Genomic DNA, 272318 nt, shown 5'->3' on the forward strand with positions numbered 1-272318 from the left:
TTTTTTTTTTTTTTTTTTTTTTGCATTTGCTTTAGGTTAGAGTCTGGCAAAAATCAAACAGTAAAATTAATAGTTATACCAAAGTACATCAGTTCTCAGTTTTTAAGTTTTTGAAATTGAAACTTATACCTCTTAAGGTTTATAATTATTTACTTTTTAATAAATAAATTATTTATTTACTGTCAGTAAGTTGCGGATTCCTGTGTCCTAGGGGAAAACATTACAAAAATAAAGTGCAGGACTGATTGTCTTCACTCTTTCCTCTTTCCTAAACAAACAGCAATGTGAAAAGGTGACCGTGAAGACATTGGCTGCACATCCATTAAAATGCCTTTGACTCGCTTGACCTATTCAAGCTTAAATGTTAAAAAAGAGGAAGGTGTTGATGGACCATCCTCTCAGACTCTCTGAACCCAGAACCCTAATCCAGTTTTGTCAGTCATTTCAAGTAGATACAGAGATTTTGACGGATTCTTTCCACTCCCAGAAGTCAAGAGAGCAGCAGTATTTCTAAAAAAACATCTAAAACTTAAGTTCCCGGTACCACTTTCTCGTGATCGTTAAGGCTGATAATGAAGCTCCAGAGTCCAGACTCCCCACAGACAGTCCGCATCGCACACTTCACCTGCCACATGCAGAAAAAAGAGGGTCCATCCAGCTCACCTGGAGATATCCAAAGCCGTTGCTATCAATTTTAGTCACTAAAAGGCAGCCAAATACAAAACAAAAAATTCTTACTGTTTTTAAAATAGTTCTTATCAGGTAATGTAGGTAAGACAAGTCATATCCCACTCTATCTTTGTGTAGTGTCTTTATCCAATTTGTTCATACAAGACAACTTTGTGAAGAAAACAAGGGAAGTAGTTTGTATTGAAGTTATGAAAAATGAGGTCCAGAGAAGTTAAGGAGTTTGGTCACACAGCTAGTAAGCAATTGACAAAGTACATGAACCCGTCTTCTGACTCCAAAAGATCATGTTCTTTCCGTTACATTGTGCCCCGCCGACCTGATTCCAGGGCTTGCTTCAGCTTGTTTACGGGACGCTGGTGCACTCCTGCCCATCGTAGATATTGCTGTGTTGATGCATTCCTAGATCTTGGGAGTGTGGCAGTCGCACCGGTCAGCGGCAGTTGGATTCTCCGGATCCGGATCCGGATCTGGATCTGGATGAAGCTGACCCATTCAGAGTCATTCCAGGAGATCAGTCGGATTTGGGGCCTCCAGAGAGCCTCGAGGAGACGGGGTCTTTTTTGGTCAACCAGTGACAATAACAGCATTTACTTCATTTTGCATTTAGTTCCTGCCGACTGTGTACCAGGCAGTCTACAGGGGGAGCTTAAGCTCTTGAGCTCTCTCAGACCCCGTAACGACTCCATGAGGTAGCCACGACAATGACTCCCATTTTATTAATAAGAAAGCCTTAGAGAGTGTTGGGTGGCCTTGATCAGGGAGGATAAACAGAGACTGGAACCAAGACAATTTGATTCTACAGCCCAGACTTTCGAAGCCTACATACATCAGCCCAGAGGAGTTCTTGCCCTCTTGACCAGCCTGTAACTCTCCAGAGACTCCCCAGATTTCAGCAAGCTCTAAGCCATTCTAGAGAATACTGTCTTACAAAGCAGTCACCAATCCCCATTGGCTCAGGGCCTAAAACGTTTGCCAGAATGGGAAAGAACTGCCATTTTAGCACCATAAAACTATCATGCCGTTCCTCTTTGGATAATTTATCAAAGCGTCCAAATGTAGCCAACCAGCATATTCCTCAACCACGGGAACCTAAACAAAGGCCCCAGGCCCCTGACTCTTTGGGATCAAGAGCAAACCTCTTCAAAGACCTTAACAGAGGAAGAAAAGGATAAAGAAATGAAATAAAACTAGAGGGCTGTAATCAGAAGGAGCCATTTGGGACCCATATTGCCTTTACTCGCAGAGGTCTTGAGTTTCCACTTTAATGGAATCATCCTCCAGCCTTTGAAAACAGCTCGTGGTAAAGAGCGCGGCTCTGCCTGCTCAGGCCTCCTTCCTGACCAGCCCCAGATGCTGCCGGTCCCCTGTCCGCGGGAAGGCCTCCGGCCGCTGTTCATTCCCTCCCTGCCAGACCTCTTCACTTCACCCCAAGGGCAGCCTCACCCCGAGGAGAGGGTTCTGTGAGGGCTTTAGGGCGGGAAGGCTTATTTAAAGGAGCCTCACAGAAATGAACTCAGAGGGACAGTCTGCTTGGAGTCTGGCGGATTCTGACCTCAGCCCGTCGGCTGGGATGCAAAGCACTAAGTTTGCGACTGGCTGGAAGCGTTGTGAGCCGCTTTGTAGCACGCCGGCCGGAGGTTGGAAGCTCCTGGCATCAAGAATTTCCTGTTATGTTTCTCACTCAACCAAATTTGTATCTCTATTTTGAAAGTGCCCTTCCTGTGTTTTGCATTTTGTTCTCTAAGTGCTCCTGGTCTGGGAAGCCTCGAGAGGCCTCCTGTTCAGTGTCTGAGGCAAAGGATCTTTCCAGCATCATGCTGCAATCTCAGACAACTGGCCCTCTGTGAACAGCGTTGGTGGATTTTTCTTGCCGTGGGGGCTCACATCAAAGCCCACAGGCTTCAGATGGGAAGAGGACATGCTAACATGAAAGAAACAGGAGTTATGTGTCTGTCTCCCCCAGCAGCACCCCATGAGCACTCAGGCGTGCTGCTAGTGGAGCTGATGTAGAGGAGAGTAGGGAGCTCTCTCCCCTGCTGCTCACCCCCCACCTTGGCCCCAGTGGCGGCAGCAGACTTATCTTGAGGCCCCTCTGGAATTATCTAGTACTCTTAGATGCATGACCTGCTGGAGGACCTCTCAAAGGATTAACACTTCCCCAATCAGCCTCTTAGTGGGTAAGTCGTTTATTTCAGTGCAAATCACCAATCACTCCTCAGTTCAGCTGTAATGAGCAGAAAATGATGTAACAACAGGCAAATCTGAAAAGCGCTTAGACTTCTCAGATGAAGAGTATATTGTGATTCCTATTTCCAGTTAACTGTTCCAGGCCCAGCTGTTTCTAAGGTTGTGGGTCTTCACCCTGCCTGCACATTGGAATCACCATGCATCGTAAAGAACCAGCATCTGGGCCCCGTTGCCGGAGCCCAGCGTGATTGGGCCGGATGCCTCCCCACGAGGGATTCTATCCTGCATCGGGGTGGAGACCCCCTGCTCCACGTCTACTTGGAGTGCAGGCTGAGGATGATCCCTTCATTCCCAGTCTAGGGACCGCCACCTGAACACATGGTGTGACCTTACCAACCCAAGGCAAGTTGAGGAAAGGGTGGAATGGGGAGCCCCGGTCTGGCCAGGGCGGGGTCACAAACACAGGAAGGAGGAGGCTGTGGCCCCCACAGGAGGCCATCAAGGCGCGCTCGTCCTTCCTCTAGTCCATGCCTGGCGCTGAGCTCCTCCTGAGCTCCTGTATGGGAGAGCGTGGGAAAGATGGAAAATTACGCTCTAACCCCTCCCTGTTTGCAAGGTGACCCAAAGGAAGGCGTTTACCATCCAGCACTTTCTTTTGGAAAATATATGCAAAATAGCTCTTACCCACAAGCCCTAGAGGGGTGCCCCGAGAACAGCAATTGGACACCTGGGGAATGTACCGACAAAAGCAGCCCATTTGCACGGATTTTATTAACGAATAATGACTTCCTTACTGAAGTCTAATGTCTGTATTAGAATGGTTGCAAGTGCGCTGGGAGCTGCCCTCTAAATGACTCTACCCACACATTAACGTGAGGATTAATCTCCCAACCTGCTGAACGGTATTAGAGGGTCGCTATGAGGTTCATCTCTCCAAACTGCATACTGAGAAGGAGCGTCTCGGGGCAGCTGTGCGGTCGGACCCCCGCCACAGAAGGAAAGGCTGAAGAATTAGCAGCGTCTTAATTACTCATCTGCTGGGGTCTGTAGACTTCAAGGCTGGGCTGGAATGAAGCAAGTCTGTTGCCCTGGAAGGAACCCCCCTACATTTTTCAAGCAATTTCTCCAGTTCATTTGTTTCAAGCACCTTTGAATTCCTCTGGCATAATCACCGGACCCTTTGTCAACACAAAGTGATTGTTTAAACGACTCAATCAGATCATGCCATGGGCGACTATTTCCATTTATTATGATTTATTGCCTGTTTAGCACCAATGTGCAAGGCACGCTTAACAGAAGAGGAAGCTTCGAAAATGATTTTTCTTTCTGCTCCGGAAGCTCACAGGATAAAAACAGTCTGCTCAGAGTAAAGGAAAGATGTTCCTCACTGATGAGGATCAGTGACTAAGGACATTTTAGGAAGGTGGTTTAATTTTCCAGATGAAAAGGAACAAGACTTTCTCATTGCCATTGGTCCTCCTATTGACCTCGAGCACAGAGTAAATTGATCACAGAGAAGGCGAGAATTCTGGGTTCTCTGGCAGGCCAGGAAGAGATCTGTCATGGGTAAAGCGAAGTCACATAATCCCATTGAAGGCAGGAATCTGGTGTCATCAGTCTTTGAGCCCCAGCACTGGCCCCACGCTGGCACCTTCAGGCACTGAATAAATGCTTATTTAATTGATTAATTCAAGTGTGAGAGATCAGACTGCTTATTTTTTCCATTGCTAATCACATGTCCAATTTAGGGAACCAGAATTGTTTGTAACTCGGCTTTTCAGGCAAGAGCTTGTTATCATTTTAATTCTTCCCTCAGGTTGTTGCCAGGAGAAAGAGTAAGAAACCAGGTACTGAGCTACAGTTTCTGAACCTCTGACAGTCTCAAGAATGTGTCAACTGTATAAAGAGGCTCCCCGAGTTGTTCTTTTTTACAGCACCTAACTTACCAAATTTGTAAAAAATCCTATTATAAAGTGAATATTAAACATCAGCTAGAATCATTTGTAAAAACTAAAAAGCTCTATTAACACATCATTCCAGTACTCACTTTCCAGTCAGATAAGGGATGGATACTGTCCTGTCCTGAAAGAAAGACTCTGACAGTAACACGGCATGAGTTACACTTAGTTAAAACACCCACTAACTGAATTAACCAACAGTCTTTCTTTAAAGCTTAAAAACAAAAGCCAACCTGTGAAGCGTAGAGTTTATTCCTCCTGGAACTATCATTCACTTCTGTGCCTTGACCAAAACTATTGTTTCTTTCCTCAACTTTTAGTGAACTACCCCTGCAGTTCACAAAGTGATCCCACAGGCTAAATTGTGAATCTTTTAGAGCACAGTTTCTCTGTGGAGAACTCATAAGGATGCAGATTCAGATTCAGTGGTCTGGGATTGAGGCCTGAGATCCTGTATTTCTAGCAAGCTCCTAAGGTGATGCCAATGCTACTGGTCCATGGATGACACGTATAGTAGCAAAGTTGCAATTCAGATCATTTTCCCCCTACAGATCTTACGTAGTGTGTATTCTTGGATTCTTTTTATTTAGCAAGTAATATGATAAAATTTAACCTAATAAGAGTTTCATAATATCAAGTGATGTCACATAGAAATACAGACATAGGTGCAAATACTGATACTGTTGGGGAGGAAAAATTTTTCTTTACCCCTTTAGATTCTTCTGACTGGTCTAATCAAATTGACAGGAGACAGATTATCTTGAAAAAAAATTTAGTTATGTACGTACAGGGGCCCCATAAGGATATGAGACCCACTGGCAGTCAGGCAAATGAGGTAAATATGCTACCAAGAACTTTCACAGTCCAGAAGTTGAGTTGGTAGATTGTTCCATCTCACTGAACCAGTCTCAGACCTGAGACTGAGGATAGCTCAGTTTAGTAAGACTCATTTCAGGAACTGGTGATATAAATGGGCTGTCAAAGTTAGGCCTATATTATGCAATCAATCAAGTATTTAATAAGAGGCATTTCTGTGGAAACCAAAGGAAAAAAAATGGTTAATATTTGAGGCAAATTATAAACCTAGTTCTGAGTTCTGAAGTTAGTTGGTCAAGATTTCTAGAGGTCTGGTTCAAAACATTTTCGGGCACCTGGTTGGCTCAGTTGGCTGAGCAGCAAACTCTTGGTTTCAACTCAGCTCATGATCTCCTGAATCTCCTTGAAAATAAAACATTATAGCAGGAACACTTTTGTAAAAGCATCTGAGTAAAAGAATAACTAATATAAATGATAAAAGATTTTAAAATGGCTTAAAGGTCTGATTAGAGTTTATTAAAATGAAATTGACAAGGAAATTTGGTTATTTTTGTGACACACAACATTTCAAGATAACAACTAGAATTATGACTGATAACATTGTACCAGGACGTATCAGAATCTTAAGAATTTTATACAATTTCTAGAACATTTATATTAATAATATTAACCCATACAATATAATCTAAGAAGGTTTATCATCCCTTATTTGAAAATGCTTCTCATGTAATTTAACATCGCAAACAAGGCTAATTAGGTTGATAGCTCTCTTTTATAAAAAGAGAGAACAAATCTTTTGAGATATTCCAGGGACAAAAATATCTCAGATCTCAAAGTTATTTTTAAGTAAAAAAGACTTCATTTAGAATTTAAATTCTGGGAAGTTTGTCAGCAATATCCAAAGGTTTGAACGTATGATTAAATAGGAATTAGTGGCCAAGGGCAAGCCACCCCAAGATTGACTACTTTCGCATGAACATTATTTCAAGTTAAAAGCAATCAAAACCCAGCAGATTCAGGAAAAGCTCTGTATCTTTCCCCAACTTCCTCCTTGTACCAGCAAAAGCGCTATTAGCAGAAATTCTTCTTTACCTAAGAAACTTATCCGCATAATAGGGCAAATTTTGTTTTCTAAACACCTCCTCTTAAGGAGTAAGTAAGGAGAATGGTCTCCTTCCCCTTTGTGTCCTCTGACGCCTACCTATCTCCATAGCTCATATAATGTTGCCTGTTTTTGGAATTTCCATATCTGTGTGGGTTCCCTATATGTGTGCTATTAAATTTAATTTTCTCCTGTTAATCTGTCTCATGTCAGTGTGACTCTTAGTCCAACTAGAAGGACCTTGAAGGACAGAGGAAATTCTCCCTCCGCAGCAGATCACAGATAATTATGAAACAATACTTAATTGTCTATGTAATGAAAGTGACAATAAAAGGTTTAAAAGGCAAATAGAGATGGTTGCATAGTTGTTAGCAAACTTAGCTCTTTTAATGTTGAGAAGATTCAGTTTTCTTCAGTAATCAAAAGACCAGATTAAGACAACAGAAAGCATAGGACATTATGTTGATAAAACACAGAATATTTTGTTTTCTAGGCAGATTACTTTAAGGGGAATGAAAAATCCTTCACAGTCTATTATCAAGAGCATACCAATAGTCCAAAAGATAGTTTGTCCTTTTAACAGAAAAACAAATTTTAATTTTGTACCAGCTGACTTTTGATATTAAAGCTCATTCACTTAATTAAATTCATTCCAGTCTTAGCCAGCCCTGACAACGCAAAAAAATTCCTTTCCGAAGGTTCCTTTTCTGCAAACCTCTTACAACTTTCTTTTACCTCAACACACATTTTACTTTCCTTGCATACAGAGATTGTAATTGGGGCCCAAGGGTGCAAGAGCACCTAGCTCCAGGGGGCCCAAACAGAGCAGGTTCAGCCACTCACCGCTGACAAAATCCAAAGGCAGAAAGACAAGTGGTGGTGAAACAAGAAAGGAATTTATTTTAGTGAGGACAACATCAAGGTGACAGCAGACTAGCGTCTCAAAGACTGACTCCAAAGTGCTGAAAATACTTCCAGCTTTTTATTAGGAAAATGTCAGACAAAGGTTGGTGGGTACATGCAGGTGGGCAGTAAAGGTCAAATCCATTACTATCTGGGAGTCAATCACATGGGGTCTTGCAGGCATCAGGGCAGTCATTATTGCTTGAGGGGTAGTTTCAGTTCCCATCACAGGATGCTTTGCCCGTGGGATCTTTTGCCTGAGTTAAAAGTTAAGCTGAAAGAAGAATTTCATGAGTTAGAATGTAGACTGTGGTCAAAATGGAGGTAAAGTCCTCTTTCAAGATGTTTCCCTTATTGTTTCTAGTAGCTTTAATTATATGTATTAATTAGAATTCTTAACCCGTAGAAAGCTTGGAGTTCTTAACCCTTAGAAAGCTTAGTTATTAGGGGCGCCTGGCTGGCTCAGTTGGTAGAATGTGTGACTCTTGATCTGGGGTCATGAGTTTGAGCCTCATGTTGGATGTAGAGGTCACTGGAAGGAAGGAAGGGAGGGAGGGAGGGAGGGAGGAAGGAAGGAAGGAAGGAAGGAAGGAAAGGAAGGAGGGAAGGAAGGGAGGGACTTTGATTTCTAGCGAATACTAATATTACCCAAAACTGGGTTTACCTATTGCTGAGTCTTGAGCCAAAAAGACAACCAAATCAAAGATTAGGAAAAGGAAGGGTTTTACCTGCAACAAGTAAAGAGAACACCAGGGATCTTTCCCAAAGCAGTGTCTTCCTGAACAACAAAACTGAGGAAGTTTTAAGCTAAGGGTGCAAACATATTCATGAAGGGGCTTGCACAGTGGGGAGTACGCATGGAATTGGGCAAACATCATCTTAAGGTGACTGAGTCCAGGTCAAAGTGACAAAGCCAGCAAGGGTCAACATCATCAATTTTCTGGCTCCAGTTGGTCCAGTATCTGCTCAAAGGGGTCTTGTAAAGATACCTCAAGAATGTGCCCCAGGTCAGTCAGTATTTTGAACCAGTACTGGGAGTTTTATCACTGATTTATTGTCCTTGATATGATTAGATTATCTCTTGGCCTGATAGTGACTATTTGTTCTTACATTTTTTTCAGAAGATGGGGGGGGGGGCAAAATAACTTTTCTTATGTCAGGAAAGTTATGTCTGTTTTTCTTCTTCTGGGGACCCCTAGCTCTGTCTGCTTACACTAAGAAGTAAGCAATTGTGAACTGCCTGTGAAACAAGCATTGTTTAGGTTGGTGAATTTATGATTATATATCATAATTTCTGGAAGTATATACTTTTTTGTTGTTATTGTTACTCGGTAAGTCTCCTTTGTTCCCCTAGCCCTGCTACTTACTTCTTACTTGTTTCCTGGCTATTTCTGAATAGTATGATCCTTGGAACATGCCTTATCTGAGTGCTCAGGAGAGAACTTCTTGCCCATGGTACACTAGGGGGATTGGATGGACTCTTGCCACCCTGTTGGACGCTATTACCTTGGCCATAATGGTGTTGGGCTCCGAAATCAATGTCCTTATTTTTCCTGTTCTTTTAATGCATACATGCTTGTCAGGCACAGGGCAGTGACATATGTCATTAGGACAGCTGCCGATCTTAAGACTCCTGTGCAAGTTTGTCTCCTAAATGACCAAGTATGATCCCTCGATGAGCATAAAATCCAAGATATGTGTGACTGTATGCTTCCTAAGAGGGACCAGTTGGAGCTATTGCCCGGTTGGGACACTCATTTAGTGGGGGTACAGCTCCCTTGGGACTGAATCATGGATAAAGCTTACAAGAAAGTTGCCCGGATTAAATAGGCGTCCCATATTTTTGTTTTTTCATGTCTCTTATTTGTCATTACCCATGGGCTATTTGGTGCTCTTGGTCCTGCTCTCAGATTGGAAGTACTTCTACCTTCGATATAGGACACTTAATACAATATAAAATAACTGTCACTTCTTAACGAAGGCCAGGACCTCTACTCCATCTATTAATACTAGATCTAGAGGGTTACAGAGGGTATTACTGCTGGTCCCCAAATATACTAACTCCCCTAAAATGGAAAGAAGCAGCCCCAAGCTCTGTCCCACTTCAGTCCACTCACTGGCAACCACTGTAGTCTAGGATGCAACGGGGAAGTGAAGGAGGTCAACATCCTTTCTCAGGTATTACGAAGGTATCAGAGTCTTGAGAAGAGGGACACCTCCTGCCACTCTGAACTTTCAGCAATATTCCTAGTGGGGCGCCATTCAGAAGCTGAGGAGGATTTTTGTAATGGAATCCTAGTTGGTTCTCATTTTCTGGAATTAACTATGGGATCAGCTCCCTCAATCCCAAAACATTCCCTCTTGGGCTGCCTCCTAACACATTGGAGTCAATTTGGATTTAAAGAAAAAGCACCAAACCCTACTTCCTGTCCCCCAAAATAAGTCTCCTGCCCTTTAGTTAACAACTGTCAATAAAAAATAAAAATCCAACACCCAGGGTGTGCAGTTCTCTCTCTCTCTCCCGAGCTCACCCACTCTTAGATCTCAAGAATGTACTTTTCAGTACATTCCTGTACTGAACTTTCCTGCTTCTGTTACTCATCCATTCAGCTGCATGCCTGTCCTTGAATTCCTTCTCATGATGAAACCTAGAACCTTCAGCAACTCCTTTGGGTATGGCTAGGTCCAGACCCCAGGGCCTCCCCAGTTCACCCAACAACATCTTTTTTGGTGACCACAAAGGGATTAGTTAACAGGAGGTTGAGTAACCCTCTTCATTGGTGAGTCTCTGTCGCCCTCCTTGTGCTGGAGAGTTGCTTAGTCACCGTTTTCCTTTGTTCTATTCTCTCTTTCTCATACACCTGGGAAAAGGCCTAGCGGTGCGAGAAACAAGAGGGCAGAAGGTGTGGTAAGAAACAAAATGCACATGAACCGGCTCCTCCCAACCCACAGGCAAGCTCCCCTGGATTGGTCTAGGGTGTGAACGCTTCAGGGCTCCTCATGGCCACAGGTGGCGAACTCTAGGTGCTAGAAACCTGAGGGCATGAGGTGTGGTGAGAATGAGCACATGAGACAGGTCTTCTGGACCCAGAGGCAGGCTCCCTTAGATCATTCCCAGGGTTTGGACACTTCAGGGCACATGGTGGACACAGCTGGAGACCTGTGCATGAGACCTGACATGGAAAGAGGGTCTTTGCGGATGGGATCATGTTCAGATAAGGTTACTAGGGTGGATCTTAATCCAACGTGACCAGCAACCTGAGAAAGCAGAGCCTAACCCACTTGGAAACTGTCCGGGAAATGAAGGCTCCATCCTGCAATGTAAGAAAACCATGCCAGAGACCACACCAGACTGTGCCCCCTGCAATAATGAGTCTTCCAGTGTGGCACGAGCCATGCTGACTAACACACCCAAACATCGTTAGCTTCCCTGCAACAAGACGACAAAAATAGGTAAACTTAGACTTGTTTAGCAGTAAATGTTTCAGTATTTTACTTTATTTGGAAATGATCTAGACAGTCAATGAATTCCCATCATTTAATTTAACTTAGCAAAATTCTAAGGTTAGAAGTTACCGAAGAGATTTGGGAAACTAAGTAAACATTTCATAAAGTAATCATTGCAAAAAAGTTCACCTAAATACTCTTCTTTCACTCACATCTACTTAATTCATTTGTTCTTAACAATCATACTTAAATTACTCATGAAAATTTCATGAGATATTAAAGCACTTACCTATCATCTTAAGATTTTCTTTCGTTTGTTTTCTGTTTGGTGGTTTTTTTTGCTGACAAATTTTGTAACAAAAATAGCATGAATTTATTTGACTTTTAGTGGGATGCAAGTACTATACTTAATGTGGATAACTCTAAAGACATGTCTGTATTAAATAAACCAGCAAACTTAACTGAAAATACCGTAAATCGCATAAACTCGAAAAACATTTGGGTTAGTTTCTATCGTATTCCTGAGATTTAGAATTTATAAGCACTTAATTTTAGGCCAATCATTAAATAGAGCTCTTTTACAAATTAATTTTGGCAATACTGTCCAGGGGGTAGAAAAATACCATATCTATATTGTACATACATAGACATAGATAAACACACAAACAGATCTTGTAGCTTTTAGTTTTAAAAATTTAGCAATGAATCAGATAAAATAGAAAACTCACTAGTTTCTAAGTGAAATTTGCCCACTCACATGGCTAAAGCTTTTTACTATTCGTGTTAGTGAGGATGCCTGATTTGTGCCTGGTTTGTATGTGTCCTTGACAAGTGATCTTACGGAAGCTGTGGAGGCATTTGTATTTTTTAAAAAGGCCTCTTTTTTCTTTTCTTTTCTTTTCTTTTCTTTTCTTTTCTTTTCTTTTCTTTTTTTTTCTTTTCTTTTCTTTTTTCTTTTTCTTTTCTTTTCTTTTCTTTTCTTTTCTTTTCTTTTCTTTTCCTTTCCTTTCCTTTCTTTTTTTTCCCTTTCTCTTAGGTGAGTATGGGCATTACTTTAGATACCTCCTGGGGTGTTTACGTTTCAAAGATATAGTAAGATTTACCTCTTCAAGGGACAAAGAAAGAATGGAAGTTCCTCCAAGAAGGACTTTGGTTTCCTAAGGCCAATAATTCACAAGACTTTTGAGATAAACAGGCGAAGTTTTAAGATCGATAAAAAGGAATAGATGGACCTTGGATTGCCTCTAGAGCTACATTTTGTTTGTTTGTTTTTTTGTTTTTAGTTTTGCAAGGACTTATAAGAACAATTGCTCTCAATTTTTTTTTTCCCAAAGAATTGAGTTGCAGCCTACATGATATCAAAGGGCTGATCCACTCATCCGGGTGCATCATCTCCATTTGCTTCTCTCCCTGTGGGCCCATGGTTTCCTTTCCGCTTTGGGGAAGAGACCTTAACAAAATCCTGTCGGGATTCAGTATCAGCTTCCAACTTCTTATCAACTTTTAACCACAGAACTGCTACCCCTTCCCCCCCAAAATTCTTTCAAATATCTTGTCAGTGTTTAGCTGGGACAGACAGTAAATATTTGGGCAAATGCGGAACAATTTCATGCATGAGGAGATGTTTGCAAGGAGGGTGCAAAGGATACTGCGTTCTCAAGACCCAGAGTCACTCCCGAAGGTAGTCAAAAGCACCAAGAGCCTGTAGGTCTCCGCAGGTAGAAAGCCAAGCCACGCCCTTAGGACACAAAACAAGCCTAGTAGGAGTGTGCATTTTTTTGTTTTTTGTAGCTAGAGGTTCTGGAACAGCAGTTTTTAGACATAAAATAAGCGGGTGTGCTGAAAGGTGGCATGCTTAATTCTTTCAATTTGAGGAATTTACATTGAATGTGGAGTTATCATTTTTGTTCTAATTCTAATTTCTGTTCTTTCATCTTGTAAAGACGAGTCCCTAAGGCTAGCCATTATAATTCGTTGTATCCACATCTTAATTTGGTCTTTTCCACAGGTGCCAATAAGGCAATAGTTTAGGATGAGAGCTCTCCAAAATTTCTCAAATATAGAAATTTTCAATTCGAAAGATCCATGCTCTGGCCAGCATCAAGTGGGACCTATTAATCTCAACAGTGACTCAAACTAATACGCTTTTTTACGGCTTGACCAAGAATGCAAAAAGCATTCTAAAAGGGAATGCAAAATACGCAGCCCTCATGAGATCCAGTAAGTTCACTCACAGAGATTGTCTAGAAAAGCAAAAGCCTTCGTTGCACAGGTGGCAAGGATGGCACAGTGAGAACAGTGTCCCTGGTTTCCCACAAGAGCGTGAGATGCCTGTGGTCACAAACCTGCTAATCTGAGACACCGGGCAGCTGCTACTGAAATGAGCCTTTCCCAGCACTAACAACGAAACTAACGTGGAGGCTACAGAAGTTTCTCGTGGACTGGCGCCCTTTGTGGCAAACTCCCCTGAGAGCTGGCATGGCTGGGCGAAGAGAGTGCTGCCTGTGACTCTGTGCCACGGAACCCCAGTCTGTTCTCCTCACCACCAAGGTGCACCCCCAGTAGGCGTCCCTTCCTGATGGTGGAGAACAGAGACAGTATTCTCACTAGTCACAGAGCCACGCTCTCAGGACACAGAATGAGACAAAAGGAAAAACCTCATCCAGTTTTTACCTAGGGACTCACAGCCAGGTTCGTTTCAACAGATGCGGGTCTGGTAACCATGGACTCTCCAGTCTGCGAGGCCAGCTTGAACAGCAGGCTTGTAGGGCCTTTGCCTGCGTTCTGCCCTAGGGTTTTTCCTCCTTATGACGAACTACACAAAAGACAGAGACAAAGGAAAACAGTGACCATCTTTGGGAGGAAAAGGATCAATAAAAACCAGGAGTACTCATTACCAACTTTCTGTTTTTAACCAGAGTGGCTATACGCAAGTAATTAGTTCCACAAATATTTTATCCTGCTAAACTAAATTTAGAGGGGGGGCGAGATTCTCATCATGCTCGCTTCCATAAGAGACTTTGCAGGCAGAGATCTGGGTAAGAGTTCTTCATGGTAAGAATTCTTACCTTCCGCTGGGGCTTGTCAGAGGTGTTAGGACCTCTCAGCTGTAGCAGCCTTGGAGCGAGCAACATGCAGACAGGGAGGTAAATCCTTCCGACTCTGCCAACTGTCAGGGAGGGAAAGCTTTTCCTCTACCCTTCTAGATTCTCTGGCAGTGTAAGCAAATTGACATGAGACAGATTAACAGGAGAAAGACAAAGGTAACCACATATGTAGAGGGGCCCCATAAGAATATGAGACCCACAGGCAGGCAGGAGCTAAGGAGAAGAGGGCAGGGGTTTGGGACTTCAAAGGAGAGGAAGACATTTCACAGGAAGATGGGAAGAAGCAGATGTTCGCTATGACATGCAGACATGTCTTTCTGATATAAAACAAGTTATCTTTGGTGATAGCTCTCTTTCTTGTTGCAGGATCTTCCATCTAAATATTTCTGGGCAGTCTAGGGGGAGGTAAAAAGAAAAACTTCCTGAGTCTTTGTTTCTTAAAAATTATCAGCCTAAAATAATCCTCATGCCAAAGAGATACATTTGGGGGTGGCTAATTTTGCTCCCCTACAATTCCTATGCCTTTGTGACAAATATATCTGGTTTCTCCACGTTTCTGTAAATTCCTAAAGTTGGTTGCTGTTCCACTTTCAAGAAAGGGGAATGAGTGATCTCTGATCTATTTATTTTTCATTGAATTGATATTTATTGAACACGTAGTCATATGTGCCCAGCATCGATAGAGACTGAAGTTGCAACCAGGAACAGGATAGATCACAGGCCCTGTGTAGGAGAATATATATTCTAGGAAGCGAGACACACAAATACACTGTCGTAAATGCTGTGAAAGAAACCAAGGGGCTGAACCAGGAAAGAACTGCTTTGGAGAAGGGGGTGAGAGAGGCCTCTGAGGAGGTGACGCTGAGCTGAAGGATCCACAGCTAGGACATCACAAGGGGCCCAGAGTTTAGGTTACAAGTGCACACGCGGCCCAGGAACCAGCTCCTCCTCCTTCAGCAGATGCCTCTTGCTTGGGGAGGGCGGGGCTGCGGCACAAATTTGGCCTTCACGTCAGTCTGCACCGCTGCCAGCGATTCACCAACAACCCCTGTGCACCCAGTGGCCGGTGTCCTTGCCCCAAGCCGGCCTTTGGCTCCCCCACCCACCTGCCGCCCCTTGTTTAGGCCGCGGCACTAGCGCTCCACAGGGCTCGCCGCCACATGAGGGGTTTTCTGTGTGTGCGCAGACCGTAGAAATCCAGCGCCGCGATGAACCGTCATCTGCAGCGATGGTCAGGTCGAGTTTCTCGTATTTTTCCTCAGTTCCGTTTTATTTCTGAAGAAGTCACTTCAATAAGTCACTTATCTTTTACTAAAATGAGATTAAACCCGCTTTCAATGGGACATTACGAATGAGCCCTCAGTGCTGCAGAAATTGATACTCATTGGCTTGTTTCTAGGAAGGTCTGAGACTTTATTTGCAGAGATAAAAATTCATAGGCAGCTTTCATCAAAACCCAGGCCAAACTCTCCTTTTTAAGAGGAGCCTGACTCACTGCCTCCCACTGCCCCCCACCCCACCCCAGACCACCTTGTGTCTTCAGCTGGTCTCCATAATGGCATCAAGCCCCAGCTCCCGTTACTCCCCTCCCTTCCCACCTATCCACACCCTGCGCCAAACCTCCCTTGCCCCCCACGCTCCATGGGAACTATAGCCTGAACATGGATGAGGGCTCCGAGGGTTTCAAATAGTATCATCCTTTGCTCTTGATGGTCAGAGCAGGGGAGATGCAGGATGAGGCTTTCACAACCCTCCGGGCAGGGAGTAACGTTCTTTGGCTTCATCAGCTGCCTGTTGGGGGGAAACTGTAGTAACCAGGGACATGCAATTGGAGCTAAGGTTACAGCAGCCGCGGGGTCCTAAGTTCAGAGAGAGGCTTGTGAGCCCCGCCGGGCCAGGTGCAGACAGTGCCCATGTGTTGGCCACAGCCTCTGCTTGCCTCTGTGACAGCTCTTTTTATCTGGATGTCTCCTGGGCTCTGGTCCTTTCTCAGGTGGTTTGTTGTGACATCTGAGTGACAGAACGCACCCACAGCATTTAGCATTAAGAGCAAGCACCCAGCCAATGTTAGAGGTTTTGGTTTTTGCTTCGTTTTGTTTTGCCATTACTGTTGATGATTTACGAGTGCTTCCTATGTGCCAGAAACTGTGGTAGGTGCTCACTTAACTTTCACGAAAGGGTGGGCAATTTCGATTTTCATAACAGATGTCTGAGGTAGATAATGTGTCCTTTGGGCTCAGAGAAGTTGAGTGTGTGCCCACAGCTGGTCAGTCGTAAAGCTAAGATGTAAGTCTACGCTGCCCCAGCTCTAGACTTCAGTTCTCTTTCCTGTCTCCCGTGTTCATGAAGCCTGACATTACAAAGTCGGGCTCGAACCTCCAGCGAGTCCCCAGCACCTGCTGAATGGACTCCTCGGTCCCCTGCATGTCCTTCGGATGAGGAAGCTCGTCATCGTTTGCTCTCCCGTTGCCCCACAGCTCAGGGGCTGGGTTTCGACTGTGGCGGTCTATCTGGGGCCCCCCCAGTATCATCATGCCCACGGCCCAGAACCTGAACACGGGAATGAGTGTGTGAAAGTCTGAGGGCAGGGAAGTCCGAACTGTGTGGCTCACTCTGGCACATAACGAAAAGCTTAGTTGGGGGTTGTGAAAGATTCGGGTTTCTTCTCTCTTCGAGGTAGGCGAGAGCTGGGAATGATTCAAAGCAGAAGAGAAGCAACCATTTGAAAAAAAGGCTCATTGTTGAAGAAGTAGGGGATGACATTGCTGCTGCTACTAACATTTTAATCAATCTAGTTTTCACTTCAAGACCGTTTCCTCAGGGAGCCTCCCTGAGCTCCTAAATGAGGTTAGCACCCATTAAATGCTTTTGTAGCACCCTTTGCTTTTCTTAACTTTCTTCTGATGATACATCACATTTGAAATCATTTGTTCCATTTCCACCTCATATAACAAGCTTGGCAAGGGCAAGAACGTCATCTTGTTCATGCTGAATTCCCAGCAGTCGACACAGTGCTTGGCACAGAGTAGATGTTCAATAAATATCATTAACAACAAGATTAATAGTATCTCTCTGCCTGGAGAGCGATCAGGCTTCTGTTTGCCAATACAAATAAAAGGAAATTTCATTTCTTTACAAAAGAATCTAAGACAGTATGATACTCTGATTGAAGCAACAGTTCATGTTGCTTTTAGTTCATGTGTAATTTCTTTGTCAGTGTCAGCGGATGACTCACCTGTTAGCTGAGGAGGGGGTCACCCTGACCACCCTCTGCTTGAAAGCTTCCCCATGTCTTTAGGGTGAAGTTCTCCCCAGCCTCCTCTTCTTCCAGGACCCCAGACACCCCTCACCATTCCCACAAGCCACTGAGCCCTTGCTGACCACACCGTCTGGGACACTCTTCTGTGCTTTCTGTGTCTGTGCTCCCTTTAGCGCTCTACTAAAACCACCTCTCGCCCAAACACAGCACAGTCTGTTCTCGCGCACGCCCACCCCACAGCACTCCGTACTTGCATCTGGAAGTCTAGAAATCTGAAATTGTGCATGAGGAGTTCCTTGAGGCACTTAATTGTGTCTTGTTCGTTCTCCCATCTCCAGTGCCTAGCACACGGCTGCCTGAGGGTCCCCACATCTTCTGACGAATCAATATACAAGAAAACCTCAGGTCCTCCTTGACTCTTCTCTTTCACTCACACCCTATATCCAGTCCATCGGCAGGTCCAGCCTACTGTGTCGTCAAAACACATCCTGAATCTGGCCCCTTCTCGCCACCTGCCTAACCTAGGACACCATCACCTCCTGTCTGGGCCACCACAGTAGCCTCCTGACTGGTGTCTTGCTTCCGCCCACAATCCATTCTGCACAGTAGCCATGTTGGCCTTTTAAAATATTCCCCTGCATGAGACCATCCAATGGCCTCCAAAATACTTAAAATAAAATTCAAAAGCCTTATTGCAGCTCTGTTCGATCTCACCCTTGCCCTCTTCTGCCTCCCGAGGAACTTATCATTCCTCCAACGCACCAAGCCCTCCCTGTGCACGTGTTCCATCTGTGCCCACATGACTTGCTACCCGGCATTCAAGTCCCTGCACAGGGTCAGCTCATCCGCGAGGCTTTCCCTGACTGCCTTTTCTAAAACAGCACCCCACATTTCTCTCCACTTCCTCACCTTACCTTATTTTCTTGTACTGATTCACGTCAGACTTATCACCTGTTTGTATATTAATTTTCTGTCTCTTTCACTCTGATAGTAAGGCCCATGAACTTCACAAGTGTATTTTCAGTGCACAGGCCTGTATAACATAAGTAGTAGGTACTCAATAAATGTTTGTTAAATGAAAAAAAAAAAAAAAAAAAGGCTTCCCCAGGCATCTGCTGAAAATGGCAGAAAGGCAGGTCTGGTGCTACGTGACCTCCAGGAAGCCATCGTGGCCCATCATTGCCAAGCAGTTACTACTGGGCTGGAAGGTGGTGGTTGTGCACTGTAAGGGCAATGAATGTTTCTGGCAATTTCTACAGAAAAAGTTAAAATACCTGGCCTTCCTCAGCAAGTGGATGATTCCAACCTGTCCTGTGGCCACTACCACATCTTTGGGTGAACAGTAGAGACATGCTGCCCACCAGACTAAGTGAGGCCAGGCTGCCCTGACCATCTCAGCGTGTTGGATAGGACCACAGCAGGTGCCATAGGTGTGGGGACTTAGACGACTGGGGACACAGAAAGGGCTTAGTCACTACTCCTATTTAAGAAAGGCCTTTCTTTAAAAAGTTACTTTACACATCTCTAAGATCTGTGACGGCGTCATTTGTCTATGACCTGCTTGTTTCTGAGAGTTTTAGAAAATCAGGCGTAGGAACAATTGGTTCCGTCAGTTTCAGTATTTGCAAAAGTGAGCTGGAAAACCGTCATTGGAGGGGAGCCCTGCATCGCGGGTGGGGCGTCTGTCTGAAACTTCTCCCGTGCTCGTGTGCTCTACGCTGCAGCTGGTAGAACGTGGGAAGGTGCCTGTCGGGGAGTGTGAACCTGGTGCGGCACAAAGGTCCCCATAGTCGTGCACAGCCTGGGAAGACCTGTGCCACGAGGTTACAGGCGTTGCCCTGCTGCTTCTCTGTGTTTTGTGATCAGAAATCAGTTTTTTTAAAGAGAAAAAAACGATAGCTAGAGCTGTGGGTTCCTGGGTCCCAACGTAGAGAGAGAGAGGGAGAGACAGAGAGAGAGATGGGTGAGAGGACAGTGTTTTGAGAAATAAAACTGGATACAGGAAAAAAAATCGTCTGAGGCCAGCCTTGATGGAATATGTTTACAACAGCATTGGATGACTCCAGACACGAGAGCTTTGCTTCCACTAACTCGTTTTCTTTTTAAAGAGCCAGAATACTCTTCACTATAGGAAACAAACTGGGGGTTGCTGGAGAGGAGGTGGGTGGGGTGATGGGGTAACTGGGGGATGGGCATTAAGGTGGGGGGCATGTGATGGGACGAGCACTGGGTGTTATATGCAACTGATGAATTATTGAACTCTGCACCTGAAATTAATGATGTACTATATGTTGGCTAATTGAATTTAAATTAAAAAAAAAAAAAAGAAAAAGAGAAAAAGAGCCAGATTATTAAAAAGGGACTTTGTTCGCTGGGGACATTTGGATGGGGGACCTAGTGGCACATCACTTGTAGGGCCTCAGTCCCAAAGTGGGTTAATCTGGTGCCTGAGTCTTGCCCGTGGATGGCCTAGAGAAGCAGACGAAGGGAGTGTGAAGGTCTTGTCTGGGTACCAAAGAGCCATGGGTTTAGCTGGAGATCAAGAGTCTCCTCCGAGTGGTTTTTTTCCATTTCTTCTGTCTTTGGCAAGAGGTGGTTAGTATCCATTTCCATCGTTTCTCCCATGAATAGGTGCCTTATGATGGATTATTCTCATCCCTATTTCTGCTCTCTGCCACTTCAGACAGGGCTGTACTTGTGTAATGAAGAACATGATTCTAGAAAAGCTTTAAGATTAAAGATGCTTTCTAAAGATTAGTGTAAAACCTGTTCAATTCAGATTCTGCTAACTCTGTGAACTCGGAATTCATGACCAGTTTCATTGGGCTAAGACTCATCTTAGTGCAGGGGTAAGGGAGGCAGGGAGGTTACTAAGCAAACTAGTGGCAGGCAAGATACAGAACAGTTCCATAATCCCCCCAAATTTCTCATTCTCCGTGTGGTCAAGCCTCTTCCCACCCCCAGCCCCTGGAAACCACTAATCGATTTTCTGCCCCTTTAGTCGTATCTATTTGAGAATGTCACATAACGGGGATCGTACAGAAGGTAACATTGTGGACCCGACTTCTTTCACGAGGCATGAGGCAGCTAAGAGTTGCTCGTTGGATAAGTGGCTTGCTCCATTCCGTGGCTGAGCACCATTCATCCTGCCCCAGCGTGTTTATCCGTTCACCCGTTGATGGACATTCGGATTCTTTCCAGTTCCTGGTGAATCAGAATAAAGCCACTACAGACATTCACATACAGGTTTTGTGTGAACTTCAGTCTCCCTTTCCCTTGTGCAGATAACCTCAGAGTGGGACGGTGGAGTTGTAGAGTTACTGTTTCACTTTTTAAGAAACTGCCAAACTGTTTCCCCAAGTGGCTGTTCCACTTCTCATTTCCAACAAAAACATATGAGCGTTCCAGTGGCTCCATGTCCTTGTCCGTTATTTTCAGGTTGTTGTTTCAGTTTGGTTTGGTTTTTACTTTAGCCATATTAGTAGGTGTGTAGTGGTAGCTCATTATAGTTTTATTTTTATTTTTTTAAAGATTTCATTTATTTGTCAGAGAGAGAGAGAAAGAGACAGTGCACGAGCAGGGGGAGTGGCAGGCAGAGGGGAAGTCGGCTTCCCCCCCCCACCCCACCGGAGCAGGGAGCCCGATGTGGAACTCGATGCCAGGACCCCGGGATCATGACCTGAACCGAGCAACAGCAGGTGTTTAACCGACTGAGCCGCCCAGGTGTCCTTCATTATAGTTTGAATTTGCACTTTGCTATCGGTGATGTTGAGCATCTCTGTATGTGCGCATTTGCCATCCAGATGTCATCTTTGGTATCCTCTTTTGCCCATTTTTAAAATTGAGTGTAACTATTAGTGTAATGGCTGACATGTATATAAACACTCATACGGAGTATTTCATTTGATCACAACTCTGGGAGGGAAGCAGGGCCGATATTCTTCCCCAGCTGTTTGCCATTTCCCTGAGCAGTTGAGGCTCGGAGGGTTAAATGACTTGCCCCAGTTCCTGCTGACACCCCTTCCTCTGCCAGCTGCTGCCTGCTCTTCCTGAAGACAAACAGGGCCACTGTCTACTCGGAGGGGGGGACTGTGACCTGTCAGATCTGAGGGTGGCTAAGGCAGCCCAGGCAAAGTCATGGCAAGGTCAGGTCTGTGCTTTGCCAGCGGTGCTGCAGACATTTCTATCTGCTTTCTCCAGCACAACTTCCCTGTGTTTTGTCTCTCTTCTCTGGAGTCCAGCTCCCAGCTACTAATACATAGAAAAAAGAATCTATTAAACAAATCTTCCCTGGCTTTCTCCTCTTCCCACCCCTGATTTTTGCATATTATCAGGGGCATTTAGAGACACCTCTTCTTCTTCGTGTCATGGTTTTCCAACTGTTTTATTAGAGCTTCAAGGCTCCCGAGAAATGGCCTAAAGACCAGTGCAGGTGCGACGGTTACCAGAGAGCAGATGGGTGGGGAGATGGATGGAATAGGTGACAGGGATTAAGGAGGGCAGAAGAGACCAGTGCAGGTGGGGCGGGGGGACGAATGGCAAGGGGTTTTGGATCCACTCCACCTAACCAAAGTCCTTCCGTTTTTATTTGTTTTACATATCGGGCTTTCATTTAAAATTTCATGTGAAAAGAAGAATGTGTTGCTTTCCAAAACATGCTTAAAATAAGTGAAGCAGCGTATTTCTCGTGTATCCTGTAATGCAGAGATTTTACTCACTGAGGCTGATCCCTGAGCACCCCCACATTCCCAGGTCAATCTGGGTCATCCAGATTTTACCTCGTTGAAAAATAGAGCTGAGTTTCATAATCTCTACTCCCTGACACACCTCTGAGAAGTCTCTGAGAAGTTATACTAAGATGATAACCCCCTTTGGGCCTTGAGGCATACAGAAGGGCTTTGCTCAATTGTTCAGACCTTGATCATTTCCGTCTGTTTACTCCAGTGCACGGACTAAATAATATATTTTTCTATGTGGGTCCTGATGTGGAAAAAGTTAGAAAGCACCAAAATAGAGAAGTGGCTTGGGCCTGGGCTCTGGAGTTATGTAGTCAGTCATCCTGATTCCCACTTACCAGGTGAGTGGTCCTAGCATGTTGCCTCAAGTATCTTAACCTCAGTTTCCCCATCTGTGAAGTGGGGATAATAGCACTGGATTGCCTAGAGCTGCTGTGAGGATTAAAGGATCACGTATAGGACCCACCTGGCACAACTCCTGAGACTTATGAAGCCTTCTGTAAATGGTAGCTCCATCATCAATAGGCCATTAGCCCTGAGATTGGCCCCTTCGGCCCTGGAGGTCAAGGTTGCCACAGGTTTACTGCTGTACCTTTGATTAGGCTCTCAAAACATGTATAAACATGAAGCAAAGATAAGCAAATATGGTCACAATTTTTAAAGTTATTGATGTTTATAACACCTTGTTTACATCTCTCTGGTAACAAAAGTGACACAAATACATGTTTGAATGCCATTAACAATGCCTCCAGACAGGAAATAATGCTTCAGAGAGAGCAAAAAGCAAAGGAAAATCATTAATTTGTTCAGAAGTTTTTTAAAGGCACATTTTTCTTTGTATTTTGTTACAAAAAGCAATCACCTTAGTGATGGTCGAACAGATCCAAATGAACCATTATGGCTTGGACCCATCCTTAAAACATTTTTCTTTTGAACACCAAATGACTTCACATTACTGTCCTTTGATCTACTCTGGTCATTTTTTATATTTTCCTGTAATATTCTAAATTAGAAGAAAATATAGTTCAGTATAATCACATCAGTATTCTGCAACCCAGCCAACTGTAGGTTGCACCAGGAAAGGTTTTTATAAGGAGGAACACTTACCAAATCCATGGCTCTCTCTGCAGAATAATTTCATTCATCTGAGCAATTAAGGTAGGTCTTGAACTGACTCAGTGTTTCCAATATCTAGTAGGAGTATTTTCAGTTCAGTCCAGGTCAAAGTGTGACACTGTGAGGGACATTTTTAAAATACATAGTCTTATCCGTGCCCTTAAGAAATCTAATTTCATTATCCTCTGATTCCAGCTCATGTTTCCAGCATGTTCACAAATCAACACCCTCACTGTGGTGACTGCCCTTCTGTGTCCAAGGTTCAGACACAAATGGCATTTCAGACACTCCATTTAGAATAATGATGGCTCTGCCTCTGATAGAATCACATTTGATGGAGTTTCTGTGATCCTACTGCTGTGTACAATTTACGTGTGGGTAAACACACTAGAAGAGTGACCGGTACTAGTAAGCCCCTCCTCCATGTTCGCTGTTGCCACTCTTATTCCAGGGCCGAAGGGGCAAATCTCAGGGCTAAAGTAGTGGTAATATTATTGTTACCTTCCTGAACACCCTTATCCGAAAGGCAGCCATTAGGCTCTGCACCCCAGCCCTGTGCTGGGGGGAGGAGGAGAGCAGTGCGGGGCCTTGGAGGACCAATCAGCCCAGAGCTGGAAGCCCTAGGGCTATGAGGTGAGGTGTGCGGCAGGAGACGGGCCCTCCTTCCCCTGAAGCCATCCCTGGCTCCCTCGTAACCAGTCTCCCTCACCATTCAGCACAAGATAAAATGAACTCTTCCTTGATTTCGGTTCCATTTTCCTCCTCTGCACAATTTTTTGCTGGAGATAAGAGCCACCTAGGAAAACCAATAATGCAGATACTTATTTACTGCAATAAGTAGTCTATTCCTAGTGGGTCACCTCTCTGGTTACCATCACTTGAGTTATATTCCATAAAGAAACAAGCTGTTGAAACACAGTAGTTGAGGTTTTTTTGTTTGTTTTCTAATCTAAGACATAGCAAGATTACATAGCGGAAGACTATATTTTATTTTTCAATATTGCTGAGTCCCTACAAGATAATTCTAGAGATCATACATCTTTTAACTCAAAGATAATTGTGTGTGCATGTGTGTGTGATTTCTGTACATATATGCTATTCATATATACTGTGTATTAATCAGCCTATTTTCTAGGACAGATCCAAACTGGCTAGAACCAACAAGAAGGGGAGGAAACCTAATCCTAACTTAGGACAGGGACCTGCTTCTCCCCCCAACAGAGTGTGAGATATTTAGGGTCTGTCTTGCCTGTGGTTCATCTGAACATTCACTGGCACAGTGACTAATGAATGATTCCCCAGACATGAAGCTCCTTTAAGCAAAGTCATTACATCATCATGGCTGAGAAGATTAACAAGGGNAAGAGCATCTGTTAAAAGTCAGGGGAACTTAAATGCCTGTTTTCCATCCAGAGCTTCTCTCTCTCTCTCCACCCCAGGGGCCACTGATAAAAGCCAAGACCTCTTCCCACTGCCCTTTCTGTTGCTGGCGTCCTCCCTCTGCACTCCTGCCCCAGATGTATTTATTTCCCTTCCTACTTCAAATATTCACTAGCGTTTCACCACCATCCTCCCTCTGGAAACTGATAGAAGTCATAGATACAAACCTGTTTTTGCTGATTATTCTCTAAATGAAGATCTGCTCTGAAGTGTTTGCTCAAGTAGGCATTTGGTTTCAAGTCTTCCATTTCTGTTTGTGGAACAGATTGATGTGTTCATCAGAGTCACTGAGCACTTATTACTGTGTCAAACACTGTGCTAGGGAGTAATTCCCACTGTGATAAACAAGACCACTGTGGCCACTGCCCTCGGGAAGCTTGCGATCTAGTAGTTGAAACTGATATCAACTGAATAAGCAGGCAGATATATAATTACCAATTACAAGTACTATGGGGAAATAAAAACAAGACGCTCTTGAGGACAGCAGAATATCTACCTTGGATTGGAGGTGATATTTAAGAGTCCTAAAGAATAAAAAAAAGAACCCACTGGGGCGCCTGGGTGGCACAGCGGTTAAGCGTCTGCCTTCGGCTCAGGGTGTGATCCCAGCGTTATGGGATCGAGCCCCACATCAGGCTCCTCCGCTATGAGCCTGCTTCTTCCTCTCCCACTCCCCCTGCTTGTGTTCCCTCTCTCGCTGGCTGTCTCTGTCTCTGTCGAATAAATAAAAAAATAAAATCTTTAAAAAAAAAAAGAACCCACCATATGAGTAGTTGGGGAGAGAACCTTCTGGGCAGAAGAGTCAGCAATGACATCGCAGAATAGAGAATGAGGTTGGTGCACTTAGGAACTGAATGGAGACCAGTGTGGGTGGAGAATCGAGAAAAAATAGAGATGAAGCTGAGGAGGCTGGCAGGCGCCAGATGATGCAGGTTTTTGTGGATTTTAATCTGATAGCAGTAAGAATCCCCCTGGAAGTTTTAAGCGAATGAATGGTGTGATCTAATTTGTGTCACAAAGAGATTGTTGTGGGTGCTGTATGGAGAATCAGTAGAGGGTGGCAAGACCAGGAGTAAGGAGAAGAGTGGGTTATTGGAGCAGCCCCTGTGAGAAACAGTAGCTTGACAGGCCCATCCCTGGAGTATGGTATGTAGGTTAGTTGTCCTGAGTTCTGAGCTCAGGGGAGGGGTGTGGTTCACAATATCCTGCACTTAACTTCTCTTGTCTGAACACTGAAATTCATGTTTTGAATTCTCTGTCTTTAACAGTATCGCCGAGGGTTTATGAAAGATGTCCACACTGTGGCCTTCTTTTAACTGTGATTATCTTGGGCAGCCCACACTGGTTGTATCCTTCCAGGGACTGCCCTGGATCTTGACCTCGGGTGGTGAAAGTGAAGGCAAACCTAAGTTGACAGAGTCCATGTATACTCGAAGATAAGACCAGTAAGACTTGCAGGTGGATTGTGTCTGTGACGTGAGGGAGAGACGGGAATCAAGAATGACTCCAAGTGACGGTTGTGCCACTCACCTAGATGGGGAAACAAGGAAAGAGTGCAGAAAAATGAAAACTATTCAAACACTTATATAAACGCCCATCCTTTAAGATCCAGTTCTTTTTAACTTCTGATACTCTCAGTCAGGAGCGGCTTGGGACATTTCAGCTTTCAGCTGCTCCCACTAAGTATATAATGATCTATAAACAAATACTTGAGAAATCTTTTTACGATAAGAGCAATTCTTTTGTATCTTTGTATTTTGAATGATTTCACCTCCTAGTTTACTGTCAAGAGTAAGATGTTCAGAAATAGATGCTAACCATTCTGTTCAGTGATGATGGGGTCTAGTTCTTGTTGGACCGCAGGGCCCACTGAGCATGTCCATTTCACACGCTTTGATCCTATTTGCAAGGCAACATGTTAGGAAAATTTTCTCAGTAAGTAAAAGAGAGGAAAGTAACCCAATGTTTTACTCTTGGCTGACCCATTTTGTAATCTTGGTCAAATTACTTAACCTCTCTCTGCTTCAGTTCCTCCTTCAGGAAATGGTGTGAATAATATCAACCTCCCTGTATCTCACAGTAATTCAAGGCCAGCTAATTGACTCAGCCATACGTGATGGAACTGGCAGAGGTGGGGAGGGGGGCGGTGTTGGGAAGAGATATTAAAATGTGAAATAGCATTGCCCTGGTCCAAGTTCGAGATTACCATCGCACAACTACCCTCTAGTGAGGCCTCTTGAAGACCACTGTTAACTCTTTCAGGCAATATCTTCCTGTATGATGGAGTTGCCATGGTCTATCATTTGCTTAACAGTTTGATTTTCAAATTCTAGGCCAGCCAGAAGCAGAACCTCCTCCAATTTTCAAAGAAAACATTTGCATTTGAGGGTTTTTGAATATTCCTTAAAGTAGCCACAGTTACATGGGGTAGAGCAAAACCACACCTGGGAATCACAGCAGATGGGAATGGCTGATTTACTGCACTTAACTCAAAACCTCACCCACGAGTGTGCTGGTCAGTGTGGCCCGGTTCGTAAGTAGGCAGCTACTGGGTCACGGAAGAGAAATCTGACTCAACTATGTGTAAAAAGTCATTATAGTCCTCCCATTGCAAAGTGCTTTTTTCCCTTTGAAAGTGCACGTCTCATCTCTATGAGGTACATTTCATCCGCACCTTCTAAGAGGAGGAAATGAGGCTGAGAGATCAAGCAGTTGATCCAGAATCACATCTTGGTAAATGCCAGAGGCAGGATTAGATTCCAGGTCTTCTGATGCTTTTCCAGGACTTTTTACTCACTATGTGAACGTGATAATAGATACATCAATGAAAAGAAGAACATTGCGCTCTAAATACTCCATTCCTATTTCACGTCAAAGGAGAAACTTTTTATAACTGATTTGACATTGTACAGGTGGCCCAGAATTATTGGAACTATCAACCCCACTGCCTTCTTCCCTTCCTTATCTCTTTATAAATCAGCATCAAAAGTAAGAATCCTCAAATTTTAAACATTCATGGACTGAGTCTGAAAAAGGGCCTCTAATTGTCTGTGACATATAATGTTACAGTGGCAGGAAATGAGGCTGGTGCGTGAGACTGAGTCTCTTAGCTAGCGAGGAGCCTCTCCGGCCACCCAGCACTCAGATAACCATGTAGTTTCTTTGTTCCCACTCATGACCGTATGCCAATTCTGTGAAGAGAACGTACACTCCAGAAAGATATTCCAAAATTTGAGGATTCCCAGAGGTCTTGGGAAGTATTTCTTACAAATACCAAGGGATGACTGTATTGGATTTTCCTGCTTTAATTTTGATTTAGTAGCTAGAAACTCAAGGGTCATGTTATTGCTCATAGTAGTGACTAACTCATCTCAGGTTCCTAACACATCGGTCCTCCTACTTGGCTTCTGACCAGTTTTTTTTTTTTTAATCATTTCTCATTTTTATTCTCTTTTGTGTTTTGTAAATTGTGTCAAATCCTTTCTCAAAGTAGGGAGATTTGAAACCCCAAATAAATGTTGAAACTGGGCTTCCTAGACAGAATCATTTCTTAGTCTGGCCCTGCTATAATGTCAGAACTACTAAAAAGAAGGACAATGCTTTCTAAAAGACAATAGTACATGTTTTTTGATGACTTTATCCAAATTCTGAGAGTATCTGGTGGTAGCTAATTATGCTTTGGGGTGACACCTAATGGTTGAAAGTCACTGTCCCAACTTCTTCCGGAGGACTCAGACCAGTGTTTCTCAAAACTTGGTTCTTGGACCATCTTCAGAATCACCCGGGCGCCTGTTAAAAATGCAGGGGAACCCCTGGGCCCCAGGCTAGTGAAATCTCTGGAACTGGCCACCGGGGAATCTGTATGTTTCCCCACTATACCCCAGGTGATTCACATGTGTAGTCGAGTTTGAGAAGCACTGACTCGAGTGCTGCGAAGCCAGGTTTCCACACGGGACTGTCAGACCTGAAGACACCCCAGGGAGTTAGAAGGGGCCAAGGTGAAGGGATGGATTAGGTCCGGCCTTAGCAGTGCCCACCCTGATTCATCAGTGAGGGAAGGAGGTGGGGGTAAATAAGTTGGCGGGCGGGGGAGGGACACAGAACCCCCCCCCCCGGGGGGTGCGGCCGGCTGCCCTGTTGGCAGTGAGGGTGGGAGCGGCGTTGGCTTGGGACCTTGAAAGCAGTCGCCCCTGGCCGCCTGCTCTCGTCCCTAACGTAGCGAGAGGTCGCGGGAGCGTGGAAGGGCTGCGCGGCGCGGCTGCTAACGCCTGTGCTTCCTGTCCCACAGACGAACCCAACTCCTGGAGTTCTCCCGCTGCCGCCTCCCCAGGTCTGCCGGAAGTAGGCGTCTCCCTCGAGGACGTCCTCTCTCCATTCTCTCCATCACATCCAGCCCCACCCTCCGACCCTTCCCACCAGATAGGCCCAGACCCAACTTGGGATATCAAAAGGGAACACGACGTTAGGAAACCAAAGGAGCTTTCAGCCGGCGGCCAGAAGAAGCAGCGCCTCGGGGAGCAGAGGGAGCGCTCGGCGAGCCCGCAGAGGGCCGCTCGGCCGAGGCTCGAGGAGGCACCCGGCGGCCAGGGGCGGCCCGAGGCCGGCAGGTCCTCCTCGGAGGCCAGGGCGCCCGGGCCCGCGGCGGCGGACGCGGCGGACGCGGTGCGGGCCGGCGGCAAGGAGGGGCCCCGCGCCGCGGCGCTGGGCGGCTCGGCCGGCGCGAAGGTCCCGGGGCTGCGCCGCGGGCGCGGGCCGTGGCGGTGCGCCGGCGCCGAGCGCCGGGCGCGCGGGAGGCCGAGGGCAGGGCGGGCGCGCGAGCGGGGCTCCGGCAGGGCGCGCGGCCCCCGGGGGGCGCCCCCACGCGCAAGGCCGCCGTGGCGCCCGGGCCGTGGAAAGTGCCCGGCTCCGACAAGCGTGGGCGGTGTGATGCCTGGATGGCCGGCGGCAAGCAGCCCGCCGCCCCGCCTCGACGCCTGCAGGCCGTTCTTCTTAGGTTCCGTCTCACGGCGTTTTAATTTATTTTCACTGTCACACGCATAGATCCACGAGGCACCAAGGCCTGGGAGCACCGACGTGAAGTCCCACGTGTCCAACGAGCATGGGCGGTACAGCGTCCACGCGCAGACGTAACTGATCCTGAAGCCCCCGGTTCCATTGTGGGGGCTTTGGCAGCTATGGAAGAACCAAAATAACGTGAAGAACATCACAGAGAGACAGTGCAGTGTAGCTTTAGTTTAAAAAAAAAAAAAAAAAATTCCCCCACTGCATGAAGGATTTGGATGCCATCCAAACTCTAATACCAAGAAACTGGACAAGTTAAGAGCAATCACAAACTGGAATATCGCCTTAAAAATCAAACTGCACGGAGCAAGCTGAAACTGAGACAAGATTATATCTTTTAATTGATCTAAAGAGCTGTAAATAAATTGTTCTCGACATATCTAGACAGGGGTTAAAAGGTTTCTTTGAAACATTCGGAACTGTTCGCCCATGACGTGTTTCCATGGCTCACCCGTGGCATCCATCACCGGTATATTAGCAGCAACGTCCCCTGCCTCTTGCAGGACGAGTTAGAAATCTAGTGAATTCATTGGTGTGATGCCATTTTTACTGCCATTTCTGTGATCAAATCATATTTCTGTACATTTTCAGTGGTAGAAAAAAAAAAGTTTAAAAAACTTGTATCTTAGGGAACAGATTGCCATAAGTCAGAATTTTGCAGTTTAGCTCATAGATCTTAATTGGTTTTCATCTAAAATATGCATTTTGTAATTGAAGGACCATAATTTGTTTAATCAAGATTGGCAACGCTGCAGTTCCTTTATGAAAAGGCTTTCCTACTGTCTCAGGCTAGCAAGGATGGTAGCTTCTTTGACAGCAGTGTTCTATTTCACTTACCTTATTGTCTTAAAATCCTCTTTCCATTACTTCATTTTCACTTGGATAGAGCAGAGGCAAAGTGTTTCTCCTATATTTCTCAGATGATAATCCCTAATATTAAAAAATCATATTATGACCAATTTTTTTTCATAAAAGAATGTGAACCTTTTAGCATTCTTTTCTGCTTTATCTTTCCTTATTCTTTCTCCTTTTCATTTGGTTTGCTTTTTCATCTTTGTATTCTTTGCCATTTTTTAATTTCTTCAGCAACCTCGAGATGTTTCTGTTTATCTTCATTGATCTATGGTTGATCCCCTAGTAAAATTCTAAGGCTTGCCTTTCTTCCCTGCCCTTTTAATATTCCTTTGTAAAATGTTACCTTCAGTTAATTATCCATTGGCACTTATTTGTAGCTACACATATTAAAAGGCAAACTGTTTCTGAGGGCAGTTCCTCTGTCCTGAATGAATGAGGCTTCATCCTTCCCAGATTCTGGCCCTTACAGGAGTTCAAATGCAAATAAGCCTCACCTACCTGAACTCATAGTCAAATCAGTAAAACGGGAGATCAGGTCCGTCACCCAAGTTCACACATAATAGCCTCCCTCCGTTGATTCTTTCCCTCTCTGTAAATTGCAGTAACTTGAGCACTAGCCATTTAATTTCCATCAGGCATAGGAGTAGTTTTGTTGTTTGACAAGAGGAGAATATGGTCGAGAGCCTCAAGTGAAGAATCTTGCAGCCTGTAAAAGCAATTTCCAAAAATGGAATCCATTCATCATAAACTAAAGCACAAATACATGTAGCGGTTTACAATACTTTTGGTTTAATCTCAATTAGTCTTTCTCCCCTGGACTAGAAATCCAGTATAGTTTGCCATTAATTTATTGAATCTGGTTTTGGACAATGCTTCTGTAGTGTAGCTGCACGTCCCGGTACTGTATCCTCTGACCTTTATTTTCCATGTGTTACAAAAGGATAAAAAAGTTGAGATTACGCTTGCATAAACTCTAATTTGCACAGTTCACAGCTACTACTTGTGCAGTAATTGCTTTATGCGGCTGTAATCCATAACCTGTGAAGACAGCACATCATCTAAATCCCATTCCAAATAATATTTCTGTGTAGTGTTAGCTGTGAATTTACCCTGTACAGCTGTATCTCTATAAATATAATTCCATGTATTAATAGTCACAGAAAGACTGTAAGTGAGCAACTATTTTTATGAAACGCACCACTATGGATAAATTAACTTTTACAGAAATCTTGTTTACTGTATGATATTCTAAAACACTGTCAAATAAAATATATATCCAAAAATCTTTTCTTTTTCCAACTATATAGGCTGTGTGTGAATTTGAAGTAATTACTAGGTGTTAATTTTTTTTAACTGTGGTTTTCATAGTTTTTTTTTAGAGTGGAAATTTAATGCCCCCAAAGAGGACTTTTTTTTTCAAACTTGAATCTAAATGCAGTGGAATTATACAGGGGGAAAAAACAAAACAAAACAACTTTTTTTTTTTTTTTCCCCAAGTAAGTGGAGAGTTTTCTCAAAGACTCTAGTTGGTACTTGGCTGTCAGCTAACTACATCATTTATGAACTGGCAGTATGTTTCTGTTGCTTGCTACCCTGATTGATACTGTGCCCTTTTTTCAAAGAGGATTTCGGGTATCAATCAACAGAAATACCATCACATTTTTTTCCTTTTTAATTCTGAAATTTTTTTCATGTAAAATCCCAAGGAGTTTACGCAGAAGCCAACGTTTGGTGAACAGTAGCGTAGCGTCCAAAATGCACGGCTGAATTGCGCTCTGCAGTGTATGACAGTACGTACACTGGGTGAGAGGTCTGGGGAGTACCAGGAGGATGGCAACCCCGCCATCACAGAGATCACAATCCAAAGAAACAGTTTTCAATCCTAATCCTGTTGGGACCTCCCAATGATGTCAGTAGAGGGCCTAAAATTCCCAAACTGACCATTTCTACTCCACTATTAATTTTTTTAAAAATTAAGTATGGGTCACTTTTAGGAAAGGGAAGAAGCTGACATGAAGTGTGAAATCAAGCACAAAACTTAAGGTATTTGTAATAAATACATGTCATTCTTTATGAACTAATCTAAGAAGGCCCAGTGTGAGCTGAAAAAGCAAAAGACTTACAAAACAATGTGGTTAACAAAATGGGGTGTAAATATTAATGACACATAGCTAATTACCATTTTAAAAGAAAAAAAGTCATTAGGACATCAAAAAGATTGGAAATCAAAGACCAAAGGGATTAGGACAGGGACAGAGCAGGTATGTTGAGGCCAGTGAGGCACCTGGCCTGGACAAGGGCCTTACCGTGAATCAAATGGCTCCAAGGTCAGGCAGGAAATATGGAAAAATGAAGAGAGCCAGGTGGGGACTGGGCCAACTGACAAGCATGTCCCTCCTCTAAAGCTGTCATTTTGTCAGGTCCAAGTCCACTGTGGAATAGCCTTTCAGTTTCTCAAGAGAAGAAAAAAAAATCAGCTTTTTATTTGAAATTTTGTGGTTTTTATAGTTTAACAAGATTAATTCACATTTTTAAGAAACACTGAACAAGACAAAACACTACCACCACAACCATCTGCAGACCAGGTCTGGCCCGCAGCCCACCAACTTGCAGCCTCTGTCTTGGAACAACAGGCAGACCTTCAGCAGAGAACCCCTCGCTTGCTTCTATCAGGGTCTGATTCACCTTCCAAGCAGTGGATCGTACAGACCCCAGAGATGGAAAAGCATGTGGCTCTTAAGCCCATACGTGCCTGGAATAACTTCAAATGTGTACTAAGCGCGAGGCCCTCCGCCAGAAACCTGATCCCGTTCTCTCACCAGAGGTGGCTTGCGGTGAAGCCGAACAAACTGACACCATTGAAAATTTTATTATTCGTTCTTGATGAGTTTGCCTCAAACTGTGTAAGCTTAGGGTTCTCCAAAGGTGAGTCTGCCCTGCCCTATTCATAGTACTCTTTCTCAGGCCAAACTCACGGCAAAATCAAATGACCTAATTGCCGAAGAATTTGGACTTAACAAAGATTCTTTTTCAGAGAAGTATAGTGCGAGACGGGATGCCTGTAAAGGCTAGTAATAGTGAAGGCAACTGAGTCTCATGATGAGTTCTGCGTTGTGTCTGGTTTATTTAGGGCACCAGTTACATGTGTAAAGGGTGTGGTTATGATTATCGGTGGAAATGCTGTGGTGGGAGGCATTTGGGTAGAACCAAGACAGCAACATCCCAGAATTAAACCGACCCCTTGCTGGGCACTGGGTGGCGTATCACCCAGACAGCTCAGGGATCAGGGACCCCATAAAAACTTCAGCGCATCCTACCACTACCTGGCAACCACACGTGAGAGAATCGGCTGTGTTTTAAGGGTTCCCACAGTTTGACGGCATCTGTTTCCTTGATGAAACTGCCTCTTAGAGAGCAATTTCACCTGGAAGAACCTGGGAATCTTGTGAAGCAACAAAATGACCTTTGACTTTCCTTCCTCAGTGGAAGGTCAATTTTCTAAAGCCCTAATAAGGTGTATCTGTGTGAAAGGAAATTAAAGCTCCTCTGTGATTTCATCCCAGGTCAACTGCCTTCACACTGAGAAGCAAACATTCCTGGGGGACAGAGACTTTTTAGGGGGTACACAGGCAGGGGGAGCGTCAGTGAAATTCATTTTCAGAAATTCAACTTCTATTTTTTATGCATTTCAAACCTGTGGACCACCAGTTCCCTATCGCCACCTGCCCAATGCAAGGAGCCTTTACATTCGAGAAGCAAGATGAGCTTATGATCAATCCTGCATTTCACTCAGGTACATTACCTCGGGGTGTAAAAACAAAGAGGCAATTGGAGAATGCAGCCCTCCTGCAAGAGAATAAAGAGAGCAAAGTAGAGAGCATCTCAGTAAGAAACATTCAAGTGGGCAATGCCTTCCTTCCTCCGGAAGACCTGGTAGGGCTCCCACCTAAAACTTAGCACCCACCTTTATTCGAATTTGAAAATAAAGTCACACTTTTCTGATCGAATGTGTGATGGCTATCTGTCTGGCTTGGCCACAACAACTGGCTTTGCCCAAAGGGTTATGTGGCAGGTGTTTTCCATAGATTAATGAGTTCAATCTGCAAATGCAAGGTTTAGATTAACATATTTAAAGCATGCATACAAGAGAAGATACGTCCTTTGCAAGAAACTTGTGGGGGAAAAATGTAGGTGTTAACTTGAAATGGGATCTAGAACTTTATAAAACATTTCAGGGGCTACATGTGCTAACAGGGTCACTCCTAAGACAAACCGACTTAATTCAGTTTCCTAAACATTTACAAAAAGTGTGGTGTGTCTGCCATCTCTAAAACATGACCGGTGAACAGAACTCAGCCTGCAGTCTCAGGCTGCCTACCACCCAGTTGGGAACCAAGACAACGAACACAAGACAGAATGTGTGAGACACGGGAATGTGGGATTCCTTGGATGCGGGGATAGGTGGAGGCAGTTAGAGGTCATCCTGGATATGTGGCATTTCAGTTGGGTTTGAACGGTGGGCGGGATTTCAAGAGACAGAAGAGGTTTAAGGGGGAGACCAGCATGAGCAATGTCAGAGTTAGAAACTTAGAGATATGTTAGAGAAACCATGAATTGTTTATTTTGACCAAGACTCGTGCGTGTGTGTGTGTGTGTGTGTGTGTGTGTGAGACAGAGACAGAGACAGAGAGAGGAAGGGAGGAATTAGATTAAACAGAGAGAGTTTTAAGCAGATAACAACTGCCATTAGGAACAGTTGGGAATTATTAAAGGTTTCTGAGCAGAGAAAAGATAAAATCAGCACTTGGCTGTGGAAGGAAGTCCTGGCAGGCCTGTCCAGGGTGAAGTGGAGGTGGGAGACACTGACAGGTGCTAACCTCAGGTAAGGAAGAGGAGACCTGAGCAGGAGATAGGAGGGCTCTGGAGAAGGGAGAAACAGCAGGCCTCAGACTTACTGGGTGCAAAGTCAGGGACAATCCAGGCTTCAAGCCTGTGTGAAAAAGACAATGGGAGGAGTACCAGATCTAGAAGGGATATTACTACATTTTTTGTTATATAAAGCGTGAGGGGTTCTCAGATCACCCAGATGGAAATACTCATCCAGCCAATAATTGTACACTAAAAAGATGGACAGGTTCCAAAGAGAATGAAGTTCAGATAAGAGACTGAGCCTAAGATAAGATTTGGGGACCAACTCCCTACAGCCTTGCTGGGACTCACTCCCAGGCATTCTGATGTAATTGACGAAGAGGGGACCATTTGGGAGGGGAAACGTCCTACACCTTATAATATATCCACGTAAGTATCAGCATGCAGAGTGCTTTGTTACAGAAAGCAAGGGTTCTGGAAAGATTTGCCTTCTATTTTAAAGTCCAGGAGCCACCAGGAAAGATGTGAGCCAATTTATGATCCCCGTCCTTAGGAAGAGAATGAAAGTGAGCTGCAAGTGGTTCAACTGCAAAGAACATGGAGAAATTCATAGAAGGAAGACTTCAAAACCGATAGTCCTGTCTGCACACTTTTCACACGTTAAAGATTAGCAGGGGTTGCAAGACTCAGTGGCATACCTTCCAATTACTTCTGTGTTATCGCTTATTAATAGGAACCCCTGGATTCTTGCTTCTTGGTCTAGATTGCCAACTCGGAGATGCCCGTAGTTGTGCCTCAAAGCAAACTCGTGTGGGCAAATGAGCAGCTACAGGATAAAAACCAAGAAAAAAATACATATAGTGATATGTGTATGTAATGTGTGTGTGTGTAGATATACATATGTAGATACACACACACACACACACACACTCACATGAACACAGACATATACCCAGCGGCTCAAATTTCAATAGTCTTATTGTGACAAGATAACTTATACACCCAAAGTACATAAAAACCTATGGATAACTTCTCCAGTTTTAAAGCAGGCACATGTGTAATCATCGTCTAGGCTGAGAAAGAGTCAGGGACCCTTGACCTGAGCCTGGCGCAGAGTAAATATTTGCTATTATATACATGTTTTATTGTTGTTATTATCAATTGAGGGATATGTAAACATTTTCAGTGATGCTGAGATTCCCAATATTTATGGGGTGTTAGCCATGTGCCAGGCACAGTGCAGACCATAACCATGAACTAGGCAGGCACTGCCCACCCCGCAGAGAGCTTACAGTGTTTGAACCACCAGCAGGTAAATGGTTCACATGCAAAGTGTGAGGGGCTCTCGGGTTACCCCTGGAGGAAATACTCACTCAGCCAATAAACATAGACTAAAGATGGAGATGCTCCATTAGACTGGCTTGATGCATTTGAGATGAAGGCTAGCTTCACGGAATTAGAGCCAAAAAGGAGAAGTGAAGGAACCAGAGGAGGGTCCAGTGGGGGGTCAGATGAGAACAGTGGTGGCAGGGGCTGCACCGAGCCTCAGCGAGCGAGGTGACCAACGTGCCCCAGTGTGCCAGGACTGTCCTTGTTTTCAAACTGTGAGTCAGTGTCCCAGCAAACCCGTCCATCCCCAGCAAACCCGGATGGAAGGGCGCGGGGCCAGGATCGGCAGATCTGAGGGTCCCACAGGAGCCAGTCCCCTGAGGTGCAGAGGAGGATGAGAACTGGCCAGCAGGAGGCTGGAGGGCCATGGGGTCTGGAACTCACAGGGCGTAACAGGCCTGAGCCAAGATTTGAGCCCCCAATTAAAAGGCAGCAGGAGGCTACTTTTGGGTTTTCATTGGGCAGAACAACCTGCTCCTGTACGTAACACTCTGGCCTGGAGAGGAGACGGCCGTGTGCTTGCTCCCTTCTCCCTGCCTCTCTCCCTCGACCTTTAGTCCTCTGTCCCTTCCTCTCCATCCTCCGAGGGAGGTTCCAGCCCTCCCAGGCTGCTGACGCTGAGCTCAGCCTCCTGGAACGTCTGTCTCAGGCAGATGATGCCGGTCTTTCCCAGAGGACTCAGGAGCCCTCGCTGGTGCATTGGCAACTCGGCAAAGAACTTTCCTGTCTGATCAGTACACACACTCGCAACTCTTATTTTATAGCTTCTCCACTCTTTCCTTCATCATCAAGGTGTAGATTGAAGACTACAATCAACCCTCATGATGCCTAGCATATAATAGGCACTCAATGAACACTTGCTGAAAACTGGGTATTTTTTTAAAAACTGGCCTCATCTCTAAATCCGATACAGTTTCCCTTGAATAAGAATGGTTCTCAACACGGTAAGTGGCCCTAACTAGTCAGAGTGGACAGTTTGCAATTTTTCTCAAATTTTCTGCTGCTATTTCTACAAAATACTGACAGAGTGGCTTGATGTTGTCATTTGAGAACTGCTTGGGATGAAGACTAGTTTCTGCAGGCACGCAAGTGCTTTATTCAAAATAAGCCCATGTAACTATTTCCCTGTGACTCTCTCCTGCTCCTGCTCAGGCCCAGCCTCATCCCAAAGCCAGCAGGGCTTGAGCAGGACCTGACTCCGGCTCTTATTTCAGGAAGGTAAGGTCACGCCAGAGCGTCGATGATAGGGTAGGCCTTCTTGTTCCAGCCGTCCTTGCTCAAAACCCAGGGAGAGGTTTTCCACTAATATCCTGGCTAAATCCTAGCACACTATGTCCAGCTGGTCAGCATTCCTTAGATGAACTTGGCCTCCCCACCGTAAATGTTTGCTGGAAGCATGCAAAAGGCCCCGGGGGATTTTGGCCTCGTACAGGTCCAGACCCCTCTGCCTCTCTGCTCCAACTGCAGCTCTTCACAGTGACACACACACAAACACACACCACAGATCCCATCTGACTCCTGTCCAGGCTGCTGTCACTCATATCAAGCAACCTTTGAGTGACCGCACTTTCGGCTGTGCCTGCACCTGTACCGGGGCCCCGATACTCACCCACTGGCCTCTTGATTAAGAGACTCCACCTGAGCTCCCTGTACTGACCTCCCAGGATCAAAGACCCTCATGATCTGCTCTCCACTAACCTTCCAACCAGATAAGACAGATCATTCACAGCCCAACTCAAAGTATATTTCACTCTCTGTTTTTAATCTGAGCCAACAAATACAAAACCAAGATTTTTTTTTCTTAACCACTGCCATTATCAAGGAGCTAATGGCATGAGTTTTAAAGTCAGGTGAGGTATGGATTTCTTAAAACATGAAGAAGTTTTCGGGAACACACATCCACACTGAGGGGGTTGGGGACAGCCAGGCATGATTTTGTCCTGAATTCTCAGCCAAGATGTTTTCAGAAAGAAGCAGTGAATTGTGTCAATCATTTCCAGAAAACTAGCTGCTATCCAAAAAGGTGTATTGCTAACTCAGGTAACAGGTCAGGAGCTGCTGATTGAAGAAGTAGATTTTTTTGTATTTAGTGATTCAGAGGCTCATGTTCCTGTTACTCTATGACTCCTCCATTCCCTAAAGCCTGGCTTCTGAAAAGTGGTCTGAGCATGGGCAGCACTGCCATCCCTGGGAGCTTGTCAGAAATACAAGATCTTAGGCCCTGCCTTAGACCCACTATACAGGCACCGCATTTAAGAAGATCCCCAGGTGTGGGTTACTCATACACATGGAAGTTTGAGAAGCCTCCCCTAGAACCTCAGAGCCCCCTGCACTGGCCTGCAGAAAGGGAAAAAAGGGCATGGAGTGAGGACAGCCCCTTCTTTGCTTCATTGAAGTCTCAAATGACAGGTCACTCCCAATCCCACTCCATTGGTGAGAACAAGTCACATGGCCACAACCGGACACAAGCACTCTGGGAAATGTGGTTCCTGACTGGGCAGCTGTCTGACAGTTACCACTCCATATTATGGAGTTGGGAGGATAGATGTTGGTGGACAGACATCTCTGATGCTCACACTTCCTCGATGAGCAGGTGACCAGAGGCGAAACACTACTTTGACAGCAAATACCAGCCCCTACACCAGGCCAGGCACCACATGTATACGCGGAGGAGAAACAAGTAGGGCTCTATTAACAGAGAACGCATCATGGTGAGAGTTTCAGAATTGAATACTCAGGCCCTCACAAGTGCAGAAGTCACAACGAAGGGACTGCAAAGAGGAGAAAACTTGGTCAAGGTCAGGAGCAGTAACAAACAATGAGGAAATTAGCATTTAGTCAGCATGAGCTATGTGCCCAGCACTTTTACATATGCTGTTCAGTTTTATCCAGAAAGCAACATATGTTCACGATATTCTCCCCATTCCTCCAAAACTGCTTTTGTTAAGTCCACACTGTCTCATCCCAGGACTTCCTGTAAAGCTACGCAGTACATCTCAATGTTGGCACAATTAATATTTCGGGCTGCATAATTCTTTACAGTGGGAGGTTCTCTTATGCATTGTAGAGTGTTTAGTAACATCTCTGACCTCCACCCACAATTATGACAACCAAAATTGTCTCCAGACTTGTCAAATTCCCTGGGATGTGGCAGGGTGGGAAGGGGGCAAAACTGTCCCCAGCTGAGAACCACTGAGCTACAACAATCAAAACAGTACAGTATTGGCAAATGACAGACACACAGATCAATGGAACAGAATAGAGAGCCCAAAAACACATTCATATTTATACGATTAATTTTCAACAAGGCTCAATGGCAATTTAAAGGAGGCAGAATAGTCTTTTCAATACCTAGTCACTTGCAAAAAAATAATGTACCTTGAAGCATACCTCACACTGTATACAGAATGTAACGCAAAATGGATCATAGACCTAACTGTAAAATCCCAAAGTTTAAAAGACACTTTTAAAATTAGAAAAAAAAGTCACAGACTGATAGAAAATATTTGCAAAACAAAAATTTCATAAAGGAGTGGTACACTGAATATATAAAAGTCTGAAAATTGAAAAATAAAAAATAACTCAATTTATAAAAGGCATGAAATATTTGTAGATACTTCACCAAAGAAGATATACAGAAGGCAAATAATTGCATAAAAACATGCTCAACATTATAAGCAAAATATGTCAGAGAAAGACAAATGCCATATGATTTCACTCATATGTGCAATTAAAGCAACAAAACAGATGAACATGGGGGGATAAAGAGAGAGGCAGACCAGAAAACAGACTCTCAGCTATAGAGAACAACTGAGGGCTGCTGGAGGGGTAGTGGGTGGGGGGACAGGCTAAACGGGTGACGGGTATTAAGGAGGGCACTGTGGAGATGAGCACTGGGTGTTGTATGAACCACTCAATTCTACACCTGAAACTAATATCACACTGAATGTTACCTGACTAGAATTTAAATAAAAACTTGAAAAAGAGAAAAAAAGAAACGTTAAAAAAAAAGAGATATACTCAATATTATTAGTCACTAGAGAAATGCATATTATAATCCCAAAGAGATAACACAACACACCTACTAAAGTGACTAAAATTTTAAAATCGACATGCATGGATAGTGAGAGTGCAAAATGGAGAACAGCTGGCAGTTTATCATACAGTTAAAATACATTTGCCATGGACCCTGCAAGCCCACTCTGAGGCACCTACCTAATAGCGAATAAAACCCATGTTCACATAAAAACCTGTCTGTGAACTTTAACAGTGGCTTCATTCTCATCTGCCGAAGAAAACCAAAGCTGGAAACAATGCAATGCCCGTCAGCTTGTGAACGGATGAACACACTGGTGACCCCATGCACTGGAATACTACTCAGCAATAAACAGACCAATCCGCTGTCACACCGCAGCACGACTGAGGTCTGACGCACGCGGCTGGGTGGACGAGCCCAGGCTCAGAGGGCTACATAATGTGTGGTTCCATCTCTATGACTCCGGAGGCCAGAAAAGACGGTGGTGGCCACAGGCTAATGGGGGGGGAGGTGTTGACCACAAGGAGCCCCAAGGGAACTTTCTGGGTGGCAAAGCCTGAGGGAAATTTCTGTGATGACAGTTACACAACTCCACGCATTTGTCAAAACTCACAGAACTCTACACTACAAAGGGTGAATTTCACTGATGTCAATTGTACCTGAAACAATTATATATATGATTTCTATTTAGAGTTTTAGAAAGAAAATTAATCACGTAAGAACTTGAATAAAATGCTATGATTATAATAAAACACAAGTCAGATCCTGTCATTCCCCTGCTGAGGCTCAGCGTCCAACATCTCCTTCACACACACCTGACTTCCTGTCCTTCTACTCTCCTCCGCTACACTGGTTTCCTTGCTCTTCCTGAAACATTCTCTTTCTCTTTTGTTCGAACGCTCTTCCTTTTGATATCTGCATGGCTTCCTCCCTCACTTCCCTCAAGGCCTTTGTGCAAATGTCACTTTATCAGAGAGATCTTTCCTGATCTGTCTCTGTCTCTCTCAATATTCCTTCTCCCCCTTACTCTGCTTTATTTTTCTCCGTAGTACTCCTCATGCATTTATTTTTATTTTTTATTTTTTTAAGAGAGAGGGAGAGAGGGAGAGAGAGGTGTGGAGGGAAGGGCAGAGGGATAGGGAGAGAGAGAATCTTAGGCAGCCTCCATGCCCAGCTCCAGCCCAATGTGGGGCTCCATTTTATGACCCTGAGATCATGACCTGAGCCAAAGTCAAGAGTCCAATGCTTAACTGAATGAGGCACCCCAGGCACCCCTCATGCATTTATTTTTTATTTTCTGTTTGCACGTACTAGACTATAAACTACTTCATCTTTATCTGCTTTTATCACCTTAAAGTCTCCTAAGACAGTTCCTGAAACATGGTGCTTCACAAACACTGGTTGAATGAATGCATAAATGGATGAATGGGTGCAGGGGTGGAGAGAGGGACAGAGCCGGGCAAGGGAGCGAGGAAGGAAGGGAGAGAGGAAGGTATGGGTGGAGTGGGTGTTGGGGTTGACTGGGTATTCTGTTTTAGAGGATTTGAATACAGAACATGAAGTGAGACTAGGCAGCAACTGTAACAATAGAAACAGACACAAAAGAAACCGATTTAGCAAAAAGATGAAATGCTAAATTAGGAGCCACAGCTACTTGCTTTTCTGAAGGACGGTTGCGTCACCAGAATGGCTGTTGAGCATGCATACGGTGAACAAATATCACAGTCTCCTAAACCGCATCCCCTCCTCCCGAATCGCCTCTCCTCTGTCTTCCCTACATCCTTGAGTGTCCCTACAACAAACCCCCCTCGGACTAAGACACCCCGCATGTGTCACTCACTCAAAGACCCTAACCACCCAGCACTCATCCCACACTCTCTGTGGTGGACTCAGGCGTCCACGGTTTGCCCTGCTAATAAAAGAGTACCCCGTGCAGGTCTCCAAGGGCAGGAGCCAGAAAGGAAAGCCACTCTCCTGCCAGCCTTAAAGCAGTGTGACAACAGAATTCTGTGCCCCCGAGGAGACCCCAACAGCAGCCCCTACATGGGACAATTTGTCTCATCATGCTTCGCACCTTGCTTTTGGTTGGGCATCCTCTATCCTCCCAACTCTTACCCCCACTCCATTCTGACCCTCTTTTTTCTGATCTCCTTCCCTGAAGCCCTTCCACGGAACCCTCTGAAAATCACCAGCAAAATCGCAATAGCCTTCAAACCTGAACTTGCCTGAATCTTTGTGCTATCACTGGAACCTGCCTTCCCCTGTAGATACTGTTTCCCCTGGAGCGTCTCAAGTCGTAGCTGTTTTTTCTACCATTTCTCTTGTTCCATGGGAATCTCTTGCATCTCATTACCACTCTCAGCCCCTTCTCCATCCTCCTCCCTAAAATGCCTTGTCTTGAATCTCTCTCTTGTCATCTGACTCAACCATAAGGATCCTCTCTCCTTTTCTGATACACGCATTCATTGCTATCAGTCTCCCTCTCAGCACTGCTTTTGCTGTACCACAGTAGTTTTCACGTGCTTCAAAATATTTTTTTAAAATTTCTCTTGTGGCATCATCTTTGACCCATGTGTTATTTAACCTCCAGCTATTTTGAGATTTTTCAGGTATCTTTCTGCTACTGATTTCTAGCTTAATTCCATGTGGTCTGAAAATATGCTTTGTAAGACTTCTATTCTTCTGAATTTGTCAAGGTATGTTTTATGGCCCAGACTGTGGTCTATCTCGGTTAAGTCTTCCATGTGAGTGTGCAAAGAACGAGTATTTTGTTGTGGCCAGAAGAGGTACTCTCTCCATGTCAGCTAGATCCAGTTGACCGATGGTACTATTCGGTTCAGCTACGTCCTTACTGATTTTCTCCCTGCTGGATCTGACCTAGCTTAAATTCCATGGCCATTGACCACACTCCCTCCGTTGCTCCTTGCCCTTCTCTGCTTCTGTGTATTCACTTACCCAAAGCACAACCGTGACTCAGTCCAGCTCTCTGCATATGCCTTGCCTTCTCTGCACACAAGCTGGCTGTGGTTGGAGAAAACCACCCACCATTGCTGAATGGTCTCTCTCAAAATTCATGACCTCTAACCTCAGGTGGGCCTAGTATGTTGCCGAGCCAAAAGACTGACATTCCCTGGTCCATTCCCAAGGACCACCTATTCCCATCCCACTTTTGTGAATGGCTGTTTTATACCTTCCCATTTCTCTTCAAATCATTAACACCTCCTCCCTAACCCTTACTCTCTGCAGATGACCTCGCTTCCTAGTTCACTGAGAAAGTAGAAATCCCCATCATCATATCTACACTTGTATTTGTGCCCATACACTCTGCTTCCAGGCCTTTTACCATGAATTGCTTGTCCGTGCCTATAGCAAATGCCATCTCCTTCACATATGCACTACATTCTTCTTGCTTATTTAATAGTCCAGCAATTCTTTCTTTCTCCTGCATCATCCATTTGTCCCTCTCTTTGATCTTTCTCATCAGCACATAAGCTGCTTTTCTTTAAAAATGACAGGTATTTTATTCCTTGGGGCTCTGCATTTGATTTTTCCTCTGGGGAAGATGCTGTTCCCAAGACAGCCGCATGACTCTCTCCCTCTCCTTCCCAGATCCTTACCCAAATGACACCTCTCAGGGATACCTTCTCTAACCCACCTGTCTAAAACTGCAAGCCCTTGTGGTGCACATGGCCTAGGGTGACTCTCAGTGAGCCACGTCCTTGTAGAATCCCACTCCCGGTGGCTGAGGGCAGAACCTGTTACTTGCTTCTAACAAATAAAACGTAGCAAAGGTGTCACTTCTTGATTAGGTTATAGTATATGGCAAGTGTTGGACTGTCACCCATAAATATATTACATTATAGTAGACCCCATCTCAGCAGAGTAGAACATGAGCTTTTCCTTACTGGCTTGAAGAAGTAAGCTGCCATATTGTGAGAGGCCCGCTGGAACTGGGAGGCTCTGAGGATCCGAAGGCAGCTTCCAGTGGACAGCCATTAAAAAGCTGCAGCTCTTCGTCATACAGCCGTAAGGAACTAAATTCTGCCCAGAGCGTGGGTGAGCCTAGAAGAAGATTATTCTCCAGTTAATTCTCCACATTCAGCCCAGCTGGCACCTTGAGTGCAGCCTTGTGAGACACGAGCAGAGGACCCAGTTAAGCCCAGAGTCTCGGACCCACAGAAACTTGTGACATAGTAATGTACGTGTTGTTTTAACCTGCTAAGTTTGTAGTAATTCATCATGCAGAAAAATAGAAAACTAATACATCCTCAAACGTTCTCTGTTACCCTTTTCTGTTTCTTCTTTTGCCTTATCACTTTCACTTACTTAACATTTTCTATTTATAGCTTGTTTATTGTCTGCACTTCCCCCTCTACTCTCGAACATAACTTCCATTAAGACAGGGATTCTTGTCAAGTTTTTTCCCACCATTATATTCTCAGTGGCTTGAACAATCTCAATAAACGTTTGTTGATTGAATGAATAAGTGAATAATGGTAAGTCTTGTTACCTGAGCAGAGGAATTCATTAAGGTCATAGATATCTCAGGTAAGAAATGAGAGGGAAGGTATGTACTGTGTTTAACTGGTTATTACGGAAATGTTCAAGTAACAGCTTCTTACTAGTCTGGCTTATTCCAGGGGTAAATTATAAATTCTTATAGCAGCATTCTTCAACCTTTTGACTTGATTCACACTAAAAAATACATTTCATGGGGTGCCTGGCTGCCTTAGTCAGTGAAGCATGCAACTACTGATCTTGGGGACGTGAGTTCGAGCCCCACGTTGGGTGTAGAGATTACTTACAATAAAAAAAAATATATTTCACATTATGTGTCAATACACACATATAGCCACATAAATAATGGAAACAAAAGTTTCACAAAATAGTACTTATCTTTATAACAGGCTCTGATGGTTTCCCATTCCACTTCATTCTATTGTAGTTCATTTTTAAAAAACTGGATAAAACCCACTGACAGGTCCTAGAGAAACCCTCCGGGCAGTTCTCCTAGAAGACCAATCCTCTGTGTTGTCAAGCATCTCCTAGGATTGGACTACGATGAATCTGACATTGTTCTTCCAGGTGAGTCTGGCAAGGGCATCCTGGGTGCTGCCTGGAAAGCACAACCATGTGCCTTAGTAGACAGGAGAGCTGAGGGGCAGGGCTGGCATTTTCTTGTGAAACTGCAAATGAGTGTGCCTGACTCGAGAGTGGGCCACAGGAATGCACAGGACTGAAGCTCACCGTCATGTCTGCACAAGTGCTCCTACATTTCAGAGACTCTACAAAATCCAAATGACTGTTACTAGTCTTTAACCATGGGCATGTCTCAGATGCCTAAATGGTCCCTGAGTCACTGGCCTTTGGTACTTGAATTCCTGACTGTAAAGTGGTTTTCAAAATCACTAAAACATTAGCCATCTTACGTGGTTCCAAATGGCATAACTTGTGAAGCTAATGAAAAATCATGGCAAAGCACTTTTCACATAGCATGAACTAATCAGTCCGCCCAGAAAAGCCGATGCTGATGAAGTGCCATTAAGTTATGGCATAAAATGCCACCTGCAGGTAAATCTGGGTCTAATTTGCCTTTTTGCAAGTAGTTTTCTATTTATTTGAATATGAAATGAATCCCCAGGAAGGGTACATGATAAAGATGCTGCCCCTTCAAGACTGATTTGATTTTAAATGTATTTGTTCTTTTGTTTAAGCATGTGGTTCAAGAGAAATTTTTTAAATCCCTTCTTAATTAGCTCAGCAGGGCAGCCAGGAGGAAAATGCCTGATAGCTTACTCCCTTGCTGTCCCTGCACCCACCACTCTGCTTGCTGGTTAAGGGGCCAAGGTAAGAAAGGTCAGTGACCAGAAGACAAAGAGCACACAGAGATCAAGAGTAAATGAAGTTTATCTGGAGCATTTGTTTTTGGCTCCCCTCCCTTACCTTTCCTGTGGGCTTGGCCCTGTTTACTGTGATTTCTTCCCTAGGGTCAGATGGCCCCATCTCCCTTCACTTTTGTTCCCATTAAAGCATTCCCGCCGTGTTTCTCACTCCTGTGGGATAATATTAAATTTAATGGATTTCGCTAAGGTAACACTTTCTGTCACCATGAGAAAGCAACAGCCAAATTCACAATGTAGGAAAATCTATGGAACAAATGACGAGATATTTCTACCATATGAGTATCATGGGGGCTGGTAGGGGGAGGGGGATAAAGGTGCATCAGGAAGAAAGGAGGAAGAGTTGTTATGAAATAGAAGCGATAAGGGACATTATTAATCAGGTTCAATTTTGTCTCAAAGTAGACACAAAGGGTATATTGAATTTCTGATTGCCCATCACTCGGCTTCAACATGTATCAATATTTTGCTCTTTTTGCTTCAGCTATGCACTTCGATTATTTGTGTGTTTTGTGAAGGATTTTAAAATAAAACCCAGAGTTCATATTATTTCACCCAGAAATACTTCAGTGTGTACAGAAATACACTGTATTTCACACAGAAATACACTGGCAAAGTCGAGCCTTTAAAGAGGGTTTTGACTGAGGGTACTCTGCTGGACGTACCCCGTGACTCTAAATGAGGGTTTGCTCTAAGAATACTATTTTTTTAAAAGATTTTATTTACTTATTTGAGAGAGAGGGAGAGGGAGCACAAGCAGGGGGGAGGGGCAGAGGGAGAGGAAGACGCTAACTCCCCTCTAAGCAGGGAGCCCGATGCAGGACTCAATCCCAGGACCCTAACATCGTGACCAGAGCAGCGGAAGGCAGACGCTCAATCGACTGAACCCCCCAGGCACCTGCTCTAAGAACATTATCGACATTTATAAAAACATATTGTTCTACACAAACTCTCAGGATAAAATTCCTTCTGGATTTAGCTTAGGAGAAACTCCACAATTTCTCACCAGAACACTGAAAATTCAGTACATGATCAAATTTTTCTTTATATGAAACCTGCTAGGAAGCTTAAAGACAAATCTCTGGCCAATCATGGCATCTATCTATGCTCCGTAATATGAAATTTTGTATTAACGTCATTCCCAGCTCTAATAGTTTCCTTGCCTTGCTGTTCCTTTCTCTTTCTCATCTGCTGCAAATGTGGGTTACCTTACTGTATTTGTACATCCCTGTAAGCAGACGTGTGCTGGTGAATGTTTCATAACTGGTTCTCTGAGAAAAAAAAAAGCATATCTAAACACAAATTTATTACAAATTTTGCAGCTATGATGTCTCACCCATAGTAAGTGAATAATAGTTAACTACACAATACTCTTTATTGTAAATTTCGTGCAGCCAAATGATTCTCATAGAATGCTTTTGTGGTTTTTGTCAAACTCTTTATCCATAGCTAACCTGTGGTTTCAATCAATCAAGAATAGTTCAAACATGAATGTTCGTTGATATTTTTATTTACTTGAACAAGGAAGATGAAAGTAAAACAATGAAAACCTGTGTTGTGGGCTACAACTTCACTTTTTCCTCGTGATATGAGCGACTTTTTGCTAAACTGGTTATTTGTTTTCAAATATTGGAAGAATATTTGCTCAGTTTTTTTGTGCTAATAAGAGTATGACTATAGACATGACATACTTTTAAGTTTACTCTGTACTGTTACCATTCTACCCACTCTTTTACAAAGTGTAGACAATCAATAAAGCAATAAGTGAAACCTTGATCTCTAGTGTTTGCCTATTCCCATGGTGTAAATTCGCCCACCACGGCCAATTTCAAGGTGCCAGCATGGGGGTGCTGAATGCGGATTTAGGAAGAGATGTGCAGAGATGCCTGGGTGGCTCAGTCTGTTAAGCATTTGCCTTTGGCTCAGGTCATGATCCCAGGGTCCTGGGATCGAGTCCCACAGTGGGCTCCTTGCTCAGTCGGGAGCCTGTTTCTCCCTCTGCCTGCCACTTCCCCTGCTTATGCGCGCGCTCGCTCTCTCTCTGTCAAATAAATAAATAAATATTAAAAAAAAGAAAAAAAGGGAAGAGATGTGCAGTAGGGACACCATTATGTAGCATTTTCGTCACGTAGGTGCAAAGGACATAAATAACCTCAACACTATAAGGAACGGTGAAACAGAATTAGGTGATAAATTTGAGTATTTATTACTTTTATTTTTAATATAATTATTTAATTGTAAATGTCTGGATTTTAATTTTTAATAATGGCTGTTTAACAACTTACAAGATCCCTAGAAATTTAACAATAAATTTCTCACAAGCCAACACAAGATGACTCCAGCATACCATTGTCTGTAAGCCAGCTAAAATAATCTTGGAACTAGGTGGGCATGAAAAAATGAATATATCAACACACTTGTAGGGATTCCTCTTGTGGTAGGATTATGGATTGCTATTATAAAATCCCCCTGTGAAAATACTAGGTCCTAGGTTAATGATAACAAACATACTTTTTAAAGTATTGCTTAATTATTGCTAAATTATTTATAATAGCCAAGACATAGAAACAATGTGGTGTCTGTCTGTCTATCTATCTATCTATCTATCTATCTATCTATATACATATTTGTAATGGAATATTATTCAGCCATAGAAAAGAAGGAAATCCTGCCATTTGCTACATGGATGGACCTAGAAGGCATTAAGTCAGGCAGAGAAAGACAAATACTGCATGATCTCAGCTCTATGTGAAATCCAAAAAACCCAACTCATAGAAACAGAGACTGGATTGCTGGTTGCCAAAAGGCGGGGTGGGAGCGGGTGGCTGGTGAGTAGGGGAGCTGGAGTTGGAATTGGGTGAAGGTAGTCAAAAGGTACAAATTTCTAGTTATAAAATAATTAAGTTCTGGGGATGTAACGTACATCTTGGTGACTATAGTTAACAATGCCATTTTATATATTTGGAAGTTGCTAAGAGTAAATCTTAAAAGTTCTCATCACAAAGAAAAAAAATCTTTGTAACCAAGTGAGGTGATGGATGTTAATTAAACTTAATAATCAGTCCGTAATATAAACATACATCAAATAATCATGTTGTACACCTTAAACGTATGCAATGTTATATGCCAATTATATCTCAATAAAAAAGAAATGAAACTAAGTATTGCTGAGCTAAAATGAAAACATAGGAAATCCCTCAGGTTCAAGGGGCAGAATATCAGCAGTGAGCTAAAACCAGGCCAGTAAACAGTAAATAGAAAACAAAACCAAAAATAACCCCTAAACCAAAACCAAACAGAGCAAGAGCACTGTTTGCCCTATGTAGGTTGATGCTTCTACCAGTGCAGAGAACTGTAGAGATCTGGCCTATGCAGAGTCGGGGGACCAGGCGGGGGGTAGGGGTGAACCTAAGACTCTGGCACTGAGCCAGGACCCCTAGGAGGAATACACCCTGTGAGAAAGGGTAAGACAGGAAAATAATTCACCTCCCAGCAGAGGAAGTCTACACAGAATTTGAACTGTCTCCATCCAAACTGTAGGGGGAAAAAAGGTGAATAATATTTTCTCAGAATCTGCATCCTTAGGCCCTATTTCACCCTGGGATGGAGAATACATCTACCTAATCCATGCTATCAAGCTTTCAGATAAAAATTAAAACAAGGGGATCTGCTGGGGACAGCCACAGTGGTCACTCCTCTCCCCACCCAAGCTGTTCCTGCCTGGTTCCCTCCCAAATGGAACTTGGGCAGTGGTCGCCTCCTGAGGCTGCAGGGACCCTTGCCCGGCTGCCGGTGCCGTGCCTCCTGGGCCTGCTCCCCACTCAGAGCAAGACCAAGAGCCAGGGATAAGCCGAGCCAAGGCTGCCTGGGACCTGGGCACAAGGGGTGCTATCCTGGAAGGCTTCCTGGAGGAGCCAAAAGCAAAGGATGAAATCAGCACTCCCTCTAGGCAGAACTTAGTATTTTCATTTGGCCTAACTTTCTTCTTTTCATAATGATTATTTTCTTACTAATCGTGTGTAGCACTCCTTCCCCCAGCTCATGCCACTGTGGCTGTGACCCTGATCCCCTCTAGAACAACCTGTGGCTCCCCCTGACAGGCACAATTACTCCAAAGCCCTCAGCTCTTGCACAGATGCCCTTCTTTTCAGCCTCTTTCACACCCACTCCACCTGCTGCAAACACCTCCTCCAGAGGGTCTCATCACCACCTCTGGAACCCAGCAAGAATGTGCAGAAGTGCTCAAAGAAATAGCTGGATTCCCTGGTGTCCACTACCCCTCTCACTGCAAACCCCCTCCCCTGAGCTATTTGGCAGCTCACAGTATACCCCGCTCCTCTGAAAAACAAAACCAATGCAATAGCTAAGAGCTCCAGACTTCATTTTTTATTTTTCTATTCTACTCTTCCTCCCCAAGCATCAATAACCTGTAAGGGTATTGCGGCTGACCTGGTTAAATGCACACAGCATGGGGAGACCCGCCCAAATCTGCTCATGTGCTCCTAGAAGACTGGTCTCTTCTCTTAACTTATTCCTTCTCCCTCCCCTTAGCAATTGTAAAGGGTAAAAAAAAAAACAAAAATGAAAATTAAGTGGTGTCAGGTTGGTAGCACCATGTAATGCCTGAGCAGAAGCAAGCACAATTCTCTGGAAGAACAAATTAAGTTCAATCAAACCGGATCCCCCGGGTAAAAATTACCAAATACAGAAGGAAATAAATCAACATGGGTGGGAGTCAGCAGTAACAACACACAAAAGATTTGCGTCTCGAAGAACCTCAGATATCAGAGCTACTGGAAACAAAATTATGATACATGAAATGTTTAAAGGAAAAGATGGAATCAGAAAAGGATCAAGAAACAGAAAACCAGGAAGATCTGAAAATGATTCCTAAGAAAATTTTAGAACGAAAAGTATTAAAAATAAAAACAAGGGATCATGGGGGCGCCTGGGTGGCTCAGTCGTTAAGCGTCTTCCTTTGGCTCAGGGCGTGATCCCGGGGTCCTGGGATCGAGTCCCACATCAGGCTCCTCTGCTGGGAGCCTGCTTCTTCCTCCTATTCCCCCTGCTGTGTTCCCTCTCTCGCTGGCTGTCTCTCTTTCAAATAAATAAATAATCTTAAAAAAAAAAAAAAAAAAAAAACAAGGGATCATGGAACACTACATCAAAAACTAATGATGTACTGTATGGTGACTAACATAACATAATAAAAAAATAAAAATAAAAACAAGGGAAAAAATAAAATAAAATAAAATAAAAACAAGGGGTGCCTGGGTGGCTCAGTCAGTAAAGCGTCTGACTTCAGTTCAGGTCATGCTCTTGGGGTCCTGGGACCGAGCCCTGCCTTGGACTCCATGCTCAGCAGAGAGTCTGCTTGTCCTCCTCCCTTTGCCCCTCTCCCCACTCATGTTCTCAAGTGCTCTCTCTCTCTCAAATAATTTAATAAAACCTTAAAAAAAAAAAAAAACCTAAAAACAAGAGTAGGTTAAACTGAAGATTAGATATACTGAAAAAGGCAGCAGCAAACTGGAAGATCCAAAGAAATTATCCCAAACTAAGCACACAGAGTCACAGAAACAGAAAAATCTGAGAGTGAAAAGAGAGGAAAGACAGAATGAACAGGTTGAACAAATGTCCAATTTGAAAGGAGAGAGTCAAGGAAGTGTAAAGACATAGCAGCTGAGAGTTTTAAAAATTCACAGGCCGTTAATACACAGAGAAGAAGCACACAGATAAATAAAAAGCAATGCCCACCTGAGCATGTTGAAGTAACTCCATGACACGAGACGCGGACGATCCCCAAAGCTGGCAGACAAGACAGACAACTTGGTTACAAGCCATGGCAACTGGACCACTAGCCCACTAGCCCACGGCTACACAGGAAGCCACAGGAGGGTGGGAAAGTCGCTGCTGAGAGAAAGTAACCATCAACCCAGGATCACACAGCCAGCAGAATGTGTCTCGGGAAGACAGGTGAAATAACCGAACGGAGTTTACCACAACCAGGGCCTGCACTCGAGGAAGGGTTATACTTCAGAAAAGAAGGCAGGTCCAAGAAAGGACTAGGAGTAAAGAAATTGGTCAATGTGGAAGTGAAATAAACACTAACCGTATGAAATAATAGCAGTAGCTAATCTTTAGGGTTAAAAAAATAAAGCCTCAACAGTAGCTTGGAAGGAAGGAGGGGGGATCTGAGTGAAAGAGGTCAAATGTTCTTATGTTGACAGGAAAGGAATTATGATATGATTAAGTAGTAGTTTGATCAGTTAAGTCATACATGTTAAGGCTGTGAGGACTAACAGTAAAAAAAAATAGAAATAGAGGGTATAGCTTCCCAACCTGTAAAGAGGGGGTAATGGAAAAATAAAAGGCAAACAAGCAAACAAAGAAAGGCAATCCATCCCCAATAAGGCCAGAAAGATGAGAAAAAGGGGCTGTGTATTCAAATGGTGACATTTGGGACAGTCACCAGAAGGAAGGGGCTGACTTGCGGCATTTGAAAGAGGATTCCTTCCCTTGACTCGTGTGCACCTGCCCCTCTGCCCTCCCAAGCCAGGCTGTCTCCAGCTCAGTAGCCGCCTGGCCGGTGCGTGGGCAAGTGGGAGCAGTGAGCGGGCAGGCAGGGCGCCCAAGCTCTAGACACCCCTTTTCAGAGAAGATGGAGGCTCTGCCCTTGGGGTTCTAAACCCACAGCCGGTCAGGATCTCCCGTGCAACTCTGGCTCAGTTGCATTCTCCCTCTCCCAGCTGCCTCCCCCAAGTCTTTGTTTGGTTGCACTGACAGGAAATGTCTGCTCACAGCTAGGGTTCCTGCAGCCCAACGACATGAAGTGGATGGGCGGACAGAGCCAAGCGGCCTGCGTGCCCATCCCCGCCGCACCCCTTGTGACTGTGTCAACTCAGGGCACGGGTATCAGCTCTGCAGTTATTGTCGTGGTCTGTGCAAATGAGGAGGTTGAAGCAGACAATCGGCCAGAGGCTTTACGGCTCTAATATCCCTTGATTATGCTCCTCATTAAATATGCATCAGATACATTCCGTTAAGCTTTATTTTCTGATAATATTAAACTCTGCTCCTTGTGCAGAGCCCTTATAATGTGCTGCTTATATAACATGTTCATTTGCCCACAAAACACAACAGCAGTATTCCCTTGTGTAGTCTTGTATTGCATTATTACCTTTCTTAATATCTCTTTTCTAGGGTCTCAAGTGAGAAGATCTTTAAAAAATAAAAAAGGAGAAAGGAAAACAAACCAACCAACCACCGGAGTGACTCTGCTTCACTCTGATGGCGCTCCTTGTGCCTTTTCTCACGTTTTCGGGAGCATCACCTGTCGAGTTGGCTCAGGTCGTAAGTCCTCCGCTCTGGGGACCTAACGGACCTTTATCTGTCTAGATACAGAAGCCAAGTCCTACTAACAGTGCACTATTAAGAGTTCCAAATGACCTTTCAGGAGCTAAATTAAATGGTCGCTGTCCACCATGATGCTACTTGATTTAAGTGGTGCTTTTGATGTGATTAATCACAGAGTATTGCTTCACTAACTGTCCTCATTAAACTTTCAAGGTTCTGGACTCCAGTCTCTGGTGTGTTTAATCCTGTCCACACCTTTCCCTCAGACAGGTTTAGTGCCCATCATTCTCATGCAGAGGGCACCCCAAGCCTAATGCTCCCAGTTATTCTCCTTACTTATCACCTCTCACACGTACAGGTATCCACCTGTTTCACTAGAACAACAGCTGAGAAATGAAGCAGCCTCCTCCTTGACTGCCACTCAACCCCCTGCCAGCCCCTTCCTTGTGTGGGGGTGTTGTGCTCAGACGGATCGCCCAGGTACCTCAACATTCAGAGTCGGAGACTAGGATTCTAACCTCTCAGCCCCACCATCCTGGTTTCTTCTCCAGATCTGCGAGAGCATTCTCTCTCCTTTAAGGTCCTGGGGGTGTTCACAGAATTCTCACCTCAGTCTGACCGCCAGCACCTTCTGCACTCTCAGCCCAACCCCTCATCTGCTAGGCACCCAGGCCATTAGAATAACCCTCACCACTTGACATAACTGTGCCAAACCCATTTAATACTTGGAATACGGCCAAGAGCTTCGATACTCAGCTGGTTGGCACCAGTGAGTTCTAATGAGTGATTTGTAATCTACCTCCATTCTTATGGGTCAGTGCCTATGCCACGCAGGCTGTGAAATGTATTAAATGTGACCTGGAGGTAGATGCTACTCACAGTTTGTAAATGAAGAGACTGAGGCTCTGAGCTGTGTGGGAAGAGGGGTAGGCACGAGGCATCCATTTTGCTGGTGCAGATCGTAACAGAGGTGAGGTGGTCCCGGAGCCAGAGGGGCGCAGCCACTTCCTGCTCGTGGTCAAGACAGTAGCTCTCTGGCAGCGCTGTTCTGTTACGTGGTCTGGAGAGCCCCAGTGGAGAAACGTGTTTTACCCTAGGAAAGGTTTAGAAAGAGAATCAGCAATAATGAGGCTCTGAATGAGGGCCAGAAGGTCAGTAGACAGCAAGTTGATCTGGTAAGGCAAGTAGACAGCAAGCAGTGAAGAAGATGGTCAGAGTAGGGAAGGGTGTTTTCAAAATGTGGTCTTCAGATATCTTGCATCACAATTAACTGGAAACTTATTTAACATGCAGAGTCCTGTGCCCCACCCAAGACACACATAATCACATTCTCTGTTTAAGAGGCGGCTCCCCCTCACCACCCTGGTGGTTCTGACCCATACTAGTTTGAGAACTTGCATATTATTTGCTGGCTGTGAAGATAATGCTTCAGCAATAGAGCTGGAAATGTCACCTCTGCTAACCACGACGAATGAGAGGAGAGCCAAAGTGATGCATGTGGAGCCTTGATACTGATCTCATCTCCAGACACAGACCTCCAGGGACTTAAGGGAGAACTGAAGACAGAGTTAGCAGGAAGTATGTCAGTTAGGTTGTTTTTAGCTCCAAATATCAGAAAGTCCACTTCAAAGTGTTCAATTAGCGAACATATAGTCTCGACAAACTAAAAGTCCGCAGGAGGGTTAAGTGGCAGGATTGGTGTACACAAGGACCATCTCCAGATCCTCTCTGCTGCCATTCCCCTTAAGGACATGGTCACTGATTTGGGTCATAGCATCTAAGCCAAGAGCCTTAGAGACCCCAGGCAATCTCAAGTGGCACTGGGTGAGAAGCTTCCTTATTTTTAAACTTGAACATTGCCCACTGCATCTTCACAAGTGGGTTTCCCTTTTGGTTCCCAAAAAGGCAGTTTGTAGCTAGACCACACATCTAGTTAGACTACTACATAACCACCATGCCTCCAGCCCTCTTCTCCTCGAACCTCAATTTGGTTCATTAGTTTGGCCTATTTGAAGAAACCAAGAAAACTTACTGAAAAGATGAATCAGAGCAAGTTGAATGTGCTATCAAATCCTGAAGTGATCCTAGTACTCCCACATGCAACATCTGCTAATTTCAAAATGAAGTCACTCTTTCAGGCAGGATCAGTAAGATTGGAGGATTATTAATGAATTCGGTTATTCTGTAGTGTACGCACGATTATTATTTAGAGCACGATTTCTCAGCTCTTCTAGTACAATTTTGTTAATGGAGATATAAACATATCATTTATTTTATAATTTAACAAATATTTACTGAGAAATGAAAGCCAAAGCAAGCAGAAGGAAGGAAACAATAAGGATTAGAGCAGAAATTAATGGAAGAGAGAAGAGACGGGCCATAGAGGACATCAATAAAAAAACTAAAACTTGGTTCCTTGATAAGATAAACATACCTGACAGACATTTAACTAGCAAAAAGGGAGAAAACTCCAATTACTAAAATCAGAATGAAAGAGGAAATTACTACCAACCTTACAGAAATAAAAAGGACTATAAAAGAATGCTATAAGCAACTTAGATGAAATGGACAAATTTCTAGAAAGACATAAACTACTGAAATTGAATCAAAAAGAAATAGAAAGTCTGCATAGACCTATACTAAGTAGGGATTAAATTAGAAATTTGAAAACTACCTATAAAGAAAGTCCTGACCTAGATGGCTTCACTGGTGACTTCTACCAAACATTTAAAGAATAATTACTACCAATTCTTCACAGACTTTTCCAAAAAATAGAAGAGGAAACAATTTTCATCTTATTCTATGAAATTGATACCATTCCAGACAAAAAAAAAAAAAATCAAAAGAAAACTATAAATCAATTTGTCTTGTAGATAGATACAGATAGATGCAAAACTCAACAAAATACTAGCAAACAGAATCCAGCAATATATAAAAAGCATACATAATGACTGAGATTTATCCCAAGAATGCAAGACTACTTTAACATCTGGAAAACATCAATTAGTGTAAAATACCATCTCAATAGAATAAAGGAGGGGAAAACACATGATCAACTCAATAGACACAGAGAAAACATATGACAAAATTCAATACTACTCATGATTTAAAAAAAAAAACATTTAAGAAAAATCAACAAACTAGGAATGTAAGGAAACACCTTAAATCTAATAAAAGCGTATCTATGAAAAAAACCACAACTAGCATCATATTAATGGTGAAAAACTGAATGCTTTCCACCTAAGACCAAGTTCAAAACAAAGATGTCTGTTTTTGATGCCAACATTGTACAGAAGTTGTAGCCAGGGCAATTAGGCAAGAAAAAGAAAAAAAAAGGCATCCGAATTGGAAAAGAAGAAATAAAAGTATCTCTATTTGCAGATGACATGATCTTGTGTACAGGAAATCTTAAGGAATCCACTAAAAATCTACTGGAATTGGTAAACAAGTTCATTCACCAAGGTTATAAGCTATAAGATCAATACATAAAAATCAATTGTATATTATACAGTAGTAATAAACTAAAACTAAAATTAAGAAAATTTCATTTACTACTCAAAAAGAATAAAATATTTAGGTTAGATTTAACAAAAAAGTACAAAACTTATACTCTGAAAACTACAAAACATTGTTGAAAGGAATTAAAAAGATCTAAACAAGTGGAAAGAAATATAATATTGTTAAGATGGCAGCACTTCCCAAATTGATCTATATTTTCAACAAAATTTCTACCAAAATCTCATGTGGCTTCTTTGCAGAAATTGACAAGCTGATCCTAAATTTATATGGCAATTCAAGGGATCCAGATGAGCCAAAACTATCTTGAAAAACAAAGTTAGAAGACTCGCACTTCCCAATTTCAAAAATTACTGCAAAGTTATAGTAATTAAGACAGTGTAGTACTGGAATAATGGTAGACATATGGATAAATGGAATAGAATTGAGAATCCAGAAAGAAACCCACCCGGTTACAGTTAATTGATTTTCAACAACGGTGCCAGTGCAATTCAATAGGGAAAGAATAGTGTTTTCAGCAAATGGTACTGAGACAACTGGATATCCTCATGCAAAAGGATGAGATTGGACCCCTACCTCACAACTATATATTAAAATGAACTAAAAATGGATCAAGACCTAAATATAAGAACTAAAACTATAAAGCTCTTTAAAAAGAACTTAGGCATAAGTCTTTGTCACCTTGGATTAGACAATGGTTTCTTAAATCTAATATAACAAAAGCACAAGCAACAAAAGAGAGATAAATTGGACTGGCTTATTACCGGGCAGGACTTTGGTGGCCTTGAGGATGAGAGTAGCTTTGGAGGAAAGGAAGGGGAGAAAGGTAACAAGAGTTGTATATGGAAATGGCACTGGGCGTACAGAGAATGCAAGAGATATGGCAGGGGATGAATCAGCAAGATTTGGCCAGAGATAAGATCTTTCCTTGCAGTACAAGAAAGAATGAAAAGTCAAATATGCCATATATAACTCCTTAACAAAAATACTTTGTATTCTGATTTGGTTTGCCAAGTGTGCTATCTCTCTAGTGCTGTAGGAAAAAAGTAGTTTCAATAATAAATGTGTACTATAACAAATATATATAAAATCCCAGTTTAGTGTACACACACACACACACACACACAGAGAAATAAGTCAGAAAATACACAAAACAAATTTTATAGGGTTTCTTCCTGATTAGGAGATAAAAGATAATTTTGATTTTCTTCCTTATAGTTTTAAATAAGAAAAAAAAATTTTTAGAGAAAACAAATACACACAGTTGTTTAAATTTCATAATATACAATAGAAATAGAAAAAGAATAGCATTTTCCCTCCTATCATCTTCCCTCCCTCATCTCCCTGCCCATATTCCTTCCTTTGCTGAGAAATCACAGGTAGGCCTAAGCTCCTTTCCTCCAGGCTTGGTTCAGGAAAGTTTCACCCTCACACACAAAGTAGGAAGGGTGAAGTCCCACACCTTTCTGAGGAAGGAAGGATTGTGTACGAGTTAAGAGCAATCCCAGAGTTCCTAACCAGGCTCTGCCCCTCACCTGTTAGTGGCCTAGAGCACAAATGTAATCTTCCTAACTGTAGTTTCCTCGGGTGCAAGGGGCTCATTGTACAGGGATCTTTTGATGATAACATAAGCAAATGCCTGTAGATGGGTTAGCATAGTGCACACGGTAAAAGTTGGCTGGTATCACTATTATTAGTTTTATCTGCATGAGATTATGAGTTTGACAGTTTTCAAAGGGCAGCAAAGATCTCTGAATGTTAGAGTACCTGTACTCAGAGACCAACTACCAGAATTTAGAGTTTTAACAATATCCTGTGCCTGACCTTACCTGATCTACACAGAAGACTAATCAAGCCCTTCGAATGTCAATTCCAGGCTGCTCTTTCCCTGACGTTCACATGCCTTTAATCATCCATCACAATAGGAGACTTGATCAAAGTCACGAACAGCTTGGGAGCTGAAATCGCAGGAGAATTACAGCCTCTAAGATGACTTGAGACTTTAAATCTTACTATTTAAAAAACCGCTCAAACTTTAAAAGTTTAAGCAATCCAAAGAAACAAAAAAAAGGAAATGTGATTTCTTAATATTAGCAAGGGAGCTCAGAAAACCACAGCCTGTAGACCCATAAAACTTGTGCCAAAGGAGACAGGGGCTCCCCATCAAAATGACAAATGCAGGGTAGACTGAAGCATGACCAGAAGTCATCTTAGGAATGAGCAAGTCCCACTCTTTCATTTTACAGAAAGGTCGGGAACAAATTCAGCCCCTGACCCCTGTTCCTTTCTGCACATGGCTTCCCTCCCACAGCTGTCCTGCACTGATGAGCTGCCCCAGGGTTGCACTGTGGTCAGACCTCAACCACACAGCCTCCTCTCAGGGACTCCCGGCTTCCCAGACTCCTAAGGACCGAAGTTGCCAGAACAGCAAGCCTTCCAGGTTTTCCCAGTTTTTTAACCAGGCCCATTAAATGAAAAGTAGAGGAACAATTCCTACAGAAAGGGTCAAGGACAGAGAAGAAGCTAGAGCTTCCCTGACCAAAACTCTGCCCAGAACAAAGCTCTGCTCTCCATTCAAAGGCCTCCACTAAGTGGTCCCAAATCACTCTTCTCATCCTACTCCAAGGGATTCTTTTTCTGAAAGACTATTACTAGAGTCTCCCAGATACATTTTATCCCCATTCTCCACCCCCTCCACTCCTCACAAGTGCCATTGTCCTGCCCATTTCCATCTATCGAAATCCTGTTATCCTTGAAAACCCAGCTCAAATCACGGCTCTCTGTGAATTCATCCCAGATCAGCCCGAACAGGAAGTGGTGGCTCTCCTTTGAAACGGAAAGAGAGTCACTGGTTAAACAGCTTCTAGAACTATCTAATGAGGAATCCGTTTGACAAGAGATTCATTGTTAAATACTGAAGGAGACTGTGAAGCCCCTGAAGAACAGGAGCTGTATTATTGTGTTAATATCCCCACTCAGCACAGAGCACAGAGAAGGGGTTTCATAATGAACAACTGAATAAATGAATGAACAAAGAAAAAAAATCAGACCTTCATATTTCTCAAGAGACTATCAACCCTTTAAAAAACAGCTCTCCTCTTAATGACAATTTTAACCCAGGTGCAGCTCAGACCATATACTTATGGACCCACAGAAGACCATCAAAATGTGAAACACATTTGCCTTTGACATGAAGTACAACTAATCTTATTTTTGTTTTTCCCCTTCCTTTTCAGTAATGAAATAAATCCCAATCCCAGCAAATGGCAAATCTCTATTCTTAAAGTGCATTTGGATTTTACTAATTTACTTTGCTTATGCATAATTCAAAGGGGGATTTTTATTTCAGTGCTTTATTTGTGCCTTCTAGTTATTATTCCTTCTGGAAACAGCCCTTCACATATATTAGGTCTAAAGCTCTACTAAAGGTTTTTGGGGTCTCTCTGTGTGTTTTTAACTTCATTTTCTTAAGCTTGCAAAGTGGAAGCATCAGTTTGGGTGATTGCTTTGTGGTAGTGTTCAATTTCTAAGACATCAAGCACCCTAGTGAGGAGTGAGGGGAGGATGAGGGATGAAATGTTGAAATACCAGAATACAGGCTTATGGTTTCTCGGAAAAGATCTTTTTTGAGCCAAAAGTCTCTAATTGCAGAGAAAATGGCCTTATGCAGAGTTTAACAGGCACCTTGTCTTAAATGCCAGGAACTATATTCCCAGTGCCTGAAAAAGCATGATTTTTTTAAGAAAGAAAGAAAGAAATTCATCTTACCCCAGCACTGTGATGTTGGGCACTCTCTATGCTGTGGGGGAAACTGTAACAAAAATCTCAGTGACTTAAGAGATAAGCATTGAAATCTCCCAAGAGAGGCAGGCTAAGAACAGAGCTGCCCCATCCGTCTTAACTCCCCAGGCTGCCACCTATCAAGTTGGGTGTAATTACGTGCTGCCAGTTTCCTGCACCTCTGTGGGAGAAGAGATAACCCATAAGGAGCTTAGATAAGGTTGATTTTAAAAACAGTATTTAATTGCATGCCCTAGGGCATCAGAAATGGTTTATGAACGGAGGGGAGAGGAGATGGGAGAAAAGAGGCTGATGGTCAGACACGGAGCGTGGACAATCTACTGGGTAGCATGGCTCCTTGTGAAGAGCCTCCCAAGCCGTCAGGCAACCTGACAATGCCACTCTGGGTGTCCTCCCATGCTGCCTTCCCCAACAGCACCCATCTGGTCACCTTTTCACTTAGGCCCTTATCTCTAGCTTTCTAGAGCTTAGTATAGACGTGCCCTTGACAGATATCCGGGAGTCAGACTTCTTTGTGGTAAACAGCAGGAAGTCATGGACACCAAAGAGAGCTATAATGAGAATCTTCAGGAAGGTGGGAAGCAGGCTCCATGAGCAGGTGGGGACAAAGGGCAAATATACAGCAAGAACACACCCAGACTATAGTCCCAGAACTGTCTTGCCAGAACCGTGCCCTGGGGTGCTGAATGATATTTCTCCAGGCTCACCTCTACTGCTGAGGCCAGCCTGGAAAGTTCTACCTCTCCCTGTGTCTTTGTGTCTATGGCTCTGCTTGGCTAGGCCCAGGCACATGCCCATGTCCTGGCTGCCCAGGAGCCTTTGTGGCAGGTGGCTGGCCCCTGTGGCCTCCACCTAACTTGGGGTTGTTCCCCAACAGGAAGGGTATTTGGATATTAGGCAGCCAAACAACAATCTCAGGAACCACTTTGCAAGGTCCAGGAGCCTAAAGTCTAAGGACTTGTGCACCAGTTCAAAGCCTGACACAGTTACTCAGACCTAATCTCCTTCCAGAGGAGCCTGCCCCAGCGCTCATGACCTCTGGCTGGACCACAGCACTATCGACTTAAGGGGGATTGGAGACCATCTGGCCCAACAGCCAACACAAGGAAATTGAAGCTTCCAGAGATCAAGCCCCTGCTTAAAATCCTCTGACCTGAAAGGCAGAATCTGAATTCACTGCATCTCAATGGAATTGTGCAACTTCTAGCTTGAACTTGGATGGTCATTGGCTATGAATCAGTCTGAACTTGAATGCATTAAAACATAATGGTTTTACTATCCTTGAAATAGAAACCCAATCTCCCTCCTGACATTTTCCATCTACCATTTTCCTTGCTGAGTTTTTTCTTAGCATTCTGCTAGGAAAGTCTCTTGTTGAAACAGTTCTGCCTGTAATATTCCTGAAGAATATGCCATAATTGTCTGGGGTGAACTGATTAATATTACCCTGAATCTGGAGCTCTTCTGCGACTGCTTCTGGGGGAAAAAAAGAAGGAAGGAAGGAAGGAAGGAAGGAAGGAAAAGGAAAGGAAGGAAGGGAAAGAGAGAGAGGGAGGGAGGGAGAAAGAGAGAGAAAGAGAAAGAGAGAAAGAGAGAGAGAAAGAGAAAGAAAGAAAGAAAGAAAGAAAGAAAGAAAGAAAGAAAGAAAGAGAAAGAGAGAAAGAGAGAAAGAGAGAAAGAAAGAAAGAAATCTGGTATTATCCCAAGGATTTGTTAGGAACAAATGTTCAAAAAGGTAGGAGTAAGACAAAATGACATTTCCATTTACAAATCCTTTGAACATTGTAAGACCCAGATGGTCCTCCTGGTGATGTCTGTCGTGATTTGCCTAATGATTGAGCCCTTATTTTATTTAATTAATTCAAGAAACATAAACTAGCCTCATTTCATTAGTGCTTGAAATGCCATTAAGATTTGGGCATACGGTGGTGAATGGTTGTATTTGTGTTGTATAAAGTGGAACCTCTATTTGAATCGTGACTAACGCTCTCAAACTAGTCATCTAACGTCTTTAAGTATCAGTGGGAAGGGGGAGACAAAAAGGATGTTAAAATGAGCTCATCAGACAGAAGGATGTACCATTTCTGATCGATTTCCAGACTTTCTCACATTTAATATCTCCCTCAATGGCAGTGCCTTTTCTTTCCTAGCAATACACAAAATAATGACGTACTTTAAAATACATGGTTTCTTAGATTCAATAAAACACTATCTGGCAAACTACCTGTTCAAATGAAATTATTGAGTGATTTATGATTTGGGGGAAAAACAGAATGTAGCCATTTCCTTATAGTAACATTAAATAAGATTATCCATAATGTCTATGACACAATGACAATTCCAAGGATTATACTTTCCTTTGCTTCAGTCCACTGTGGCCCACCTTCCATTTACTTTCTGGTAAGACCAGATGCTCTGAGACTTCCAAGATCTTCAACATGTCTTGCTCTGTTAGAGAAACAGACTGATTTGGTAACAACGACTTTGTCAAATATGGCCTTATTAACCAGAGAAAAGTAAGATATGAAAGCTGATCTAGTTATAGAGGAACATACAAAAAAGCGAGGCCCTAACTTCTACTGTAGGATCCGTAGACTTAGTAGGGGTTTTTCTCCCCCCCCCCCATTTCTTTCTCCTTTTATTTAAAAGAAAAAAAAAAAACACTCTGATACATTTCAATTTCAACATTAATGATGATGATCTTCCCTGCTATGAGCACTTCCTATGAGTAAACACACTCAAGCCTCCCAAGGTGATAAAAGTCATTCCTAGGACCCAAAAGATGAACTCCAAGTCATTTTCAGCTCCTGTGTTATCACTGACACAGGATAAAGACAATTCGCAACTGGTTCAGAGATGAGCAACAAATGGTTGTTAGTTTTACTAAGAGGTTCAATGGGGAACTTGAAGAATGGGGTTTTGAGTCTGACAGAAATGACTGGGAGGGGAGTACTGTGTGTAACATGATTTAGCATGTTACAATGATTTTTGTTATTTATTGAGCAATTTCTATTGCCAACATTTCACCCCCATTTTATTTCTGGTAACCGAATAAACTACCTGCTTCTACATGTGAAGAAATCAAGCCTCAGAAAGGAGAAGCGCTTTCCCCAGATCTCACCATTGCTGGGTGAGAGCCAGACTCACACTAGGTCCGCCTCCTGGGCCCGTTCACACTCTTTTTTTTTTTTTTAAATAATTTTTTATTATGTTAGTCACCATACAGTACAACCCTAGTTTCTGATGTAAAGTTCCATGATTCATTACTTGCATATAACACCCAGTGCACCATGTAACACGTGCCGTTCACACTCTTAACTGCAGGCTGATGCTACTGGTGGATGCTCACGGCTCTTTGTAGGCTTCAAGTTGTAACTTTGTTCTTGAACACGTGGACTATGAGTGAGAAAGAGTGGTTCCCGTGCTCTGGGTCTGAGATTTGAGTGCTACCACACTGCCCTGTTCTCAAGGAGCACTCTTCATCCACAGGGGTCTCTCTGTGTGTTGGGCAGACGCTATTCAAACTTGACACCTGAGATTATAGGTGCTCAGCAGAGATAAGCCAGGGTCCTGCTGGCATGTGGTGCATGTAGGCTACGTAAATGCTTGAGAAGGAGGCTCAGGAGTGAAGAGTTTGCTTCTCAGGCAGTTTGCCTGTGGCGGCCCTCGCCACACACACACTTATAGGGATATGCTCCTATCCTCCATCTCGCCCCTCACTCCCAGAGGTTGGAGGAAAATTCTCTTTTTTTTTACCTAGTCTGAAAGCTTGGGAACTACAGATCTGAACTTAAGCTCCAGAGTCCCCAGTGGGTCTGTCCTAAGAGGCCGGATAATGCTCGTGCAGACGGGACTCCTGCAGTCCTAATGGTACAGCAAAGGGCCCTAAGGCGGGTACACATGCCAGACCCCACTGGGATCCTTCCCGCAGAGTCAAGGCAGAATCAGAGTTTCCAGAATGGGGTTCAAGCCAAGGAGTTTTGTGGGTATCAGTCAGTTTCATTCCGTAGGTATATGTTGCTTAAACATAATTTGGTGTATGCCAAGAACTTTCACAATTTTGCATGGATGGAATTTTTAAAGTTATATTATGAAAGTGGTATGTGTTTACTGCAGAAAATTTGAACAGTAGAGAAGTGTGGACAAAGGAGAATTATGATCACACATATTCTCACCTCCAGAGACAACTTCTGCTGTTCCGAGTGTTTCTCTCCTGCAGCCCACCCATTAAAGGGCTTACAAGTGATTCTTGTCCTTCAATGAACCATGAGCATTAGCTGGATCTACAGAAGAGCAAGGGCTTTATATTTAATTCCAAATGCAAATTTGCTAGAATATTCTAGAGCATAATAACCACCTGGCATGTTGCCTTTTCATTTTGATAGTACTGATCTAAATATAGTATGGAGGTGCTAAGCTGCATTCTGAAACTATGCCTAAAATGACACTATTTAGAGATCTTATTTTTCTGAGTAAACAGATTCAGACTCTACGTTTTCATTCAGTCCTTCTGGACAAAAGGGAAAAACACAAGAATGAGTTCCAAAGTGGATTAGCGGAAAGAGCTTTTTACTAGAGGCTGCTACTTCAGGGAGAAGAGAGTATGTCTTGCATAACATTTCCGGTGCAGTGACTAAATCCTTCACCTGTGTGTTCACTCTCCTTCGCAGTCCCAGGGAGGCTGGAGGTGATGACTCAACTAAATGTTAAATTTCATGAGGACTCCATATCAAGAGATCATCCTCTTTGCTTTTTATTGATTTGTAGTCTTTTTCTATCAACCCTGACTCTACATCTCTGTCACACATCAGGGTTAAAGAAAAGATCCAGGCAGAAGAGAGTTAGATAGATCTGAAAGGAAGCATGAAGGTGCTGGCAGGAATTGGAATCACTGACTCTGGGTACAGTGGACTCTATTCTTGACATAACAAAGTTGATAAAAGGCTTCAGAGCAAAGATGGAATTTAAAGCATGTACATGAAATACCTGACAAGCAATAGGAAAGGATGAAACTGTTCCTAAGAAGAGAATCAGGGACTCAGAAGAAAATGCCAAACTCCCAGCAATGCTGCAACAGCCACATGGTTGGATTTCTTTTTAAAATCATAAACACATGACAGAGTTTGCTTCACTTCATGACACTTCGAGAGTGCAGACTGTGGTCTGCTCAGCACCCCCCACTGTTTCTTGAGCTGCCCCTCATTCTAGGTGGTTCTGATGGGACTGCCAGTAGCAATTCATCTGCCACCCCCTGCCAAAGGAGTGGCCACATAACCCAGTCTGGCCAAAGTTGGTTCTCCATGGCCCTAAGGTCATCGGTTCAAAGGATGGTCATGTGACCCAGGTACAGCCAAAGAAAGAAAGGGATTGGGCCTGTGGCTGCTGGAAGACAGTGCATCTTCGTTTCTATCTCTGGGCTCATGATTGATCTCAAAGGTCCATAAATGCTTAGAGCTTCTGGGGGTTATTTTGTGGTTGATCAGAGAACAAAGCAAACAGGAAAGCGGAAGGGAATAGGCAGAAAACGGGAAGGAATAGAAGGAAAGAGAAAATACAGTGAAGCCATGAAGACCCCGAACACCCAGACCCAGCTGTGTCGGAGCCAGCACTAGCTCAGCTTGGCTTCCCAGATACATGAGTCAATAAATGCTCTATTGTGCTTAAGCTAATTTGATGTAGGTTTCTGTCGCTTGCAAACAAAGACCTAGAAAATCTTCTCTCATTGTGTAAATGTGGAGAAACTAAGTTCCAGTGAGGTGCTGGCCAAGATTAGATAATAAGATGAGGGAAAGTTCTGGTTCTCCTCATAGTGTATTGCCAATAGACTAACCAGCATACTGACAATAACCATGAAATCACAGAACTTAAGGCTCCTTTTCCGCACGTTGAAGTGTGATCCGTTAGTCTGTTTGAGCATCGTGAACAGCATCAACCTGTCACAGCATTTTGACTTCTGGACTCCAAAAGGACCCTAGGCTCTCAAAATGTCTTCCTTTCAAGCCTACCATGGTGTCTTAATTTTTCCCACCAGTTTCTTCTTTCTAAGGAAAAAGAGACAGAATTTATTTTTAGTATTATCTAAACGATTCCATAGGCAGGAAGTATAACTGGGCCTTGCAAATGTCTATACAACAACTGGAAAATGAGAAATCTATGCTACTCTCTGTGTCTCTTGGGAGCCAAACAGATTCTTAACTTTTCTTTTCTTCTTCTTCTTCTTCCTTCTTTTCTCTGTTTATGGGTCTTCTCATCTTTGTACCCATGCTCTCCCCAGCACGCGGGTTACCCAACTTTCAGGTTCAAGCATCCAACAATAACCACTTCAGTACATTTACATCACTGGTCTCAGACTTTCTGGTCTCAGAACTCCTTTGCACTCTTAAAAATTATTGAACCCAAAGGTCTTTTGTTTACATGAGTTAGATCTATTGATATTTACCATGTGTGAAATTTAAAATAAAAAATTTTTAAATATTTGTTAATTTGTTTAAAAATAGTGATCATAAACCAATTATAAGTTAACCTAAATGTTTTTATAAAAACTATATTTTCCAAAACAAACAAAAGAACTTAAAGAGTAGAATTGTTTTAAATCTTTGCAAATCTCTTTAATATCCAGCTTACTACAAGATGTCTGGGATTTCTGCTTCCAAACAAGATGGAGTAACAGGAATCAGGTTTACTCTCTTGCTTGAAACATCTAAAAAACTTGACAAAATATATACAACAGTAATTCTCGAGACATTTGGCAATGAAAGACAGTGATCTCTGAGAGATGGAAAATAAATGAGATGAACCCTAAATTGCTCAAGCCTTGAGAGAGTTCCCAGGGGGCAGTGCCAGGAGGGGAAGCCAGTAAAGTTCTATGGTCTTCCTGAATTGAGATGGAGCTGGAGTATGGGTAAGTCAAATTGAATAGAGTATGCAGGGCAGGATACCAAAAGAGAGAGCTACATAAAGAGAAAATTCCAGAGGTCTCAGAGAACTCAGGTAAGAACTGATCAGAGAATCCATGCAAGAAAACTACCTGAAGGTAATGAAAGAATCACCTGAAAAGATTGGGAAGTGCACGCAAGATTGAAAATAGTGTCTATTCCCACAAGCCAGAGTGGAAAACTTCATAATTCATGAGGCATCAAAGCACAGTACTCAGAAGAGTATGCCCCAGTTATGGGGAAAAATTAATCTGAAACTAATCATAAACACTGTTCTGGTCCTGCCTTTAAAAGCTTAAAAGTGGTATGCCTGGGTGGCTCAGTCAGTTAAGTGTCTGCCTTCAGTTCGGGTCATGATCCCAGGGTCCTGGGATCAAGCACTGCATCGGGCTCCTTGCTCAGCTGGGGAGCCTGCTTCTCTCTCTGCCTGCCGTTCCCCCTGCTTGTGTGTTCTCTCTCTCTGACAAATAAATAAACAACATCTTTAAAAAATAAAAAGATGCTACTCTTCTTTAAAAAAAATAAAAATTTAAAAAAGAAATAAAAGCTTAAAAAGAAAGACCCAAAAGAACCAAACTGTTACCAAGTAACTTATTCACTTCCCAGAACAAAGTTCAAGGATATTTATAGGAATAGAAAAATATACAGCACCCAATAAGGTAAAATACACAATGTCTGGAATCTAATAAATAATTACTAGGGATTCAAAGAAGCAGGAAAATATAACCACAAATTAGAAAAATCAATCAACTGAAACTGAACTAGAAATGATACCAATAATAGAACTAGTAGAAAAGAAATTAAAATAGTTATCCTAACTATATTCCATATGTTTAAAGAATAAGGTGAAAGAATGAACAGGTTAAATAGAGACATGGATTCATAAAGACCCACCTTGAAATTCTGGATGGAAAACTACACTGTCTCTGATGTAAAATACATTGGGGATTAATGGAAGAGTAGACACTGAAGAAGAAAAGATTACTACACATGAAGATACCACAGTTGAAAGCACAGAAAATGAAACACAGAGAAACAAAAGGCTGAAAAAAAAAAAAAAAAAAAGGAACACAGCAGGGAAGGTTTTGAGCAGCTTAATATTCATGTTTTGGGATACCCTGAAAGAGGTGAAGAGAGAAAAAAAAATTGAAGAAATAATTGCCAAGATTTCAGGAAACCAAATTTGATAAAAATCTATAAACCCACAGATCAAAGAATCTCAATGAATTCTAAGCACAGGAAATATGAAGAAAACTACATCAAATCACCTCATAACCAAATTGCCTAAAACTAGTTGTAAAGAGGGAAATCTTAAAAGCAACCAGAAAAAAAAAAAAAAAAAAAAAAAAAAAAAAAAAAAAGACACATAATATATACAGAAAAAGAGATAAGGATGAAGGTAGATTTTGTCATGAATACAATGCAAGGCAGAGGACAAATGGAACTGGAAAAAAAAAAATCTCAGCCTACAAGCCTTTATTCCATGAAAATATCTTTTAAAAACAAAGGTGAAATAAAGACTTTTTCAGACATACAAAAACTAAAAGGAAAAAAAAAGCTAAAAGAATTTATCACCAACAGGTCTACACAAAAAGAAATGTTAAAGGAAGTCCTTCGAGCAAAAGGAAAAAATCAATAGACAGAAATCTTCATCTACCCAAAGGGATAAAGCAGACCAGAACTTGTAATTATGTCAATAATTATAAAGATTTCTTCGTATTGTTTAAATATCTTTAAATCGTAACCAATTATTCAAAGTAAAAACAATTACAATACATTGTGGAATTTATAACACATGTAGAAGCAAAAGATAAGAATAGCACAAAGTCTCAAAGGGAAGAAATAGAAGTATATTAGTATAAAGTTCTTTTACTATATGGGAAATATATAACATCAATTCAAAGTAGAACATAGTAAGCTCAAAACGAACCCTAAAGCAACCAATGAGACCAAACCAAACCAACCCCTACAGCCAACAAGCCAACAAAAATGATAAAAAGGAATAGTTAAAAAATTCCCAATCTAAAAGCAAGCAGAAAAAAAGATAAAAGAGGAGAAAGAACTGATGAGACAAACAGAAAACAAATACCAACATGGTAGACTTAAACCCAAGTATATCAATAATCACATTTTATGTAAATAGTCTAAACATCCCAATTAAAAGACAGAGATTAGAAGATGGACAGAAAACACCCAACTATATTCTGGCTACAAAAAACTCACTTTAAATACAAAGACACGGGGCGCCTGGGTGGCGCAGTCATTGAGCGTCTGCCTTCGGCTCAGGGCGTGATCCCGGCGTTCTGGGATTGAGCCCCACATCAGGCTCCTCGGCTGGGAGCCTGCTTCTTCCTCTCCCACTCCCCCTGCTTGTGTTCCCTCTCTTGCTGGCTGTCTCTATCTCTGTCGAATAAATAAATAAAATCTTTTTAATAAATAAATAAATAAATAAATAAATACAAAGACACAATTTGGCTAACAGTGCTAGGATGGAAAATATATATCATGCTGACACTAATCAAAAGAAAGCTGAGTGGCTACATTAATATTAGACAAAGTAGATTTCAGAACAGAGTATATTACCAGGGATAAAGATGGCCATTTCATAATGATAAATCCATAAATTTATCAAGAGTTCATAATAATGCTAAACATGTAGGCATCTAATAAGAAGACTTCAAAATAACTGAGGCAAAAACGGACAGAACTAAAAAGAGAAATAGCTAAATCAATAATTATAGTTGGAGATTTCATACCTCTTCCTCAATAACAGATAGAAAAAGTAGCCAGATAATTCATAAGTGTATAGAAAACGTGAACAACACTACTGACCAGTTTGACCTGATTGAAATTTGTCATATACTCCAACAACAGCAGAATACACATTCTTTTCAAGTATACATAAATCATTTATCAAGCTCAGCCACATTCATGGTTGTAAAACAAGTTTCAATAAATAAAAGGATCCAAATCATACAAAGCATGTTCTCTGACCACGATGGAATTAAAATCAAAAACAGAAAGATTATCTGCACCCTTAGAGGCTTGAGGGGAAAAAAGCAGAATGGAATTAAAGATCAAAATATTTATCAATGAAACAGAACACAAACAAAAAAATAAAGTCAATAAAATAAAAAATTGATTCTTAGAGTATTAGAATAAAATTTATAAACCTCTAGCTAGACTAATCAGGGGGAAAGGAATATATAAATTTCAAATAGGAATGAGGGAGGTGATATCACTACAAATTCCATAGATATTTGAAAAATAAGGGGAATAATGAATAAATTTATGCCAATAAATCAAACAACTCAGATGAAATAAACAAATTCCATAAAGGCACGAAGTACTACAACTCATGGAAAATTCCTTGAAAGACACAAGCTACTAAAGATCACCCCTACTAAAGAAATTGAATTTGTAATTTAAAACCTACAAAGAAGAATCAGAGCCCAGATGGCTTCACTGAGGAGTTCTGCCAAATCTTCAAGGAAGAAATAATACAATTCCACACAGGGCTCCTCTAGAAAAAAAAGTGAAGAGGAGGAAATACTTCCCAACTTATTTTATGAGACCAGCATGACAAAACCAGACAAGATATGAGAAAAGAAAAACCATGATCCAATATTTCTCATGAACGTAGATACAGAAATTTTTGACAAAATGTTAGCAAATTGAGTCTATCAACATAAACAAAAGAGACAAAAGATACAAACAAATCGGACAGTTTAGAATGAATAAATTCCTACGAACATACACCTTACCAAAACTAAAGCAGGAAGAAATAGAAATTTTGAACAGACTGGTAATCAGTGATGAAATTGAATCAGTAATCAAAAAACTCCCCAAAAACAAATGTCCAGGACCGGATGGCTTCACAGGTGAATTCTACCAAATATTTAAAGAAGTGCTTATATCTATTTCTTCTCAAACTATTCCAAAAAATAGAAGAGGAAGGAAAACTTCCAAATTCATTCTATGAAGCTAGCATTACCCTGACACCAAAACCAGATAAAAACACTACAAAAGAGACAACTACAGACCAATATCTCTCATGAATATAGATGCAAAAATTCTCAACAAAATATTATCAAACCAAATACAACAATACATTAAAAAAATATCCTACATCACAATCAAGTGGGATTTACTCCCAGATGCAAGGGTGGTTCAGTATTCATAAAATGTAGTATGTCACATCAATAAAAGAAAGGATAAAAACTATATAATCATTTCAATAGATGCAGAAAATGCATTTGACAAAGTATAACATCCATCCATTCATGATGAACACCTCTGCAAAGCAGGTCTAGAGAGAATATATCTCAGCATAATAAAGGCCTTATATGAAAAACCCACAGCCAACATTATACTCAATTGTGAAAAACTGAGAGCTTTTCCCCTAAGGTCAATAAAAAGACAAGGATGTCTACTCTCACCACCTTTATTCAATATAGTGTTGGAAGTTAGCCACCCACAGCAATTAGAAAACAAAAAGAAATAAAAGGCATCCAAATTGGTAAGGAAGATGTAGAACTCTCACTATTTGCAGATGACATGATACTGTATATAGAAAACCCTAAAGACTCCACCAAAAAAACTATTAGAACTGATAAATTTAGTAAAGTCACAGGATACAAAATCAATGCACAGAAATCTGTTGCATTCCCATACACTAATAATAAATCAGCAGAAAGAGAAATTAAGAAAACAATCCCATTTACAATTGTACCAAAAATAATAAAATATCTAGGAATAAACTTAACCAAAAAGGTAAAAGAATTGTACTCTGAAAACTATAAAACTCTGATGAAAGATATTCAAGACAACACCAAAAAAATGGAAAGACAGTCCATTCTCATGAATTCAAAGAACAAATATTGTTAAAATGTCTATACTACACAAAGCTATCTACAGATTTAATGCCATCCCTATTAAAATACCAACAGCATTTTCCACAGAACTAGAACAACCCTGTAATTTGTATGGAACCACAGAAGACGCAGAATTGCCAAAGCAATCTTGAACAAGAAAAACAAAACTGGAGATATCACAGTTCCAGATTTCAGGTTATATTACAAAGTGGTAGTAATTAAAACAGTATGATACTGGCATAAATAGAGACACATAGAGCAATGGAATAGAACAGAAAACATAGAAATAAACCCACAATTATACGATCAATCAATCTTCAACAAAGCAGGAAAGAATAGCCAATGGGAAAGATCAAACAAATGGTGTTGGGAAAACTGGGCAGCCACATGCAAAAGAATGAAACTGCATCACTTATGGACCTGAAACCATAAAAATCCTTGAATAGAGCACAGGCAATAATGTCTCTGGTATCTGCCATGGAAACCTTTTTCTAGATGTCTCCTGAGGCAAGGGAATAAAAGCAAAAATAAACCACTGAGACTACATCAAAATAAAAAGCTTCTGCACAGCAAAGGCAACGTACGGAATGGGAGAAGATATCTGAAAACGACATATCCGATAAAGGGTTAGTATTCAAAATATACAGACTCAACCAAAAAACAAATAATTCAATTAAAAAATGTGCAGAAGACAGGAACAGACATTTCTCCAAAGGAGACATACAGATGACCAACAGACACATGGAAAGACGCTCAACATCACTTATCATTAGGGAAATGCAAATCAAAACTACAATGAGATATCCCCTCACACCTGTTAGAATGGCTAAAATCACAAGAAACAGCAAGCGTTGGTGAGGATGTGGAGAAAAAGGAACCCTCTTACACTGGTGGGAATGCAAACTGGTGCAGCCACTCTGGAAAACAGTATGGAGGTTTCTCAAAAAGTTAAAAACAGAATACCCTATGACCCAGCAATTGCACTGCTAGGTATGTATCTAAAGGAGTACAATAATACTGATTTGAAGGGGCACATGCACCCCAATGTTGATAGCAGCATTATCAACAATAGCCAAAATATGGAAAGAGCCCAAATGTCCATCAACTGATGAATGGATAAAGATGATGTGGTGTGCGTATACACACACACACACACACACACACGCACACACACTGGAATACTCCTCACCCATCAAAAAGAATGAAATTTTGCCATTTGCAACAACTAGATGGAACTAGAGTGGATGGAACTAGAGTGTATAATGCTAAGTGAAATAAGTCCATAAGAGAAAGACAAGTACCATGATTTAACTCATATGTGGAATTTAAGAAACAAAACAGATGAACATAGGGGAAAGAAAGGAAAAATAAAATAAGATAAAAACAGACAGGGAGACAAACCATAAAAGACTCTTAACTATAGGAAACAGGTTGCTGGAGGGGAGGTGGAGTGGGGAATGGGGTAATTAACTGGGTGATGAGCATTAAGGAGGGCACTTGTGATAAGCATAGGGTGTTATATGTAAGTGATAAGTCACTCAATTCTACTCCCGAAACCAAGGCTACACTATGTTAACTTGAATTTAAATAAAATCTTGGAAGAAAAAAAAGAAAGAAAGAAAACAGCTCGGCACAGGTATGTTGATGGAAAAGAGATATATTTTATTACACTTCTCATAATTGTAGATATTCTCCTTTGCTACTGTACCCAAGCTTGATATGTTATCTTCTTTTTAAAAAATGATTTTATTTATTTATTTTAGAGACAGAGAGAGAGCATGCACACACGAGTGGGGGGGAGGAGCAGAGGGAGAGGGAGAGAATCCCAAGCAGACTCCCTGCTGAGCATGGAGCCTTATTCAGGGCTCAAACCCACAACCCGGAGATCATGACTTGAGCCGAAATCAAGAGTCACCACTAAACGGCAGAACCACCCAGTCACCCCTTGGCATGTTATTTTCTTAAAGGTAAATCACAGGGTGCAATCTGAAACCATACCATGCACATTTTATACTGTTACACTGAAATCCATTGGTCCATAATACACTTTTATGGATCTCTTACCTATACATGATTTTAACCTTGGAGACCCCTGAGAGAATCTTGGGAACCCCTAGAGCTCCCTGAACCATACTTTGACAACGACTGATTTAAATTATTCAAAAAAATTTTTTTAAGACTTAAATTACCAACTAAGATGTGGGCAATTCTTGCAGCTGAGCCCACCATAAAGGATCTGTGACAAAGTGAGGAAAGCAGAGTTCATGCTGATATAAAGACTAGCTTTGGTAGGTAGTCTGGATTAGTTCAATTTCAGCAACAAACTGCTACTCTGTCCTCTTTAAATATCTTCTTGAAACAAAGTTCCTAAGAGACTTGCAGCAGCTGTGTACCACTGATGAGCACCCAGGGGAACACACAGGGGCTAAATGTCACTGCCACTACTCAACTGGCATACACTGTCTGAACGTATCGTTTATCTCTAAGTCCTTGAAGCAGGAAGAGTAATCACTTGGGTGTGCTGTCAGCATGTATCAAGGATCAGGGTCTCTGAGCAGAAGTGAACACAATAACACAAGAACACAATAAACAAACAAATAAATAACCGAAAACAGTGATACATTATTTAGGGCACAAAACTTTAAGTTGTCAGCATAGTAGATAACATTTGCTTAGTCTCTTTGTTCATGTACCTACTGACAATGTCTTCATCACTGTCTAAATTCTTTTGATAAGGTAGACCAATGTTTTAATAATGACAATTCTTGCTCCCCAAGAACAATTTGGTAAGGAGTAAAAAAATCCTCCTCCTCTCAGAATCTCTAGGAGTGAAACGAAGACATCAGTATCTGTGCGTGTGTGCGTGTCCAGGCCACTCTAACAGGCAGCCAGCATTGAGTCCATTATGAAGACATCACATTCTTAGTAAACCTTTTGGTCTCCCTCTGCTGCTCCCCCTTTATCCTACCCTCAGTGAACACCTATGTTCAAAGACCTACATAATTTTTTGGGATACATAAAAATGGTAAGACATAGACTTCGTTTTGAAGAGCATCTTATAACCTAGCTACATAGATGTTATTTACCATTATGGAGGCAGAAGTAGGCTGGTTTACAGTATATGCCTACCTAACCTTTTAATACGATGTGATGCTTAAAGAGGATCGAAAAATTAAGTTGTAAACAGAAGATTCAACTACACAATGCACAAAGAACCAAGTGCAGAGGTTTTGTCACCCTCTAGCAAAGTTGTACCCACTGTCTAATACCCAGTAGGGACTGGAGCAAGAGGAGGGAAGAATGACATGGAAATCAGTCAAGGATGCTGTGTCCCAATCCTGTAATTCACCTATTTAGAATGGGACAAGTCCACAGAAAATAAGAAAGAAGGGCACCTGGGTGGCTCAGTTGGTTAAGCATCAGCCTTCAGCTCAGGTCCTGATCCCGGGGTCCTGATCCCAGGGTCCTGGGATCAAGTCCTGCATCGGGCTCCCTGCTCAATGAGGAGTCTGTTTCTCCCTTTGCCCCTCCTCTGCTCTCTCTTGTGTGCAAAAAAAAATGAATACAATCTTAAAAACAAAAAGAAATTAAGAAAGGAGTGGCTACCAAGAGCTACATTCTAGATATGGGTGGAAAATAAACAGGAGAAGAAACTTTTGTTCCCAGAGTTTTAAAATAAAACTACTAATAAAATGTGATCTGATCAACGCCATGGTCAGGTAGCAAAATGGCTTAATTAAGACAGACTGATTTCAAGGAATCACGAAAACCTGAAACTGAAGAGGGGCTTACTTTAACACCAAGGCTCTGTTTAAAAGTGGGACCGCTTGATCCTACCAACCCCAAACAAGTGAAAGCTCACTTGGGAGTGGTGAAAAGCCTAATTTGCTAAAGAGATGGATTGTGGTAAGAAACGAAACTGTCTGTAGTCAATTACCTGCCCCATGAAAAATTGGTTCCCTCAAATTAGAACTGATGAAAACATACTTCTGTTGGAATAACAGAGCAGCTGAACTTCTCCACAAGAAACCTTATTAATTTCCTTTTAGAAACTAGATGCTTATAAATTAAATATTTACATTAGGAAATTATAAACCACAGTGAACTCTTTGAAAATAATTCTTAATTCTATTGCTCACTAGTAGAGAGAAAATAGGAAGAAAAACATTTCAGAATGGTAAAGTTAAAGGAGGAGCAACAGATCAAATAATTCTAATTCTGAACCATTTCTACATAGATACGGGGTAAACAGCTACTCCAGGTCACGCAGGAAATCAGTCTAACAGCAGATACAAGCCTAGGCTCCTGGTACTCCGAGTGAGACCTTCCATCTATGACATATCTCACTGAGTATTTTAACTGTGCATGAGAAAATACGACTTTCAGGATCACCCGCTAAGTGACAAAAGCATATGCACAATCATAGTGTTGGGGAGGACCCAGTGTATCAACTAAGCTAGTTCTCCTTTCCCAGCATGTGAGCTCCACCAGCATCCCTGGGGTCACAGCATCCACAGCATCCAGAATCTATTAGCATTCTGCATTAAGTAAGTACTTGATACTTTGTGTGTGTGTGTGTGTGTGAGCAGCCAAAATCCCAGAATGCAATTCAAATTACTATCTGCTGCTTTAAATCCTGGGGTTGATGAAGAACAGCTAGCTGGTCAGGACCTTGGCTGAAACCTGTCACATGCTTGAAGACAAATGTAAGCCTGCCACTTATTTGATTTCCATATTGAAAAATCCTAATGCTTTCTCCCAAAGCCTTATTTTCATCCCTTTAACAGTTTATACTTCCTTCTTTAGACAGCTTCAGTTTCTCCAGTTCATTTTCTAGTTGGATAACTTCTTTAATTTACGGAGATCTCTCTGAATCCTTGCCTATTAGCCTAAGGGGATGCTGATAAAAATAATAATGCTAATAGTTAATAGTTATTGTGAGATGACTAAGCATGTTCCCTATGTAGCAAGATAACTTGGGATATTTGCTGCTGAAAGAGACTCAGAAGAAAAAGTGTGTCTTTCCTCTCCACTGTTCCAAGAAGATCGTCACACAATCCTATTTTGAGCTTGATTCCCTCCCCTCCATGCGGATTACAGCTGTTGAGGCTCCTGGGCTGACAGTAGAAGTTGTCAAGTCCCAGAAGACGAGTCAGCCAGGATTTGGCTTGGGAGTCCAGTGGATTGAAAGCAGCTAGCAGAAACTGACGGAGTGGTAGTTGCTGGGAGAGGGGCTCCTCCTCCAGACAGTTTGCAAATGTGCCCCATGAAGCATGGCTGATGGGTATGTGTGGGAGATGGGCCTTGAAGCAGAAGTGATGATTGTGAGGCTGAGTCTGGGGTCAGCAGGGGAGGACTTCTATGGGGAGCATCACTGAGTTGGCTGGACCTCCATGCCCAACAGACACAAGAGGTGTCAGCTGGAGAAAAGCTCAGGATGGAAGAATAGCTACCACCAGAGAATAAGGACAAAGCCATTTCCATATGTCCAAAGGCGCTGGCTGAATCCACTGGTTTTCTGTAACAATCGAGGGAGGAGGGGCTCCTCCAAACTTAACAGGTTGAATTCTTGACAGTCTTTTGAGCAGGTGCTCAATGCCAGATTTAGTTTGAGGGAGGACAAATAAGTTGATATGTTGTTGCACAGGAGGGTTGTAGGGCAAGTCCATGCCCATTACACAAACCCTCCCTGATTTCATACTCGCGAGAATGGCATTAGGCTCCAGCATTAGCAGCTCTGCACTGGATATTACAGATGAGAATCAGGGAAGTAAGGTAACTTGCCCAAGGTCATACACATGCAAAGAATCCCAGCTTTGCCTGATTCCAGAACCTATAATATTAATCATAGTGCACATGACTTGGTGAACCTTATTCTGTAATTAAAAAAAAAAAAATCGCTCAGGGTGCCTGGGTGTCTCAGTAGGTTAAGCATCTGTCTTCAGCTCAGGTCATGATCTCAGGGTCCTGGGACTGAGCTCCCTGCTCAGCGGAGAGCCTGCTTCTCCCTCTCCCTCTCCCTCTGCTGCTCCTCCTGCTTGGGCTCTCTTTCTCTGTCAAATAAATAAATAAAATCTTTTTTAAAAAATCTCTCTGCAAATAATTATAAATTAATTCCACCATCCAAATGTAGACAAAGAAACTGAGGTCAAATTTGTGACGTCTCAGGGACCTTTTTTTTTTTTTTAATTACATAAAAATTCTGACAGAGTCCTTAACATGTACTAAAATTTTAAGTTAAAAAAATCAATTCTCAGTCTGGAGCCGGTGACTAAGTGTCCCCGTGAAGAATGTGACACCGCAGTTTGGTATTCAGCAAGCAACTACAACATGCCCACACTGCAGTAGGTTGTCCTAATCTTTGAGGATAAAATTCAAACTCCCTGGCTTCACAAAGACATCTTCCAGCCCTCCTATTGGCTGCATGTGACACTTAACACTGGCAACTCCATTACAACTCACGTACCCTCCACAAAACACCTCCTCACCTCCAAGTTAAATGAAAGGATGGACCATATTTTAATGTCTGCATAGCTAGTACCCAGCTCAGTGCCTGGCACATAATAATCAAAAACTATTCACGGGACGGATGAAAGAGAAACTGAATAAAATCGAAATTTTAGAAGTCTTTCGTCTGTCTCCCACATTTCCGAGGCTAATGTGTTACCTCAGTGTCTCCCCTCAGACAGCAGCATTTGTGTTGTGAGGCTCTTCCAGCACCACTAACCTGACCCGGCAGTTCTGTCTGATAGCAACAGGAAGGTTATAAATAGAAGGCAGAAGAGCTGTTCGCTCCACGTCTGCATTTCCGGACAAAAACAAGCAAATGCATTTGCTAACACTGGGTATAGATCCCAAGGGACCCAAACTGGTCCTAGCCTTTGGCAACGAGTCTGTTTTGCCTTAAAGCATACCTCTTAGTACCAAAGTTGGGAAAAACAGAAATTCTCAGACATAAATAATTGATCCAAACTTGTAAGAGAATTTGACAAAGACAACCCCAAACTCCTGAAAACCTACCTGTCAAGGAGATTATTAAATAACAACAGAAAGTCAATGATTACATTTGGCAGTAAGAGTTGGATTAGCTTCAAAAGACAATAAAGAGGGGCGCCTGGGTGGCACAGCGGTTGGGCGTCTGCCTTCGGCTCAGGGCGTGATCCCAGCGTTATGGGATCGAGCCCCACATCAGGCTCCTCCGCTATGAGCCTGCTTCTTCCTCTCCCGCTCCCCCTGCTTGTGTTCCCTCTCCCGCTGGCTGTCTCTATCTCTGCTGAATAAATAAATAAAATCTTAAAAAAAAAAAAAAGACAATAAAGAAATCAAGCCACTAATCTGAATTCCAGGTCACTGCTGAATACTGAATAACTTTTTATAAACTAAGCGACAAGCATGACCCTTTGCACGGAGATCGAGAACTATTTCATAGACAGAAGATGTCTAGATATGCTGAAAGGGTAGACTGCCAAATACTACAGTTAAGTGGAGATGGGGAGAAAGACACAGAGAGCCAATGAGAGAAGAAAAAGGGCTTAAGGTGAAACAGGCAGCTAAATGTGTGAGGCTTGCTCACGTTGAGAATCATCCTCCGGTTACTTCAGGTGATGCATTTATCATAAGATAAACAGGGAGATGTTGGCCTCATGATTCAGGCTGCAGAATGAAGCTACCACAGTCTGAGACCAAGGACCCCACAGCAGAGTCCGCCAAGCTATCACTGTTTCTCAGCCTCTGCCCATTTGGGGGCAGTTTCTGTTAGTTGCGTCTCTCTTCTCCACTATGATGACCTCCTCTCTACTTTATGGCTCTGCTTATTAATTCACAGCTTCTCTTGGGTCTCCACTTTTCTAGCAACTCTCTCCACTCACACTGTGTCCTGACTCAAACTTGCAGTCACCCAAACGTGGGTCAGCAAGTCACCACCAAGGACAGGGTGCCTCTAGTGGGCACGGCTCTTGTGCCAGCTGGTCTCAGACGTTACTCACAAGCCCACGAAATGGCAGGCTACCTTAGGGCTGGGCATCAATCACTGACCCATTCATCTGTGTCTGAGAGAGACAAGTAGTAGAGCGTTCTCTTGCTGTCTGAAAGAACAGCATCCCTATTTTGGAAACTGAATAGCGTAGAGCAAAGTATCAGTTACCATTACTTTATAAAGAAAACATTTTTAGCTTCCCTAGACCCAAAATAACCTGTCTTAGGCTTTTCAGATAGCTCAGGACTCATCTTGCTAACGGATGCACACAATAAATGGAGATAGAGCACAGATGCTCAAAGACACAGTTCAAAACTATGGCAACTTGATGCTGAGATTCTGTCTTCCCTGGAAGGAGCTTGACAGGGCTACGCCTGGGGCTTGGGATGCCTGCTGCTTCTGTATCGGCTCCCTGCAAAACAAACTCTGAACGCTACTTTCACTTTTCACCTTTTCTTGTAATAGCCAAAATCCTCTTCGATTTCTTTTGGTTAAAGAAAACAGGTACTAAGGTAAGTCCTTCATAAGAGTAAGGTGGCATCACACGAACTTTTATAAAACAAGGGATACCTGTAAACAGGTCCAACAAAGCTTGATGAACATGAAGGAGCAACTTCCTGCTTTGTTTAGACGAGGGCTGAGGGTATGGCAAGCCCCTCACTCATGGTATGGTATACTCCTCCAGTACAGCATGGTTCCAACCAACCCACAAACCTTAAATAGCGCTCTCATACTCCAGACTGAGGCGCCTCTCATTGAAATCTAAATAGCTTATAGCATGAAATCGGAAAAGGAAAAGATTAAAGATGATGGCATGGCAAAACCAAAAAGGTATCATATAGAAGGGCAGCGATAGAGTCCTGAGCGCTGAGGGACAGCTGGCCTCACCGAGCAACACCTGTTCCACAGACCTGACAAAGGGAGAAAGTGATAGAATTCACACATGATGACTTCTATCTCTTTGGTATAGAGGGAAAAAATGCTGATAGTGTTGGGATGAGATGGATTTAGGAGCTCCAGGATGACAGAGAAAGTTTGAAAGGCCCATTGTAGGAACATACAAATGTATAAGAGATTAAAAAAAAACAACAACAAAAAACAACCCAACAACAACCTGCCAAATATACAACTTAGAGTTTCCAGTAAAATCTTCATAAGCACAATTTGTAGAAACTCAAGTCAGATGTTTGCTACCAACTCAAAGCATGAACAGTGAGCAGACAACTTAAGGTTGAGGGTTGAGACAAGGCAGAAGATAAAAAGGCTCCTGGGTGTTATTAGTGAGGGAATCCACATATAAATGTAATAGAGTTCTAACAATAAAAAGATATGAATGGGATATGTACCTGAGAATTAAGCAAGATTATTCATAATTGGATAGAACATACAGGCTTACAAAAGAATGAGAAAACTTTCCTTCCACATTTTAGTACGCCCGCTTATGAACAAATTACATGTTGACTCCCTGTAAAAGAATGCTTCCTGGATGATAATTTATATGAAGTTTAATTCTTAATTATCTCTCATATTCACCAGAAATGCATATGATATTGTATGCAATATGAATGGTTTAGCTCAGAAATTCTTGTTAATTGCCCTAGGCCATTACTTACTTGAAGAGGAAAAAGAACCAATCTTTCTGCACAACCCATACATGTCAGTTCTCTGCTAGATGCTTTACATATGTTGTCTCATTAATCCTCCTAATAACCCCGTAAGATAGGTATTAATATCACCATCAGTAATTTACACCTGAGAAAAGCAAAACTCCCAAGTGGCTAAGGAATTTGCCCAAGATTGTAAAACAAGTGTGACTCCAAAGCATATGTACTTTCCAACAAACCACACTGCTGAGAATTGAATAGGGAGATGTCAAATGACTTCTGATTTTTTCTTACTGCCAAGGCCTATTACCTTATATATGACCTCACTACAAATAAGGATAGATAATTTATCAGTATCTTTGCTCTCTCCAGAATATTTTTCCTATGATTAAGTATTTTGATCAGTCAAGAGGTACAGAGGTACTATTACAAAATATACTTTCTTTTCTTTCTTTTTTTAACAGGGGAGTCTTGATTTTATTTTTAAGTTTTTATTTAAATTCTAATTCATTAACATACAGGGTAATATTCATTTCAGGTGTACAATATACTGATTCAACAATTTCATATAACACCCGGTGCTCATCACAAGTGTGCTCCTTAATCCCCATCACCTATTCAGCTCATCCTCCCCACCTCCCTCCCCTCTGATAACCATCAGTTTGTTCTCTGGTTAAGAGTCTGTTTCTTGGTTAGCCTCTCTTTTTTTCACCTTTGCTCATTTGTTTTGTTTCTTAAATTCCACATATGAGTGAAATCATATGGTATTTGTCTTTCTCTAACTTATTTTGCTTAGCATAATACTCTCCAGCTCTATCCATGTCATTGCAAATGGCAAGATTTCAATCTTTTTTATGGCTGAATAACATTCCATTGTGTATGTATACCACTTCTTGGTTATCCATTCATCAGTTGCTAGACATGTGAGCTATTTCCATAATTTGGCTATTGTAGATAATGCTGCTATAAACATCAGGGTGCATGTGTCCATTTGAATCAGTATTTTTGTCTTCTTTGGATACATACCTAGTTGTGCAATTGCAGGATCATAAGGTAGTTGTAATTCTAACTTTTTGAGAAACCTCTATACTGTTCTCCACAGTGACTGCACCAGTTTGCATTCCCACCAACAGTGCAAGAGGGTTCCCCTTTCTTCCCATTCTTGCCAACACCTACTGTTTCTTGTGTGGTTGATTTTAGCCATTCTTACAGATGTGAGGTGATATCTCATTGTAGTTTTGATCTGCATTTCCCTGATAAGTGATATTGAGCATCGTTTCATGTGTCTGTTGGCCTTCTTTGGAGAAATGTATATTTATGTCTTTCGCCCATTAACTGAATTATTCATTTTTGAGGCGTTGAGTTTTATAAGTTCTTTATATATTTTGGATATTAACCCTTTATCGGATATGTCATTTACAAATACCCTCTCCCATTCAGTAGGTTGCCTTTTAGTTTTGTTGATTGTTTCCATCACCATGCAGAAGCTTTTTATTTTGATGTAGTCTCAATAGTTTATTTTTGCTTTTGTTTCCCTTGCCTAAGGAACCTATCTAGGAAAAAGCTGTTACAGCCAATGTCAGAGAAATTTCTGCCTGTGCTTTCTTCAAGGACTTTTCATGGTTTCAGGTCCCACATTTAGGTCTTTAATCCATTTTGAGTTTATTTTTGTGTTTGTGTATGGTGAATGAGAATGGTCTAGTTCCATTCTTTACCATGTTGTTGTCCCCTTTTCCCAAGACCGTTTGTTGAAGATACTGTCTTTTTCCCATTGGCTATTCTTTCCTGCTTTTTGAAAATTAATTGACCATATAATTGTGGGTTCATTTTTGGGTTTTCTATTCTGTTCCATTGATCTTCCTATTTTTGTGCCAGCACCATACTGTTTTGATGATCACAGCTTTGTAGTATAACTTGAGGTCCAGAATTGTGATGCCTCTATAATTTTGCTTTTCTTTTTTAATACTGTTTTGGCTACTCGGGGTCTTTTGTAGTTCCATACAAATTTTAGGATTGTTTGTTCTAGCTCTGTGAAAAATGCTATTGGTATTTTGATACAGATTGCATTAAATGTGTCCATTTTTTTATATAGTATAGACATTTTAACAATATTCTTTCAATCTATGAGCATGGAATGTCTTTTATTTCTTTGTGTCATCTTCAATTTCTTTCATCAATGTTTTATAGTTTTCAAAGTACAGCTCTTTCACCTCTTTGGTTAGGTTTATTCCTAGGTATCTTATTATTTTTGGTGCAATTGTAAATGGGATTGATTATTTACTCTTTCTGCTGCTTCATTATTGGCATATAGAAATGCAGATTTCTGTACATTGATTTTGTATCCTGCGGGTTTACTCGATTGGTAAATCAGTTCTAGCAGTTTTTTGGTGGAGTCTTCTGGGCTTTCTATATATAGCATTATGTCATCTTCAAATAGTGTAAGTTTTACTTCTTCCTTGCCAATTTGGATGCCTTGTATTTCTTTTCATTGTCTGCTGTGGCTAGGACTTCCAGTACTACGTTGAATAAAAGTGGTGAGAGCGGACATCCTTGTCTTGTTCCTGACCACCGAGGGAAAGATCTCAGTTTTTCCCCATTGAGGATGATGTTAGCTGTGCATTTTTCATATATGGTGGCCTTTATTATGTTGCTGTATTTTCCCTCTAAACCTATTTTGTTGAGGGTTTTTTTTTTTTTTAAATGAATGGATGTTGTACTTTGTCAAATGTTTTTTCTCCATCTATTGAAATGATCATTATGTGGGTTTTTTTTTAAAGATTTTTTTTAAAATTTATTTGAGAAAGCAAGCAGAGGGAGAGGCACAAGCAGACTCCGCACTGAGCACAGGGAGCGATGCAGGGCTCAATCTCAGGACCCTGAGATCAGGACCTGAACTGAAACCAAGAGTCAGACACTTAACCTACTGAGCCACCCAGGCACCCCAATCATATGGTTCTTATCCTTTTTTTTTTTTTTTTAATTAATGTGATGTATCATGTTGATTGATTTGAAAATACTGGCCTGCTCTGCAACCCAGGAATAAATCCCACTTGACCGTGGTGAATGACGTTTTTCATGTGTTGTTGGACTTGGTTTGCTAGTATTTCGTTGAGGATATTTACATCTATGTTCCTCAGAGATATTGGCCTGTAGTTCTCTTTTTTAGTGGTTTTGGTATCAGGGTAATGCTGGTCTTATAGAATGGATTTGGAAGTTTTCCTTCCTCTTGTATTTTTTGGGATAGTTTGAGAAGAACAGGCATTAGCTCTTCTTTAAATGTTTCGTAGAATTTGCCTATGAAGCCGTCTGGTCCTGGGCTTTTGTTTGTTGGCAGTTTTTCGATTATGGATTCAATTTCTTTTCTGGTTATCAGTCTATTCAAATTTTCTATTTCTTCCTATTTCAGTTTTGATAGGTTATATGTTTCTAGTAATAATCCATTTCCTCTAGATTGTCCAATTTGTTGGCATATAGTTTCTTTCATAATATTCTCTTATAATCTTTTGTATTTCTGTGGCTTTGGTTGTTATTTCTCTTCTCTCATTTGTGATTTTATTTATTTGGATCCTTTCCCTATTCTTTTGTATAAGGCTGGCTAGAGGTTTAACAATTTTATTAATTCCTTCAAAGAGTCAGCTCCTGGTTTCACTGATCGTTCTATTGTTTTTTTTAGATTCTGTATCATTTATTTCTGCTCTAATCTTCTTCTGATGGCTTTACTCTTTGTTTGTTGTTCTTTTTCTAGCTCCTTTAGGTGTAAGGTTAGGTTGTGTATTTGAGATTTTTTTTTTTGCTTCTTGAGGCAGGCCTGGATTGCCATATACTTCCCTCTTAGAACCACTTTTGCTACATCCCAAAGATTTTGGAATGTGTTCTCATTTTCATTTGTTTCCATGTATTTTTTAATTTCTTCTTTTACCCCCTGGTTGACCCATTCATTGTTAAGTAGCATGTTATTTAACTTCCATGCATTTGTGATCTTTCCAGATTTTTCTTGTGGTTGACTTCTAGAATGTTCCATGTGTACTTGAAAAGAATGTGTATTCTGCTGTTTTAGGATGCAACGTTCTGAACATATCTGTTAGATTAAACTGTACCAGTGTGTCATTTAAAACCTCTGTTTCCTTGTTGATTTTCTGTTTGGATGATCTATCTATTGATGTAAGTGGCATGTTAAAAGTCCTATACTATTACTGTATAATTATCAATTTGTTCCTTTATGTTTGTTATTAATTGTTTAATGTATTTGGGCTCCCATGTTGGGTGCATAAATATTTATAATCATTGTATCTTCTTGTTGGATTATCCCATTTATTATTATATAGTGCCCTTCTTTGTCTTTTGTTACACTTTTTTTTTAAGATTTTATTTTTATTTATTTGAGAGAGAAAGGATGAGAGCGAGAAAGCACGAGACGGGGGAGTGTCAGAGGGAGAAGCAGACTCCCTGCTGAGCAGGGAGCCTGATGTTGGACTCAGTCCTGGGACTCCAGGATCATGACCTGAGCTGAAGGCAGTCACTTTACCAACTGAGCCACTCAGGCACCCCTACAGTCTTTGTTTTAAAGTCTAGTTTGGTACAACTACAACTATTGCTACTCTGGGTTTCTTTTGATATCTGTTTGTATGATAAATGTTTCTCTATCCCTTCACTTTTTTTTTCTAATAGAAAATTACTGAATTAATGTCATAAGTTGGGCACCTGGGTGGCTTGTTGGTTGGGTGTCTGCCTTTGGCTTTGGTCATGGTCCCAGGGTCCTGGGATCGAGTCCCGAGTCAGGCTCCCTGCCCAGTGGGGAGCCTGCCTCTCCCTCTCTCTCTGCCTGCCACTTGCCCTGCTTGTTCACTCTCTAATAAATAAATAAATAAATAAATAACTTTAAAAAAAGTCATAAGTTTCAAAACCAAAATTCAAAAATAGTTACTTAGGCATAACCTCTAACTTTCACAATTTCATTGCTTTATAGTATCTTGCATTAAGTCTGTCTTTTTTTCCAAATTTTTATTTAAATCCTAGTTAGTTAACATATAGTGTAGTATTGATTTCAGGAGAATTTAGTGATTCATCATTTGCATATAACACCCAGTGCTTACCACAAGTGCCCTCCTTAATACTCATCAACCATTTAGCCCATCCCCCACCCACATTCCTCCATTGACCCTCAGTTTGTTCTCTTAACGTCTGGTTCCCTCTCTCTTTTTTCTTCTCTCCTTCCTATACGTTCGTCTGTTTTGTTTCTTAGATTCCACATATGAGTGAAATCATATGGCATTTGTCTTTCTCTGCCTGATTTATTTCACTTAGCATAATATATTCTAGTTCCACCTATGTCATTGTAAATGGCAAGATTTCATTCCTTTTGATGGCCTTATCCCCCCCTTTTTAAGTTTTATTTATTTAAGTAATCTCTACACCTAATGTGGGGCTCTGATTCATGACTCTAAGATCAAGAGTCGCATGTTCTTCTGACTGAGCCAGCCAGGTGCTCCTATATCCCCTCACTTTTAATCTGCAGGTGGCTTTAGATTTAAAAAGAGTCTCTTGTAGGCAGCATATATATCTTTTTTTTTTTTAAATCCATTTTGACACCTGTCTTTTGATTGGAGTGCTTGTCCATTTATATTCAAAGGAATTATTGATAGATATGTATTTGTTGCTATTTTATTACTTGTTTTGTGGCTGTTTCTGGAGATTTTCTCTGATCCTTTCTTGTCTTTTTCATGTTTTGATTTTCTTTAGTGATATATTTGGATTTCTTTCTCTTTATTCTTTGCACGTTTGTTAGTGGGTTTTCATATATGGTTACCACTAGGTTTATATGTAACCTTTTTTTCATATAATAGTCTATATTAAGTTGATGGTCATTTAAGTTTGAACCCATTCTTTTCTCCTCTCCTCCCCATGTTTTAGGTGTATGTTATTACATTTTATATCCTCTTTGTGTGTGTGTGAGTTCCTGACTGATTTTTACAGAAATATTTTTACTATTTTTGTGTTCCCTACCTTTATACTGTCATTTTTGGTCTATCCACTCGAAGAATCCCCTTTACTATTTCTTGCAGGGCTGGTTTAGTAGTCATGAACTCCTTTAGTTTTTGTTTGTCTGGGAAACTCTATTTCTCCTTCCATTCTGAATGACAGCCTTACTGGATAGAGTATTCTTGGCTGCAGACTTTTCCCATTCAGCATTTTGAATATATTATGCCATTCCCTTCTGGCTTGCTAAATTTCTGTTGAATAATCTCCTGCTATCTTTATGGGTTCTCCCTTGTAAGTTACTAACTTCTTTTGCTGCTTTTAAGATTTTTTTTATCACTATAGTTTGCAAATTTAATTACAATATGTCTTGGTGTGGGCCTGCTTTTGTTGATTTTGGTGGGAATTCTCTGTGCCTCCTGGATGTGGATGCCTTTTTCCTTCCCCAGATTAGGGAAGTTTTCAGCTATTATTTCTTCAAGTAAATTTTCTGCTCCTTTTTCTCTCTTCTTCTTCTTCTGGGACTCCTATAATACAAATGTTATTATGCTTGATGGACTCACTGAGTTCCCTAAATATATTCTCATGTTGCATAATTCTTTCTCTCTTTTGTTCAGCTTCATTGCTTTCCATCACTTTGTCTTCTAGGTCATTAATTCATTCCTCTCCTTCTTCCAACCCACTGTTCATTACACCAGGTATGTTTCTAATCTCATTTATTGCACTCTTCATCTCTGATTTTTTTTAACTTTTATCTCTGTGGTAAGGGTCTCGTTGATGCCTTCCATTCTTTTCTCAAGTCCAACGAGTACCCTTATGATCATTGCTTTAAATTTTCCATCAGGCATATTAGGTATATCTGTTTTCACTTAGATCTTTGGCCATGGCCTTAAATTGTTCTTTCACTTGGGATGAATTCTTCTGTCTTCTCACTTTGTCTAAGTCTCCACCTGCTTCTGTATGTTAAGAAACCCAGTTGTCTCCTGCTCCTGAACGTAATGGTGTCATGAAGAAGAGATCATGGTTAATGTCCAGGGCCTGACACTTCAAGGAGTGTCTCCAATGTGTGCTGTGTGTTCTCTGCTATTGTGTTCTGGCTGCTCTATCCTTCAGGCTAGTTGTCTGCAGAGGTTCTCCTTGCCTGCTGTGGGCAGTGTTTGATCCTTGGCCAGAATGTGGTGAGTTTTAACTAGGTGTGCTCTGGTCTGCTTGTGAAATGAGACCTGTTATCACCTCCACAAGAAATGAGGCCCTGGAGAACTCACTGGTTGGGAGAAGTAGTGTGGGCAGGAGTTTGTGCTAGTCTTCTGGGGGAGGGGCCCACCACCTGGGACTGAAGGTAAGTGTGACTGAGAAGGACAGTTCCACCAGAATGCAGGGGCATGGGGCTTAGCACAAGAAAGTTAGGCAGCCAGTGGCCACACTGTGCTGCTTTCCACAGGTAGCTCTATGTTTATGCTGAGGGGCAGGGGAGGGGAAATGGCACTGGCCAGCTCCTTTATTCCCAAAGAGGTGTCTCCATGACGACTGCCACTCTGGGACATGCTCTGAGAAGAACAAACAGTCTCCCCACTGGGTGCTCCACATGCTCTTCAGATCGCTGTTTCCATGCTTTATGCCCCGCCAGGTTGTTTGTCTACCTTCTCTCCAGCACAGTGCTCTCTAGGCTGTATTCCAGCCAAGCCTGCTGACCTTTAAAACTCCAGCCTTGAGGCGCCTGGGTGGTTCAGTCAGTTAAGCATCTGCTTTCAGCTCCGGTCATGATCCCAGGGTCTTGGAATTGAGCCCCACATCAGGCTCCCTGCTCAGCAGGGAGGCTGTTTCTCCCTTTTCTGGTCCCCCTGCTTGTGCTCTCTCTCTGTGTCAAATAAATAAATAAAATCTTTAAAAAATTAAAAAAAAAATTATAAACTCCAAGCTTTAAGCCTCACTGGTTACAAGAACTCACAAAATTCTGCTCCTCTCACTTTCCAAACCAATGGCTATGGGGAAATGTTCTCTTTGTGCACTCCCCTGTGAGATCCTCTCTCTCTCTCCCTTCTGTGCAACCAGTTACCTCCCCTCCACAACAGCCAGGATCTGTTTCTCCCCTAAACCTTGTCTCCGCACTTCCTACCTTCTTCAATGTGGCTTCTTCTCTACCTTCAGTTGTGGAGTTTGTTCTGCCGGTCTTCAGGTCAGTTTCTGGGGTACTTAGGATGATTTGATAGTTATCTAGTTGTATTCATGGGATGAGGCGAGCCTAGGGTCCTCCTACTCCGCCATCTTCCTGTCTCTACAGAATATACTTTCAAAGAGAATAAAAGAGAGTGTGGGTACTATCATCAACTAACTAGGGCAACCTTGGGCAAGCTTCTTAACCTCTTTTGTGGTCTGTTTTTTAATCTGGTAAAACAAGAACTTTAGACTAGGTGGTGTCTAAAGTCCTGTTTGACTCAGGTCATTCATTCATTCAGTAAATAGACTGAGACTCTTCTATGTATCAGGCACCATTTTATATGCTAGGAATACAGTTAAAATCTCATGGAATTCCTGATCTTAAGGCAGTAATTCTCAAGGTGATGAGGACTGACAGGTGAGGCCAATTTTCCAAATCCTTTGAGGAATATCTTTTTGAAAATATACTGCCTCCTCGATCCACAGTCTCATCCCCAGGAGGTAAGCTTTGTGGGGAGCCAGTGTTACTGATAAGCATTTGTGATATCCTTTGTATAGGCTTGGCAGAAAAAAGATTGAGAATTAGTGTTCTAAGAGATATAGCAATTCAAGGAGGTGCCAGTCATGTGCTCTATTTTGCAGCCTGAAAGGAGATTCAGTAAAAGAGCCAATTCTAAGCTTAAGGTAAGTTTAAAAGTGAATTTGAATTAATAGTCCCTGATTTATTAAAATCCTATGAACACTTGTATCAATTAGGTAATAGAAATATTAGAATGCTTACCCATCTTATTTTTGGCCATGATCTCTCATGCTGAACTCATGTGGCAAAATTGTTTGATTAAAAATACCACTATCCTTCTGACAATGAGTTTTAATATCCCAGGCCACAGCCAGTTTTCTGTATTTAAATACAAACAAACAAGCAAAAAAAAATTAATGATATGATAGCATTTTGATGATGAAAGACCTGCGTATGTATTATTATTCTTTTGTGTTAAGAATAATAACAAAATCTTAAATGTCAGGGAGTTTTAAAAAACTTATTTCCATTCCCCTTAAATCTGAGAGTTATAACTAAAGTTCATGCTATAGTAAATACAAAATTTCCATAGAAATGTATATGGATTGAAAACGGAAAAAAAAAAAAAAAAAACAGAAAACACCTCCAGCTTAACACTGTCAGCATAGAATATTTTATTTTAAACTTGCTGTTCAAACTTCCAAATACAACACATGTGGCAAAGAAACAACAGTTAACACACAACATCTGCCACAATTCTATCTTTGAACTGCCTTTTCTATAATATGTGATATGTTACAATTTCTTTCAATTTCTTACATTCATGGTATTCTTAAAGGCAGCAAATGTCAATTTTTCTGCTCTGAAAACAGTTCCATTAATGTTTTGAAATTGCTTAAAATGACAACTTTTTCCTTTTGGTATTCTACTGCTGCCCACATTAGTGACATAATTCATATTATTTATAGGTTGTTGAGAGGTATACTGTACTCAACAAATCAACTCCCAACTCTAAGTTAAAATGAACTTCAATCCAAAACAAGCATTTTCCTAAATCAGTATACTCAGCTACCTTTCTCAAAAATATTTCCATTCTGAAATAAGTTTTTTTTTGTGTGAGATACAATAGTTTTATCTTTTATTCCTAACAGAACTCATGCTGTACTTTTTTTCTCAAAATATATTTGATATATTCTGTGCAAAATGTTAAGTTCTGTATAGGTATGTACCTTATTCTGAAAAAGTTTATAAAATATAATTCCTAAAAACCACCTCAACATTAGACAATAGAGGAAGAAGAAACATATCAAACAAAGCCTAATTTTCCACATGAGAAAATAAGTATGTTCTTAAAGCTCCAGTAATACATTCCTTGAAAAAACTCAGAATGCACTTTGGTCATTATTAAACATATGAGAACAAAGGCAAATAAAACAAATTGCTTTTGTCGTTTTCTACACAAAGAAAATACACTACACAATGAGGCTGAATTGAGGCTGACCAAAAGGAATGGTAAGAGCAAAGTGATATTGTGACATGGCTCTGTTCTCCACACATTCCTGATCTTAAGATTATGATTTGGGGATTAAAACTGCACCAATCAAATAAATCATTTACAATTAATTATTTTAAATTCCCTAAAACATGGTAAAAAACGTGAGGATATTCAACATGATACACCTTGCACCAAGAAAATTCTATACTGTTTCAAATAAATTCGTTGTTTTAGAAACTAGATACTCAGTTTTAAAAAAAAAATTGCAAAAACATTTCATGTTTTATGTAATTCCTAATATATTCTTGATTGTACAAATGTAACAACTTAAAATCAAGGCCCAATGTAAGATACCATCATATTCGCCCTATTTACCTAACATGCCAACATGGTAAGTTCTCATTTGGACACTTGGCAAATTGCATGTGTGTGTGGTCGGGGGGAGCAGGTAACTTTCCAGGTTAAAAGCATCTAAAATAGCCCTTATAAAATTGGGGGTGGGGGGGTGCACCAGGTTAAGTTTAGAGGACAGAATTTGCAAAGTGAAGCTCTTTTCTGAAAATCTGGATATAGTTTTATAACTAGCAATCAGAGGAATATTTTATTGATTCTTAACCTTATTCTTAAGTTGTTCATTTGAGTGTGTATACACTATAGTGTACCATGGGGAAAAATTATTTTACTTCAGTAAACATAATGTACTTTAGTAATATCAATAGGCACTTCACTTGTGAGATGAGTGTATACCTCACTCAAAAGGATACCATATCATGCCCTAGTACACTATAACATATCCCATATAAAGATACACATTTAAAAGTAACAATTTTAAAAAGTGCACATTTTGAGCATGCACAGTTGGAGCTGTGCAAACAGCCCAGTGTTTCAAATAAATACCATTATTACTAGTTAATTTTTATCAAAATATCTTACAGTATGGTAACCATTTACAATTATTGCTCTATTAAGAGTTTTATCATCAAAGAGCACTTGTTGACCTGTTATGTAATACCATATATATTAATACTGAAGGGTGCGTAACTGCAGCTTAATCAGTGTAGATCCTGGCATTGTTCCAAAATAATTCAAAAAAAACCCTGACTGGATCTTGATTTACCAAAGAGGATACTTTCTGTGTTTAGCTGAGTCCAATGCGATATTCCAAAGTTAAAGACGTTTTCCTCAAGTAAGGCAAGTTCACGGCATTGATGGAGAACAGTGCTTAGCAATGGCTTCTAGTCTCACGATTTGTTATTTTGTCAATTATTTATGAACAATTACCAGGATCTCAAGTATCTGGATATCAGTTTTATCACCCTTGCAACAACTAAGTACATCAATGCTAAAAATAAAATATAAAGACTAAAAGAAATGTAAAAAACAGTGAACAAGTAAAATAAATATAAGAATTGCACAAGACAGTCTGATGTAAACACTTCGATTTCCCAGCTGAGACTCCTGAAGCAAAGAGTCAGTGACTGCTTTCAGGCAGCTTAGTTGGTACTGTTATTCTGGAAAAGAGGCTACATCTTCTTTTCTCTGAATTGTCATGATTTAATCTTCCACAGCTAGTGAGAAAATAACAGAAGTAGTAACCATTAGAGTCAGTTTTAATACAGTAACTTACTAAATTATACCACGTAATGTTTTTATCTAAATTTCATTCACAAACAAGGGTAGGTTCTACTTTTTTAAACTCCTTTATCTCTGTGTTTTTAAGAATTCACCTTGAAATAAAAAAGTGAAAATCAGATTTCCCCTGCTTGCTTTCTTTTTTTTTTTTTTAAGATTTTATTTATTTATTTGACAGAGAGAGAGAGAGAAAGCCAGCGAGAGAGGGAACACAAGCAGGGGGAGTGGGAGAGAAAGAAGCAGGCTCCCAGCGGAAGAGCCTGACGTGGGGCTCGATCCCAGAACTCCGGGATCATGCCCTGAGCCGAAGGCAGACGCTTAACGACTGAGCCACTCGGGCGCCCCTCCTCTGCTTTCTTTTAATGGGAAGTAGCAATATATAGACACTACTGGTTTAATATGAATAATCTACAACTTATTTGCTAAGAGCCGTGCATATGTTGGAGGATGTATGTACTGCTATATAATAAATAATACCACTTTTGGCTAAAAAAAGCAGGCTCTTCTTTTCCTTTTTATCACCTAAATCAGATTCAGATTATGTAAGTAAAAATAAATCCCTTTACTTATTCTACAAAAGAGTCTTATTTGTATGAACACTGTTCCAAATTAGGAGTTCATCAGCATTATAAATCAAGAATATTATTCATTCTCTTGCATACAGCATTATCAAAATGACTTCATCACTGCACACAGGAGATCTCAAAAGAGTGATGGGGTAAAATAAATGTCACAAAATGTAACAGAGCACTAAGAAATAAAAAAATACCGGGAAGGTCTTACCTTTAAATTAAATCCAAGCAAGTCACTGATAACACCAGAGACAGCTGACAGGATGACAACCTGGGTGATGTTATAAAGCAGTGGATTCATCGTAAGCCCATATAATCTAAAGGGACTGTCCAATTCCTAGCAGAAGAAAAAACCCATAAGCCCGGAAACTCATTACGAAAATTATCAGTTAAACTAATTCAGGACAAAATACAATGAGAATTTTCAAAAACACTTTCAAAAAACAGTTACAAATTATGGGTACTTTTAGAAAGGATAAACTTGATTAAACTTGAAAGAAGTAAATACACTTTGTTGTGTTTTTTTTTTTTCTAGAAGTGATTTTCATTAAAAGAACTCTATAACCTAACTCTGTAACTCTAATTTCCGTCTCAAATGAATGACTAGTAATGTACTGGTCTAGTAGCTACCAAGGGGTTTGAAAACATTTTCTAAGATAAGAACAGAAAATGGAAGAGAACAGTATCTTTTTGGAAAAAATTAGAAAATCAGCCAAATTTTCTGCCAGTATTAATACATACATAAAACTCCCCTTTGAGATAATTACTTTTCGAATATAAAAACTGATTCAAAGATTTAATATTCTCTGATTTATTGATTCTCAGATTTAACGTTATATGGCGGGCCCTGTGTTAGGCTCTGGGAAATTAGGATTCAGTCCCTGTGCTGAAGGACCTTATAATCTAATAGACATGCAAATAAACAATTCAACTGTGAGCCTCCCATAGAAGAGGTGTGTATAAAAGGTTCCGGCCCTAGAGGAAGGTGCTCCTAAAACTTCGTGGGAGGAGATAACAGGCATTCTGTGAGACACATGAGAACATGGCACCTTTGACTCACTACAGGCTGCTCAGCATTTTAGAGCCCAAGCGCAAGGAAAGAAAGCCTTCAAATTTATAAAACTGGCTACTGAGGTAAGGGTCATTCTTTGTGCGGATTGTACTGACAAACTGGCACCAGTGGAATTTAATTAGGGGAGAAGTGTATGAGAAGTGCAGGTGAGGAAGATCACCAGCAGAGGGGAAGCCACGTAGAGGACGGGCTGGAGAGCTGGCAGACTAGAAGCAGGAAGGCCTTGAGGATTCAATGGACCAGAGCTCAAGGGAGAGAATGAGGGTCTGACTTAGGGCAGTACTGACAGGGAAGCGGGATGTACTGGAAGCTATTTGAGAGGTTGAATCAATGGGCCTCAGAATTTCTTGGCAGTGAAGAGGGAAAGAGAGAGGGAACAATCGATATTAAGTCCCCAGTTTCTGAGTAGAAGACTGTGTATGACTGTGTGTGATCAAAAAGGACCACAGTGTTGTGCTTTGTACTTTAGTATACTGCCTACATGTGCACCAGACAAGCCCACCCACCTCTTCAGAGCCTTGTCGATACCTAATGTATATTGTGAGGCACTATATCCCATTAAGACTTTTTAATGGACTGAAGAAATAATTGTAACACTGAGACACAACTAATTTTGTACCATTCTTTAAACACTTAAAAAACAACTCTTAGGGGGCGCCTGGGTGGTGCAGTCGTTAAGCGTCTGCCTTCGGCTCAGGGCGTGATCCCGGTGCTCTGGGATCGAGCCCCACATCGGGCTCCTCCACTATGAGCCTGCTTCTTCCTCTCCCACTCCCCCTGCTTGTGTTCCCTCTCTCACTGGCTGTCTCTCTCTGTCAAATAAATAAATAAAATCTTAAAAAAAAAAGTTATAAAAGTTTAAAATGATTTGGATTACTTTAATTTTACAGTAAGTAAAATGTACATGGCATAAATGTGTTCAAATATAATTTGGAAACATTGTGGATAATCATAAAAACCAAACACAAGGTAGGATCTGCAAACAGAAGACTCAGATATAATATCAGAACAGCATATTCTACATTATATCCATTTTCAGTTTTATTTTTACCTTTAGCAGTTTAGTAGCCAGCTTTAAAACATTATTCACTAGTGTCAGTTCCTCTTTTTTGTTAGGTTTCTTCTCCATTTTCAAGTAGAGGTTTATCTTTTTATAAAAAAGGAATAAATAGTTAAAAATACTTAAAATTACAACAAATACTCATTTTTAAAAGTAACTGATAGTCACTGAAATATTAATGGTGGTGGTCTGGTTATTGAGATTACAGATGACATTAATATTCCCCTTCATACTTTACTGTATAGTCCAAATTTCCCACAATAAACATGTTATTTTATAATAAGAAAATAAGGACTTATTTAAACTTTTCAAATATAATGCAAGCTGACACAAGAAAGGCAAACTGGATGTCATTATTTAATAATAGGTGAAACACTTTAGTCCCAGAGCCAAAGCAACCTAAAGAGTAAGGAAGAACTAGGGTAAAGTAAATCAATTAAACGGTTTGTTTGTTCCTCTCCCGTTTCCCTTTAGTTGAGCTCCTGTGACAGGGTTACTTATTTTTTTAAAATCAAATTATCCCTGACAAAAATACTAAAGAAGTTTTCATTGGCTGTAAGTTTCTTGTAATAATTCCTATGAAATGGTAAGGAAAATATTAAACAAATTCATACAAAATAAAGTTAACCATCAAAATTATTATGTTTTACTCCTCCTATTGAATAAAAATTGATACTTATTCAAATATGGCTCTGCTACACTGCAAAGCAAATATATTCCACTAATGGTTTAAAATTCATCATGTCTATTCATAGCACTTCCTTCTTGTCAAATAAAAGTGAAACAGAAAAACAGATTAGGTTTGAAATCTGCATCAAGGCAGGAACACTGGAGATGAGGCTTGTGTTCTATCAAATTTCAAGTTTTGCTTTGCAACACAAATGCAAACTAACAACAGGTTCCTAAAAAACCTGAAGTAAATGAAAAAAATTTTAGTTTAATATGTAGATTATAGACATTAACTTATGACAGAATAAACATGCATTCTCACCTGTTCAGTAAGTAATATTGAGGTATTGCTATATTTTTTACTTGTTTCTGATCCAAGAGTAACAAATCTTAGGAGAAAAAGTGTTAACGAGATGCACCAGATTACCAGCTCCCAATTGTAGTGACAATCAAGGAAGATCTCATGCACATGAAGCAACTAGAAGTGTATGAAAAAAGGCAACAGGAAGCAGCAATGTGATTCAAACAATTTCTTTTTAAAAGGAAATAATAATTTATTTCATACAAGTGGATCATGAATGTAGTAGGGCATTTTAAAAACATTCCACATTTATTACGGAATATTTCAAATACACAAAACATGTAATATAATCAAAACTCATGACCAGAAGTGGTAGAGAGGGTAACAGTTTTATTCCTAAAGTAAATACCCCGAAGGTAATAAATATCATATAAACAATGTTTGCTCTAATTTTTGAAAGATATACTTTATCAGATTAAGAACAGTACCTTTGAGTATTATGAATCTCCACTGAAATTCACCGATTTGTTTTCTGCATCTGTTGAGATGATCAGATGTTTTCTCCTTTAAATCAACTAAAGGAGCTCAAACCAAATTCAGGGATTTTCCAAGTTGAAAATCTTTGCATTCAAGGGATACACTAGTCATGGCATACTTATTGTTATTAAGTTGTTGGCTTTATCTCGCTAGTATTTTGCATTGAAGTTAACAAGGAAAATTAGTTCATAGTTTTCCATTTTCATACTATGTCTCCGATCAACTGGTATCAAGATATTAGTCACCTAAAATGAGTTGGGGAATATTCCCTTTTTTTCCTGTTCTCTAGGTGTTTTGTGTAGGATTAGAATTAGCTGTTTAGGGGCACACAGGTGGCTCAGTCAGTTAAGCATCTGCCTTCGGCTCAGGTCATGATCTCAGGGTCATGGGATCAAGTCCCACACTGGGCTCCCTGCTCAGAGGGAGTATGCTTCTCCCTTTCCCTTTGTCCCTCCCCCTGCTTGTGCTCTCTCTCTCTCATATAAATAAATTTAAAAAATAGAATTAGCTATTTGAATAATTGGCAAAATTCAACTGTAAAACCACATGGGTCTAAAGGATTTTTGTTGGTGGCAAATTTTTAAACTACTGAATCAATACCGTTCTAGAGTTACAGGTCTCCTCAGATTTTCAATTACGTTTTGAGTCAGTTTTAATAAATTATGCATTTGTACAAAATTGTTGAACGAAGCATTAAAAAAAAAAAAAAAAAAAAAACTTCTCAACTGTGCCAGTAGCTTATGGTTAAATATACTGTGCTTTTTTCTTTTTAAACATTTGTTATAGTTTTAAAATTTCCAAATGCATGAGTTTTCTTGCTGCTGTCATTGTTTCCTACTGTAACTGCATTAGTTAGATCAAGTGGCCTGTATGGTCTGAGCTGAGAATTACTTTGTGTACAAGTACATGGGAAAGTTTATAAACTGTCTTTGTGCCTGAGAAGAATATGTATTCTCTGATTTTAGAACAAAATTTTAACTGTCGTTTACATACATATCTTCATTATATTTTTTTGGTCTATTTAATCAGTTACTGAAAGAAATGTGTTGAGACCTCCCAATGAGGTTTTTTCTCACAATTTCTCACCTTAGTGCTATTGATTTTGGCTGTCTATACATATATTTGAAGTTGTATGATTACATGCATGCAAGGTGGGAATTATGAGATCTTCCTGATGAATTATTCTTTTAATTTTTGTCAAGGTTCCCTTTATCCCTTATATTTAGACTAAGCCTATTGCATCTAACATTAATGTGAACTCACCAGCTTTCTTTTGGCTAGTATTTGGCTGCAGTAGCTTTTTCTATCCTACATTCGAAACCTTTCAGTTATTATGTTCCATGTGTCTTTGTTGATAGGCGTAGAAAGGTTTTACGTTCCTAAGAGTCAGAACTACTATAGCATGTACTCCGGAAGAAAATGCTGAGCTGCAATAAGGAATTGTGAGTACAGAAATCAGTCTCTTCCTCTTGGTTGCTTTTATGATTTTTCTCTTTGTTTTTGGTGTTCTGCAGTTTCTCCACAATGTGCCTAAGTGTGGATTTACTTTTATTGCTCCTTCTCATTCTTGTTGTGCTTCCGAAATCTGAAATTAATGTCTTTCATCAATACAGAAAAACTCTTAGCCATTATCTCTCCAAATATTGCTCTCCTTCTCCTTTCCATCTGGAATTCCTACTGGATATTTGTTGGATCTCCTATCTGTCTCATCTCCTTTTCACATTTCCATCTCTTTATCTCTGTCCTATAATCTGGGTAACTTCTTCCAGCTTCTATTCACTATTTTTAGCAGTCTTCAATCTGCTATTTATCGTTTATTGTGTTTTAAATGTCAATAACTGTATTTTTCATTTCTCTGAAGTACTGTCAGTTCTTTTCCAAATCTGTTTTTCCATAGTGTTATCTATGTCTTTATCTCATAGTTCCTCTCTGATCAGTCTATCATCTGAGGTAGCTAGAGATCTAATCCTGCTGTTTGTTGGTCTGCTAAGTCACTCTTGATGGACTGTCTCTTCACAGTGTTTTGAAATCTGAAGGGGCTTCATCTGTGGAAATCCTAGGAGGCCTAGGTTGAAGTCACATTCGCCTAAGAACAATCTTGGTTTTGCTTCTGCCAAGTATCCAGGTATCCAGGAACCTAGGAATACTTTTCATATTAACTTCTTGACATGGAGGTTATGGGACAAGATCTGTAATGTACACTTTAAACCCTGAACCTATAATAAGGGACGACTACAGTCGTATATTCTTAGAGGAGAGACTTATCCTCCCCATTCTTGTCAGTCCAGGCAGAGTCAGATGAGCTTTCTTCCTGTCCTCCTGTGCTGGTGAGCAGGCTGTTTTTCTTATTCTACCTTTTCATGGAGAATGTAGTCCTGTAAGGGGTAGCATGTATAAGGAGGTACTCAGGCTGAGGCCTCATCTTCTGTCCTCTGTGGACATAAAATCTTAAGTCTCTAGGATACTAAGACTGACAATGTACATCATTTTATCTGAGGGCTGCCATTGCATTAACACATATACTTAATTGCTCTGTTTTTTAATTTTATCTCCATTTTTGGTCCCTTACTGTCTTATAAACTCAGATATGTATGTAATATGTGTATAAAAAAGCTTACATATGTATATTAAAAAGCTGGGTTTTTCTTTTTCTCCCCCCAGCATTATATAGTGTTTTAAAGCATAAGAATTTTCAGGTAATCTAATAGGTCATATTGAAATGGAAGTTTAATTTTATAACCTAGAATATCCTGAGATATTTTTGTGCTTCTTGACTAATCTTGGACAATGAGAGTTCTTTTTCAGAGCCTGAGGCAGTCAAGTCAGAGTGACGATCCAGATATAAAATGAAAGAACTAATACCAAATGTGAACAAAGCAGAGATTCATGAAAAACAGTCTGAAACAATCTCATAATTCTAGTCACTCATAAGTTTGTTTGGGAAATAAAGATAACCAAGCGAATGGTGGATAAAAACTAATTACTATGTATTCAATCAACAGATCTGAGACTATGCTAGCCACTGTTCATGACACAGATAAGACACTTATTCATTCTACTGAAAAAAAAATGAACTGCAAAAAGTCAATTTTAAAACTTGTATAACTAGGTTTATAAGTATTATTACTTTGGTTGTTTATTATTAGAAAGCCTTCTGGAGCTAAATAATATAGATGTGATTATCTAATTTTTACACATTGGAACAAGTCAACTCACCTGGGCACAACAGATAAACACAACTGATATAGTCAACAAGAAAGCAGATGAAACTATTACATCAACTGATCGCTGAGGACCTCGACGCTGGGGAAAAAAAGGGAAAACACTTTTAAATATACTTACTAATTAGCAGCTAATTCCATGCTTTCAATTACAGTGTTGATCCATCCCTGCAGGTTGATCATAGCTTACAATGTTGAAAATATACCTAATTTGTCAGATGAATTTTAATTACAAAGTGTTACTATTTCCTGAGGATTTGCAATACAGTGAAGATGGTGAATACATAGCACAGAATTCTTGGCATAACTTCCACATTTTTCATTTCATTTCATTCCAAATATTTTGTCAAACACTAATCATTTATTCAACAAATGTTTCTTGAGCACCTGCTCAGAATGAGGCCCTGTGTTAGGTACTGGAAATACAGCAGAGAACAAAACAGACATGGTCCCTAACTTCACGGGAACCAGCAGGGAGCCAACATCAAGCTTACAGCCACAGATCTATGTGATCAGCTGTAATGAGTGCCATTAAAGGAAAGGTAAAGGATGCTTTGAGAAAACTGGTAGGGAATTTGGTGTAAATATCACTTCCTTAGGGAGATCTACCCTGGTTCACACTCCTCTCAATTACAAGTTGGGAAGATGTCCTGGGAAGATCTCCCTAATAAAGTGATATTTATGCCAAAATAAGATGTGAGGGCATGATGGCACATGGCGGTGTTCCTGGCAGAAGGAAGGGCAAGTGCTAGAGCACAAAACAGGAAAAATAATATTGCATTCACAGAACTGAAGCAGTCTAGTGTGGCTGGAATGGAGAAAGGAAAGTGTTTCAAAATGAAACAAGAGAGGCTACCTCAAAAGCTAGGTCACGGAGGGCATTCTAGGCCCTGTTCAGATTTTATTCTTCAGCCTAAGAACAGTGGAGAACCTCTAAAAAGTTTTAAGAATTATATGATGAAATCCACATTTTGAAAAGATCGCTCGTGGCAGACTGAGGAATGTATTGGAAGGAGGGGAACCTGAATGTCGGGAGGCCAGTTAAACAGGCAACTACAGTGGCCCAAAGCAGATGGACGGTTTCAATTAGGGTGGTGGATACGGAAACACAGAAGTAAATGGACCCAAGAAACATTTTGGAAGTAGAAAGGGCACGAAATGGTAATAAGCTGGATGTCGGAAATGGGAAAGGGAAGTAAATACCAAGGATAATTCCTAGGTCTAGGGCAACATGTTTCCCTCACTGAAATGTAAGCTCCTAAAGGTAAGGACTTTTATGTCATCAGTAGTGGATATTACATGGTTAACATTAAATAAATGCTTATTGAATAAAACAAACAAGGTACAAAAGAATGCAACACCTACTTAGGGTTGATAATGAGGAGGAATTACAGGTGGCTTCTTACTAAGCTACATAACAAAGATCATATTCATTCCTCCATAAAACAGAAAAGTCACAGTGAGCAAAAATAACCAGGCTAATCTTTAGCATTTCCCAATGGAAACTAACACGCTAAATCAATGAACAGAATAATGAATTTTTAAAATAGAAGGGTAGACAAATAGTGCAAACTTTTTTTACTTCTTTCATTGTTACTTTGAAAAAATAAAGATCTAGGTATATCAGAGGGTTTCTGGTCTTCGGGCCAACTTTATTTAAGACCTGATTACTCCATGAATAATGAAAATCATTGTGTCTTAATGCAGCAAAGAAATAATCCTCAGAAGAAGTGCTTTCCTAAACCTAATTTAGATGTTTCCCACTTCCCTCCTGAGTTTTTATATCTTACTTCCATAATTAGGAAGGTTATTTAAAAAGATTAAAGGAAAAGAACAGCATGAAAAGAATGGCTTAGAATTGCAAGCTAATATTTTTAAATAGTAAGAGGCCACTTCAGTGAGGCTACTCACTGATTAGTTTTTTTTAATTCTTTTTTTAAGCAGTGGGCTCCCTCTGCTGGTTTCTGATAACCATTCTAGGTAGAAACAAAATCTTTAAGCTTTTTAATGAGTAGAAGTTGGTGAGATTTATGAAAAAAAGATAAATGTCAAACCTAAAAAACAAAACATATGGATAAGCAAACAAAAAGCAGAATCATACCTATAAATACAAAGAACCAACTGATGGTTGCCAGAGGGATGGGGGGTGAGAGAACGGGCAAAATGGGTGAAGGGGAGTGGGAGGTACAGCTTCCAGTCATGGAATGAATAAGTCACAGGAATAAATGGCAGAGGTTAGGGAATATAGTCAATGGTATTCTAATAGTGCTGTATGGTGCTGATGGTAGTTACACTTGGTGGTAAGAATAGCATAACAGAGAGAGAAGGTGAATCACTATGTTGTACACCCGAAACTAGTTAACATTGTTTGTCAACTATGCCTCGATTAAAAAATAAATTTAAAGGGGCGCCTGGGTGGCACAGCGGTTAAGCGTCTGCCTTCGGCTCAGGGCGTGATCCCAGCGTTCTGGGATCGAGCCCCACATCAGGCTCCTCCGCTAGGAGCCTGCTTCTTCCTCTCCCACTCCCCCTGCTTGTGTTCCCTCTCTCGCTGGCTGTCTCTCTGTCGAATAAATAAATAAAATCTTAAAAAAAAAAAATTTAAAAAATACGTATTTAGGATAATCGGATCTTGAATAACCTACCTAAAATGTATTTAAGCCTTTTAAATCTCAGCTATTTTACTCTAAAGAACTAGTTAAACCCTGATTCTGGATTTCTGCATCTGGATTGAAAAGAACACTAAGTATGGCCACACAGCACCTCGTTAGTACACAAGTGACTGTACATCCATATTGACAAAAAGACTGACACTCTCAGAGGGAGTTAGCATGTTAAGAGTACTTTTATCATTGTCATTCTACCTTAAGATAGGATCGGAGAGAGAGCCACATTTTTATATTCTGTACTTTCTTCAACCGGAAATGAGGAACCTCAGATTTTCGAGCCCTCCTTGCCGATGTTAAGTGTCCAAAGAGTTTTGCAAAAAGTAATCGCTAAAAAAGATTAGGATAAGGATTAATTTTCAAGTAGATTACCACAGAAAAGCAAAAATTGACAAAATATGTTTTAAGTACTACAAAAACAAAACAGGAAAATAATTAGCAGGTCAAAATGATTTAATGAAATACTAAAATACTTCAGGAATTCTTTAAATATTATGAAAAGGATAAGATATTCTTTATTCAGAATTCTATATTATACCCACCTGTTTATAAGTTCTTTCTGCTACACAGAGCAAAAAAAAGAAAATCCACACAAGAGACACACGAACCACAAAACTTATTATAACCATAGAAAGAACTATGACATCTTCATTTGAACCAAATGCAATCACATAAAGTTCTGAAGCAGAATGTGCTGTGAGTTGTTCCAAGTCTGTAGCTTGGGAGAGTCGGAAAACAAATGGAGTTAAACCCAGGATTAGAGAGATTGCGTTTCCAAAAATCTGGTATCCTATTCCTGGTATATGGCTGTTCACCTTTAGAGAAAGGGAGAGAGGAAAAATAAAAAAAAAAAAAAAGTACACAAATTTTATCAACAGTAAAATGAATTCCTATTAAGCATTATTTTATTTATAGCAATATGAAACATTTTGTTAGACTATATGAGTTTTAATACATGAATAATGAAATTTAAATTTACTCAAAGTTTGGAAACCATTTTACCGGGAAACTGTAAGTCATTATGTCTTCAGTTTTTAAAAATAGTTCATTATCAGATTTCTAATTCACTAAATAGATGCAAAAGGATGAACTATCTTGGTCTTACCTAGATCCAGAAAAAAAATTCTAAGTATCTAATTATTTCGAAAGTTAGAAATATTCATATATACTTTAATATTAAAAAGGAGGAGATCTCATATCAACTTAAGCTCAGTTCATAAAAAGAAAAATCAAGAATGCTACTTATTTGATAAATTTGCAATTTGTGTCTTCTTCAAAGAGCTCAAAATACAAATGGATTATCTCCTTAAACTCTAAAACCATTTTAGAAGAGAGAGTATGTTAGAGGGGGAAAAACTAAGTAAGAAAGGGGGGAAAAGGAGAATTATAGAAAAGGAAACTGGAAATTAAATAACGGGAAATATAAGACTGGTAGGACTATGAGGGATCTTAAATACCAGCAAGCTTTTTATCATCATATTGTACACTATACATATATGCACATATATACCTATTATACATCTGTCAATGACCCGCTAGTTCACAGGCAGTTCAGGTATGGAGAACCAACTAGATACACATCTCCAGACACTCCTTCTGCCTAAGTAATAGGAAGGGGATCAATTTCTAGAGCAGTTACTCTAACTTCTGTCCTCCATAAAGCCTGCACCATAGTTCTCACACAACACACCACAGACAAGAAATTCAGAATTCCAAGTTAAATCATGTCTAGCTGTCCAGAGGAATCAGATAAAATTTAAAAACCGTGATTATCTGATAAAAGACACAATTTAATAGAAATGGAAATTAAAACTCACAGTATTTGTACTCTATCTCCTCAAACTACCATTAGCATTTTTACACCCTAGCTGCATTACTTCTATATATTTAAGTGAGCAAGCATCAAGACAAATACCCTATTTTGAATTTTTGGGTACTAATATGCAGGAGGGATGATACAGGAGAAAGTAAGCCTTCATCAACACTTGTGTATCTGGCAGCTCCTCAGTTTGATCCATGAAAAGCAAAAGAAAGAATAACATAAAAGAAGAAAATTTGAGATTGTACCATCTACTCTTGGTCAGAAGAATGAAAACACCAAAAGACGACAGTGGTTTGGTGATAAATCACCATTTAAATCACAGCACCAAATACAAATAACTGTCTTTTCCAGGTTGAAGAAATGAGTTAAGTTGTAAATATAACCTCGTAGTAATTACTTAATATATTAATAATCACTGTCTTACTCTTGAACTAAAAGAACAGAATTTAGAAACTCACTCTGTTCATTATCATTCCGCTGATTTCAAGCACAGACATGTCTGCTTTCTTACAGTCATTGCCTTCCCATACGATAGCACTGATTTTTTCTAATCCTGGGTGGGAACTATGGAGCCAGGGCAAATGACTCTACAAAAAATAAGCAGAAATAGATGAATACATTTATCACATTTCATAAATACAACATGTGTGTGTATATATATAAACTACACTAAAAAACAAACTGGTGAATATACTTACCATATTTTATAAATAGAACATATATATATAGCTGAACATGGGTATATGTGTATCTACACACACCCAATATCAGTGACACTAAAATTCTATCTTAATGTTAATTAGCATATACACTGAACAGATGGCATATGAAATTATACAATTATAAAAAATGTGTAAGTTAAGAACTTCCTATAACAGGTATTAGGCAAGCTATTGCTCAAAAATCCTCTAAAATGTGTCAGCAAAAGCACTCAGTTGTCAATCTGTCTACATAGCTACAAATATACTAATGTTCCAAGACAAATGGATATCAATTTGTTCATATTACGGACTCTCTAGCTTATGGTCATTCAATACAAAAGCACATGACAGGTATGATTTAACCTCTTTGAAAGACTAAACGGTGATACAATCTCATCCTGAAAGAGACTCTCCCTCACACCCTCAGCCTCAGTATTTGATTCATTACTTTTCTGATATTTTAATCTAGCAATTCCTCAAAGGATCAATTTAAGTTTTTTTTTTCGTTAGAGTAAATACTGCAAACGGAAGCACATGGAACTAGAAGTACTCTCACAAGAATAAAGCATCTCTCAACGTTTCAAGAATAGAAAAAGAAAAGAAAAATTGAAAGCCTTAATACAAAGGACCAGATGCTTAAGTTTGGGTGTTTTGTTTGTTTTAGATTTATAATATAAAAAAAAAAAACTGCAGGGCTCTTGGCTGGCTCAGTCGGTGGAGTGTGTAACTCTTGATCTCGGGGTTGTGAGTTCGAGCCCCACATTTGGGTGCAGAGATTACTTAAAAATAAAACCTTTAAAAAAATAAAACTTCAAAATAGGATAGTTGGGGATTAAAGATAGCAATAAAATTAATACAACACTAATCTTTACATTATCAGATATTGATAAGTGAATACTAAAAGATTAAAACCCAAATGGGATTAATTTACATTACAGTATTGCTAACTTATTTATATAACGCATTTCATTAAAATAACTTCTAACAACGAACAGAAGAATCTACTATAGTTATATTTATCCTCTGAAGAATAAAAATGTGATTAAAATATGGTAAACACTGGATGATAAATGCAAGTAATGAATCATGGAACACTGCATTAAGAACTGGGGATGTACTGTATGGTGACTAATATAACAAAATAAATATTATTAAAAAAATAAATAAAATAAAATATGGTAAAGATATGTTTTTTGAAAACTTAAGGAATATAATATTTTCCTGTAGGGAGAATAAAATTGCATTGATTCGTTTTGATTAAAGATATAAAATAATACTTTAATAATATGTAAGAAAACAGATATGGGAACTTATCGTCATTCTGAACTATATATTAATTTTCTTTATGTAATGCCAGTAGCCATTTTATTGGCAAAGCTTTTGTACATTTAGTTTATTTGACTATGAAGAAGTTTCCTCTAAAAACTTATCTTTTTACCAAAGATATATATTATTTTAATACACATTAACCATTATAGCATATATGTCACTACTGGAGAGCCTTAAACACTGTAATATACTAGTTATTAACAATCCACGTAATTCCACAAATATTCCACAAAATATTCTAGCTAGGATAGAAGTTGTTTGTACCAAAACACGTATCAAACTTTCCATGGAAATCTAGTTAATCATGAAATGGAATGTAACTACAAAGCCAGAAACAAGTGGGAGAAGCTGAATGCAGAGTGTAAAGTCTAAGAGGCAAGTTTTCAATAACTGATTTACAGGCTTCTAATCTTTTTAAACTCTCAGTCTGTTAGCAGTGAATTAAAGGCTTCCCAATTACATGAAGCAAGGCATATCAAGAAGGTCCATCTAGACACAGAAATAGGAATTCAAGTCCTTCACCCTCCTTCCAAAAGTATTCATTCTGCGCCCAGCTACTTTTGCAGTTCCTCTAACTAGCATTTGATATCATCTTCCTATTTTTAGAAAGCCAGAAGGCAGAAGAGAGCAACTAGAAACTGGTGAATTTAAAAAGAGTTAATTGAAAAAAACCCCAAAAACCCAACCCTGTATCTGTGTGTGTGAAATATATTCTGAAACAACAGTCTTGTTGAAACATGGACTGCCTACAGTGTATGAAGAACAGTATTAAATGAAACACTTTTTCAAAAAGGCTCAAGGAAAACATCAGAGCAAATAATTCTATTTTATAATTTTATCACATAGGTTCTTCTTAGTATGTTTTTCAAACCAAAATTTGGAACTCTTTTTAATGATTGTTCTTTATCCTCATTCAAAATCTCAACTGCTTTGCTCTGTGTTCATTCAAAATTGCCTGAAAACTTTAACACTTAAATGGTGACAACTGCTTTACTGGAGTTTCTACCTGTGGGAGCTGTATCCATTAAAATCTGGCTTTACCTACCGAGAAATGAATTTCACTTGAATATGGTCTCATAACTTTATTATATATGCAGCCATGACCAGAGGAGAGAAATTTTCTGCTGTAGAAATATTTCAGTTACTATTGCCCAAGAAAATAAAACAACACAAAACTACAAATTTGGTAACATCCTGACTAGAACACATGGATTCAAATGTTCATTGTTTCTTCCTAAGGAGAGACTTTTTCAGTCTTTATGGTGGGCAGGAAATGGTCCTCCAACCTAATACAGACCTTAGTCAAATAAGAAAAAAAAAAAAAAAAAAAAAAAAACGGGTAGCTTTTCATTAAAGGGAGCTAATTTCCATTACACAGCTGCTATTTTTTTTTTAAAGATTTTATTTATTTATTCGACAGAGATAGAGACAGCCAGCGAGAGAGGGAACACAAGCAGGAGGAGTGGGAGAGGAAGAAGCAGGCTCCCAGCGGAGGAGCCTGATGTGGGGCTCGATCCCACAACGCCGGGATCACGCCCTGAGCCGAAGGCAGACGCTTAACCGCTGTGCCACCCAGGCGCCCCTACACGGCTACTATTAAAACTGAAAATATTGAGCTTATTTTTTAGAAGCCTGAGAAAAATAAATGTGTGTAAAATCAAGTCTTTAATCCAAAAGCAAAACCAATGTAAGCCCATCATACTATAATTAATATGCAGACGAGAACATTAAAAATCTTATCAAAAAAGGAGCAGAGTGGTGTGATAGATTTAGGACCAATTTATTCTGTATAGCATGCATTAAAAAAAATGTATTTCCTTTCATTCATTCACTCAACATTTGTTTAAACACCTACTATGTACCAAGCACTGTGTGATTCAACAATGAGCAAAAGAACACATGGTCCCTGCTTCTACGCCTATTTAGGGTATCACCAGGAAAATAGCTCTCAGGCATTTTCCTAAACTTTAATTCCAGTTATTACGCTCAGCGACGTAGATGAATATCCAGATGACTCATCCAACACCCTATTCTCATGGATTGTTCATTGTTTTCTTCACTTCTTACAATCCAGGGACCTGCAGCTACTCCCATGGCCACAGCCTGGACCTTGTCAAAACACCGAACTGCTCAACTTCTGAACTGAGTCTTCAACCACAACTCCTCTTACGGGATGTCTCAAACCAAATTCTAAAACACTTCTGAACACACCTATCCTTCCATCTATCAGTCCCTTCTTGGTTTCACTTCCTTCTCAATCTGACACGTTTAGACACTTACCATATCCATTACTTCTTGTCCTATCCTGTCCCTTGAATAGCAACTATTTATTGAGCACCTATACTGTGTAACTTTGGGTGCATTATTTAATTCCAAGCCTCAATTCTTCTCATCTACAAAATAAATATATACAAAATACATTGCATTGTCATAGGTTGTGAGAATTACATGGCATAATGCATCAAGATTACTATGCACAGTGCCTGAAGATAGTGAACGCTTTTTAAATGTTTGCTATTACTGATTACCACAACTGTACTCCAGAGAATATCACACAATTGTGTGGATTGGGCAACCACAAATTCATGGTTTCAGATTCCAGCTGGACCCTCAGCAATATGGCAGTGTGACTCTTACTGTGTTCATTGACCTGAATACGTGCAAACATATACTCTCCATTTCCCACAAATGATAACTTTGAGCCTTCACCACCATCTACAAACCCCCAATCCCATCATCTTACTTATTGTTAATAGACCTCCTGGCCTCCACATCCTCATCATCTTACTTTCTCTGTGCACTTCCTCCTCCTCCCGTATCTCAGCAGATGTGTTCTCCTTCCTATCGAAGGCAAAACTTCCTACTTATGCTTCCCTTCCAGAATCTTAAGAAATCTCATTCAACAACTACTTCTCTAGTATCTCTTCAATCCTTCCCTCCTGGTTTTCCCCTATGTACACATATGCTTAGATATCTCACACCTTGGAGGGTACAGACCAGAACATTCCCTCAATTCTATTTCCCCATATTTTAACAATGTTTACGGCTTAATTTATACCCCAAATTTTAAATTTTAGGATATTCAAATTTATCAATCCCTTCATTTTTGATGTTTGCTTGTGTTTTCATATCTTCTTTAAAAAATTACTCTCTTAGGGTGCCTGGGTGGCTCAGTCAGTTAAGCATCCGACTCTTGGTTTTGGCTCAGGTCATGATCTCAGGGTCGTGAGATCCAGCCTTACGTCGGGATCCATGCTGAGGTTCTTGGGATTCTCTTTCTCTCTCTCCCTCTGCCCCTCCACCTGCCACTCGCCCTCTCTCTAAAAAATAAAATAAAATGAAATAAAATAAAACAAAATATTATTCTCTTATCAAGAGTAACTAAGATTTTTCTCCTGTATTTTCTTGTAAGTATTTTAAAGTTTGCTTCCTCACATTTAGGAACTATCTGGAACATATTTTTGTGTAATCATTTGACCTACAACTACATACTGAAGAATCCATCCTTTTCCACTGGTCGTAATGCCATTATGTCATATATTAGGGACCCATAGAGACACATACTACTTCAGGGATTTCTATTCTGTCCCATTCATCTATTTGTTTATATCCTGCCTTGGTCTGCTTGGGCTGCTGTACAAAATACTATGGACTGGGTGGCTTAGAAACAACAGATGTCTATTTCTCACAGTTCTGGAGGCTGGGAAGTCTAAGATCTAGGTGCTGGCAGATTTGGTGTCTGATGAGATCCTACCTCCTGGTTCACAGACTATCCTCTTTTTGCTGTAGCCTCACATGGTGGAAGGGGCAAGGGAGCTCTCTGGGGTCTCTTTCCTAGGGCTCTAAACCTACTCATGGGCGCTCCACCCTTATGACCTCATCACCCTCCAAAGGCCCCATCTCCAAATACCATCACCTTGGGCATTAGGTTTCACCATATGAACTGATGGATGGGAGGGGGTGGGCACAAACATTTAGTCCACAGCATACAACTATACCATTCTACCTTTATCAATTACTGTAGTTTTAAAGTAAATTTTTATATCCAGTAGNCCTGTTGTTCTCCAAAACTGTTTTAGTCATGCTCAACATTTTGCTCTTTAATGTGGATTTTAAATCAGTCTAAGTTCAAGCAGACAAACACAAATGCTAGGATTTTGATAGCAAAAGCAGTGATAATGGGTTTCTCTGACATGTTTCTGCATTTAATAGAAATACTCCTAAAATTTCATTAGTAAATACGATAGGTTTTTAGGAGGTTCTTTTGGTAGCTACCCTTTAGCAGATTAAGTAAGTTCCCTTCTACCTTTAATTTTCTAAGAGCTTAGTTGTTGGTTTTATTATTAGGATTTGATGAGAAATTACAGAAGAGAAAGAAGAGGAAGATTGAGGGTTTTAAATGACCATGGGTTTCCGGACTGGTGAGTAGATGGATGGAGACCTCATTCACTAAGATTTTGAGAGCCTTAAGAAAAACAGATTTATGAGGGAAGATGGGGTGTTTGGATAAATTTGAGATACTGCTGGGACATTCAAAAAAAGCTATGGCATAGACGTGTGCTGTCCAATATGGCACCCTACTCACACATTGCTACTGAGCACCTGAAAACTGGCTAGTCCAAATGAGATGCGCTGTAAGGGTTCACAACAGATTTTGAAGATGTAGTATAAAAAAAGTAAAATATTGCATTAGTATTTTTTACACTGGATATATGTTGAAGTGATAATATTTTGAATATATGGGGTTAAATAAAATATATTAAAAATAACTTTTTAAACATTTTAAATGGGACTAACAGAAAACTTAAAATGACATATGTGACTCTCATTAGATTTCTGTTGGATAGCATTGCTAAAGCTCTCAGGAGATACAAATCTGATATTCATGAGATATAGATGTGTGAATTATAATCTTACAGGTGGAGTTCAGGCCACAGGCGTTGATATGACCATGAAGTATGCTGAATGAGAAAAGGACTAATGCATCTAAAACACAATTTGACTTATAAAACTCCATTTACCAACAACTTCTCAGGAACATACAAATATTTGCAAGGTGACAGACACAACCATAATATAAATACTGAAATTCTATGTTCCAATGAAGCCAGACCACAGCTCACATAAAAAGAAAAAAAATCACAAGAATATTACTTTAATGGAATGTAAGGCTTTTTTTTTTCACCTCTATAAAATTTGTACACATATCCAAAAAAGCTGGACTGAGAGCCCCAAATAATCCAATGCTGAAAACCAACCTGATGAAAAGGGTCGTCTCTATATTCTTTTTTCACACTTGGATTAATTTGAGGATTTTCCATATCTGTCTCACTGGTACAAGATGACCGGCATTCTGCACAGTGTAACAAGTCTTCCCATAATACATCTTCTGTTTCAGATTCTGGCCTTGTACTCTCAGAATCCTGTCTGGAACTTGAACAGCGAGAGCTGCAACTAGTACCCGATTTAGGGGCATCCTGAAATCAAGATATTCTTTGACATTAATACAATTTATGAACCCTTTCCAAGTCAAAGGATTCTTTCAGAACCATACGTTGCTACTTTTTGCTACAACAACAAATACACTGTCAAATGACAGTGAAACAGAGCAAAACATTAAACATGTTAGTATTTAAGAAGTAACAAAATTTCCTCATATCAAAATTTATTTGATTTCACATCTCGGCTCCAGTGTTATTTTGCATGCAAAGGTTGTACCTGTTCCCGCCTAAATTTTTATACACAAAGTTCAAAATTCAGGCAAGCAGAGACTAGCCTAAGTTCATATGGATATTATTTTATCAGTATATGTATTGATATTATATTATCACTGAATATTAGCCAACTTTAACTGATGTGTTTAATGGAGTTATTTTCTTACTCTAGTCTTTTTTTAGCAAGAGGAGATCTCATGTATCTACTGCTTTTGCTTTTTAAATAGACGTTCAATAGATTGATGTAAAATTAATAAATAATCTATACCAGGAAGATAACTGCCAACTCATGTTTTTGAGACAATCTATGGTATAAAAGTGAAAAACTAAAAGGCACAAGTTAAATAATTTCTAATCAATTTACTTTTCTCCTAGGAGTTGTTACTGTACAACCTTTGAGTAAAAGTTTGATTTAATAATTCAAAATAACTTTTACTGAGTAAAGAATGGTAATAGCCATCCTTACAGCCAAGTACGCTGAAATTTTCAGATTTGTTTTTAGTTATCCTGTCACTAAGATTGTCCATTTTACCTTTAAAATGTTTAGACTGTATTCCTTTCTTCTTCTCATGATATCATCAGAGTTCAGACTTTATCATCCACACCTTGTTTGCTATAAAAGGCCTCCTAATTGACTCCTATCCCTACTTTCCAGATTCATCTTCCTTAAGTGAGCTTTATTTTCACTCCTCTGATCTAAGTCCTTCTGTGACTTCCACCGCTCTCCTAGATAAAGTTCAAATTCCTTCACCAGCAAGCTTGTCTTCAAATGTGCTGTTTGGACTTTGTTCTCCACGCATCCCTACACAACCCTCCCCTCCAGTGACGCTGGCTATGCCCTTGCCCCTAAATACAGCTTGTTCTTTGTCCCTCTAGCCTCTGATGATGTGTCTACCCTGTATCCTACTCTCCTCTCCAGCCTACTCAACCAAGTGTCAGGAAAACACCATTTCTATCCCTTTCTAGCTGGCTTACCTTGTTTCCAACCCTTAGCTTAGTCTTCTGGCAATGGGGAATAAAGCTATCTTAAAGAGACCCTGAAAATTAAATGAGCACTGTCGCTTTTAATACAGACCAGGTACAATGCAGGGGCCCCACACATGTTAGTTTTGAAGGCTTTTATTTAGAGTGATCCCTTTGTCCCTAAAGCGAGGTATTATTATTTATTTCCATGACAATAAATTTTACATTGCTATTCAGCATCTATAATATTGTCTGTGTTATTAAATGTTCATGAATTTAATATTCTCAAGTAAGTCATAACTCTCAAATACACTGTGAGTCAACGGAAAATAGAAGCCAATTTTTTTTTCCCACCCTTACTATACGTATCAAAATATCTTGAATGAATGAGACAGGTGATTGATAATTAATTTATTGATATTAGAATGGGGCACCATGAATATATATTTAGTGTGTTGATGAGGGGTTTATTTGTGGGAAGAGAATTATTCGTTTGAAGAAGTAAAAATGTTTTGACAGAGTTGAGCAGGAATAGAGAAATAAAAAGAAAAAAAAATTCAGAAAGAAAAAAGGTAAGAATCAGTCTCCTTTGTTTTATAAAAAACACTTCGAAAATGTTTGATTCACTAATGTCAACCAGAATCCTTGAAGCATACACAGTTTTTATCACAACTGTTTTCATTAGACAGTAAGACACAGAAAGTATTTAGTAACCAGTAATCATTAATTTAAAATTTTTGATAAAGCTAGATTATTATCTATGACTAATTTCTGATGCAGATTTGCTAATCATATACAGAAATGAGTAACAAGATTAAAGACCTGATGATTACTTAACTGAAACTAATGGGTGATTTCAGGGATAAGAAAATATCTTTAATTCCTTATAAAAGTATTTTGCCAAAGACTGATTAATTAGTGGGCCATGTCACAAATGTAAATTCTAAAAAATTATGACCTATAACCACTTACATGTCAAACAGAATTTTACCTGAAACATTTAGGTGATTAGTGGCCACTTTGAATTTCACTAAAAATTGCTGAAAAAAGGCTAAAAATTGGAAATTTTTGAATTAAAGAATATAGCTGAGTTAACAGCTCATTTAATTTGGTTCGGTCTGCTTATTTTAAATCTTTAGACAAATAGCTAAAACTGAGCGTATAATCAAATTAAAGGGAGAAAAATTATTTATTTGAAGGGAATGAGAATTTGTAACATAAACGCTTTGTACCAGGCAATTGTGCATAATCTTATTAAATACTAACAATCTGGAGCGTCTGGGTGGCTCAGTCGTTGAGCTTCTGCCTTTGGCTCAGGGCGTGATCCTGGCGTTCTGGGATCGAGCCCCGCATCAGGCTCCTCTGCTGGGAGCCTGCTTCTCCCTCTTGCACTCCCCCTGCTTGTGTTCCCTCTCTCGCTGCCTGTCTCTCTCTCTGTCAAATAAATAAATGAAATCTTTAAATAAATAAATAAATAAATACTAACAATCTGAGGAAGCTAGTCTCCTCTCTCCACTGTACAGATGCAGAAACTGAGACTCAGAGAAGTTAAACAATTTTTCCAAAGTCACTTAAATGTTCTGAGTCCAAGCCCATGGTTTCTTCATTATCCTTCATAAGATGAAATGCTACCTTCATTAGATGAAAAGCTAATTTTCAATAGGGAATAAAAACTGGAAGATACTTACAGAGTTAAACAAAGCAGGAGAGAGTAGGAAACAGGGCAAATGCTTAAAGGAAGTTATCAATTCCAAAGGACACCTCCTATTCCAGATAATCAAGTAACTCCACCATCTTCCCAAAAGGAGACTAGAAGACGACAACCAGATACACAGAGCAGATAGTAGAAAAAGGCAAGAAACTGGGGGAGGGGTGGGAGAGTTGAGGGGTGGAAGGAAGGGGGTTAAGTGAAAGTCTACACACTAAATGACAAGATCACCACACCTCATCCCCAATCCCCTTGATGCCAAACACCATGGCAGCCTAGTATAATATCTACTACTCCCACACCACCAGAAGATTGGATGATTCTCCCTGAAAAACTAAAAACCTCTAAAAAGTATATCTATAGATATTGACATAGAGAGGCTTATAACAAATGGCTGTGTCACTAACCAGTCATTTTATAAGAAGACCACAAGTTCTACCCAGGCACAAAGTGCTTTCCAAAATGCTTTCTTTGTGTCTCACCCTTAAAGAAAAAACATCACCAGTAATTTGAAGAGAACAGAATAATATATACATAAAGATGTCAACACTACAACACTACTGTATCCTGTCTCAATTTTACTTCTTCAAAGGAGTTTTTGTTTTGCTTTTCTAAAATACCCTGTGAGGTTAGCTTGATTTGAGAGTCAAAATTTTCTTGAACTGAAATGCAGCTTTTAAAATAATTTCTAGTCTAAAGCTCCCTATTTTGCAGATAAAGAATTTGAAGACCAGGTTTTATTTTTAGGTAATCTTTAACATCATTAAAAAAAAGATTCAAAACAATCAATGTCTACTAGCTAATTATCAGCATTACTTAGCTTGAAACCCAGGAGATTTTAGGCAATGTATTTATTTAAAAGTTAAGATCAACAGAATATTGTTCTGCCTTTCAAGAATCTCAAGAGTTCAAAATATAGCCGCAAACCAAGAAGAGCAAAGATTATCGGATGAGAAAAGTAACTCTAAAGCCATATAATTTATCTATTGGAGAGTGAAGACCTCCTTCTATAGAAGGTCCTGAATCCCTTCCAGTACCAACTGACTTCTGACTGTACTTAGTGTAAGACTGAGAAATTCACACGACTGAATTTCACAAGGAACAGGGGACAGTATATCAGATGATGTGGGTGAAGTCGATGAGCAGACACACTGGCATTTGTCTGTGTCTAATGGCAGCCCCTTAGAGAAGAAACAGCCAAAGTCACCACTAAGATTAAATAGAGATAAAACCACAGAGAAGACTGTATGAAGAATAAGTAACTCTTCTAAGCTTGAAACAATCAAGGTATTCACACTCCAGCACAGTGTAATATTTGATTTTTCACAAGTATAGCCCTAAACCATCAAGAAAAAAATTCTAATACAGTCTAAAAAGAGGAGAAGGCAATGTTTATCAAAAAAGTGCCATAAATGACATTTGCCTTCAAGTGAGATAATGAAATGTTCTGTCCTTAGAATACTCAAAATACAATTGAATGAAATTCTTTTTCTACTTAAATAGTTTCAAGAGATGCGATAACTTCAAGAGATGTGATGTAGTTGGAAAGGGGTTTAGAGAAAAACAAATATTAATAAAGAATCAAAGAAGAAAAAAAGAACTGAATTTTACAGAATGGGCAACTGAATAACTAGTGATAGTAACATGAAGAAAGTCACTTAGAATGATAACTCTGCTATGATCCAAAAGCTATAAAGCCTTTCAACTTGTGGAAAAGACTAACACAGGAGTTCACGAAGTGTCTCTCTAGGATGGTTGTCTTTAAAAGTAAACAACAAATTGAATGTATGAGTCTTCAGAGATAATTCACAAAATGAGCACAAATGAGTAGCTCTCTATCATGTGTGCAGTACATAAATCTGAAACTGTTACTCTACATACCCAGACAATATAACATGATAATTGATACTGATGGGAAATATTTACTTCAATAATTATATTCAATTGTTGAAAGAAGCTGTAAATTAATAACATAAAACAGGTACGTATACATTTACATAAGGACGAAGTATATACCTCATTAGGGTAATGTTTCTTATAATGGTGTGACTTTCTGTTCCGAAGAATGCTCTCAGAAGTCCTATCCATGTGACGGCGTAATGGGTATCCTGTTTCAGGACCCTCCTCACTGGAGACTTCATCAGAGACATTTGTTATTGTCCTTTGAGTATCCTAAGTTGGGAGTACACAGAGAAAATTACTGGTAATTTACGACCGAATTTGTGCTTTAAAACTGCAAAATTTTAAATTACATGTACATGCACATACACCTTCAAATATCTTCAAAAACCTCAAAGTGATTGATTAGTATGTGATCTTCTTTAAAAATGTCTTAAATTATTGCTTATACTGTTATTTCAACTTTAAGAATAATTCAACAGCCATTTGTCAAATATTGTCCTATAACATTTCTGTTCACAAAAGGATTTGAAACAGCTTAGAAAATTAAGAACGTAAAATAGGATAAAAGTAGAACAGAGACCATTTTTAAAAAGCTGAGAAAACGGAGATGAACTAATTATACTATTTGCACAAACCCCAAATGCCATCAATTATAAGACCATTACTGATTTAATAATGACATGAGGCGGGAGGAAGTGAATAGTAGTTGTATGTGTGCTCATATTAGACAACATTGTGCACGTACCAATTTATAAGAGACATCCAGATTTTGGAAATTCTGAAATTGAGAGACCCCAGAGCTTAAGTTTTATTGATATTTTCATGTTCCTCTCATATAACTTTAGTAGGTAGTAAATAGCTGAGAATGTGTTTGAAAGCTATATGACTGGAAACTTATCTGCTGACTGATGATAGTGATGTGAGGCTCACATTATCAGAGAGCTAAATGCTTCAAAAATCTAAAATCAGAATAAGGGATTCTATTTCACTGCAGCCCCATGCTATTGACTGTATAGCTAGTGGTACTAAAAACACATGTATTGTCAAGTAGTTGACACATACTTCACTCAAAATTGAAGAATCAACACAAATGTTCATGCTCACATTTCTATATGTAACAGAAGCAACATCTTTCAATTTGGCCATATTTTTTACTGTAAGTTTTTTAAAGAAAAAGTTATTTAACCAAAAAAATTCAGCGAAACAAAGTGATGATATTACATTAGGCTTCGTTACAATAAACATAGGATTTCTTTATTATTTTAGAAAAGTAAGCAAATAATTGTTGTCCTTAATAAATATGTCCTCAATAAGAATTTTTTTTCAAATTAAAAACAAAAAAAACTGTGCTGACACCAAAGGTAATGAAAGTAGGAAAAAACAAGGTAATATATTCTTATGGGGAACATGAATGGAAAGCCAGATTCCTAGTTCAGTTTCTAAAATAATTTAGATGTTCCATTTAAACAAATTCGCATACACACACACAGACATGAGGAAAGAGAAGACAAGTTTTAACAAACATCAACTATAAATTATAAAGTGCTTAACATTTTGGAAAAATTGGAGCCAATCAATCAATTCAGAAGGTGACAGGTTACATCGGCAATCAAGTTTATTCATTTAACTTTGATTTTCACCTTTATCAGTGTGATTTCTAACAGCTCACAGAATAAATTCTGGAGAAAATACAGAGTTCAAAGGTGATTCCGATGTGTAAGTCACTTTACATTAGCTGATGTAAAATCACGCAAACTATTTTAAAAACCACACTTACTTTGCTAGGAATGTTCCTCAGTGTTCCTGGGTGCCAGGCTGCCTCTTCTGGTCGAACAGTTTCACACTGAGGTTCATGGCTTTGGATTCCCTCTTCACTGCTTTTAACAGTCTTTTTCCCTTCAAGGGATACATAGCCATTGTCAGTCTCCGTTGATTTATCTATTGAATTCTTCGCTTTCTTTGATCTAAAAGGAAAATATTGCAGAAGCACATTATGTACACTTAGCTTCTTTTGGATGGGTTACTGATGGAAATTATGATCTGTTAATAATTAAATCTGGGAGTTATTTTTTAGAATTTTAATGGCTACCTTATTTTTATAATAAGTAACTTAGAAATACAATACCTATCATATAAAATAAATCAATAGTTGTAAATCAATGTCCTCATTCAGCTTACTTGATAGGTTTTGAGGTCTTACAAACAGCAATTCTTTTTTTTTTTTTTTAAAGATTTTATTTATTTATTTGACAGAGATAGAGACAGCCAGCGAGAGAGGGAACACAAGCAGGGGGAGTGGGAGAGGAAGAAGCAGGCTCACAGCAGAGGAGCCTGATGTGGGGCTCGATACCATAACGCCGGGATCACGCCCTGAGCCGAAGGCAGACGCTTAACCGCTGTGCCACCCAGGCGCCCCACAAACAGCAATTCTAAGAGACATGCCCTAACTTATCAAACGACTCTTGGTTCAAATCACTTGGTCTTTGTACAAAATCTATGATCAAAATTTTGCCAATTTTATTATGGTTAATAATGTATTTTAAAGTTTTACGTAAAAAACTGTTTCTATAATTATTAATTTGCAGTTAGTAGTTTAAACTGGTTTTAACACCTCCATTTACCCAAATACTATTAGTATATATACATAAATATCTCTGATAAATTCATTTTAGTGTACAAAGGAGCCACAGGACCTACTGTAACATAAACATTTTATGAAGAAAAGGAAAACGTTTTAATACAAGTTTCTAAATAATGGAAGAAATAGAAATGAAGAAAACCAAAAAAATAAATAATTTCTTTCACCCACTGAAATGCTCCAGAAAAAAATATTACTATCATGTAGCCATTACCTAAAGGCTACAACTGAGGTTCTTCATTTATAGGAATTTCATTTTTTCAATACACAAAATACAACATGGAAAGTAATGAACAAGATATTCTGATTAATAGGCCAAAGCTCGAGGAGTCTTCTTCAGAGACTACAGTGGGTGAAAGAAATGGTTAGTAGAAATATAGTGTAAGTCCCACACAAAATTAAAATGTGCTCCATGCAGATGAAATTTACCATGAAATTTATTAAAAAGCAATTGCATTAAATTTTACTTAAATAAACCCCCTTGAATTTTCTGTAGAGTATCCATTTTAAAGAAAAAAAAAATCACTATATCGCCTTCATACAGGTAAAAAAAACAAAAGTTTTTAAAAATGCACAAAAGAGGGGCAACCTGAGTGGCTCTGGGTTGGTTAAGCGTCTGACTTCAGCTCGGGTCATGATTTCAGCATCTTGGGATGCAGCCCCGTCAGGGCTTCCTGCTTAGGGAGGAGTTTGCTTCTCTCTCCCTCTGCCCCTCCCCCCACTCGTGTTTTCGCGTGCTCACTCTCTCAAATATATAAATAAATAATCTTTCAAAAATGCATAAAAGAATTATCTTTAACACTACAGTTACTCATTCCTACTGGAATCTTTTAGAACTGTATAGGACCTTAGAATTCAGCTATTCTAAATGCTCATTTTGGAAACAATGGATCAGAAATATAAAGAGGTCTAAGTAACTTATGTAAGGTCACACATCCAGTTAGAGGCAAAGCCAGCACTGAAATACAGACCTTCTGACCATGAGGCTAATTATATTCTCCACACTACCTCCAACTGCCCACTCTTGCAGAAATTGCCTGATAGGATTTCTTCTTAACGTACTCATCAAAGCCTAGAAAGCTTTTGTTTTATACAAACAGGCCCCTCTGCTTTCTGACCTTCTCCTGCAAGGTTACTAAGGGGGTTGGCAGAGCCCACTTCCCACATGCTTCACAGAGTTCTGATGCTTTCTAGTCATTCAGAACACATCCCAACAGAGTTGCAAGACTCAGAAGCCCAATCTTCTGACCCTTTTCTTTCTGTAGGACCCTGAGAGACATGGCAAGACCAAGGGAGAGAGCCACAGAACAAAGATCACTTAAGAGTGGCAGAAGGTAGGAGGAAAATGGATTAAAGTGGAGAGGAGGAAGGGCAAAAACAGAAAAAAAAAGGTGCCGAGAAAACTTGTGACCTTCTCGGCCTCAGGAAGAAAGTGATAAAAACACCAGCTATTAATTATCCCCATCACCTCTCCTTTGAACACTGTGCAATATGTAGGTGTAGAAAAAGACCGAGGGAAGTAAACTTTCTGATATCCCAAAAATGTGAGAAATTCCAAAGACAGAGAAAGGCATGTGCTGGAAAGGTATCCACTATGAAGTTTCCTGGAAATTACACTGGGCTGGGAAAACAGGGGGAAAGGAGGTGAATGATGTGAAAGAAGACTGCAGAGTTGGTAGAACCAAAGGAGGTGAATGATATGAAAGAAGACTGCAGAGTTGGTAGAACCATTAATCAGACAGGATAGGCAACAGGAAAAATGTACTTGGAAGAAAGACAGAAATGCTGGCCCTCAAGGGCCTAGGGACACCCTTAGAAAGATCACTAAACAATTGAAAACATTGCCTAGAGGCTGATAGTCTGAGTAGGAAAAGTGGCTGGAAACTTGGAACCCTCGAGGGCAAAAAGATAAGGGCCTAGTGGAAAGGGCTTTGAATCAGTAATAAGGGCTGCTTCAGGGATTTTTCCAAGGGGACTGTGCTCCTTCCTTACAAGGACAGGGTCCAGACTGTTATGCCCTAGTAGTACCCGTTGCACACACCTTTCGGCTATCTCCCTTCCTCTCTTATCTCTGCCCACTTCCAGTCTCCTCTGGGTTGTTTCTTTCCCCGCTCTCTCCTCAAAGTACACAGAACACTCTCAGGAGACAGGAACAGTAAGTCAGTAGCTTGCTGATGTTTCTCATGAACTAAATGCAGGTAAGTTGCAAACCAAGCTGAAAGGACATAGAAAACACGAAATATACGTACCACCCTCAGAGTTTACAAAGTAGCTCAAAATAGAAACTGAGGCAGCTTGCCAGTGGCTGGTAGTAACAGCTCTTGCACAGGAACTGTGGCCGTGGCACAGCACAGGCAGCCCAGCCACAGCCAAGAATGGCGCCCCATTCAAAGACAAGTTTACGCAAGGTGTCAGGCGCAGCCCAGTGGGGTTGGGAAGGGGCTACATCTAGAGATTAACTGAATAAATAAGTGTATTGAGGACAATGGGAACCAGGTTTTTCAGTGATAGAGAAGGAAGATATAAAGACAAGATCAAATGAGTTTTGAGGTACTGTATTTGAACTGGAGCTATCATTGAAAATTCATGGCTTATAATACATATAAATATAGAGATAAATATAAATGTAGAGGGATAAACACAGACACACACACAGACACCTTTCTCGCTCTACCCATCGAGGAGGTCTGGGGGGTAGTAAAACCACAACAGCAATAAGCACTTCTAGCACTCAGATCCTGCTTTCTAGATACCACCCTTCTCGAAGAAATGGCTAACTCCAAGGCTGAGGCAGAGGAAGGACAAGCTGAACCTAAAACTTGTGTTGCCCTAGAAAGTAAGAAAGTGATCAAAGAATGAAAGGGACATAGCAAAAATGACAAACTGCCTAAAGGGGCTCCACTGGCCAATTTAGGCCAATCTGATCATCAAAATGAATAATGATATTAATAAACTGAATAAAATCGAAATCCATGAGTAAATAAATAGAGGAAAGCTTATCCTTAAAGCAAAATGCCAACTAATAAATGCAGAAGGAATGACAGAGTTAGAAAAATCACCATTTGGCAACCATCATAGCAGTAATTCAGGTAATTGCATGCTAAAACCAGAAGGTGAAGGTGGGATAAGGAATGGGTTATTTTCATAATCTTAATGTGTCTCCACACAGACATTTGCTTATTATAAAGGGAAAAATAAATTTACATGGAGAAAATATGGCAGATATTATATTAATCAAGTGATTAATGTAAACATCATCAATAAGAGGACAAATTCATATTGTTTGCCACTTGATAGGATGCAATGAAAAGAACTAAGTATCACTTCTACGATATTCCTGCCAAAAATGCATAACTTCAGTTTAATGAAGAAACATCACACTAACAACTCAATATTATGCTAATTGTCAAACAACTAAGTTTCCAGATGTAAAAAGTCCTTGTTTGTGGTGTTTCCTGATTTCCATGGTGTAAATAATCCCACCAGAGCCAATTTCAAGTACCAGCTGATAATGCTGACCTAGTAGTTGGGAAGACATACGCACATTCCACACTCACAAGCCACTTGGAGTCTGATCCCGACCAGGGGCACAAACTCAAATTAAGGGACTTTGTGCAAAGTGACTGCCTGTAGTCTTCAAAAATGTGAAAACCATGAAACTTGAGGAAAGGCTGATGTCTGCTCCGGAATGAAGGAGACTAGAGAGACAGGACCACCGTGTGCAGCACATGATCCCAGATTAGAGCTTCTGCCAGAAGCAGCAAGGCTATTAATAGGGACAATCAGCAGAATTTAAATGCGGTCTCTGAGTGAAAGATATATGGGAGTTCTCTGTACTGTTCTCTCAACTTTTCTCTAAGTTTGAAACTGTTTCAAAATAAAATCATATCTTTTCAAAAGTACAAACTGATTTGTACCCTGATTAGGACATTCTGGATTTCAGCACAGGGAAAATGCTGAAAGGATAAAGAGTTGGGAGAGCTAAATTCCAACTAAGTAGGTAAAGAGAGTCAAAACCTGTGACTGCTCCGGGTGGTTTAATTCTACCACCGACTGCTGCTTCGCTCATAGTGCCATTAACAGCTGAAACTAAGAACCTCACAGAATAATATTTATTTCTCAAAAGGAACTCAGGCTACCAAGACTCAGATATTTAATTATCCCAATCCCTTGTTTGAAGACATAAAGATACTAGGGAAAGGCAGTAGGACTAAGAGATTTACTTAAAATACTAACATTGTAAAATTCTTCTTAGACGATTTTTTAAAGGTTTGCTACTTCATTTAAATCAACTTTAAATTATGTACAAAAATAAATTAAAGCAAGTTGAATACCATTTTGGTTTTAAAATAAGCATGTACTTCTAAATCATCATTCTCTACCAAAAATAAAAAACAGGGTAAAAGGGCACCTGGGTGGCTCAGTAGGTTGGACGTCTGACTCTTAATTTTAGCTCAGGTCTTGATCTCAGGGTCTTGAGTTCAAGCCCTGTACTAGGCTCCTTAAAAATAAATAAATAAATAAAATAAAATAAAAGGGTAGAAAAAAGCTGGTATCAGGAATTAAAAGCACCACAGTATAGAAAGAAATAGTACTTTTTAGTATTATCCGCAAAAGTCTACCTTTTGACAGCTACACCGAATGCATGTAATACATTTGCTTAGTAAAAACCAGAGTTAACAATTTTTTCTTAGATCAACCCAAACACCATGAGTCATAGGCATGTGGGCAGTGAGGTTAGTACTGCCTTGAAACAGGAGACATACAAATCTCTACTGATCTTAGTTATTCTGTGATAGAAGCAGTATTTCCTGCATTAGATTTTGAACAGAAAGCATTTGCAAAGAAACAATGTGCAATTCCACTGCCATGGTTAAGGCTTGCCACATTTTACAACTTCAGAGCTAATTTTGTAACTAGCCCAATGCATTAATCTTCAAATGGCATGACCTGTGTAGAACTTTCTTTACTATGCTTGACATTCAAGAAAGATAGCTCTAGGTCACAAATACTCTTAGGAGGAAATGACTTTTAGAAACCTAAGTAGTATAATTAGCATAATTCCTTTATGAGATGAATGATGATTTTGCTCTTGTCTGAAAAAATGCAAATAAATGCAAACCTATACCATAAATAAATCATAAAACTGGATGTGTTTTTCAACATTGAAAACTTTAACCAAAGAATTAACACAACTTTTAAAGAACTTCCTAGCTTAGGAAATCTCAAATCTATTGTATCAAACATGAAAACCTGTGTGTTTCTACTTGAAAAACCTCGTCAGGTAATCAAGAACACTCATGTTACTCTGTACTGCCATGGGGAAGTATTTATTGGTGCTCTAGAAAATACTCAGAGGTATATAAATAGATCCACCTGAAGATCATCCCTTGAGTACTAAAGGACATTAGAGAGCGGCCGTANNNNAGGGAAAGTTAACAATAGCAAATAGCTTTTGTTCTAGAACGTGGTATGAAATTTCTAGTCCTGCTGTCATTTCTACAAGGGAGGGGAGGTTACCCTCTAGAGTAACAGAGGGGAGCCTAGAGTAACAGAATGCATAAAATCTCAGATATAAGAAAATGACACAGAATCCTACATATTACCATCGCTGCTGTGTGTAGCTATGCATACACCTTGAAGATGTGCTAACAGCCCTTCAAAGACTTTTAGGTCCCTATGTTTCCCTAGGTATCCTCTACAACACCTAAGTTTGAGAGGTATGTACCAATTTATGTATCATGTACCAGGTTTATGTATGGTACCTGTAATTTTTCTAGAACTAGCCCAATTCTAAAATAGAGTGACTATAGCAAAGCTAATGAGTTATCTAGTTGTAGCCTAAGATATTTTTAAATATCTGGGATATACTGACATTTACATGGTCTTCATCCTTGTCTGTGGGAGACAGACTTCACCCAGTTTACAGCTTCAGTGACTGAACTATTTAAACTGCAGTCATTAAAAACCAAAATTTTAATCCTTGTACCAAAAATTTACGGTGGGACTACATACCACTCTTACTTACATTATACAGTGTACTCCATTATGTGAAGAAAATCAATTTATTAAATCTTTAACATCCATGTAAGTGTTAAAAACATTCAATATGGAGGTTAAATCAGGACAGCAATCTTTAAGGCGAGTCAGGGGACACCTAGGTGGTGCAGTGGGTTAAGCATCCGACTCTTGGTTTCGGCTCAGGTCGTGATCTCAGGGTCATGAGCTCGAGCCCTGCATCGGGCTCTGCACTCAGCATGCAGTCGGCTTGAGTGAGACTCTCTCTCCCTTTGCCTCTCCACTCCCCGCCTCTCTAAAATAAATAAATCTCTTAAAAACAAAAAAAAACCACCCAAAATACCCTCCAGTCTTAAAAAAAAAAAAAAAAAAAAAAAAAAGGTATGTCAGTCAGGCGTGTGAGTTAACATGTGACCTGGTTTTACTCTGGCATCTGTCTCTAATCCACCAAGTCAGTTTATGTTGACGGTTATTCACTGACACTGTGATGATGAAATTCTTCTTAAAGGACATGTAAAAAAAACTTAATATCTGAATTCTGAAATAGGTATTATGCTGAAGAGATATACTAACTAGATATAATTCTTCCTACTCAATCTTTTTAACAGAAATTATAATTATGCTAATTTAAGACTACAATTCTTTGAAATTAAAGTACTAAATACTTAGGAAATATGGTTGATTCCTACATCTTTTTAAATTGGTACTGCCTTTGGCTTTGTTTTCTCAGTTTCATAGAGTTCTTTTACAATCATTTCTATTTTTTTTCAAATGAGAAATATTATGTCTTGTTTAAAAAAATAATTTTATCCTGAGAATGAAATGTACTTAGAAATGATAAATAGGGCCTTTCCAACTTATAAACACAGATGTAAAAATAGTAGTTTGCACCCTAACATCTAGAAACCAAAAGACACTATACACAAAGCTTAGACATTTGTGTGGTTTTACATTTATTTTCCCATCGGTTATGTTAATTCAGATACCTTAATAGAATTATCCAGCTTTTCAATTTATTATCACCAGAAACAATTTTTAAAAAGTCTCAGTTGGACTTTCAGTTTAAGGCCTTTCTGGCTTATCAAAACTTGAAAGAACAAGACATCATCAAGATTTCAGAACTCAGTTTAGAACTTCCAAAATTAACATTTTTCTTAAGATCTTTTTGTACCTGATATTTAAAACATTCTCATTCATATGCTAGCAAACCAGTTCCAAATGAGTCAGCTGAAAACAGTGCATCTTTAAAAACATTTAGATTATAAAGTTGTCATTTTAAAGAGAATAAGTCCAAAGGGATTTAGCCATTTTATTATCAATGACTGGTAGTCAAGGTCATTCTACAGCCCAAAGGAAGAAAACTGAAGTCTGAATCTCATTTGACTAGAGAAACATAACAGAACTTCAAAGGCACTAAAACCTACTGATCTAGAGGCATTTTGAATGATATGTAACAGGAGGTCAGTTTTGGACAACCAAAACAACCAAACGATTCCCCCAAAGCAAAACATATCCACTGTGCTGTTTTATAACTGCTCATCAGAAAGTCTTGAGAAATGCGCTTAAGAAACTGACTTTGCAGAGATAAAATTATCACATCCTACTGTCAGAAAGAGAGCTATTTATTTAAGAGGAAAAAAAAAAGACTAACAAAGAGAGACACGATGCAATTCAAATTCAAAACAAAACAAAACAAAACCTAAGTCTTTTCTGAACAAAGAACAGGTGGCTGGAATAGTCAGGGGATCCAACTTAATGCCATAGTTACTTCAAACTACTAGACTTTTGTACAATTTCCCTCAAAATTACAACCAAGGAAAATATCCCAGGATACAACTGCTTAATTTTATAATGCATGACAAACTTTATCATAAGAGCACAATCACAAGGGGATGAAACAATGATATTAGTAGAGGAGTTAACAAAAGTGATCAAAAATAGTTATGTGCAGTATCCCTTTTCTTGATTTACTAACTTAGCAACTTTTATGGTCATACTCAGTAGTTTGATCATAGTTTTTAACATTTTTCAAATTTATTACATATCTATGTAAACCAGTAATATAACTCTGAAATGTTCTGAATTAACTTTTCAAAATAATAATACAAGATTGAGTTAGGTTTATTTTTGCAGCTTGCTATAAAATTGTATTTTCCTACTTGGCACATCTTTACAGCGATACAAACTACACAAAAAGCCCAATTTGACCTATAATGCTGATAGAATAATCAATTAAATAGAAGTAAAATTGTACTTGAGAAATCACAAAATAAATCAAAATCAAGAAATCCCAACTAGATATACTTTGACGGTATATACTCATTCTCACAGAGGCGTATTTACACAGAACCCAAAGTAAACTTTATGGTCTCTATTTTTCCATTATCTATATAGCATTATAATTTATCAAAACAAAATCTATAATGGGACTGTCATAGTTAAAGTCATTAATATTCATTACCTGAGACTGAAGTGCCTGAAAAGGGATAGTGCATGTCTATGCCATATAGAGACTTGAATAAATACAAACCCTGATAAAAAGAAAGCGGCATGCCAGAGATCTCTGAACACAGCGCCAACGCTGTAAGAGGTGCTTGTTCCGTGGCTCTGAGCTGCTCCCTCTTGTGTGTTATCTGTGGTACTAGAACCATCTCCTTCCCTATGGACTTCCAAATGGGCTGCTTTTCTTAATTTCCTTCATCAGAAGAGATTAAGAGAGAAGTAGCTTTAAAATGTTAACAACCATTTTCTAGGTAGTACATTCAAAATTTTGATCAAACATAAACACAGGAACTTCAATACACAATAAAATTCAGATTAACTGGAGAAAAGTTAATCCAAACATCAAGGTCCATATTCAAGAACAACTTCTATAAATGTTAGGTTATTGTTCCTTGCTCACACTGACAACGTCAGTGGACATTAGCTTGTAACGATATCATTGCACAGATTTTTACAAAGTATTTCTTCCCTATTTGAATGCCACTTATCTGCAGAAGAAGAAAGAAGAAAATTTAGATCAGAGAGAATTATGATCTAACTGATCACCAATGCTATTTCTCTAATGCAGGTATTATCTCTTCAAAACGAAAAGGGCTTAAATCTCAACATCCCCAAACTGCAAATGTAGCAATCTCTTAGCAACAATATTCAAAAGAGGAATTGCTCCAAAAGACCCTTAAAACAGAACTCCATTGTGCTGACTGGCCAGTGAGACTTGCTATGTTTACTTAATCAAGAGGCAATATTAAACAGCTTCGAATAGCATTTAATAAACAGAATTCAGCTAATTTTTTTTCCTGGCTATTGTTTTTGCTGAAGTATCTCATAAATACAAGATTTTGTAAACAGAGGGAATTATCAGCAATTCCAACTAATATATTCCCTACAATGGTATTAGGGAAATGAGCTTTGGAAATGAGCTTTAGGAAAGACAACAAAAACAACAAAAACAGGTATGTGGTCTCACAATGGCCTTGAAGCACAAACGGAAACTAAATCGTTTGGTAGTTTACTCTGAAGCTTCCTGCTCTATTTGAAAGAATGACTTTATAAGATAACAGTTTATTCGAGTCACGAAAAATCTTAGATTCAAATTACACAAATCCACAAAAAGATTGCTTTGAACAGAGTACCTTCTTCTTTTACCCCCTGTGCTGAGAGGGGGCTTTGGTGTCCTTGTGGACACGATCTGGCAGTGCACGGTTCCAAGGAGCAGCATCAGCCATACTGGCCCGATCACTTCCGTCAGAGGTATGCTATGTGGGCTAGAAGCGGAACAGAACAATACTACTGCAGCAACTACAAAAAGGGAAAGAAAATATGTATAATTATAGATCTGATAGTCACTTCTTCAAAACTTGAAAAATTGTTCTAACATTGCTTCTTGCCAAATTACTTTTCTAAATTTAAATAAGTTAAAAATGTTACTGCAGACAAGCTCTTTCAGACTTTCTGTTTGCCACCTGCTAACCACACTACTCGGTAATAAACTCCTGGAGCAAGATAACATCCAACATAGTCTCTAAAGTACACATTTTCACGCTGCAATGAAAACCCGCTGCATATGAATCTAAGGGCATTCCTGATAAGATCACAGAGAATCAAAAGAACCACTAACCTCTAGTGCACTTAATGTCTTTGTTTTACAAACAAGGAAGTCTATGATAGGTGTGTAATAAGGCTATAAAGAGCTTCTTTTCAAATAGAGATTTATCTGCTCAGAAATAATAACAAATTTACTTGGGTATATTTTTCAGGGAAACCAGTAAACACTCACCAGTGCTAACCACTGCCACACGAAGAAGAAATCTTGTTTCTGCCTGCTCAGCATCTTCTACACTTTCCAGACATTAAGTCTCTCTATCTTTTGGGAGTCGGCCTCCTCTATCTGTCAATCAAATTGTCTTATTTATCCCACTTCAGGGATAGATGTGTAATCTAGTCTTACCAGAGTCTTAATTCTGGGCATGGGGATTAATAATGAAATGGGCATGTAACCTTAGCAGGACCAATCAGAATCTCTTTTTCAGGGATTAATACAGGTATTTGGAAAGAAGGTCTTTCTCCTACATCACAAACACTAAGAACTATGGAAATATGAAATTGTCAGGGGCCACCTCAGCCACCTCCTTAAGAATGAGACCAGCACGATGAGAACAAAATCAACAGTATAAAAAGTGAAGATATCATCTGAGCCAGTAGATCCAGCAATGCTGGAACACAGCGCCTAGGAGTTCCTAACTCTGTTTTGGAACAACTGGAGAATTTGAAAATTAGGAGATTTTTGTTCATTTTGTTAGGTGTGATTGTTATAATGTGCTTATGTAATGTGCATATTTAGAAGAGACGCATGTTGATGTATTCAGGAGTCAAACATCATGATGTATATAATTTACTTTAACAAAATATATTAAGCAAATATTCTAAAATATTAATAATGATTTAATCAAAAAGATGGGCATATGCTATTTAGAACGACTACATAGCTTATCATGTAAATCAGGACTCTTTTGAGAGTGAAAGGAGAGCTCTTAATACAAGCACCAGGATGACGCAAGTAGGTTTGGACAGTTGGACAGTCTCAAGCAAACTGAACAATTGGGTATCCCAGTTATTGTTTTTGTACTAGCCTATCTAGTTTCCTGGGGTTTTTTTGAAAATTTTTATGATCAACAGTAAAAACAAACAAAAAAACCAACACTTTTTGCAAAAGCTAGTGTGCATTTGGTTTTTGCTACCTGCAACTGAAAGAAAGGATTCTAGCATACCAAGATGTAAGTTTACCTCCTAGCATGTGTTTAAGAGGTATCACAAACACAACTTTCAGCTTTATATTCTCCTGAATAAGTTTCTTTAAAAAGAAAAAAAAAACTTAAATTTTTTAAAAATGCCAATCATTTTTATGAATTACTCTGGAATTTAACTCAAATTCTCTAGTTGTTTTATAACAGAGTCCAGAATTTTGAAAAGTATAGAGTTTTTGTTGTCTTTAATATGAACTCTAATTTGACCTTTATTAAATTCCTTTACCTTTTTGAGCCTTGGTTTATTTTTTGTACCATAAAACAGGATATAGGTACTATAAATTCATGTGAGGTAATACATATAAAAACACTTTGAAAAGCTCCTTACATAAGTAAATGTGTAGCTAACACTGGCAAATAGTACTTTTATTCACTATCATTAACTATCTTTAAAAAGAAAGGGGATGCAAATCCTACTTAAGAGGTTCAGAGTTTCTTGTATAACCTCCAACCTCTTGTTCCCCTTTGAGTGAAGGGTTAAGAAGAAATCACTCACTTCTCTTATATAATGCTAAGTTATACTTCTCCATCATTTAATGAAGTCCTGTGACCTAGAAAGAACTACTAGAGATTTTTGCTGGGCAGTACTTCTACAGATTCCTCCAAGAGCCTCAACTAAGGCAAAATGTTTTATTAGGCACAAAATTTCCAAGGCAGGACTTCACATACTGGCCAAGCAGAACTCCAGGGATAATCGTCAGAAATATAAAATATCTAAAGTTTAATTTTTAGGTTTGTCAATCTTTGAGGTTTAGTGGCAGATGCTAGGCACTGGCAGTAGTAAGACGAATGAGACATAGTCTCTGTTCCCTGCCCCTCCTCAATTCAGGAAAAAAAGAAACAAAATGCTTATAACGGACTACACTGTGCCCCCCCCCCCGTTCATATGTTGAAGCCCTACAGTGCCTATATGGATGTAATAAAGGTCGAATGAAGTCATAAGGACAGAGCCTTAGTCCAACAGGGCTGATGTCCTTTTAAGACAAAGAGACACCAGAGATCTCTCTTTGCTCACACACAGCAGAAAGACCACGTGAGGACACAGTGAGAAGGCAGCCATCCACAAGTCAGTAGGAGAGGAACCTCACCAGACACCAACCTGATGGCACAATGATCTCAGACTTCCAGCCTCCAGACTGTGAGAAAGAAATCTTTGTTGCTTAAGCCACACAGTCTGTGGTATTTTGTTATGGCAGCCAAGGAAACTAATACAATACCTATGAAGAGTGCTATAATATACACAGAAAGACCTATAGCTAAATTGCCGGGGGGGGGGGCAGAGGGGCGGCTAGGAAAGGATTCTCAAAGAAGATGGCACCTGATGCCTAGTCTAGCGGAGAGAACAAGTAGATGCAGACTAGGTAAATATAAGGCAAAAGGAGGGGCCACCCAAACAAACAGAGTTGCACATTCAAAGGCATACAGGGCTTAAAAAACAAAACAAAACAAAACAAAACAAAACAAAACACATAACAACACAAAAAAGGAAGAGCAAAGAGCTAATTTAGTCTGGTAAAACCTGGGCAGAGATTCAACAAGGGACTGACTAAAAACTTGGCTTTCCTCTTGAAGGCAATGGTAACTAGAAAGAGATTTACACTTTAAGTGGCTGATTTGAATTTGCAATTTAAAAGGTAAACGGGCAGAAGGTAGAAGATATAAGGGCTCTCCGCAGTAATCTGGGTGAGAAATAATATAAGCAAAAAGCATAAATGGAGTTGAGAATACATAGTTGAGATACTTAAAAGGTATGTAATTGAAATAAAAAACTATACGTAGTTATACAAAATCAAATCTGACTGCACATGATACTTTCTACCTTTTAGGAGATAAGGGTGGGCTAGAAAATGAGGTCTTAACTCAGAGCACTGCACCTTACTTTTATATGCAAAAAGATGGAGGCACAGGGGTTTGGAGAGGTAACAGCAGATTCCTGAGGGTCATTAAGGGTCATACCATCATTTTGTCACTGGCTGTGACTCAAAGCAGGTTAAGTCATTTCTTCAAGCTTTACTAGGAGAATATTCAGTGTTTATCACTTATGAACACTTATAATGTTAAACTCTGGCTCTGAACTGAAAAATATCTTTAATATGTCTGATCTAACCTGTCTTATTAAATGTAGACAAGCCAGTAAGTGAATTTCAGACACAATATGTGAACTTCTAGTTGCAATGCTTGAACCTTATGATAGCAAAAGGCAGCAAAAAGCTTAAATGTCCAACAATGATGTAGGGTAGAATATTTTACAATAATTTAAAAATGTATTTTTAAGCCTGATAGTTGTGATGACATAAGGCAAAAAAATACAACTGTTTACACAGAATAATCTCAACATTTAAAAATGTTACAAAGTAAACTGAAAGGCAGGATTATGGGTAGTTTTTTTTAAATTTTTTCCCACATTTTCCAAATTTTCTGCAATGAACATTCATCATTTCTTTAATCAGAAAAGCACACATATTCTATTGATAAAAATCACAAATCTTCAGAGTTCACTCCCTTTTATGTGTATAAGATGTGCCCTGGCTTAAAAGAAACAACTTTACCTAAATAAAAGTCTGTAGGTTTTATTACATTTTCATTTACTTAAAAGACATTTATCTGGAAAAAAAAAAGGATATTTATCTTTTCACTTAGAGTGTGCTGATAAAATATATTTAAATAATCATTCAGGATTACAACCATTTTTTTAAAAAGCAAGCCATTAGAAAGACTGAAACGGTACCCACTAAATTAAAATCATTGCTTTTATTAGAGCACTGGGATGTGAGTGATGTCTTCTTCACGCCTCAAGCACTCTACAGCGTCGCGTATTACGTGTTATACGCTACGGCTCTGACTGGGCACCAGAGGGCTACTGTGCTGGGAGGCAGCGTGATGGATTGTGCAGAATGTGGCTCTGCCATCTGACTGCTTAGACTTGAATCTGGACTCTACCGCACCTGCAGACTGTGTGATTTCGGGCCCTCATGTCCTTTGGGTCCCCTTTCCATCAGCTAGGCATAATACCAGTACCTACAGTTCACTTCCCTGCGTGGTGGTTGTGAGAATTAAATGAGAATCTGAAGAGTGGTCAGAAAATGGGGTATAGACTCTCAGTACAGAATGAGGACAGTCTCAGAACACAATGGTTAAAAGAAAAGAGAAAACATGGCTGAGACAGGAAAAATGAACTCATACAGCTTGTATAAAAAAAGACCAGTGTGGAAGGTATATATGGTATGTATGTGCATTTGAAGAGACTTTTCTAGTTGTTAAATTCCTCTCAATCTGTACTTGTCTTTAGCCATCCACAGATTCTTATTTTCATAAAATTATACTGGAAAATAACTGCTGTTTTCTCAAACATTTTTAATACCAAACCAGCTGTGTCTTATTAAATGAAATATCACAATAAATGCGTATCTTCATACTCAGTATAATAAGTGTATGTTTTTTAAAAAGCCTTAGTAACCCTAAAAACATAACATCCTGAAAGTTAAAAGCAAAATGAATTTCTTTCACTTAATTATACCTTGCAGAAGATAAAGGACAAGAAGCCAGAAAAAGATGACTTTTGATGTTACTTGTAACCACCACCGGAAGAAAAAGGGGAAAAACACAACTCGAACAATTCCCTTTCTAGTCAGAGAAGTCCAAGGACTTTCAGGTTTTGCTTTAGCAAATGCAGACCCTGAAAAAAGTAAAATAAAATCACAGAGTACATTTATCATTCTTTAATTTCCTTAGAGAAAAAATTTCAACATTTGAAGAACAAAAAAACATGTCTAATTTTATTTTGCATTACACTGTGAGTGAGAAATGCCCAATTTTGGGTAGTAGACACGTTTAAAAACATTCTTCATGCTATCATATTAATATTAACTCAGGTACTCTGAAAAAAACTATTTTTAACTGAAATAACAGCAGAATTTCTCCCACATGTTTTATAAATATAAGACAATGCTCAAATGTCAGTTCCAATTAGGAATTAAAAGTTACCACTTTACCTTTTATGACCAAGCCATATAGCTTGTTAGGCAAATACAAGTTGGTATTCTTTTCTTTTTATTATTTCTTGGACTGATCTCTCGTGGCAGTAAAGACTGGTCAGTGGTATTTAAATATCTCCATTATCCCTTTCTTATACTATTCCTGCCTTCACTTATGCTCACGTTGCTTTTATTTCTACAAACATATACCTAACCCACTTTGAATTGTTCCTTCAAGGTCAATTTCTAATTACATTAAGCTTTTACTTATTCAAGACTCACCTCTTACAAGATCAACATCTATGAGGTCTGGTTTCACATGTGCTGTTTTCTTTGGTTTATTCCTTAAACCCTATAATATATTAAAGTAGTATTAGTAAGAGAGTAGATCTTAGAAGTCCTCATCACAAGAAAAAAAAAATCTTTGTAACTGTGCAAGGGGATAGATGTTAACTACTTATTGTGGTATCATTTCTCAATAAATACAATTTATTTCTCAACATATACAAATATTGAATCATTATGCTGTATACCTAAAAGTAATATAATCCTATATGTCAATTATACCTCAATAAAAAAATAGTATTGGAATTCAATAGATATATTTTTTAATCCAGAATAACAGAAAATAATCAAATTCTAAAGATTTCAATAAAAAAACTTTAATATACTAGACAAAAATATAACATATTATATATTTGTTACAATTGGAACATAACTGTAGTATTGTAATAAATTTTATTACTTTCCAAAAGGATAAATTTAGGAATGTGTATAACAGGGAAGGCCTGTTTATTACTAAAAGTAAAATTCTAGAACAAAGACTATCACTACCACCCAATTTGGATGTGTAGTCTGAGATGGTCCACGAGACTGTGTTGGCCCCAGATTTGCACAGGAGAGTGTGCTGAGGCTGGTTGGGAGAGCAGGGGTCCTGAAAAGGCCCTCACGGTGTGATGGGGGGAGTTGCTGCAGGAAGCAGTGGCTCACAAAGCCTGGGGACAGACAGGGATGCAGACTTCTCAGCTGATGCCAGAATGTGGGGGGCGGTTATTAGCTGAGACCCAGAGAGGATGATGCGTATCTCAGGGTCGCCACTATGTTCACATGCCAACCACTAATGAGACCACAATGCCACCTAGTCACCTTAGAACTTAGACGCCATGCCCAGGTGGAGGAGGAGGGAAAAGCAGAAGTCACAAATTGAATTAGTTTAAACTCGGAATTACTGAACACTAAGATTAAGTTTCTGCCAGCAGTGTACGGAGTGGGAATAAGGGTAGAGATCAAAATCATTGAAAAAAAAATCACACTTAAAACTAGGATGTTAAGAATTGAAAGAGCTTAGGCTAAATTCCTCAGGAGCCAAGTGCTGAGATATGACGCAGTGTTTAGATGATTTGTTTACTATTCATTCAATTAATCAAGTAACTGTGCAATAAATTGTTTGGTCCTGATCCAAATAACAATGACCCCTAAGGGAAAAATTTAATTAAGTACTGTTCGCATCTAAAACAAAGAAGAGGAGACTATTTGAGCTCAGAATCAACTGAGATGTTTAAACCAAAATGTACCCTGAAATCAAGAAGCAATTAACTGCTGAACCCCTTCAAATAGTCTGTCCATGTGAAGCAGAAAACTACTCAGAGGTATAAAAACAAAAGAGAAGAAAAGAGGACAGAAGACATAGCCAAGGTAATTTTATATATAGTTGATCCTCATATTCATAGATTCTATATTTGCAAATTTATTTTATTCTCAAATCAATACTTGCTGTGCTTTTGCAGTCATTTGCAGTCATGCACAAAGTAAGAGTGGCAAAAAGTTTGAGTCACCCAATGTGCACATTCCCAGCTGCAGTCAAACAAGGCAACAATCTGCCTTCTTATTTCAACTCTCATGCTGAAAATAAGCATCCTTTTTACAGTCAATTTAGTGCTGGCTTTTGCTTTTTTTGTACTCCTTGCTGGTAATTTTGTTGTTTAAAAATGGACCTCAAGCACAGTACTAAGGTGCGGTCTAGTGTTCCTAGGTGTAAAGAAGGCTGTGATGTGCCTCACTGAGAAAATGTGTGCTAGATAAGTTATGTTTGGGCGTCAGTTATAGTGTATAAAGTCCTTATGAGAGGAACAGTAAATTAACTTGATTTATGCAATTGTGTTGTTTTTCAACATATTTATTCTTCTTGACTTTTATCGTATGTGGTTCATTTCCTATTTAATATTTTATTAAAACATTTATTTTGAGCTACATTGTAGAGTCACAGCACAATTGCCAGTTTTATTTATTTTTGTATTTATTTTGAGAGAGAGTGAGAGAGTATGTGCCCATAAACTGGGGAAGGGAGAGAGGCAGAAGGAGAGGGAGAGAGCGAATCTTAAACAAGTTCCACGCCCAGCGCAGAGCCTGACATGGGGCTTGATCTCACAACCCTGAGATCATGACCTGAGACAAAATCAAGAGTCACACTTAACCAACTAAGCCACCCAGGCACCCCTTATTTATTTATTTATTTATTTATTTATTTATTTATTTATTTATTTATTATTTAAAATAACTGCCAGTTTTGATAAAATTCCCTTTCACAGTAACCTATCAGAATATTTAGAGGGTTTAAAATAAGAAAAAGAAAGAGAAATTTCACTGACAGATCTTCTAATATTGATTTCAATCACAAAAATAAAAAATATTAGCACCCATACATAAGCATTCATAAAATCTGATTTTAATTAAGTAGATATTTTAAGTTGGAGTATTTTAAATTGGTTTAGAGTAAACTATATTCATGCAAAATAGCATAGCTTTCAGGACTCTCATTATGGACAATCAAAAAGTTTAAATGAACAAACAAAAAATGAAAACTAAGTTCCAAAGAAAAGATTTTAATAACTATTAACTTAACTAGAGAGTAGAAACAATCAGGCACTATAAAGGCAATTAATTTCCAAGAATCCAAGTAATATATTCTTTATTGAATATACACTTAAACTCTTACAGTACATTCCTAAGGCACAATAACACAAATTGTATGAAGTTTTGAATTTTTTAAAAATCTGTAAGTACACAGATAATGCTGAGCCAAAAAGCTTGTAACAGCTGTTTAAATTTAGAAAGTACTCTGTTCAACGATGCAGACGTCCCATGCATGGAACTATTATAATACTGTGACTCCACCAAAGGACGTAACCATAAGTTTCACTTTCCAGAAATCCTATTTAGTTTCCCCCATCCTGTTTTTCCTCTATAATGACTTTAAATAGCATGGTTCTTTTTACTGAAGCTCTATAACTCTAGTAAGTACTAAAACTGGGGGAAATTTCACATTTACTTTTAAATTTGGGTCAAAGTGAACAGAAAATGGACGTTTTGGCTATAATTTCTAAAATGTTCAAGGAAAAAATAATTTGCAACTTATAAAAAACTTTAGCAATATCACCTAAGGGTCTTCAATTTTAAAAAAATAAACATTTCCGAGGGATATATTTTTATAGCTTTCTTTGGTTTCTTTAGTTGCTGCTCATTGCTGTGACAGACAACCGATTACAGGGGACAAACTCAACACATTCCATATAGTGTTTTTCTAAGGACCTGTACAGTGTTTTGGGCTTCTTTTAAATCAAATATTAATATTAATAAACCACAGTTATTTCTCTACCTTCCTTAGAATAAATGCAAAATTATTTTGCACTATAAATAATCTGCCTCCACCAAAATGTTTAGCAAGAATGGAATTAAAGTTTTAGGCTTATCAACAAATTGACCCCTTTATTTAATTCAAAATAGTAAGAGTAAGCTTTAATACTGTTTTTAATTCTTCACTTACAATTACAAAATACTATCTTTAAAAGACATATTTGAGAAAAAAGTTATAGTTCTTAGCCTTCTCCAAGTTCATCCTGTCAATGCACCAAGGAATGGCTAACATAATCCTCCATTACCCTAACCTCTGTTTAGGCATTAAACTAGTTCTCAAAGTGAGGAATGTAGTATTTTGTGATGAGCGGCTTAAAAGGTTTCAAGGCATCTTACTAAGTCTGCAGGGCTCTTTATTTGCTTCAGTATTCTTACTCTTCGTGATACTCCTGCCAGACTACTGTCTCAGGGATCTCTTACCTCCTTCACTTATATCTCCTCCTTTATCTATCCATTAAATATTTCCCAGTATTCTGTTCTCAGCCTTTTCCTGTCATCAACCAGTGTAAATCTCATTCCTATAGCTGCATCTGTATAATGTGTTATAATAAATACATATAGCACACATATACACATACTTATATATACACACACACTTTCATACCAAGGACTCCCAATCTCTCTCTGAAGTACCACCTAAGTATTTCTACAGCACAATATTAAACCTGTTCCTCTTCTAGTGTTTCCCACCACACTTGGTGCTGCCTGAGTGAAGCTTCTACAACACAAATTTAATCACATAACTTTTTCTGTTTGAAATCCTTAAATGTCTCCCTCATTGTTTTCCAGATTATGTCCAGACTCTTCCGGGTGAGACAGTCAAGCCCCTGCACATTCTGACTCCCATTTTCCTTTCTAGTTTCATGCCTAACCACCCCAATCTCCTTCCTCCATCCAAGCTATTACCGGTCAAGCTCCTAGAGGATTCCTCAGTCAGTCATGCTCCTTTCCTGCATGTTTATTTTCATATGCTCTTCTGTCTGGAATGTTTTCCTCATTTTCCCTAATGTCTGTCAAACTCAGCTCATGAGTCACTTCCTCTGAGAAGTCTTTCCTAACCTCCCCAGGGCTGCTTTCCCCTGCACTCCCCAACAGAGACCTAAACTGAATCGATCTCATTTGTAATTATGAATCTCATCTATAAAATTATAATCCACTCCATCTTTTCCATGATTTAATCTTGTATTTAATACATAGCAGGTACTTATGGCAAATTTAATTCTACATGAAAATAGTTTAAAGATTAAAATTGACCAATGGCAAAGAATTTTGTTCTTTATCACAGATGACTAAGTTGTCTAAACACTGAGATTTTTTTTTGACAGATTTTTTAAAAAACTATAGACACTGGTTTCCAATCTAACATAAACCTTTTCATACAAAATAGAAAATGTCAAGTCGCTAAAGTAACATTCTCTGGGCTCAGATTAAATTTAGCTCGTGCAGGAACACACGGATTAGTATTATCTATGCAAATGAAAGATATAAATCTTATTATCAAAAAGGAGCAATTGCTGAGAAACAGAACAAATTTAGTTGAAAAATAGTTTTCATGCTAGCAAGGTAGCCTATGGAGAATGGCTTATCAACATGTTCAAGAAGAAACCACCTACTACAAAACATTTTGATTAATGCTTTACTTTCCTAAGTTCTTTTAAAACATGACCAACTCTTCAGCGACTCTACTTGCGTCCAAGTCATTCTGTTAGTAGCACTAAAAGCAGATCTCAATGAAGCAGAGCAGCATTTGACAGGATCACTCAGGCGGGAAAAGTCCTGAAACACTTACCAGTTTAATAAACTGTACAGAGCAATGACAGCATCAAAAGGGAGGAAAAGCAAACTAGAAGTATAAGGTGACAAGTGAAAGGGGAAGAGAGCTGATAAAAAATAATTAGAAATTAAATTTTAAAAGAACAGAAAGATGCTAAAAAGCAAAAAAAAAAACAAAAAACAAAGAAAAACATCAGAGGTAAAGACACATAACTATGCCTGCACAAGAGTTTACCTCTTTATTTAAAAGTTTGGATAGAATAAGTAATATTTATACCTTAAAAGTGTATGGAAAGATAAAAAATAAAATGTGGCTAATAATCAATTTATAGAACTATGTTTCAGAATATACAAAATGAAATAAACTTGTTACCTTGATTTCTCTTTGTTCAACAGATTTTTCCCATATTTGTTGATCATATGCTCCAATCTATGAAAATAAATAAAATACAACACTGCATTAAATGATTGTTGTTGGTACCTGTCCAATAGGTATAACTCTGCTTGCATTATAAACAACTCAGCATTCATTCAGCACAGAGTAGATTCAACTTTGTCTCAGACTTCTGGGATCGGTATTGTGCTGCAGTAGTTCTCAAAGGTACAGTTTCAGGACCAGCAGTTTTAGTATCACCTGGGAACTTACTGAAAATGCAAACTCTCCAGCCTTACCCCAGAGCTGCTGAATCAGTAATATGGCTGTGGCACCCAACTATCTGTGTTTTAAAAATTCCTCTAGATGATTTTGATACACTACTGAAGTTTGAGAACCACTGCCCCAGGAAATCCTTCATTTTAAATAAACACAGCTCTGGTACCTCCAAGAAAAAACTACCAATAATAATTTCTTTATGGAGTTATTTTTAAAGAAAACAAATGCTACAGAACTAAAAATTCATTAACATGTAGATCAGGATTACCACGTGGATTACTGTTTAAATTGGAAAATAAAGTCTTGAAAATGATTGAAGACACAGGGTAAACATCAAGAAGTAGAATTCCTTTTAGCTTCTATCCCCATCGCTCTCAAGATGATGGAAAGTTCTCTGAACTATACCTTCACCTGGGCAGGATGAACAAACCATTCCTACTATCTGTCTCTAAGTTCTTTGCTGTTAACACCTACTGTCCCCAGCACCTTAATTCCCAGTGTCCAATGGGACACTGAAATGGGTCATTAGTTTATAGTTTTAACTGAGGATTTTCCCTTTTACCGTTAATTGAAAATTAGAATCCTGAGAAATTAAAATTGCTTCAGTTAATTACAATTATGAGATAAGACAGACAGAGACCAGAGACAGGCACGGATATTATGAGGATATTCAGGAAAGAGTATTTTCTGACTCAAAACATCATTCTACCCAATAGTTTTTTTATCTATACATTTTTTTAAAATCTTGTTTCAAGAAATGAGAAACTGAGAATCCAAGATGTGTTAAAGACAGACATGAAGGGGGTAGAATAAAATGATTACATGACTCCATAAGTGCCCTTCATTTCAATTATTCTCTCTTACACATCATCTTATTCATACAAACTTCTCTGGTCCTTTCAATCCTTTTCTCTTTTTCATCAATTTCCTGTGACTCCTTTCTTATTTTTAAAACCGCTTTGTGATATAATATAAGCTGCAAATTAAAATCTTAGAACACCTAGACCAAGCTACATGGACTGAACTGTAACCAAACTGCCATGAGTCTCTCTCTAAAGCAGGATAGATTAGCAATAACCAATTGGTTGGACTTAATGGCAGAGCTGACCTGCAATGACTGGTTGTCCTTTGCCCTCCCAAATTTTAAATTCAATCAAACAATCATCCTTTTTAAAACCAGAAAAGGTAAGTATGGGGACACAGATTCCACAAGAGCAATTCTGCTTTAACTTGATAATTCAGAATGACTGGGTTTAATCCAATCAAAACTTATTTTTAAAATGTGCAACTATTTCAGTGGCACTGCACATATTTTAGTGAAACAATAACCCAAACTAATAAAAGATAGGTACCAATACATTTTAATGATTATTCTGGCAGTATTTTGTTTTCATGTACAAAAGAATGCATTAAATTCTCTTTAAAAAGAACTCTATTTTTATTTCAAGATGACAAGAATATGGACATGGGAGGGGCGCCTGGGTGGTGCAGTAGTTAAGCATCTGCCTTCGGCTCAGGGCGTGATCCCAGCGGATCAAGCCCCATGTCAGGCTCCTCCGCTGGGAGCCTGCTTCTTCCTCTCCCACTCCCCCTGCTTCTGTTCTCTCTCTCACTGGCTGTCTCTGTCATGTCAAATAAATAAATATCTTAAAAAAAAAAAGAAAAAGAATATGGACATGGGAATATATCCCACAATCTTAAAATCAGGGAAAATAAAATAATGCATATGCAAAAGACCAAATCAGAAACGCATGTCAATCCTTGGCCTTACTAGGTCTGATGCCATTCCAGCATGGTTATCAATAACTCCAGGCTTAAAAAGGCTCGGGAAGTCTAATAAATCTTGCAGAGAAGCGGTGGCTAAAAGTGGAAAGGCTTTTTGAAGGCTGAGGTACTTGTAAATAGCAGAATGTAACCCTAAAAAAAGGGCAGTAGTGGTGAGGGGTAGTCCTATAAAAAGGATAAAGATGGCTTTTTTTATTGGAGAGCACTTTTTTTTTTTTTCCAAAGACTTGATGGGTTAAAGGAAGGACAACTTTTACTGTAACAGAATGTGGGATCTTAGCTTTTTTTTTTTTAAACTAGACAAATGTCACTTTCAATTACAAGCAATTAAATGTCTCTCCCAAGTGGAGACATCAGTTTTCTTTTGCAGCAGACATTTTTGTTTTAAAGATACTACCAGATGGACCCTTCAGTTACATAAGTAAATAGACCACTTTCTTGAAAAACACTGTGAGGGTGCCATGAACCTAAATGCAGGCGCTTTACATGGTCACAGCTCTGCTTACTAATGCAGACGCCATTAACAAATTACTGTTAAATATAAATTCAGACTGAATTGTATCTGCAAATTGTTTGTTTCTTGGGATGTGTGTGTGCCACATCAGAGGCCTCATGAAACCAGGGTGGTGGCAGGATGCCAGAAGGGACAGGGAAGGAATTCGAAAGACCCCCTCTGATCTAAAGCCTCATTTGATTCCACGATGAAATCTGTCAACATAGATCAAACACCTGCAGCTGAGGTCAAGCTGTCTCCCTGAAAGAAACATAATCTTCTGGTCAACCGACATAGAGCAAGAAAAGAAGTGAACCTTAAACTGAAGAAGAGAAGAACCAACTGCTCAAGACTTAGGGTCAGGGATGAAGAAAAACTTGCAGAGCTGTGCTAACAAAATTAAAAGCAAATAACTCAACAAATTTTTCCAAAGGTTCTATTTCTATTCTATCTCTAACACACAGACACTTGGCAGACTTTACTAAATCACCTAAACTTGAAACTTTCTTTCTTTTTCTTTCTCTTTCTTTCTCTTTCTCTCTTTTTTTCTTTCTTCCCTTCCTCCCTCCCTTCCTTTCTTCCTTCCTTCTCTCTTTCTTTCTTTTTTTATTTCTTCCACATAAAATTAAATCACAAAGCTGAGTTCAATTATAGTTCTCTGCAAAATATCAGGACAAAAAATTACCTTATTTTTTAAATGCCATACAAAAGATTAAAGGAATCTCAGCAGTAACATTTGTCTAACAGAATAGAATTTTTAATCAGATAATATATTCTTCAACTGAGAAAAGAATATTATGTAATATTTTGGCTACTTCCACATTTCGGCTACTCCTAACGATTCTCCCCTGCCCCCCAAAATGCCTCCACCATTTGGGTGTCTAGAAAAGTGCCCAACATTTTATGACAGCAAAAGGATATATATACAAATAATGCTTTGTTGGTAGACAGACTTACAAATATCAAGGTAATTAGTGTATGAGTAGATCTATGGCTTTCCAACCATATTCTTCGAACTGACGAGCTGTTTCAAGGAGGGAAAAACATTGCTTCTCTCATATTATGAGAGAAGACTCTGAAATCCTGATTTACATTTGATGTGCAGACAACAGTTCTGTACATATTAAAAAAGTTCATTCTCTGGTGCCTGGCTATAGTAAGCAATTTTATTAACACTCTGGTTATTATTCCACAGATGCCATGAACACCTTAAGCCTCCAGTCTCCTCTTACCCAACCAGAGATGAACTCTTTTTTTTTTTTTTTAACCTCGTCCCAGACCCAACACTTTGCCCTCTACAAATTCATCCTGCATCTTCAAAAGCAGGTCTGACAATCCTATATTGATCTCTTGCAATACTTCCCATAATAACGGTAAAGACAATTCTAAATTTCCTTCCCACAGGCTTTAATTCCTAATTACTGTGAGCATTACCTCTCCCAGCAGAACATCTAGCCAACCACTTCGACTACTAAGATTGAGGCCGTAAGATGCAAATATCTTTGTTTGCTATCTTCTCCATCTCTAGTATCTGTTTTCTCATGGATTATTTCTAGTATTTTCCTTCCTCCTAGTTTTATAAATGAACTTTGCACCTTTACAGAGGTTAAGACGATTAGAAACCAAAAAAATAAAATTAAACAACTGAGGGAATAGCATCCTGAAAGTGGTAAAAAAAAATTTTTTTAAGGAAAAAATAAGCAGAAACTAAGATACCACAGTAATATCAAGTGAATTAAAATGGAATTAAATGAACACTATATTTTCTGACCTACTGAAGACTATCATAAAAGGAAAATGTATGTGGTATAAATCTGAAATTAATGTAGCTAATGTTACATTAAGTATATGTGTAAATACATAGTAGATATTTAGAAAGAAACATGAAAGCCATTAATAGAAATTATCTAAAAGAAATATATAAGAGAACAACACTTTTACTTTCTTGTATGTATTCACTGATACTGTATCATTTTTTTTCCTAATAACAGATAGGCACTACTTTTACAAAGCAGGATTCTAATCCAGGTCTGGTGGACTCCAAAGTAATCTGAACTAATTATCTAGGAAATTAATGTTACAAAAGTATCTTCACAGGGAATCATCTACCTCTACCTATCATCAGTCTAATTTTTTATATTTCTGTACACTGAGACAAACAAAATGGGGAAGGGGAAAAAGAGGGGAGGACAAGGAGGGAAAGTCAGGGATAGAGAGGGATGAGGGAGGAGAGGAATGGTAGGTGGAGAAAAAGACTATCTTTGTCTAGGTGTCTGTCAGAATCAGGCTTCTAAGAAAAAAAATTGTAATGAATATGATGGTACCAAGAGTACAAATGTAGACAATTAGATGGTGAAATGGGAAACACATATCACTAAGGAATTCTAGAAAAGAAACATTTGAAAAATAATTTGAAAAGCTACTCTTAGGTAAGCTGATTACCTCTTAGGTCATCACATTCAGAACAGCAGTGGCTCAAATATCAAGAGGCTAAAGAGAAGGTGTCTTGCTTCAAAAAGGTAGTTACCAAAAGTTTAATTAGATTAAGTGCTTAGATAAAAGACTTAGAGTTGACAAACAAATATAAGCAGGGCAAATGAAGACCCAGATTTGCACACATATTTTAAGCACCTTATTTCCTTAGTGAATGAACAGATAGACCATAATACTATATATCAAAGTCCTAATTTTTCCTACTTCTATCATGCTCAGTTTCATTTTTTGGAATCTCATTTCAGAAATTCTGAAAAGCAAGCTATTAATTCCCACAAACATCAAATTTAATTCAAAAAGTTAACACAGAGCCCAAATCCCTTCTTAGCTTGGCCCACTCAGTAAGCATCAGAGGCCAATCATGTGCCGGGACAAATATAGTCCACCTTTGGTAGCAAGAGTATGTGTTAAAGGCATGACAAGGATGCAAGCTCAAGAATCTCTTAAGACAATTTCACCATTAAAAAAATAAATAAATAAAAAAAACCCCACCAAATACAAAGAAAGAGATGCCTGTGACCTTGTTGATTCTTTCCATCTCTAAAGTGACAGTAAATATATTCTATTTTTTCTGGGACTACTGTTTTGTACATACATCATCAACTACAAGACCCTTATAGGTAAAGGTCATACTGCTTTTTATACCTATGACAAGTCCCATATATATATATTTTTAAGATTTTATTTATTTATTTGATAGAGATAGAGACAGCCAGCGAGAAAGGGAACACAAGCAGGGGGAGTGGGAGAGGAAGAAGCAGGCTCATAGTGGAGGAGCCTGATGTGGGGCTCGATCCCATAACGCCGGGATCACGCCCTGAGCCGAAGGCAGACGCTTAACTGCTGTGCCACCCAGGCGCCCCCACAAGTCCCATATTTTAATAGTGATTTATTAGTTGGACAACCAAAGATAATTTTTAACTTTGAGTCTTTTTTTTCTTTTTATAAAAATAGAAGTCCTCAATCAGAAAATACCTTTGTTATATTTGGAGTGTTGGTTTTTAATCTCTTATTCTCCCACTGCCTTAGTTGATCAACTTTTAATGTTTGCTGACAGGAGCAGAAAAGACCCCAGACTGTGCAAGAGAAGTAGACTTTCATCCTGCCTCCATCATGACTAGTTGTATGGTCTTGGCAAGTTTTTTGACCTCTGAGCATCTGTAAAATGGGGACAATGAAACATATTTCACAGGAACTAGAATGTAAAAAGGTGATGTCTGGTATACAGTTGGTGCTCTTTAAATATCAGTTCTTTCCTTTCTTAGTAAATCAGTCTCTCTAAGCCTTAATACTTCATTTTTAAATTGATAGAGTTGACCTATACTTAAATTAATTTTATAATAATATTTATATTCACTAATGATGATTTGGATGGCCACAATTTTTTAATGTATGAGTATGGGGACAGAAAAGACTCATTACTACTATGAAAAAAAGAAAGAACCAACAAAAGCAGCTAGAAATGCCTAAGCAAAAGGTACAAAGAAGAAAACAAAAGTTAGGTGTGTGGAGATAAATGCCATTTTCTTAATTAAAAACCAATGTTATACTTTTTTTAAAGAATTGTTCAGTTTGTAAATGAAAACAGGGCTGTCAACACCCAAAACCTAATTTGCCCAGACACTTAAACTATGTAACTTTCATTCTCACAAGTTTGATAAAAAAGAGAAATTGAAGTGTTGAACAATATAATAAAATTAAAGTTACTGAACAAAACAATGACTGAGAATAAAATACCCAATGAAAGAAAACTTATATCTATAACCCCTCAAATTATGCTGTCACAGCAGACATTATGAAATCAGACCTAGTACTTCTGTTCATATCACTAAAACATACTAAAGAAACTATTAGGGTCACTCAGAACTATTAAAATTATTGATTAACCTTGAGATAAATCCCTACCCAGCATTAGTAGAAACTAATTCTTGAGACTTTTTTTTAAAACTTTTAATTCCAAAGTATAGCTCTCAAAGTTTATCAAATAGGTTTTCACTGTTCTTTGCTCGTAACTACCGCCTTTCAAACAGATTTCTCTATTGAAAGCCTGGCAATATCTCTGAGTCCTTACACCTGCTCCTGAAGAGCCTTGTTTCTAACTTACTATCTTGAAAGCACTTCCCCTTACTTCTCCATTTATATACTCTCCTATTCTATTCTCTCGTTTCTTCACAATGTCCTATATTTTTTTAAAGATTTTATTTATTTATTTGACAGAGAGACAGCCAGCGAGAGAGGGAACACAAGCAGGGGGAGTGGGAGAGGAAGAAGGAGGCTCCTAGCAGAGGAGCCTGATGTGGGGCTCGATCCCAGAATGCCGGGATCACGCCCTGAGCCGAAGGCAGACGCTTAACAACTGCACCACCCAGGCGCCCCTCACAATGTCCTATTTTAATCAACATACTGCCCAATGTTTGTGATTGCCCATTATGTGCGTGCACACGCAGGCCCCCCCACACACCTATAGAAGTCAGACACTCAGGTGACTTTAACAATGAGGAACAAATGAGGAAGTTGAATCATTTAATTATACGATATGAACGATGAATGAGGATGATGTCAGACAAAAAGGTGTGGTCTGAGGACATGGCAAGAGCCAGTAACTCTTTTGAATGTATAACAACTACCAAATTATTTTACCAAATCTTTAATTCTTCTGAATCAGTATTTTTTAGAACTCTAAAAAAAATGAAAAGCAAACTCTAAAAAATATGAAAAGCTAAATCACAGAAGCCTTTTACTCCAACCATTAAAACATTCCTCTACAAATCTAGTGTTATTTTGGGGAGGGGAGGATATGGGTAAGTATTAAAAATTAAGATATCTTAACTGGAGAAAGAAGTCTAAATCATTAAACAAATATCAATAATTATAAGCAAAGAGTGTCTCTGTAACCTCTTCGCTTCAACTGTCCTTTATTTCTTCTTTTAGTTAATAGCAGAATCATATAATCAAATGTGTTAACTACGGGAAAGAAAAGCTGCTTGAGTAAAAATATAAAACTTCTAAAAAGATTAAAATCTTTTTTTGGGGGGGGAATGTAACTTTTCAAGAAAGGGAACAGATTTCTAGAATCTAATCAGTTTTAAAATACATATCTAGCTAGCCTCTGACATTCAGACAGAAACACCGAAGTCTGAGAACATATTATCATCTGCAGATACTAAAATCTAGGTAATCAGCAAAGATTCCATTAATTATAAGCAATAATAGCTAAAGCCACTTAAAAATCCTCCCACATATTCTGTCAATTTATGCATCATCTAGAATCACACCCTTTCCTGCTTTAACCCTAAGAACAATGTATTACAGGTCACATACATATAATCAAATCATGAATCATGACCAAGTTCCTATTGCCTAGGGAAAACCAGTTAATGATATAGTAAAACACTGACTCAAGTTTGGGAAGCCTTGAATAGTGTTCTTTAATTCAGCAAAAAGAAATGACTACAAAGGAACCTGCCTCTAAGAAGTAACAAATCCAAAGAAAAATATTCAGAGAATATTTAGTTATAATTCAAAGCAGAATCAAGTAAGCACTACTGTATTATTCATGAGTGAGAGATTGAAAAACAGCAGTATTTGTGAGGTAAAAGATACAAGAATACAAAACTTACTGAATATGTAGGCATGGGGAAAAGACAGAGAAGACAATTTCTGGTTTAAGTATCTAGGACTGCACTGGTATCATTAACCATGACATAGAATAAAAACAGATTTGAAAAAAAGGCTGTTGGAGCAAAACACCAGCTAGGTTATCAGGGCTAGAGTCAGAGAGTTGGGAAGATATGAAAATTGAAACTTAGCAGCAAAAACTAGGTGTTTGGACAATTCGTGTTTAATGATAATCTAGGGAAGCAGAATAGCTTCAGGAGATCAAGAACAACATACTAAGAAAGATAAATATCACCTGGAGGGGAGATGTATCAGAGTCAGGTAAGGAGACTTAGAAAAATTTCTCAGACAGGAAGGAAGAAAAGTGGGACAATACACTATAATAAAAGCCAAAGGAAGAAAGAGTTTAAAGAAAGAAGGTAAAATAAGAAGAGCTGAAAATATTGAAACATTTTGAGGAGGTTAGGTAGGTAGTTCATGTCAAATAATCTTGATCTCATTTAAATTGGAGGCAAAGTCATTAGCCAAGATATGGAAGCTTGGAGTCCGGAGAAGCAACCATTCAGGGAGAAGCATACAGTGTCAACTAGCAGATTAGGGATACCACGAAGAGCAGACACGGCAGAGTTGGCATTAGAAGCAGTCTACTGGATGATGTTTGTATTTTTCCTTTTACTACCACGACCAGGATCAGGAGGGGAAGAATCAAACACATGCATGCCCACCCTGCCACCAAATACCTACAGTATGTCAAGGCTTGATGTTACGCACCTGACAAGGCCCCTCAGTAAATCTTCTATTTTCCCTTGTCCTTGCCTAAACAATTCAGTGCTAAAGTCACTAAACAGGGCAAAACCATGGGGACCCAAAGCAGAGTGTCAGTGTCTGACACATGGGTGAGCTAGGTGGGAGGTATCAGCCCAAGTGGGGTCTAAAGGGGAGCCTCGTGGGCTATGGGAACTCAGAGCCTGAGCAGGGTGAGAAAGGTGACCACATTTTGGAGTAACCCAGCACAGACAGGGCGTTGAAACCAATGCACGGTGAGGAGGACATTCAATTGGAGAATATCCTAATGTGGGTGTCAGAGCTCAAGAAAGATGAAGAGGTCTAGAATAAAAAGTCTGAATGGGATGAAAAGGGTATCCATATACATAATGAGATGGCACTGAGATGGGAGACTGGTTACATATGTGGAAACCAAGGTCTCGATAGCCTGAAAATGTTCACCCCTGTTTATTCAGAAATCTCTACCTATAAAGCTACTAAAGAAATAAGAGATTAGTTCAATGACATGAATGCTATATATAAACAGGGGAAGGGTTTAAAAAATAATGGCACATTTATACAATAAAATATTATGCTTATTAAAATGATGTTTTAAAAGGATATTCAGTGATGTGAGAAAATACTTTTAGTATGTTACACAAAAACAGGATAACAGAAAAACTAAATACAACAGGATGCTAATTTTGTTGGGGAAAATTCACAAGCTTAACAGTAGGGTAATTGTGTGATTTATATTCACCTGCATTTTTCACTTTTCCTATGATAGACATTTATTACTTCTTTAAAAAGACTCATTTATTTGAGAAGGAGAGAGAGAGAAGGGGGGAGAGGAGAGAGGAGAATTCTAAGCAGACTCCCTGCTGAGCCCAGAGCCCAATGCTGGGCTCAATCCCACAACTATGAGATCATGATCAGAGCTGAAACCAAAAGTCAGACGGTTAACTGACTGCACTATCCAGGTGCCCCAACAAGTATTACTTTTAAATCATGATAAAACATCATTTTAAAAATCAAGAGAAAATGAAAGCTAATATCGCAGTAATATTAAGTGTTACGTATTGGGCCAGATGCTTTTGAATACATTTTCTCAAGGAAAAGTACTGTGAGAGGGGTAAGTTGTTAAGAAAGCAATTACCACTGTACAAAATCAATTTAATTAAGTATCATTATGAAAATATAAACAAGATTTTTCCTGTGAGTTACAGAATGGAAATTTCAGCCAAGAAGTTATACTTCAATTTAAAAAAAAAGTTATACCTTAATAACAAAACTGTAAAAGTCTATTACTATAAAGGGCAATTAGATACCTACATCCTAGGATATAAGGGGGGGAAATGAGTTAAAGAACCAAGATGCTAAAATATATACTAAGTGCCCCAGAAAACAACAACATTCCAAATGGGACTCTTGTGGCAGAAGGGTCACTTAACTGCATTAGGTGGTGATGGAAGGAATTCAAATGGTTCACACAGGAAAGGGAGGGAAGGGAGGGAAGGGAGCCCAGTAAACGGTTACATGGTAGAACTGGGAGAACTCCAAGTTCTGGAAGCCAAGGAGAGAAGGCCATCATCAGCTTTTTGGCCCTTAGAGCAACCATCAGGGTCTGGCCATATGAAAAAAAGCAGCAGCCATGGACTGTCTCATCTGACTCCTGTTCTCTGTGCCCCCTCAGCTCCCAAGAGATTAAAAAGATTAACCTTCAGAGCTATTTACTTGACACAGTGTGATTTCAGGGGTCTCTCAGTAATCCTCAAATGCCAAGCTCCCATCTTTAATAAGAACATAATTTTTGATTTAAGATTAAAAAGCAAGTTGATTCAATACCTGTCTCTCACACTTAAGTAAAATCTTTAAATCACTAAGCATGAAGAACTGAGGGCCTGCTATACGGTGAGTGCCGCTGCCAAAGACCAGGTCTGTTACTTGATCCTGCGCACACCCTCCTCCACAGTGATCCAAACCTAGACAGCTGACCCACGCTGAGCCAATCAGATCCTCTCCCCATTCCTAATGTCAGATGAGCAAGAGAAACAGAGACGGATGGCTAACAGAGGAGAATAAAATTAAACAACAAGGCCCTGCAGACAAGTTTCTAGAAATTCTGCTGCTAAGGGGCCCACACAGGCCTGCTTTGCCTTTCCTTCCCAGGTGTTGGCTGTTGCTATTGGCGCAGCTGACGTGTGTAATGAAAAGTAGAAGCAGAACCCAGTGGTGTTTTTTTCCTGGCCCAACTTTAATGAGAACATTGCTGTTAATGCAAACCAACACCACTCTGCATAATTTAAGAAGATTGTTTATTTTCCAACTTGCTGGTACATGGCAGTACATTCTCTGTGGATTTACTAATCAAGGTACTGCCCAGTTAATAACCTTTCCCAAGAAGTCATCTTGGCAAAGATAATTTAACTTCTGCTTTTCCACTTAACCAAACCTGGCATCATGAACTGTGAAGAACCCTGCTAATGAGGAAAAAAAGATCATTAGTGGCTTTTATTAATCATATGAAATAATTCAATAATTCAGTGCCTTACTTCATGAATTAAACAGAGGGTCAAGACATATTATCCAGGATAAATACTAAAGTTCTATTTAAAAACTTATAACATTAATCCCCAGGTTTTAAAGCTTTTATAGTCAAACCCTTAAAATTTAACATTACTTAATAATTATTTGAATTTTTCAGTAAATGTTATCTCAACAATTCATTTCTTAAATAAGTTTAATTTTATTAAAAATAATGGCTTTTTAAAAGCAATATATTACTTAAAATATACAGCTTAATTAAAATAAATAAGGTTTCACTTCTTTAGTTTCTCAATCATTGAAACTCAGTGAAAGACCAAAGACAAACTATTTCTCTTCATTTTCCCACTAAGAGTGCTGTTCATATTTTATATATCAAACTTAAGAGGGGAAAAAAACCACCAAAATGCATGAACTTCATCTTCCCACCTAGTCTAAGAAAAGGCTTTCAGCAACAACACAGGTCATAATTCACTTAGCCGAACATGCATTTATGAAAATTAATTTACTCAGTTAAATAAAACTGACCAAAACCAAGCTAGTCAGTATACGTACAAGACTTGCAATAGCCTAGGCAAATACATTCAAGCTAAAACAACAATGGTCTCAACAATAATTGCTGCTTCGTTTATTGAACATTTGCTCTCCTTCACAGGCTGCAGTGCAGGCAGGAACAAGACACAAAAGGCACATTTAATGCCATCACCCACAACCACCCGAGAGCCCACAGCCAGGGGAGGAAAAAGTGGCAGAAGAAATAGGCCAGGTTTGGACGTAACCTTGGGAGTGGAATCACTCACTATCAGTTAAAGAGCGTAGATTCTGTAGCCCATTGTAGCTGGGTTTAAATTCTGGCTCTCTCATGCATTCTCTGTGTGGTGGTAAGGAAACTATTAGACTTCTCTGAATCTTAGTTTCCTTAGTTATAAAATCAGGATGATGGCAGGAACGCCTATTTCATAGGGTTGTTGTGATGATTCCATGCATGCGAAGTACTTAGGACCTAAGTGTGCAGCACACAGTAAGTATTCAATAAATGTCACCTGATGTTATTCACCCAGTACAAGACCCATGACAGAGGAAGCTCTGGGCCAACTACTTTACTTACACAATGTCATTTAATCCTCATAACAATTCTTGGCATAGACAGTGTTATTCCAATTTTAAAGAAAATTGAACAGATCTAGAGAAGTTCTATAACTTGCCCAAAGTCACAGATAGCAAATGACAGAACCAGATTCAAACAAAAGATTGGTTTTTTGTTTTTGTTTTGTTTTTTTGTTTTTACTTGATTGATTTCTAAGTTATTAAAACTCTTAGAGTATCTGTGTGTGGTACAAATACAAATTGTATCAATATGAAAGGGAATGTTTATGTTAAAAGCTCTCACACATTATGCTAGAACTTTCTCACAAACTATTCATAAATCAACATTTTCACTCCTATTTTAAAGACAAAGAAATCGAGTCTTAGAGAGATTGAAACAACTTGCCCATGGCCAAACAGCTTTTAAGATACAGAATTTGGATCTCATCTCCAGGCACTGATGCCCATAGGCTGGCTTTCCATTACACAGTGTTACCTTCCTAAGATAAATCTTAACTGTCTTTTCTCAAAATAGCAGCAATCTGTAGAAACTGGCATGTCTTAGAGCAGAAACCATTTCAAACTATTTGTTTAGAAAAGAATTAAGTAAGCATACCACTGATTTCAGATGTATCTATTCCTTCACTTGCCATGATTTGTTTTTAATTAATTACATGCCCAAGAATAGCTATCATTTTTCTTTGGACTATAATAAAAAGTCCAACTTTATTATTTCTTGTGCATAGAAGAGGCTAAGGGCTAACCTCTAAGAGTGAGTTAAAGTCCCCACCAAGGCACTTCAGGTAGACCAAGGGGAAGAAAAAAGTAAACGTTTCCTTAAAATGAATGTGTATATTTATAATGTCCTCTCAACTGTACTGTTTAACCATAACAGGTACTGGGCATGACTTCACCCAAAAATGCAACTTGTTTTAAAGTTCTGCCCCCTTGTAAATTACTTAAACAGGGTTTCATCAGTCTAGTAAAACCAAAAGGAAAATTCCATAAATGTTTTAATGCATCAAACTGTAGATTAAATATTTACTACACCTTTTATTGCCCAACCTAAGAAGATGAAAAAATGGAAATATTTTTTTGCCAAGGGACATCTATTATTTGTATTTTTTCTTAGATATACCAGAAGGGGAAAGAAAATTCCGTGACTACTTCATCAATTATCATCACACTTTCAGGAAAATGAAGTCATATTTAATGATAATAGGTAAGATCAAGACCAAAAAAAAAAAAAAAAACCAACCCAAAAAACCAAAACCCCGTACAACTCAACTAGTTAATGGCAGAGCTAAAGCAGGAAATGATCAGTAATATGTCAACCAACTGATTGTTTTTGTGACAAGTATTTAATCTCTTTTCCTTTTGATTTTACCTGAAGAGACCTAAATTTTAAATCACAATTCAAAGACTTTATATCACAGGATGGAGTAGGAATCTTATGGGAAACCAATATTCACATGGCAAAGACAATCACATCAGTTTAAGTCTCTTCCAGGATTTCTAAAGCTACAGTAATTTCAAACTAAAATTATAATACCCAAAATAATCAATGAAAAGAAATAGCTACGCAAATTAGCCTATGAGACACTACTTCACACCTACTAAAGTGGCTATAACCAAAAGGACAAAGAGTAACATATTGGCAAGGACATGGAGAAACTGAAATCCTTACACATTGCTTGTGGGAATGTAAAATGAAGCAGCCACTCTGGAAAAAGAGTTTGACAGTTATGACCTGGTTAATTCCACTCCTACTTACCTACCCAAGAGAAATGAAAATGTATGTCCATACAAAGATCTGTACGTAAATGTTTACACCTGCATTATTCATAATAGTAAAAAACTAGAAACAATCCAAATGTCCATCAATTGTGAATAAACAAAACGTGGCACAGTGGGATTATACAGAGCAATTAAAAAAAAAATTGAAGTACTCAAACATGCTACAACTGAGGAGCACGGAGCCTGATGCAGGGCTAGAACTCATGACCCCGAGATCACAACCTGAGCCAAAACCAAGAGTCGGATGCTTACCCCGGGGCACCCCAGTAAGAATTATTGAATTGAATACTTAAAACAAGTGAATTTTATGGCATTTCTTTGTACATCAATAAAGCTGTTTTGTAAAAAAAAAAGAGTAGCTATATTTCTGTAAAATATCTTTTTTTAAAAAAATATTTTATTTATTTGTCAGAGAGAGAGAAAGAGAGAGTGTGCACAAGCAGGGAGGAGGAGCAGAGGGAGGGTGAAAACCAGGCTCCCCGATATGCAGGGAGCCTGATGTGGGACTCGACCCCATGACCCTGAGCCGAAGGCAGATGCTTAACCAACTGAGCCACCCAGGCATCCCCGTAAAATTTCTTTAAATAAAAATAACATGACAAGAGTTTATAGGGAAATACACACACACACACACACACACACACACACACACATACAGAAGACCTTAGATCCTAGGGGAATTTGAAATGAAAAAAATTTTTCCATCAAATTTTGACTCATAGCAGGCTTTTCATCTCTATATCCAGAAGACTGCTTTTGCTTTTTTTGTGTGTTCATATGTAGATTATTATTAATGAATTTTAATATCGGCCTAACATTAACTTGCATACTAGTAAGATCTATTTCCCAAAGGATTTGAGATATTTAAACATTCTGTAGTGTAAATTATAGTTCACTGCAACTGAGAAAATAAATGTTAACATAAAGAAATTGTCAGGGCGCCTGGCTGGCTCAGTTGGAGTGTGCGATCTTGATCTCAGGGTCGTGAGTTCTAGCCCCACATTGGGTATAAAGATTACTAAAAATAAACTTTAAAATGGCTGCATTTGCAAAGAGTTCTATTTTTTTTAAAGATTTTATTTATTTATTTCAGAGAGAGAGAGAGAGGGAGAGGATGGAGGAAGAGTGAGAGGGAGAAGCAGAACCCTCCAGACACACTGAGCAGGGAGCCAGATGTGGGACTTGATCCCAGAACCCTGAAATCATGACCTGAGCAGAAGGCAGATGCTTAACCAACTGGGGCCACCCAGCCGCCCCTTTATTTATTTATTTATTTATTTATTTATTTATTTATTTATTTAAAGTAGTCTCCATGCCCGGCATGAAGTCCAACACGGGGCTTGAACTCACCACCCTGATATCAAGACCTGAGCTGAAATCAAGAGTCAGGATCTTAACCAACCCAGCTACCCAGGCACCCCTCAATGGTCTGCCTTTCTGTGCAGTTTCTTTTGCTTGAGGTTATATAAATGAGGATTTTCCTCATAGGAATTTCTAATATATACCACCCAAGTGAATAAAAAAGGAGTCTTGTGCTAATTTGCATCATACAAAGACATCAACCAGGGATACTGTACATATCAGACTTAATATTTAACTCCATTCTGATTTGATTTTAAAAATCTAACAATATCAAACTATAGTCTGTTGACACCACAGTATTTGCTTTCCGGAAAAAAGTCCTTCTACACTTAGAAATGAAAGCAAATTTTAAAACAATGGAAGCTAGTCCTATTACATGGCCAACGTAAGACATTACCCTCATTACAAAAAGAAATTAAATCAGAAAATCTATATTCACTCTAAAATTTGTTTTATCGTTTCTTTTTAAAAGGAGGAGAACCAATTAGTAGTAAGGGCATAGAACTAAATTCCTAGATTTAAACTCCAGCCTCACCACTTACTACCTCAATGACTTCAGTCAAATTACTACTTTGACTTCTCTAGGCTTTCTCATTTATTATGGTAGAGAAAGATTTCTGAAGAAATTTCCCATTTTTAGAAATCTCTCCCCTAGGGGCGCCTGGGTGGCGCAGTCGTTAAGCATCTGCCTTCAGCTCAGGGCGTGATCCTGGCATTCTGGGATCGAGCCCCACATCAGGCTCCTCTGCTAGGAGCCTGCTTCTTCCTCTCCCACTCCCCCTGCTTGTGTTCCCTGTCTTGCTGGCTGTCTCTCTCTGTCAAATAAATAAATAAAATCTTTAAAAAAAAAAAAATCTCTCCCCTAACCTTTCCCCTTGAGAAATCACTTAACAACAATATCTTTATCAGGAGTTTTGTTTGAGAAATAATATGTATACCAATTACGGGTAACTTGAAAATAAAGTTAAAAAAAGTGTTGGTATTGGGTAATATTCATTGAAAACAAACAACTTTTACACCCCTCAAGATGACAGTAAGAGCTTACCTATCTCTAAAATAACCAACCACGGACTGACTGGGATCCGGCCTGGATGGAAAGCCCCAGCCCTGGTTGATGAAAGATATTAGGGTCTCTGGTTTCCAGTCCTTTGTCAGTCAAGGCAATTAATATTGTTAATAACAATAATAAAGAGTTAGCATTTATTATTTATCAAGCACCAGACACATGTTAGATGTACTAACTCATTTAATCCTCACAACTCTATGAAGCAGATATTATTGTATCCCTATTGCAGTTACAAAAACTTAAATTATACAAAGTTAAACATAAGTAGCAGAATACAGGAATTCAAATCCAGGTGACTGGCTCCACAGCTGAGCCAGTAATTACCTACCAGTATTTTCATTCACATCCTTACACAAAACTGACCTATGTTCTCTTGCCTTGGCTCCGATCACTAAGGTGCCTGTGAAGAGTGGCATTTAACCCCTAACTACCGTCAGATACTTCTGTCTCTCTTGTTTCTCCCTGGCTGCCTTGCCAGTAGAGAAGCTATCAGACCCTGTTAAAAAAGCAAAACACAAAACTTCACTCCAACTTAGTCAGCCCTAAAAATATGTAAAATAGCTAATACTAATCGTAGGGTAATTATGAGGATTCAGTGTGCTAATACATACTGAGCTAACTATAGTAACAGATACATAAGAGCTCAATAAAAGTTAGCTATTATGTCATTTGGATGAATTACCCAATGCTTCCTTTTCCCTCATACTGCACCATGAGACAAGGAAGTACTCAATTTACATTCTTATTTACATTCTTTCAGTATTTATCATAGGATATATTCTGGTTTATTATTCTCAAACATAACCCTGACTAAACCATGTGTGCATAATACCAATCAAGATGACAGTACCTTCCTTGTTTACATATTTCTAACAGTGTGCTATAAATAGCATAAAAATGTGTATCATATTTTTAAGGCAATTTCAAAGCCAAGAGTATTAATATATGTTGGTTATTTAAGTACATTTGTATTTTAGAAAATACCTAACATTACTGCTGTTCATTCAATCATTTGAAAGAAAAAATGAGACCATGAAACAGATCTAAATTATTCAAAATCAAATACATTAATTTGTTTGGCTTCCTTCCATTTATGTATATAGGATAACATTTAAATGGAGAAAAAACAAGATAAATTGCTTCTGGGTGCTTAATCCAGATTCCTCAGAATAAGAATCTAAGGGAGTTGGACCACCATCATCATTGGTCAAGAAAAGGAATGCTGTGGGGCACCTGGGTGGCTCAGTTGGTTTGGCAGCCGACTCTTGATTTTGGCTCACGTCATGATCTCGGGGTCCTGGGATGGAGCCCCCACTGGGCTCCCTGCTCAGCTGGGAGTCTGCTTGAACGATTCTCTCCCTCTCCGTCTGCCCCTCCTCCCTGCCCCATGTGCGTGAGCTCTCTCTCTCTCCCAAGCAATTAAATAAATAAATAAGTCTTTTTAAAAAAATAAAGAGATATGCTGTAATTGTAAGAATCCAGGTGGCTATAAAACTGCTACTGATTCAAGTATGTGTACAGAAGTTATACCTTTAATGTTTGGTATGGAGATTTAAGAAAACTTCTGCAGAGGAAGAAATGAAATACTTATAATATTTGTTAAATTTATGATGAACTATTTATCTTGACACTAAGACTGTACAAACGTACTAATTTTTGTTAAGTGCTCTGTAAACGATTTGCAGCCTTGCACTGTACAGACCAGTATTAACTTCTTGTACTGATGAGAAAACTGAGAACTTTTAAAGAAGGGTCAGAAAGGTCCACGCCTAGTATTTGGGGGCAGAAACCCAAGTTCTGACTTACAACTCCATGCCCTTTCCACTGCACCACATTCTTTTATGTAACTTGGCCAGCATTTTCCTAAGTATATTCCACAAACACTTAAGGGGAAAAAACTAAGTCCAATAAATTGAGAAATGGTATCTTCCCTGTCTGCCTCTTTGGTAGTAATTAATGCAACACAAATTTGCATAATAAAATACTGTAATCAAAAACTTTTTTATCTTTGCCTAGCTCAGTATCTCCCAAACTTTTTGACCACAAAATCCCTCTATTCTACTAACACCTATTGACATTATGGGAAATGTTGCTATAGGCTAAAGCATTATGTTTATTAGCACTTAATGTAATAGATATTCAGCATACGGACTATTTCACATATTGCTACTAAATAAATTAAGTTACTTGAGTAAGTGTCTAGCTTGGTGCATGGCACCTGCTAGGCACTCAATATAATAATGAAGAACTATATGAACTAAATAGAAGTTTAGTGTAAATATTGTCTCTTAACAGCACTGTTATCAAAGCAGCAAACATTTACCAAGTACCCACTATAAGCTAAGGCACTAGAATAATGGAGATACAAAAATAATGATTTCTACCCTTACAGATTAGCAGAAGGAAATTAATTATAATACAAGTCAAGCAATGATAAATGCCAGAATACATAAAATACCACGGTAACAAAGAGGTAGAAGAAAAATTGCATTTATAGAAAAAGAGTTCCCTGTAATTGCTCTTAAATGGAGCAGAATGAATTCAATTTATAACTCTTTTCACCAACTCAGCATGTTTATATATAGGACGGTAAAAAGGATCAAGATCGCTCTACAGCTTTCCCTGTCTCTATGCAGAAAGGATTGCTCCCATTTCAAATTTGTTTCTTCAAAGGAACACCAACATAACTAGAGACTCAGAAGCCACCTGAATAGGCTCCCAGAGGCAAGACAGAACATCTGAGCATGAACAACTACAAGGCACTGAATCACATCAAATATCTTTAAGCCAAGAGTTCACAACGGTAATTAACAACAAACAAATAACAACAGTATTGATATGTGAAGGATGGTAGGTAACTACCACATTACTTTGCATACTTGTAAAAAGAGAAAGAATCAAGGTTTAAAAAAAAAAAAAAAAGTACTACACGCCTGCCATGAACACAGCACATACAACTTTTGTAATAAAAGGAGCACTAGTTTGGGACCTAATCAGTCTCCATGGGATTATGAAAGATATCCTTCAGGGAGAAGACTAGTTTTGAGTTTTAAGAATCAGTTTGGGTCAAGATTTAAAAAAAAAAAAAAAAAAAAAAAAAAAGGAAGGAAGGGAAGAAAAGGAAAGAAAGAAAGAAAAGTAAAAAGAAAGAAAGAAAAGTAAAAAGAAAGAAAGAAAAAAAAAAAAAAAAGCAGACGTGGTCATCCCAAGCAGTAAGGTGAAAAACAGCATGGGGAGACTTCTAAAAGTTGTATTTGGTGGAGGATGGAGTTAGTGAACAAAAGCTAAAGGCTGGATGAGACTAGAAAGCTAACTGAAATTAGATTTAAAAAAAAAAAATCCTTAAAGCCCTTGTGAAGAAACTTGTTTCTACCACACGTGAGAGGAAGTCACAGAAGAGTATTATTCAGTAGGTAAAGACAAGGTCAATTTTTATTTAACGTAAACCATCCTGGTGGTTGTGAGGAGAAAATATTTAACTGCAACAAGAAGAAAAGAACGAAGGAAGGGAGATCATAGCAAATCTGAAAAATATTTAGGAGATAAAAGTAGTGACAGAACAGAGACTGGAAAAACAAATTTATTTTTATTTATTTATTTTTTAAAGATTTTATTTATTTATTTGACAGACAGAGACAGCCAGCAAGACAGGGAACACAAGCAGGGGGAGTGGGAGAGGAAGCAGGCTCTTAGCGGAGGAGCCTGATGTGGGGCTCGATCCCAGAACGCCAGGATCACGCCCTGAGCCGAAGGAAAACACTTAACGACTGCGCTACCCAGGCGCTCCAAGGAAAAACAAATTTAGATGGAACTTCATGCAACTTCCCACAGAACTTTAAAAAATAATTCTATTGTAGCATTTACCATAAAGTATAATAGTTATTTGCATTTTGGTTCCCCCATGATGCAGAGCTGTATTAAAATAAGCAGTCAGTGCCTGATACATAGTAGGTCTACCATAAGTGTTATTTAACTATACAGAGATGCAAATTTTACCAGGACATTATGTTTCTGGACAGAGAGAGGGAGAGTCTTGGTAATAAAAGTCTTTAATCCTAAAAGGCAACCTGTACTGGTAAAACTAAATGTACTGAATTTTCCCTATATGAAATCAAAGTAATAAGGCTTCACCTAGCAACTTCCTTAGTTTTCTACCAGTAAATAAAAATAAACCATATAACAAAGTGTTACAGTATCCATAAAGCAGTAATTAAAAATATATCCTACTGTCTACCATTTTGAGATTGGAAAAATAAGACCTCATCTTCTCATTCCCTAAAGTTCTAAAAGAATTAAATTTTAATAAAACTACCTGACTTCTCTTTATAATACTGTCTTTTACCTGGTTAGAGCCACAGACCAACCCAGTTCTCCATAAACAAGGTAAACCAGAACTCTTTACCTGTGTTTCTAATCCCATCATGGGGTGGGGTGGGAAGACACTAAAGACAGAACGCAAACTAAGGTAAGATACCACTTTAAATGAACAAGTAGAGTATAACCATTTAATAAGGATATTAATTTTAGGCAAAAATTTGAAATGTTTAAGTTGTATACCTTCTTCAGCATTTTATTCTTATGAATCAATCCTTGGTATTGAATTAACTGCTTTCATTTGAATAAACTCTTCAGGCCATATGGCAAAGAACAATTTAGCTTCTAAGTTACTCTGTTAAACAGCATTTATAAATGTTATTCTTTGTGGAACTATAAACATACAGCAGGTTAACACCAGTGTTTTAGACACTCTTAGGCCTTTTCAAAGCTGGTACATTTGCCTAATTTTAGGCAGCCAGTGGCAACCTACCAACTTATTTCACCACTACGTCTGTTACCATGGTTAAAGATAAACTGACTGCAAGATACTGGGAATATAACTGGCAAACATTATATCCTTGACTAACATTTCTATTTTAAATCTATTCATCAGAAAATGAAAATGGTTAGAAACTAGTTTTCCAGTATGTCATGAAATAATTTTCTTTCCAACTCCCAAGAGGTATAAGAAGCTTTATCCATTAAAAACTTCAACTTTAGTCAAATAACATTGCTTCTTGGATTTTCTCATACCTGTATAAACAACTACTTTAATTATTGGGTCTTGTATTTGGCAACTAGATATTTCCTTTTAATGGAATAACTACTCCATTTATCCAAAAGGAAAAAAAAAGTCATAAGCAAATAAATAAGAGAACCACAGCATTTCAAAGAAGTTATGTACTATGTACAAATTCCTATTTCTGATGTATCAAAGTATTTGCAAAACAAAAACAAAAACCTTCTATTACCAAATACTTAGTTTCTAAAGAGGACAAACATAAATACTATTTAGGTGTTTATGTATTCACAGTGTCTAAACGTGGTAAAAAAGATGCTGCAAAAACTTTAAAAATAGATAAAGAATTTTCTACTGAAAGTGTTTTTGTGAAACCAGTACTTGGATACTCAGGAGTACTGAATATAGGTTCCCTTGGACCTATAAACATTACTGGGTAGCAACCCCGAAGGATACTGCTAGGGAAAAGTGCAAGGTATTTTTTTTTTCTATTTTTCCATTTTCTTTACCCATGGGAGTTGAACTGGCTATCTCAATTAAGTATAGATTCTGCTACACTTATGTGTAAGTGAAGTCCTGTATTTCTTTTTTTTATTTTTTTATTTTTTTTTAAAGATTTTATTTATGTGACAGAGACAGCAAGAAAGGGAATATAAGCAGGGGGAGTGGGAGAGGGAGAAGCAGGCTCCCCGCTGAACAGGGAGTCTGATGCAGGACTCGATCCCAGGAGTCTGGGATCATGACCGGAGCCAAAGGCAGACGCTCAATGACTGAGCCACCCAGGCGCCCTTAAGTTCTATATTTCATGGTACAGCTGACAAGATCTCTAGACTAGATTTAAAATACAAAACAAAACCTTGTTCCCTTATCTCTCAGTGTCCTCAGCTGTAAACTCAAAGTATTAGAATGGTTACTTTCTAAGGTCCTTTTAATTTCTGTTTCCTTAGTAAGAAGTTAGATTCTAGCACAAGGCAATCTCAGGGACAGCCTCAGGTAAGGAGACATGGAAGGAAGGAAGGAAGGAAGGAAGGAAGGAAGGAAGGAAGGAAGGAAGGAAGGACGGGAGGGAGGGAGGAAGGAAGGAAGGAAGGAAATGAAGGTTTCTCAACCATTTAAAGATCTGTCTGAAAAAGGAAATGAAGGTTTCTCAACCATTTAAAGATCTGTTTGAAAAATCAGTTCACTGGAGTACTTGAATTTTTACCCAAATTGAAATTCCCTTGAGCTTTCCTTCAGGATTTTGCTTCAGTGCAATGTAATTAATTTACCTACAATACTACTACTTTAATCTGATTAAACAACAAATGGAGATAAGCCCATAGAAATGAAAATTCACAGCAAAGGAAGAGAGATAAACCACAATGCATTCTAGACCAAAGCTGTAATTAATAGACAAAAACAACCACTGATGGGGAAAATATCAGAAAAGGCCATTTCTATTCCATTTGCATTGAAAGTTAAAGAACTTTTGGAAAGAGTCAAAAATAAAGCAAAGTTTGGGGATTTAAATACTTGTTTGCAAATACTATGGGAAAATACTATGGGAAAAAATAAAGCAAAGTTTGGGGATTTAAATACTTGTTTGCAAATACTATGGGAAGTTAGGTGGTATTAAACTTGTTTGCAAATACTATGGGAAAATACTATGGGAAAAAATAAAGCAAAGTTCGGGGATTTAAATACTTGTTTGCAAATACTATGGGAAGTTAGGTGGTATTAAACTTAAGAAACTATACCTGTCCTTCTATTTATTTAATCCACCCACTCTTTTTAAAAGATTTTATTTACTTATTTGAGAGAGAGACAAAGACAGCACAAGTGGGGGGAGGGGGAGAGGGAACTGGAGAGGAACAAGGAGACTCCCTGCTGAATGCAGAGCCTGAAAGGGCTGATCCCAGGACCCCAAGATCATAACCGTAGCCAAGACAGATGCTTAACCAACAAAGCCACCCAGGTGACCCTAACCTATCCACTTTTTAATATATCATTTGTTTTGTTTCTTCCCAACGCACCTCTCTTTGCCATGAAAGAAAAAAATGATCTCAAATACATAATGACATATGCTGAGAAAAAAAACTATTTGTGCTAGAAATTAAAGCAAAGGATAAGGGAAAGAACAAATAATGCAAGTACAAAATTTTCAAAAATACAAAAAAATTTGATGTTTTTCTATTTTAATAGATAGAAAAATGTTCAGTTTAGAAGAACTACTAAACCAAAATCTTTAGTTATCCAAATATATTATTAATAACAACACTCCATAGTTAGTGAAAGAGAACAGAGCGCAGAGGAATTGCTTTTCAGCAATATTTATTGAACACCTACTATACACCAACAATGCACTTGGTGTTAATATGTTATCTCATTTACTTATCATAGTGATTTTTAAGGATTCTCACCTCAATAATATAGACAAATTAAGCTCAGGAAAGTTAAGAAACTAACTCAAGCTTAGCAAATAAAAATGAAATCAGTTAACCTAAAATCATTCGGGTAAGCCAAATATGTCCACCAGCACATAATCAGTCTAACATGTTGTACATACTTAGCCCCAAATACAAAATCCTGAAATATCAAAGAGATAGATGATTGTTCAAAAGTCTGTAGCAATTATGAGAAAAAATAGAAAAAAATATGTTCTCATACATTTGATTCAATAAGAGTTTCAATTTTTCAAACTTCATACTTTAACTCAACTGCTATAATTTTATATCTGGAACAACAGATTAATATTTTATACACGTTTAAATATTTACTTTTACATACAATATTGTTTGGTTCTAATAGAAACAACTGGAATTTTAAGAGACAGTCAAAAATTTATCAAAAAATAGATCTGACGACCCTCAAAGACCAGAACATTAAGAAATACACACTGTAGTATAATTTACATGCACTTTTTTAAAGGGAATGTTATTATTATTTATAATAATTAAGACACTAAACCTCATATAATTAGATTAAATAAAGAACATAAATAGCTATGTATTTAATAAGAACTAGAAGCAGAAAATTGTGCCTAATTCTATTACAAACTTATTCCTTAACATTTCATACAGGAGGAGCTAAGTATATCACAACCTTAACATTTAAGAATATGAAGAAAATAGTGAGGATCCTGATCTTTTATTCAGCCCAACACTGGTGGTCTAGTATACAGCTACACAGAAGGACATAAAGCTACACATCCTCACATGGAATCCATTCAAACCAATCCAATCATATCCTTTAGACATACTTTCATAGTGGGGAAAACAGTATCCCACAAAAAATTCACGTCTGCCCAGGACATTGGAATGTTACCTCATTCGGAAATAGGGTCTTTGCAGATGTAATTATTTAAGGATCTCAAGATGAAATCGTTCTGGATTTAGAGTGGAACTAAATCCACTGACTGATGTCCTTATAAGAAGAGTGAAGAAGGCAAGGTAAAGATGGGGCAGAGATTGGAATGATGCATCAGAGAAAGCCAAGGAACACCAAGGATTGTGTTCACCAGAAGCTAGAAGAGACACATGGGGCAGTTTCTCCCTCAAGCCTCCCTACAGAGGGAACCAACCCTGCTGACACTTTGATTTTGGACTTCTAGCCTCCTGAACTGTGAAAAAAATTAATTTCTGTTGTTTTAAGCAACCCAGTTTGTGGTCCTATTTATGAAAGCCCCAGGAAACTTATACAACTTCTTATAATATCTTGATATAAGCACTAAGTCATTTCATTATCACAATAAATGAAACCTAAAAATAGAAATGGAAGCGCTCTGAAAAATAAATGCTATTTAAATGTGTGGTGGCACTATCATCATCATTGCCATCACCGTTGTTAAATCAACAGATAGGTATATATATTACTAATCATCTTTTTAAAACAAGATGTATACCTTCCCACATTCTCATCAGAAGTCATCTTAAAAAAATTCTCAAATTAAACAAGGAAATTTTATAGACGTTTCTTCAGTTCATTTTTCAAAGCAACTTTAGTACAGAAGGAAGAATGACCTGAAAGTCAGTAGACCTAGGTTTTGGCTTTATTACTAATTAATGACTATGATCAAGTTATTAGATCTACAGGCATCAGGTTTCTTATCTATAAAGCAAAAAGTTTAACAGAAACTAGATGATCTCTGAAGTCAAACTATCGTGACTACTGCACAGCATAGCTTCTTTCTTCCTTGTAAACAAAACTAAAACTCAAATTATTTATGCTAGAAATACCCAACCTGGGAATGGATGAGGGTGGAAAATTAAGAACTTCATGACTAAAATGGGGAGAAAAATCTTAAGTGAAAAGGCAAATATTTTAGTAACTAAACTAACCAATCTATTTCTGGTAGGACAAGTCTTGTTTTTGGCAAGTAAGTAACATTTAAAAGGAAGAAATGGAAAACATGACCAGTGACTGCAGCAAAGACAGATGGGCTTTATAAATTACACTTAATCATGACTTTACTGTAACAGTGTTAGACAGCAAACACCAACAAATACCTGCGGTCCTCGCACTGAATATTAGGAGCCTGACATTCTAGGTCTTTCATCTACAAGTAAGAGTAAGGATCTTTTTTTAACCTCATGAGAATTTTTAGAATCCATGAAATAAAGCACTCTGGTAAGTGTGAGGAGCAATTCATCTCATAAGGGGAATATGAAGTAATAATAATAGAAATAACTTTCATTTATTGAAAGCTTACCCTGTGGAGCACTTTGCTTCATACTTTACATGTATCATCAATTAATCCTCAAATTAAATACAAAAAAATAGCATTTATATACATGAAGAAAGTGAAACTTAGATATTAAGCAACCTGTTCAAAATCATACCGGCTTTCAAAAACAAGGATTCAAATCTCAGCTTTCCAACTCCAAAACCTATGTTCTTGTTACCCATTAAGGCACTGCCTCATATAGTGGTCACTCTCAAAGAGGGCAGGTTACGACTGAAAGAGGGGGAGGAAGGCTTTGCAGAGCTGGTATCATGGTTTCTTGACCTGAGTTCTGTTTCACAAACAGGACACAAACAGTCCTGAACACAAGCAGGTGTTCAGTTTGTCAAAATTCATGAGGCTGAAAGCCTAAAATCTGTGTGGTCTTCTGAGTATGTTATACCTCAGTAAAATGTATATATATATTGCCTCTGCATTAGTCAGAACTCTTTTACAAGTAAAAATCTAACTCACACTAGCATCAACAAAAAGGGGGGGCTTTATTTCCTGACATGGCTAAACAACTCAAAGTTCAGGAGTGAAGTGAATGTCAGGGTGGAGTGAATCCAGGGACTAGAGCACCATGATGGCCTGTGGTGTCTCTTTTTTCCCTATTCCTGACCCACTCCAGTGTTGTCTCATTCTCTTCTGGCTGCTGCAGACTTTCATCCTTCTAGCTCCTTGAAAGAAGCAAAAGGGTCTTTTCCATCAGCTCTAATTAAAAAGAAAAAGGCTAGGGGCATCTGGGTGGCTTAGTCGGTTGAGTAGCCAACTCTTGACTTCCGCTCGGGTCAGGATCTCAGGGTTGTAAAATTGAGCCCCACGTCGGGCTCTGCACTGGGCCTCGAGCCTGCTTGGGATTCTCTCTCTCCCTCTCCCTCTGCCCTTACCGTCCCCACCCCCCGCATGTGCCCATGTGTACTCTCCAATAAATTAATTAATTAATTAATTAATAAAGTGATTAATTGAAAAAGGGTTTGTAGAAGGACAGTTGGGTCATCAGATATACCAGGGCCAATTACTGTAGCCAAGGAGATGAGGATGAGGTACCATCTCTGGTCTTGTCTTAGCCATACAGTCACCTCTTTGGCCAGATGGAAGGAGGAATACGTGCACTATAAACATGGTTATTAAAGAAACTGTTCAGTATAGAAAACCACTCTAATTCTTCATCTATTATATCCCAACTCATAAAATACATAACTAATATTACTTTTAAGAGTGATGCTTCGTAATTATTAAACAATTCATAAATCACTTTAAAAAACTTTTTAAAATCATAGTTAAAATAGTTTTATTCCTTCACAACCCTGTGAGGCACACAGGTGAAGCATGACTATCCTCAATTTACAAAAGAAGGAACTGAGGCTCAGATTAAGTAACATGTTCAATATTACAAGCTGATAGACGTCACAACATCAAATACAAATGTTCTTTCAACCGTAACATACTATGAGTCACAGTAGTCTAAAATTACATTAAAGATTTAATAATACATATGAGAACATGGTTCAAGAAAAGATTAATAGAGAAAATGAAAACCCATTTGTCCGAAGCTCAGTACTTCTATTTTGGTAGGTCTTAATTTGCTATCTACTACTATAACCATCTAGAGGCCAAAGAAGACTGCACAGGAAACCACATCCCATTAGAATGCATTTCTTGTGTATCACTTGGAACGTTTTCAGCTGCAAGGAAATAAAACTCCAGTTCAAGTGACTGAAAAAATACGGGATTTATTAACTCTCACAATAAGAAGTTCCCAAGTAGGACATTTCCAGAGTTAATTCTGTGGCTCAATAATCCTGAAAAACTCAGGTTCCTTCCATCTGTCACCTTTGCCATCCCCAGTCTGCTGACAAGCTCCCCTCATGGGACCAAGTCACTATGGGCTTCAGGCAGCAGAGCTTCACGCACCAATGTCCAGAAACAGGCAACAGACCTTCTCTCTTTATTTTTTAAGTACACTCCATACCCAACGGGGCTTGAACTCACAACCTTGAGATCAAGAGTCACATGCTCTACCGACTAAGCCACCCAGGTGCCCCCAGACCTTCTCTTTCATTTCATTCATTTACCTATGTTGAATTAGTTCATGAAAGTAAAGCAGTTAGAAAATGCCTGGCATACAGTAAATGTCATATAACTTTTGCTATTATTATTGTTGGGTCTCTTTTTAAGAGATGGCAGACTAGTTCCAGAAGCTTCACATCTCATAAGCCAGAACTGGAATACATGCCCCTTTCTTTCTTTTTTTTTTTAAAGATTTATTTATTCATTTTAGAGAGAGAAAGCACACATGCAAGAAAGAGCATGACAGAGGGGAGGGGCAGAGGGAGAGAAAGAATCCCAAGCAGACTCTGTGCTAAGCATACAGCCTAATGTGGGACTCAATCCCATCGCCCTGGGATCATGACCTGAGCCAAAATCAAGAGTCAGATGCTTAACCAACTGAGCCACCCAGGCATCCTGAAAGCTGAGATTTAATACTTCTTCTTTTTTAAGATTTATTTGTTTCAGAGAGAGCGCACGCTCAAGTGGGGGGAGAGGCAGAGGGAAAGAATCTTTAAGCAGACTTCCTGCTAAGAGCAGAGGGCTTGATCTCACAACCCATGAGATTATGACCTGAGACGAAACCAAAAGTTAGACACTGAACCGACAGCCACCAGGTGCCCCAAGACATAATACTTAATCATCTGTGCAACTCTGAAATGCTCTATGTAGGTACTTAGTACAAACACACACCTGAACTTTATTTAAAAAGCAGAGAATTTCAAGTATCAGTCAAGTTGATGTTACTCAGGCTAGTTTCTCATTTAAAATTAAACATTAAATGAATCCCACTGTTAGCTTACATTTAAAAGCCATTAAACATATTCATTTAAGCTTTCTTGCTGGATATTGACTCCATAAAGGTGAGGACCAAGATCTATATCATACAGTTCTTCCTCAGTTCTACAGATGAAGTTAGATTTGAGGGTTAATTCTGGGCCACCCTTCTCTTACATATTCACCTTCCGAAAATAAAACTCCATTCTATCATAATTTGACCTGCGTATTTACAATGAAATCCTATGGGGTCAACATCGTAGTGTGTAAATTATCTTTGAAACCATGTAACTTCAGGCCCCTAAATAGACAAATATTTCCCTCTCCTTAGGAACAAGAAACTAGATATATGAAAGCACAGTATTATGTTATAAAAAACATTCAATAGCCTGATATTAACAGAAAACTATTCTGGTTTCTCCTACTTCCATTCTTGAGACATTAATTGTTCCTTTGAATTAATGGCTGAAAATCATTTTGTTTCAACAGGGACTTTCAGATTATTCATGACTATGGATGGCTATAATAGTACAAAATGAAGTTTAAAGTTAAAGAACTTTTAAAAATCTCAAAATACATCATGCACAGAATAATTTGTTAAAAGGTACCTGATATCTAATTAGACCTTCTACACACATTTTAATACTGTAAAAATTTTGTTTTTATTTTCTCCTGGAAATTTCACATCTGATATTAGAGTTCATGGTCATAACAGTTCACAAATCAAGTCATGGTCTTTGGGGTTACCTAGTGCTCAGTACTCAAAAGAAAAAATAAAAGATGTCACCATTTTCTAGTGGGAAAGGTGACACTAAAGTGAGTTACAGGTGCGCCTGGGTGGCACAGCAGTTAAGCGTCTGCCTTCGGCTCAGGGCGTGATCCCAGCGTTCTGGGATCGAGCCCCACATCAGGCTCCTCTGCTAGGAGCCTGCTTCTTCCTCTCCCACTCCCCCTGCTTGTGTTCCCTCTCTCGCTGGCTGTCTCTGTCTCTGTCGAATAAATAAATAAAATCTTTAAAAAAAAAAAAAAGTGAGTTACAACTAAACATATATATATTCAAGAAAATTAAAGGTGAACATTGCTTGGTTTTTATTTATAGTGATATCTCCTACTATAAGCTGAATACTATCAAATGGTAGTCACAAAATCAAAGAATGTCAAAATACTAATGTTTCAAAAATCATCTAATCTAAGGCTTATGGGGTTCAAATCAGATGTGAAACTTTGTTATGTTTATATATTATATACACTCATCTGGAAATTTCATCACAATTTCAAAGGGATGCATGGCTGAAAAGAGGCTGGGAACCTTATCAAGTTAATGTAGAGAGTAGTAAAACTCAAAGAAATGAAATTATTTGCCCATGGTCAAATAATCAGCAAGTATCAGCATCAGTACTCAAGTCGTCTTTGCACTGAAACATAACCACTTCTAAAAGGACTTTTTAAATAAACATACATTTAAGAAAAAAACAAATCTGTATGACCTAAGAGCAGTGAAGGGAACTCTCAGGCTGATGATAAAAGGGAAAACCAAGATGGCAGATGAGAGGTGTGACAGGAGAACAATCCCCCCAGCGTGGAGCATGGGGCAGAGAGTTCTAGGAGGCCATTCCCAAGGGGGTAAAAGGGGGAACTACTGGCGTACTTGAAAGTGATGGACTACAACAATAGGAGTTTTATAATTCTATCAGAGACTTTGGAGAATTAGAAAAATCAAACGAAAGGGGAAAAATGTTGCACAGACAGAAAATATCATAGAATATTACATGACACAGTTTTAAACAATGCATACACGAACAGCAGCCCTGCATACTGATTTCACCAAAATTTGTTGTCATTTGGGAGTACTGGGGGAAGGAAGACTGGGGCTAAATCTTTATCATACAGTCAGAAGTCAACAAGTAACATCTATAATGAAATAATCAAGAAAAAGCAAGGTTTTAAATCATAAAGTAAATACCATTAAAAAAAATCAATGTAATTTAACAGGGCACTACTGCATTTTGAGTATGGGCTGTTAGAGCACAGATAAGCAAGCTAAGACCTGTGGGCCAAATCTAGCCCACTGCCTGTTTTTGTAAATTATTTTATTAAAACACAGTCATCCCCATTCATTTCATTTACTTAACATACTACCTATGGCTGCTTTTGTACTATAACCTCAGCAGAACTGAGTAGTTGTGACAGAAATCTTATGACCCTCAAAGCTTAAAATATTTACCATATGGCCCTTTACAGAAGAAGTTTAGAGTACTGTATGACATTTAGCATCTTTGATTTCTAACCCACAAATGTCAGCATTCCCCCAAAAGTAATTATGAAAACCAAAACTTCACACTCCGCATTTGCGACCCATCCTTCCTAATTCCCCACTAGGGATGAGGAGTGGTATAACTTTCATTTAAGCTATACAGAATTTAAAATAACTGCCTCTGGGGAGCAGAACCCAGAGGCTGGGTAAGGATAAAGAAAAGTAGTACTAGTGGCTGCTATTTTTTCTTAAATAGGCCTTAAAACACTAATCTTTCAAAGTATTTGCATGTATTTCTTCAAGATTAAATTTAAAAGCAAAATTAAAAAATAGAACAAATAAAAATCTTATTAATTATAGTAATTAATATAATTCTGGTGGCTCACTAACTTAAATGTGTGATTACATTTGCTAGATATAATTTGTGACATCTGTGATGGCTGCTCTGGAGAATTTTTTGGTAGCACGTATCCAAAGCTGCTCGGTAAATGACCCTCAGATAAGAAGGGTATTAGTGTGCTAACTGAATGCAAGTATAATATTTCAAACCCTCCGTTACCAAGAAAGGTCAATCTAGTACATTCTACAAATGATCTTCAGTGAAGTTTGAAATGTTTAACATAAAAAGCCAAATAGATAAGATGTTCAATAAACATTACTAACTCTCATAAGTAGACAGTAAGAGAAAAGTTTTCAAATATCTATGTAGGAAATGAAAAATAATTTTATTTAATTCACTTTTAAGCTGACTGGAAGTTTAAAGGCAAAGAGGATACTAATATAGAACTACGAAAGACTAAATTAATAGTATGATCAACGTCAGTACTTCCGAATCAGTACCTTATATGAAACGTGATAGTGTATGTCTGTGGTATGTTCTACACAGAAAAGAAATACCACGTCCAGACAGACTGCATTCCTAGGTTTGTTTAATCTTTAAAGCACTCTAAATACCACTTCCAATTCAACTAAATATACAAATTGTTTGATTTTACTCCCTATGGGAAAACCTCTACATATGTAAATAATTATATTTTGTGAATAGGGAACCGAAGAATAAGGCACCAAAAATGTTTTAAAGTATGAAAAGAAACATAATTCACCATATACACTAAAAATTGAAAATACCACATGTAACAACATACATTTTAAAGAGTGTAAACAACACTCTTCAGGAGTAAACTCTCCTGTACATGTACAGTAAATACATTATTATATTTTCAAAAAAGGCATTTATTCTCTTTCACTTCATAAAAAAGTACTTTGGCAAAGCTTATTTTGAAACGTATAGGATGACACAGCTAGTTAAGTAGTTATGACAACTAATCCTAAAACATCAAAATAAACATTTTAATATTTTGTTTTGAAAAATACAGTCCTCGAAGGTTTATTTTACTGAAAAGATTCAGCTGTTGAATTGTAGCTTACAAGAAACAGATTAAGACTATAGTTTCTCCATATAAAAGTTATAAAATTATAACAGCTCTGCTAACCTAGCTCCAAAAGAAATTAAGGAAAGAAAAATTTAATGCTTTTATAAAATGCTAATTATATTCAAAATCCTGGAAATTTGGCTTATATTATAGCTGAAAATAATTCATCTAGCTACTTTACTAATGTGGAATAAACAGTGGAGAAAAAAATACTGTTAAGCATCATCTTTCTAACTTCTTTAGAAATAAAATTAGCACAAGGAAAACCAAGATGCTCCCCTTTCCACTTGAAAGATGCTGAAATCTATTTGTCATTATTTCAGGTAATACTTGACATAACTCCATAGCACCAAAAGAAAAAGCACGCATTTTTAGAATAGGAATATTTAAGAGATGGAAAGATTTGACTATGAACTTACCTTCTTTTGATACCAGACTATAGCATCTGTGACTTTGGACGCCATTTATTCCACTGAAATCACACATTCGTCATTTTAGGCTGTGCAAGAGAGAAAAACATACAGACGACTTTACTTCCACCTTCCAAAAGGAGACTGAACAACATGCGTGCATGGCACTCTGGTTACTTGCAGAGTAAGGGGGGTATGACTATACTTATACTACACCCTTCCTCATTACTATTTTAGCAACAGGTTCTTCTTAAGTAAACAAAAATCAGTTGCCATAATAAAAGGATCTTTCTATGTGAATATAACACTTGAATCTTCTAACACAATGGATTTTTTTAAAATAAGACTTTTAAATAAATTTCAGAATTTCCCAGGTTATACTGGAAATCATTCATTTATAAATTCACATAGGATAGAAATCAATTCACTCACTCAGTAACAGATCGGTTTTGCTATAGTTCCCATCTGGGAACTAATGCCAATTACTGTTGCTAAAGGATGGCTTGATAAAGATGCCAAAACTTATAATCATATTTAATGTTCCCTGGTACTCAGTAAACACCAATTTGAACTAAAATCAAATAACTGGAAAAACTTAATTAATTTATGTTAAATACTAAACCAATATTAGAGTTAATTACACAGGAGTAATTAATATTAAAGACTTCACAGATATCACAGTTTGCTAATATTTAGATATTCACCACAGACCATTTCAATAAGCATCTTGTTTGTGTTTGCCTAAAACAGTTGCTAAACCTAATGGTTCCTTAGCCCTGGAGAGAATTAATTCCAGGCTGATTTCAGTTAACTCTGGAATACTTCTCCAGTCATAAGACCAGGCTGGCATGGAGGGCGCCTCTGGTATGGTGTTAAAGATGAGCCTAAACAGGTTCAAACACAGACACTTGCCCCAGAACTCATTATAAACCAGGATCCTCCAAGGCCACAGAGGATTTCAGAGAAATTCTGGGAGTAACGCACTGCAGCGAGCTCTCTAGTACACGCACATCTGTGACTGTACAGATAGATGCTACCGCTCCAGAGTTTGCCCAGAGACCACAGAATACCAGAGGTTTATAAATCATTCTTGGAAGCATATTAGGATTCAAATATATAGAAAATCACTATCAGGAAGGTCAAACGTTCAGATGATCAATCTCTAAATAAAATTTAAGTCAGAATTTATTCGACGCCTGTATTTTTGACAGTGTTATAAACCAGACTGTTTTATTACCTTTCCTGAGATAATAATTCTGTCTCGGATGAAATTCAAGCCAAAACTAGGTTTTGAAATTCCTGACAAATGCCCTGGCATTTGTCACAGAGGAGCATAGAGTCAAAAGACCTGGATTCAAATACTATCTAGTATGTAATATTGAAGAAGTAATTGAATCTGTCTAACCTCAGTTTCTTTCACTTGTACAATGGGAATAACTACTCTATTGTAGTAGGGAAACCCTGGAGGGTTTCTGTGACTGATTAGATAATATACATAAAATACCTACCACAGCCCAGGATATACGGCAGCTGTTCAATTATAATTATTTTTATTATTAATTTTTATATCAAAAATCCTGTAAGCCAGGAACTGGGGAGTATTTGTATTTCCTTTTTAAAACACTGCAAACAGTTTAGAAAAGGAATACATGCTATCAGTCTTTGTTGACATTTATAAAAATAGCTACCAGACTATCATAAAATCGCAATGTCAATTCCCAACTATATGCACACAGAGTATTTAGAGATTTCAAAGTTCACCCCCACTGAAGTTTCTCAGTCAGGTGTGGCTACTTTCATTTTTCCCACCAGGGTGGGAGACTGACTTAAAATCTCCCATTTTGGTTTTTCTGTCCTGGAGACCTCGGGGGGTAATTAATTCATCAGCTTTAACACATTTCATCCCACAAGTTTTTTCCATTGATTCTGCTACAGGACTACTTATGACATTACACCTTCACTGTATTTGTTGAGACACATGCTTGTCAAGACACATGTTTTCCAAACTGGTTAGAACTCTCCTCCCCTCTCCTGCCCCTCACCCTTGCCAAATAGAAACTACAAAAATGGTACAAAAACTATGAGAATACCAACTTTTCACTTTACCCTCCTTTCATTTCACCCAATTTTCACTGACAAAAATTCCAGATTATCTACCAAGATAAAGATCCTCTCTCCTAATCCCCCAAGAGTGTAAATTATATGCATTTCATATACAAAATGTGAAAGGATATTTTTATTCACTCCATGTATTAAGTGTATGAGATATTTAACATATTTGGGGAAGATATTTAACATATTTGGGGAATATTTAAGTGGTTATATATAAGTACTAATAATTTTTTTAAAAAGCTTCAAGGAAAGTGAGGAAATAATTGCCTCCTTCAAATAAAATCATCTTTTAAGATAATTTTTTAATATACTTTGGTTTATACCAAGCTACACTTAGAAATATATTTTGAAAATCAATTATAACAAGACACAAGGTATATGAAATGTTATAAACATTTTATTTATATTTATTTGGATCTACAGAAATAAAAATTCTATCTAAGAAAAAAAACAACACTACCACCACAAGCCTTTCTTCAGTAATGGCAAGGTTTGCTCCGCAAACTCATTTAACAGTTTTTCCATTGTGTCAACAACCTTTCAGTGACACAAGTGGCTCGAACCTATTTTTAAAACAGGTTTTACAGCATGCTGAGACAGAGTTCTGAATCAGACACCTGACAAAGTACACCCAAAGACACCCAAATTTCACATGAATGTAAATAACAAGAATAAGTCAACAAATGATTTCATAAATAATTAAGATTATTTCTAAAGCCTTTCCAACTTCTTTGATTCTTACAGTCCAGGAGTACAGGTTTACAGTCTCTGTTATCATGACAGTTCAAGCTGTTTTAATGCTAAATCATGACATTAAAGTTAATTTGCAAGGAAAAAAAGGAGCATAGAAAGCTTACTGGATACCCTGAATTGAGAATCTTAATCTTTTCTGATCAACTGATCTGATAGAAGGATGGGTATTAAGATATAGAAATAATCCAATTATAAAACCACAGAGCTAACTGGCATAACATTTAAATCTTGGTATAGACAGTTACTCTGAGCTAATTCTCTCCTTAACACTGTCTTAATCATTACACCTTGTCAAAACACCTGAAATTACTCTTTACCATGTCAAGGACCACACAAAATGCACTTACGATGTCAAAGCCCAGGTGGAGGAAAAGGAGGACTACAAAGAGATCATATGTTAAGTCTGCCTTTATAAAATCTCACTATCAAATATAGTAATGCCCAGGGGTACTCTCTGTAGCCAAAGAAATGGTTAGGTTTTTAACCATTCCCTCTGTTAGAAAAAAAGGCAGTCTATCAAATACCATGTGTTACAATGCACTTCTCTCATTATTCTGAAACAAATCTCTTGTTCTAGTAACCACTCTCTCTGTGCTAGGAAACAACTTATGCCCGTTCCTGACACTTGGCTTTTGCGTTATTCTCATTCCTTTTCTCCACTCATCCACCCTCTTAAGTCAGTTCAAATCCTACTTACTCTAAGATGAAGCTTCCTGCAAGTGTTCAACTGGACAAAAAGTGTTGAAGCCTGATGTCTCTTCCAGCACTGATCTGCACTAATAAACCTGGTATTTAAATAAAAACAAGGGGTGCCTGGGTGATTCAGGTCATGATCCCAGGATACTCTCTGCTCAGCAGGGAGCCTGCTTCTCCCTCTCCTTCTGCCTGCTGCTCCCCCTGCTTGTGCTGTCTCTCTGTCAAATAAGTAAATAAAATCTTAAGTAAATAAATAAATATGAAAAGCAGTGTAGCCATACATCATTTGATTATATATAAACACCCTAAAGGAAAAAAAGAGGCATCTTTCCTCTTTCGTGACTCTAATCCTCCAGTATAACATGCAGTAGAGGAAGCAGAGCAGAGAAAAAGCTGTGACTAAGCATCAGGAGAATTGGGTTCTAGATCCAAGTTCTGACGCTAAATGCTATACGCTTTTGAATAAGTTTCTGAGTTCCCTGGGCCTTAGCTTCTCACCTAAGAGAATGTTTGCCATCTAGCCAAACATTCCACAAATCAATAAAGGCTACACAACTAACAATTCCAATAATGTACAGGAGTTTCTCTGAATTCCTTTACTAACCCAAAAACACTACCATTAGTTAAATCAATGTTACATATACAGAACTTAACACGGCAAAAATTTTTAGACAAAATAGAACACAGTTTATTTTTAAAAGGTAAATCTCTTAGGCCCTGATCTCAGTATTATTCTGATCAACAACCTTAGATTACTCCCTACTGCCTTTAGAAAACTATTTATACCCACACTACCCTTTAGAATTATATTCAGACCTTCTAAAATCTCACCCTAACCTACTTACCAATATTACTGCTACCATCTTCTCATATATACTGTTTTAACCACACTACATTTCCTACACTTTTCTGCCTCTGTGCCCAAATTAACACTTATTTCCAAAACATGGGGGATTTCCAAAAGACCTCCTAAATTCCACTTTCTATATGAGTTTCTCCCATTTCTCCCAAATTCCTCCACTGAAGATTACTTATCCTGTTCTAAGTTCCCATTATACTTAATATATTGTTCTGTTTTTTATGTACTTGTTGATATGTGCCCCCATCCCATTCATAAATTTTTTGAGAGCAGTCCAATGTCTTCATTATCTCTGAATTCTCCTATAGTTTTGTATATATTAAACACAATGTTTACAAACCAAATGCTAACCAAAATACCCTCACAGACGAACCAATTTAAGAACCAGAATTGAAAATTCTACCCGTTTCAACTCCTGTACTACCATGACATGTGCATAAACACAAAAACATACTCTTTCCTAACACTAAGAGGTATAAAAATGTTGTGAAGTATAATAAATATGGCAGGTTTTTACTGACATGTCACTCAATCAACCAATATATAACTATATGTAGATTTAAAAAGTACAATGAAAAGGAGTTAAAGTCAAACCTTCCACGTCAAGTCTAACTTCATTTCTAAATGATAAAATTAAATGTAACTCAGTTGCTTCCTCCACAGCTAAAATGACCAATTTTTTTTACTTCAGGAACTAGGAACAAAGTGGTTCTGCCCTTAAAAAGACAATAAATGCTCAGGTTCAAATCAAAATTTTTATGTTGATACCGAAAACAGTGAAACTCTGCTAGAGGGAACATGGTATAGGCAGAAGGAAATCTACTAGTTTCAAGGCTGCTACTTTCTAACCATGTGACCTATAAATTGTTAAAATTTCTTAGAAAGTTTTAAGCTGGAATGAGGATATGATTTCATGGAAATGTTGTTAAGAATAAATACCACATACTCCATGTTTAAAGTTGTTTTCAATCTTAGGATAGAAAAATGAAAAGCAAAATGAGGTCTAATAAAAAGAGCTATACATTTCCTCTTATACCAACCAGTTCATAAAAAGAATATTTACATTTTTATTTTCCTGCATGGTACCAATGCATAGTCTGTGTATTTTGGGCTAGAGGATAAAACCTAATTGGAAAATTATAGGCAAGTAACGTCTGTCTAAAGCAGTATATACAAAAACATTTGGGCTATTGTGAAATCTAAGAGAATCTAGTCTAGAGTTCTAATCTTAATACTACACACAAAGACCTCCGTGAACTTCCTGATGGGTAAACCAACCCACTCTGTATGTCCTTTAATGCAACTTTGTAAATTTCAAGGTTTAACCTTAGCATATACCCACAACATCTCTACTATTTCTTAAGCATTCTTTTGTGTGTTTTTTTAAATACTTAATACTTTAACTGTTGTGTCACTTGGAAAAATCAAACAGTTACAATCCATTTAAATGGTTTAAATTCCTCATTTAGTCCCAAGAAATTTTTACCATCAACCAACCAGGTTCCATTCAAATATGGGTATGTGATTACTGGCCTCTATTGGAAACATTAACTAAATAAGTGGTCCAGGTACTCTTTATCAAAATAATAATGCACTAAATAATATTTAAATGGCCCAAATATTTAATAGATCTTAAAAATGATTTTACTTAGAGATTAAAAAATGCTAACTATACCTCATAAAAAATGCTATGAATAAAATTTAAAAATCATTACTTCAGAGATATTTAATCCAGTGTCTGATCATTTAATAAAATACTTATTTACCAACACTTACTAATACTGCACTATTCCAGGCACTGAGGATACAACAGTGAACAAGAAACAATGTCCCTGCCATGACGAAACTTACATTGCAAAGAGAAAAGATAGAAAATGAACAACAAACAAGATAATTTTGTGCTGAAGAAGTGCCATGAAGGACACAGGGAGATCTGACTGGGATGGGATGGGGAACTTTCGAAAAGAATGGTCAAAGAAGTCCCCGTGAGATGACATGTGAATTGAGATCTGAAGGATGAGAACAGCCAACTACTCCAAGAATTGAAGGAGGGCATCCTGAGCAGAGAGAGGAGCACACACAAAGACCCTGAGGTGGGAATGACCTTGGAGTTTTTAAGGAACAGAAAGAAAGCCAATGTGACACAAGTATAATGGACATAAGTGACAGTGCTTCAAGATGAAGGATGAAAGGGGGATGGGGCTATGAGGTCACAGGTACCACAGCAAATAATTTTATTAAGATTGGAAGTCAATGAAGTGATTCTAGAAAGCAGTGATCCTCTATTTTGCAAAGACCACTCTGACAGCTATACAGAGAACAGAATGGACTGAAAAGCTAAGACTGGAAGCAGTGAAGCTAGTTAAGAAAGTCTTAGTCCCATGCAGAAGATAACAATGTATTGGGCTCAGGTACAATCAGTAGAGATGGCATGAAGTGGGCAGTTCTGTTTTATTTATGGGTAAAATCAACAAGTTCTGGAAATGGACTAGGATAGGCAGGTTGGAGAAAGGGATTAAAAAGAATAATCCAGGTTTGGGGCTTGAACCATTTTGAGATGGGCACACATTAAAAAAAAAAAAAAGTTTATGAGAATACATACAAAAATTTTAGACCTGTTAAAGTGTCTAGACATTAAAATAAAAGAGTCGGTAGGTAGAAAGAGGAGTCTGAAGCTGTAGATAAAGATGAGGGATGGAGATATGAGTTTAGGAGCCATAAATACACTGTCAATGTTTAAAACCAGAAGTGGGTTACAGAGGTATATGCATTTGTCAAAACTGAACAAATGTATACTGAATTAAGATATGTGCCTTTCAGGGGCGCCTGGGTGGCTCAGTCGGTTAAGCGTCTGCCTTCGGCTCAGGTCATGACTGGGACTGAGCCCACAACAGGCTCCCTGCTTAGCCTGCTTCTCCTTTTCCCTGCTGCTCCCCCTGCTTGTGCACACTCTCTCTTTCTCTGTCAAATAAACAAATAAAATCTTTAAAAAAAAAAAAAAAGATATGATATGTGCCTCTCAAAGATTACTTCAATATAAATCATGTGTCTGACTGATAACAGCTACAGTTATTAGCAGCCAACCAAATCTAAATGATACTTTTCGGCATACTTTTGGTTCACCCTTTTTTCCCAACAAGACTTTGTAAACATTGTTCTGTTGTCTTCTGGAACTGACCATAATTGAAGAGTCTGCAGCCAGCTAAATTTTTATCCCTGCTTCTGTAGGTCATGTTCTCTTCTTGACCAGGATGCCAAAATAATTCTCTCATTTTTGAAGTTACTAACAACTAGGGTATAGTCAATTTTAATCATTTCAAAAAAAATTTTCCCTGGTATTTAGTGCCTTTCAACTTGTAAATGTATGTTTCATTTCAGAAATTTTCGTCTGTATTATATTTCTGAGTAGTTTTTTCTGTTTTGTTTGTTGTAATCTCTATTTCAGGGATACACTTTATCCTGATGCAGGACATCTTTTAATAGTCATTTCTTTCCTTTATTTCTTTCCTGTGGCATATTTGCAGAGCTGCCATGCTTTTTTTTTTTTTTTTTTTTAAATCTTGATCGTGTTTTAACATGGGGAAGCCTATGCTGAGCTCCTGCTTATTCTGACATCCAACTGGTTCTGCTTGACAATCTCTATACCCTTCTCACTTAGCTAGGACCATTTTTATTTCTGTGCTCACATGTGTATGCACACATACACACAATCTTCAGTTTGAGAACTGGATACTGCTTTTAATCTATTTTTCTATAACCCAAAGATGCAGGAAATAGGAAAAGGGAGAGCTAAGTTTAGACTGAGTATAGCCACTGCTGAAATTTCATTAAGTGTCCTGTATTAGGATCCATCCCTCCAGTCAGAGGGCTCTTGTACCTTCATGGGCTTTGGCTCCTGTCCTTAATCAAGGCATAATTCAAAATGGCAATGTTTTCTGACTCTGTGAGTCTCAGCATTAGTATATAGGATCTTCTCACAAAGATTTTTCCTTGACTTTTCACTCCCTACTCACCTCTTAGATCTGCCTCCCTGGAGAGTACTGGTGAGCATGCTTACTGTTTTGTAGGCCTTGTCTTTCCTTAGTCTGGCTTCTGGAATATGGGATTCTAATCACAAACCTTGTGCTATACAGCCGGTATCTTCACATTCCTTCCTCATCCTCCAGTTTTTGCAGTATTTGGCATAAGGTCACACATACCCCTTTTTTGTCCTCTTTTATTCCAATTTTTGCCCTCCCCTCTCCCCACCTACTCTTGCCTTCTTTCTTTTGTTTTAGTGAAGAAAAGCTCTGTGATCCTACTTCGTTTTTACTCATAATCCCTACATTTACTTTTTTTCAACGCTTACATTTTAAGCACTAAATGTACTCTTTCAAATTACTGACTCAACTGAAAAGTAAAATTTAAATATTCTAAGACAGAGCTGTAAAGTGTTAACAGCAACAAAAAAAAAGCCAACAAGCCCAAAATGGAGTCACTTGGCTAACACCGTATCAGCAAACCAAGACTTGATACCTAAGGTAACCACAACTTATCCCCTCCCAGGAATGTAATCTTAAACCAGTGAATATGGAACTTCCTGGTCAGCATTAGTGAGGTAATCTGCCTAATAGACCCCTTCCATCCCCCTTCTGCCTATAAAAGTCTTCCATTTTGTTCAGCTCTTTGGAGCTCCTTTCTATTTGCTACAAGGGACACCACCTAATTCATGAATCATAGAATAAAGCCAACCGAATCTTTAAAATCACTCAGTTTAATTTTGTTTTTTAACAAAACTAACAACAGCTGCACTTTTACTTCTGTTATTCCTAACAGAGGAAGTAAAGGGAAGACACCCAGTTTCACTTCTTATAAATTCAAGATACTAGACAGAAAATACAGGACCATAAATTAAGCTCTTCTGTGAACCTGTTACAAGTACCTTCAAGAAAATAAAACTAAAATGCATTTCCCTCCTCAAATGGACTCCTCTTTTACTATCTGCTATTCAAGCACAGAACCCTAAAAGCTTTCTTGNNTCTTTCCCTTTCCTACCAGCACCCGTTCAATATCTGGCACATAGGAACCATTCATAAATATGAAGGAATAAACTAATATAGTCTATTTCTCATACTGCCAAAACACCTCTCATATAACCCTGCCCTGGCCCACTATCAGACCTGGTGCAAGTCCACATCATCTATTACCAGGACTATCTAACAGTCTCTTACTACTACTTCACTTTCAAACCTCCTGGCCTCATCATGTCTATCTCCTCCTTATAATTATCTAATGATTTCCCATTGCCTAAGAAAATAGTTTAATCAGTACAATAGAGAAAAGACCCTTTTTTTAAAAACAACCTGATCATAGATTTATCACCTTTACAATCAGTAGCATCTATCATCTTTATCTTCTCCCATGCACAACCTCTCACCTACCCTCTCCAATTTGTCATCCATATACTTAGCCTACAATCTAGCCATGTGGGCTTCTGAATGTACCATACGCTTTCATGCTTGCCTTCTAGTCCTTGCCATATTTTCTCTGTCTAAAATAACTTTCTCCCTGTTCTGACCTATTTGACAAGTCATTTCAGATATTTCTACAACACGATCATTAGGAAATTAAATCGTGAGAACATATCAGCAGCGGTGTTCAAATGACTTAATTACTTAAAGAGTAATTTTAGATTTAAGTATTTCAAACTAGCAGGGGGAAAAAGGCAGACGAAACACAGGCATCTAACTTTACTCCTTTACAATATATAACTGAATCTACAGCAAAGGCATACACATATAAGCACAGGGAGAATAGAGAGAAAATAAAAATAAAAATGAGGCTTGAAATAAGATATATGACTAGTAACTGACCTAGCAGATCTGAGACAGCAGAAGACAACAGTGGACCAAAGAGAATATCAACCCAATTTACACCATAAAAACCAACAAAAGTTTCAAAGGCTGTGGCACAGGTTCCACTGGAAGTTGGAGTAAGGGTGGGACCGAAAGGAGGTCTAGTTGAAAGCTATGAAAACAGCAGATCCACATTCTCACTATATACCACTGCCTGACTATTTCTCCATGTTCCTGCAGATGACAAAGTCACGTGCATCTCTACAAAGACAAGTGAATAAAATTTATCGACTAAAAAAGTTGAAAGTATTTGCCTCTGGAAAAGTGAAAATGTGGGTAAGGTGCTCTAGGGCTGTTCTTTTTCCTAAACTTTGTATAACCATCTCTGTGATATTTTGATTCATAGTAAGAAATGTAGTTGACCCTTGAACAGAAGGGTTGGAGCACAGATCCCCCTGCAAAGCTGAAAATCCACATGTAACTTCTGACTTCCCCAACACTTAAATACTAATAGCCTGCTACTGACTGGAAGCCTCACTGCTAACATAAATAGCCGGTGAACACAAATCTTGTATGTTGTATGTATTATATACTGTATTCCTTACAGTAAAGGAAGCTAGAGAAAAAAAATGGTATTAAGAAAATCATAAGGAAGAAAAATTATATTTGTAGTACCATATTTATGGGGGAAAAATCTGCATATGAGTGGACTCATGGAATTCAAACCCTTGTTGCTGAAGGGTCAACTATATTTGGTCTTCGTTCCTATTACCAGCCCAGAGCTCTTAAAACCCTCTGAATTTCCTATGGTGAGAGTGATAAAGGTGTCTTTTGTTATAATGAGGTGACTTTTGGAAAGCACCTAAACAAGGGTACTGGTCGCCAGTGGAGTCAACCATGTGATTAAAGGGTTGGAACTTTCAGTCCTAGTACCCCCCCCCCCACATTCCCCCAACCTCCTGCAAGCAGAGAGAGGTTAGCGATTGAGTTCAAATGCCAATGGTCAATGATTTAATCAATCATGCCTATGTAACCAAGCCTCCATAAAAACCCAAAAGTACATGATTTGGAGAGCTTCCAGGTTAGTGAACATGTGGAGATTTGGGGAGAATGGTGTGCTCAGACAGCATGGAAGCTCTGTGCCCTTTCCCCATATCATGTCCTATGCATCTCCTAGCTATATGTTCCTAAGTTATATCTTTTTGTAATAAACCAGTAATCTAGTAAGTAAAATGTTTCTCTGAGTACTGTGAGCTGCTCTAGCAAATTAACTGAACTCCAGGAGGGAGTTGTGGGAACCTCCAACCTATAGGTAAGTCAGAAGCACTGGTGACAACCTGGACTTGTGACTGGCATGGGGGGGGGGTGGGGCGCAGGTAAGCAGTCTTATGGGACTGAGCCCTTAACTGGTAGGATGTGAGGTGACCTCCAGGTGACAGTGTCAGAACTGAGTTGAATTACGGCACACCCAGCTAATGCTGGAGAATTGCTTGGTGGTGTGGGAAAAACATACACATTGGAATTGGTATCAGATTATACTCTTAAGACACACATCTGTAGAACTTTGGTAAAATTACAAGTTTTAGATTTCAATTTCTAAATAGTTATAGTTTTAGTAAACTGGAATCCTAATATTCATAAATTGATTTGATTATGTAAATATCTTCCAAAATATTCATTTAACATTTTGGAAAACCATCTCTCACCTAATATAGTCTTGATTATTCACAGATTCTGCTATATGCAAATTTGCCTTCTATCTAATTTTTAACTTGTAAGCTCAAAATCAATACTCATAGTGCTTTCTTAATCATTTCTAGACATGCACAGAGTAGCAAAAAATTTGAGATGCCTGATGTGCAGGTTTCCAGCTGAGGTTGAACAAGATGATGCTCTGTCTTTTTTTTTTTTTTTTAAGATTTTATTTATTTTTTTGACAGAGATAGAGACAGCCAGCGAGAGAGGGAACACAAGCAGGGGGAGTGGGAGAGGAAGAAGCAGGCTCCCAGCGGAGGAGCCTGATGTGGGGCTCGATCCCAGAACGCTGGGATCACGCCCTGAGCCGAAGGCAGACGCTTAACCGCTGTGCCACCCAGGCGCCCCAATGCTCTGTCTTCTTAAGACAGCTTTCATACTATAAATAAGTATCCTTTTTGTGGTCTCTTTTGTGACAATTTTTCAATTTTTGGTTTTTGTTGCTAATTTTTTTTTTGTTTAAAATAGCCCCTAAGGGTAGTGCTGAAGTGCTGTCTAGTACTCCTAATGCAAGAAGGCTTTGAGAGGAAAACACAGGCAGAAGCCTCTTTAACCTCAGCCGCAGCAACTTCTTGCTAGACGTCTCCAAAGGCAAGGGAAACAAAAGCAAAAATGAACTATTGGGACTTCATCAGGATAAAAAGCTTCTGCACAGCAAAGGAAATAGTCGACAAAACTAAAAGGCAACCTACAGAATGGGAGAAGATTTTTGCAAATGACTTATCAGATAAAAGGCGAGTATCCAAAACCTATGAAGAACTTACCAAATCCAACACCCAAAAAGCAAAAATCTAATCAAGAAATGGACATAAGACATAAAGAGTCATTTCTCCAAAGAAGGCATACAAATGGCTAACAGACACATAAAAAATGCTCAATATCACTTGGCATCAGGGAAATACAAATCAAAATCACAATGAGATGCCACCTCACACCAGTCAAAATTAACAACACAGGGAACAACAGATGTTGCCAAGGATGTGGAGAAAGGTCAACTCCCTTAAACTGTTGGTGGGGATGCAAACTGGTGCAGCTACCCTGGAAAATAGTACGGAGGTTCCTCAAAAAGTTAAAAACAGAGCTACCCTACAACCCAGCAACTGCACTACTAGGTATTTATCCAAAGGATACAAACATAGTGATCCCTAGAGGTGTATGCACCCCAAGGTTTATAGCAGCAATGTCCACAATAGCCAAAATATGGAAAGAGCTGAGATGTCCATCAACAGATGAATGGATAAAGATGTGGTATGTATGTATTTGTTTGTGTATATATATATATATATATATATATATATATATATATATATATATATATATATATATATATATATATATATATATATATATATATATATATATATATATATATATATATATATATATATATATATATATATATATATATATATATATATATATATATATATATATATATATATATATATATATATATATATATATATATATATATATATATATATATATATATATATAAAAGATGTGGTATGTATTTGTTTGTGTATATATATATATATATATATATATATATATACACATATATACTATGGAATATTACTCAAAAGCCATCAAAAAGAATGAAATCTTGCCATTTGCAATGTTGTGGATGGAACTAGAGTGTATTATGCTAAGTGAGATAAGTCAGTTAAAGAAAGACAAATACCATATGATGTCCTTATTATGTGAAACAAAACAGATGACCACAGGGGAAGGGAAGGAAAAATAAAATAAGATGAAAACTGAGAGGGAGGAGATGCTGAACTTTAGGAAAAAAACTGAGGGTTGCTGGAGGAGAGGTGAGTGGGGGGGATGGGGTAATTGGGTGATGGGCATTAAGGAGGGCACTTGATGTAATGAGCACTGGGTGTTATATGCAACTGATAAATCACTGAATTCTACCCCAGAAACTAATAATACAGTATATGTTAACTGAATTGAATTTAAATAAAAAAATTTTTTAAAAGAAGGCTTTGATAAACCTTATGAAGAAAATGCGTGCTAGATAAGTTTCATTTACATATGAGTTATAGTGCTGTTGGCCATGAATTCAATGTTAATAAACCAACAATAAATAAAGATGTCTTTAAGCAGTAACACATATGAAGCAAGGTTATGTACTGATCGATCAGTTGATGAAAATGTTGTGACCAGTGGCTCACAGGAACTCAACCCTGTGCTTCCCCTAGGAGCTAGGCTTCAATGTTCACTGGCCCCGTATAGAACACAACTGCTGTGAAAAACAAGAATCAACTGTAATTGGACTTAGTGACTGAGTTTAGTTCTAAGAAGGTAGATGGAGAGTTAATAGTCAAGTAGAAATGAGAACCAAATTGTGTTCCCTGGGTTTCCTGTCCTATAGTCACAGTGGCCAATTTAAAACTAGGATTTATGGCTTTTATGTACCAGAATACTTCTTAGGGGACAACCAAACTATTGTCGGAAACCAAGTCATTTTTAAAATGATGAAAATATTGCTGGCCAACAAATCTCACTATTTTATCTAACACCATTATTAATATGTCCACATCATCAACTCAGTATTAATAAAAAAGAAATTTGGGGGGTTTGTTCCATATTACTGCTAACTACCAAGCCAAGTGGCCTAACTGCCTGGAAACTCAGGAATGCAACACAATTTAACAGCCACTAAACTTACAACATTCTTTTTTTTATTTTTTTAAGATTTTATTTTATTTATTTGAGACAGAGAGAGAACATGAACCGGGGGAGAGGGGCAGGGGAGAGGAAGAGTGAGAAGCAGACTCCCCACTGAGCAGGGAGCCTGATGTGAGGCTTGATCTGAGGACCCTGGGAATGTGACCTGAGCCGAAGGCACACACTTAACTGACTTAGCCGCCCAGGTGCCCCTTAACCTACTACATTCTAATCTGAGGGAATTTTCTATAAATCAGGAAACCAATAGTTCAATTTTCAGCCCATTCAAATCCATACCACAGAGAAAAGCACTTTATAAACATGCTACAATACTACTTAAACCAGAATCATGAGCTCAACTACGTATAGTTTATTCTTTTCATTTTTGCCTTATCTTTTCAACAATAAAAGACAACAGTAGGTGCTCAACAACAGCAACTATTCCATTTCTCATCTCTCCATCACAGCAAAGCTTTGCTATCTCTTCCAATTTCTCCACCTTCTCTCTTCAATCTGACCATGCCTTTACTCCCTACACTCTACTGAAAGCTCTCTTTAAGGATACCAATGACTTCTAGTTGCTAAATCCAATGGTCAGGTCTCAGTTGTTCATTGTACTCAACCTACCTGCAGTATATGATGCAGCTGATTATGTTCCCTCCTCCTGGAACACTTTATTCACTTAGCTTCTAGGAAACCTCTCTTGGGTTTGCTCCTGACTTTCTGGCTACTCCTCAGCTTCTTTGCTGACTCTCTTCTTCTCTCTGAGCTCAGTGTTTGGACATCTTCTCTGGCTTTATTTAATCCTTTGATGATCACTTCAGGTATCTTGGTTTAAATACCATGTATGTAGATTCCATCTGCAGCCTAACCTGTCCCCTAAATCTACTAGTTTAGAAAAAGTCAGATAAAAGTTTCCTTACTTAAGGACTTCTCAGAGCCTTCTCCTGTGCATTATAAATATCCAAGAGAAGACTATGTACATATTATTTCTTACACTTATTTAGAACAGAATCCTCTCCTCATGATGCATCTTGTGAAACATACAATTAACTAAGCCACTAAGTATAGCATACTAAGCTGTCTTTCAAGTAGTTCCAACTTCTCACAGCATGAATTAATTATATAAAAATGGCAAACTTTCCCTCTGATTTTAGAGGTAATAACTGAGTCTGAAGTTTTCAAGGCAGCTCACTCCATTAAAAGAGTCTGCCTCAAAGTTTTCCTTATGCAGAGAGAAATTACATCTCTCTTAAGTTCCATTCACCTGTATTAGTTATATGCTCCAAATGAGTATAAAATATATTTACCACATCTTCAGCCTTCAAATACAATAATATAATAAATATGTGCTATTGTTAATCTTTCTTTTCCCAGACTAAATGTTCGTAGCTCCTTCAACTGTTCTTCATAGAACATGATTTCCATTCCTCTCACCATCCAAGTCATCTTCCTCACCAGATAAGATCTAAATAATTCCTGAAATCTAGTTGGCCAACAAAATAATCTATTTATTTGAACAATACAAAACACAGTAGACTTATAACTTCTATTAATTGGGACATGATCACTTGGTCATGCAGCTTAAGAATATATTCACTTTTTTATCCTTAGCAGCCATGACACGGCTTAACTCAATAATCCTTTCTGAAAATAAAGACATATTACACAGATCTACACACATACATACTCATACATATACATTTAGCTATGTCCACTGAGAGGGCCTAGAAGCAATGATTCCTTAGTAGCAATAAGCACATGTAGCAACCAAATCTCTAAATACCATTCTACAGTAAAAGAAACCAAGGCTCCTTAGAGAAATGTCTGATTCCAGCTGGCACAGAGACAGTACAAAATGATTCTGGAACATCTCAAGCATGGGGTCAGAAATTAAGAAGGTGCTCAAGGAATGATACGGGCATTGTCAAAAGTTAAAGTAAGAATCAATGAGTCTATACTGATATGAACGAATAAATGAGTGAATGAATGAAATGAGAGGGAAGCTTTCCATTATAGCAGGAAGCCAGCTAACACAGAAGAAATTAGAGAATTAGAAAAAAAAAAAAAAAGTCACCATTTGGCGACAATCTTTTTACCCAGTCTTACTGAGATATAATTGATACAAAACACTGCATAAGTTGTACAACATGATTTATGTATATATTGTGAAATGATCACCACAATAAATCCGGTTAACATCTATTACTTCAATTACAATTTTTTTTTCCTTGTGAAGCAAACATTTTTTGGTAGGCTCTACACCAAACGTGGCACTTGAACTCACAACCCCTAGATAAAGAGTTGCATGTTCTACTGACTGAGCCAGTCATGCGCCTCTGTGATGAGAACTATTTTTTTTTTTTTTTTTTTTTTTAAGTAAGCTTCATGTCAAGTGTGGAGCCCAATGCAGGGCTTGAACTCATAACCCGGGGACCAAGACCTGAGTTGAGATCAAGAGTCAATGCTTAGCCTACTGAACCATCCAGGCACCCCTGGGATAAGAACTTTTAAGCAACAAACTTAATAACTGATTCATGCAAGAAACAGCAATAAATACTAAAGGTAACGGACAAGTTTGAGAGTTAATAGGATATTTACATAATCAAAATATCTCTCCACAGATACGTATTAGCTACAAAGAGTGATTTTACTTTGGAGAAACCTGTCAGGTATCACCTTAACTAAATGATCAAAAGTTATCAATACCTGTAATATAAGAAATTGTAGCATTTGCTTCTTGATATAATGCACTGCGAAAAACACAAATTATATCTGTGATATTCCTGCCCAAAGTATATAACCTGAATCCAATCATGGGAGAAAAATCAACCAAAGTAAAATGGAAGGACATTCAACAAAATCACATCTCAACACTTAAAAAAATGTCAGTATCATGAAATACAAACATAGGCTTAAGAAATATTCCAGTTTAAAGGAAACTAAAGAGACATGATGTCTAAATGCAATGTGTGATCCTGGATTTTCTTTTGCTATCTGGATAGTACTGTGACAATTGGTGAAATGTGAATAAAATCAGCAGCTTAAATAATAGTATTGTATCCATGTTAATTTCCTGATTTTTGATCACTTGTACTTTGCTTATGTTGGTGAATTGTCTTGTTTTTAGGAAATAAAACTGAGGTAAGCAGAGGTAAAGGATTATCATGACTCGAATGAGTCAAGAAATATGTATATGTATATGTACATATGGAAAAAAGTAAGGATAAAGCAAATGTAGGAAAATGTTTATAGTTAAATTTGGTTGAAGGTACAAAGAAATTCTTTATACTATTCTTTTTCTTAAGATTTCATTTATTTTAGACAGAGAGAAAAAGCATGAATGGGGGAAGGGCAGAGGGGGAAGGAAAGAGAGAATCCCAAGCAGACTCCGCACTGAGCCTGGAGCCTGATGCAGGGCTCAACCCCAGGACTCCAGTATCATGACCTGAGCCTCAATCCAGAGTTGGATGCTCAACCAACGGAGCCACCAGGCACCCCTATCTACACTATTCTTATATAACTTTTCCTTAAGGTCTGAAATTATGTCAAAATAAAAAAGAAAATAGCTATAATAAGCTTTAATTCAGTTTTAAAATACCTCCTTTTTCATGTTAATCTTCTATACACAAACCATCAACTTAATATACATAAAGCCTTCCTCTTATAATTAAGCTTATTTTCTCATTTAGTGTGGTTGCAGCGATGGAAAAGAACAGGATAAGCACAAGAAAACTATCTCTGTGTTTTGATTTTACAAATTTACAAATCCACCTCCATCAAAAGAAAAAGGTCATTTCAGTTGCCTATGATCAATGAGGAGGCAGATTTTTAGATACACTCTTCTAATATCTTAAAGCCCATTTCCCCCACAGAGATTTTTAACAATGTTTAATACTTATTACTTCAAAGTTAAGTTAAATTGACTGCTCAAAATATAAAAGATAACTCTGGATCATAGCAGCATTTTTGTCATTGTTGCAAATATTTTCCAATGATGAAAAATCTGAATGATTACACCCTTAGAGGAATAAACACTTCTCATTAATTTCCCCTAGTAATAATCTAATCATGTTTTTCACACTCACACAATTTTTGTCATGAGAACTGAGTTTATAAAAGAAGAAAATGCAATTAGCTGCTCACCTTTTAACTCATCATACATTCCTACACTTGTTTTAAATGAAATAGGAATGCTGAGGAGGATGAACATAGACACATTCATCCAATCAGAACATATGGTTTACTTTGGTTCTGGATATGCAAAGCTAATACATTCTGAAATCATGGGACTTAATTAAAACAACAAAAAATGGTACTTTACGTACTTACCATTAAAATTATGATTTTAAAACTTAATATACTTAATCTAACCATTATGGAGTATCAGGGACCAGATTAATTTTCCCAACTTAAATACTAAAAACATGGACACAATAGTGAAAAGCTTTCAGACACTGGGCAATAGGCAGCACAATCTCTGAAAGAGGCAACAAAAGTAAGCTGTATGACTTCCCAAGTGTAGAGTTTCCGGGATATAATACTAACATGGGAAAATCAGATCTAGACAGACTCCCCAAATTGAGAAGACAGATAGGGGGTTCAGGAACACCAAGGCAGGTAGAGTTCCCAGGGCAAAGTACCAGAAAGAAGAAAGCTCTGGAGTTCTGTAGAACATTCCCCCTGACTCTCCTGCTGAATACTGATCAAACATGTATGCAGGGAAACTATCTGAAACCAGGGACAGAACTACTAGACAGGAGCAAGGGAAACAATTACCAAAGTTCACCCAGGGGTGATTAAGAGTTCAGAGAGTGAAGTAATCGTGTAACAATGGGCAACAGCTAGAATATTCAGAAGGACATTGTGCCTGTAGTAAGAAAAATTAACCTTGTACTAAAGGATGCTCAGGTCTCACCTAACAAAGCTTAAAACACAAGCCTTGGAAAATTAAACTGTTTCTAAGTAACTTAACTGTATCTCAGAAGAAACCTCAAAATATTAAAAGTAATACAAAGGAAAGGCAGCTCCAAACAACAAAATTCACAATGTCTAATATCCAAACAAAAATGAGTAAGCATGCAAAGAAATAGGAAAATAGAATCCTTCTCTCAGAAGGAGAAAAATTAGTTCTAAAAATGGACCCAGAAATGACAAAAGTGATAGGATAAGTAAGGAAGGACATTAAAACAGGTATTACATACAAAACATTGCTGAAAAAAATTAAAGAGACAAAAGTGGAAAGCAACCTTATGTTCATGGATTGGAAGACTTAGTATTATTAAAGAAGTCCACACTATCCAAAGTGATCTACAGATTCAGCACAATTTCTATCAAAATTCCACAGTATTTTTTTTGCAAGAATAGAAAAATCCATCCTGAAATTCATATGGAATCTCAAAGGACCCCAGATAGACAAAATAATTTTGAAAAAGAAGAACAAAATTGAAGGACTCACAGTTTATTTCAAAACATATTACAAAGCTATATTAATCAAAACAGTGTACTACTGGCATAAAGGCAGAAAAAAAGACCAATGGAATAAAACAGAGTCCAGAAATAAACCCTCACGTAGATGGTCAAATGATCTTTGACAAGAGTACCAGAACTACTCAATGGGAAAGAACAGACTCTTCTACAACTGATGCGGGGAGAACTAGAGAGTCACATGCAAAAGAATGAAGGTGGCCCATTATACCACATGCAAAAATTAACAAAAAATGAATAAAGACATAAAACAAACTCCTAGACGACTAACTTAGGGGCAAAACTTCACGATTTTGGACTTGGCAATGATTTCCTGGGTATGACACCAAAAGTACAGACAACAAAAGCAAAAGTAGGTAAATGGGCCTCTATCAAACTTAAAAACTTTTGTGCATCAAAGGCTACAATCAATAGAGTGAAAAGCCCATAGAATGGAAGAAAATATTTGCAAATTATATAGCTGATAAGGAATTAATAACTAGAATTATATAAAGAACTCCTTCTTAACAACAAAAAATCACTCCATTAAAACATGGGCAATAGACCTGAATAGACATTTCTCCAACGATGATGTACAAATACCAACAAGCATATGAAAAGGTGCTCAACATCACTAATCATCAGGGAAACACAAATCAAAACCATGAGATATCATCTCACACCCATTAGGATAGCCACTATCAACAAAACTGAAAATAACAAGTGAAAATAACTGAAAATAACAACAAAACTGAAAATAATAAGCAATGATGTAGAAAAACTGGAACCCTTGTGTACTGTTAGTGGAATAGTAAAATAGTGCAACCACTATAGAAAACAGTACAGAGGTTCCTCAAAAAATTAAAAATAGAATTACCATATGACTCAGTAATCCCACTTCTGGATATATATCTACAAGGAGTGAAGGCTTGATCTTGAAGAGATTTTTGCATACCCATGTTCAGAGCAGCACTATCCACAATAACCAAGAGGTAGAAGTAAACCAAACATCTACCAATGGATCACTGGATACAAAAAATGATGTATACATATACAATAAGATATTATTCAGCTTTAAAGGAAATCCTGTCATAAACTACAACATGGATGAATCTTGAGGACATTATGCCGAATGAAATAAGCCAGTCACAAAAAGACAAATACTGTATGATTCCATTTATATAAGGTACCTAGTGTGGTCAAATTCATAAAGACAGAAAGTAGAAAAGTAGTTACCTGGATGTGGCAGAAGGAGAAAAGAGGAGGTGTTTCAGATTCCAGAGTTGTTTCGCAGCAATGTGAATCTACTTAATACTCTCGAACTGGTTAAAAAGGGTGAAAATGGTTAAGATAATAACTTTTATGTGATGCATTTTTAACCACGATTTAAAAAAAACCCCGTCTATCATAGACTCCATATATTTAAGAAAGTAAAAGAAGAAAGTATGAGCACTAAGGAAAGACATGGAAGATATAAACAAGATTCAAATCAAACTTCTAGAGATGAAAAATACAATGTTTAACAAGAAAAATACAATGGATAAGATTAACTGCAGATTAAAAATCAGTATAAGAAAAAGTTAGTAATTTTGAAGACATAGCAATAGACATTATCCAAATTGAAACAAGGAGGGGAAAAATGAAAAAAAAAAAAAAACCATTATTAGTTAGGTGTGAAACAATATCAGTTCGTCAACATATGTGTAAGTGGAGTACCAAAATGAAAAGAGAGAGTAAAGGAAGAGAGAAAAACTATTTGAAGAAATAATGACCAAAATTTTTCTAAGTTTGATGACAATGATAAATCCACAAACCCAAGAAGCTCAACTAACCCTAAGCATAATAAACATAAAACTACACCAAAGCACCTCAAAATAAAAGTGCTTTAAACTAGTGTTAAAGAAATTATTCTAAAAGTAGCCAGAGACAAAAAACACTTTCAGTATATGGAAATAAAGATAACAGCAGATTTCATGTCAGAAAACGAGAAGATAGTGGAGCATCATTAAAGCCATATCATTAAAGTCCTGAAAGAAGAAAAACTGTCCATCTAGAATTCTATACCCAGCAAAAATACCTTTGAAAACTGAAGCACAAAAAAAAAGGTTTTTTTCAGACATATAAAAGCTGAAAGACACCTCAGCACTAATTCAGCTTACAATAAATACTAAAGGTAATCATTCAGGCAAAAGGAAAATGATACCAGATGGAAAAGGAATTTCAAAGGAAGGAAGAGCCTTGAAAATGGGACAAATGTGGGTGAAAATAAGAGCCTTTTTTCTAAAAGTTATTTTTAAATCCACTTATGAGAACTGACCATTTAAAGCTAAAAAACTAAAAATATATTGTGGGATTTAAGCATATGTAGAACTAGAACGTATGACAATAACACAAGAATGAGAAGGAGAAATGGAACTACAGTGTTTTAAGGTTGTTATTTGATATGTGAAGTGGTATTTTACCCAAAAATAAACTGTGATAAGTTAAAGATACATATAAACACTACAAACAAACAAAAAAAACCAAAAAACAAACCAAAACAAAAAAGCTATAGATGATAAAAAGCCAAAAGAAAGATATAAAGCAGTCATAAAAAAATACTCAAAAAATGCAAAGTAAAAGGCAAAGAGCAAAAACAAAAAGCAGATGGACAAATAAAACACAAATAGCAAGATAGATTTAAACCCAACAATATCAATAATCACATTAAATATAAATGACCTAAACTAAAAAGCAAAGATTAGAAAACTGGATTAAAAAAACAAAGATTGAACTATATGCCATCTACCAGAAATCTACTTCAAATACACACAAATGAATAAAAGTAAAAGGATGGAAAAAGATGCACCATGCTAATACCAATCAAAAGAAAGCTAGACAAAGTAGATTTCAGAGCAAGGCATATTACCAGAAATAAAGAGAGCCATTTCACAATGATAAAGGGATCCAATTCATCAAGAAATCACAATAATCCTAAAAATGCATGCATCTAGTAACAGAACTTCAAAATATACGAAGCCAAACTGATGAAAGTATAAGCAGAAACTGGCAAGTCCACAATTCTATTCAGAGATTTCAATACCCTTCTCTTAAAAACTGCTAGAACAAGTACACATAAAATCAGTAAGGACCGAGAAAACTTGAGCAATCTACCAATCAATTTGACCTGACATTTATAGCCACTCCACCCAAGTTTCTTTTCAAGTACACACGAATCATTTACCAAGACAGACCATATTCTGGACCATAAAACAAGTCTCAATAAATTTAAAATGACTCAAATCTTACAATGTACGTTCTCTGAGCACAGTGAAATTAAATCAGAAATCAACACCTGAAAAATCCCATATGTATACTCATTTATAACCAATGGGGTCAAAGAAGAAATCACAAATAAAATCAGCAAGGATTTCTGAACTATGTAAAAACGAAAAAACAACATATTGAAATTCATTGGATACAGCCAAAGCACTATTTAGAGGGAAATTTTATAGCATTAAACATTTATATCAGAAGACAATAAACTAATGAAGTTTTTATTTTAAGATTCAAGCTAATAAAATGCAAAGTGAAAAACAGAAAGAAAATTAATAAAGAATAGAAATCACTGAAATTGAGAAAAAGACCAATGAAGAAAACCAAAAGCCACTCTTTTGAATATCAATAAAACAGACAAATCTCTAGCCGAACTGAAAAGGAAAAAAATGAAAAAAATGCACAAATTAACAGTCAGGAATGAGAGAGGGGACATAGCTATAGATCTTAAAACATTAAAAAGATAATAAAAGAATATTATGAACAATTTTATGACAATTTAACAGCTTAAATAGACAAACTCTTTGAAATATAAACTATTGCTGTGCCTGGATGGAGCAGTCTGTTAAGCATCCAACTCTTGGTTTCAGCTCAGGTCATGATCTCAGGGTCTTGTGATGGAGTCCCGAGTCCAGCTCTATGCTCAGCATGGTCTGCTGAAGACTCTCTCCCCTTTCCCTCTACCCCTCACCCTTGCTCAGGCTCTCTCTCTCTCTCAAATAAATAAAAAATCTTAAAAAAAGATGCAAACTATTGATGCTAATTCAAAAACAAAATAAATAAATAAATTAAGTAGCCCTCTATTAATGAAATTAAAGTAGTTGTTAATACCTTTCCCACAAAGAAAACTCTAGGTATTGGTATACAAGTCACTTAGTATTATCTTAAGTTTAAGATACACGGAAGGATCTAATATTTATTAACTATCATCATGTGCTGGCATTAAGAATATAACTTTAATATGACTATATTAGTATTCAGCAACATCATTCTAGAAGGAAGCTGTGTGAAGAACTGATTAATATGAGGCTAAATTAAAACCAAGGAGACTAATAATAATCTGGGGAAAAAATGATGAGCGTCTAAAATAAGTCAGTGTCAATGAGGGGTGGGTGTTGGGACAGGGCATGGTTAAAAGATGGATAGCTAGTAAAGAGAAAGAAAGACCACATGTAGTTATTGACTGGATATGAAAGGTACAGAGAGTGAAAGAGTAAGGATGCTCCATGATTCTTGGCTTGAGCAACAGAAGAACTACTCATTAGGATAAGGAATACAGAGAAGAAACTGATTGGAGAACGAGAACATATGTTTATTTTCCAACAAATGCATGATGCATTTAGACAGTCACTGCCCAAAAGATATATAGTAGGCAATGGGAATATGGGATCAATACTTGAGAAATATATGTAGTTAAATTAACCTGCTCTATCTCCCAAGATTACTTGCAATTAAAGCTTTCTCTATAACTGTAAAATTAATGGCTTTTATCTGTTAAAAGAATTTCAGAGATAAGAATGTGGCTAAGGGATTTGAGAAAAAAAAGTCCCTTTCCATGTATATACTAAACTCACAGTACAAGAGACCCAATTTCAGTATTCCTTTTACTGTCATTAAGAAGAGCAAAACCTTATTTATTTACTCTATCTGGTTTAATGAATCTGACCTACTTTCTTCAGGAAAAAAAAATTGAGACTATGAAGCCCTTTCCCTATCTTATCCCTTGTTTTGTATGTGGCTGCAATGACTCGATTTTTTTATTCAACTCTGCCTGTTGCCTGTATAACATCCTATTGTCTCCTCTTAAGGTTTTATTTGTTTGCCATTTTCTGGCTCCCCTTACTCTATTTGAGAATTGTATTAAAAAAAAAAAAAAAAAACACCTATTTGGGGCACCTGGGTGGCTTAGTCAGTCAGCTAAGCCTCCAACTCTGAATTTCAGCTCAGCGGGCACCTGAGTGGCTCAGGGGCACCTGAGTGGCTCAGTCGTTAAGCGTCTGCCTTCGACTCAGGGTGTGATCCCGGAGTTCTGGGATCGAGCCCCACATCAGGCTCTTCCGCTGGGAGCCTGCTTCTTTCTCTCCCACTCCCCCTGCTTGTGTTCCCTCTCTCACTGGCTGTCTCTCTCTGTTAAATAAATGAATAAAATCTTTAAAATAAAAAAAAAATGAATTTCAGCTCAGGTCACAATCTCAGGGTTGTGAGACTGAGCCCTGTGCCAGGCTGCTCCATGAAGCCTGCTTAAGATTCTCTCTCTGCCTCTCCCTCTCTGCCCCACCCACCTCGCTAAAATAAATAAGTTAATTAATTAATTAAAATAAGACAAAATAAAAAACACACCTGTTCAACTTAGTCAAATAATAGCAACAACCATTTTTTGAACATGTCTTATAAGCTAGGCAATGTGTCAAATGCTTTACATACATTAGCTCCTTTAATTTTCAAAATCTTACACAGTAAATATCTCCATTTTATGACTAAATAAAACTGAACCTCGAAAAGATTACATAATGAGCCCAATGTCACACAACTGATGGACTGTAGAATTGAGACTTGAACCTAGGTCTGCAGAGCACCAAAACTCGTGCCACGCAACTTTAGTAAGTTTTTTGCTATCTGGAACAGACCTTTTACGGAATGTTTTACTAAGGTGCTCATTCATGCAACAAATATGAGTGCCTATTACATATCTTCAAAATTTCTGTAGAAACACTTTTAACAGCCCTTTCCCCTACTATTTCTGAAACTGGAAAGCTGCATACAGTGCACTTTTCCCCCCCTTTACTTCCTCTCATTAAATGTCAAATTCAATCGTGTTATGATTATTATCAGGTAGTGGTTCAGCCACAGCCATTTCCTGCCCAGTTCCTGTTCACTACTCAGAATGAAGTCCAGCATATTTTCTTTCCTAGTGCTCTAAAACTACCTGTTATAGGAAGCAGTCCATTTTTCTCATGTGAAATCTGATCTCTATATTTTGTGGCATTTTAGCAATTTGTATGAGGCTAACAAGTGGGAATAAAAATGCAGCTTTCCTAAATGGCATTTAATATTTTCAACTGAGTCAAATAATTCTGGTCATGAAGTGATGATTTACATTTATATATCCAATGGAAGTACTCATGGTTCTGTGCTAACCCAAAAGGAAGATATACATATGGGACTTTTTCTTAGATTTTTTTAAGAGCAGCCCCAATTTAAAACATTCTGTCCCACCGTTATGTCTCAAATTTAGATTCAGAAAAAGCAGTCAGCATATTTACAAGGGGTAGTTTGCAATATTGGCCCTATGTGGCTACATACTAGGCAAAGGGGTTAAGGGAAGCAACAGCCACTTTAAGATTCTTCTTTTTTAAGTAATTCCAAAATACATTCCACAAATTAAGTGCAAATGCCTCTAGTGGTGTAAGTCTTCCTTTATAGCCTAGAATGAAATATTGCACTCAAATAATCAAAGTGCTTAGCTGGACATGTTTGGAAATGAAATTTTATTTGTTACTGGGGAAAATAAGTATTAAATGGTAAATATCAAATAAAAATATAACAATGCACAAACTGTTGAGGATTTCCTATAATTTTAATACCTAATATGCAATTTCCAACTGCCAAAATTGGGTAGTACTCACCTTGCCCAGCCACATTTATACACAATTACCATTTAAATATTGACCTTTACAAATACTTTTTATACAAAGCTACAATTACTTGCCATTCCCTCAGCAATCCATATTCCTGTTCTGTGACCCTGCCTCCTGTTCTATCTGTGCGGGATGCCCTCCTTCCCCAACAATGAAAACTACTACTTACCCTTTAAGGCTCCAGTGATAGCTCCCCACAACACCTCCAACCCCTCTCCACTCTATGAATATTATTCAGTCTTCTTTATTCAGGGCTTACCAGTGTGCCAGTACTTTACATACTCTGTCTAATGCTTAATACTCCCCTTTGAAGTAATTCCTCTCCATTTAACAGATAAGAAAACTGAAGCTGAAAAAGGCTTACTATCATGTTAAAGTCGCAAAGCCAAACAGGAATTCAAATGTGGGTACGTCTAAACTTCAACTGAATTATCTTCCATTAAATCACAGACTTTCTAGCACTCTCTTATAGTATATATTGTATTTTATCATCATTATTTATTTCTCTCTCCCACTAAAGACAGGAAAGGCGACTCCGTCTTTACATCCCAGCAATACTCAACAGTGCCTACTCTACAGTGACTCAAAGTGTTACTGAATATGTACAATATTCTTATTCAGTTTATGATTTTGCAGCATTACTTTCCACCAATCAGTCTCCTTATACCAGGTCTCTAAGAAGCCACTATGGTGGTAAAGCATATTGGCTTGGATGTTAGGCTTTGTAATCACATTGCCTGGATTTGAATCCCACCTCCACTAACTTATTAGCTGAGAAATCTTGAACAAATGAATTAAGCTAAGTTTTGGTTAAGGCATCTATAAAACAGAACAGTAATCACAGTACATACCTGTACTGTGCATTATAAAGATTAAACAAGATAGTATGGAGGCAATCCAAATATCTTTCGATCCTCATTTTTGATATATGTCGCCCTAAGTTTTCTTTGGCTTAGTCTACTGTAGCCTTTTTAATTATAAATTCCTTGAAATTTTGTATTAAATGGGCTAGCAAAAAGGTTCGTTGGTTTAAGAACTGTTCAGGCCAAAAAGGGAAAATAAAATTGTTCAGGCCAGGATGCCAGGCTGGCTCAGTCAGTAGAGCATGGGATTCTTGATCTCAGGGTTGTGAGTTCAAGCCCCACATTGGATGTAGAGCTTACTTAAAACAAAAGATAAATAAATATTTAAAAAATAATAAAAAAATAAAAATTGCTCAGACCACCTACTTGATTTTTAGGGCCAACTGTCCACTGCCAGTTTGAACTGAAAAAAAAGTTTACTCTGGGATGTTTGACTATACAAGAGTGCCCCCATTGTACATTATACTTTTTTCCTTTACTACATTTTCATGCCCTATCAGAAAGTGGTAAAAGTTAGAAAAGACACTTCCTACCTTACTAACGCCTAACTTAATACTATCTGATGCATGCACGTAACTAACCTGTGGGGGAGGCAGGCTATTTACCCAGCAAGAAATTTTCCTGGAACCACCTTGTGCCTGTCTGGTCTCAGGCATGGCTCATTCTCCCCAGACCTCTAGATGGCTTTCCTCTGGAATCTGGAGGCTGAGCGACTACAACTGACAGGGGACACCCATTTTCTTCTCTTAAACTTAGCAATGTTTACTCCAAGAAGTTAGGATTTCAAATCATTATGCTATTTTACAGCTCTTTAGGCTAAAGTACAGTTTCCAAATTCTCAGAATTCCCCCTTCCAACTTTAAAAAAGCTATGAAAAAAATCCAGTTGGGGAGGAAACAAATTTTTTAAAACATGCATTATCTCTAAAAACAAGAGCAAATACTATGGCTATACCCAAAGTCTTAGAGGAGGAAAAAAAAAAAAGAAAAAAGAAAAATCCTAAAACATCTAGTTGGCTCAAGCTAACCAAAAACTATAAAATCAAAGCACACAATTAACAAAACAACCTTAAATTAAGGAGGATATATCATAAACAAAGACAGCAAGTATATATTACAAAATATTTAATAATTCACGAATTTAAAAATTACTTGATATATAAATACTTAGAATAATAAATTGTTCCAGATCCTTTACTTCCCAGTCAGTATATAATGATATAAAGTAGTCTGGGGTTTTGTGTGTCCTTTTTTTTTTTTTTTTTTTTGGTCAGGCTAAAAATAGAGTGATGGATCAGTGACAGAATGCTCTCCAAAGTTATAGAAGGTGTTGAGTTTAAAAGTCATGACCCGAAGGAACAATACCAAAATACTGGCTTTCAACATTAGGCAGATAAAAATAAGAAAAGGTAAAACAAGCTAATGGACTGCAGTATTGTTTCCAGAGGGGAAACAGCCCTTAAGGCCCCTGAGAGGATTTCAGCACCCGCTCCGCAGTCAGTGCTGGAATCAGAGAACTAAACTGTTGCCTGCTCAGTGGGTGCAGGGCAGAGACCCTCCCTCCAGCCTGCGCACAGCGTGCGCACAGTCGCCCCTCCGCCCGAGCCCGCTCCTCCGGCCGCTAGCTGACCTCTCCCGCCCGCCCGGCTCGGCCACCCGATGCCCCTGCACGCCCTCCAGGACCCGGCGCGCCCCCAGCACAGCGCCAGGGGAAGGAAGCGAAGGAGAGGGGCCGCGAGAGGGGGCGGAGGGGCGGGAGGCGGCGCTGGGCTTCGGCCCGTCACCATCCAGGCTCGAGGACGGCACGGGCTCGGGAGGAGGGAGGCTGAGCCTCTGCCACCGGTCAAATGATGGGAGGTGACCACGGATGAGCCCGGCGCGCAGGTGCCAGCGGCTGCCGGGGAAGTCACCGGCGGCGGAGGGCGTTGCGTTGGCCCCGGAGCCCCCACCTCCATCCTGCCCGCCGCTTTCCTCCCTCGTCCTGCTCCATCCCCAGGATTCTGTCAGAACCCAACGACCTCCACACGGCCCGCCCAAGCACGGAGGTGATGCCGGCTCTTACCGTAGGAGCAGGCGCCGCGCCACTAGGAGGCGGCTGGGGTGCGCGCGGGAGACTCCGAGGCGAGCGCCGCCGCCGCTGCGGGAGCCGGAGGAGTCACAACGAGGCTGCCGGCGGGAGCGCTGCCTCCAGAGCTGTCGCCCCACCCCCTCTCCCGCAGGATTTTGCGCCGGAGCCTGCAGTCTCCGCGCGCTGGCGGGGAGGGCGAGAAAAGGGGCGGGGAGGGCGAGAAAAGGGGCGGGGCGCCCCTCGGGGGCGGAGCTGAGCGCTGGCTGGTCAGATTGGCATCTGTGGGCCCAATGGGACCACGGATACTACAGGCTGTGCTAGACTGACTTTCCTCCTAGCCCGTAGCGGTAGAGAGGCGGGCCTAGTGGCTTCTTTTATAGCCGCCGTTTTGACGAACCCGAACGTAAGAAAAGGTCGGTTGGTTCGCACTGGTGGCCAAATGGTCCAATTACCACAGGGAAAAGGGCCTCTGGAACCAGATTGGCATCCTCTCTACCTATACGTAGAGAGGGTAGACCCAGGGGCGGTGAGAACCTGCCCCGGATGTGGGCGTGGCCCTGAGGTAGAACACAGAGACTCCACCGCGGTGGTTTGGGAGGCGGAACTGAGATCTTTTTCTTGATTATCATGTGACGGGCTCTGGATTTAATGGAGGAGAAAGCGTGGAAAAGGCCAAGTATCCAAACTGGCGAGTTTTCTGATCTTCGTGCTCCTCCCCGCTCTCCGGCCAGCGGCGCTGCCAGGTGAGTCCCGGGCTCCAGTGGGCCGGCATTCTCCGGAGGTGCATTTGCTCACCCGGTGCCCCTGCGCTGGCTTCCCGATGCCTCAGGGGGTTTGTCGCTGCCTCCCACCCCCTTACACTCTCTGCCAAACATACAGACACCTGCTTGGCACCAGGTTTCTGCGTGCGTTTTGGATCGTGTGCAAGAAACCGCGTTCAAGCTCCCAAAATGTGCTGGGCCCAAAGCGCAGAATGAGAATAGTCCGAATTAGGGCGGACCATAGGGGTTTGAAGACTAAGGGCGAGAATAGTTTTGGAATGTCGAGAAGTTCTAGGGACAAGAAGGCCCAAAAATCATGTAAGTTGTAAGCAGAGCGCTGTTCCTCTGAAGGGAGGTTAATTTCGACAAGGCTGTTGTTGCAGGAGCCTTTCGAAAGCGACTCATTGTTTGGAGGAATTGTGTTGTGGGCTCTTAAGCAAAACTGTCTTTGAGATGGGATGAATTCATTTGGAAGAGTGTTGGCAGTAGCGAGAGAAGGAAATGGGGGTGGTGTAGAACGCACCGTGGGCAAATTAATGAGTGCACACACAACAGCTAGATGCTGGAACTGTGGGCAGAGCCCTTTCGATTTCCATTTTGGGGCAATGGAGAAGATAAGTGCATACAGAACTTTGTTGCATCCCACATTATAAAACTTGAAGCCACAAGACTATATGCTCTTTATATCACCCTTCCATCTCCAGTCCTAAAGTACCTATGTTGAGTGCAGCAACCGTTTCTATGACCAGTTGCTTACTCAGTCCTACATGTGAAAATTTGAACCCTGACTCATCCAATGGCTGATGGAAAAGGGGTTTAAACAAGTGTAGTATCATAAACTTTTTAAAGGTTCACAAAAATGTCCAGAAAGATTGGAGATCAGGTTTGAGCAAACTTGATTTACAGCATGAAATCCATTTGTAGTTAAAAATCAGTTCACACCCCTCACACCTCTTCTTCCAAAGTCAGCCCCACATCCCACTATGGCAGCCTTTGGTCAGGAAAAGAGATCTGGAGAAAATGCCTTCCTGGGAGCAAAAGCATCTGCTTTTCATACTGCAGTATGAAGCATCCGATCTGCCAGCTAAGTAAACAAGTGCTAGCAGATGGGTATCAGGGGAGGAGGGGAGTTAGGAGATCCTAAGGCACTATATAGTAAAACATTAGATACACGCTCTTGCCCCATGATAGCCACCCACTGTTTAAAGCAGTAGAGGTGTAGCAAAGAATATCAAAATTAGCTTTATTTTTTTTAAGATTATTCATGAGAGAGAGAGAGAGAGAGAGAACAAGCAGGGGAGGGGCAAAGGGAGAGAGAGAAGCAGACCTCCCGCTGAGCAGGGAGCCTGATGTTGGGCTTGATCCCAGGACCCTGAGATCATGACCGCAGCTGAAGGCAGACACCCAACCAACTAAACCACCCAGGACCCCCTCGCAGTTAGTTTTAAAATATAATTAATTAAATATGCTAGTCTGGGACATTTTATTCATCTAGCCAGTTTCTTCACTTTTTCCATGTTTCTTATTTCTTCCTGCATTTTTACTGCTACCCCTCATGCTTTTGCTACCCCACCACCTTCTGATGTTTTCCTCTTTCCATCAAGTGTCCTCTCGCAGTCTATCACTCCTTTGTGGCTTATTTCCCCTCATTTTATAATCATATTTAGATTCTTCCTTTACTGAAAAATTTCTTCCTAACCCCTTCTCAGTCTCATTATAATATCTTTCATCTTTTCTTCTCCGAATGTTTCAGAGGAATAAAGTGTTATCAGCTGTTTACATTTTGTTATGTTCTTTAACTCCTAACCCAGCTGATGCAGTCTGGCTTCTGATTTCCATTCTACTTAACCCTTTTTCCAAACGGTCACAAGGTTGATATAAAAAGCTTGAACAAGTATAGAACATAGTGTCATCCTGTATGTGAAGACTAAATAAATGCTTATACCTGTGTATTATAGATTAATGTGTCCCAATCAAAATTCCAGGTTTTTAAGAATTAGTGATTTTAGCAGTGAAAAAAAAAATGAAAGGGCGAAATACTTTGGAAAAGAAATCCATGAGTAGTAGGTACTAGTCCTTTCAGATATTAGAGTATATCCTAGAACATATCTCGTCACAGTCATATAGTACTAGTGCAAAACAGAAATATAGGTCAGTAAGACAGATCTATAGACAGTTCTTATATTTTAGGGATATAAGAAATAACTTCCAGTTGCCTGGCTGGCTCAGTTGGTAGGGCATGCAACTCTTGATCTCAGAGGCCTAAGTTCAAGCCCCACATTCTTTAAAAAAGGAAGAAAGAGAGAAAGAAAGAGGCTACATTATTGAATAATTTAGCATCTAATAACAAAATGTCAAAAGTTTAAGTGGTCTTGATTATTCGATACCAAGTAGCAAAAAAAATCAGGATCTATACCACAAACCAAAAAATATGTAATGAGTAGTAGTAAAAAAGAAAAAATTCAGACTAATAGGTATTTATAAGAATTGCAGTGAGAAAGTTTAATTTTAAAAGACCCACAGACTAAACTATGTGAAAATCCAGTATTATCAATGTATTCTTATTATTTAGCCCAATGGTCTCCTTACAATCTTAATTCTATATTAAATAGAATTTATAATAGAATCTGTATTAAATCTGAATTTTTTTAACCTATTTCCTCCTTATTAAAACTCCTCCCTTGACTGGTGACTACTTCCTCCTTTTTCACTACTTTCATTTTGAGTGCTTTTTCTTAGTACATCTCGAAATTGAATGAAAATTTATAGATGTACAGATGTACAAATAGAATTTAAGAATATCCCTGGGGTACAGGAATAAAGTCATGCATACCTGAACTTGAGTGACAGCAATGAAAAAGGAACAGATATTTTGAATAGAGCTTATGCCCAGTCGATGTACTAAAAGTTGATAAACTAAAAGTTTTATTGTATTTTGTCATGGGCTATATGGAATGATGAATGTAATGTTGTCAAAGATGGCTACAAATTTTACAGGGTTTGAAAGGAAGAATAATAGAATGTTTTCAAAATTAGGAAATTTGTGAGTGGGGAAGAGCCAGCTTTGTTTACCAGGAATGGAAGTGATTTTTTTTTTTCTGATACAAAAACAATCCTGACTTTTTTTCCTTCTCTTAGGGTGTGTTTCCCTTTTTTCGACTCTGCAACAGCCTCTTTAAACTGTTTAAATGAGAATGTCCTTGGCTCAGAGAGTACTACTCACCTGGCTTTTCACATTACTCTTCTTGATCATGTTGGTGTTGAAACTGGATGAGAAGGCACCTTGGAACTGGTTCCTCATATTTATTCCAGTCTGGATATTTGATACTATCCTTCTTGTCATGCTGATTGTGAAAATGGCTGGGCGATGTAAGTCTGGCTTTGACCCTCGACATGGATCACACAACATTAAAAAAAAAGCCTGGTACCTCATTGCAATGTTACTTAAATTAGCCTTCTGCCTTGCACTTTGTGCTAAACTGGAACAGTTTACTACCATGAATCTGTCCTATGTCTTCATTCCTTTATGGGCCTTACTGGCTGGGGCTTTGATAGAACTCGGATATAACGTCTTTTTTGTGAGAGACTGACTTCTAAGGACATCATTTCATTTTATTGCTGTTCAACAAGCTATCATTAAAGTGTTCTGAATCCTTGCAAGCTTGAAGAATACCAGAGAACTGAGAAAAATAACCAAATGTAGTTTTATACTGCTTCCATAAAATAGTCTTTGTGAATCATGGACTTCTGGTCAACCCAAAGCTTAATTATTCAATATTTCAGTTATTAATACCCTTACTATCCCTATATAAATAAAGTTTGTTTTTGACCTTATTTTTCTACTTGACTCTTAAATCTGTTGTACATATGTGGTCAATTTTTAAAGTATATAAATACAAAGTCTTTAATCTACATTATTTGGGTAGAAGTTTAATATATCATAGCCCCATTATGACCAAAGTAAATGGTCATTTGTGCTTGTAAATTACGGAGGAAAAAAAACTAGGTACTGAAATAGTTGTGCCACTTCATTTTTACATTCGGGAGGAATCTGAGAGTTTGATTTTTATCTAAGCTAACGTCATTGCTACTTCTCCTTTCTGTTTGCAACCCATGAATTAGAGGTGGCATATTAAAACAGAGCAGAGGCTTGACTCTTCCTAAAGTTAGAGGGACCTTTCATCATGGTTTCATCAAGACAGTTCCCATTTATGCCTGTTGTCCTGGGCCTCAGGAAGTTAGTGCCCCTTTCACTCTTTGGAAGTGTCCTGGCTTGAGAATTTATAGATAATCCTACCAAGGCACTCAACCCATTCCAGTGAAGCATAGGTGACATTACTTATAAGAATTCCAGTCTTAGGTGCATTATAACTCTAAAGCAGGTGATTGTTCTCGCCCTATACAGCCCTCACTTTTAGCTTTGGGAAGAACCCAAAGTAGTATTTTTGTCTGTTTGAAAAATATCTGCTACACAAGAAAGTGATTCCTGGCTGCTAATACTTGAGAGGATTGCTTTGAATACAGTATTTTGGTCTAGTTCTCCTTTGTAAAGCAGATAACATGACAAAGTTTAAGCTACAATACCACAAATTAATATAGCTGAACTCCTTGTTTGAAACTACAGAGCTAAGCTAAATAAATAAAAGTGATCAGTTACAAGAATTTTCCTGTCTTATAATTGGTATATATTCCTATTTTGAGCATCTAAAAATAGGATGGAAAAGGACAGTTAATATGGGGAACATAATGTTTCAGACTTGATTAGATATTCCTAATTCAACTGAGAGATCCAAACAATTTGGTCTCTCTAATGATAGAGTCAAAGTAGAAGAAAGCTTTCATCTCTGTGAGAAACCAGATAGGATTTTGAAATTCAGCAAAAGCTGTATTTGTGCGAGCATTATCTAAGTATGATCTCTCACAGGGAAAAGGAAAAGGACAGCACCACGTGCAAACTATTAGCTGGGTCAGGAGTCAGCAAAATTTTTCTGTAAAGGTTTAGAAAGTATTTTAAGCTTTGTGGGCTATATCATTTCTATGTCAACAGTTCAGATCAGCTCTGTGATGAAAAAGCAACCGCAAACCATGAGTTATGTTCCAATAAAACTTCATGGACAAAGAAACTTAAATTTTGTAAAATTTCCACATATCACAAAATAGTATTCTTTTGACTTTTGTTCCAACTACTTAAAACTATAAAAACTATTCTTGCCTCACAGCCATACAAAAAACAGCCCGAAGCGAGGCCATAAACACAAGCAAAAGCAGAAATTCTGTATGAGATTTCTAAGAAAAAAGGTGGGACAGCTCTCCAAGGATATAAGAAACTGGGTAAGAATTGTATCTAAAAGGCAACACAATAACCAACCTGTTAACCCATGAGGATCAACTAATTGTAATGAGAGGTTCCCAGAAAGTAGAACTTTTTCTTACTTACTTTGGTATACTGACAAGACTAAATAAACAACTTGAAGCAGCGTAAGTTATTGACATGCACCTCCTTGATTTTGGCACCAATTCAAATGTGTTTTATCCCCCCCATACCACCAAGGAATTCTTTCAGTTCTGACACCACTTGGAAATAGTATCTGATCCCACAGGTTAAGGGTTCAATCCCAGAAGACGCTTCCTCCCTCCAAACATCAGATACCAATTACAAATCCAGCTATAGATTGGATATTCCCAAGACTCTCTTGATTAATTTGCTAGAGCAGCTCACAGAACTCAGAAATATTTTATTTACTAGATTACCAATTTATTATAAAAGAATATAACTCAGGAACAGCAAGATGGAAAGCAAGGTATGGGGAAGGCAAGGTAAGGCAAGGTATGGGGAAGGGGCAAGGAGCTTCCATGCTCTCTGGGCATACCACTCTTGCCCTATCTTCTTGTGTTCACCATCCCAGAAGCTCTCTGAACCCTGTCCTTTTAGGATTTTATGGAGGCTTGATTACATAGCGTATTAATTAAATCACTGGCCACTGGTGACTGAACTCAAATCTCCAGTTCCTCTCCCCTGAAGATAAGGAAGGAGGAAAGTTCCAACCCTTTAACCATATGGTGGTTTCTTCCTGGCAACCAGCCCCCATCCTTAGGTTACCTAGGAGTTTTCCAAGTCACCACATTAACATAAGTTCAAAAGACACCTTTATCACACTGACAGGAAATTCTAAGGGTGTTAAATTCCTGTGCCCCGTATAGGGATAAAGACCAGATGTATATTTCTTATAAATCACAATATCACAGCCTCAGTGGTTGGAATACATTTAAAACATTAAATAAGGATAGAGGGGATAGGAATTATGCTCACAGAAAAAACAAAACTAACGGAATAATATATAAACAATATTGCAGAAAAGTACCTTCCCGTTTGTTTTTAGTTCTAGGATATTTCTTTTACAATGCAAAGATTTAACTTACACATGAAAGTTTCCCTATGAAGCCAGTATTTTCCAGGTCAGCATGGGCAAGAAGTAACTTAATCTGGTTTGGGGCAAAAGATTTATCAAAAATTCTGAGTAAAAGCAACTTGTGAACAAAATAACTTTTTTAAGACTTGAAAATATGAAAAGTAGAAAATATTCACAGAATTCACAACTTCTTCAGCAATATTTCATGAACACAGAGGCTGGGTATGGTGGTACCATCAATGCACCACATGAAACATGAACACAAATCCACTGACAGCTTTCAAGCACCAAGAAAATTTGTTGCGCACAGCTTCAAGAAGATACATCTGTGGGCTAAATTTAATGTGATTTTAGAAGTTATTAACCTTACAAATTAGGTCATCTGCTTTCCACTCTGCTTTTTTTACAGTGCAGCAAATAAGAGAAACTGATGTTGACTAATGAACAGAAGTGATGGCCCACAAAAGGAGAGGAAACGATAGAACAATTTTCATATAGAGGCAGGCATATTACTATGCACCTGTGTCATCAAGAATAGTTAGTTCTCTTTACTGAGATAATCAGAGTCCTGTTAGCATTATATTAAGAAAGAAGCCACAAACTACAAAAGGAGTTTCCTTTAATCTTGATCGGTCATGTTTGCACAGTGAACGTCAGTTGTCCTCAAAGTGTGGTTGGTGTTCTTACAATTCAGGACATAGATACTGAAGGTAAACGGGAATTATAGTGTTAGAACCAGGATAAAACAAATCAACCCTCGTTATAATAATGATGGAAAAACTAAAGCCCAGATAAATGAAATGAAATCAGTCCATGGTCATTGGTAAATGGAGAAGTTTTAACTCCAAATGCCATTTCCAAAATAGGTTTGCTATTGAAGAAAAAAAATAGAATGCATCCATGGAAGATACATACCATTTATCAAATGCCAGATAAGGTAACCCTGGGCTAAAAGCTGTTACGAGAGGGATCTATTTTACACTTTAATGTTTTACTCTCATTTTACTTGTCCTATGTTCAAATTACCATACTGTAATCATACTGGTCTCTTACACCACAAAGTAAATTTACTACCACTACCATCTATATACTACAAACCCAAATTTGTAATCAGGAAAAGGCAGTCTGTAACAAGACATGATTTTGAATTGCTGGCCCTGGGCAAAATAGTGAACTAGGAAGAAGTATGTTTTGGAAATCTACCTACCTCCACCATACCTCATGACCCCTTGATAAACATCTTCCTCTTCCCAGATGCCTATCCTTTCCCCAAAATTAGAGGAATACAGAGAAAAGATAATTAGTGAGAGAGGCATAAAATGATTAGGGTGACCCAGAACATAGCTCTTTTAACTATTCTTTTTACTATGTTAATTCCAGGCTCAGAAGCTAACATCCGTAGTATCTACAATATATAAACCTATGCACTAAGCACTGGGCATGTTCCGACATTTAATTTTCACCACCAATTAGCAGAATAGGTATTCCTTCCTCCCCCTTTTTACCGATGTGAAATAAAAGCTAAGTGATTTCTCAACCTTATTCAAGTGTATTATTCCCCTTTCACTAGCCATAGCTGTACTACTCAAATGCCCTCAGCATAATACCATACTAGTGAAGTGGCTTTACAGAAGAAGGTCTGTGAAAATGTGCCACCTTTAGGTCCTTGTCCCACTCCTGCAACAGAATGGATATAGACACACACACACACAAAAAAAATGCATGTTATCACCTTCAATATTTTCTAGTTTTTGAATATCTATAGGGACACTTTATGTTGCCAAGTTGAGACCTAGCAAGCTAAAAATCTGCTTCAGTCTATAAGATACTAAGGGGCTTCTTATATGATATTTGCCATTTTAATCACTTCAGGTCTAGTTTAAATTTATCCTCAATTTGTAATGAGTATATCTCTAGTGGAAGAAAAAAGTTGGGTGGGTTTTACAGGTTTAACAATCTTTACAAAACTTACTTTCTCCACATTGCCCAATGGGCCTAGATAATTAATAGGTAGCTTCTTAAACTTTATTCCTAAGACTGAAGTACAAAATAGAAACTCTTTTTGTGCCTGCTGATGTAATTTTCTCCACTTTTCTATTGCAATTCTAGAATTACATTATGAATTAAAGTCAGAGACAGAGTTCTTATATACGAGAAACCTACACAGTTCTTCCCACCCCCAGGAAAGTTAAGGTACAACTTTGTTCCTTCCAATATTTATTGAATACCAAGTGTATGTATTAGGTGTCAAAGATACAAAGGGATTAAAAAACAAACAAAAAACCTGTAACTTTTAGTTCATGGTTTAGGTAAAGCCCAAAGTGTACTTAACTAATATGTACATTAAATGATGTCAACAAAGGGACACAAGAAGCAGAGCGAAGAAATGGTTCTACACCAGCTTTGGGATAAGGGGACAGCTGGAACAGATGAACTCAGTAAAAGACACACAGAAGAGAAGATGTTTAAAGTTTTGAAAAAAGATTTCACGGTATTGTATTCCAAGCAGAGATTTCCCCAGCAAAGGCAAAGAATTTTAAAAGTACACAAAGGAAATGGCAAGTCTGGCATCTGGTAAAGCTGAAAATTGGGCACATTAATGGAAGATTGTGGTGGATGAAGCTGGAAAGGAAGGGCCATATCATGAAGACTTTTTGCTGTGATGCGGAGCATTTGGCTTCTGTTCTTTAGGAAAGGAGCCATGGAATACTTCTAAGCAAAAGAGTAGCAATCATATCTGTATTAGAAAGATTAATCTGGTAGTAACAAAGAATGGATTGGAATGGTGGTAGGGGCAGAGGACTGCAGGCAGCCCGGAACATTTTAGGCTATATTAAGAGTCCAGGTTAGATGAACATCTATTATGGCTGTGAACATTTACTGTAACAAGAAAAGTAGACAAATTGTAAACATTTCTGGGGTCAACTAAAGAAAATCTCATGATACATTGTATATAGTTAGAAGAAAAGATAAAGAAATCAGGTAACTTGCAATGACTAGGTAGAGACATAGTGATGCCAATACCCAAATTAGGAGGGAAAGGAAGAGCTAATGCTTGGGGGCAAGGAAGAAGTGAAGGATTTAATTCTGATTACACAGATCCTTAGAGCTGAAGTGAGAAACCAAGGTTGACTGAAGTCATGGGGTCACAAAGATAATTCAGGGACAAAGTATAGAGACCTAAAGAACCTGAGACTGCTTTAAGTAGTGGCGGGTAAGGCAAAAGAAGACATCCAAAGAAATGGAAAAGCAAAACAGAACAGATAGGTCATACATACAGAGTTTTAAGGAGTAAAAGATTGCTAACAGGTGCCACAAGGATTAAACAGAAGTATTAAGAAATGAAGCCACTGAATTTGTCAGTCAAAAGGTGACCTTTGAGAGAACCACTACAGCTGCGTGATTAAATTCGAGGATTAAGACAAAATTGTAGTGAAATGAGGAAGTGAAGGTAGACAGAGACTTCCAAGAACTCTGTCAGTCAGGAAGAGGTATGGAACAATAGCATATAAACAAAAGCCAGACTAAAGAAACGTTTTTGTTTTTTAAAAGAAGATAGACTTGAGATTTTTCACATGTCTGGCTCAGTTAAAAACAAAAACAAAATTTCAAAGAAAGAAGAAACTTGGGTAGAGGCAGGATGTGGAACTGCCTGTCCAAATAAAATTTTAAACACCATATTATGCAAAATATTTGCAACTATACTGACTTGTCTCCAAATCTGCATACTTTGTAGTCTTCAGTAGTACCAAAACAATGAACTTTATAGGAAAGCATACAGATTTACCATTTAAAAATATAGATGTATAAATTCTGAATTTCAAAATGTGTAGAAGGATCCAGAGTTCTTATATTTTAATACTGCAGTTCTTGGAAGGCAAATAATAGTAATAAAACATATAAGTAGTATGTTTTAATTTTACTTTTATTTTCTAGTTGGCATAAATTCTATTTGCCTACATTTTATTCTCAGCTCATTCACACTCCCTGATTGGGTCTAAAGTCCTAGAAGGGAAGATAACCTGAAATGCAAGATGTTATCCCCTCCTTTCCCTAATCTCCCAGTAGAGATATAACATACATCAGTAAACTTAAAGAAGAAAAGGCATCTCTGCTTTTAGCCTCTTGTGTTTGACATTCGAAAAAGTGATGGTTTCCATCTGCAATATGCAGTATTGCATAAGGAAAGAAAAGCCAGAGCAGAGGTAGAGATTTATACTTCTTCCAAGTTGTCCTTTAATTATTTTATCTGCCATACACTGTCAGTGCCAAACATGTCAAACATAACTCTTTCATGAAATAGACAAGGCATTCTAAAACCAGTAAAATTCTGTTTACATATCAAAGTAGTTACATCAGGTGGAAGATTAATACTCAAGAGCTCTTCTATCACTCTGAAGACCTAAAACCCATCATGTCACTTTTTACCAGCTTAAAAGTATTTTGAAAACAATGCACTTTTGTCCTCCCCTCCTGGGACAGAAATAGTCCTGTCTAGAGGGAAGGGAAGTGATTTATAGCATGCCATCTCAGCACCCACACCGAACTAGTTTAACAGCCTTGCTTAAGATAATCCTCAGTATTCTAGGTTGGCATGAGTCAACTTTTGATAATTTTTAAGACAAAAAAAAGACTTTCAGATTGGAATCACTTTCAAGATCTTATGGTTTCGGCTGAAGACAGAGAAACAAGAACTTTTAAAGATGACGAGATGAAAATAAAATGTCAAATATAAGAAAATAATACAAAACAAAGGTAAAAAGATTACAGTTATCAATTTTAGTATTTATTGAAAGGTGGAAGACAAGGAAAATTCCTCTCAAACTCTAAAAACAAATCTTGCATCTCTGCTAAATGTAAAATGAATTTTTAGATACTTGCTTTACATGACAATAAACTTGTCCAACAAAATAACTGAATGCAAATTTACCAAAACAGTGCTAATCTATTATTTACAAAAATGATCTCACCTCCCATAAGTATTTGGGGAAAAAAAACGTTTCACACTCAAGAACACTAATGAAATACCTTGAAGACAGAACACAAAAAATAAAATTTGTCCTACCATCTCTGGCTCCCTCCCTAAAGTTATAGAATGGATTGAAAATGAATATATCTGGAAATAAACATAGTATTTCCAATAATCTTACATACACGCACACACACGCACAGACACAGTGTTGTGCCAGATCAACCTAATCTTTATTTAAGGTCAGCAGCCTTAGGGACAAGGGAGATAATGAATATGGCTTTAGTCAAGTTTTCAACTAAATATCACAAATGCTTAATTCTTTTGCTAGCTAACCAGCTAACCTGAGAATGGAAAAGATTCTACTTCTTTGATGGCTAAAAGGGTATGAACCAAAGTAATTTTAAAAAAAGCACTGTAGCAGACACCACTTAGTTTTTTTTTTTAAAGGTCTGTGTATCGATTTAATAATTTACATAATAATTGTTTATATAGCATAAGATCATACAGAAACTACATCTTAAGTGCTTTATCGTTCTGGGCCAAGGAATTGGAAATATCAACAAAAAAAACTTGTGTTCAGATAAAGAACTAGAATGTAGTCACTAGGAAACCATTAATATAATGCAATATTGAAATAGAAATTATTTGTGTTTAACAAAGGTAATCAGCAAGTTCTTAGATTACATCCGAAGAGGATTTTAAAATTATAACCTGTAAGACAAGGGATAGAACATTATTCAATAAGGTGACAAAGCTGTATCTTGAAATCTGAGCCCAGTGACTTATATTTCATATATTTATATTGTAAAACGCATACATTTTGTATGCAAAATGCAAAATGTATGCATTTTACAAAACATTAAATTTTCAAAATATGGAGAAGTTTTGAGTATTGGTTATATAAGGAATTATACCTAAAAGCAACCACTGCAGTTGTTTTAGATATGTCTTTTAGTTAAAAGTTTAAGGCTCAAGATATTTTGGAGGGATACCCTAAAAACATTTTCTTACTGTATGATCTCATGTATATACTACTGGAAAACTAAAATATTGTTAAATATATCACCCTTCAATTACTAAAAAGGAAACATTTTAACCACTTCAACTGAAAAAAAGAAAACATTTTAACCACATGCTCTCCTATTCCTCAATACTGGTTTGTTATGAACTTTTATATCCCCAAAAGGTAGATGCAAATAATAAATTTAGCTTAAAAGAGAAGATTAAAGTGGTGAGGAACAGGCTAAGACAGTAACATATAAAACAAAATCCCTATTTACATTATCATGATTTATACCTTCCTTATCCCATGAAAATTCCTATATTGCAAATATATTGATCTCCTATAAACCATTGAGATTTCCTACAATATTTGCCTAATCCTTTTAAACTGCGGGCCAGAAATGACGTCACTGCTGCAACTGATTTTTTCTGGTGAAATGCCTCTTAAGTGGCTTCTCCCTAACCATAAAGATAAGCAGTTTTATGGGTACCACAAATGAGGCTGGAGTAGAAACAATTTCAACAGCAACACTTAACAAAAGACAGCACAAAGAATTTCAGTTAAAAGTCATCAACCAAAGTATGAGCCCAGAAAAATACCAAAGATAAAATAAAATAAACGTGCAATGAGCAGAGAGTTCCTTATATCAAAGCATACATTAAGACATTTGTTTGACTTTTAATTACAGTAGTGGAAGCAGTCTCAAATAGTGCTGAAGTCCATCACTGAAGAGATCTGTTTTAATCTTTAGCTAGGCACTGGTAATCCTGTTTCCTACCCTAATTTTACTTTCCAGCGCTTCTTTGGGGAAAACAAAACAAAACAGTACTCTAAGTTGTTTACCTTGCTAGGGTAGGGAGAAGGATCCTTAGAAAAATGAGGTAATGCATCTTATTTTGTTGGTTATATCTCTGTATATGGCAGTTGAGTCATGGCCCTTAAGATTTTATATTTGTCATTCTTTCCTCCTAGTCTGCGAGAAAAATGTAAAAGAGGATTTTAACTGCTCACAACTAAACATTCTGTAACTAAAGATATTTACTTAAGCTACTATTAAATATAGTACAGGTGCTTATCAGTAAGAAAATTTTCTCAACTTTCTCATTCCAAACACTACAGAGAAGATTTATGTTAGGGCTATGTAATCTGGCCACATAACTTCATGAGTTACAAGAGTTAAATACCACTAACAGACCTTGTTTCTCCCAACTTTATAAAACTGCTTCTATTACCTAAACTGCTTTCTGAATGTTGAATATAAATATTTTAAAATGTATTCCAGGGAGTGAGGCTAGGAAGTTTCACATATTCATCTTATTCAGCAATTTAAGAAGTTATGCAAAATATGATATACATATCTATATATATTCCCATACATACACACATATATAAATATGCTTTCATAACTGAATCTTGGTTTTAAAAATGCTTACACAGTGTGGGGAATTTAAATATTCACTAGATTCGAATACGTACATTTGCACTCCATTACCACTCTAAATGGATACACCAGCAGAAACATAATAGACCAAATAAATGATTTAACTGAATTGTCAGTTTGTCTTTTCCAGACCCAACAGAAAACGTATTTATTATTATGAACCTTTATTAAGTGGCTCACATTTCAGTATAAATCACACTAAAAAGATTTTTTAAAAGCTATTTACACTACAGTGCTGACACATTAAAATGAAAAAAAAATTGGTATAAATAAGCTCTATGGAAAAGCCTTAAATTGTCAAAAAAGAATTCTGGCTCATCTTACAAAAAATATATATATATGTTAATGTCAGCTCTATTCTAAAACCTACAATTCCAAATCAAATGATTTCTTTAAAGACTCCTTTTGTTTAAACCTGTAATGTTTACAGTGCATCTGGCCCTAAGTGCTTTGATACTTCACAGTTATGGACAGGCACTGAGGAATGTTACAAAGCTACATAAACTCTATTTTGTAACAGACTTGGGAGCAAGTCCTTGGCTTGCTTTCAGAATTCATGAATCTTTATTACATTATTAACTTTAAAAAAAAAAAGAATTTTAAATGGTATGTACAAATTTAGCACAAAACGTCATCATCTTTTCTGTCTTGATTTGAATGTGCTGAACTATGTTGCCTTGTATCAACTAGACTTATGAGACTTCCAGGGCACAATTCTTCCTTTAAATCTTTGTTGCTATTTCCAAATTTAGAGTCCATGTCAATCTTAAATTCTGTAAATTGAACATGATCCAATTTTGCTTTAACATTCTTGCCATCCATATTATTCGGTGCTCTAGTCTTTTCAGGAATATAAACATTCACAGATTCTTCCTTGATTCTTACAGATGCAACAGGTTCATGTTTAATCTGCTGTAATTCAGATTTAGAATGAAGTTTGTCTGAAAAATTAGAATCCAAGGAGGTTTCGCTTACAGCACAAATCACGTGGTCAGTGTGTGGTCCAAGACCTGATGATGTGGAACCTGGTGATGTGCCTGTTTCATGAGTAGCTGTATTCTGAGCAGTCTCCTCCTCTGAGTGATATAACTTGAGCCGAACGTGCCATGCTAAACTGCATACTGCTGAAACTGTCTTGAACTGATGAACAACATTCCTTGGAATAAAATAAATGTCATTATCATACAGCTGAATCCTGGCATAGCGGATGCCTTCCCTCCTCAGTTGATTAAGTTTTGCATCATCAACCCACTGGACACACTAAAAAAAAAAAAAAAACAGGAATACCATTAAGTCTTTTCTACAATAAAAATTAAACTGAAGACAATAATGGTTTAAGATATACCTGGGATAGTGGAGGTTCATGTAAATCTAACTGCATTCGTTGAACTACTTCTAAGAAATCTTCAGCATGAAAACAAATTACATCTTTGGTTATTCGGGGCTGAGCAGGCCTAAAAAAGAACAATGAGATAATGAAGAATCTTCCATTAATGTTTTACTCTGTTAAATCCTTATTAAATTTAAAGCAAAAATAGTTTATGGTCAAAACAAAAGTACCTAGAAATAAAGTTAAAATGTAATTAGAAGATCACTTTACATATTTAAACAAAGGGATAAAACCATGAGTTTTGACCTAAACATAAAAACAACTAACCTCATTTTATTATAGCTATGTATAACCATATTTTGAAAAAATAATTTGAATTGGTTAATTATGCAAATCAAAAAACTAAGGGCTTTGTCTTAAAGGTCAATACTTCAACAAATTAAATGCTAAAGATGAAACTACTATATAAAAAATAGAGGTAAATACAGGGAGAAGAGAATAGTTTCTTCTAATAAAGACATATATAACTGTAGTTATACCTAAAATTCCTAAGTAACCCTTAATAAATTAAGAGACATTCTATTAGAAAAGTGTTAATAAACTATTATCACTCTATTTGTGGGGGTTAATAGTGTCTTTAAATATAATTCTTAAAAAATCTCCCAATTCTTCAATTAATTAGCAATATACAAATACATTTTTACAGAAGATGCTCAAAAATGGATTTTGAAATGAAATTCCAAACAACATAAATCCAAAAAAAAAAAAAAAATCATACCAAGGCAAATCATAAACATATTTTTAAAAACCACTGATAAAATCTAAATCTTAGGGCTCCTGGGTGGCTCAGTTGGTTAAGGTCTGCCTTCGGCTCAGGTCATGATCCCAGAGTCCTGGGACAGGGAGCCCACTTCTCCCTCTCCTTCCTGCTTGTGTTCTCGCTATCTCTCCCTCTCAAATAAATAAATAAACTCTTTAAAATTTTTTAAAAATATATCTAAACCTTATACATTACATTAATACACAGGGAAAGCAGGGTAAGAATGATGCAGGCTTCTCATCAGGGACAATGACGATACAGTAAGCACCAAGTGAACCTTAGTTCTTCTTTAACCTTAGTTAACTTAGTTAAGACAATTGTTTTCACATCCAGTCACTTAGAAAATGAAATTATTACAGTCAAACCCAAAGAGTAAAACTACATTCTAACAAATGAAAATCTTTAGTGCAATTATACAATTAGGAAATCCAAATACAGTGAAAAATGAAACTTACTTTCCTTACAGTAAGGAGAATTACTGAGAAACTTCCCAAGAAACATTTTAGAAGCCAAGAAAACCTTTCATTAAAATAGCAGTAGTTCAAAAACAAATTAAAAAAGCAGTAGTTAATATATACCACTCTCCACAGTGCACAGCCTTCAACACTCCGACAGCAGCTGTAGTCTGTCGTTCAAAACCTTGTCCTATATGATCTGCATGGGCTCTTGTCCTGTCTTCAAAGAGCATCTCACGGGGCTCACTGGTTCGAGGTAGGTACTGCAGGTTTTTTATTTCATTGGTAGTTCTGTTAAAATAAAATTACATATACATAATATAAAGTGGAGGTGGGGGGAGAGAGGCAGGCCCATGTATTAAGGTTTAATTGCCTTCAAACATTTGTACTGATGCACTGAGGCTTAATTGCCATGAAGCATTTATAATCACATAATTCAGACAGAAGGAAATTTTAAATCACCTGCTCCCAAATCAGGTTCTATTTTTAAAATGAACAAGTACAGACAAAAACAGATATATAGTCCCTCTTTTTTCTAACATGCCCTTCACAAAAGTGGCAGCTTTAAGGTGGATAGACAACTAAATTACAGATGGTGTGGTTTACCCAAAAGTTCCCCTGCCCAGAATCTTTACCTGAGGTTTGTCTGGGTCTTATCTGCAGAATCATGCCCCCACTCAAGTCACATGACTAAAGTAAGATATATATCCGGAACAAACAGGTAACTTTAAAAAATGGATTAATTAATATTAATAGAATACCTACTATATACCAGGTCCCATCTAGGCACTGCAGCTACTGAACAAGATAGTAATAAATATAAAAGACAAGTTTCCCCACTTTCATGGGAGTTCATATTCCAGTGAGAGAAAAGACCACAAAATAAACAGCAAGAAAACACCAAATAATAAGTGCTTCCACAAAACATGCAGGATTTATTGGAGGTAGAAAGGAAACCTTAGCTACCTCTTAAAGGACAACCACCTGCCATTGGCCCTGAGTACTGCTCTCCTAAATGTGCACACAGAAGCTGCTACTTAGCCTCATTCAATGCAAAAACCCTCTCTGATTTTGCTGCAGAAGGTAAAGGGTGAGAATTTCTTTGTCTGGGAGTCATCATCTTATTTATCTATTCTGTTGCTTTCAGAGACAATTCCAGATTGCCCCCATAATTTTCTCCTCTAATCCTCATCTAAACCCCTAGAATCACTCTTCACTAATTCTCTAATTTCCCTAGAATCACTCTTTTTAGTTCTCTAATTTCCCACCCTCAATCTCTACTGCTTACTGCTCTTTGTGCACTCTTGTATTTCAGTCATATTACACATACACAACACACATGCACACCCAGGTGATGCTACAACATACTTTTTTCGCCCTTTGTGATTGATGTTCTACAGGTGTCACAAAGCTAGATGATGACCTTGATTCTTATGGAAAGCTAAAAGGTTTTCAAGCCTACAACTTTGGTCTCATTACCACATTCTAATGAATTAAGACTTTATATGAAGCATTTAGCACAGTGCCGTGGGCAGTGTTATTAGTTGCTCAGACTACAACGTGATGTGAAATCATCACATTTACATGGATTCTAATCCCTTAAATACAGGCAGGTTCCTCAGAGGGCTGGTGAACGCCCTTAAATTACATGTAAAACTTTGTGGATATCTGTACTTGTTCTGGGAAGAGGCTTTCAAATCTCAAAATGATTTATAAATCCAAGTTAAGAACCACTGAGAAACACACCAATTTTATCATTTACTACCAAGGTATAAATCAACTTGTAAAAATTTCATTCAACAGATATTTATTAAGCAGCAGGCACTCTGTTTATGTGCTAGAGACACATTAAGTAACAAGCACAACACAGGACCCTGTCCTCAGGCAACCTGCAGTTTACTCGGTGATCATTTTCCCTGGTTTTTCCTTTAAGATTAATAGTCACTCTAATTAATAAAACATCTTTATAGATCTAAAAAAAGATACCTATCACCCACTCCATTCCCACCAATGTTAACTCAGTGTACATTTTGTCCACACTTTTCTGTGTTCACATAAATATACACTTACATGTTTCTTTTCATACAAACTGAATCATACTGGCATATTACTCTGTATTTTGCTCTTTTCAAATGTCATGAACATCTTTCCAGATCAACAGACATATCTAACTCATTTATTTGAACTATTTCACCATATATTTTTTTAAGATTTTATTTTTTTTAAGTAATCTCTATACCAAACGTGGGGCTCAAACTCACGTGGTGGTAGGTCTAAAAGAGTTATATGTTCCACCAACTGAGCCAGCTAGAAGCCCCAAAGGAATGGATATTGAGGGTTTTTTTGGTTTGTTTTCTTTGTTTTTTAAATATTTTTAATAGGAATGTATCAAAATTAATTCAACCATTCCACTGCTACTGGGCATTCAGACCATTTTAAACTCTTTTTCTCACTACAAATAATGCTGCACCTAATATTCTTATACATTTACCTTTAATGCTTTCATTTCTTAGGGCAGATTCCCAAAAGTGGTAGCGCTAGGTCAAAGAGAAAGAGAGAAAGAGAGAGAGAGAGAGAGAGAGAGACAGTGTGTGTGTGTGTGTGTGTGTATGTATTTTAAACTTCATGAACTATTGTTAAATTACTTTTACAGAATGATGATAGGGGCTCACCTTTCTATCAGCAATATATACATGCTCCTGTCTCCTCACATACCTACCAGCCTATAATATTATTGCCCTTTTTTTACCAATGTAATAGGTAAAAATAATATCTCATAATTCTTTTAATATAACTGGCTGAAGCCTATTTCTCTACTGGGTTGTGTTACATTTTTCTTGTCAATTCGGGAATGCTCTATGTATATTAACTTCATGACGTCTGTCACACATTACAAATGTTTTAGTTCAGTATATCATTAGTTCTGAACTTTGTTGTTAACTCTTCTCTCATAAAGAGTATTGTCATTACATATTTTTATCTTGCTTAGAAAGGTCTCTCCTAGGTTTAAAAACTTTATTCTTATATTTTAATTTTTTTATCTATTATGTTCAAATCTCTAACTTACTTCTTATCCGAGGTAGGGGCTATGGCTTTGTTTTCTTTCAAATGGACTTCAATTATGCCAGCATTACTCATTAAATAGATCTTCCTTTTCCCATCTATCTCATACATTAAGTTCTCAAAATACTTTGATCTATTTGGGTACACAACCCTATTCCAATGATCTTTTTGAGCTTTATAATAATTCTTAATCTCTAGTAACACAAGGCCCCCCTCACTTATCTTCTCTTTCACCGTTTTCTTGGCTGTTTGTTGACTTTATTTATTCTTCCTTCTAAACTTTAAAATCATTAAATCCAGTGCTGGAAGTGTGAGTTCAACTAAAATGCTAAAAATTTCAAAGGACTATCAGTTTTATCCAATCTGGAACATAGCAGGGTTTTTCCTTTGTTTAGGTATTATTTTATATGCTCCAGAAGATGTTTAAGTTTTCTTAATATGGGTTCTGAATATTTTTTATTAAATTTATTCTAAAAGTTTACAATGTCTTTGCTGTGAATAACATTTTTTCCATTCCTAATTACAATTTATTGTCATTTGCCCACATTTCTCAAGCGTTATTAATATCTTATATTTTATTAAAAATTCATTAGCATGTGTAGCCATTTTTTAATTTACATTGCAAGTATGCTCTAAACTTTCCCTTTTTTCTTTCTCCAATTTTCAACTAACACACACACACACACACACCCGATGTACAAACATCTACCCCTGGCAATAAAAATTTGTATTCAACATACCTTTTCCTTTTGAAAGGTGACTTTGGCATATCAGCCACAGGGATCATTTGTTCTCCTGGGCGTACCCACATGATGGGACCATCATCACTGTCTTTTCGACTCTCTAATTTTAGACTAGATAGTGTCCCCCATGGCAGTGTACACTAGAGGCAAATAATTACATAGAAACCAATTATTTTCAAATTTGCATCTTCAAATATACATTAAAGAATACTGCCCCCTTAACACACTTTCATATATACCTTTATACTTATACAATTGAAATACAAACCTCTAATGAATATATTCCTATGTAGTCACACATTTTCCTTCAAGAATTCTCTTACAAACATACCAGGAGTAATTTTTCTTGGATGACTCCCTCCTCTAACTGTGCCAGAAATATGATTCACTATATTCATCATTTGTTGTTCCTCCTTCTACCAAATATAAGGGTCATGTGATGTTAATAAGTTGGCAAAATAAGCAAGTGTTCTCCATTGAGAATCTATAAAAATGAACAATTTGTTTTAAAAAATAGAAATCTCAAAAAAATGGATACCTCTTTGATTAGCTATAATGAAAACCTAATAAAACAAAAAGGAAAACCAAACCAAAATCAAAATTTATTTCTGTTTAATAGTTTCTTAAAGAGGTGGCAAGTCTAAAAGCAATTTTTCTTTAAAAAAAAAAAATGGTCTAAGGGCCACTGTCCATGAAATGGTGAGAATGGTATTTAAAAGAACCATGCATCCCATCCCCTTTTAAGAAAGGGTAGGACTGTCACGTGAAATTTCTCCTAAAACAAGGCATTTAGCTCATTTGTCTTTAAAATTAAAATCTGAAACATAAATAAATAAAATACCACTCAAAAGAAATGCAGTCAAATTCCATCATGTCACTAGTTGGGAAAAAGAGAAAATAACAAAACGTTTAAAAGGAATAAAAAAGGAAATGAAAGGGGAATGGATTGGAGTGAAAAGGTAAATTAGAAAAAGAAAATGGAACAAGAAGAAGTGAAAAAAGAATAGATCTACAACAGATTACGTGGCAAATATTAGAGACAAATGGATTCTGTCACATTCTAACCTCTGAAACTGATTAACTACACAGCTCAGAAATTTCTCTCTCAATGGGATAGCCCCAGCAGCCCACAGGAAGAAATATTTTCTAGGATGCAGCCATTACTGAAAAAATAAAAAGAATCTGGCTAGAAATCATTTAAAGAATTCAAAGGGGCCTTAAGGCTACCTAGCCTAAGCGCAATGTTTTATGGATGCGGAAACTGAAGTCCAAAAAGTTTAAATGGCTTGCCCAACCCAACCAGGTAGAGCCAAGATTGAAATACGGATGTATAATTTTCCAAGCCAGTTTTCCACAATGCCAAATTGCCATTCTTTTGTCCTAAACATTTAGTAGGCATCCTTCCTGTACTTCTTAAATCCTCTGGTACTCAGTTTATAAAAAGTTAATAAACAGATGGAACCTAATTTCCAAAAGTGGCAGCAACAAGCAAGTGTTATTTTTTGGTTCACCATTTAGCTCTCCCATTATAATTAATATCTGAGTCACATGCACACACACTATACAAGAATTATATTTCTGAAACAACTATGATTTGTGTCACCCACAGCATAAAAGTGACACCCACAATTCAGACTGCTTGATATTGTTTTCTCTTACTTTTAAAAATGGTGAATCTTCCAACATGTCAAGGAACTCAGGGAAGTAATCTCCCACTTCTTCATCAACTGCTCCCACCAAGCTGATCTGTCGCATTGGGCCAGCTCTGTAAGTACCGTGAGAATACGTTCTTTTTACCTGAAGAATATGGATTTAATTAAAGGTTATAAATAAGATAATGGTTGCTATCATTATGTAACGCCAAATTATATTGTCTGAGAATATTAGAACTATATAATATAAGGTTAGCAAATCAAAACAAAAAGGCCTTTACCAACCGTAGAAAAATAAAATAAAATAAAAAATAAGGCATGAAAAAAAATCCATACCAGAGCAGGCTATTTTACTTTCTCTAGCTATTCCTAAACACTGCTTACAAAAACACAGGATAAACAGTGTAATTCTAGATAGCAGTCTATAACTTCTCCTTATAATAGTTTATTATTTGATCTAGAACGCCAATGAAATTTATATTCAAAAGTTCATATACCTACATTTTCCTAACCGGCTCATATCTTTTTATTGGAATTTCTAAAAGCAGACTGCCTGAAATGTTACATTTAACCATTACCAGTGGTTTGTAAACATCTGAAAGGCCACTGGGAATGATCTTCCCTTCTAGATAATAACATATTAACTAGGATCCAGTTTACATTTCTATGATTAACTCTGAGAAAAACTACTAGAGAATGAGAATCAGGAGTGCTAGGTCCCAACTCTACCTTTACTATCTAGCAGCTTTGTGACCTTCAGAAATCACATAAATTCCTTGAATTTTAGTTTCCTTAAGTGGAATGATTTACCTCAGACTGCTGAAGGAAATTTAATAATTACATAAAGCTACAAAGCCACCTGCACAATGCTAGCAAATGGGTAGCATTCAAGTATTAACTGAAATAAAACCACCTGCACCTCAAGAATCTTGAGACCTGGGGGCACCTGGGTGGCTCAGCCAGTTAAGCATCTGACTCTTGATTTTGGCTCAGGTCATGACATGATCGCATGGTCATGAGATCAAGCCCCACGTGTGGCTCCACACTGGGTGTGGAGCCTGCTTAAGATTCTCTCCCTCTGCCCCTCCCCACCCACTTAAAAAAAAAAAAAATCTTGGTACCTGAATTTTGGCAAGCACATTTAAATCCTGCAAAGAAATCTATGCCTTTTCATATCCTAACGTTAGGAAACAAGAATCCTTATAAAGCAAAACAACTTCTTTTCATGGGGCACCTGGGTGGCTCAGTAGCTTAAGCATCCAACTCTTGATCTTGGCTCAGGTCATGATCTCAGGGTCATGAGATCGAACCCAGGGTACGGCTTCATGCTCAGTAGGGAGTCTGCTGGAGATTCTCTCCCTCTTTCTCTGCCTCTCCCCCCTCCATGTGTGCGACATGCGCTCTCTTTCGAAAATAAAATAGATCTTAAAAAATAAAATACATTTTACTTACATACCATTTACCACAACTTTTTAGCTTAACCCAATATTCAAACATACACTAAGTCAATTGGAATTATTAATGTTTTAAACATGGCAAATTACATATAACAATGCAATCAAATTTAAAAAATATGTATCTCTTGATAAAATACACAGATGGCACTTAAGAAGTTAAAATATAAGAATACAATCCACACACCTTTCAGAAAATAGAGATAGTTCTTGGTTTAGGTGACACCTATTTTATTAAATACTATATAACAAATATCCCCTATTACATGGAATGAAATTAAATCTACACTATCATAAGATAAAAAGCCTCAATTCTCCAAAACTCATCTATCCAACTATTACAACTCAAGGCAACGGGATAGGGGAGGAAACAGATGTTTAAAGACTCTAGATAGCTGAAATAAATGCCGTAAGACCATGACTCATAAAAGGTTCCCTTCGGACACGTGTTTCTACATTAGGCACAATTCTCACTAACCTCTGAAATCATAAAGGATAAGAAACTACAAATTTGAAGGGGGAGGAGGAGCAAGAAGCAAGCATACATAGCTGCAGCTCCCCTAGGACATCAGTATTATAGCATCATAATGACAAACCTAGACTGAAAAAGTGTATCTTCATTAAAATCTTGATACCCAAAACTAAAGGCTTCCATTATCTAGAAAAATCACCTATCTGGAAAACCTCACATCCTGGTGATACTGGACATGAGATTACCGTATTTTTTTTTCACTTCAGTAAACATTAATCATACCATCAGTTTTCTGATGCAGTTAAAAAAATTACTAGAAAATATCAAAACGTGTCATTGCTTTAAAACATATCCTATAGGCTTCCTAAAAGAAAAACGCATTGTTACAAAGAGTACACATATTTTTCCTCCCCATTTAGGTATAGCTCTTTCAAAAGACAACACAGTAAAAGAATACTTATTTATATATTTGCAAATTCTTATATTTCAATAGTTCATATTTAAATAGTGCCTGTTAGAACAGATAGATCATTTTTAATCTCAATCTCCTCCCTCCAGCTCCTTCCCCCCCTCCCCCCACCACTGGCAAAAAAAACCTACCAACATCATGACTGCATGTTTATCTTTCCCCTCATATATTCTCTATAAATATAAAGGGAAAGAAAAAAAACAGGAAATAGGAGACTTCTTGTACCCACTGCCAGTAAGTGCCAATAACAAAATCTCAGAAATTTTGGTTAACAAGAAATGAACTGTTTAATTAAATTATGTTTAAACTAAAATCCTAGGGGTGCCAGTCAGTTGAGTTTCTGCCTTCTGCTCAGGTCATGATCCCAGGATCCTGGGAGTGAGCCCTTGCATTGCTGTCCCCTCCTCCACTCAGTGGGCAGTCAGCTTCTCCCTCTGTCCCTCCACCAACTTATGCCTGTACTTTCTCTCTCTCTTTCTTTCTCCATCTCTGAAATAAATAAAATCTTTAAAAAATAAATTAAAATCCTATTCATTATTCATTACATGAAAAGTAATCTTTAAAACAAATAAACAAAAGACATTATGACTCTGAGGTCAGCCTGCTACCAAAAGAATAACAAGTAGCCTTTCTGACAGGGAATACACTGCCAAAAATAAATCTGTAAGACTTAAAACTGTTTTATGTATAAAAATTGCTACAACAAAGGAAGAAACAAATATGGTAATAAGTAATTTAAAAAAAGCAAGAAGAACTGGGAAGAATTTGGGAAACTTGCTGTTTCCCAAAATATGTTTCCTGATATGGCAGCCCCTGAAAAGAGGATTCTGTGGAGTCCAATAAGTTTGGAAACTCCTCTGTTTGGGAGGTTTACCACACACACCAACTATTTTTGAGGTTTCTGAGAAGTCTCACGGTAAACATAACTTATTTGGCTCAGTATTACACAAAGTATTCTGACTTTGAAACCTGTTTTTCTCATAGTTGTTTTAGCATATCTATCAACATCTCAAGACATTAAAAGTTCCACAGAATAACAGTGAACCATAATAAATACAGATGATATTACAGATGTTCCTAGCTAGCATCAATCTGAAGAAAATACCAAAACAGAATAGTTATCAGAACAAAAATTGAGGGGGTGAGGGCAGAAGAGGCTGTTGGTTCAACTCTGCTTGGTGTTTTAAGGGGAGGGGTAAAGGAGAGGGAGTCTTATTTTAAAAACCAAGGTTTAGCTCATCACATTCTTACTGAGGCAATCTAAAATTTAACATAAATGAGTGTGCCACAAGAGGGAGCCATTTCCCATCACATCTGGCATATCCTTTCAAATCAAAATATAACCGGTAATGATATTTAGTCAACATTCTATTTCAAAAATATCCATATAACTTCAACTAAAATAAGGATGAAAGTGTTCTTATTCATTTTAAAATCAGTACAATAAAGGAAAAAGTCCCCTTCCCCAATTAGAGCATCTGATACCTGCCACAGTAATATTTTGTACAGAACAGCTCATAAGCATTCAAGGAAGATGTGACAGGCACAAATGGTCAAAATGAGAATTTAGTACAAAGGCAGCCAATGGTTCAAAGATGGCATATCAAATGGTCTTTATTGGCCTAGGACAGTGAATGACCCCCTAGCAAGAAGTCAACAAATGTTAATTCTCTCTTCATTTTGCAGAGGGGCAAAGCTTAACAGATCAGATCAGATTTAATAATTGTTTCGCTATTAAGATACTAGCCACTTAATCATGAGTTAATACCCTGACCTTAGTTATTTCATACAAAACTGAACTTAGAAGCAGGATAAAATAAAAAAAAAAACCAAGATACGGAGCTTGGGGCAGGGGAAAGGATGGTTAGAAGACAATTGCTCCAGTTTTCATATTCTCACAGCTCTAACTACAGGGTTCAGAGTATATGCTAATTAAATACTGAGGGAAAAGAAAGAAATCTCACTTATTCCTTGACACACAAAACTCCTGTCTTACTTGCCTTTTTGTTTCCCTACAATCAAATGAATATTTGAACAAAGTGGAGATGGTAGAAAAACTAGGACAAATGTGGAAGTTGCAAATGGCCAAAAATTCTTCTCAAGTATGTATGCTCACTTCTGAGCATCATGACTGCACCAGTCCTATCATAGTGAAGTGAATGTGGGTTTGGCCATTTCACTTCCTTTGGCCAATGGACATCAGCAAACAGCACAAGCAGAGGCTTGCGCACTGGGGATTGCCCTTTTTGCTCTACAGAATCCTACAACAACCATCGTGTGTATGAGCCCAGGCTAACCTGCTACATGATGAGAGAAATGTGATCATCACTCCAGCTGGCACTGCACCAACCACCAGACATACAAGCAAGATCTCCTAATAAGACCAGCTGACTTGCCAACCACCAGACACGTGAATGAGGCTATCCAGCCCCAGCCAAGATGACCAAGACCATAAGAACTCTCCAGACAGCCCAAAGAACTGTGAGAAATCACTTTAAGCCATTACATTTTCAGGGTTTTGTTTTCTACAGCAAAAGAACTGATATAGATGGGTTATGAACTTACAATAAAAATCTGTGTATATGTTTCTATTCTCAAAGACTTTCATCATACAGTTTAGCTAACATTAGATCACTAACCTCAGAGCCACTAACCTCTAATCACGACATTAGAGACATGACCTATTAAAACAATATATAATTTCACACGGTCTTTAAATTTTTCATGCAACTTGCAAGGATACAGATGGAAGATGGAAAACATTATACAAGTAAAAAGAATTCCAAAACCAGAAGAATTCAGACTAGGATGTCTTGATCTTCTGTCACTGCTGTGTGTGTGTGTGTGTGTGTGTGTGTACTGTTGTATACACATGCAGACACATAGCCACCAAAAAAACTCAAATTAACATGTTTTAAGGATAAAGGCTAAACAGGTGCAAAGATGAGTTTTTGTGACAGCTACAGAGTAATATTACAAAGATAAACACTATCACTATAAAGATCATAGAAGTGGCTACATAATTTGTCATCATTCGATTTCCACAGAATTGAGGGCAAATGAATTTTGGTTAAATTCTGGTTGCTCAGATTTTAATTGGGAAGGAAGGAAGGAAGGAAGGAAGGAAGGAAGGAAGGAAGGAAGGAAACTAGTCTCATGAGGATGGATCTAGTTTGGGTTCCACAAGCCACTGGTAGGGCCACCAGGTTGCATTATCAACAGCTGCAGTAACAATTTGTCATCATAGACAGTGGCCCTGCTTGGTGGTATTAATTCTTTGAGTCTGATCTAAACTTGAGCATATGAGGACCTGTTTTAAAGTTGAAATTAAAGAGGTTTTATTTACATTTCAACCTTCAATATTTGCACAGAGTACAATATTATAATGCAAGAAAACACAAATATTTTATTATTATATATACTATTTTATCCACAAAAAAATAGTGCTAATTCATTACACAAATACTCATTATCATTATCGTGAATTTCTTTAATGCTGCTAAATGTATTTTCCAAACTAAGATTAAATAAAAATAACAAAGGTCATATTTGTACCCTTCTCTATCAACTCATTCAATTACCTCTTCTCACATGTTTCTATATCTTTCGAATACTGCTTTGCAGACTGGTTTTGATTGGATCAAAAGTTTTTCAGAATATAAAAGGTAGAAAGGGGAATTAAAGGGTAGCTACTAGATTACAAAACTTTAAAATTCAAAACTTCTCTACAGCTCTGCTTTCCTCTGCTCTTTAAAAAGCTCTCTCTCAAACACAGCAGGTTCTACTGAACCTAACCTCCTGAACTTTGTTAACAAGAAGTTACGACCAAATCATCAAGATGGAACATGAATTTGGCTTTATTTCCCACAAGTGAAACTACATTCCAATACTGATACCTCCTTTCCTTTCTCCCCTAGAATACTAACACACAAATAGTTCAATTAAAATTACCTCAACCAATTCTTTTGGTGAAGACAAATTCACATGGCAGTATGTAGGCAAATTCATTTGACATCACCAAAATACACAGCTTCACTATATAATTCTACTAACGAGCATGCATGATGCACAATAAAACCATAGATAAGGGGAAGAAGGATGCTGGAAGAGAAATAAGGTACAAGATACATTTTTAATTTCTCAAGATGAGTGTTAATGTTATATTCTAAAAGGTACTCAGAGCTTCCAAGTTCTCTAAAAAGAGTGATCAATAAAATTAAGTCCTCAAATACCTAGGAATAAATATCAAAGGATGTGTAAGATCTATAAGATGAAAAAAATATATATATTATCAAGAGAAAATAAAAGACAAATGAAGGGAAATACCATCATCACAGGCTGGATGATTCAATACTGTAAAGACATCAATCCTACCCGAACTTGAACTACAACTTCAATGTAATCCCAATCAATATCCTAAGCAGATTCTTCTGTGGAATCAGACAAGCTAACTGTAAGGTTTATATGGAAATATAAAGAGCCAAAAAAATCTTGAAGAACAGCAAAACTGATACTTATTCTACTAGATACCAAGTTTTATTATAAAGTTACGGCAATTAAGACAAATAGAATAATGAAATTAGAGAGAGTCCAGAAACACCATATATATGATTCAGCTGATTTATGACTAAGATGACATGGCAATGTAATATGGAATAGGTGCCTTTTCAATAAATGATCATGTTCCCTGAGCACCTATATGGAAAAATATGAACCGTGACATTTACCTCATACCATACACAAAAATCAACTCCAGAAGTACTGTAGAGTGAAATGCAAAACGTAAAACAACAAAAGTTTCCGAAAGAAAACTTCAGAGAATACATTAATAACCTGGGGTAGGCAAAGATTTCTTAAACAGGACACAAAAAGCACTTACCATAAATGGGGGAAAAAAAATTGTGAGATCACATTAAACTTAAGAACCTTTTTTTTCTTTTAAAGATTTTATTTATTTATTTGACAGAGAGAGAGTGAGAGCACAAGCCGGGAGACAGAGAGAGGGATAAGCGGGCTCCCCGCTGAGCAGGGAGCCCAATGCAGGCCCAATAACAGGACGCTGGGATCAGGATCTGAGCTGAAGGCAGACACTTAACTGACTGAGCCACTCAGGCGCCCTAAACTTAAGAACTTCTAGTCATCAAAAGACACTCTTAGGAATGAAAAGGCAAGCCACTCAGTGAGAGGACATATTTGCAATATATAAGGCTGACCAGATTCTTACCAACAATGTATTAAGAAGTCCAACAAACCAATTAGAAGAAAAGCCAAAGGAAAATGTACAAAAGAGTACACTAGTTTTAGAAAGAGGATATCCAATTGGACAATAATTATATAAAAAGGAGCTTGACTTCCTTAGTCATCAGGGAAATGCGAATTAAAACCACAATGAGATACAACTACACAGCCACCAAAATGGCTAAAATGGAAAAGACAGACACTAACAAGTGTAGCCAAAGATGTGGAACACTGCTGGTGGGAATGTAAACTGGTAAAATAACTTTGGAAAACCCGTAGTATCTAAGTAAATCTGAACATGTGCATACTTTTTGATCCTGCAATTCCAATCTTATATACATACCCAACAGAAACAAATGCATATGCCCACCAAAACACATGAACAAAAATATTCACAGGACCCCTGTTGTAACCACCACAAACTGGAAACAAATATCCATCCACAGTAAACAGAATAAATTGTGGTTTATTCATACAGTACAATGCCATACAGCAACGAGAAAATAAACTGTTGTTATGTACAAGATGGATGAATCTCACAAACATAATGTTAAAGGAAGGAAGCCACATACAACAACTCACATACTATTTGATTCTATTATGTAAAAGCTCAAAAACAGGCAGAATTTATCTGTGGTATTTGAAGTCAGAAAGTGGTTACCTGGATGTTTGCGTATGTATGGGGGGGCACAAAGTAGTGATAGAGAGGGGTTTGGGGAAAACTCTGACTACTAGTAATATTCGACTTTTTAAAATCATACGTGTGTTCATTTAGTAAAGCTTCATTAAGCTGTACATTTGTAATTATGTGAATTCTGTGTATGTATACTTCAAGAAAAAGTTTATTTAAAAAAATCAGTTTAACTGGGGGTGCCTGGGTGGCTCAGTCAGTTAAGCGTCTGCCTTCAGGTCAGGTCATGATCCGAGGGTCCTGGGACTGAGTCCCGAATAGGGCTCCCTGCTTAGCGGGGAGTCTGCTTTTCCCTTGCCCTCTGTCCCTCCTCCCTGCTTGTGTTCTCTTTGTCAAATAAATAAATAAAATCTTTACCAAAAAAAAAAAAAAAAAAAGTTTAGCAAAAGCTTCAAAAAGTTGATCTTTAAAAAATTTTTTAATTGAAAATGAAAAACAAAACTATCATATGATCTAGCAATTTCACTTCTGAGTATTTAACCAAAGGAAATGAAATCCCTATCTTAAATAGATAGATGCACCCCCCATGTTTACTGCAGGTCCCTTTCCTCCAGGTCCTGGCAGCCACCAATCTGCTGTTTCTACAGATTTACCTATTCTGGTTATTTCATATAAATGAAATCACACAGTATGTGACCTTTTGCGACTAGCTTCTTTCACTCAACATGATGTTTGAGGGTTCATCTGCGCTAAGTATCAGCATGTACTGGTATTTCTTTCCTTTTTATGGCTCAGTAATATCCCACTGTGTGCACATATCATAACTTAGTCAACTCCTTAGCTGTATATAAAGTATTTGTGGTAATTTTTGATCTTCAATATTTGCTGAACTCCCTACCCTAACACACTCAAAAATACTCATTCAGAAGCTGGCCATCACCTATTCAACAAAATGGAAAGTCGTAATATTATACTAAGTGAGTATAACAACTCTTTGTATAACCTGTTAATACTCTAAGAAATATATCTAACCAAGAGCCCTGTAAATTGAGTAATATTATCTTTATTTGTAGGTGAGGAAACTCAAACATAGAGCTTAAGTAGCTGTCTACTGTCACAGTTAGTAAATGGCAAGAGCAGGACTACCTCCCTTGTCTTTCCATCCACCCCGTATCAGAGCTCATCCAGCTACCTACACTAACCCAGTCACACTACAATGAGTATACAATATTACTACAAATTAAATTTGGAGGAGGTTCTCACATTCAGGACAAGAAAAGTCTTAAGTTATAAACTGGCTTAGCTCTAAATATATGCTTGTTTTAAGTTAGACCCTGTAATTCCTAAAGCATTTTAGGATAAAATAAAAAACTCTATAAATGGTTTAAAAAAAATCATTCTCTGGAGGGATACCACAAATTAGATTAAGAGACCGAGGTTTTCCTGGGAAGAATCAAGAAATCAGAAATAAAAGTAAGTATGTGTGCATGTGACTGGATATCCAGATTATCATTTAAGGTGAAGACTATAACTTAAACATGTATCAAAAAAAAGAAATGCACTCAGAGTAAGTAAAACAGTTCTGGATGAAGATTAAGGAGATTGTGTTCTACCCCTGGTACTGCTACCAACCTTAAAATAGTAAGTTACTCCTATCTATGTTTGTTTGCTTATCTGTAAAGTGAGAAAGGTTGGAATAGATGAACACTAAGATCCCTTTGAGACTTTCTTTCTTCCCTCCTTCCAAACTAGAATGATGTCGATTGAATAACTGGGAACTTCAGCACCCATAAATATGAAAATTGGCTGATCTCCTGGCCTAAGCAGTCCCTGATCTGACAGTGAATAACAAATGGCAATGGCCTTTGAGATGAGCCCACATTCACTTTCAAGAGCTAATGGACTTGACTCTGCCTCTGCTTTCTAAAATCATGTACATTCTACACCACTGAGAAGGGTAGGAAAAGGAAGTTAGCTCCATAAATGCACTGTTACACTAATCTCCTCAAATGAACACAAAATTAACTGACTCCTTTGTACCACAATATATTTAACAGCTAATATTTACTCAGTACCCACTAACTGATGCATCCAGTGTTAAGCAGTTTTAAGGCATAAAGCAAGAAGACAACTTTAGGTGATTTTTAGGTAAGAGAACTGCTTACATGGAAAATACACGGCTAAATTCATCTCAGTCCTTTCATTTCCAAAATAAATACTTGCAAAAAAGGATAAGAGAATCTTATTTCATTAATTATCTTTAAGAAAAAAGAGATTAAGTAGACTCAAATTTAAACTCTTATGGTCACATCAAGAAGGTAATTTATTCTTCATATTCCCAAGACCTGTCATTATATTCTTACCTTTTTATTTCAAATTGATAGCAAAATAAAAAACTGAAACTTGTCTAAAACACAAAACTAAAAGTTAAAAAAAAAAAAAAACTAAACTAGAAACCTCTTACCTGAGCATGAAAATTGGACATAGTCGTCGTTTCTATATCCTTCTTTCCTAATATCTCCATTTTCACTGGCGAGTTGGGAAAATTAAATGAAAAGTAGTCTAAAAAGTCAGGTAAATAAGTAGCTGCCCCATGAACAATACCCATTACATAGAAAGCTGCAGAGTTTTCATTTTCGCTGAACACTAGATCCACAAACTCTTCTGCAAACCTCTCCATCTCCACAGGAGACAAGTGGGAGAGTTCATTACTGTAGGCATGGATAACGGATGCGCCTCCATTAGGCTGGTGCTCAATATGAATGAGCTGTTTGAACTCCAAAGTGTCCAACCTTTTCAGGTTATTCTGAACCCGTGGCTCCTTTAATGAGACAAATGGAAACTCACTATTCTCAGGAATTTTGGAATCATAGTTCTTGTTATCCAAACTCTTTCCACTGTAATCCTTTATGTTATCATTTAGGATGCCTTTGGCTTCTTGATCTTCAACATCAGATAGCAATCCTGAGCAGATGGTTTGAATAGATTTGCTATACATTTTTGGACGCTTCCGTTTTTCATTCTCTTTGTGTTTCTTTTTCTTTTTCTTCTTTACTTTTTTAATTTGTAAGTCTTCAGCATTTGTTTTTGGTTTCTCCTTCCCACCTGTTGGGAAAAAATTTCTTTAAAAACTCTGCATTTCAGTTAAAAAATCATGCTTAAGGAACGGTCTTAAAATAAATAAGCAAAGTTTACTCAGATTTAGTTTTATATTTGGGATTTGTTTCACACAGTATTACTAATCATAATTTAGTCTCTTTCCCTTTCTACACACACACACACACACACACACACACACACACGGGAAGGCCTAAGACAAACTTAAACCTACAGTGTGCAGGTACCATTCTGACAGTCAGTGTTTACTGAAGTAATGAAAGATGTTTTAGAAAGCATAATTTTCAAATTTAAATGCAGAAAATCAGAAATGGGAAGGTGAACAGAGATCAATATGAATAACGCCCTCCAGATGTTTCCCACTGATATATAGCATCATTTTTACTCATCTAAGTTCTTCAAAATTGCAGGTGTCAAGACTTATAAAGAGAAAACAACTTGAATAGTAACAGCAACAAACACAGCAATTCCTTAGCTTTTTACCATATTTCCTCCTTAGTAAACTACTCTCACATCTAAAATGGGCTATTTTAGACGTCCACTAGAGTTTGCAAAATTCCTAATGAAAACCCAACAAGGTACCATAAAGAAGATGACAGAATTAGAATAATTTCTCATGTCCTAAGCATAAATGATACCATGTACTAGTAAAGAAATGAATATAAAAGTAAATGACTGGGGGCATTATAAGCTTATATATTAATGAGCTTCTGCAACTGAAGTCAAGTAGACTCTGCACCCAAAAATTTAGAACTCCAAAAAATAAAAGAGTGATCCACAGAGTCTATACAGCTATAGACTAAGTGTACATATAAACACATAACGTTATCACAATGTATATCTATACAATAAGAAAAAAGAAGAAAGTAAACATCTTCACAAGAAACTATTATGCTCCCTAAGATAAAATGAGAAAGCCATTAAGGTAAGAGTTAAGAAAAGAAGGCATTCACTGTTTCCACCTGTTATTTCACTTTTATAGACAATCTGTTATGAAGTCAGTCTTCCCAATTTGCTTCCTTACCTAAATTTTTCCATATTCACATATGTCTTTTATTCCTGTCTCCAGTGAGTGAGATGTCCTGCCTTGTTTTCAAAAATAAGTCCTTCCCACCAATTCCAAAAACCCTTACAAAAACAGTTCCCTCTCCTCTTCTTTTAACCAAACTTCTCATAAAGAACCATCTATGCCAAGTGCCTTCCGTTTATTACCTTATCATTCTTATCCCTTAAATTCTAGGTCTGCTTCCAGTCTACTCAAATTTACTTTCCCAGAATGTTCAAATATCAAATTCAGCGATATTCTTTCAAATCATTCTTCCTGATCTCTCCAAGTTTTAACAATTATCCAGTTCATCCTTGATTTTTTACTTCCTTATTAATTTTTGGTCTAACAGCCTCATGACCAGCATCCTGAATGCTGGAGCCATATTAATCTTTCTATAAGTTTTATGTATTGTTTGATCATATTCATCCCTTGGGTAAACTTCAAGGGTTTTCAATATGTACCAAATAAAATATAACCACTCCAGTAGGGAATCCCAAGACAACGCTCTCAAGTACTTCATTCTCTGGTCAAGCTGCACTACTTACAATTTCTTATAAGACACTTAGTCTGCCTTATCTTTCTACTACTTACAAAGGCATTTCCTCTCCCAAAAATACCTTTGTCCTGAACTCTTTCTTACCCATTCTTTAAAAACAACTCATATCATTTCCTTCATTTTGCTTTCCCTCATTTCTCTAGTTGGAACTGGAATCACTTCATTCTAAACTCATATAAAGTTATTTTTTTCACTCATTGGATACCTGTATATCAGATGTCCTTCCACATATTGTATGAGTGAAACAAGTAATTTTTATATGAATTCAGAGTGAAGTAATACGTTTTCCCCTGTCATTGTAACCCTCAGGGAACTTAATACATCGTTACAGATGAATATGTAATGAATCCACGAATGAAAAGATTTCTCTCACCAACAAACTGAGGTTTGTGGAATTTTTCATTGTCTCCCTTTCAGCCAAAGTTTCCCACAATATAAATGCCATTAATCCTAATCTTGGAAACAACTAACATAAAAATTCTATCAGGCTGAGGCGCCTGGGTGGTTCAGGCGGTTGAGCATCAGACTCTTGGTTTCAGCTTGGATCGTAGTCCCAGGGTCAAGAGAGCAAGCCCTGCAAGCTCCAGGCTCAAGTGCGGAATCTGCTTGGGATCCTCTCTCCTTCTCCCTGCCCTCCTGCTTGTGCACACACTCTCTCAAATAAATAAATCTTTTTTTTAAAAAAGAAAATTCTCTCAACTTGACAGCAATTCTAAAAAGGGGAAGTTTAATGTTAACAGTAAACCATCACTTCTAAAAATTCATAAATATGCAATGAAGACTAACTTGGTATAATCATGAAAAGCAAAAATAAAAACCTTTCAACTTTATTGATTACAGAGGTTTGTAAAGTCATAAAATCCCCCTAAAGAGTCTCCTTAGAAGTAAGTAAATATATTAACAAATTCATTCTTGCTACCTAGGATGAACTATCAAAACACGTTAGATTCAGGTTAATATCTGAAAAAAAACACGGAGGTAATCAGAATAAAAGATAAAAGAGGTTTTGTATGTAAGCAAAATCTAAATGTGTCAAGGAAAAAAGACAGCAGTGAATTAAAAAACAGAACTTAAAGTTTAAAAGCCTAAGTATAATAACTAAATTGAAAATACATGTAAAATTACACAAGTTAAATGGATTGCCAAAATAAACAATTTCATTTGAATGAAAATATAAGTTTAATATCCTATTACATTTATGCCTAACACATGTTTAAAAAGTAAAACAGAAAATACCTGGTCATTAGGATACATGTTACTTTGAAATGAAATAGGCACAACACCCTATCTATTTTCTAGTCATGAAGATGGATGAAAACAGCAATAGTATTAAATAGTCAGAAACTGAAAAATGCGAAATAGTAAAAAATCAGTTAAGAGAGTCTCATAATGAGCATTAAGGAATTAAATTCCCAAGACAAACTACTCTGTAATTAAACGCTAAAGTGAGCACAGTATGCAGAAGAGCGTTAACATTAACATGCCTGAGACTGCTAATCTTAGAAAGGCCTGCTGGAAAGGTTGGCCCTTGGCTGGCATCTGAGAAACTTGTTCTTTGGGAATGTTCCCACAATTCCCTGACACGAGTGCCTCACTGTACCTAAACTTTTTGTGTAAACAATATGTATTATATTGAACACCTGTTTTCCTTCAAAGAGCCTGGAATTTTGGTACATGCTAGACAGAAGGTGCCTACGTAACCAACCTCCAACAGAAACCCTGGGCATCAAGTCTCTAATGAGCTTCCTGGTAGACAACATTTCACATGTGTTGTCACAATTCACTACTTCAAAAATTAAGTGTATCCTGTATGATTCCTCTTGGAAGCTTGTGCCTGGTTTCCTCCAGACATTCCCCCCATATGCCTTTTCTCTCTACAGATTTTATTTTGTATCCCCCACGACAGTAAATCATAGCCATGAGTAAATCTATATGCTCAGTCCTATGAGTCCTCTTAGCAAATCACCAAACCTGGGGACCTCTGATGGACAAAGGTAAAATGCATTCTTTACATTTAAACCAAGCCGAGGCACTAGCATTCACTAGATAAATTTTTAAAGTTTTATATAATCTATTATTCATTTCCTGTCTTAGAATGACATATGAAATGCAGTAGACATAAAGTGAGAAAATTTTAAAATATTTTAAGGAAATTAGACAATTTTGATCAATGTTCTTCTCTTGCACTAAAAAGTATTTACACCTTTCTCTAAATCCTGTAATTCTTCAAATCAGACCTATATTTTTTTAAAAGTATCCTAATAAGCACCCATAACAGAAAGAACAGAAGAGTTATTAGTAATTTGGACCCTCAAAAAGTAAAGATATAAATTTGACAGGGGATCCTCCCTCCACAGATCCATAGATCTACGCACACAGTCGACCCCGGCCAAATACACATACACACAGCATCACAGACACACAAATGCAAAGAGAGGCAAACAGAGATTCAGACACAGAGAAAGATGCACACATACAGCCAGAGAGAGAGCCCTCATTCAAAGACAGAAAAACACACACACAGCAACAGACACAAAAACAATATATGTTGTTAATGACTAATTATACAAAAAAAAAAAACCTTTAAAAAATCACAAATTTACTGGCATTTATTCCCACCACTAGCCTTAGTATACTTTTAGTGTTAATAGAAAAAATAATGGCTGTCCAGAAAAACTGGTTCTGATTTCATATCTAATATGGGAATTAATATTTATATAAAACTCCATTATCATACATAGAAAAAAAGTAGTAATTAGCTTAGCTATTTTCAACCTCTGGTCTTTGGGGAATGACTTTGCTGTTTTGCACAGAAATATGTTCACTCTTCCTGACAAGAATTACCTACCTGTGACCTTTGGTATACTACCAATAATCTTGGATATTGGCTTCTTTTAATCCCCATTCCCCCTGCTCACCAGCAAGCTTCTTTGATATACTATAATGATAAAACTTAACCTCAAAAATACTATAATCATAACATCTCTGTTCTTACAACTTTTCACAACGTAAAAATGGCTGGAACATATAAGAATGCTCAGAAAAAGTAGTTGGCAGACAACCATAAAAGGATGAGCTGAATAAGCTTATGTGTCAAATATATTTGTTCCTTTAAACTATTTCTCATAAGCAAATAATCCTATTTTATCAGTGAAAACTATTTACAGGATTTCTGTGTTAATAAAAACATTTTAGGGCACCTGGGTGGCTCAGTCGGTTAAGCAGTTGCCATCGGCTCAAGTCATGACCCCAGGGTCCTGGGATCCAGCCCTGCATCAGGCTCCCTGCTCAGGAGGGGTCTGCTTCTCCCTCTCCTGTGCTCTCTCAAGTAAATATATATATATCCTTTTCAGCATGCCCATAATTATGTACATATCCCTAGTCATACTCAATTTGATGCAGTTTTTGATGAAAACCTGAAGGAAATGGGACTGCTGTGAAGTAAGAGCATCTATTTTAGATGTTCAAGCACTGTCATCAAACAATCAATGCCTGAGTAGCCATAGCTTGCAACATTAGCATTATCAGAAGGAGAGAAGTATAAAGACAAAATAAAGGTTGAAAGCCAAGAAGGAAAAAGGGGCACACAGTAAGTAACAGCACACCACCCCCACCAAATTCATTGTTGTTGTTGCAGGACACCAATAACAAAGAGGGCCTTTCCCTGATCATAAACTTGCAAATTGTTTTTAGTGGATAATAACAATAGCTAACATTTACTTGGTGCTTACAATAGGACAGGCACTATTTCCCAAATTAATCGTGTTTTATTCATTTAATTATCTGTATCTTACCCAGTTAGGAGAGAATTTTGTTGTTTTGCAATCACAGAAGCTAATCTTTCATACATGTTTACAAAAAAGATTCATATCTACTTATTATCTGTGGGCCAAATACATTACTTGGCACTTCCACCATACTTTACCTCATTTAATCTTCACAACCCTGTAAAGCACTAATTGAATTACTATTTACCTCTGTTTTACAGTAAATACATTTTCCCCTGCTCATCTCAGAGGTCACTAATTCATTCCCAAAACTATCTCATTCTTTTCCCTTTATCATCACTAGGTTTTCAGTTTAGCTCAGTTCAAAATATCTCCTGGATTTTTCATCTACTTCGCAGTCAAAGTTACTATTGCTTATTACTGAAAAATCTCCATTTTCTGAGGTTATTTTAAATTTTGTTTGTATATGTAATCTTTAGATTCAATATTTCATATTAATGGTATGTAAGGAATCCAACATTCAACTAAGCAACAAGAATTTTCATCACTGTACATTCCACTGGATAAGAAAATGACTATCTGACTAAACCAGTAAAAAATGACTATTTGACTAAACCACCAAACGTAAAGTTAAAAAGCATGAATCATTAGCGGCTGTACAGCACTAGTGTGGTTAGATTGGATTCCTGCCTCAAAGGCTTACAATCTAATTAGACAACACAACAAAAACACTCTGTCAAAAGAAATAGAATAAAAGGACCATGAGCATTAACTAAGTAGCCATCAACTGAAGCTCTGACATGCTTCTTCCAAGGTCAAAAGAATTTTATAAAATATAAAGTTCTGACAATTAGAAAATAGAACTTAAAGTGTGACCAGGAAACATGACAAAGAATGAAATGAAAATACAGAATCTAATATTCTGTTTATCTTACATAATACAAAACTTAACCAGTTACTTCATTACATATACAATACTATAACCTTTTCTTCTTAATGTAGATATGATGGTTTATTAACACATAAATTCAACACCAAATTAATCAAAGTCAATGTGTTTTGATCTACAAATTCTCAACACAATAGGGGCAGCTAATGAATTTGTTAGCTGTCTAGAAACCAAATTACCATTGATTCTTACCTTGCTACCACAGTGAAGTTAAAACTGTCCTTACTTCTATTTCTATCACACATATGCCCTGAAAAAGTTCAGATTTATTTACAGGATCTGTATTATTACCCAACCACCCCCCACCAGGTATAAACAGCAACTGAAAACAAATGTAACAATAGAGAAAACAAAGCAAACAAAAAGAGGATATTCTTTAAGCTTGCAAGAAACACACAATAAAACAGTATACCTTCTAATTCAGCTCAGAGTAAAATGTTCCCTCTATGATACCAAATTATGATATGGTGATTACTGTCAAATATTTTTAAGCTTACTTCTTCTACCATCCCTATTATATTAAAATTGTTTTAGCCTTTTTAGATGATCTAAATATGGGTAAAGACTAGCAATGCAAACACAGAATGAGATAACCTATATTTAAGGAACTTAACATTTTAATGAAGCCTAACCTTTTCTACTTTTCCATAACTCACTAATGAAATATACTAAAGATATTACTATACAGATTAGAACTCCCCGCAATTAAAAAACTTTCCAATTCTTATCATTAAAGTTTATTCTCAGCAAAATTCAGCAACAAACATTTCTTATTTGAATCACTAAGCCAGTAAGTACACTGAGCAATATGATATTGTACAACTAAAATCGCTGAATATAAACTTACTTTTCAGCAAAATCTTTACTTCTCCATTTTCTTTCTTGATCTCATTCATTACTTTATGCTTTTTCTTCTCTCTCTCTTTATCTCTCTCTTTAATTTTGTCTTTGATTTTATCTGAAAGACAAAACAAGGGAAATATTTAAAACTATTTTATAATTTTTCCCCATGAACTATAGTGCAATCTCTAGAATACACCATAAAAAATCAGAATGAAAAACAAACATGCCTTTTGTTCTTCCTATCAGGTCTGGAGGAAGAGATTTCCAAATTTCCTGAGTATTTAACATAGAACACATAATATATACATAATAACTATCAAAATTCATTATTATACTTTTCATTCTACAGATTATTTTTCTTTAAATTCATGACAACCACAATATTAGACTAACTTCAAGTCACTTAAATGACTACCTTTAATAAAAATAGTAAACTGCAAAGGATAAAGTGCTAGCTTTGAAGTTGGCTGTATCTGGATTAATATAACAATGGAAAAATTACTCAACTGTAGTGTCTTAACCTATTAAATGGTGGCTGTTATCTTTCTCACAGGTTACCATAAGGATTAAATGAAAAAATATATAAAATGACTACTCAGAGCCTGGTATATGTAAGACTAGATGTTAGTTCCCTTACCCTTGCTCCTTTTAAAAAGGATAAGACTGATCTGGCTAGCTGGTGATATTAGGGTATTAAAGTAAAAGGTATAAGAACTCTAGGAATCATTGATCTGCATTCTTAAAAATTTTAATTGGAGTTTATAAGATTATTTGATGTCCTATTCTTGTTCAATCAAGCTACTATGCATACAGCAAAATAGAAGATATAGAGGAGAATTTCAAAATAGTAAGGTAGCCTTTGCCCTCAAAAGGCTTACTACTGATTACAAAGTCATGATTGAAGCACATAAAAACTGTAAAATATCTTGTAATGTAACAGAGGTTATATAGTGTATACGCATAATGCAGAATTTCTTAAAATCCTTCCTTACTTTCCTTTCTATAAATACTACCCTAATTCAAGCCCTAATCACCTCATGATTAGATTACCGTCTTGATCAGTACTGCCCAGTAGAAATATAATGCTTACCAGATATGTGAATTTTAATTTTCTAGTAGTCACATCAGAAACAAAAACCAACAGGTGAAATTAATTTTAATAATACATTTTATTTAACCAATAGATCTAAAAATTGTCATTTCAAAATGAAACCAACACTAACAAATTATTATTGAGAACTTTTACATTGTTTTTCACAGTGAGACTTCAAAATCCAGTGTGTATTTTACACTCAACAGTACATCTCAACTCAAAAGTGTTCAACAGTCACATAAGACTAGTGGCTACCACACTGAACAACTCAGGTCCAGACTACTTAAACAGATAATTCTCAAAAAATTAAGTCCATCTATATAATAAACATTTTAAAACTTACACTCATTATTAATAAAAAAATGCAAATTCAAATAAGATGCTTTTCCTATCAAACTGACAACATGCTTTTTTAAAAGTGATAATACTCAAAGCAGAAGAAAGGATAGTTGATTGTAGAGCAAACCAAAATGGGACTCACTGACTTAACAAATATGCATTACTGAGTATAAGAAAAGGGTTTGGGATACAAAAGTGAGTAAATAAGGTCCTCATCTGTTCATAGATAACTTAAATTCTAGAAATAGATTAAGCTGTTCTCACTCTTCAGACTAGTTTGCTACTCCTACTTTTTGATGTTTAAAGTCCTTGAAATCCTGTCACGGGCTGTCATCCAGCCATGAAGTGTTACACCAAATAGCTGGAGCTCAGACACATATGTAAGTTAATATTTCTTAAATAAACATACATTTTTAATGAACTATTTATGTATCCTTTAAAAATCACAACTGAAGAAAACAGTCATCTATCTCCACATTTCTTTCCCCAATTATCCCCATTAACTTTATTAACCTTTAAGTGTTATTTCAGTAACTACTGAAATTTGTAAAGTTTATTAAAGTATAATCTACATAAATAAAAAGCGTGTAAGTATACAGTTCAATTTTCACAAAAATGAACAGCACCTCAGGACCCCTCTTATCTTCCCTTCTAGTCTTTGTGCAGCATCCCTAAGGGTAACGACAATCCTGACTTCACCACAAAGAGTAAAATAACTAGAATTTTAATGGCATATATATATATAAAATTATGATATAACATAAACCTACCACAGTCACAAAATATAAATATTTTTCGGAATAAAATTAAACTAGCTTCTCAGGAAATAAAATTATAATATGGTATTATCCAATTTTTAATAAACTTTATTTATAAATATATTTATACATTATAGACCTTATTTTTTAAAGATTTTTATTTATCTATTTGAGAGAGCGCACACGCGCATGCACGTAAGCAGGGGGAGGAGCAGAAGGAGAGGGACAATTAGACCCGAGGCTCAATCTCACAACCCTGAGATCATGACCTGAGTCGAAATCAAGAGTCAGACATGAACTGACTGAGCCAGCCAGTGGCCCCTAGGCTTTATTTTACAGCAGTTTTAGGTTCTCAGCAAAACTGAACAGAAAGTGCACAAAGATTTTCCATACATAACTCCTGCTGCTATACATCCCTTCCTATCTATCTATTTATCTACCTATGAGAGTGAGAGAGTGAGCCAGGGCCAAAGGGAGGGGAGGAGAGAATCTTAAGCAGACTCCATGCTGAGCATGGGGCTGGATCCCATGACCTTGAGATCAGGACCTGAGCTGAAACCAACAGTTGGCCGCTTAACTGCTTAAACAATTATGCCACCCAGGCGCCCCAATATACATCCCAATTTTTTGAAACTATAATTAACAAACACACATTCAAAAATCAGACTGAAAGATAACAGCACAAATTATTAAAAGCCATTATTTTTTTAAAAGTAAATTCTACACCCAATGTGGGGCTTGAACTCATGACCCCAAAATCAAGAGTCACAAGCTCTACCGACTGAGCCAGCCAGGCACCCCTAAAGCCTTTATTTTTAAGTAGCAAAAATCTTCAAAGTTTATGCAATAGGAGCATATTAGTCTCATAAAACAGAAAAAGAATCCTAGAATACGCCTTCAGATATAATATTTAGATAAACTGAATATATGAAAAACATCTAGAAACAAAAACAATGGCATAGTCAAGACATGAAGAGTTACTGACAACGTAACTATAGTTATTACCACCCGATACCCAAAACCTTCTAAGGAAAGGAAGCAAACACAAATCATCCTATATATTCACAGTAGAAAGCATTTTTGTGGGATAACTGCTGTCCCAACCTACACACCTATCTTAATCTTTCAAATCTACCTTTCACCCTTCCTAGAATTTTTTGCTTCTTGTCAGGGTATATCCTTTTTCAAAATCTAACTTTAAATGCCTCCATTAAATGTTTAATAATCATGTTACAGACAAAAATGTTGTAATATATGTTTATATGTTAGAGGTAAACAGGTTACAGCTATAACAAAGTGGAAAGCCTACAAGTTCAGAAGACCTAGGTTCAAGTTAAGTTCTGCAACCTTGATAACAAACTTTCATATCTCCCATTTCAGCTGTAAAATGGAGTTCATAGAAAGATTAAATAGGAAATATATACAAAAGCATACGGCAAAGATATAAGCCTTATGAATACAGAATATTATTTATGTCTATCTATCCATAATATTGAGCCATAATAAGCATTTTTTGGTCATAACAATTCAGAACACCAGTGTCTATAAAATCTCAAATCCGTTGTTACATTATAATGCATTCATATACATAAAAGCCACTTCTACATCTTTTCACAAGGAAAACAGCTCCCTGGCATCATGTTTACTGTAATACACTGTTCTTTAAAAAACTATCATTCTTAAAAAGTCATTTCTCTTTATGACCAAGAATTGGTATGGTTTTATCCTTCATGGTCTAATCTAAGGTTTGGAAGGAATTTTTAGCTAATTATTGGAATAAAATTAAAAATTAGTCTACCAAAAGAACAAGAAATTATCTGTTTTGAAAAGTCCAACTTAACATAAGGACTACAAGTTTTATTTAAAAATAAAGTGGGGGGGGCACCTGGATGGCTCAGTAGGTTAAGCGTCTGCCTTCAGCTCAGGTCATGATCCCAGAGTCCTGCGACCTAGCCCTGCGTGGGGCTTCTGCTCAGTAGGTGAGTCTGCATCTCCCTCTCCCTCCCTCACTGCTCTTGCTCTCTCTCTCTCTTTCAGAAAAATAAAAACCCTTTTTAAAAATTTAAAAATGAAAATAAAAAATAAAAAGGGGGTGAGGGGACAGAGGAAAAACAGATATAAACAGACGCATAATAGAGTTTGAACCTACAGAAGCAGAAAGAATATAAGAATGGAGGAAAGGAGAAGGAATAAATGACTAAGTCATTATGAAACCAGAAGAAACTATAAATTACACATGTGGAAAAAATACACACATGCTGAAGACATACACTATATGTAAAAGTTAAGATATAAAAAACAAAATTGATTAAAATAATTTCAAATAAGATATAAATGGGCTTTTCAAACATATATTCAATTTATTGATTTAGCAATATAGTTCAGATTTCATGCACCCAATATATTTCTGTTGAGCACTTATGCAAGAGATAAAAATGAATAATAGTGCTATACTAAAGAGTCTTACATTCAATGATATCATTTGATTCTTATTGTCGGTACCACTATGGAAAACCAGTTCTTAAATGACAAAATCATTGCTTTCATCTGGTTATAATAAAATTGACTAGTCTTCACCTGTATTAAAGTCATTATAATAATATAGAGATGAAAGCACACACACATACACAAATATTAGATGCATCACTTCAGTAAGGAAAAAGTCAAACTTATAAAAACCATTGTCAGAGAATCCTTTTAAGAGATATTTTTAATTTTCTTAGAGAGGGAATGAGGGGGAGAATAAGGGGGTGGGGGAGACAGAGGGAGAGGGAGAATCTTAAGCAGGCTCCACAACCATCATGGAGCCTGACGGGAGCTAGATCTCACAACCCTGAGATTACGACCTGAGCTGAAATCAAGAAACAAACGTGCTTAACCGACTGAGCCACCCAGACACCCCTTGAGAGATTTATAATACAACAAAAATTCATTTATCTGGAATCTTAAGAAATCACAGTTTCTAGGTAACAGAAGATTGCCACTATTTTTTAATCATTCTAATTATTTTCAAAAATGTATTACCTACTTCCCTGTTTACAAAAATCTAAGAAATATAATTCAGTCTGTTCATTATGACAAATATTTGAACTCCTCATATTCATATTGATGAACTCAAAAACAAAACAAAATTTACCTGTTCAAAACTAAAAAATAGTATTTGAATATCATTTAATTTTTGTCTCAGGTGTCATTTATCATTCCACGTATGAGAGGTGACAGCTATAACTTCTGGTGGTCACCAATAGGCTCATTCTCATCTGCTCTGTGCTAAGAAATCAGACCAGGTCCATTAATACAGTAGGCAGGTTCTCTCTAGCCTTCTTACAGTAAATTTCACACTGTATTCTTTCTGTTCTAAATGTATCTTTCTCCTCATAATCATTCCTGCCCCCACCACTGTATAGTATATGTTCCTTAATGGTAGAGAAGGCTCTACCTCAATAAATGCTTGTTTGATTTATGAAACAGGTCCTATGATAAAATAAAAAATTGTTGTGTTATTTTCTACAGTATATCGTGACTTTCTTTCATTTTAGGTGCTCTATGTTGATCTTTGTTAACTCTTCCCTCTTTTCCTAGTCATACCACACAGCAAGGAAGGAAATTCTTACAGCCTTCCAGGAGTAGTTCCTCAAATTTATTTCCCTTTTCTAACTGGCCTGGTTGTTTTTTTAGTATATGTGCTGCCGAAGCGAGCACTGGCCTGGTTGTTTTTGACAAATAAACCCTAAGATTTAATGAAGCTACTCTTCCAAAAACATTAGGGATCCAAATTTTTTCTGTATGTAAGTCTCAATAAAAACAAATAATTTTCCTTAAAAGACCATGGGGCAATTTCTTTTTTATATAGATCTCTTTTTATAGGAAGAGTTCTCACAACATAATAGTTTTAAAAATAAGAAAAAAAGAAAAAATAGAAAAAGAAAACAACAGTGCAGGGGTACCTGAGTGGCTCAGTTGGTTGAGCATCAGACCCTAGATTTCGCTCAGGATGTGGTCTCAGAATCTTGAGATGGAGCCCTGCCTCCAGCTCCGTGCTCAGCGAGAGCCTGCTTGGGAATTTTCTCTCCCCCTCTCTCTGCTCCTCCCCCCACCCCCTGGGAGCACAGGCGTTCATGTGCTCTCCTTCTCTCAAGTAAATAAATCTTAAAAAAAAAAAAAAAAAAAGGTGCAAAGGATATAAACAAATTCCAAAGAATGTTAATGTCAAATAAACACACACAAAAAAGTTCAACTTATCAGTCTTCAAAAAAACACAAATTAAAACAATATAAAACCATCTTCACCTACTAATTGACCATTTCTAAGAGTAGTGGCAAAGGTGAAGTAAAATAAGCACTTCTACAGAATGATAAATAAGTATAAACTAAGAAGTCTTACTGGAAGGCAATTTAACAATATCCTGGAAAGCATTAAAACTGATCATTCTTGGAGTGCCTGGGTGGCTCGGTAGGTTAAGTGTCAGACTTTTGATTTTGGCTCAGGTTATGATCTCAGGGTAAAGAGATGGAGCCCTGCGGTAGGCTCCATTCTGGACGTGGAGCCTGCTTGAGATTCTCTCTCCCTCTCACTCTTCCCGCCCTTTAAAAAGCAAAAACAAAACAAAACAAGCCCAATCATTCCTATGATCCCAGAATTCCACTGCTAGGATTTAATAAAAAGGAAATAACAAGCCAGCACAAATATACATGTACAGGAGTTTTCATCTCATATTATTTATAATTACAAAAAACAGTAAATAACTTAAATGTTTAATAAATGGAGAGTGATTAAATAAATTTGGGTATATTCATTAATAGGAAAATATGAAGCCACTAAAAATCATGTTTGAATAACAGTATCATGAGGTAGAGATAATAGTCATGAAATGTTAGGAGAAAATGACAATTTAACATATATAAATGTAAATCTATAAAATGATCCCATGTCTATCATAGATATATATATCTGTGTAAATATATGCAAACACATATACATATATTTAGGTATATACATCTGTGTATACACACCACACACAGTAGTCTTAAAACAAGGGAAATCGTTTAAAAGTTTATATAAAAAATAGTTGGACTTCGCAATCTTCCCATCCTTGTCCCAAAGAGTCAAGTAATCATTCAATTTCACTCCTTAAGGCAAACATCCACTTCATTTTCAAAAGAAAATGAACAGGCTTGAAATTCAGGTACCCCAGGCAAGGCAAAGGGTGGAGCTAAAAACAAGCTTGAATGTACTTCTCTAAAATGCTTAAACTGAATTGAATCAGGAAATTAAAAAAAAAAAAAAAAAGAACTTTTAGAATTTAAAAATACAATAGCAAAACTGAAAAGCTCAAAAGCTGGAAGATAAAGTTTCTCAGATAATCTTCCAAAAAGAGAGCAACAAGAGAAAGTGGAAAACAGCAGAAAATAAGGTGACCTAAAGGACCAGATTCCCAAAGGATTCAGGAGATCCAATATCAAATTAACTAAAATTTCAGAGAAGGAAAATAGAATTTTATTGGGAAGAAAAATACCAAATTAAATAAACAAAAGAAATTTTCTCAGAAAAGATCAGTCACCAAAATTAAGATTCCATCAAGGGATGAGCACAAAGAATGGAATTCAGTGGTAGCACCCCCTTCCCACACACACACACCAGGCACACCATCATGAAATTTCAATACACTAGAGATAAAGAAAAGATCCTAAAAGTCTCCTAAGGAATTAAAGAAACAAAACAAAACAAAACCAGATCACATATGAAAGATCAGGTAATAGTGTGGAACTCTTCCACATGACAGTAGATGCTAGAAAGCAATACAACAAACAAATCCCCTCAGAATGGTGAATGAAAATAATTTTTAACTTAGAATTCTTTAATCTGCCAAACTATCAATCAAGTATGAGGGAAGACATGATTTGACAAACAAAAATTCAAACATTTTTTACCACACACGCATCCCCTTAGGATATATGCTCAAGAAAATTATAAGGAGCAAACAAAAAAGGAAGAAGGCACAAGACCAAGGAAACAGAAGACCCAGCACGGGAGGGGGGGGGGGGCGCACACAAGGAACTATCAGTATGAAAGCTGTGCAGCTGGCTTAAAGGGTAGCCAGTTCACACTGAAGGACAGCAACAGCATTCTAGAAACTACCTCCAGGAATAAAGAGGAATTGCCATATTATCTCTCATCACTCAACACAGAGAACAGGACAGAAAATGAAGACGCAATAGATATAAACAGATCTTCCTCGACTTACACGGGGATTTTGTCTCAATAAACCCATTCATTGTAAATTGAAAGTATCATTAAGTCAAAAATGCACGTAATACACCTAACTTAACAAATGTGCTCAGAGCCTATAGTTGGACAAAAATCATCCAACACAAAGTCTATTTTATAATAAAGTGTTGAATATCTCAAGTAATTTTTAAATATTGTACTAAAAGTGAAAAACAGAATGACTATATGGAGACAGAATGGTTTTAAGTAAATGGGTTGTTGACCCCTGTGATCCCATGATTGACTGGCATTATGGCTCACTGCCCCACCCAGCATCACCAGAGAATAACCTACCGCATATTGCTAATTCAGAGAGTACAGTTCAAAATTCAAAAGTAAGATTTCTACTGAATTGCATCACTTTTGCACTACAATCAAGTCAAAAAATTGTGAATCACTGTAAGTTAGGGATCATCTGTGTGTAAAGACAGACAATGTTTTAGTATTATGAAAACCCAGAAGGCCATACAGAAAAGGATCTCTGATCTGCACTCAACAGTATTTGCAAAGTTATAATTAGCACTGATTATTATGTTTTAACTAAATTTTATGAAATTACTGGATAGGAAAGAAGCTAGGTTATAAAAGTGCTAAATTCTTATTAATCTTACAAGAATGCAATATATGTGTAAAATTGACCAATCAAAAACTAAAAGGCAGTATGAGCACTTTATTCAAAAAAATTTGGAATTAAAATATGAGAACTAAAAGGATTAATAGCTGGGGGCCAGGGCAGGGAATAGAAACAGGGCCATTTCTCATTATAAACCTTTCAGGACTACTTGATTTTTTTTTTAAAGATTTATTTTATTTATTTGAAAGAGTGCATATGTGTGTGCGCACACAAGTAGAGGAAGGGGCAGAGGAAGAGACTCTTCAAGCAGACTCCCTGCTAACAGTGAGGGGGTGGGGGTAGGGACCTTGATCCCAAGACCCGTGAGATCATGACCTGAGCAGAAACCAAGAGCTGGACACTTAACCATCTGAGCCACCCAAGCACCCCTTGATTTTTCTAATTAAATTTTATTTTTAAAATTTACAAAGTTATTGTCTTCCTCTCAAAAACCAATAACCCCATTCTAATCATGAGAAAAACATAAGACAAATTCCAATTGAGGGACATTTTACAAAATGCCTGACCACTCCTCAAACCATCAAGGTAATCAAAAGCAAGAAAAGTCTGACAAAACTGCCATAGCCAAGAAGAGCCTATATAGACCTGATGACTGAATGTTCTGTAGTACCCTGGGTGGGATTCCTTGAACAGAAAAACGACACTGGGTAAAAACTAATGAAACCTGAATAAAGTATGGACTTTAGTTAATGATAATGTATCAATATTGATTCATTAATTGTGACAAATGTACAATGCAAATGTAAAATTTCAATAAGAGAAAGTAAGTTCAGTATACATGGGCACTCTGTAATTTTTCTGTAAATTTAAAGCTATTCTAAAATTAAGAGATTACTAAAATTTATATAAATTCATAAAGGCAAAAGTTAATTAAAAGAAAGAAATACAGCTTACTTCAGCAGCATATACTAAAATTGCAACCACACAGAGAAGATTAGCATGGCCCCTGAGTAAGACATGCAAATTCATGAAGCCTTCCATATTTATGGGACAGATGGTAGCTACACTTGTGGTGAGCACAGCATATGTATAAACTGTCGAATCACTATTTGGTATACCTGAGGCCAATGTGCCATTGTGTGTCAACCACAGTCAAATAAATAAATAAGAAATACACACAGTTTGTGTGCATGAGGCTAATTGGCATTGTGTGTCAACTATATATACATACACATATACATAACACAGACATACACAGTCTGTGTACATGTGTGTATAAATGTCACTCGATGCAATGGACAGAGCTCCAAGACACACTGTTAAGTAAAATGAGCAAGTTATAGAAAAATGCATGTAGCATATTTAGGTTTTAAAAAAAAGCTACATATTCTTTTTCTGTGCGTACACATATTTATGTATATATGTAAATGCACAGAAAAAAGTCTGGAAGGAAAAACACAAAACACCTAACAGGGTTTACTCCTGTAGAAGGAATAAAAGGAACTCCTGATTTTTATTTCCTTTACTTCTAAATTATATTTATTATAATAATTTCTACAACAGAAACGGATTTATATTTGTTACTTATGTAATTGTTAGCCTACATCTCTTTCCTAAAAGAATTATTGACAATTACGTTCAGACAAGTATTTTTTTTAAAGATTTAGAATCACTTAAGGTCTATCAGAAGAGATAAGAAAAAAGCACTTCAAAATAAAACAATGAATTAATATATAATCTAATACACACACATACATGAAAATGATCTTCCTTTTTACAAAGTCCTCCCTTCATTACAATTGTTCAAGTGCATTGCTATCTCATTTTATATACATTATCTCAAAGTCATGCTACAGTTAACAAAAAGAACGAAAGAAAATATGACACAATTAAATATGTATTCTGAATATGTATATATACATGCACTACTTGTTAGATTTAACAGATTTTAAGGAAAAGACAGAAATCCTACACCATACCATAACTCATTAAACCAAAGATTTTTGTATAAAGATGGATTTTTATATAGGTTCATTAGAATTTTTTTTTGGAAGTGTCACAGAGGGGCCTGGCTGGCTCAGTTAGTACTGCAACTCTTGATCTCAGGGTCATGAGTTCAAGCCCAACGCTGGGCTTAGAGCTTACATAAAAATAATAATAAAATAATGAAAAAAAATAAAGAAGTGTCATAAAAATCCATTCTTACTTCTTAAGAAATGTTGGTAGAATTTCCTACTAAAGCTTTTAGCCACAATATACTTCTATAGCACAAACCTCAAATAGGCTTCATAGGATCACAGTTTTGCCTGCTTTGGGTATGTGCCATGATTCACGCTGTAATAATGCAGTCTATGAAATCAGGTAGTCTGAACAACAATGATCTTCCTGATCACCCTCCCCAAATAGGAGTAAGTATAGCTAGAAATAGATCTGAAAACAAGCAGGAAAACAGGAGAAAATGAGAAATAATACATATTTGAAGTGGGGAGGTAGAGGGAAAGTAACATAACAAAAATGGAAAAGATAAAAGATATAGCAAAAAAAGGAGTGATGGTGGCTTAGTCTTTTTTAAGATTTATTTTTCTTGTATAGAAATATTTATTGAAAATAATTATCTGATCAACAAATCATTGAGCCGTTCTATATATGACATAGAAGTAGTGTTTGTTAACACTTGTTTTTAAAGAGACTTGCTTTAAGGCTATTTTGTCAGCACTCATTTATTGTTTTTTTCCTTTTTTTTATTTAATTCAATTAGAGTTCAGTGATTCATCAGTTTTATATAATACCCAGTGCTCATTAACATCACCTGCCCACCTTAATGTCCATCACCCAATTACCCCATCCCCCCACCCACCTCCCCGCCAGCAACCCTCAGTCTGTTTCCTATGATTAAGTTTCTTACGGTTCGTCTACCTCTGGTTTCGTCTTGTTTTATTTTTTCCTCTTTTCCCCTACAATGCTCTATTTTGTTTCTTAAATTCCACATGAGTGATATCATATGATAACTGTCTTTCTCTGATTGACATATTTCACTTGTCGGCCTTTTTTATTGGTTCTCACTGCAAAAGGCATTACTAGCCTCTTACTCAAAACTTCTCCCTAAGGTCAGTCGACTCCATAACTCATGATCCAATCATCAAAACCTGCACATTGTCCTTAGGATTTTATCTTAGGTGTACTTTTCTTCTTTATCTATACTTGTCTAAAAATGCATTCCTAGGATTTAAACGATAACCATTAGGCAAATGAATCCCTAAACTATTATCTCAACCCAACCTCTTGGCCAAGCTTTACCACGTTGTCTCTGTAAGAGATATTTAACTCCTGGGGCACCTGGCTGGCTCAGTCAGCAGAGCCTCCAACTCTTGATCTCAGGCTTGTAAGTTCAAGCCCCACACTGGGTATAGAGATAACTTAAAAAATAAAAACATTTTAAAAAGTCTTTAAAAGAAAAGAAATATTTAACACCAAAATTATCATCTTTCTTTTATAAATAAGGTTGAAGCTCTCCTTTTAATTCCCTGTTTATGTTAATGGCACAACATCCCCCAACACCCAAATTCAAAATTCTCAAAAACCTTTATACTTCCCTCTTCAGTTTTTCCCTAACATTAAATCACCTGCTTAGTTCAGGCTATTGAAATATGTCCATCTTCCTTTCCCTTTCCACAGCTATCACCATAACTGATTATCTTTTGAAAGAAGTGATCTTCCTACTTAGTTTCTCTCCTCTCCAACAATCCACTCAGCACTGACCAAAAAATATTCCTTGAAAATACAGTTTATCATGTCACTCTCTTCTACTTTAAACAAATGAACCCACCCTATGTAAAAGAAGAAAATTCCCACAGTATGCCATTCAAGAATCTGTATAGTGAAGACTCATATTTTAATCATTTCTTCTACTATTCAACCACATGTATATGTACACAAGATTCCAGACTGTTTGATTCATTACTACTTAAGTCTTACTCCATATAGTTAGAATGTCTTTGCCCATCCCAACTCTTGCCGACCAAAATCCTACACCTCCTGCAAAATCCAGCTGAAATTCAGCTTTTCATTAAGGACTCCTTGATTCCTACAACTAGAAATGACCAAAGAAAAAAAGGGTTAATATAAGTAAAAGCAAATTACTGATAATCATCTGAAGGGTCAGCAGTCACAGAAGATTAAAAAAAAAAAAAAAGCAACATGCAGAAAAAGAAACAAGATGAGTAATAATACAAAGTGTCTCTTGCATTGCAGCTAATAATCTTTCCAATTAAATTATAAATTCCTGAAGTCAAGAAATATTAACAGCTTTCCTCTCTGCATTCCCCTACACAGTGCCAAACACATAGCAGGCAATAAATAAATGTTCGTTTGAATCACATAAGAAAGCAGCAGAGGACAAATGAGAGAAATTGTGATGTAACTTAAGAAAGTGAATGCTTTTATAAGTATTTTATAAGACTCTAGAAATAAAAACAGCAGAGGTATGGCAAGAATCAGTAAGACAGTGTTGAAGGGGGGCAATTGCCAGAGAAGTTTCCACAAAATGAGTTTTTTCATAGACACAAATTAGAGATTTCACCTACTCTCCTCATTTTACAGAGAAAAAGTCGAGGCCCAGAACATTTAAGATTTTCTCAGGGACAGAGACTAAGTGGCAGAATTTAGAAAAGTCCTAACCAGGTCCCCAAATCTCCAGTTAAAAGTAGACCAGACTTTAGGAAAGAAAACCAAAAAACATGAGAATTCTTTGGACCACAAATGCCCCATTGTACTTAGCTAATAACAGACAGTTCCTAAGTCATACCCTGCACATATACGCAGCACTACTTCTAATCTTCTGCACCAAATCTTCCCCAGTAGATAGTTTTATAATAGGGGAGGGAATGACACAGAAATGGGTTCCAGAAAGTTGGAAGGCAGAGAAGAAAACCCTTTTTTTCTAATTAAGGGATGGCTGAGATCTGACAGGCATGAGGCAGATGGTATTTAAAAAACTTGACTCCTCCTCTAGAGATGTCTGCTCATCCATACTGAGGGCAATTGCTAAAAGGGTAAAAAGTCCTTATGGACTTAACTGAAAATTCCTATGGGTTAAGAACCCTGAGACAGAAAAGACCTGTGCAGTTCCAGTGACTGTAACTGCTGAACTGAGGGAGTGTTACGGAGCTTGTTGCTTGTACCTGTAAAATCAGGGGCTTATGTTAACTGATCTCTGATGAACCTTTCTCTGCTAGTATTTTATGATTCCATGTTTCTGCTCTTTTAAGAAGGGGAAAATTTTGGGGCGCCTGGGTGGCACAGTGGTTAAGCGTTTGCCTTCGGCTCAGGGCGTGATCCCGGCGTTGTGGGATCGAGCCCCACATCAGGCTCCTCTGCTGTGAGCCTGCTTCTTCCTCTCCCACTCCCCTGCTTATGTTCCCTCTCTCGCTGGCTGTCTCTATCTCTGTCAAATAAATAAAATCTTAAAAAAAAAAAAAAAAAAAAAAGGGGAAAAATTTAGTATAATGACTCATACAGCAACAACATCCTATGTTTTGTACAGTAATGCAAAAAATGTTTCTGCCGGAAGATATTATGAGGAAGTCCAAATTGTACAATACTTACCTCTCTTATATTCAGGAATAGCAGGTTGCTCTGGCTAACATATTGAGACCAAAAAGCAAGGAAGAGAACGTTGAAAATGATATAGTTTAAGATAGCTAGGTATTAAGAACTCTAAACGTACTGTAATACATTTTATCAGGCTTTTTAATTAGACATATTTAATTTCCAGCTGCTCTGCCACCAACTGACACAAAACAAACTTATTAACTATGTTATGCCTCAGTATTCCCATCTGTCAAAGATAGTAGCACTTATCTTTTAGATTTTTATGAGGATTAAAGGCAACATGTGCATTATTTCCAACACTATGCCAGGATATATCATAGGCACTTGACAAAGGTAGCTATCATTATTAAGTATAAATAGAATTGTATTAAAGCATCTAGTCACATGCATAAAGTGACAAAAAGTATATTAACAGTCATCACAAAAACAAGACTCACTAAAAGGAAAACAAAAATAAATATATATGTACCTACATGAAAGCCAAGCCACGCATTAACATGACTGTTAATGGGCTCCCTCTCCTACCATAAATAAAAATTTCAGGTCAGGCTTACTGCACTGACCTACCACAAAAAGATCTGCCTCCAAAACAAAGTACAATTAGTTTTTCTCCTCTCAAAATACTGTAAATGCAAGATATAAAAGTACTGAGGAATTATACTTGATATCTAGATCACAGACTTAAATCACTCTAGTCACTGAATTTTATACTATAGCTGTCATATAAAATGTGATTCACACACAAACTGGAGCATTCTAGACCTCTAAAGTCAACATTATACAATTACATTATTTAATTAAAATTATACTCTATAATGCAAACAGTAAATCAGTTTTTAGTTAATGATAACAGATACAGGGGAACCACTGTTCTTATTATATACTCTTAATTATGTTTTTCATACAACCAATTAAAGTTCTAAATTTTATTATGTATTTAGTTAATATCATTAAATAATGCTCCCATAGGTTCTTTATCTATGTTCAATTTAGAATGTACTCTAAGTGAAATTTTACAAAACAAATATACCTATTATATTATGTAATATACTAAAAATTTTTATTTAATTTATTTCATCAATTATTTTAATATATTAAAATTTGTACTACATTACAAATATTAATGCCCTAATATGTGTACAGGGAGGAAATGATTCAGATTTCCAAAGCTAGGTTATAAGAAGCCTTGCTGTTTCTATTCAAGTCTCTCAGAGTCCTGAGCTGCCATGTAAGAAATCCAACTATCCTGATGAGATCATGTGGAAAGGCCCCTAGAGGACACAAAGAGGGGCTCAGCTTAGCATCCAGTTATCAGAGGGTTGAGAAAACACCCAGGTGAGTAAAGCCACCTTGGAACCTACTAAACAAGACCGTCCACAACTGACCACCACAAGCAACCCCAGTCAACCCTGCATGAAGCAAAATCACCTAGTCAATCCTGCTGGAATTCCTGATCCATAAAATCACTAAATATAATAAAATGGTTGTATTTTAAGCCACCAAGTTTTAAGTTTGTTACACAGCAATAGATAATATATCCTTCACAAAGTCTTAGAGTCAATGAAGAAGTTGGTTAGGGTAAGTTATGTATACGTACGAAACTTGCACTAACTTCAGAGAAATGTTAAAACAGAATTTGTCTTACAAAACACACTGATATTTTAAAATCAAAAGTGAAGGGCTAGAATAAAGATGCTTAGCAATATATAATGTCAGAGCCATAATCAAACATCTCGAAATTATTTTCCTTTAGCTTTTACGACACTGCATCTTTGTTTTCCTATCTAGTTCCATGAATGTTACACTTCAAATAATACTCTCTACCTAGAATTCCTTCATTTCTTTTTTTGAAGATTTTATTTATTTATCAGAAAGAGAGAATGCCCACAAAAGCAGGGGGACTGGCAGACAGAGGGTGAAGCAGGTTCCCGACTAGGCAAAGAGACTGACGACCTGAGCCAAAGGCAGACGCTTAAATGAATGAGCCACCCAGGCATCCCAATTCCTTGATTTCTTTAGTGAAATCCTACCACACTGTCCTTCAAAGGTTCTCTTAAACCTCCTGCATCCCTTCTCCTAATACTGCCTACTCTCACTTCCACTAGTACCAACTCTACTTTCCATCTGTCTTGTGATATTTAACTTATAGCATTAAATATTATCATTACTTTTTCTAGTATCCTGCTAGATTGCTTACGGTACTTGAAGGCAGAAGCCTTATATTGTTAATTTTATATTTACTAAAACCTACCACGGCACCTAAGCACTAAAAATACTTGTCAAGCTATATAGTTATACTCTGCTAACAGAGATCTCAGATTTCAAACACAAACACAATGCTTGAAGTACCACAAAGAAACCATTTCCTGACTATTACAAAGTACCTTATTGTGATTCAATCTGTTCCTTGGGGCACCTGGTTCGCTCAGTCAGTAGAGCACGTGACCCTCAATCTCAGGATCATTAGTTCAAGCCCCACATTGGACAAAGAGCCTACTTAAAAAACAAAACAAAACCAATAACAAAACAACAAAACAACCAAAAAAACCTGTTCCTGATTATGAAGAATTGGTAACCTTTCGCTACTATATACTCACATACCCAATTATCAAGTATATGTAGAAAAACCAAAAGCTTTCTTAGATACCAGTAACAATCTGGAACAAACTCCCCAAAATGAAACAAAATACCAGAAGAAAACTCATAATCTGTACTAAATATCAATGAATTTTATAGAGACATAAAAGAATATAAGAGTAGGTAAAGACATACATGTAGCTTGTTAAGTATAAATAAAATTCTGGGGGCGCCTGGGTAGCGCAGTCGTTAAATGTCTGCCTTTGGCTCAGGGCGTGATCCCGGCGTTCCCGGATCGAGTCCCACATCGGGCTCCTCTGCTGGGAGCCTGCTTCTTCTTCCCCTCCCACTCCCCTGCTGTGTTCTCTCTCTCACTGGCTGTCACATAAATAAATAAAATCTTTAAAACAATTTTTTAAATAAAAAAAAAAGAAAATTCTGTAATTACAATCTGCCCCTACTTTAATCAATAAATTTAACGAAAACCCCTAGGTGATTGGGGTGGGGGGGGGTGGGGAAAGAAGAGTGAAATTCACAAAATAATTTTCAACTTAATCAATAAAGAAAAATAAGAGTAAGGGAACTCTGATCCAAACCTTAAATACAAAAATTTTTGAAATGCACTACAGTCCTAAAGGTAAAACCTAAAACTATAAAGTATCTAAAAGAAAATGTAAGAGAAAACCTGTGTGACCCTGGGTTAGGCAAAGTTCTCTCCATTAAGACACTAATAGCATGAACCATGAAAGAAATAAATTATGAAGTGGACTTCACCAAAATTAAATTTTTCTGCTATGAAAAAGTGTGAAGGACAATATTAAGGGAATGAAAAGCCACAGAATGGGAGAATACATTTGTGAAATACATATCTGATAAAGAACATGTACACAGAATATGTAAAGAATGATTACAATTTGAAAATAAAAATAACACATAATCGGAATAGACACTTCACCAAAGAAGAGACAGGGTTAGAAAATAACCACATAAAATGATGCTCAACATCAGCTGTCATTAGGGAACTGCAAATTAAAACCATAACGAAATACTACTACATATCCACTAAGATGACTGAGATTTAGTAGACTATAACAATATAACTATATTTTAGTATAGGATAAAAACTGGCATTCTACATCTGAGTGGAAAGAACAAGCTATCAATAAATGGTGTTAAAATGGTAATAAAAACTATCTGATTGTTGGAACAAAATTAATCTTAATTCCTATCTAATTTATGTCTAAATAAATTACAAATAGGATTTCCATTTATAATGCCCTTACAAGTTTTGTAAATACATGCAGATTACAAACAAAATTTCCTCTTTGTATAATGTAGTGATAAGCTTTATTTTTTTGAGATTAGATGTACAAAACGGCAATTCTGATAACTCGAGGTGAGTCAAACACAATACAATTAGTATTATCCACACAGTGACTTTCCTTTCTAGTTCTCATGCCATTAATATCTGCCTATTGCGCTCTCTTGACAATTTAACCATTGTCTCTGAGCTGCTGGTCAACTTCTCATCCCATTATCACTTTTCTGCTGTTCTTACTTTGAAATACCTGCCAAAATTTTCCTGAATAACAACCAGATATCTCTTCTCTACAGGCAGAAAGGGCTGAAACGCAGTACAAATAGTTCATTTCCCAAATAGTTATTGAATACTCAGAGATACCCTGACCTGAGACAAGAAAACCACAGCCCCCAGATTTCACAGGCTGTGTGTCTAGTGAAGAAGACATCTAAATAAGTGATTAAAATGAAGTGAAGAAAGTCAGGATGGACAAGGTGTAAGGTGACATGAGAAAAAACAGCAAGGGGACCTAACCTAGTCTGGGCTATAACAAAGGCCTCCCTTTCAAATGGAGTCCTAAAAGATGAGCAAACATTAGCTAGGTGTAGTAGAAATGTGGAACTAGGGATAATGGGTAGACAAAGTTCTAGGCAGCAAGGAGCACTGAGGAGACACTACAGAGCTAAACAAGAGCCTTGGAAGACATTTTTTAGGAATTTGAACATCACGTCATGAACAGAAAAGTGACATAATCAAATAAGTGTTCAGATCTCTAGCTATTACCTAGGCTGTAGCATGAAAAATGAATTGAAAGATCACAGATCTGAAGTAGGGAGCCCAATAACGAGGCATTTACACAATAATCTAGGCTAGACATAATGGTAATTTAAACTAAGACTAGTAGAAAGGACAGTGAAAGGAGATAGATATAAAAGATGGTGATTAGAACTGACAAGATTTGGCTACAGGTTGGATGAAGGTAAAGTGTAGAATCCAGTTTTCAAGCCTGAGCCACTAGATACAAGATGGCACTGAGATAAGGAACATAAACACCAAGACAAATTTGAGTAAGGAAGGCTGAGTTTTGAACATATTAATTTTACAGTTCTGTGGAACATCTAATAATGTCAAAGAGGCAGCTGAATATATGGATCTAAAACTCCAAACTAAGCTAAGATTTGGGGAGTACTAACAATAGACACTAGAAAACCAACAGGGTGATTAGCAAAGCCAGAGAGAAGAGTACTGTTAAAGGGTCCCAAACTAAACTAAATGCTGAAATAAAAGCAGCAGAGATAAGGCCAATGAGAGAGGCCAAGACAGGGAGGACGAATGGAAGGTAAATTGTTAGGCCAGAGTAAAGGTTAAGGAACCATGCCTAATGTTGATTTTTTGAGACCTTTTAAAAGCTGTTAACAGCTGGCTACCTAAAAACTAAGAGACAATCTGAGATTATTTGCTCCTCAGAGAAAAATAGCTGTTGTCTGCTACTATGAGACTTTCAAGAGAGTCTCCTCCACATATGCAATACTGAAGCATACACACACTAACAGAATCTCCTATACACAGAACATTTTAAAACTTTATACATTGATTCACCACTAATTTGAGCTGCATCTTACAAGAGAACTCTAATATAAGGTATTTGTCTGTATCTCAAACTCAAATCCATCGTTTCCAACTAGTTCTCCTGCAGGCCCACCAACATTTTTTCTATGATACGTTTATTCCCTCCATCTGAAACCATAAAATTAAATCTATAATCCTTTCTTGCTACATATTTGATAATCATGGGGCCCTATCATACATTCCCTCTCAAAATCCTTTCCTTTCCACATCCAGGATTTTTACCACTAAAATCACTCCATTTTACTACTACAGTAGTCTCCAATATCCCTGTCTCTAATTTTCCTCTCAGCCAATTCATCCTACACAATGCTATCAAATTAGTATTCCTACAAAACCAATTTGAATAAATTATCACTCTATTAAAAACAAAAAACAAAAAAAAAAACGTGCCTTGCTGTTGCCCAAAGATCGAAGTCTGAACTCCCTATCCTGGCAAATAGAAGGCATATTGTGGCAAACTTTCAACTGGCATGAAGTGCTATTTCCCAACTTTGTACAAAATCACCAATCCCAGCTGAATGGTTCTATTCACAGACCACTGAACATGGCATGCAACTTCTGTCTCTTCAATCTTGCTCACCTCATTCCCCCTAACAAGCCCATCTCCATCATCTCCATTTACCTAAGTCCTACTCTTCCCTCAAAGTCTGGTTCATTTATTTGGCAAACTAGCTCACAATGTAAGGTACAATTCTAGATGAAGGAGATTTAAAAACATTAACAGAGTTTGGACAATAGTTTAGAACTGGAGCTCTTAAGTCAAACTACATAATGATCTAAAACTTAGATTGACAACTTATTTATTACCCTTGGGCAACTTACTTAAATTTTCTGAGCTTCCATTCAGTACTTAATACAGACTAACACCTAACTAAACTTTAAAGTTGTGAAAATTAAATAAAAATACATATGAAGTGCTGAGTGCGGTTCTCTAAGTGTTAACTATTGTTATTGTTGTTATTATTGTTATTGTTGTTTCTGTCCTCAAGAAGCTTATATTCAAGCTCAAGTTGCACCCAAGTACTCACTGCATCAGCTTTTGGCCCAACTCAAAAAAGCCTGACAGAATTTACTAATCCTGATATTTTCATCATCCTCAAAGGAGAAAAATGAAAAATGGTGACTATTTTACTCCCTTAAGGTATAAAGTTCATCAGTGACTCAGCCAGAAAGTGAATGCCCTGCAACACTGGCTTTCCAGAATATTGTTCCACATGTCAAACCACTGAAAGTGGTTCTGAATTAAGTAACAGTTAAAGAAAATGTATACCCTTTCTATAAAAAAACAAACAAGAGTAGCTACTTAAATTTGTAGTGGAAAGAGAATAGATAAAATTTCTTAATAAAAAGTATGTTTTTCTTCAAATCAATTATTGGTACAAGACAAAGATAAAATGATGACTAAAATAATGCCAGCTCTGAAAGAATTGATATAATCTATTTAAGTGAGAATTCATACAGGTATACAGTTAATTTATTTTAATCAACAGAGGACATTATGTAGAGATTATAATTTTGAAATATATACAGTATTTAACACACTATACTTATATTTACCGTATTAAAGAAAACTGGTAGGACTTCTTATTTTTGGCCCATGTTACCAGTATTATAACAGATCACCAATTGTAAATGGACTACTACACTCAATCTTTAATGAAAGGCATTCTGTAAGTAGCTTTCCAAAATTCAAACTATGATGAATTAAGAATTCAAGAAAAATGTTTACCATAAGATTCTAGTCATACCAATGAACTTGTTTACTTTGGTACTCAAAATCAAAATAGACTGCCAAATTTTAATCTAAATACAAGAGTATTTAATCTAAACACAAGAGCGCGCATGCGCTCTCTCTCGCAAATAAAATCTTTAAAAATAAATACAATAAAATAAATGTTTAGAAATCATTAATATAAGAAAATCTACAAGTTAACAGATACCTATGTTGAACTAGTATCTTCAAAAAGTCAATGCCTTATGAAGAAAAAAGTGAGCGGGACAGCTCCAGATGAAAATAAACAGAAGTAAAAAGAAAAAAAGAGAAAAAAAATACCACTCAAACAAATGGCATTATAAAAATTACTAAATAAACAAACACGTAGTGTGTTTGGGATACAATGGGGAAATTGGGGGTTATTGGAAGACTGAATATGCACTGGCTATATGATTCTTTTCTTAAATGTTTTAAAGTTATTGTAATTATGTGGTTACTTTTAGAAGAAGAAGACAATATTTAATAATGAAATATCATCATGTCTACAGTTTACTTTCAAATGATTCATTGCACATATAAAATATTAACAGCTGTTGAATCTAGGAGGAAAATCTACATAAGGTCATTGTATTATTCTTTCAGCTTTTCTGTATGCTTAAAAATTTTTATAATAAAAAAGAAAAAAGAAATAACTTGGAAAAAGTTTTAAAGTTCATCTTCACTTTCTTCTTCCCATTTATCACAGTCTAAAGGGAAAAAATTAAGTTAACTGTAGCATTGTGTAGTTAGGCTCACACTCTTGCAGAGATGGGGTTGATCCAGATTCTTTACACATTAGCTATGCAACTCTGAGCAAGCTAAGAAAAACTCAAGAGTTTTAATCTAAAAATACTGAGATAATACCATGGCATATGATAAGCACTCAATAAATAAATACCTTTTCTTTCTCCAAACCCCCAAATTTTATTTCCTAAGTTATCGTGGGTGACCACATGCTGATTTCACAAGTATCTGCTCCAAATAAATGTTATTGGGAGTTTTTTGTCTGATTACTTAGATTTACTTTTCTGATACTAAACAGTTAGCCCAATCCTTGGGCACAGCTGGTGGGAATGTAAAATGGTGCAACTCCTACGGAAAACAGTTATGGAAAATGGTAAGGAAATGTTTCCTTAAATTAAAAGATTACCATATGATCCAGCAGTTCCACTTCAGGGCATATATCCAAAAGAACTGAAAGGAGGGACTCAAACAGATACCTGTTCATCCATGTTTATAGCAGCATTATTCATAATAGTCAAAAGGCAGAAGAACCCAAGTGTCCATCAAGGGATGAATATACAAACAAAAGGTGGTATATACATATAATGGAACATTATTCAGCCTTAAAAAAGGAAATTCTGACACATGCTGCAACATATGTATGGGCGGGGGAGAGAATAAGTGTGTGTACGTGTGTGCATGGGACAGGAGGGTTGATTCTGCCCTCTTGCCTCTTTCACCACTTCCAATTTCTAAGCCTTTCTAGGCATACTGCAGAGTAAATAGGATTATTTGGCACTACCTCTGTAGGGACTTACACTAACCTTCTATTACGCTCGCTCTTCCCCACTCCCCATTCACCACCCCCCCACCCATCGGAATGAGGTATGATCTCCAGCAAAACTGAATCAGAATGGCTCCAAGCTCAGGTGCAACCCACACAGAAAAAGGGAGAAGTGAAACGTTGGTGTGAAAACAGGGAGACTAAGTGAAAATTTAGAAAATGAATGGTGAAACTTGTAGCTTTCTTCCTCCACCGAGCACTAGAGCCCCACCATCTAAACTCATTACCTCTGCCAATCCCCTTCTCTCCATTACTCCAGTTACACAGACAGAAAAATGAAGGACCTTTATCTGAAGAAACTGAAAACCCTCTTACCCACTACCCAGAGAAAAGAAGGAAAGATAAAATATGGGAGGGGCACCCAGCTGGCTCAATCTGTACAACATGCGATTCTTGATCTCGGGGTTTTAAGTTTGAGGACCAAGTTGGGCACAGAGATTACTTAAAATCTTAAAAAAATAAATATATAAAACTTGGGAGTTTATTAGTCACTAAGCCATGCTCATGCATGCCCAGTGAGCTTTCAATCAACTTTGAACATTCCTTGAATATGAAGGAACTGTTAAGGATCACACCAACCTAAAGAAAGCCTCCAAGACCCAAATCAACAACAACAAAAAGTTTTAGAGGAACCAAAAACAATGCAAGAAACAAAGAAACTATAATTAATATCCCTGAAGAGATAATAGAAGATGTTGCACCCATGAAAAAAGAACAAGATGCTACAATACAAGAACAAAGAAAAAGAGCTCATAAAACATTGTTTTAAAAGAGAGCTAAAATTTAAAAATTCAATGAAAGGGTTGAAATCTCCCAGATTGTAGAAAAAAAGACAACTTTTTGGAGATCAAATTTCTCAACATCAACATTGGAAGCCAGGCAATATGGGAACACCTCCAAACTTTTGAGGGAAAATGATTTCCAATATAGAAATCTCTCAACAGCCAAACAGTCTAGTGCGGGGGGGGGGGG

The 272318-nt window shown here is 37.8% G+C and overlaps 4 protein-coding genes, 1 long non-coding RNA gene and 1 pseudogene across 7 annotated transcripts in view; 3 read left to right on the plus strand and 3 right to left on the minus strand.

Moving 5' to 3' along the window:
- MAGI2 (membrane associated guanylate kinase, WW and PDZ domain containing 2) overlaps positions 1–29707 on the plus strand; it is a gene marked incomplete at its 3' end in the record, with an annotated part of 1258801 nt that extends 1229094 nt beyond the window's left edge. The window contains 2 exon segments of the mRNA XM_040644569.1: positions 29050–29460; positions 29463–29707. Coding sequence (XP_040500503.1) covers positions 29050–29460; positions 29463–29707 — 656 coding nt within the window.
- On the minus strand, positions 22857–25406 carry LOC103658661. The gene is made up of 2 exons (XR_567241.2): positions 24929–25406; positions 22857–24117 (listed from the first exon to the last, which is right to left on the minus strand). It is a non-coding gene; the product is annotated as an uncharacterized LOC103658661 (long non-coding RNA).
- A 62525-nt stretch (positions 29708–92232) lies between the features above and the next one.
- Positions 92233–206850, minus strand: PHTF2 (putative homeodomain transcription factor 2). Of its 2 annotated transcripts, XM_040644321.1 has the most exons (18): positions 206719–206850; positions 176700–176779; positions 142722–142778; positions 137165–137234; positions 136426–136584; positions 131238–131403; positions 130133–130297; positions 120724–120910; positions 119061–119216; positions 113918–114136; positions 107088–107216; positions 105350–105622; positions 105006–105137; positions 102137–102223; positions 98405–98560; positions 97405–97500; positions 95493–95618; positions 92233–94645 (listed from the first exon to the last, which is right to left on the minus strand). In XM_040644321.1, the coding sequence occupies exons 2-18, from the start codon at positions 176742–176744 to the stop codon at positions 94625–94627; spliced, it is 2244 nt and encodes a 747-aa protein (XP_040500255.1). In that variant the 5' UTR covers positions 176745–176779; positions 206719–206850; the 3' UTR covers positions 92233–94624. The 2 variants fall into 2 exon arrangements, with proteins under 2 accessions (XP_040500255.1, XP_040500256.1); XM_040644322.1 differs by lacking the exons at positions 92233–94645; positions 95493–95618; positions 97405–97500; ... (3 more) ...; positions 105350–105622; positions 107088–107216 and having other exon boundaries at positions 113953–114092.
- A 456-nt stretch (positions 206851–207306) lies between these two features.
- On the plus strand, positions 207307–211319 carry TMEM60 (transmembrane protein 60). The gene is made up of 2 exons (XM_008686169.2): positions 207307–207467; positions 210624–211319. The coding sequence occupies exon 2, from the start codon at positions 210674–210676 to the stop codon at positions 211073–211075; it is 402 nt and encodes a 133-aa protein (XP_008684391.1). The 5' UTR covers positions 207307–207467; positions 210624–210673; the 3' UTR covers positions 211076–211319.
- Positions 211320–218659: 7340 nt separating this feature from the next.
- Positions 218660–272318, minus strand: part of RSBN1L (round spermatid basic protein 1 like) — a 58336-nt gene continuing 4677 nt past the window's right edge. Inside the window, exons 2-9 of one of the 2 annotated variants that reach the window (XM_040644324.1) lie at positions 247884–247994; positions 240486–240743; positions 240103–240167; positions 229382–229519; positions 227720–227862; positions 224040–224207; positions 222657–222765; positions 218660–222571 (exon numbers count right to left, since the gene is read on the minus strand). In XM_040644324.1, the coding sequence (XP_040500258.1) occupies positions 221930–222571; positions 222657–222765; positions 224040–224207; positions 227720–227862; positions 229382–229519; positions 240103–240167; positions 240486–240743; positions 247884–247994 (1634 nt within the window). In that variant the 3' untranslated portion in view covers positions 218660–221929. Of the gene's footprint in view, positions 222572–222656; positions 222766–224039; positions 224208–227719; positions 227863–229381; positions 229520–240102; positions 240744–247883; positions 247995–272318 lie in introns of both variants that reach the window. The other variant, XM_040644323.1, reaches the window with a different exon arrangement.
- On the plus strand, positions 257859–257957 carry LOC121105981 (annotated as a pseudogene).

This window comes from Ursus maritimus, unplaced genomic scaffold, assembly GCF_017311325.1.
Source record: "Ursus maritimus isolate PB19 unplaced genomic scaffold, ASM1731132v1 scaffold_3, whole genome shotgun sequence".
NCBI lineage: Eukaryota > Metazoa > Chordata > Mammalia > Carnivora > Ursidae > Ursus > Ursus maritimus.

Bases quoted from the DNA above. Each gene is read 5' to 3' on its own strand.
- PHTF2 (XM_040644321.1), bottom strand. From the start codon at position 176,744: ATGGCGTCCAAAGTCACAGATGCTATAGTCTGGTATCAAAAGAAG. The intron at 130,298-131,237 runs GTACTCTGTTCA...CTTCTGATGAAG, and splicing joins ACAGGGGGTAAAAGAAGAAG to GAAATTAAGAAAAGCAGCCC. The intron at 105,623-107,087 runs GTGAGTTTCTAA...CTTTCTCTAAAG, and splicing joins GCGGAATGATAATGAACAGA to GTGAACAGCCATATACCAGG.
- TMEM60 (XM_008686169.2), top strand. From the start codon at position 210,674: ATGAGAATGTCCTTGGCTCAGAGAGTACTACTCACCTGGCTTTTCACA.